General features: G+C 39.9%; 1 protein-coding gene and 1 long non-coding RNA gene across 3 annotated transcripts; both read right to left on the reverse strand.

The window, feature by feature from the left end:
* Window positions 1-17,135: 17,135 nt before the first annotated feature.
* WDFY2 (WD repeat and FYVE domain containing 2) lies at window positions 17,136-165,650 on the reverse strand. 2 transcript variants are annotated; one of them, XM_036742461.1, is made up of 12 exons: window positions 165,133-165,650; window positions 95,969-96,036; window positions 82,679-82,752; window positions 63,099-63,153; window positions 59,424-59,574; window positions 51,969-52,081; window positions 44,415-44,541; window positions 39,329-39,434; window positions 33,868-33,969; window positions 32,747-32,877; window positions 27,229-27,337; window positions 17,136-24,362 (listed from the first exon to the last, which is right to left on the reverse strand). In XM_036742461.1, exons 1-12 carry the CDS (start codon window positions 165,267-165,269, stop codon window positions 24,333-24,335), a joined length of 1,203 nt encoding a protein of 400 aa, XP_036598356.1. In that variant the 5' UTR covers window positions 165,270-165,650; the 3' UTR covers window positions 17,136-24,332. The 2 variants fall into 2 exon arrangements, with proteins under 2 accessions (XP_036598356.1, XP_036598357.1); XM_036742462.1 differs by lacking the exon at window positions 82,679-82,752 and having other exon boundaries at window positions 165,133-165,212.
* On the reverse strand, window positions 158,309-161,839 carry LOC118835269. Its single transcript, XR_005009493.1, has 2 exons — window positions 161,710-161,839; window positions 158,309-159,280 (listed from the first exon to the last, which is right to left on the reverse strand). It is a non-coding gene; the product is annotated as an uncharacterized LOC118835269 (long non-coding RNA).
* Window positions 165,651-288,358: the final 122,708 nt, after the last annotated feature.

The raw sequence follows: 288,358 nt of genomic DNA on the forward strand, positions 1-288,358 counted from the left end.
CAGAGGGTGACTGCTAATTTTACAAACAGTTACGAAAGATGTTTCAAGAGTTTATAGCTGGAAAGATCTTAGATATCCTGTCCAAAACTCTCACTGTATAGATGAGGAAAGTGAGACCTAGCAAAGGGAATGGACTTGCCCAAGATTACATAGTCATGGCAGGCTGGCCGAAAAGAGCCTAGTCATTATGAGCATGGACCGTACGCTCTGTCTGATACAAACCCACACATAGAACTTGAAGCGTGTGTAGCTGTTCTATGACTGTTTCCTGTCTATTTACTATGTTCTAAGAGGTCTCTTTGATTGGCTGTTGAAATGGGACTTTGCATGTAAAAGACACTAGCCAGCCAAGTTGAGCATTCTTTTTTTCTTGGCTGTGTTTGAAAGAGAATGATGAAATTCTATAAGCCCTTCCTCACCTGGCCACCATGTCACTTCAAAACCATATAGGGCCGTTGTCATCTGTGCCTGTCACATCTGTCCTTGCCTGCTTTGAGGTCAATAAGTACTAGATTTGGAATGACTTTGTGAGACTAGAAAGGTTAGAGGACCAGACTTCCAGGAAGGGGATTCCATGCCAGAACTTACCATTAGCCAGCCCAGGTGAGAAACAATCTGATTGGCTCAGGGTAGCAAGAGATCTACGTCAACCAAGACACTGGCCTTGCAATAAGACATCATTTTGTCCACTGGCTAGGCCAAGTTTGGAATTGAATTTGATGAAGTAAATGCTTTGTAGTGATTGCTTTATGTTTGAACCCACTGTTCTCAGAGACTGAGGTGGGATAAGGAAAGAATGTACACCCAATTTACAGTGTAGGTGGTGGGGTCGGGGTGGGAAATGTTTGTACTTCTGTTTGCACTGTAAGAACAGCTGTTCTTGCAATATCTTCTCAGCAAATATCCCTTTTGTAAAAGCTAGTAAAAAAACAGATAGTAATTGGTTGTAAAATTGGGGTACAACTCACTGTGAATGAAAGATGAGAGAGTAACTAGAAATTAAAAAATGCTTGCTTCTAGGAAGGAAAGCTATGGCAAATCTGGTCAGCATACTGAAAAGCAGAGACATCACCTTGCCAACGAAGGTCCATATAGCCAAAACTGTGGTTTTTCCAGTATTAACATATGGCTATGAGAGATGGACTATAAGGAAAGTTGAGACCTACAGAAATGATGCTTTTGAATTGTGGTGCTGGAGAAGACTTTTGAGAGTCCCTTGGAGAGCAAGGAAATCAAATCAGTCAATACCCAAGGAAATTAATTCAGGCTATTCACTGGAAGATCAAATAATGAAGTCGAAGCTGAAATACTTTGGGCACATAATGAAAAGACAGGACTCATTAGAAGAGACCCTGTTGTTGGGAAAGATTGAAGGTAAGAGGAAAAGGAGATGGCAGAGGATGAGATGGAAAGATAGTATTATGGAAACAACGAACATGAACTTGGATAGACTTTCAGAAATAGTGGAAGACAGAAGGGCCTGGCATGCTATGGTCCAGGGGGTTGCAAAGAATTGGACATAACTGAAGAACCGAACATACAACTAGACATTGAGACTAGGGAGAATATATTGTAATGAGGCCTTGAGCTGATAGAGTTAGAAACCCCCCCCCAAACCCCACAGGGGTATCCCTAGAACCCTGATAAGGAAATGTAACTAGCTAGCTCTCTAGGGACCCAACTCATCAATGCAGACAGGAGTTGAGATAAAAACCCTTGAGAGTTATGGAGGGTGTCCCAAAAGTCTTAGTGCAGTCTTAACCTTTAATGGCTAAAGACTTTTGGGGCACCCTGTTTTATGGGATACATATAGGCAATAGGTAGCAGAGGGACTAAAACTCTTTGTGGTTCCTAAGCTGTGTGCTTTTGCACAGTGAACTCACAGAGGTACCACAGGATATTTAAAATTCTCAAGCGAAACCATGATACTCAATGTCTGTTAATGCCACATGAACTACTAGCTTAAGGTAGCTCACAGCTTCAACATTAGATGTGCTACATTCCTTTTGATGATATTCTGAAATGCTTAATGTGTGTTTTTGTTGTGTCTTGGTTATTTCAACATCATATCTTTGGGAAGCTGGGTTTCCAGTGGCTTCTGTGATTAAAAAAAAACTAGTATCGTAGGAAAATCAACATGGAACAAGAAATGAGGGTGGCTTTGTCCAATCTGACTCGAAGGTTTGAGAAGTTGTGGAATGCCCGATGGGCAGACACATCTCCTTAGTAAATAATTGTAGCTATTTATGAATGAATTTTTTTCTTTCAATTTATGTGTATTATTTTTTCAAAAGGCTACTAAGTCGCCAGGATATAAATACTTAAGTTGGATCTAACTACTTAATAAGTGGAGCTGTTAGGTATTTCTTTGGGCCTAGGGGTGCTATGAAAAAATTACTGAGACCCTAAGGGTACCACAAACTGAGGAAGTTTGAGAATCTTTGTACTACGCTATTTCCTTTCTAAGAAATTTGATTACAATTTCTTGATTTTGTTCAGTTCAATTCAAATTGACAAATATTGATTAAGTGTCTACTATGTTCAGGGCACTATGTCAAGTGCCAGGGATATGAAGACAAAAAAAAAAGTTCCTGCCCTCAAGAGGAGTACATTCTACTCAGGGGATAGAATACGTACTCAGTTAATAGATACAAGATGGTTTGAAGAGGGTGTCGTCACTAATACCTAGGGAATAAAGGTTGCTCAAGATCAGGAAAGACCTAGGGCAGGAGGTAGGGCCTGAAATGAGCCTAGAAGCAAGCCAAGGATTCTAAGAGGTAATTCATTACATGAAGAGGTAATTATACACACACACACACACACACACACACACACACACACACACATATAGATACACATTATATATACATCATATGTATACACACACTCATACACACACACACCGTACACACACACACACACCGTACACACACACACCATATATACATATTCATCATATATATAGATATAGATATAGATATAGATATAGATATAGATATAGATATATACACTCATTATATAAATGGGCATGGAGTCAGGAAGACTCATTTTCCTGAGTTCAAATCTGGCAGCATCAGACATTTACCATCTGTGTGGCCCTGAGCAAGTCACTTAACCATGTTTGCCTCAGTTTCCTCATCTGTAAAGTAAGCTGGAGAAGGAAATGGCAAACCATTGCAGTAGCCAAGAAAACCCCAAATGGGGTCATGAAGAGTAGGACACAATTGAAATAACTGAAGAAAAAAGGCAAAGGAGGAGAGTATGCTCCACAAATGTGGGATAGTCAGAACAAAGAAATGGAGGTCAAAATGAGAAAAATTGTGGAAGCAGAATGTATAATTCTTCATAACAGTAGCAATGACTGACATTTATCTAGCACTGCCAAGTTTACAAAGCACTCTGTATACATTGCCTCATTTGACCCTTACAATAACCCTGTGTAGTAGATTCACCTCATTTTATTGATGGAGACACTCCGGCTCAAGGAAGTTCACCCCCGGTCACATAGGTAGTACTTATCAGATACAGGATTTGTTCCCAATTTTTCCTAACTTCAAGTCAGGCTCTCTCTCCCTTACTTCTACCTTTCCTTGGCAGTAAGATGGCTCATGATAGAAGAAATACCAATAATCGTGGATTTCAGGGCCATGCAAAAAGTATTCAAAGACTCAAGGGATCTTTTATCTGGTTCTTTTCACAAATAACATGGGGAGAAATGCCTGGAAAATATTTCTCCAGCTGGGCTGAGAAGATGTAACTCCAGTCAATGCTGTGGCGTACAACAGAAGTAACAAACTCAAATTGAAAGGGATCTCTGCAGGCAGACTATTGATTGAGAAAACCACAGATTCACATTTTCTATGTTGGATTATATTTTTATTTATTTTCTTAAACTTCTCTCAATTACATTTTAATCTGGTTTAGGCCTGACTCCAGAGGGCAGCCTTGAGCCTGAGACCTCTGGTGTACTAAATTAGTACTTTTTAGAGCAATACTCCCTAAATGTTAGATGATCTCTCCTGGCTATAAAGAAAGGTGCGGATGACTTTGCTGCAATTTAGACCTGTGTGATCTTTTCTAGCTGCTTCTCGAGGCAGTTAGAGGATAGAGCTAGACCTGGAGTCAGGAAGACCTGAGTTCGAATCCTGCTTCAGTCACTTACTAGCTTCTGTGACCACCTGGCAAGTCACTGAACTTCTGCCTTAGTTTTCTTGTCTGTAAAATGGGGATAATAATACCACTTACCTCCCAGGGTTGTTAGGAGGATAAAATGAGATGATATTTTAAAGTCTTTTGCAAACCTTAAAGCACTATATAAATGCTAGCTTTTATTATTATTAATAATAATATTAAAAACATAACAAAGTTTGGAATAAGCTGGGTAGGGAGGAGAACTGGAGCATTTGCAGTCAAAGATGTTGGAACATGATGAGTTCAATTTGCCCCACGATCCTGGAAGGTTAGACTTATGTGACGCAATGTATGTCATGAATGAGGCAAGTGTTTGAAGGAATTTAGGACTTTGAAAATCACTTTGGTAGCACTTTAAGGCTTACAAAATGCTTTCCTGGTGACAACTCTGTTTGGTTAGCAGTAAAAGGTGGCTCAGTGGATAGAGCGCTGAGCCTAGAGTCAGGAAAACTCTTCTACCTCGGTTCCTCGGCCTCAGACACTTACTATCTGTGTGACCCTGGGCAAGTCACTTAACCCTGTTTGCCTCAGTTTCCTCATATGTAAAATGGGCTGGAGAAGGAAATGGCAAACCATTCTAGTATTTTTGCCAAGAAAACTCCAAATGGGGTCATGAAGAGTCAGATAAGACTGAAAGACTGAACTATAAGAAGGTGAGGCAAGGGGGTGGGGGTTGGGGAATAGGTTATTAAAGACCATTAACACCTAATTGAGGCTTCCCCCCACCCATGTATTTAGAAGAATTGAAAGAAATGGTCAACTATCTAAAGCACTTGGAGTTGGAAACCAAAATGCATGAAATTGTCTATTTAAGGGGATCTCCAGACCCAATTCCCCTTCAACGGGAAGGTTGTCCTCTATTGCCTACTTAGCTAATAGAGCTGGTATCCTTCTGGGCTGTTAGCATTAAATAAATGGAATTTAATTAAAAACACCCAAGTTTATCTTGTATCTTGCAGAGGATGGATGAAACCCTGTCTAGAGCTCTGTGAAGAAGTGGCTCTTAGGTGATGGTATTACTGCCTTCGAATGCTTCCTTTGACCCTGTTCTTGTTTGTTAACTTTCTACTTAAATCACTGCAGAGAGCTGGCTGTCTCCTCAGGGGGCACCAGCTTCGGATACTGAATGCCAATGACCTGCCAGTCTTCAAGCACGTTGGATGGAGCTAGGGTGTGCGGCTCAAATAAGGTTAATTGTGTGCAGACACAGAGACTCTTAGAATTGAAGATGCCACCCCCCCTCTCCCCGCCGCCCCTCACACTCACACACTTTTAGAATTAAAATTGCTCTCCTTCTCTCTTTCTCTGTGTGTGTCTCTGTGTCTGTCTTTCCCCTCTGTCTCTCTCTCTCCTCTGTCTCTGTCTCTCTCTCATCTCTCCCTCTGTTTCTTCTCTCTCTCTTCTGTTTCTGTCTTTCTCTGTCTCTCTGTCTGTCCCTCTCTTTCTCTATCTCTCACACAGGGAGAGGGAGAGGGAGAGGGAAAGTGAGAGAGAGAGAGTCTTACTGACTTGGGAGGAATCCTATAGTAACAAGTGGGAATTATATTGGTAGGCTTACTGCAGACACAGCTATATGGTCACCATTCTTTCTGTTGAAGAGGTGAATGTTATTCAGATGCTCCAGGCTTGACTCTGGGTGTGTGCTTATTGTTAGGAGCGATGAATTCCATGTCAGAAAACCTGGGTCCAAGGCCTGACCACTATTTACCGCATAATCATGGACAAGTCCCTTAATCTCTCTTGGCATCCTCTGGATAACCTCTTCAGTCCTTTCCAGTTTAAATCCCATTATCCTGTGTTGGCTTCTGAGCATGTTAAAGGAATGCCTTTCTCCTTGCATGGTTTGGCAGTAGACCATGGGGCAGCAACTGTACACTCCTAGGGCAGCACATTGAACCCTTACCCTGGGATTGGGATTTATACCTCTAGTTTACAATGAGCAAAAGCAGGAAAGAGATCCAAGCAAGGATATCGACAGGGAGCCTCACAAGAGGCTGCTCCCAACACCTGGCACATCAAGCTCTTGCTGGTTCCATGGGTGGGAGAGATTCCTTGGTCTACTACCTCTCCAGGCGTCAGGATAGCTAAGGAAACCGGTGACACAGAGAAGGGTGGGCTCTCACTCACATGTACCTGACTACTTCCCCACCTCTGAGGCTACAGGCAGAGAGATTCCAAGAGAGGCAGCAATAATTGAGATTTCATCACTGCTGAGAAATTTCCAGGCATGGAAGATTTCAGATAAGAGGAAATCTAGGAAATGGGCAGATCAAGAGGGAAGGACAGAAGAGGCAGAAAAGGACTGGGTTAGGGCAGTCACAAGATGCCCTACAGAGAAAGACTAGCTTTAAAGGACATCCTTCATCACAGGAAAGGGGGCTTAGATACATTCTCCTTGGCTTCAGAGGACCAAATTAGGGGCAACATAGCAGCAGAGGCTTACTGACCATTTGTCATGGCTATTATGGAGGTAATTCCTATTCAGGTATGAGGTTGGACCAGATGATTTTTGAGACTGATTCTGCTACCATCAATCTACTTGAAGCCACCTCTGCCCAGTGGGCTCTGCAGCTGCTCTGTGAGGGTTGGTACTAGAGAAGCTCCGACTGCCTCTGCTCCAAGTGCTGCTGCACCATCATGGAACCACTGACTCGGGTTCTGTGTCTCTATTCACCACCTCTGTCCTTGCCACCAGAATGTCCTTGGGATCCAGTGAGGTCAAAGGCTCCTGTCCTTCCAGAGACCATCTATATGATCCTTGTCTGTATTTCACTATAAATCTTCCATAGAGGATAAACCCCTCACACTCAGAATTTGGCGGTAGTGGTGATAGAGGGTTAGGAAGGGTACCAATACATCACTCCTGTGGTTTCTCTATTATCTCTTATTCTTGTTGGGACCCACCTTCTTTTTCTTTTTCTTTTTTTGTTGTTTTTCCCACCTTGTTTTCAAGGCTGACACTTACTTGATGATGGTTTGTGTTCCATCACCAGGAACATGCTGTAGCCTGCTTATGCTTGTGTCTTTTCATTGCTTTTTCAGTTATTCTTAGTATTCCTTGGTTTGCATCCAGATTGCATTATTGGAAAAATTGGAGGGAGAATTACAGAGACAAGCAGTTTAGGATTATTGAAAACATTGGTAATATCCCAAATACAGTTTATCCTGTTTTCCTCCAACTAATCCATTCTGGGCTTACCTCATTATTTATCCACAAAGCTTGCCCAAGAGTTACATACCAATGGCCTCATTTTGACAGACTGCCCATCTTGGACAGTGTCTTTTCTCATGCGATTTCCCCAGTGTGCATGGTTCAATCGAGATTCAACTATATCACTGGTTGAATAACAAGGTTTTAGTTTTTATGGGCCAGCCTAGGAATTGAAGTACTCTTCATGACGTTACTTTCTTGGTAAAATAAATTTCTGTGTTCCAAAGTAACCGACATCCAAATAACTTTGTGGAATAGGCTTGTTTGTAAGTGGGGAGCTCACAGCACACCACCCTGAACCGGCCAGCTGTTGTTGTGATGTACAAGCCAGCCACTGCTTGTGACTTCACCCCATAGTCTGCTCAAGGCTCTCAGACAAATAAAACCTCTTGTTCCTCATGGCTGCATAGGGCAGAGTCTGACTGGTCAGCTCCAGTTTGTTTTCCCAGAAGACCAAAACCATGTATGTTCCTCTCTTTGTGCAGCACATCAGAACGTCCCAGAAGCATTTTGCCTGCCCTCCTCATTGCAGTCCTACCTACTTCACCCCATTGGAGAGGAGCTCCATGTGTGTTCACACGATGACCTCAGCTCACGGTTGTTCTTTAATATGAATCACTTCCAAACCTTAGACCAGGTAGCCCAGAGCAGACATTGGTTTTTAGAGAGTAACAATTCTTCCTAATTTCAGGAACTAAAAAGCCTGGGGAAGACCAGGAGAAGGGTTTTAAATGAACCAGAGACTCTCCCGGGGTGTGTATGTGGGGAGGTTGGTTAAGTGAGCCACAGGGGCCTACCCAACATGCTGGAGACCTTCTTTGTTGTTTCTGAGTAGTGAGAGGATTTATAATGTCCTCTACGTATGATATGGAGCATTACGTATAGTAAGAGGATAAATAATATCCACAATAGTGAGAAGACATAGAATATATAATTCTATCATAATAAGAACTAAAATTTATATAGTACCTACCATGTGCCAGGCACTGTGCTAAGCACTTTACAAATGTTAGCTCACTTGCTCTTCATCACAACCCTGTGGTATAGGTGCTATTAATATTCACACTTTAGAGTTGAGAAAACTGAGGCAGACAGGGTTTAAGTGACTTGCCCAGGGTCATGCAGCTTGAAAGTGTCTGATGTGGGATTTGAACTTCGATCTCCTTGATTCCACCAGCTGCCGCCTAGCTGTCTCTATGAGTGGAGCACTTTGGCTCCATTCCTCATTCTTGCCACCTGACTGACCTGGCTTCTCTTCCTGCATTTCCATGGGGATTTCTTTTACTCCTGTTCATCCGAGGTGCTCATTGAGTACATCATGCCCCAAATGCATCTCTTCATTAACCTTCATGTTATGCACATTTTTAGCTCTTCCCTGTCTTACATTTCATGTTTTGCTGCCATGTTAGCAAAGCCAATAGAATGTTAATATTAAAAAGCTGGGCCTCTGTGTTCATGGGAAGCTTGGGCTCAGAAAGTGAGCTCTGCAATTTCCTGAAGACAATCTAGCTCATTGCCCTCCAGCTGTTTAACTCAAGAGCCCAACTTGTTATCCATCTGTATTGTCTAACTCTGCAGAGCATCTATCCAAATTCGTGATAAAATCTGGGAAATAAAGATTCATCATCCACTTGAGCTTTCCTGTGTGGATAGGTAGGCCAAAACTCTGAGGGATTGTGAATTTCTTCAGTGCTATGTCATTTGCAAACAGGAGCATCTGGAGGATCTCACCACTCAAAAGGAATTCCATCTTTGATCTGATATTTGTGCTGGATCTTCTCCATCACCGTGGTTAAAAAAAAATTGTTGAGCATATGTCTTCCAATCTCATGCCTTGTTTAATATTGAGTATCAGAGGGTTTTTGAATGAGGTTATTTATGTTGCTGTCTCTTTTGAGGAATCTTGAACTATTTTGATGTGTAGATGGGAGAAGCTTTATTGTAAATGAACTTGTAAAATGACATTTTCTGGTAACATTTACAATATCATTCATTATCAAGCAATAATTTTTTTAAAAAGAAGCAATGAGCACACAATAGATTTTAAATTATTTATATTTTTAGCTAATTGTAGTAAAGATACAGTCCATTGTTGAATAACACTGCAAAAGTCTATTTATGCCATGTTAATAACCTTGCAGGGGATGCCCTCCATTCATGTACCACTGACTTTCATCAAGATTTTGTAGCAGTAGGAGAGTAGGCATATGGGTTGATAGTTATTGATCTTCTCTTGGTTGCCCTTTTTCAGTATTAGCAATCAATCTACAATCAGTATCTCCTCCTCCTCCTCCTCCTCCCCCCCTTCCTCCTTCTCCTCCTCCTCCTTTCTCTCTCTCTCCCTCTCTCCCCCTCCCCCCCCCCAGCTTCTGACCTTGTCATTCAACTGAAACTGCCCTCTGCAAGGTTCCCAATGCTCTCTTAATTGACAAATTGAGTGGTTCCTTCTCAATGCACATCCTTCTTAACCTCTCTGCAGCCTTTCACACTGTTGATCACTCTCTTCTGACTTCTTCACATTCTCTTCTCTCTAGGTTTTCATTTCACTAGCCTCTCCTGGTTCTGCCCCTTCTGGTCTGTTCACTCCTCAGTGTCCTTTGCTGGATCTTCTTCTAGGTTGCGTTCATTAATCGTAAATATTCCCCCAGGTTCTGTCCTAGGTCCTCTTCTTCTCTCGTAGTATTTCACTCAGTGATGTCATCAGTTCTCATGAATTCAATGATCATTTCTATGCATATGATTGTCATTTCAATTTATCGAGGCCTAATCACTCTCCTGACCTCTAGACTTTCATCTCCAACCACCTGTTGGACATATCAAACTGGAGTCTTGTAGACATCTTAAACTCAACATGTTCAAAACTGAATTTATCTCCCCTGCCAACCCCTCCCTTCCAAACTTCCTCATTAAAAATTAGAACATTACTATTCTCCCTAGTCAATCAGGTTTGCGATCTAGATGTCATCCTTGACTCCTCATTCTCTCACTCCCCATATCGAGTGCTGCCAAGTCCTTTGGATTCTATCTTTTCATCATCTCTCATATATGTCTGCTTCTCTCCTTTGAAACTATCACCACCCTGATGCTGGCCCTTATTACCTCTTGCCTGGATTACTATAATAGCCTTCTTGGTCTGTGCCCAAAGTCTTTTCCCACACAGTCTAGCCATTACTCAGCTGCCAAAGTGATCATCCCAAAATTCAGGTCTGACCATGTCACTCCTCACCCCCACCCCCATTCAACAAACTCCACTGGCTCCCTATATTATTTCCAGCATAAAATCTAAAATCCTGTTTGGCTTTTGAAGCCCTTCATAACCTGGCCCCTTTCTAGTCTTCTTAAAATTTAATACCCTCCAAGTACCATGTGGTCCACTGACACTGTGCACATAAAGTTCCACATACAAAAAATTCCGTCTCCTAATTCCACGCACTTTCATTGGCTGTTTATCTTCAATGCCTGGAATGCCTTCCCTTCATCTAACTCCTGGGTTCCCGGGCTTCCTTCAAGTCTCATCTAAAATTCTGCCTTCTGCAAGAAGCCTTTGCAATCCATATTAATGCTGGTGTTTTCATTCTGAGGCTACTTTGAATTTACATTGAGTATATGTACAAAGTTATTTGCATGTTGTCTCCCCCATTTCAATGTGAACTACTTAAAGTGATGGGCTGTTTTTGCCTTCTTCATATCTTAGTGCTTGGCACATAGTAAGGGCTTAATAAATGTTTGTTGAGTGACTGACTAATAAAGTCTGAGGTTTTTTCCCCATACTTTTGATGTTTTTCCCTCTTTCAAATACCTTATATATCATTCCCCCGATTCCGTCACAATTGCGTCACCTCTAGCATAGATCTACTCTGCATATACTTGGCCTAATCTGGCTGCTTTTTCTTTCTTTGTTTTTGCTTTTTGTATCATTTATAGCTCCTTTATTGGCACATTTTAGACTGGGATTTTAGGGTTTGAGTGTACTGGGTCCACTATCCTTGATAGAGAAATAATTTGTTTGTAATGATTTCTACAAATCTTTTCCATTTTTCTTATTTCAAGTCTTCCTTCCATTTTTATCCTTGAATGCACTTGGGATGACTTTGCTTACTTAGATATCTTTCCAAGATTTTTTTTCTTTAAAGTGGTTTCCCCCTTCACTGCTTTATGAGATGATATTGCTCACAATCACCAATCATCCTTCTTCATAAGATTTTACAAACGAGTTTATATTCTAAACTGGTGCTGTCTTGAGCAGCTATCTTTCTTTGTGTAGCAAGTAAATTCAGTGTTTGTTAAGTAAGGCTCTCTCTGGGCTCTTTTGGTCTCCTTTTTGCAGCAATTAATTTATACTGGTTAATAGTATGGATAAAATGACTATAGTTGGTGTCAATGTTATTTCTACTGTCTATTTCCCATTTTCGATCAATGTCTTGTTTAAGCAGTTCAGGGCGATGTGATATAATTTTCTTATTCTTTATTACTAAAATTTGGATTATTATTATTAATTTCCAGTTGGTTTATTAATTTTTATTTATTAATTTTTTAGTTAGTTTGGATCTTTTACGATCTCCCTGGATAGAGATAACTGATTTCAAGACAATTCCTCCATCACAAACAAATCTCTTCCTATTAGTTAAAAAATAATGTATTTCATTCCTTATGGTGCTATTTGGTGCTTATCATGGCTGACACTAATTCTTTTCTTGAAGAAGGTGCTTATTATATAGACATGTAAGGCTTCTGTGTTCTTTACAAGTCTTCAGGCTCTTTCATTCTTTTTTCCTGAACCATGCTTTTCTATAGATTTCTCTCCTTTTTTTAAATCTCTTTTTACTTTTTCACTGAAGTTGTCAAGTATATGAATGTGTCGAATAAATTCAGTTTCATTAAGTTCTTCAAAGAATTTCTCTATGAATTCATCTTCTGCAACAACTGATGATGGTGTTTAAACAGCAATTGTTTTCATGGTGGTCTTTTTGAAAATACATTGTATTTTATATAAAGATGCTATTAATGACAAGATACATGGGTGGGAGATCATTCACGTTAAATACATATATATATATATATATATATATATATATATATATATACACACACATATACATACATACATATATATACCCCAACACAGTAAGAAACACATATAGAAAAACATTTTAAGTACAAAAGATGTACTGTCACTTTATAATTTTACTGTGATAACTGTTTTGACTCAAATTTTAACTTATTTTTAGATCTTTAAGGTCCCAGTCTATTGTTTAAATTCCACAATAACATCACTTTACAATTTAAACCAGCTTTGTTAAATTGACCTTGTCTGATGCTTTCTCATTTTTCAAAGCACACAGGCCCTGTTCAGTCTTGCCTTGTCTTCTGAAACTTCTCCCTTTGGCTCTCCTCTGCCTTTTAACAGTAGAGGTATGTGTGGTTACCAAGTCTATACCAGTTGCTTTTAATTAACTCCTCAGGCTTTCTCTGGGTGGATGACTCAGCAATCCAACTTTTTAAGCCAGCCACCAATAATTTATGTTAATGTGCTCTCTGTGTTATGTGGGAGAATCTTTCTTTTGCTATTTGCTGAGCAGAGATTCTTAGTAGAAGATGGAGATGGCACTTGATGAATCTTCTGATGAGCTAAGTGTTTAACAAGCCAGGTGGGGAATGATGAGACAGTATAATCCATCTCTCTAAGACTGTGATACTGGGGAGTGGGCTGACAAAGAAAAAGCTCTCCCTTGGGAAAGGTAGATAGTGGCAGCTCATTAATGGCTCTGTTCACTATGCCTGACCCCTACATGAGTGCAGAGTGTGGGGAGAAGCAACAAGCATTTACTAAGCACCTACTATGTGCTAGACATTGTGCTAAGCACTTTACAAGCATTATCTCATTTGTTCCTCACAACAACCTAGTGTAAGGTGTCATTATTATCCCCATTTTACAACTGAGGAAACTGAGGCAGATGGCAGTTAAGTGATGTGATGTGCCCTGGGGCATAGTTAATACATTTCTGAGGTCACATTCAGCTCCTTCAGACTCCTTCCACAGCATTCTATCTACTGTGTCCCCCTGCTGCCTCAGAATCATTTGGAGTTTTACTACTTTCCTTTTAATTACATTTTCTTTCTGTAAAGGTATATTAAACTATAAGGTGAGTGTGTATAGAGTGGGGAAGGAGGTAAGAAATCTTAATGGGAAATGAAACATAAGATATATTTGCAGATTCTTTTGTACAAAACTCTAGTGTGATCAAATAAAATGACAAATTTGTGATAAATTTATGAAATATAAATACAAATGCTTTTTACATTTAAAAAACCCTAGGCCAAACCTAGAGGAACTTAATATGGTTGGGGTCAGGGGGAAGTGTTTGCTTAATTTAGAATAATATCCTAAAAATATCTGCAGTCATAGCTATCAACCCTCACCTAATAAAAGCGTTATAATATTCCTTGAAACACTCTGCCTACCCCACGGGCAAACAACCCAGTACTCTACCTGTACTTCATACAATGGTATCACAAAACCTTCATTTCATTAAATAAAGTGAACTCATCATTTAACATGACACAAGAACAGTAATTTTCTTAGGATGCTCTGTTGTTTATCCTGCAATTGATTTAAACAACATAGTCTTGTCAGGAGGCCAGGAAAGACACTTTTATAAAAGCATAATGCAGGAAGAGGTTAAAACCAAGACTAAAGTCAAGGGCAAAAGCAGATATGGGTTCTGATGGGACTCTTTTCCATTTCAGAGACTCAAACTCTTCTCCCAGAAGCAGCTATTAGTAGTTTGGAGGCCAAAGTGTTCCAAGCCATTTGTTTCTCTGCAATGTATCCTGCCTAGGCTAAAACCCCAAGTACACCACAGACTTTTGATCTTCACATTTCTTCTGTTTAATTTAGAAATATTTAACTAACCATCATACTGAATCTCCCCAGGTATGACTTAAAACAAGAATAACAAGGATTAAAAGGTTTTTTTTTTTTAAATTTAAAGTCATATTCTGGGACTAGAAAGTCAGACCCCTTTTTTTCTTTTAAATGTTTTTTATTGATATTTTGTTTTTTATATCACCATAGTATCCCATGTATTCCTCCCCTCCCCTTCCCACAGAGGTTTTGTTGTTGTTGTTTTTTTTTTTCCATGTGGCAAATAGTATTTTTTGGAGAGGAAAGAAAGCGCAACTGATCAGTATGTTGAAAAAGTCCAAAAACATATGCAATGTGTAAGAACTATGGACCTCCCACTTCAATGAAAGGGTGGGTTGGGGGTATCTTCTTATCTCTTTATTCATCCTGCTTGATCATTACCATTCTGTTACATTTACTTCTGATTTTTTAGTGTGTCATTTTTCTTTTCATTTACATTGTTGTAGTTACTATGTATCTTGAATTCTTGGCTCTGCTTATTTCATTCTGCATCAGTTCACACAGAACTTTCCATGCTTCTCTGTACTGATCACACACATCATTTCATAAGCACAGTAACATTCCATTACATTCAAGCACCACTATTTGTTTAGCCATTCTCCAATAGATGGGCATTGACTTTGTTTCTGATTTTTAGCTGTTGCCAAAAGTCCTGCTGTTAGTATTTTGAAGTATTTTTCTTGTCAATGGCTTCCTTGGGATATAAGCTCAGTAATGCATAGATAGACCCTTACTTTTGGTGATAACTTATTATCTCACAGACAATCTGGCCTCAGATGAAAGCAAAGAACAAAGAGCTTAGTTGTGGGCTTGTCTGCTGATGAGGTAGCAAGACCACCCCTGAAGGACTTTTTCCTCTCAATTAAGGGATACACAATGTCAATACATCACAAAGTTCTCATGGACTTTTATCTGAGATGCACAGACTATAAACTCACAGATCTTCACACAGCAATATTCAACTAATGGAGGGAACCAGCAAATACTTTTCTTCCTATTTTGCAGATAAAAAAACAAACAAACAAAAAAAACCTAGAGACTCAGGGAAGTCAAAGGAGAGAGTCACTGGGAAATAAGCCATTTGATTTTTAGAGTCTTGACAGTAAATTTTATTCTTCAGTCATCGTATTTGGTAATTGGTATTTATGTTTTTATATTGACCAATTACTAGTATAAATAACAAAAGCATGAAAGAGAGGCTGTATAATATGGCAAGGCCACAGTGGATAGAATGCCAGACTTGAATTTAGGAAGACCTGGGTGTATGACCTTGGGCAAGTCACTTAATGTTTCTGAGCCACACTTCTCTCACTTCTTTTCTGTTCTAGGTGTAGAGATTGGAGCCTCCTTTCAGGAGGGAGCATCTAGGGTTCCCAGTGTCTGGTTTGGTAGCCAGCACAGTACTGGTACCCAGGGGAGCAAGTCATGACCTTGGAGAGAGACTTTCAGGCCCCAACCCAGGGTAGCTGAGATTGAGTAGTCAAGTCACTTTAGGACGTGAACTTGGTGGGGCCAATGTTATGGAGGAACTGTCTTAAGAGTGAGCCTACTCTCTCCAATGACCAAGGTGGAATAAGGGAGAACACCCCTGAAGTATTGAAGGAAAATGTTTGCATTTTGTTCTTGGTATAGCTTCAAAATAAATCTCTTTGTAAAAGGTAACTGGTGTTGTTAAATGGAATTAGGATGCTCTTCGCTGGCACCTAATAGCAAGGGGAACCTAGCCGGGGGAATCAAGCTGATGACAGAGAAGACACCCTAACAAACCCCTGAGGATACCTGAGTGGCAAATGTAATCGTCCTGGCTCTGTTAAGAGTGAACCAAAGTATACTCACTATATCAGGTCCAACTGAGACAATGCATGTAAATCCCCGTGCAAATCTTAAAGCACAATGTAAATGTGAACTATTACAAATGAATGAAATAGCATTTATTAAGCACTTGTTATGTGCCACGCACATATTACAAGCACACTAATGGCGGTTCTTGCTCTTATGGAGTTTTCATTAATAAGGGAAGACAAGACATGTTGGTGAACAGTAGCCAGAAACAGGTGCTGTGGATTGAGAAGTCACAGAGAAAATGAGTGGAGCAACAGGGCATCTCTCTTCCAGGAGTGTTGCCTTGGTTACTGTACCTACAGCTAGAAGTTTGAAAGGGTGGAAGGTCACATGAGTGTTAAGTATCAGGGGCAACATTTGAAACCAGGTCCTTTGCCATCGACCAGGCCTGCACAACCTGGAGTATCAATGTCTCAGTGCATTAGTTACCCTCCCCATAGAATATATAAATTTTAGGAGGTTAGAGGGAGTGCAGAAGCATTCTATACCTGTATCAGTATCAGAACTTTTGTATGCTTGCTTAGCAGATTCTTAGACATAAGTTCATAGGAATGAACCCTAGAGAACTAACTCATGGCCCTTAGTTTCAGGGAAGGAAATTGATATCCAGAGCCTAAGTTTACAGTTAGTATTCAAGAGTGGTTTTTGATACCAACTCTCTTTGCTATTGTCTATCAGTCAAGAACCAGTAAAGAAAAGAGAGAGCACATTTGCCATTATCTCATTCCTCTGGACTGTTAGTGCAGAGGAAGAACACCTCATCTTGGCCTCTGGAACCTCCTCCTTACAGGACTCTGCTGACCTAGTTCACTCTCACCTCAGTTGTATACCTCAGCCATGGCAGTCCCTCTGAAAGTACCAATTTCCAAAGAGTTATCAGGAACAACACCAAAGTGTTTCACGGCATCGCCCACGCTCGTATATTATGACTTCAACCACAATATAAGTACAGGGCTAAGGCTAAAGGAAGGTTTCACAAAGGTTTATTTTAGAACCATGGAGGCAGCTTTTCAATGAATCCATTACATCACTGAATGAACAAACATACATTTCAGTTACATGGAAGAGACAGAGGAAAAGGGAGTAGGAGGAGGATAACCATGCCATTCCGCAGCATTTTATCATATTAGATATGTATTTTTCTTTAATTTTTATTACCTACTACAATATAGAATCCCTTTGTAATTGGAACAGAAATTTCCTGAAGATAATGTTAAGATGGCTGTCTCGAAGCAGGTGGCAAGATCTGGTTGCTGAGGACTTAGCAGTATTTTGTTCTCATATCCAGAGCAAAGGATAGAGGGCTTAAAAACAGACCAACATTCAAGAGATTCACTCCAACTTTTGTGTTTATTTAGCAGTATTTTGTTCTCATATCCAGAGCAAAGGATAGAGGGCTTAAAAACAGACCAACATTCAAGAGATTCACTCCAACTTTTGTGTTTATTACATTTTCACCCTGAAATTCCTCATTTTAAAAGAGGAGCCCCAATAAATGTATAAAATAGGGCTATTGCAACCAATTAAAGATCTGCCCCATAGAGGCTGATGGGGGGTAATACAGACAGAAGTGCAGGAGCCATGTTCTTGACTATGGTAAGTCAGAAGCAGGCCCTATAACTAGCTTTTACTTGGCCAAGTACTTTCCAAGTTGTTCAGTATGTAATAGATTTTGAGCTCCTGACATAACTTTTTTCTTTTGCAAAATGACAACACATTGAAAAATATATCCTTAAACAAGTAATATCAATTAACATCAAACACCACTAAAGATGTAATGGTTAAAAGAAACAAGTGTTTTGGTCCATCCATTATGTTGGTATATTCTAGTGCTGCAAAGTGCTTTTATCATTGAATAACAAAAGATACAAACGCAAATATAAACAAACCAATACTCCCTTTATATTAGCAATAGTCTTCCCTCTCCATTAATTAGAGAAAGAAAAAAAGGTCCAAAGTGGCAAGGCCTGATCTGAGTCAAATATGCCTCCTCGTTTCTAATCGGATCATCAAATTGACATGTAATTTCAGTGTCTTTTTCCTAAGTGAGTTTGATTCTTTTATGATCGCTGACCCAATTCAACAAACATTTGTCGTCTCCAACATACAAGGCACCAGGCTAAGTGCTGGGGACAAAGAAATATAATTCAATTAATGAAACGTAAGAGAGTCCCTGAACTCAAGGAGCTTATGGAATTGGGGGTGGGGGTAGGGAGAAGAGACACAATAAGACACAAAAAGGTACAACAGGTGGAAGGTGATGAGGGAGAATCACAAGAGGGAATACTTGAAACATCTCTTTAGGAAACTGTACAGTGATTAGCCACCATCCCCTTTATCTCCCCTTTCCCTAATAAAATATCCATGTAACTATAGATAAAAAATATAGACTGTGCTTTCTTGGAATTTGATAGAGGAAACTAAGGGAGAGTGGTCTTCTCTCGTTTATCTGGCTTAATCAAGCCTTGCAGATAATCACTTGCCTAGCCCTGGTAGTGGCTGGCTTATAAGCCCAATAATGGACACAGAATTCTACTAATTTTATTAACTGTAAATTACAGTGGTAGAAACAGTGATGTTAAAAATAATGGTATGGTTTGTTAAGTTTTGAGTTCTTATCTGCAAGGCTGGCTGAGATGAGGTTTAAAAATGAAGATGATTTTACATTACTCAGTCATAAAATACTTTAGACATTGGGAATAGAAAGCAAAACTAGCCTACAGCAGAAATGGAATGGGAGCTGTATTGATAATAAAGGCAAAAAATGGCATTTTGGAAGCCCCGCAGGGCCAAATATCCCAACAGCCATACCAAGCTCTTTTATCTCTATCTCTTTAGGGGGAAAAGTACCCTAATTCTCCTTGACATGTATGGTTACAGTCAGGGTTCATCTAATTCCCTCTCTGAAAAAATTCTAAGGATATGGAGTGCTTCAGCTGCCAGCTTCCGTACCAAAAGATTTAGCTGTGCTGGACATAGCATGTAGTTAGAAGTTAACTTAAGGCCAAGTGAAGTTTCACAGAATTGGATTGTACAGAGCAATGCCCTCCCATTGTCTCTCTAGCAAGCTTGCAGCCTTAACTCTCCCAAAGGTCTTGGAATACAAACAGCTGGCGGTGTCCTGAGGCTGCTTCAGGATGAAGGAGGGAGTGGTGGCCAGGCTGTAATGGACAGCTTGAACTTAATAGGTAAATGCCACAAGGACAAATACAGGTAGAAGGTAGTGTTCTATAGCCTTCCCATTGAAACAACCATTGGGTTAGGTACCCTGAGAATACCTAATGCTTATCAAATGACAAGTTGATGAAACTAGGGGCCATTTCAAACTAACAATTTTGGGCATTTACAAAGGACAGGAAACCTTGAGATGAGAAGAGAGGTTTTCAACTGGAATGACAGCAGTGATCTTTCAAAGCACAGAGTACTGGGAACAAAGTTTCTCCTTAGGTTCTGAACCCCCTAAAGATCAGTGTTCTAATAGCAAAAATGTATAGGGTTCCAGGAATATACAAAAGTCTTAGGGTGGTTTTAACCTTTAAAAGCTTAGAAATGCACTGAAGACTTTCGGGACATCCTGTATTTTTTTTGGCACTTCATACCACGGTAAGACGGTAATTAATTAAGTGGGCAAACCAGTTTTAACAATTAATTTTATTCTTGTCTCTCCCATTCAGGCTGTTGAATCCTTGCTTACTTTCATGCTTTAAAAGAACCCATGTGCGCATACACACACACACACACACACACACACACACACACACACAGTACAGCTTAAACTATCTTAAAGGAGACAAAAATGAAGAATTTCTTAGGTCTGCATGAAAAATGTAAACTGTTTGGAAGAAAGACTTTTAATTTCCAGTATTTTAAGATGTAAACCTTGGTGACAAGACCATTTATGTACAATTAAGAGGCAGCTGTGACAGAGGATAGACAGCTGGCCTCAGAGTCAGGGAGAACAGGGTTTAGGTCCTGGCCCTGATTCTTGGGAGCTGTATGACCTTGGGTGAATCATTTCACCTTTCAAATGCTCTAGTCTATAATTGTGCAGTGAAGGTGCCAACCTGTATTGGTAAAGGAACTGTCTTCATCCAGGAGTTACCAGTGTAATCACAGGTTCAGTCCTCCCTATCCCTTAAGATCCTGTAATGTGATCACAAACAGGGGAATCTCATCTGCTGAACACCGATGTCTAATTACTTTAATTTTCAATCACTCTTCTCTTAAGACAAAATTAGGGTTCAATTGACAAACTTAGCACTAGCAAAAACAAATATTTTTTAAAATGAGGTTTCAAAAGAATGGGGGTGTTAATTGAGTAGGGGAGATATCTCCCAAGAAGAGCCCACCGAAATGGTTCCTCCACAGTCTGTCCTCAGAAAAACAATACACTTGTGGGCACCTGAATTCCCACCCTCAATCCTGACTCTGTGGCGCTGAGTGGTGAGGCATCTGAAAAGGGCATATACAGACCTGCCACAACGGCCCTGTTATTACATACTCACCAACCTGCTCGCTCATGACCAAAGCTAGTGGCAGAAAGTATATCAAACATGCTTTATAGAAAAGAACTCAGGACCTGGCGGTATGATACTTCTTTTCTACCGGTGGCCTGAATAGAGTCTTCCAAATCACTCCAAAGACCAGGGCTGTATTGTTACATCAGGTGATGTTCACAGTCCCCTAAAGTAAGTTTCCAGAAATCAACAGTTCCTCCAGAGATGTCCTACTGTATTCCTGACCTCCCCCACCCTCCCAAGGATCCCCTCCCTCAGCCAAAGAATGTTGTCATCACTACTGATCTGTCCAGCTGTGACTGAGGTGTGGCTCAGCCTGAGGGTGGGGCTTCTTAGCAGATGACCTCTTGAGGTCATTTCCAGTTCTGATATTCAAAGACTCATTTATTAATTATTAAGGCAAATGAGAGCGACAATTTAAAAGTCAATCAGAAGGACTGGCTGCTCAGGCAGAGAAACAAAACAAGGCTTTAAATTTTACTTTATCTGAAACTATTTTTTTTTTGCTATTATGGGAGACTTGCTGCCTCTTGTGATGCTAATCCCTAAGAAGTGAATGAAATAAAGGGATATTTATTTATTGGGTCAAACGCAGGGGAAAAAAATCACAAGATTTTTTGTTGTAATGGTGACGCCTTCTTAGAGTATGAGTTGGACTAGATGGCCACTCTAAAAATTCTGTGAAATCATCACAATTTCCTGTTTTCAAAAAATATCCAGTTTGAGTAAACTTTAGGCTCCCAAGAAGGCCAATGTTACATATGTCAAGTACAAAGGCAAGCCAAATGGACTGTAATTGAAAAGGAAGCTTAAGAGAGACAGCCAAAGTCTCCACTGAGAAATGCAAGAGGCTGGTGCCAGCTTCCAATTCTGACTGACAGAAACTTTCACTTTCAGAAAGTCCCTGGTGGAGAGATATCCCACAAGCAGAGAATTCTTGGGGAACTTGTGGTCTTGAGGTTACAAACTTTAGATTCAGTCAAAGGGCTACACTTGAGGACCTAGAGGGCTACATGTAGCCTCAAGGCTGCAGGTTCCCCACCCCTGGTATAGAAACACAAGTTAAAAATTAATGCATTCACAGAGTTTCCAAGATAACCACTTCATGTGGCTAAACCATGTTTGCTGAATCCAAATGACCTCAAGGACACTCAGACAAGGGAAGGAAAAAGTAAATTAGTGAATGCTTAGAAACATCACAGTATTTTTTTTTAAAAGCAAAACTCATACCACTGATGAAACTTGAGAATACCTTGACTAGCTTTAAACTATGAGCAAATCTTTGGGTTTGGATAGGAATATGGTGTTGAAAAGACTTGTAAAGGCTTTTGAATATAGACATCCATGCAGAAAAATCATGTTTAAGTCAAACGCCAGTAAGTTAAAAGAATCATGTGTGATCCTATATGAGTGCAAGTATTTGTCCAATGAGATTTTGGCTCATTTGGAGAATATGTGCATAGGCCTGATGGGTACTTGTCCCATCAATTCCTTAATACTAGAGTTCCCTTTTCTTGTACTGGCCAGAATGCAAAGGGGAAGAAGGCAAAATGGAGCGGGAGGCCTTCTACTCATTTCTGTGGATCACCTCTGCCTTTCAGTACTTAGAAATTAGTAACAGGGTAATGAGATCCAGGCATATACTATACATGTATATATATATATAGACTATAGACATTTGAATATTTTAAAAATCAGAATGTCATCTGGTTCTTTTTAAAAACTCTCAAATGAAACAGACAGACATGCAGAAGACATTCAAAAGTGATTATAGCAGCTATTGATAGCAGGGAGAGGATTTGGGGAAGGCAAAAAAAAAAGTGGTAAGTGGTTATGTTCCTTACGGTATTTTGTCCTATGTACACTTTTGGGAGAGCTGGGGGTGAGTTACAGTAACATGGGGATATTTCTCTCCCCGTGTTTTGTTAGAATTTCTTGTTTACAAGCATAAATGTTCAATTTAATAAGGCAATGCACAGTTATTTTCCCCAAGGCCTCTTGGGCAGTCATAACCACCACCAAGTTATTGAAGAGGTCACAGAACCAGGAAGCAGAGCTTGCCATCACGAGGGCCTGGTTTTCTAGTCTGGCGCTAACCATGAGCCATGCCAGAAAACCAAGAAAGGGGAAAAATAAATGATAAATATAAGTCTGTAGTACCGTAAGACTTTCTGCTTTCCAGAAAGGAGGAAATTAAAAGGGACACTTTCCATACCCCTCCCACCCTCAATCTATCTTTTGAAAAAAGTTCCCAAACTTAGATATATATAAGGTACAGTGGAAATAAGGTATTTCAGTAAAGTGGAAATGAGGTTGTCCATAAAAGAGAATAAAAAAGTAAATTTTCTAGATAAGAAATGGGCAAATTTTCTAAGCTTTCTAGAGAGGAAAGCGATTGATCCTCCTTTTCACATCTAGAAGAGCTAGCAATTTTCCCTGGCTGGGTTTCATTCCATTTCTTTTAGGGTTCAAGATGAAAGAAGTTAAAAAAATGCCACAATAATAGGCAGGCCATTTTGGTTCACTTTAAAAAGCACTCTTTTACATTTCATTTAAAAAGTTAAAGTTTTGCCTAAAAGGAAAATAGCATGAAAATGAAGAATTCCACAATACCAAATATCTCAAGGGATAGAACATTTAAGTATGCAGGGCATCTTGATCAATTCCATGATCTTTTTTTTTCCCTTAATGCGTAGTTTGAATAGGGAAGAAAAAATAAGAGATTCAATTAAAATTTTATACAAATGAACACATTTAAGTTCACATAACTAAGAGACAATTGGTTTTATAACATGTGGTTTGGTGAAACCTAAGAGGGGCCAGTCACTATAATTTCATTTAAAATAGCTTGTGTGGTTATAGCTAAGTTCAGATTAACACAGATGCTAACACTAATGGGAGATGCTCTCAGCTGTAATCACCCACTTCTTAGATATCTTTTAGGTGGCTGTGGGGCAGCTTAACCACTATTTTTAGGAGAAGCAGGGGGAAGACAGGAAAAACTCCATTTTCCTTCTGTGGTCCAGGAAACTAGAGAAGTTGATATGGATGGAGTCAGGCATTGCTGCTTAGCTCCTCTGAGCAGTCGGTCGGTCTTCACAGATGTCTCCACTGAATTGGAGATGAACCCAGAAACATTAACAATAAATAGCTTCAGTACATTCTTTCTGGAGAGCAGATTTGTGATGAGCGGGAGGTCAAAGTGATGCTGAGCATGTGGTAGAATGTATCCTGAGGTGGAGAACACGAGCAACCACAAAGACCACCCCCACCCCCTCAAAAGACACCTCCCTCCCTTCCCCAATACAAACAAAGCAGCAAGAACAAGGAAGTGCTGAAATATTAAAAACTAAACAGCCATCCCACACAGATTTTTTTTCAGACAGACTCAAAACACTGCAGCACAGCCAGATTGTACAAACCATTTGCTTAAAAAAATATCTTTTTCTATTGTGTGAATAAGTTGAAATAAGTCTCCTTGCTAGTGTTTGCCCCACACTATCAGATGACTTAAAATGAACTTGGATTCTTGAGTCTCTCCCTTACTGCCCACCACACTCAGCTTTACTTTTCTCTTCCTCAATGACTCTGGTCAGAATGACTGTTGCTTCCGGAAATACTGTTTTTTGGGTTCTGGAAAACATCATCAGGATACCACTGGCGTCATATCCCACAACTGTTAAAAAAAAAAAGATATCAATAAATCTACAATTTTATTGAGTTATTTATAATATTTTATATCAATGTTAATAGAGCATATTAAGTTATGTTATGTGATATATTTATGTAACAGTAATAACAGCTAACATTTGTATAGCACTTACTATGTGCCAGCCACTGTGCTAACCATTTTACAATACTTATTTTATATTAATGTATCAATAAATTATATTCATACCTGAATAATAAAAGTTTCTAAGAATTCAATCCTGTACCTCTCCATCTCACCAAAAAAAAAAATTTAAAAGGCAGCATGGTGAATTAGAAAGAACAGGGCACTTTGCAATAAGAGTATCTGGGTTTGAATCCTGACTATAGGCTACTGGCTATACTGCCTTGAGCAAGTCATTTTTCTGAGTTCAGTTCCTGAACCTGTGAAAGGAGGGATAATCTCTATGTTCTGATGTAGTTCTAAATCTGATGTTTCCTCTGAATCTTTTTGTTTAGGAACGAAGTCAAACTACAAAAATATAATTCTTTAATCAAATAAGGATAAGGGAAAAAAAAAAAAAACGTTTTCCCCCATAACCAGTTTGGCCCAGGAAGAGACCATGACCAAAAGTGGAAGCTCAGGCTCCATTTCAAGGATCCTCCAATGCTGTTATGCACAGCCACCAGGGTCATTTTTGATTCTCAGGAAAAAAGGTGTAAGGATGACGTAAAATGAGAGCCCCCGTGCAGGGAACTCTTCTCTTTTTAGGGACTGGGAAGCCCCTAGGATACACACTATAATATTTAGAGAGGGAGATTGCTGTTACGATTACCAATAATTATAGCAACTTTACGTAGCACTTTGAATGCTAGCCTCCCACAACAGCATTTAGAGGCAGGCAGCACAAGGTACTATTATTCCAGAGATGAAGAATTTTGTTTGTTGTAGTTCGGTCATATTTCAGTTGTGTCTGACTCTTTGTGACCTCATTTGTGATTTTCTTGGCAAAGATGGTTTGCCATTTCTTCCTCCAGCTCATTTTATAGATGAGCAAACTGAGGCAAATAGGGTTAAGTGATTTGCCCGGGGTCACACAGTTAATAAGTGTTTGAGGCTGGATTTGAACTGAGGAAGATGAGTCTTCCTGACTCCAGGCCTGGGGGTTCTAGCCACTGAGCCACCTAGCTGCCCCTCAAGATGAGGAAACTGAGACACAAATGTTAATGGCTTATCCATTGCCATACAGCTAATGCCAAGTATGCGATGTGGGGTTTGAACTCAGGTCTCCCTTGACTTCAAGCTCAAGTCACTGCTGTCTTGCCACTGTCTCTCTGGGTGGAGTGGGACATAGCCACCATTTTTTAATTAGAAAAAACACTAACTTTTTGATTGAATGATTGCTTTCATTGTAAAGAGGGACCTTATTTTGTTACCTTTTCCTTCAAGAGACGGTGAATTCCCACTTTTTGCAGAGAATCAAATTTACCCATTTTCTATCAGAACTTCCTGCCAATCATCTCTAGTTTAGTAACTTCTTTTAACAATCATCTTTAGTGTTTTTCCCTCATTTGCTTCATGTCTCAATTTTAGAATTCACTAAAATATACTCTACATTGGTGATTAGAAGGGGTAGAAGGAGGGAGGGTGGGAAACAGTATCATTTTTAGCCAATTCACCCATTATAGTCAAGGATGAGAAGAGTGGAAAAACTGATCCACTGAGTGCTGTTATCCCATTTTGCTATATGAACAGAAGATATTTCTGTAGGAGCGATCTTGTCTATGATCTTAATCACAAGCACACCAACCCACAGCGATTTTACCTCCCATTAAAACATTATAGTACTTATTTTGGTCTATGTCTGTGATTTCCTCCAGGGGAAGGCCCTAGGGAGGAATTTCTCCCACCCATGCAAATTCACACCTACTCTGCCACTTGCTCTTTGACACTTCCTCATTAGAGAAAATGAGAGAACTTGCCTAATGGACCAAGTCCATACTTGATGAGGAGGGACTTAAACCCACGACTCATCACAGCACTTATTTTTTATATATCTGATGAATGTTACCAAGGAATAGAGACTGGACCTGTGATTTCTCTGGCTAAGGAACTCCTTGGCTAGGAGATTCCTGTTTATAAAAACAGGTGTCTCTGAAACTTACTCTCTGAGAGAGTACTTAGAGCGGTGGTGTCAAAGTCAAATAGACACTGGCCACACACTGACAAAGAAAACCACAGATTAACATTATCTCTGTTGTACTGTATTTTTATTTATATTGAGAAATATTTCCGATTACATTTTAAATCTGGTTCGGGCCCACTCAGGAATTTTGAGGAGTCTGAGTCTGACCCTTCCTGCCTAGAACATTGACAGGTTAAGTGATCTGCTCAGGGTCACACAAACTATGCATCAGAAGCAGGACCCGGGTCTTTCGGCTCCACGGCCAGCTCTCCACCCATTGTGGATGGAGCATCCGTCCTCTATGGAGCCTCGTACAATTATTTACCTTGTTACCAGTGTAGTCTATCTCCACAACCAAAATGTAAACTCCTGGAGGGCAAAGACTGCCTTAAAATCCCTAAAGCTCACCACTACTGCCTATGCAAAGTACGTGTGAATAATGCTGATCTCCTGCATGCTCTCTCATAAATCACAGATATTAAAGCAAAATGAAAGAGGGAAAATCTTAACGTAAAAAAATAAACTGACTGGGGGCAGCTAGGTGGTGCAGTGAGTACAGCACCAGCCCTGAAATCAGGAGGACCTGAGTTCAGATTCGACACACTTACTAGGTGTGTGACCTTGGGCAAGTCACTTAACGCCAATTGCCTTGCCTTCCCCCCTGCCAAAATAAATAAATAAATAAGCTTACCTAAGATGATCTCTTACCTTAATAACTTTGTCTGTTCCACAAGTCAATAACCATCCTCTAGTTGCATCAAAATGTACATGAACAATATTATGTTTACTGTCATGGAAGGTAGCTGTGGGTGCACGTCTGGAAGGAAAACAACATAATTAGTTGGCAAAAAACACGCGTGTATGTGTGTTTATGTTTATATTGTGTATATACATATATACACACATATACTGTAAACATAGATGGGAATAAACTTGAATCTCATTGTTAGTTATCTACAACAGTCCTACTTTCACAAGGCCACTGCTAGAGACATCACAAGATCTGACTTGACTTTACGGTACTTAAAGCACTTAATACCTGTTTTACACGATGCGTCTCCTTGCTACCTGAACAAGCTATTTTTCTGATGATATATTTTCTGGATAGTATGTTTTATCAAGTAATCATTGGTGTTATGTCTTTCACATGCCTCTCCGTGGCCTTCTGGGCCACCCACCAATCTGATTTCTTTAGAGACTGTAGTGTTTAGTGGTTTGAAGCCATATAACAGCATGGGAAGAATATTAGTGCTAAAAAGATGGATTTTTTGTGTAAGGAAGTAGGTAGGCATCCTTTCAAATGTTCTACAATTTCCCAATTAGCCCATTCTCTTCCTCCTATGTGAGGCTTATCTCAGTGCATTCCCCCTGCATGAGCTAACCAAGCTGGACTAACTCTGGTCTTTCCACCTAAATGCCCTAATTACTATCCTCTCTGATGGGGAGATGGGGGCACGAACTCCAAACCTTCACTTAAGGAGGATGCTTAGCCCAGACGTGTCTCATCTCTCCCCTGACTGCACTATGGGACTTATTTATTTCACCATGCTCCCGGGGGGCACCTCTTCATTCTGTCTGTTTCTCCCCTCCCCAACATTTTCAGCTTCCTATCAAATACTGCTTCCCCTCCCCCCACCCAAGACAGTAAGCTTCTTGAAGGTAAGGACTGTCTTTCCTCCCCCTTCCCATTTTTGTATCCCTAGAGCTTACCACAGTGCCTGGCACACAGAAGGTGCTTAATAAATGCTGACTGACTAAAGGTGATAGTCTAGATAAGAGAAATTCTTTATCCATTTGGTGTGAATTTTTAGGTCTTTGTAATCGTTGTGGATCTCACTGAAAATAACAACTACTGCTAATGTTTCTGTAGCACCCCCTATGTGCCTCATACTGGGCTAAGCACTTAACGATCTTATTAGATCCTCTGGACAACCTTGGGAAGTAGGTGCTTTTATCATCTCCATTTTATAGATGGGGAAACTGAGGCAGAGTTTAAGTGATTTGCCCAGGTTCACACAACTAGTAAGTGCCTGAGGCCAGCCTTGAACTCAATTCTTCCAAACTCCAAGCCAAGCGTTCTATCCGCTGTATTACTCAGCTACCCTAAAAGGCCTAATGATATTATGGAGCTGGGCACAATCCACGTGATGTCATGAACGAACACTGCAAGAGGGCTGTGTTTAAGGAATCCCACATCTCATCCATTTGGAAGCTATGCTACATGACAGTCACTTAACTGACAAGCATTTACAAGTTCCCACTATACATGTGGCGCTGATCGGTGCTGGAGATACCACGACACAGAATGAACCAATGCCCACACTCACGGAGGTTAAATTCTATCACAGCAGTGGAAACCTTTGGTGGGCAGACACCTCCCTTTTTTCATGCCTCATCTGATGTTGACCAGATCAGCGAACAAAGTTATTTCTGTGGTTGTACCTAACCCAAATCCTTGTATGACTTTAATATATGCGGGGCAAACGCCTTATGGGAAACAGAGCCTGTATTTACTTAACCAAGACAAGGACTTAAAAAAACATAACCAACCAACAATAAACACAGCAGGTTTTTGTAGCTGCTTTTCTGTCAATAAGTGACGTGGACTTCTATGGGGAATTATTTGTGAAAACCTTTCTCTTCCCTTCACATATTTTCTTCAGGGATACCCTTTGAAATGTGTATTTCATTCTCATTAAGATTTTTTCCCCCTTTTTAAAAAAATAGTAATGTATTTCTTCTAATCACATGTAAAGACAATTTTTAACATTCCTTTTTTTAATAAAATTTTTAGTTTCAAATTTTCTCCCTCCCTCTCTCACTGCCCCCTTCCCTAAGATGGTAAGCAATTTGATTTAGGTTATATATGTGTATTAGTCATGTTGTATTACAATTTGCAAAAGGAAAAAAAAACATCAAAAAGGTGAAAACGGTATTCCAAGATTTTTTTTTAAAAGATGAGAAAGCAGACATCCTTAGTTTTAACTTCTAACTGATAAGTCTTTGGCCGGGGGTAGGATTTTGTAATTACACTCTTCTGGGAGCTTTCTAATCATTTAGCATCTTCTTTCCCTTGAGTTACGTTAAAAAAGTTTCATGTTTTCCAAATCGGTTCACCTCGTGTATGGTTTTTTCAGTCCTTGGCTGTCATGTTTCTCTGCTTAGAAAGGAAAATAAAGTATCTGCTGGATGAAGCCATTTCTGGGCCCTTTTATATTGGGAAACTTCTGTAGGAGAGGGTGACAATCTGCATTTTTGTGGATTTATTATTAATGTTATTAATAATATTTTTAGGTTGCGTTTTACAATTTACAAAGTGCTTTCTTCAGCATAACCTTATAGAATAGATAGAGCCTGTATCATCCTCATCCTAAAAATTAGAAAACAGTTTAAAAGAACGCTGTCATCTTACTAATAGTCATGTAACTAATAAGCGTCTGAGCTGGGCCTCAGCGTTGTCAGTAGGAGAACAGTGAAAAGTTGAAGATCGTTCAAGAGGGCAATTACAACGGCGATAGGACTTGAAATCATACTACACAAGAATTGCTTGAAAGAATTGGGGACATTCAGTTTGGAAAAGGTTAAGAGGGGAGTGTGAATGATAGCTGTTATCAAGCATCTGAATAGAAGTTCTATGGAAGAGAGATTAGATTTGTTCCAAGGCACAGACAGTAGAACATTGGGTAGAAATTGTGGACAGGCCAATTTAGGCTTGCTATAAGAAAAACATTTTTAATAATTAGAACTACTCGACTTAGCAGGTAGTTGATTTACCCTAACTGGAGGTTGTCTAGCAGAGGCTGATTATTTGTTGAAGAGAAGGACACCTGCTGAGGTATAAGAAAGGACAACAGGACACCTAGGAAGCCTTCCAACTAAAGTCCTAAGTCCTTCCTGTCAGTATGATTCCCAGCCTGTGGTCACGGGGACCAAGGAAGTGGCAGAGCCTGCTGACTGGAGTACCTGTCCAGTAATCCAACCTATTCAGGCCTGGATGAGGAAAGTTTCCTAGATACCTACTATTTATTAATACTGTTAATATTCACGTCTATCTATAATTTCTAGTACCTATTCACAGTATTAATACTATTGCACATTTCATTTTTAGAACTTATTTAGCTTTGTTAAAACAAAACAGGAAAACATATATGATAGAATATTAATATTCAGGAGAAGATACCATGGAAAGGAGCAGAAAAGCTTCTGCTACAAAAATGATGGCTTTTTAAAAAATCACATAAAGTCTAACATTTGCTTCTGTAATTGAGTGACTGCAGGCTCCTCAGATACAACCTAAGATTCACTGGCAGCTGGAGAGACCTCCACTCAGCTGCCCAACAGTTGTGCTCATGTCCATCACTCATCAAAACTTTTGTTTCCTGGTTTGCCCAGTTCAGAGGTGTTCCAAGGTCCACCCTGAACATACAAGATGGAGGGCCATCCTCTCGTCTCCTCAAAAGTCATTAATTTCTCAAAGAGGCAGACTCATGTATTTGCCCCACATGTACCATTCAGTCAGTCAATAAGCTTTTATTAAATGCCTACCATGTGCCAGGCACTATGTTAAGTCCTGGGGATAAAGGCAAAAGGCCAGCCTCAACAAGCATCGCAAAATATAAATATAAATTGAATACTAATCCCTTACTTCTTACCATTATAGAAAAACAGAGGAGACTTGTAAGATGTTTAGGGCATAACAGAGACTTTGGGAAAGATGTCTTCACCATCACCTAAAATAGCAAGCCTTAAATTTCTATAATTGAGTAGAGGTTTATGTTGAAGGATTTTTAAAAAGCAGTAAACTTTTAGAAACCTAAACTAAAGAAGACAACCTTCTGTTCACATTTTAAACATTTTGAGACAAGAAAACAATCACCTCGATACTGGGTTAATCAGAAAAATCAGAAGACACTGAGACAAAGAAAAAACAGTTCCAGAATAGGAGTCATCAGGAGACCTGGCGGTCAGGCGAGGCTCCGCCAGCAGCTATCCATGTGACCCTGGGCAAAGGATTTTACTTCTTTACCTCTCTGTCTTGCTCGCAAAATGGGTCTCAGCTGTAAAAGGAAGGCTTGGACTAAGGAGACCCGCATTGGCTTCCAGCTCTAATGCTGAATCACACTAAAGCAAAACTCGGTTTATTCATTTCATCATGGGAAGATGAATGGAAGGGAAGCTAATAAATGAGCAGAACTGCTGGTTAAATTTGGCTATTTAAAAATGGAATAATTAAGAGATGTACCTGGTAAGTGAAAACCAGAACTTGGGAAGCAGACAAATCAGGGTTGATTATTTGCATTACAAAAGGATTCTTCAAGTTTGCAAAGTATTCACTACAGATTTCTTTTAGACAATGAACTGCTAGAAAACATGTGAAATATCATTCAATTTACAGTAAATCTACTACATCAAGTGACTTCTGACTCTCTAAGATGCTGGGCTAAGAGCAGGGAGAGAGGGCCTTGGGAGTGAAGTACTAATTGAGGTAGTTTCTTTTAAAAATATGCATAAGAAAAAACAAAGCACTTCATGGGATTCATGAAAAGGCAGAACGATTTCCAGGGTGATGAGTCCACTTTTTATTATTTTAATTAGGCAACCTTAAATAGAGGGTAGCTCAAATGCTAGGGCTGGTCCCCCAAAGTCACTAGAATGTAGTAACTCTTGTGTGTACAGTATGGCTAATGGGAAGAATTATAGGGGCAGGTAATCTGAATAGCTAGGCAAATAGATATTTGTCTATTGAGGTGGAGGGCAAGCAGCATTTTTTTGGAAAATTAAATTTATTTCCAATCTTATGGCTCCAATGAAGATCGCATGTTGGTCAAGAAAGAGATTCACGTCCCCTTTTCTTCCGGAAGAATTGCAACAGGGCATAAGACATGATGTGGCAGGCATCTTAGCATTCTTTCTGTCATGGCAAGCTGGCCATAAGGATTCACTCAGAGAACACGTTTAAGTTACAGAAATGCAAACACTCTGCAGTGGCCACGACTTTGACTGAGAATGGCAAAGGATGAAGTTCTTTAAGCACCGACTACAAACTGCCTGGGTGTGGAGCAGGGTGAGCAAACGTCTCCAGGATGTATCTTATCAGAGACCATGGTATATCTTCTAAGACGGCTGCTATTAAGACAGACAGACACTGCTTTGGGCCTTCAATTAACTGCAGCTGCCATGTTTGGTTCTTTTTACTTGAGTTATACAACATGCTATCGAGACTTACTCTTCATCCGTGATGGACTCGTGACAGTTGTCACAGACTCTCACTTCAAATTCAAAGCCCATCAGCGGGATGGAGGAACGCTTGGAGCTGCATTTGCCACAGACGGCCTTCCCACACTTCCTACAATGGTGCTGTAAAAAGGAACAAGACACAGAGATATTTAATACGGCCACACCTTGAGCCAGGGCCCTACCCACCACCTGCCAGAATCACGTATGGACGGCAAGGCTCAAAACTGAAATGATTCATCCCTGAAACGGCCCATGATAGCGATAGAAACGTGGAAAGGGAGTCTAGCTGGATTCCATCGGCTGTCATCTGTCTACTCAGAAATGTAAATACCAGTTCCTATGGATGAGGACCATTTGGTTGTCTCAAAGCTTCCCCATTGCAACATTCTGGGAATTACAGAAGGAGAAGGAGCCAGCTTAGTGCTGCATCTCCTAAGGGCGTTTCACTGCTAGGGATGGTCAGGATTGGCTTGATGAAGAATGTGAGATGAAGACTACTTCCATTTTATGAGTAATCTAACGTTTGTCTCCTCTGGGGGAAAAAAAAAACAAGGCAACAATGGAGAAGACTGTGCTATGAGCAAAGGTGAAGACTGAAATTAAGGGGAGAACATGGAAAGGGGAAAGGAGCATTCTTCGCATGAATTTGCCACTTAGTGTAGTAGAAAAGTCATTGCTTTCTATACTCCTCAATTTAAAGATTTCTTTCAGTAGACATTCAGTTAAGTCCTTGCAATATGCAAGGTATTAAAGAGAATATACATGACCTTTGCCCTCCAGGATCTTACTATATTAAAGGAAGACTAAGTCATGTGTACTGAACAGGTGTGATTCAAAGCAGAAAGAAACTGCCAAAGACAGGACCAGCTGAAGTGCTATATGTGAAGAGGGAGGGAGACTACGTGGGTAAGTGACTACATTCTCCTAAAACTGATCACATAAGAATGAACTATAACCGGCAGAGTGTAACTGAATGGAATTAATTTTAGTCAAATGGTGACTCCTCTTCCCCCCAAATTTTCTAAAATAACCTGATAAGATAAAGTTATTCTGTGTGTGTGTGTGTGTGTGTGTGTGTGTGTGTGTGTGTTTAGCACCCAATGAACTAACCTGTCTCAAGCCAATTTTTTTACTGTCCCACATTTGCTTGAAGTTCCAGAAGAAAGGCTGGTCACACTTCTGACAGGAATCACTGTCCAACCATTCAGGAGTCTTGTCCCCAAAAAAACACAAACAGAAAAGGCCATGACAATCAGCATTCAAATGGATGCAACTGATAAAAATTCAAGCATCAATGCTATATGAGTATAAACAAGACAAAACTCAAACAGTCCCCATCTTCAAGCTTACACTCTTTTGGGAGGAGGTGGGATTGGAGAAACAAAACGATCGCAGGAAAAGTAAACAGGACAGTGACAGGGCCTGGACCTGGGGCTTCAAGGGTGTCAGATGAGGAAAATGCCTTCTGCCAATGCAGTCTTCTTTGAAAAAGTTAAAACTGTACAGAGTTGCCCAGCATAGAGGCATTAAATTCAAGGGAGCTCAGGCCCTGAACAAGATTAAAATGCAACTGGGAAATGTTAAACAGTATAAATAAACAAAATAGGTGTTAATTTGTGGTTTTCTAAGCCAGCATGTGTCTGGGATCCGTTTCTATCTGAGTCTGATCCGCCCTGGCCTACAGCACTGGGAGATGAAGAGCCTTGCCCAATGTTATGCAGCCAGAATGGGTCAGACATGGGAGATTTCAACCCAGGTCCAACTGGCCTTGCAGATTGATTCTCTATTCACTATGCCATGCTGTCCCTGGCTAAGCAAAGAAGACATCTACATTGAGGAAACCTAAATCAGATGTGCTTATAATATTGCTGATTAAAAGTTGCGACTACTTTTTTGCTTAATTTATTAGTCTATTCCTAACAATTTTTAATAGCAACAAAAAAAATTAACCACATTGGCCTTCTTATGTTGTTCTGATCCATTCATTTAATTAGAGGCATATCATCATATTTCAAATTAAAAGATGCTGATCTCATCATCAAGGTGTAAAAGAACGCCTGAGCTGACAACCCACAAATTCTTTTCCACGCCACCTCCATGGGCATACTGCAAATCACTTTAGCTATTAGCAGGTAGGACCTGTCACTGTTTGAGGTTTTGCCTCTTTGAGGATCTGAGGGATTTAGCTGTGGAAGAGGTTTTAAGAGATAAGCTAGTCCAACCCTTCAGTCTTTCCATTTTACTGATGAAGAAACTAAACTCCCGACTGGAGAAGTGATACATGCACATTTGTTCAAAATGATCTCCCCTTTGGGATAGTCAAGCTAGCTGATTTTTTACTTAACTGTTTTTCTTTGTTACAAGGGAGAGTTCCTGGAAATAATTACGGTATAAAAAACAAAAGGCAACAACAAAACTTGAAAAATATGATCTCATCTCTAATTGCTTCAAACCTGGTTAATATGGTTGGGTTTTGTTCTCAACAATCTATGATGTTATGCTTAAATCTTTATGATGTTTCTATAAAGCCTACTTGTTTTAATTGTAGTCACTCCACTTTAATTTGCACATAGGAGTTGTTAGGGAAACGGGCTATTATTCACTTTCTGGATATGTCTAGCCCAACAGAGCTCATCATTTTGCAGAGGAATTGAGATCCATATTTAAAAGAATCATAGGGAACTTAAAATATTGGTATATTAAGGCAGAGGCCAGATTCAGATGTCTGTCTGTTTGTCCATCCATCTGTAAACAAAGAAAAGGGCCAAGATCTGATTTGGTTTCGTGTCCACGTGTCTGATTTCAGTACTAAAGACAGACTGGACCAGATTTGTTGAAATAACATTTATAAGGTTTTTAGTTTAAAATAACATTTCTGCCCCACCAAAGGGTGACTTTTCCATGCTGTGATTTTTTCAAAATTTTTTTTTTAAGAAAAATGAAGATTCAAATCCAGAAATGTCAGAAATGTCTATTTTTAAAAAATCCTCATTTGGTATATACAAAGAAATCATGTGATATTTGCTATTAGGGATTAGATCAAGTTCATTCTTGCCTTCAGGTCTTTGCTCATGAAAAGATTTGATTCTATCCCTGTGGATCCTTACTAATCTTTCCAATTCTATTTGAAGTCCCAAGTCCCCCATTAAGACTCCCCTAGGATTTCTAGCTTCTTCAACGTCAGAGGTTCTCAACCTGGGGGTCTTGTGGATAGATTTCAAAACGTCTGTGGGCAGTTAGGTAGCATAATGGTTTTTTTCTTCCAGTAATTAATTTATTAGCAGATTTTTACCCTCAATAAGATGAGAAATTTAGATGTATTCTCAAAGGATGTACACAGCAGCAAAGCTATTCTAGGTATAAGACAGTGATTTCCAAACAATGGTGGTACCTAACATCTTTTAGAAATGATTAATTTACCGAACTGTTAGAGAAGGGAATTTGGTGGCCATATGGTCCAAGCAGCAGCTGCAAATATTACCCTCTGCTACAGTATTTCCTGGATGCCTAAGGACTACCTTCCTTAGGGGATAGAAGGAGAAATCAGAGATTTTTAAAAGATTCAGTCACAGAAGTTCCTCCTAGCTCTACTATACTGATGCAGACAGAGTTCTAGGTCTTGCAGAAGAGGCCTGTGACAAGAGCTTCTTGGATTTTCATACTAGGTCTGATATTGCTTCCCTCTATTACTGCCTTGAGTTTACCCAACTAAAAGTTAGTTGCTCAGTACATGCCATAGGGCTATGCTTTCTAAAACAATGGTGCCAGGACGACCTTTGAGAAGCAAATGTTTCACAGAATTGCTCCATCTAGAACACTGGACACTTGAGGAAATTCCCTCCCTAGTGCTTACTGGATGGTGAACACTGGACCTAGAGTTGTGAAGATTTGAGTTCAAATCCTGCTTTGGACCCTTGCTAGTTGTGTGAGCCTGGGCGATTCAACCTGTCTCTCTGTTTCCTCATCTTTTAAAAAGAAGATAATAATAGCCCCTGCTTCCTAGGTGTGTTGTGAGGACCAAATGAGGTAATATTGTAAGCATTTTGTAAGCCATAAAATGCTATGTAAAGGCTAGTTGTGATTTTTCCAGTAATAACATCTTCATTTTCCCTGCCTTCTAACTGAAATCTAGCATCTCTTTCAGTTATGAATTAAAAAAAAAAACAAACACCTTATTCTAAGAAGGTCCATCAGTTTTACCAGAGTTCCCATGGGGTCCATGATATAAAAAGGGTTCCCTGCTCTGTGAACTGAATTAGTTATTGGAAACCTAATACTTTATACCAAGGTTGGGGCTACTGTGTTATCAAAGGCAACCTATAATTCTGTTATATAAATGGAGAGAGAAATATCAGTATTTTAAAACAATAAAGCAGGTGTTGAAAAGTAGCAAACAGAGGCATTTACGCAGCCAAGTTTGACCAGTTCTAAATGAAAGTAGGTCACATTGTTAAAGATGACCAAGCAGGTAATTAAAGCTGTTAATATTGCAAATCTTCTCCTGGATAGAGGAACATACTATAAATACCCTTACTGAGGACCATAGGCTCACAGGGCTAAAACAGGAAGGCACCTTAGAGGTTACTGACTCCACCCTTACCCTGCCCCCCATTTTACAGACGAGGAAACTGAAGCCCAGAGAGTTTAAATAGATTGCCAAAGTCCAAGAGGCATTAAGTGGACAAGCCAGGATTTGAACTTGGGGTCCTTTGTCTATAATGCAACACTATGCCTCACTTCTCTGTTAATGATGCCAGATCTTTTGTTTTTTCGGGGGGTGGGAGGGAGACAGATATTTAATGATATTTTTACTGTATTTTTACTCATCCCTTGCTCCAAAGAACCATTTTTAAAAAACAACCAATATTTTTTAAAGAGAGAGAAAACTTAGCATAACCTATCAAACACACCTACAAAATTCTTTGTTTCATGCAGTGTTCCACACCTTGGGATTCCCATCTTTACCAAAGAGTCGGGGGAGGAGATATTTTCAGATATTTCTTCTTTGGGGTGAAGCTTGTTCTTTAGTTTCACAACATTCAGTTTCCTCCAACATTTTTATAGTCTTTGTGTATACTGTTTTCCTTGCTCCACTTTGCATCTGTTCATGTAAGTCTTTCTATTCTTCTCTGTATTCATCACATTTGTTGTTTCTTATAGCGTAGTAATATTTCATTACATTACCATTCCATAATTTGTTTAGCCTTTCCCCATATCTTTGTTTCTACGTTTTTGCTACCATGAAAAGTGCTACTATAATTATTTTGGGGTATATGGAGCCTTCCTTTTGTCAGTGATCTCTTTGAAGGGTACATGCCTATCAGTGGAATCTCTGGATCAAACATTATGGACACTATAGTCACTTTGCACATTTCCAAAACGCTTTCTAGAATAGTTGAACCAATTCATAGCTCTGCCAACAAAGCATTAGTGTGCCTGATCATCTTTCTACAACTCCTCCAAAATGGACTATTCTCATCTTCTGTCATGCTCAGAGGTATTTTTCAAGAATGAAAATTTTACAATTTCCCCACTACATAACAGTAATGCCGACTTTAATTAGTTACTAATAGAACTCCTGTGGATTAATGGATTGAACAAATAAAGCTTTAATCTTCTTAAGCATTTAAGTAATGACACTTAAAAGGTATTACACTGCCAATAATAACAGCTACTCCCACAAAACAGGAATGGAATGGGGAGGTGTGAAGTCATGGGGCCGCCTCTGTTGCCTTTCTAAGTATAGCTCTCCTATGTCTTCTGTGCAAATCGTAAGGAAACAAATCACAAAGACAAGATTACATATATAATGGCTAATTCTTAAAACAATCCTAGAGAAATAGGAAAATGGTAATTACAAAGTTTGTATCTTAGTAAATTTGGTGGAAAAATAACTGTAAAACCAAAAGGTATTTCCCCTCAAAAAATTGTCATTTGAGAAGAATGCTGTTGCTTTTCATTTTAAAACGACCTATCCAGATCCCTGAAAAATGCCTATTTGGGAATGAGGTTAGCATACAACCACTCAAGTGAAGTATGAGAAGCAGGGAATTTGAAAACCATCTTAGCGATTTTTCCTGTCGAAAAGAGTCAAGCATTTTAACTTTCTCCAATAATATTTCTCAAATAGTTACCAACCATTTCTCTAAATAACATCATAATTCTCCTCACTAACAGAAAGTACTTGAGCATTCTATTTTGGTAGCATGCCTTAACATTGCACAAAAGAACTGATCACCTTAAAATAGACATTTAGTTTTCCCTACGAACACTTTTATTGCTAGTGGGAGAGCAAGCCCTAAGAGATGAAACCTCTTAGTCAGGAAAATCAGAGTTCTTTTGAAATCTCCGCTCTGTTGCAGCATTAATTAATTCCACACCCTGGCTCCTCTATCCCTAAAGGGTAATAAATGATGGTATTTCCCTCTACCTGCTGACTTAAGTCTGACATCCATCATAACATTATACTTTATGGGTTTAATCATGAAAAACTGCAGGGTTGTCTGGGTATAACTTTGGCTTGTGGAGCTCAGTCTCCCTACTGTTGAAGGATTCACTACTGGAGGCCTACCTCTTGCCTCTGGACATCCATGTTCCAGACCACAATGCCACCATCTCCTCCACAAGAGATGAGCTGTCGAGTGTGTGGAGCATAGGAGAGAGCCTGGACTTTGTCACTGTGAAAGAAATGGGAGTATGGAGTATTAGGATGGATGGCAAACTGAGGCTTTGAGAAAGAAACTTTCATTCATTCAATATACATTTATTAAGCACCCACTATTAAGCACCTACTACATTATACACACACACGCGCACGCGCGCGCGCGCACACACACACACACACACACACACACACACACAGTTATATAATGTGCCATGCCAGACCTTAGAGAAGGGCAAAATAAATAGTATGGCATTTGTCCTTAAAGTACTCACTCCTTAGCTTCACAGGTTTCCCTTAAGACTCATATCAAATCCCACCTTCTACAAGAGGCCGTTCCAGGCCCCCACCCCCTGCTAATTCCTTCCCTCTGAGATTACATTCAATTCACATTTTTGTTTCCCGCAAAACATGAGTTCCTTGAAATCAGGAACTGTTTTTTGCCTCTGTTTATATCCCCAGTGCTTACTAATACAATGCCTGACCAGAGTAAGCCCCTAGTAAATGTCTGTAGATTGACAATCTTGTTGGTAATACATCAATAAGTATAATAAAAATTGGAATAGGATAAACATGTAAAAGAAATATAAGAATTCTACAGGATCATATGGGGGGGGAGGGGTGAGAGAATCACTTCTAGCAGTGGAAATCAGGATGCTAGCATTGAGCTGGGCCTGGAAGGATGACTAGGATGTCACAAAACCAGAGATTTCAGGAAAATCAACCCATCTTAACCAGTAAGCACCTACTCATTTGTCCCCAACTCCAGCTCTTGTTTGCGACACCTGAAGCTACTCAAATAACTAATAGCCTCATTTTGGGGGCAGCAAATGAACTTAGCCCTTGTTGGGGTGGGCTACTGACTGAGTTTCTGGTCACTTCGCTGTCTAACTCCCAGGGGAGGATCTTCCCAACTGCCTTACCTATCTCACCTAGAAGGAATTGCTGTGACCTTCCTAACTGGCAGCAAAATGCAGCAACCATATGACAAATTTATAATTCCTTTGACTGCACGATGAGCCAGTGACTGTTAATAATCAAAGGCAGAGTTCAGGGGTCAAGCCCTCCAGCAGCTGCCTGAATACCCAAGCATTGTAATAAAGCTGCATGAGGACTTCTTCACTTAGGGGTCAAACAGCCTGCAGAGTAAAGCAGGATCAACCAAATTCCCCAGTTCTACAGATGAAAGATTATAAAGAATGAAAATATTCCTTCCTCTTCCCCTCCCCTTCCACGTGATATCTAGAAAACATCAACACGGTGGCTTTTGTTCAGTCGTTTTTCAGTCATGTCTGACTCTTCGTGATGCAATTTGGGGTTTTCTTGGCAGAGACACTGGAGTGGTTTGCCATTTCCTTCTCCAGCTCATTTTACAGATGAGGAACTGAGACAAATAGGGTTAAGTGACTTGCCCAAGGTCACACAGCTAGAAAGTGTCTGAGACTGGATTTGAATTCAGGACAATAACTCTTCCTGACTCCAGGCCAGGAGCAGGCACTCTATTCACTGTGCCTCTAAATAGCCCCAACACAATGTCTACTATTTCACAAATGGAGGCCACCCCAGGGGAGTGAAAGCTTTTACTTTGTAGGCAGTTTAGGAGCACAAAGAAGTCCATTTCATACAACCATTAGGATCAGCCAGCTCCTAGGACTAAACCAGGTAGGAACTTCTAATTTCCTTTACCATCAGGTCCACAGGCAAAGGTGAGGAGATCCTTCTGGGAGGACAAAAGAGTCTGAATCTTCCTCACAAAAATAGTCTGGGATTTGGGAGAATGATAATTTCCTCTTAAACCCCAGGCATTAAAGAAAGGCAGCCTTTGAGAATCTAGTGAATAGTGAATCTAATTCCTGCTTAGAGCAGGTTCTAAAGCCTTCGGGGCCCAGTCGGTCCATAAATGACCCAATCTTAGGGAGTTTTCTGGACTTCTAAGGCCCACTTAGATGTACAAGGGATCCAAGAGCCGACCTACTTAACTTGGGCATTCTCAAGAGTAGTTCTTAACCTTTTTTGTGTGTTCTGGACTCCTCTGGCCATCTGGTAAAGCCTGTAGATCCCTTTTTGGAGTTAGGTTTTTAAATTTATGAAATAAAATACATAGGACCGAAAGGAAACAAATTATATTGAAACAGTTGTTTTTTAAGAGTTAATGAACTACAGCTTAAGAACCTCTGCTGTAGACCAAGGCAAGACTAAACTTGAACCCCAGGGCCCCAAACAAGTGTACATCAGTAGTGAATGTTAATGACAGGCCTCTCAAACATTGGTTATATAACACTGGTAACAGAAGACAGACAGATAGACAGACAGATGATAGACAGACAGAGAGAGAGATGGATGGATGGAACATTTATTAAGTACCCACTATGCACCAGGCACTGTGCTAAGTGCTTTTACAAATACTGTCTCCTTTGACCCTCATAACGACCCTGGGAAGGAGGCGTTACAATTACCCTCATTTTATAGTTGAGAAAACAGGCAGACCGAGGTTGAGTGTCCTGACCAGGGTCACAGAGCTGGTAATTGTCTGAGACTGGATTTGAAATCAGGTCTTCCTGACTCCAGGCCCAGCTCTCTGTGAGCAGAAACACCTAACTACTTCAGACAGAAATACAGACAAGCATACAGAGAAAAAACCCTCAATTTGGCATAGGTAGAGATGATGAAAATGTCATCCAGATTCAGACTTGATTCAGTTTTATGTCACTGACAGTTCTCAGGTTTATTCTCTATGATAACTCGCATTCCCCAAATCAGAGTGGTTTAATAATTCAAAGCTTAATAATGATAGAGAAATTTACAATCCTCTGCTTTGTGGTCATTGGTATTTCTCCTTACTCTTCTGCCACTAATACCAAGACTGGATAAGATAACTCCATTTTCACATCATCTTTAAATATGGCTTCTTGGTACAACGGAGAGAATGACCAATTCTCCCAAGTTTATTAACGTCATCCTTTTTTAAGGCTTTTTCCTTAATAGTGCCAAAAGAAAAAAAAATTGCTAGTTATAGATATAGCTAATCTACAATTATTTGACTTTGTTTTAAATCAAGGTACCATTTAACATAATTAAAGAAACTAAGATGTTAGGAAGAATAGCTACAAAGTATTAGAGATTGTTAAACCTGAAACTGATTAAGAAACTACGAGGATTTTGTAAGAATGGAAGTTGATACGTACATTAGAGTTGCTGAATTTGGCACATTTTGGTAAATGTCTAGTGAAGTATTTCTGCAACACCTCGCAGACGCTCTGACAAAATGACTAATACTTTAGACAAAAATAGCCAGAAACAGAGGGACCCTTTCTTTGCTTCTCCTCCACAGTGTGATCAGTATGTTTCCCCATTTGCGGCAAAGGAATGAAAGCATGAATATACTATGATAGCAAATGGTATCGCAGAGAAGTATATTTTTACATATGGTTTTACTCAAACTTAAGTGTTTTAACACGAGTCAAATTATGTCTTCACTAGTGCCTAAATCAATGTTAGACTATGATGAGATTTCTGTATAGCAACTAAGACAGCTAAATTGATTTTTGATTTCTGAAAATTATCCTTTAATTAAAACAAAAGTCAAAACATTCGTTATTTATGCTCTTAGGAAAAGCTACTGGATAGTTTTCATTAAGCTGACAATACGTAAACTTTAATAATCTTTAAAATTAAAATGAAAAATCAAAATTAAGCAAAAAGTCTTACCACTAGTTATTATTCCTTCAAAACGAGGCTTCCAAATACTGTTTTATTCTAATTAAACTACACAATAGCCAATTTAATAGCCTGATCAGAAAGCATTAAACACAGGGCCATTCATACTATGATACTGCATCCCTCATAACTTATCAAAGAATTTTCTAGTTCAACTTTTTGACAGTCAGCAAGTTCTACCAATAGTAAGGTGAATTATGCTCTATTTAGGAGGTGGTATGTTATATTAGAAAGAGCAGTGTCTGTGGAGTCAGAGGAATCTGAATGCTGCTTAGGATGACTACAGCTTGCATGGTGTTGGGGAAGTCTGTTAACTTCTCTGGGGCTATTTCCTTATCTGTGAAATGTGGGGGTTGAACTAGATGGTCTTTGGGGTCCCTTCTACAATTCCATGACAAGACTTTTGGAAGATGTAGTCCTCAGCAAGTCAGGGCCTGTGGCACATAAGGTTCAGTGGACAGAGCACTGAACAAAGGCTCAGAAGAGCTGGGTTCTAGGTCCGACTCTTAGGAACCATGCATACTTGGTTGGACTGCTAGGCTCTCCTTTGAAAAACGGGCAATAAATATTTCCCTCCTAGGGAGATGAAGATCAAATAAAATAATGTATATTTTGGAAGCAGCTGGAAAAAAATGTTTTTGGGAAAAAAAACCTCATACCTTAGAAATGAACAGTTTCATTATGCATCAACAAAGTAGCCATTTTTCTTTCAAGACTGGTGGAAGTTCCCTCCTCCTGACATCTGTGCTTTGGCCCTGCTTCCCAGATGCTTTTTTTTTTGGCTCTTTCTAAACCTATTTTATTTCTTCCAACAGCCTCTTTAGCCAAACAAATAAGCTATGCTTCAATCCAACCTACCTTCTGCAAGAAGCCTTTCCCAATCCCCTTTCATGCTAATGACTTCCCTCTAAGTTTGGCCTGGATATCTACAAGTAGATGTCCTATTTGTACCTACTTGTTGGCATGTCGGCTTTGCCATTAGAATGGATGCTCCATGAGGGCAGGAACTATCTTGCCTTTCTTTGTATCCCTCTGACTGGAACATAGTAAGCGCTTAATAAAAGCTTGGAGACCTGACCTACATACTTGGCCTGAAGACCCATTAAAAACATTTCTTAAGCTCCAGCTAAGCTCCTTTAACATAGAGGGTTTCACACACTAAGGCCTAATCAGTGACTGGGCAAGGCCCTTTACTGTAGCTTCCAAATGAAAGGTTTGTCTCGTGTTTCTTAAAAGAATGACACAGCAGCAGCAGCGCAGCAGGCTCTCCCTGACTTACTTGTGTCCTTGGAGCTCGATGGCCGTTCCTTTCCTTCCACCAATGTCCCACATGATGACGGAGTGATCAGAACTGCCAGAGAACAGCACTCGATGGACTGGGTCCCAGCATAAAGCTGTCACCCCACCTACGAGAGGAAAGACACGGTTACGTGCACACGTAGTGAGAAAATGAGGCTTCACAGAATACAGCTGATGGGAGTCCTAAAGGAGAAACCTTCCAGGCTCTGTGTGTACCTGGTAGGACTGACTACAGAGTAATGAGAAAGACTGTGGAAACCAGACCCATTACTTTACTGCCCCACCAAGGAAGGCAGTAAGGCTGCACGTACATGGCAAATAGCAGTAACTTTTATAATACTAGACAAAGACAAGATGCTGAGGAGCCCAGGTACATACTGAGACAGCCAGGTGGTGCAATGGATAGAGCACTGGGCCTGGAGTCAGAGAGATCTGAGTCAAGTCCAGTCTCAGGTGCTTACTAGCTGCGGTGCGGGGCCCTGGGCAAGTCACTTGATCCTATTTGCCTCCATTTCCTCATCTGTAATGTAAGGATAACAGCAGCCCCTACCTCTCAGGCTTGTTGTGAAATGCAAGAGGGATGATAATTGTAAAGCGCTTCGCACGGTGCCTTCCACAAAGGAGGCACGATATTTGTTGTTTAGTCATTTCTTCAGTCGTGTCCAACTCTTCATGGCCCCATTTAGGGTTTTCTTGGCAAAAACAGCAGCTCATTTTACAGATGAGGAACTGAACCAAACAGGGGTAAGTGGCTTGCCCAGGGACTCATAGCTAGTATCTGAAGGCACATGTGAGTTCAGGAGGATGAGTCTTCCTGACTTCAGGCCTGGCACTCCAGTCCCTGAGCCACCTAGCTGCCTGGGCGCTAAGCGTTAGCTACTACACAAAAGAGCATCCCTGACAGCTGCTGTGGCACACCACCCGAAAGACTTAGCTTACTTTATGAGCTACTATGTCCTAGGGAAACTACTAGCCAGAACAAGTAGTGCTTTGTGCTTGTCTCAGGAGAACTTTTTAAAGAGATGGGAAAAAAGTTATATATATGTGTGTGTGTGTGTGTGTGTGTGTGTGTGTGTGTGTATGTATATAATGTGTGTGTATGAATGTGTATTATACACACACACACACACACACAGACACACACTGCTTCTTCCTTGTCTGTAATTGATGACTTCTACTTTCATGGTTTTTCAATGATTAGCAGATTTTTTAAAAAGCTTTTCTTCTATAATGCTTTCTCAGGAGGATTTTTGAAAGAGAGGAACAAAATCTATCTATCTATGTACATACACCTATATTCCAAGTGACCTGATTATAATGAATAGCTTTTGAACATATCATCATTCTCTGCTTTTCATTGTTTCTGCATCATTTTCTCCAATCCACCCAGTTAATTTATTAAGCCTGTTCTCTTGCCTCTATCTCTCCCTCACCTCCTTCAGCAGTATCCTATTTCCGTGACACGATTTAATACAAGTTATCACCAGTCTTTTCTCCAAGTCTCCTGCTCTCTGAAACTATCTTCTGAATATAAATTTCCCTTCAATTTCAAATTTCATTTGAAATCTTTCTAAAAGACCACATTAAGAAAAATCATTATACATCTCATCTCCCCACTCAGATCTGCCTACACACACACACACACACAATTTTGTCAATAGTATTTTTGTCATACTTTATCATTAAAAACAATAAACTACAATATCTGCTCATCCTCTCCAAACTCAAAATACTAAATTTTATTTCTACAAATGGGACTGCTCTCGACAAATAAATAATCAGCTTGCTTTATTATAAACCATGTACAATCGGAAGGTTTTTTTTCTTTTTTGGTAATATAACTTTTACCATCATGTGGTAGTAGCTTTGAAAAAGTAACCCACCATTCCTCCCAATAACTACACTACTGATTTAAATTTTTTTTTACAATTATGACATCCCTTCATTTATTTTTTTTAACAACATCTCTCTCTGACTCTTTCCCTCCCCCACATTCTCTATGGTTTATTTTTATTAATTTTTGAAAATTTTGCAATACTCCTTAACATCACGTGAGTATAGCACAACCAGGGATGGAAATAAGACTCAGAAGACTCTCACTTAAATAGCATTCAAAGTACTTTTTTCACAGCAAGAATGGCTGCCTATATTCACACCTTGCCAAGCACCCATCCTCCTCCATTCCTGCTCACATACTGCTGAATGATCCTGGAGAAAAGAGATGGCTGAATTCACTAAAAATTTGTTATTGACACTCAAATAGGCCTTACTGCTGCATAGGAATCTCTTTATTCTTTTTTATCACACCTTCCAAACTTTCTCTTTTGAAGAGGCGCTATTCATATACACATACAGCTGTTCTAAACCTGTTTTAGGTCATGGAATCCTCTGGTGAAGCCTACAAATACCTCCTCAGAATGTTTTTAAATGCATAAAATAAAATGCATAGGATTACAAAGGAAATCAATAATACTGAAATACAAAATGGGAGCGGGGGGAAGTTCACAGAGCCCAGAATATAAAATTATATGAATTATCCTGATATAGAATTACATGAAAAGAGAACATTTTTACTTCCTATGCTGGTGATTTCACTGACTCTCATGGATTCAGTTATTATCTCAATACTGATGATTCTCAAATTTACTTATCCAGCCCTAATCTCTCTGCTGACTTCCTGTCCTGAATCTTCAATTGTCTATTAAAGATCTCAAACCGGATGTCCAGTAGACATCTTAAACTCACCCTCCCTTAGCCCTCTCCCCTTCCAAAATTCCCTATTCCTGCTGAGGGTACCCCCCAACTCCCAGTGCTCAAGGCTCACAATCTCGACTCCTCATCCCTCCATATCTAAACCGTTGCCAAGGCCTGTCAGCTTCACCTCGGTATCATCTCTCTTCTTTGACATTCCCACCAGCCCTCATCACCTCCTGCCTGGACTACTGAAACAGCCTGCCGGCGGGTCTACCTGCCTCCTGCCTCTCCTTGCTCCAATCCACCCTCCGTTCAACCACCAAAATTATCCTCCTCCTCTACCTCCTCACTCAGGAAACGCCGGGGGCTCCCCATCGCCCCTCAGACTAAATCAAACCTCCTGTCTGGTGATAACACGGCCTCCTCCACCTCTCCAGGTCTTCTCGTGTCTCACTCCCCGGCACGCTCTCTGCCACTGGCCTCTTCCCTATCCCTTCATCTCTCCATTCAGGGCACTTTCCTGGGCCATGTCTCCTGCCAGAAAGCTCCCCCTCCTCATCTCCGCCTCTGGGCTTCTGCAGTACCCTGCGAGTCCTGGCTAAAATCCCCCCTTCCACAAGAAGCCTTTCCTGGTCCCTCTCCATTCTAAGGTCTCTCCTTCTGTTAATTACTCCCTACTGTTCCTGCCTAGGGCTTGCCTGCACACTGTTCACATGTTGTCTCCCCCAGTAAACTGTGAATTCGCTGAGGCCAAGGACTGCCATCGTATATTCGGCCCTTAGCACAGTACACGGCATACAGCAGGTATTTAATAAATGCTTATGAACTAATAACAACCCCTAGTATTGACGTGGCCCTTTAAGGTTCGTATACCAGCTGACCAGTGTCGTCTCATTGTGTCTTCACAATAACCCAGGAAGGCAGGTGCTATTACTACTCCCATTTTACAGATGAGGAAACTGAGGCAGTGGTGCCCAGGGCCACAAAACTAGCAAATACCTGAGGCTGGATTTGAACGTAGGTCTTCTTGACTCCAGGTCCAGTACTCTACCTACTGGGCCACCCAGCTATGTTCATGAATGGACTAGATGACTCCCAAGGTCCTTTGATTTGCCTATGTTTACAGAGCCAGCAGATATCTGAGATGGGATCTGAACCCAGGTCTTCTGTCTCCAAGACTGGCGCTCTATCCACTATGCCACACTACCTTTAGGACATCGGGACTGCACGTGTACTGAAGAGCTACTGTGTTCTATTCGGGAAAGTCAGTAAACGACAAGTATAGCAAACAAGTAGGCCTCATGACCTCGGTGTTACTTCCAGGAAAGACTCTGATCCTGCAGGATCTATTTGCCACTCAATGGTGAGAGTGTGAATGCGCTATAAAGCTCGAGGATCCTTCTGGATGCTGCTGGAGAAAATCTGGTCTTCTAACTAAAGGTGCACTTTGTATAAACTGAGTCACTAGAAACAGATGGCCTGTTTTCACAAAACTAAAAATACCCACTTAACTTCGCTTCACTGAAAAGCCTCCCTGGAATGGAAATATTTATTTGGTAGAAGATATCTTTTCTAGCCTAGTGAGTTTTTGTTTTCTAGAGGAGTACTTTAATAGATTTTATAACAAGTCATACTGAACACTTCCAGTTTACTGTTAATGTATATTTAATTAGGTTGCCTTAACAGTATTGTAGAGAGGCCTTTTTTCCTCCCAGAACTCCAACTTGTTTATTCTAAACACGGTCATCTTAGAAGTTGAAAAAGATATTAATTAGCAAGGCTAATTAGGTCTAACTTTTTCTCCTCTCAATCAATGACTTTTCCTCTCATTTTTAGGTCAAAGCTATGGCTGTGGTAGAAGATTCTTTGGTTCATGCAAACATCTCAGAGAAATGTGCGTAGCCCCGTACCTGTAAAAAAATGGTGCCAGCAGAGGGAGCATAAGAACACGAAACCAATTAGTTCCATGTTTGAGGAATTGAAATGCTGTGCTTTGGCTTTTGGGTATAGGATTCAAGGGATACTTAGGCCGCTTCCCCACTAATTCAAGTTTGGTTTATTAATAAAAGGACCTAGCCAAGGATCATGGCACCAATGAAGTACCCTAAGCTACAACCAGGACTAATGTAGTGATTCAAATAGCTACTTCATTCATTATATCATTTCAAAGCTGGTTTGGTTCAGCTCTGAACCCTTTTTGAGTTTAAACCTGAGCCAATGGGGTACTGGTCATCATGAGGGATCCTTCCATGAATGTGGCTCATTCTTTCTTTGATGGGGCTGGAAGAGGGCCTTGCAGATCCCCAACCAAATGTGATCTTCTGTTCTACTAACAGGAATATTAACTTAGAGTAGTTGGGAAACCCAGAATCGATTCAATTTTGCATCTTGCATCAGAGACATGAGGGTCAGTTTGCGATTGCCAAGGGAGTTGTGGGCCAAAGTAGGCCCTGTTGGCTTCCTATGGTCCAGATTCAAAGCCATGAGTTTCGATGGAACCAAACTAGTATTGGAAATGAAAAATAATGATAATGTGAACCTATGACCTGCTATAGGTTGGTTAGTGACCTCCCTGTGATTGGTTCTGCCTCCTTTCCTGCCTACCCCATTGAGATGTTAGAAAAAATAGATGAGAGTGCTGTCAACTCTGAGGAAAAAAAAAATACACACACACACACACACACACACACACACACACACACACACACACACAAAATCCAATTGCAGTAGTACAGGCCTACAATCTATACAATGTAGAGGCCATGCATAGTTTACAGAACAATGGTAACGACCTGCTTGTTCCTGTTGTCAGCAGCACAGAACAGAGAGTACTAGTTATAGGCTGCATATTGTCATAGACTGATTAAATAATCAAAGCAGTAGGCTGAAATCTGACCCTGACCAACCAGAAAAGTAGGCTATTGTCTTAACTACCCTTTTCTTTGTTCTTAAAAAAAACCAAACCAACTTTACACTCAACTTGGGTCTAAAGACATTCTAACAGGACTATAACAAACATCTAAAAAAAAGAAAATAAACCTCAACTACCCACCTTCAAACACTCCAAGTCAGAGAAACCCAGCTTTTCCCTCCTGTTTTTGTTTTACGTCAGTTATGAGGAAAGGTTACAGAAACTGGGATTGCTCCACCAGAGGAGAAAGCTAAAGAGAGCTTACTAATGTCCTTTATTTGCAACATGGTCGGGGGTGGGGAATGGAAGAAATATTATCAGGCAGAGGAGAGTTTCCTCAGTCATGGCTCTTAGGGGCTGGAATGGATCCTGTCATCAAAGAGGAGAAAAATGTCAGGACTAGAGGGTGCCTTCAGATCACCAGGTCTAACTCTTACTTCCTAGATGAGGAAACCAAGGCTGAGGAACCCCCGCCCCGCCTCCCAATTCAGGTCTCTTCTCACTATACTGTGGTGCTTTAAAGAGTTTTATTGTAATCTTTTGTTTTTACTATACAATGCTGTTGTAAAAGAAATCTGCAGAATAGCTTCACTCATTCTCATCTGTTTAGACTGTTCTTAATATCATCAAAACTGTTATGAAAAGAATCATGACAATACGGTTCTCCCGATAGACACAGATGGCCCTGGTGAGCTCATTAAAGTATCTATCCCTCTCGGTTGCTTTTCCTGCAGACATTGTCTATTCATGCCTAAAGTGATACTACCTAATCAACAAGATCATTCTGCTCATTTCACATGGAACAGTGGGAAGAGGACCCTCTCTGGACCGAGAGGACCTCGGGTTCAAATCCTGCTTCCCATGCTTAATGACCTGCTTCTGATAACTGTGACCTTGGGTAAATCTTTTAACCTTCTTGGACATTAGTTTTCCTCATCTGGAAAGGGAGGCGCTAGGATCAGATGACTTTTGGGATTCCTAGCAGTTCTAGATCCTATCATCTCTGTATTCCCCTCAGTCTCCTTCGAGGTCCACATCCAGATCTCCTTTCTCTACAGACCCATCCCTGCCCTGTAGCCGTTAATGAGTGGATAGACCAATCAATCTAACAGGTCAACAAAGTTAGATACACAGGTCCATTTCCAAAATGCAGTTGAAAAAGCTCTGGCCAAACGAGTCTTAAGTACCACAAAAACACCTAACGATCACATATTCTGTGGTATGCACATAACAACTATGAAATCATTATAAAAACTAGGAATAATCATTTCTCTCATAGCTCAATCATGGGCTGAGCACAGATATTTTATGAAGCCTAGACTACATAATACTGGACATAGTGGGTGGGTATAGAGGCTGGCTACACTTTCAAGCCCAAAGACTCTTAATACAAAAGCTAAACTAAATAAGAACTTAAATGTTTTTAAAAGTAGTTTAGTTGAAGATAATGAAACTGTGTTTCATTTATATCTATCACACAGGTCAACCAAATTGGATGTCCATTACATATGGAACGAGGGTAAGGAACAGTGTAAACAGCTATGTCCTCCCACCCCCTCTCCACAGGTTTGGGCCACTGCCACAGTCTCAAACAACATCTTACTAATGTCTGCCAAAATAAGCTTTCCTTAGTATGGTATGAAAAAAAAACCAACCCAAATAACTATCATTTTCCAAACAGATTGACGCCTCTCATGTTGTGACTGCTATAGAAAATCGCTGACATTTATCCTATTGAAGCTGTCTGAAGTCAGCATGTATAAGTGCCCAGCACATCCATACAATCAGAGACTATGGTCTCTCCATTTCTATACATGCACCCTCTCTGCTTTCCTCAGAGGCTTGTGCTCTACCACCTCAACGGTTTGAAGTGGTAGTTTATTCCTGTGCCCTGCTACCATATTTGAATAACTCTGCTCTCACGCCTACCTGTATGTCCTTTGATGGTTGTGACAAGGCTGCAGTGCTCTTGCTCCAGTTTGAGGATTGTAACTTGTCCTGAATGGTCGCCCACAAACACGTGTCGGGTATCAACATCAAATCTGGTATGGAGCATTAAGGGATGTTTACCCAAAATAGATAAATGGATGGAAAGGAAGGAAAGAAAACTCATTATTTTAATTCTTAAAAATCATGGGAAAGAGCACTAAAGTGGTTACACACTTCTAAAAGGTTATCAGCCAGAAGTAGAATGATACTTAAATTGGTAAAGACTACCTTATAGTTTATCTTTATTAATTGTAACAAGAACATAAATGAAAGAATAGACTCAATATGATTCCTAGTAACCTTTCTAATAGGAAGGTCGATAATAAAAATTCACTTAGAAAGATGAGTTACACAATTTCTTTGGAAGAAGGCTAAATTAACACAACCTCATATAGCTAGATTGGGATCAGCTACAATCTGGATATGCAGACATCCACATAATCCCAGTAGATGCCCTTAGGACATTTCCCCTATATTGGAATGGGCTGGGGAGGTCAGATACAGTGGGAGAGACATTCCACATCCTGTTTGGTGAGCTGATGTACTGGAAATTTGTCCAACATCTGTCTAATTACAGGCCGAGACCTTTCTGGAATCATTTGTTAGACAGCCAGATAAATACTTGGATTCTAACTTGACCATAGTAAGGCAGAGACATCAGACCCTTTGAATAGCAGAATGGTTTGAAAACTTGGAAATCTGGCTAAGTGAGTTGACAACTGTGCCTTACCATGATTTTCAAAGGTAAAGAGAAGCAGGAAAAAAGATAGTATATGGAGAGAACAAACACAATAGAGAGGCAAACTACAGAGCTCAGTGTTGGGCTTTGTATTTATTTCTTTATCTGAGACCATCTTGTTTATCCCTAACAGAACATAAACTCCTTTAAGCAGGGATTGGAGGGGTAGAGCAGAGGCAGAGACTCATCTGGGCTCTCCCAAATTCCTCCCAACTTAAAAATGCCTCAGAATGAATTCTAGAGCAGCAGAACTGAGTGAAACAATTTTCCAGCTCAAGACAAGCTAGAAGGTCAGCAGAAGAGGTCTGCCACAGAGGGGTGAGAATGGAGCAAGTCTGCAATAGGCAAGCCAGCAGCAGGCCTTGAGGACACCTGAATGCCACAGCAAGCTCTTAGCCCAGAGATCAGAAGGGGATCAGACAACTGGTCAGAGTAGATTAGATGGATCCTTTTGCTGTCACTGGGTGCAGGACTCTATTGCACTGCCCATGCTTGGATCTGAGTTAGATTGCTGGGCCAAAGTCCCAGGGCTAGGAGGAGCACTAGGCACACTAAAGCTTATGGCCTCTGGGGAGTATGGACCCCAGTCACAGGGCCAGGATGAAAAAGAGTGCTTGCGGTACCTCACAGACCAGAATACAAGCCAGGAAAGTAGTAAACAGACCTCTCCTTGGACCTCAGACCTAGCTCTGAAAACAGCTGCACAAAATATTTAAAAAAAAATAATAATTTGCATGGAATACATATTAGATTTTTAAATTCCATCACTAATAAATAACCTCATTGATGTTAATTTTCTTTGGTGTTTTTAAGCAGTATTATGGATGGAACATATTGCACGGAATTTTCAGTCGATCTGTGGGATGCGTTCCGTCTGTACGATGCAGACTAGTCAATAGGCACCTACCTTTATCCTGTTGTGTTGCGCTTTGTTGTTTTTTGTTTGCTTTCACGCTTCATGCCTTCACCTGTCGTATTGATGACGCGCGTTCCCCTGCTATTAGCGTACTGTATTTTTTATTCTGGGCACGGCCCTCGAATAATTATTCTATTTTAATGCTGCCCTAAGATAACCGAAGGTTGGACAGCCCTGACTGAGGGAATGGACGGACAAGTTGTGGTATATGATGGTGATGAAATACTACTGTGCTATAAAAAGCAATGAGCAGCTGGATTTCAGAAAAACCAATAAAAAGCCAAGGGAGAAGGAACAGGAGAACACCATATACGTTAATAGCAATATGATGGTCAACTTAACTATTTTTGACAATACAACGATCTAAGACAATCTAGAAGGACTTATGATGAAAAAATGCTATCCACCTCCAGGGAAAAGAACTGATGGAGTCTGACTGTAGTTTGAAGCATACTTTTTTTTAACTTTATTTTTCTTTGTTTTTTTTTGGGGGGGGGAGGGTTCTTTCACAATATGACTAATATGGAAATATGTATTGCATGATTGCACACATATAACCTATATCAAATGGACCACCTTCTTAAGGAGGGGAGGAGGGAGGGACAGAAAATGTGAAACTCAAAATTTAAAAAAAGCTTGAAAAACATGGCAGAGCCTCTTTCCTTTGTGTCTTTGTTTCATAGTGCCAAAGGTACCTAGGTGGCACAGTGACTAAAGCAACAGGCCTAAAGTCAGGAAGACTCATCTTCCTGAGATCAAAATCAACCTCGGGCACTTGTCAGTTGTGTGACACTCGGCAAGTCACCTAACCTTGTTTGCCTCAGTTTCCTCATCTGTAAAATGAGCTGGAGGAGGAAATGGCGAACCATTCCAGTATCTCTGCGAACCATTCCAGTATCTCTGCTAAGAAAACCCCAAATGGGGTCATGAAGAATTGGATACACCTGAAACTAATCAACAACATAGTACCACAGTAGGCACTTAATAAATGCCTATTAAACGGAACACCTACCTGTGGCATAGTATACCCTTGGGCGAGTCCTTCGTCCTGTTGTGTCAAACTGTATAACGATGAACAACAACTTACATACAACATCTTTAGCCAAAGACATCCAAGTATTACAACCAACTCTAGATTACTCAAGGTTCAATTTTACAACTCATCCATCAATCAGCATTTGTTAAGCTCCTACTCTATGTACTAGGTACTGTGTTCCTCTTACAAGAGGATGGAGAAAGAAGTGAAAAGAAAGTGAAAGAGAAATCAGGTGATTCTTTTTAAACTTTCACAAGACTGCTGGAAAAAAGAAATGGGCTAAAATGAAGTTTGGAGATAATCTATGGATTTCAACTATCTATACAAGTCGACTGCTCCATAACTAAGGAAAATAAATCTCTGAACCATGCCATTCAGAAAATTGAGTGACTTATCTTCTCTTTCTCCCAACCAAATATAATTAAACAAATAAATGAGTGAATGAATGCATGAATGGATGAATGAATAAATGAATCAAAAGACAAAACAAAATATTAAGCAAAATATAGAATTGGGAAGATGGAAATCGATTGTGTGTTTTTTCATGGGACCTGTATTGAAGTCTCTTTCCAAACACTATCTGGGCTGCCTATTTGCAATGTGTCCAAGACATCTAGTCATTATCTAGAAAAAAACATTCTGGAATAAGGAAAGTCAGCTGGTTCCTGGCGGAGATTTCTCTGGCTAAAGCACAAACTGTCAAGCCGCCAGTGTTTTAGTGTTGGCTAAATATACGTTTCCAGTTGCTGGGCTGCCACTGGGGCTCCCAATTCTGAGCCAGCAAGGGGGAGTTAGCTGAGGTCAAGCACTCTTTTCAGGACTGTGTGCGTGGTTCATGGTCATTTCCGTTAGCATCACCACCGCTACACTGGCTGGATTTAGCTCAGCCACCAATTAACTAACAAGGAAACTGAAACCCCAGGGTCCTTTGCACATGCAAAGAGGAGGGACATGACTGTACATTATGTTGAATCAACGCTGTAGCTGTGGTTGTGACAAATGGTGGAATAAGAGGGTGCTGCACTCTGGGGAAAGGTGCTGGCGATCCAAACTAAACACTAACAGTTAGATGAAGGTGAACCACCACCCTTTCTTCATTTCCTTTTGCACACGTCTATCTCCTTTCCGGGCTTGACACACACCACTTGACTTAAATGAACACATATATTAATTAAGCACTTCCTATGTACCACACACGGGGGAGACAGAAAGGCAAAAACCAAACGGCTCCCGTCCTCGAGCAGCTTCCACTTTATTTGGGAGATAGAACATGTAAACAGATAAGTGACTACAAGGTAACCCGAGCAAGGCGAGAGGGCTAACAGCTGGGCTAGATGGAGTGGGGAGAGGCCAGGAAAGGCTTCGCAAGTCTAGAAAGGTCAGTGGTGACCAGATGGTGGAGGCTTTAGATGATGAAATCTTATCTCTAAAAGGAAGGGGATTCCTTTCAAGATTTTTGAGTCGGGAAGGGACATAGTCCTATGTTTTGGGAATATTAATTGCAGGTGGGAGAGACAAAGCACGCATAGAACGCCTCATCGATGATCAGGAGGCACCCTCGTATTCTTCTGAACTGAGGTGGGGAGAACAAGGATTTACACAGTGCCTGCTATGTGCCAGGCACTGTGCTAAGTACTTTACAAATATCTCATTTTATCCTCATAACATACTACTGTTACTACCATTTTACAGATGAGGAAACTGAGGCAGGGGTTAACTGCCCAGAGTCACACAGCTAGTGTCTGAGGCTGGATTTGAAATCGGGTCTCCTTGACTCCAATTTTCACACCCTTGCCACTGCTAGACCCAGCTGTCGCAACTCCACTTATTTACATAGGTTTTCTCCCCTTGCTGCCTGTGAGCTCCACAAAGGCAGCAAGAAGTTTTATTTAAATTTCAAATTCCGCCCAGTGCCTAGCACAGCCTTCTGCCTACATGAGGCACTTAATAGGTTCTTATTAAACTGAACTGAAAAGTGAGCCCAGCTGCTGCTTCCTCAAAGGCAGGTGTCAAGGGCGGTTGCTTGAAGAAATCTTGGGCTGAAGCCCGAGCCCCTGAACCGACTGACTTCTGTCAGAGGCCATGTTTGGTGGTGCCTTTAACAGGTCTGTCTCCCCCAAAATAGGCTAGTTATCTGTCTTGCTTCTAGCCTCCCTTGTCCTTAAATGGGAGAAAATGGGAAAGCTATTAGCTATAATGCACACAAAATGCAGCGCACAGAAACTAGCTGCTCAAAGTGTCTGGTGGATTCAGGCCCTCCCACCCCATTTTTGATTAATCTTTTGTTCCTCTTCCTCCCTTTGCAGGGGGACACTTTTTCATTTAGGCTTTACAAGTTATTAACAAAGCTCTCTCTGTGAATGAGGGCCACTGGTTAGGAAGTTTGTTTCCCTCAGTTCTGTAGCCTTTAAAGTGAATTTTGTTATTGCTGGGCTGGGGGACAAAAGGTACCAGCCTGCGAAATCTTTTTTATCAGCTCAATGTCACAGTAATAATATATCAGATAGCACTGAATACTGACAGCCTGAATAAGTACAATTATCAGAGCTTAAGTGCAGAGTACATTTTAAAATTTTATGAAGATAATTATTAAGCTGCCATCCGATTTCATGCTAATCTGACACAATTTCTTTCAGCCCCCCCTGCCCTGACCCCTTCCTTTTTGGTAAATCTCTCCAAAAGCATGGCTGTGATGAGGAGTAGAAAATGAGAATGAAATCGACAGCTTCTAAAGCAAGTTGGCTCATCCAGACAAGAGGGAAGGGCTCCGGCTCCTGACACCCATCTGCAGGGCCTGCCAAGCAGATGATCTGACTGCTGGGGCGCACGGAACATATGACTTCATACATTTTTCGAGTCTCAGTCCCGTATATGGATGGGAGAATCTGAAAGCTGGAAGTCTCTACCACTGTTTTTCTTTCTGACTTTGCAAATTATCTTTTTTCCTGCTCACCTCTCTGGTACTTACACCTACATAGAATACTGCAGTATAGTTACTGCGTGTGTGCCAAGCCTCAGCTCCATGACAACAGGGACCATCTCCGGCTTGAACTTTGGGTCTCCCCCACTGCCCAGCATGGTGCTCTGTACACATTAACTGCTTGTTAAAACTGAACTGGATTTAGTAAGAGCCTTCTATGCTACGAAGCACTGTGCTAGGCAACGGGGGAGACACAAAGTCTAGGTATGATATTATCCCAGTTTTACTGGAGTGTAGTGGGGAAAGCCGACAAATATACAAATATACACGATAATGACAATACACAATTATATATACATCAGAAAGCAAACAAAGAAACAAAGTGCTGAATGAGATCTGAGGGAATAATGAGCCTGGCTGAGGCAGGACGAAGAATCAGAGAAAGACTGATGGAAGAACTGTCTCTAGAGCTGGACTTTTAAAGAATAGGGGAGAATTCAAAGGGTGGAGGAGGGGAAACAAACCACTGAGAGTTTTTATGATCAGAATAAAAGTCTCACGATAATCAACATGTAAGCACCTACTATGTGCCAGGCACTGAGCTGGGAGCTGGATAAAGATGAGTTCCTTTCAAGGCAAACAGTTTATCATCCTAAGCACAGGAAACAACGTGAGCAAAGAAAAACCTAGTGGTGGAAAAGTATGGGAGCACGGAGTATTCATGAGACAAGAAAAGGCAGGGAGATAGTAATAAGGTTGTGGAGGACCATCAAAGCTAGGCTAAGAAGGCTGAGTTTTATTTGACAGGGAATCACTAAGGTTTCTGAACAGAGTGAAATGCCCAGACCTATGCATTAGTCTGGGAGTACTATAAAGGGTGGATTGAAAGGGTGTAGAGATGGGCAACCAGGGCAAATAAACTGAAATGTAGACCTACTGAAAGATGAGGAGGGGCGGGGAAGGTCATGCTTTTAAAATTAGGACCTCAAAGTCTCTTCTAAATCCAAGATTCTGCGATCAACTTATTACCGTCTTTACCTGACCATGTGAAGGTTGTATTTGCTACAGAAAGGCAGACCAGGTCAACACTCAATCAACTAGCATTTATCAACTGCCTGCTCTGTGCCAGGTGCTGGGCTAGGTGCTGCATGTCCAGCAGCCCATAAACCTTTCTGGGGAATCAGGAGCTTGTTAGATCTAATGAAGGTCGAGGACCATTACATCACTTTTAGGCAGCTCAAGAGGGCATGGTGTGGTCTAGTCCCATAGCTGGAGATGAAACCTAGAGCATCCCCATGTGTTTCACTGGTAACCCACTCTGAGCTGTCTTACCTCCTACCAACCAAACGGGATGTTGTTCAGAAGCCTTGGTTTGTATCTGCTGATAATTACCACTGTAAGAGAAAAAAATCGAAGGCTGCGTTCTGGAGTTCTACGCATTTCCCTTTTCCATATGCCTGGAGTGGATTTCTTGAGTTTGCTTTCAGCCAGCTAGACTCTGGACTTGATAGAGTATGATTAGGATGTGGCGTAGGGACGGCTCAGCCTCCATCTCGTCTCTCATGTGCTGTGCACCTCAGGCTGCCGCACAGCACAAACTATTATTTCTCTTTAGTCCCTATCCACCCCCATGCCCGTGATGACCCAAGTGCGAGGAAAGTCTAGAATACTTCCCATTCCCACAGGGAGACTCAGCAAGAAAACCTTCTGAATTCTAGATATCTTAAACTCATTCAAAGAAAGAAAAAACCTAAGACAAAAGCTGGAGAGGCAATCAAGGATACTGCAGGCCAGAGGGTCCAGAGGTGGTGCGGTAACCTCCCAGGCGCTGCCCGCTCTCTGAACAGTGCCAGGTGAAGTGTTTGTCCTGCCCCGTGCTCAGTACCCACTCCATCTCCAGAACAAACAGGACCATCGTCACCCTGCTCTGGTGAGCTGAAAAATAAAAGACAACAGACCAAATGTCATCCTAAGAAGAAGACCAGGAAAAAGAGAGTTAAACATTTCAATAGGAATGTACCATTCCCTCTGCCCCCGCCCAGTAAAAACTGATAAATCATCAAGGCATTAGAGTCAAACACTACCCGAAGTATTCTGTACTGTCAGTAAGAGAAAAGGGTAACTTCAGGTCTTAGCTGAATGACAATCACAGCCCAACAAAATGCCTGTACCAACACTGACAGTATGGCTGGCTTGTTTAGTCTAATAATAATAATGAAGGTGATGCACCAGGCTTCTTCTTAGCTTAACACAGTGCCTGGCACATAGTAGATGCTTAATAAATGCTTACTGATTCATGATGACTAAAAAGCTTAGCCAATGTATTGATAGCAAAGCTCTGGAAGTCGAGCTTTTTGTCAGACCTCACAAACACCTTTGAAAGAAGAGAAGACCTCTTATTAGTGTCACATAAGGAAGAAACAAGTATTCTTAATGCCAAGGCACATATGTCAATGGCCTTGAGAATGGCTGTCTTAGAATAGCTTAGTTTTTTATATTGGTCCATATTTCTTAGTTCCTCTGTATGTTGAGCCTCTAGGTAAAGAGACTGCCCCATCCTCCAGACAATGCAGACTGGCAACAACTCTGCCACTAAGAGTCTTAGAGAGTGCACTAGGGCACTGAGAGGGTCAATGACTTGGCCAAAGTCATGCAGCCAGGTTATGTCAGGAGGGAGCTGAACTCAGGGCTTGATGTAGGTCTTCCCTACCCACTACAACAAGCAGCTTTTCATATGAGCTTATCTAAACTGTACATTTAACACTACCTACAAAATATTAATGCTATTGGGATATCAAAAGCAATGACACCATCATGAGCAGCCCCAACTAAGATCCAATAGGATGACTCCAGCTTTCACGCTAACTTCCACAGCTGAAACTGCCCAACCTGTATCATCTATCTGGGGAGGTCTGAAAAGAAACGAGAAAAAAATTCTGCTGGTAAAAAATCTCAAAGGGTTGTGTGTGTCTGTGTGTGTATGTACAGGCATGCATGAGCAAGTGAAAATCTGCTCAGAAAAAGATAAACTATTGAGAATTTTTCAGATAAGAGTAATCAGTCAACACATAAGTACCTACTATGTGCCAGACACTGAGCTAGTTGCCAACTGAGCTAGTTGCTGGGTATAGATGAGTTTCTTTTTTTTCCTCCCCCATTTGGCCAATATTACTTTTTTATTTTTATTTTTTTTTTCCTAATTACATGTAAAGATAGTTTTCAACATTCATTTTTATAAAATTTTGAGTTCAAAATTTGCCTCCCTCCCTCCCTCATCCCCCACCAAGAAAGCAAGCAATCTGATATAGGTTACACATGTACAACCATGTTAAACACATTTCCACATTAGCCATGTTGTGAAAAAAGAATTGGAACAAAAGTGGAAAACCATGAGAAAGAAAACACAAAAAACAAGTGAAAATAGTAGGCTTCAGTCTGCACTCAGACTCCACAGTTCTTTCTCTGGATGTGGACAGCATTTTCCATCACGAGTCTTTTGGAATTGTCTTGAATCATTGTATTGCTGAGAAGAGCCAAGTCTATCATAACTGATCATCGCACAATGTTGCTGTTGCTGTGTACAGTGTTCAAGATGAGGTTCTTTCAAGGTAAACAGTTTATCACTTGATCAAAGGAGATTGGAACATGCTACCACTTAAGAAAATGATCATTCTAGTTCTAAAGTTGTGAAAAGAGGGTTGCAACAGCAGAGCCTGGGTGGCTGCTGCACACCTAAGATACCACTGCTAATGACGTTATTCTTGTATGACGGACAGACGGACAAGACAGATGTAAGAGCAGCAGCTCTTCCCACAGTGATGTCATGATCTAGAGAGACAGATACATATGTACGTATACATGTATACACCCCTCACCCCCTGCAGATTTATATATCTATCCTGAATGTCTCTGACCAACAATAACGATTAGGATAGGATACAATCCCCTGACCAGAAACAGAAGTGAATTGGCATGAACGGAAGTTGAACCTCTAAACTCAAGCTCATCAGCACCCTGTTCTAACACAGCATTCTTGTTTCACCACTATCCTGGTTCAAATTAGAGTAAGCTCTTGCTCAGGGGCTACCCAACACTGTGGTCATTAGTGAAGGAAGGTAGGGGGTGGCAAAGTGTGATCAACTGCCAACTTTCCTCTGGCCTTACTTCTTGATCCCCCAGTCATGACAAAAAAAAGTACTACATGAAGAAAAGAAATGCCCCAGTGGATGAGATGGCCATCAGCTGCTACACGTCTCTCGGAGTAGATAATGAAAGAAGCTAGGGCCCCTTGAAGGAGGACGAGTAGCAAGATATTAGAGCAACTGGCAGTGATTGCCCCCCGCCCCCAAAAGAACATGGCTATATAAAATGGAATCATCCTAGTATAAAATTTTTCCGTGTCACTGCTGGTAGAAATTCCACTAGATAGAATACTATCAGTTGTGACCGGAACAAAATTTTATCACCTTCTCTGAACAATCACAGGCTGTTGTTTCTGGTCAGATCCCAGGCTTTCTGATTGTAACAGATATTTTACTAAGATTAGAGATGAAAAGCTGGATGGGACCTCAAAGATGATCTAATCCAACCCCTTCATAACCAGAGGTTATGTGACTTGCCTAAGATCATAGAGGAAGTAAATGGCAGATCTGAGATTCTAACTCAGGTCCCCAAGTTTAGGGCTCCGAAATGATGACTTTTTCCACTGTACTATGCTGCCTCAATAGACGACTACAAGGTAAAAGTCTTGATATTATTAGTTTTATCATCACTAAATTTTCCATGCTGAAAATATCCTGTGTGTTCTTTCACATTGTAACCTAAAACCCCACTATGATGGAAGTATTTAGCTAATTACATTATATGGTAGCCTTTCCAGAAGGACTTCAGATGAGATCCTACCAAACAAAGGACAGAGAAATGTCAAGAGCTGTAATTAGCTTTCTTGCCTTTCCTGAAGATTATGGTAAGGTGTGAAATTCTCTGCTATTTCCTTAATAATCCGTACTGTGGGCAAAGGCCAGGTCAACATCTAACCATCTTGTTGCTCTGCCAACTCAAAAACCTCATCACATGCTGGAGTTCTACCAAATTTTAGGACTCTTATGGGGGTAGCGATTTTTCCCCAAAAGTAGCAGTTTCTATGTTATTTCACTTTCTTGGCACATTCGCTGGACCTTAAGACCTCACTTGTGAAAGTTGGAGGTAGACTGAGGTCGGTGAAATAGTTCTGCTATTTAAAACGTCCAAAAAGAGAGTGAGAGGAGGGAAAAACAAAACAAAACTTTTCCATCTACTTTCTCCAAAAAAGAATCTAATTCAAAACAGAAACAGCAACCTTAGCTATAGTTAAGTATGTCAGCCCTTTAGACATTACTGACGAAGCTGCCCATTAAAAGCATCAAGCAGTGTTTTCTTTGGAAATCTAGTTGAAAGGACATAGCAGCCCTACTTCCTACCTTGGTAGTTTTTCACAGGGGTCATCTTGTTGTAATCTTCTGATAAAATAAATTCCTGCAAAACAACAACAACAAAATTAAACAAAGTTATCTTAAGGAGCAAAGAGAGCTTAAGCTAAGAAAACCATGTTTGAGTTGCACTGCAAAGAATTAACACTCCATATTGACATCTTAGTGCTTTAGAATTTTGCTCGCCGAGGTAATGGTATCCCTTTTCAACAAGGGTTAATTACAATAATTAAGCATTTAAGTTATATAAAATACAAATATATTATTAAATAATATTCATTATATGTTTAATTACATAATTGTGTTGTATTGTATATTATTGAGTTATTATAATGCATAATACTTAAAATTACACTAAATACAATGCCAAATATTATATATTAGATTAAAATATATTATTAATACCTTTCCAGACTTCCCTACTGTAGTTAAGGGCATCATCATCCTCCCAGTGCCCCAGGTGCTCAAACTAGGAGCCATCCTCAACTTCTCACTATCTCCCAACCCCCAATATATCCAATCTCTTACCATGACCTGTTGATTATATCTTCATAACATCTCTCACATTCTCTGCTCTGATGACTGCCACCACCCTGGTGCACTTTATGCCTGGACTGTTACAATAGTCTGCTGGTGGGTATGCCTGCCTCTCCCCATTCCAATCCATCCTCCATTCAGGTTCCCTATCACCTCCAGGATCAAATATAAAATCCTATTTCGCACTCAAAGCTCTTTATAACCTGTTTCCCCTATCTTTACAGTCTTCTCACACTTTACACCTCCCCAAATATTCTTTGACACAGAGACAACTAGCTCCTTTCCAAGCATTTTCAATGGCTATCCTCCCCATATCTCCAATGCCTGGAATGTTCTCTCTCTTCACCTCTGCCTTCTGGCTTCTTTCAAGTCCTGGCTAAAATTCCACCTTCTATAGAAGCTTTTCCCAATACCTCTTAACTATAGTATCTTCCCTCTGTTGATTATTTCCTATTCATCCTGTATGTAGTTGCATAACAATACATAGTCATTTGCATTCTGGTCCTTCCCATTAGGACAGGGACTGTCTTTTGCCTTTCTTTGTATCCCCAGTGGTTAGCCAAATGTCTGGCATATTGTAAGTGCTTAATAAAGGTTTATTAACTGACTTATTATAATTATTATAATATATAATAATATAATTATTATAATAATACTTACTATTACAAACAAGTTTAGGGATCTAAGATTAAGAATGTCTACCTTTGAGGTTACAAAAATATCACTATCCAAAGGAAATTTGAATATTCTTCATCTACAGTTATGAATGTGATAAGTAGAAGAAAATCTGGGTCAAGTCCAAAGCTTCCATATTGGCCAATAAGGAATGACAAAATTTCAGGAGTTTATCAGAACACTACTTTCCCTACTTTATGGTAGCTTGAATCTTGTGATTCACTGGATGGAGGGTAAATGCATGCTTTTTGATACTAAAAAATAAATCCGAATTCTTAAATATATTAACTTTCTCTCTCCCTAGTTGAAGACCTACATAGTGGATTTAAAGTCCATATGTGACTCACTGGCTAAGTTGATGAGATGTGTAAAAGATCAAAGTTAGAATTTAATTTCAGATATATTAGTTGCAAGAGAACATTGGTTTATGGATTCCTGTGTTTATGAGATATACACTATGGACTCTCACCAACTCTTCGTGACCCCATTTGGGGTTTTCTTGGCAAAGATACTGGAGTGGTTTGCCATTTCCTTCTCCAGCTCATTTTAAAGATGAGGAAACTGAGGCAAACAGAGTTAAGTGACTTGCCCAGGGTCACATAGCTACACATTAGCCTGAGGCCTAATTTGAACTCTAGTGTTCCTGACTCCATTTGGGCTCTGCCTAAATTCATATAATCATTGTTACTGAAATGTGGAGAAACTTTGAAGAAGAAGTGATATTGTAAACATTACATACTAAAGCCAAGTTGTCTTGAGTTATGCAGAATAAAGAGAACAATGGAACTTATTAGGGGGCATTTGAAGCTTTGAGAATTTTCCTTTGATGATTTAAAAAAAATCAGAGAAAAGTCAGCTGATTTGGTTAGGAGTCTGTTTATTGTGCCTGGCCCCCAAGAACCTTGTAGCTGTGAATGGCCACCAGTCATATTTCAGACTTTGGCAGGGCCCATTCAGGCAGGTTGGCCGTAGGGTTACCATACAGTAGGCAACTGCTATGTAATTCGCAAGGGCTTAAAAACAAAACCAAAACCAAACCTGTCAGGGAAGGTGGATTTTGAGATGGCATGCTCTAACTACTACTCGAAAGCAATGTTATCATAGCCCTAAAGAACGTCCCACCTTTGAAACCTTTACTTGAGACTGCTTAAGGATAGGAAATACCTTGTGTCAAGGAACACAGCAATCGGTAGCAGTGAGCGTGCTAGGTAAGCTTAAAAGTGGACTCATGCAACATTCTGCCGTGACATTTAGTGAGTAACAGAAGTGGATGACCTTCATTCTATACACGAGCAGAAACGTTTAAAAAATAATCCCTTCCAAAGAAGGCCTTCGTCCTAGTCACTAGTGTTTTCCCCTCTGAGGTCCCCTTCCATCTATTCTGTACCTCAGTCAGTCAATGAATATGTTTTTAAGCACCTACTATGTGCACCACTGTGCTCAGAGCTGGGGACACAAAGAAAGGCAAAAGAAAGGCCCTATTTTCAAGAAGCTTACAATCTAATAAGGGAGACAATACATACAAACAAGATATATCCAGGATATATAGTTAATAGGAGGAAGGCACTAACTATAAGGGATGTATGAAGAAAGATGCTATCTGCATCTAGAGAAAGAACTAACAAATAGATGTATACAATAACTTTACATATATATGTAAATACACACACATCTACATGCACACACCTATTTGTGTCTAATGGTGGCCATGAGGGAAGGGGAGAAAGGTAGGAGACAGACAGGGAAGAAAAAAAGAAAAAATGTGCATGATAACTTTGTGGTATGTTTGAAAGGAATAGCAAGTGTGCATAGTAGATTTGCACTTTCCTATATAATCATCTTTTTATTGTACTATGTTGTAGAAATGCTTGTTTTATTGCATAAATTAAACACATAAACAAAAAGGATTGGGAAAGGTTTCCTAGAGAAGGTGGGCTTTCAGCTGGACTTGAAAGAAGCCAGGGAAGCCAAGAGATGGAGAGAGAGGAGAAGGGAGAACAGCCAGACAAAATGCCCAGAGCTGAGGGAGGGAGTGCCTTGTTTGTGGAAGAGCTGGGAGATCAGTGTCACTGGACTGAAGAATATGTGGTGGGGAGTAAGGTGTCAGAAAAGTGGAAAGGTAGGAGGGAGTGGGTTATAGAGGAATTTGAACACCAAACAGAACATTTGGTATTTGATTCTGGAGGTGATAGGAAGCTGCTGGAGTTTACTGAATGGGGGTGGGGGTGGGGGTGACATGTCTGTATCTGAGCTTTAGGGAAATCATTTTAGGGGATGAATGGAGGATGCATTGGAGTAGGGAGAGACCTCAGATTGGCAGACCAAGCAGAGGCCACTGCAATACTCCATGCCTGAGGTAATAAGGGCCTGCACTAGAGAGGTGCCACACCTGGGTTTCGATTTGTACTGTTGGAAGAAATGTATAATAATGATAACTGGTACTTACACACAGCACTTTAAGTTGTGCAAAACTTTTTATAAATATCATCTTACTTTATCCTAACCCTGGGAGATAGATGCTATTATGACTCAGGGGGCAGCCGGTGAAAATGCCAATTACTGTTTGTTTCCAATCTTTTGACATCTCCTTCCTGAGACAGTTTCTAAAATAATCCCTCATGACTTTTTAAAATTACAGCTGCTTCCAGAAAGGATTTCTTCTACATTATTTAGTTTGGTCCAGCCATTCTTTCTGACTTTGTCTTTTTAAGGGGCCACCGCTGCCTGTGCTATGTATCGATAGCAATCAGCATCTGAAGAGTTTTTTAAGAGTCCAAATGTAAATAGTTCCATGGCTGGTGATGATGGAAATAGATCACAACAGAAATGCTTGACAAATCTGTTTGCTTTTTCAACTTTTGGGGGGTTCCTGCCAGGTACACAGGTATAAAGCCAGTGGGATGACCTGAACTGGTTTGATCTGCTTACTTGTCTTGCCTCCAATGCTTTTCTACTGTTTTTATGAGGGGAGAATGCTCACAATCTTCCACTGTCAACTTCCTAATATTCTGCAGCAAGCATGTTTACTTTCTAAACCTGTGTTGTCCTTGACAGTCACGTTTCACTGCCCAGCGAGGAAATCAAGCTTTTGCTAGCTAAGGACATTTTTGTACTCCTTTGGTTTCTGTACTCTGGGGATGGTTTACAACAACTAAACTTCCACAGGAAACAATGGCAAATGTGGTCAATACCATTTTCCATCCCCCCCCCCCACCTTTTATACTTCACTACCTCTTTGAACATCAGGTTTCATTTGTGATTGCTGGCACTGTCTTCTCATTGGCCTCCTTCCCCATTTGTTGTTGATTTTGACTACTGCTCTGGGTTGATGTTCTGCCTACATATAGATAAAAGTCCTAACACAATTCCCACAGAATCAATTCCTTCTGTCTGTTAAGAGAAAGTTGATTTCATTCTTGTAATATTATTTAGTATTCTGAATGTCCAGCACCTCTGATTCTTTTCAAAAAAGTAACCATAATATGTAGGTGTAAGACTTCTGAGTAGTCTATAAAGTCTTTGTTTTCTTTCATTTCTTATATTCTAACCATAGGCAGCTGAGTACATAGAGTGCTGGGCTTGAAGTCAGGAAGACTCATCTTTCTGAGTCCAAATCTGGTCTTAGACGTTTACTGGCTGGGTGACCCTGGGCAAGTCACTTCACCCTGTTTGCCTCAGTTTCCTCATCTCTAAAATGAGCTGGAGAAGGAAACGGCTGAACCACTCCATTCTCTTTGCCAAGAAAACCCCAAATGGGCTCATGAAAAGTTGGACACACCTGAAAAATAAGTGAACGACAAAAACCATATTTCCATGTACTCTATTCTCTCCCATCTCTTCCCATTTCTTTTCATATCCTGCCATTATTCTGTGCCGTCTTCATGCTGAAGTCACCACATATCAAAGTCTATGTTAGCTTGGTTCAAAGAATCTTATCAAGCTCTTCATGGGTTTTTTCTATGTCTTCATCTTCAGCATGGAAGGTTGGTGTACAAGCTGTAATTACCTTCAGAGAGGTCTTTTAAGTGCTTGTGCACACCACTTGCAAGATGACATTTCTCATTACCTCTGGAAGCAGGAATGACAAACGTCATCCCCCTGAGTCTTCTTGCTTGCCTCTCACATCTGTGAGTCATCCTTCCGTTCACCTGCAACTTCCTTATGTACTTCTGCTTTCATTTGTCATGAGCTTAACAATATTGAAATGGTTCAATTCTTTCTATGGGTCAAAGATGTGATACTCAGAGTAGAGACAGTTAATGTTACAGATAATCTAAAAATGATGTGATTCTTAGCACCCTCTGCCACGCTTTGCACCATTTCACTATGGAGTAGAAGGAGATTACTTAGGACTAGGGGACACTTTTAAAGTTCTTCTCTGACTGATGAGGTACCATGACCAAAGAATTCCTCACTGACTCGTCAGCCTACTGGTGATAATGAAGACATTGTCAGCTTAGAATCCATTCATTCCATCTACTAAATGGGAGGGCATGTAGAGTACTTCTGATATTTGTAGCCTGATGTTTTCTGGTTAGCTAAGTGAAGGGATACTTGGGGTACAAATTCTAAAAGACCTGATCCCTAATTCCAAACTGCAAAAGAAATTCCCAGTGAAATTTCAAACCAATTTGATTCATAGGCCCTAGTGCAGAGAAGCACTTACTACAGAATACCAATTAATTAGTTGAGAGTAATAACAGACAGCAATTAACCTTTCTGGATAAAGAAATAACACTTTGTACAGAGATGAAGGACATTTTTCTCAGAGAATGTTGGTCAAAATGTGGGCATGACACAAATCAGCGATTCCTGGAGCCTCATTATTTATATGGTTTAAATCTCTTCCTGGATAAGTTTGACTAGATGCATAAAACCTGATCATGGCTATCACCTCAGGAAAGAATTATGACTCCATAAATCCATGCTGGCATCCTACCTCCAACTAGCATTTTAGAGGAGCTAGCCCATAGGAAAAATATTGACACAAATCCAACCATTTGGATAGTAATTCTCTCAGATGCTATTCTGAATAATCAAACAAATGATGAGAACTCCTGTAGTGAGAACACACTAGTGGCAAGATGCTCGGGCTAATCGTTATAGAACTGTCAAATTTTATAGATCTAAACATATTATTTATTGACTCTAAAAAAAACTTTACCTGCTTTCCATCCCCCAAAGCAACACAAGCAATACCACACATAGATCGTAAAAGAAATAATATCGCCGTTAATATCAACAGCTATTATGACTTCCAGCATATGTGCAAGTGGTTGTCTGCAGGTTTATCAATATAGCCACATCTGTCCCGATGAGAAAATAAACAAAAGGGGCAAAGATGAAATAAGGTAACTGGGTTCACAGGCTGCTGCCATTGTTTGGTATTAAAATCTTCTGAAGGTAAGACATTTTCTCCTGGAAATTCTTGAAGGCAGGGCTGCTCAAACTTTTTGCAGCAGCAAAACACATTTTACTTTGTTTTTCAGTAAACTCTTTTCAAATGAGTTTTTTAAAAAAGTCTATTAGTGATATCAAAATTAACAAGGCTATTTAAAAAATCTCTGAAGTTGATTGTTGAGGTCAATTTCATTCCCAATCTAATAGTATTACCAAAAAACTTTGTGAGAAATACGGTGTTTCTTGTTATAGAGACTGAGAACCACACTGAGTATTAAGTCTTATATTTTGCACAGCTCATAATTGCTTCACAAAGAATTTTTATTTTCCTCTTTACTTACATAAGCTATTCGGGGAGGCTATTATTTCATCTGATTATATTTTCTCTTTTAAATTTGAGAATCTGCTCCAGAAATTCAGCTTCGTTCCTAGGGGCCTTTATAATTTTGCCAGAACTGTGGAAATATATATATTTTAAATTTGGCAACATAATATACTGGCTACATAAGGGCAACCAGAAGGAAACTCAATCATTTTATTTCCATTTCTTATGTATCAGGTATTTGAACTAGACTCCTGCATGTTTCTTTCAGTGTCTTGGTTTCGATGTTTTTCATTCCTTTTCTCTTTATATTTCCAGATTCTACCCACTTATCCATTTTGGATGTTGGTACCAAAAAACTATAGCAACAACAACAAATACACACACACACGCGTGCACACACTGTTCATAACCCTACCAGCACAATATAGATACTAATTATTTTGACTAATGATCAACCGATTAACACTATCATAAAATTACTGGATGCATTCAATGATGGACTTTTAGAAGAATAAGAAACCTACTTTAAGAGACTGGGCCTGACCTGTCAATCTCCAATGCCACCCCACACCAGCTGAATAAAGACACTGTGTACCACTAACAGAGACAGCATAGCAGATGGATTTCCACACTGTATTTACCCAGTCTTACAATGTTTTTTCTCATTAGAAACTCTTAGACTTCATCATGGAATCTCACGGTTTCATGGTGTACAGTTTGAGAAATGCTGCTTTAACAAATTGGGAAAATACTGCACATAGTCTAAAGCTGACATTTATGCCCCTTCAAAACATCCAATCAGGAGTGCCAAGGACCCTAGACTCTTACTCCACCTCTGTCTCGTCCTTTCTATTCTTATTGCTACTACTTTACTTTTGTCCTTGTTAACTATATTAATCGATCAATAAGCATTTATTAAATGCCTATCATGTGCCAGGCACTGAGAATACAAAGAAAAAATAGTCAGTGTTTACTTAGAATTTACATTCTATCAGAGAGAAAAGATGTGCGTAAATAAGCATTATCTATCTATCTATCTGTCTGCCTACTCAATTTCCATACAAACTGTGCCAAGCAGTTTTTTCCTCCATCCTTCCCTGTCTCTGCCCCTCCTTCTATCCCCCCCTTTGCCCTTTCCACCCCATGGTGTTGTTCCATATCCCTTTTAGTCAATGAAAGAGGCAGCATATTTTAAATTACATTTCTAAATAGTAAAAATTTGGATATATTCCAAAACAAATGATGTGAGAGATCGGCACACAATGACTAGTCCCTAGCATGTATTTTTTTAAGCAGATAAAGTGTTAAAAAAAACTTTTGAGAAAAGCAATCTGAACAATGAACCTGCCTACTGAAAAAAGAAAACTATACTCAGCTGCTGCCGCAAGATTCAAATTCGTTGTCATGGCTGCCAACCAATGGTCCTACTTGTGGAAGGATATGGTGGGAGATGCTTGAGCATCAGATTTCTTAGAATTTTACAGCTGAAAGAGGCCTTGGAGACTAACCCCTTCGTTTTAAAGATGAGGACAGCGATACCTATAGAAAAGAAATGACTGAACAAAGTCACACTTCTATTTAATGCCAGAGTCTGGATGAAAACCTAGGTTTCCTCACTCCTGATTTAAAAAATCTGCCTTGAACAGCATGAATCAAAGGACATTAGCAAATGGATGCCTGATTCCCAGGAGGGCCTCACATTTTATCTGGATAAGGAGTAAGAAAAGTTGGAGAAAAGCAGGCACATTGATGCCAGTGATATGGCAGTGGAGTTGTGAATGGAAAGCAATTTGGAGTTATGCACAAAAAGTTACTAACAGCCCTTTGACCCAGCTATATTGCTGCTAAGCCTATACACAAGAGATCAACGAAAGAGGAGAAAGTTCTATTAAGGACAAAAATATTTACAGCAATTGCCACGCAAAAAACCTGGGAGCTAAGGGGGAATGGCTGACCAAAGTGTAGGAAGTTAATGTAATGGAATATTATTGTGCTGAAAGAAAGGAGGATAAAGATGATTTCAAAGAGATGTGGAAAGACTGATGCAGAGTAAAATAAGCAAAACCAGAAGAACAATTTCTACTTTAATATCAACCAGTATTCTAAAAATGGGCATTTCTGAAAGACTTAAGAGCTCCAATGAACTAAATAATCAACTAGAATTCCAGAGGACCGATAAAGAAAAAAACTACTGATAACTAATAACAGAGAGACGATGGACTAAGAGGCAGCAGAAGAAATATATTTTTAGACATGACCAATGTAGAAATTTGTTTTGCTTGACTTTGCTTATATGATACCGGAGTTCTGTGTTTCTATTTTTCTTTCCCCTCCAATGAATGGGAAAGGGTAGGAGGGAGAAAAAAATACGAGAAAGAAATAGCAAACCACGCTGGTATCTTTGATGAGAAAACTCCAAATGAGGTCATGAAGAGTCAGACACAACTGAATCAGAAAAATGCTATAGACACAGGGTGCTTGGGTTCCAGGAAGGAATTTCACAAAATGTTTCAAAATATTCTTGTGGAAAATATAAAAGCTCTTAAGAAATGGTGAAAGGCACAGATTCAGAGAAACCTGGGAAGACTTACAGGAACTGAAACCAGGAGGACAATTTAAATACTGACGACAACTTTGTAAGCAAAAACTACCTTGAAAGACTTAAGAACCCTGAATGGGGCAATGACTAATCACAATTTCAGATGACAGAGGGTGAAGTAGCCTTTCCAACTCTTGGTAGAGAGATAATAGTGCAGAAATAGCTATATATTTCCAGATATAACCATTTAAATATAATTTTATTTTGTTTGACTGTTTTTGTTAGAAGGGAGCTATTTGGGGTTTGTGTGTGTGTACCTGTGTGTATAGAGTTGGTGGGGGGAGGGGTGTAGTAACAGTGATACCAAAAAAAAAATACATAGGAGACCAGAAACAGGTTTCACAGAGGGACAAAGATAAGTAAGGCAACAACTGTAATATCACATTAAATTTAATATACATTGTAAGGAATAAACTACATGTAACAGATTTGCAGTTTCATGCATAATCCCCATTTTCTGGTCTTGTTTGTATGTGGAAATTCTCATGTACATTGATAATTTTCTACTTCATGATAAATTTTTTCCAAAAAATATCAAGGGTACTCTTGCAGAACTTTGTCTTTCTTGTTGTCACTCATTCTCACCACATAACTAACAGCCTTTTTTTAAACAAGGCATGTGTACACACACTTAAATATGTCTTTTATATATATACCGCTTCTCAAATACAAATCATTACAAGTCATACATCCTTGCTTCCTTCACCCACCATGTGTTCCTCCATTTTCTTTTGTTCTCTCTCTCTGTCTCTCTCACACACATCCACACACATACTCACACACTCACACACGTGCCTGTGAAGAAGCTGTGATTTCACTGGTTTGGAGCTCTTTCTACTGATGGAGCTCAGCACCTATCTATAACTTAAAAGATAAGCCTCAGAAAGTTGTCTTAGTCTCAGAGAGCTTAAGCGACCTGTCCACAGTCACATAGCTAATAAGTGTCAGAGGTGGGGTTTGAACTTAGGTCTCCTGATCTATCATCTCAGTCACCTGTCAGAGAATCTTCTTTGCTATTTTAATGTATGTCCAATATACGTCCATATAAATTACAGGTGTTCTCACCGCTATTCTGGTTTATTATTTTTAAAAGTTTTTAAATCCTTTTAAAGCAATAAATAAGAAGACCAGTAAGAGTACCTGTAATGGTGCTTTATGAGCCATGAGGTGCTTTCTATATCTTATCTGACCTTCATAATGACCCTGAGAGGTATGGAATATTAATGTTTTCCCCCGTTTTACCAATGAAGAAACTGAGGCTCAGGGTGGTAAATAAACCTGGCCAAGGAGACACAGTTACTATGTAGCAGAGATGGAACTGAAAACTAACTCGACTCGTAAGACTCTACCACTGCCAAAAGAGCTAATTAAATTTGGTATTAATAGGAATACAGTGTTCATGATAAAGAAGTACTTGTTCACTGCTCTCTGCATTGGCCAGATCACACTTGGATTATTGTGTTCAGTTTTGGTTCCCATGTTTTAAGAAAGACAAACTGAAATGTATTCAGAGGAAGGTGACCAGGGAGGTGAATAAAACCAAGTCATATGAAAATCAGTAGTTAAGCCTAAGTAGTGTTAAGCCTAAGGGGGAAATGTGATCCTGGTCTTCAAATATCTGAAGGTTTTCTGTGTGAAAGAAGGATTAGATATACTTTGACCTCAAAGGATAGAACTAGGACTGATATATGGAAATTATGATGATATAGATCTTGACTCAATAGCAATCCATAGGGAGCCTCCAGGATCAAATTAATAACTTCCTAACCATTTGGGATTAAAAAATGAAATGAATGTGTTGCCTGAGTGATTTCCTCAACACTGGATGGCTATTTTTTGAGGGTTTTGTTCAAGTTTCATGTAGAGAATGGACCATGGGTGAATACCCTTTGATTCAGCAATACCACTACTAGGTCTGTATCCCAAAGAGATCCTAAAAAAGGAAAAAGGACCCTCATGTACAAAAATATTTATAGCAGCTCTTTTTGTGGTGAGAAAGAATTGGAAATTGAGGGGATGCCCATCAGTTGGGGAATGACTAAAAAAGTTGTGGTATATGAATTAATGGAAAATTATTGTTCCATAAGAAATGGTGAGCAGGCAGATTTCGGAAAAACCTGGAAAGACTTGCATGAACTGATGCTGAGTGAAGTGAGCAGAACCAAGAAAACATTATACACAGTAACAGCAACACTGTTTGATGACTAACTTTGATAGACTTAACTCTTAGCAATGCAATGATCTAAATCAATTCCAAAAGACTATTGATGAAAAATGCTATCCACATCCAGAGAAAGAACTATGGAGTCCGAATGAAGATTGAAGCAGACTATTTCCTTTTTTTTCCCCCTTTCTTGTGATTTTTCTCTTTGGTTCTGATTCTTCTTTCACAATATGACTAATGTGGAAATATGTTAAAAAAAATGAAGGAAGGGACTTGAATGTATGCTGTTAGAGGATCAGTAGAAGGAATTGAAGATTTAGGTAAGATATATTTGTTTGTTTTCAAGTATCTGAATGGCTGACATTTGGAAGAGGGACTAGACTTACTTTGCTTGTAGACAGAAGGCTAAACTAGGAACAATGGATGGAAATTTCAAAGAGATAAATTTTAGATTGCTGCAAAAAAAAAATACTGTGGGCCTTTTCGGATTTTTCCATCATGCTCATTGTTGGAATAACCTCATCATCCTACAAGATCCCAATGAAGTCATCACTACACTCTGCCTCTCTGATTGGAGAGCAGGACCATGAACTCTAAACCTCCATTTAAGGAAGAGGCTCAGCCCAGACATCTCAGTTCTCACCTGGCTTCACTACTTTGAGACTTCTATGATTTTTCCAGGGGCAGCTAGGTGGTGAAGTACACACAGTGCCAAACCCAGAGTCATGAAGACTCATCTTCCTGAGTTCAAATCTGGCCTCAGACACTTATTAGCTATGTGACCCTAGGCAAATCACTTCCTCATCTGTAAAATGAGCTAGAGTGGAAAATGGCCAACCACTCTAGCACTTTTGCTAAGAAAACCCCAAATGGGGTCACAAAGACAGACACAACTGAACAATAACAACAAACTGACTTTTCCGCCATGCCCCCTCAATGGGTATCTTCTCCCATTTTGGGTGGTTCCTTTTGTGTGCTGTTTTCTCCCATTATGTTGTAAGCTCCCTGAGGCCAGGGATTATCTTTCTTTTTTTTTGTATTTGGATCCCTGGAGCTTGCTTAGCACAGTGCCAGGCACAAAGAACGCACAATAAATGCTTGCTCATTGATTTGATTGAAATATCCTCTACCCTGCTCAGTAAAGTTCTGAATCTGTGACTCTGTCCTGATGCCCTGCTTTTTATCCCAAAGCAGACAACAATTAGGATCTAAGAAACTGTCTGTTAGAATTTGGAAACATGCAGAAGAAAGTGATTAAAATGTCCATTCTGTTTGGACTGGAGATTACATTGCCAGGCATGTACACCTCAAGGAAGACAGTGATAAAAGGCAATGTGCCCATACACAAAAGAATATTTATAGCCAACAAGGAACTAGAATAGATGCTAATGCACTGGAGAATGGCTAAACAAGTTGTGGTAATATAAATGTAATAGAATATTACTGTGCTGTAAGAAATGATGACTAAATATAATAAATATTGACAATAATGGGAAGACATGATGAAGACATGAACTGAAGTAAATAGAATCAGGAAAACAACAGATATGACCAAAATAATCATACTTGGATGCTGTCAGATTAAAATGACCAAGCTTCACCTCAAAGAAGAGATGAAAAGCTACATCTCTTCTTTGTAGAGAAGAGGGGACTATGAGTGTTGGAACCCTGAATATAATAGCAAACTTCTTTTGATGTAAGTTAGTTTTATTGAATTGGTTTTTTTTCTCCTCTTCTGTTATAAGGGATGGTTACACACTAGGAAATATAGCTGATATCAAAACAAAAGATGAAACTGCCTATGATGGGAAAACTAGCTTGTGTTTTTCATTATCAGGGTATTGGGTATTTTCTCAATTGTGTGATTTATTCTAATGAACTTAAACATCACCCCTGAAGTTTCCTCCATACCAAATAAAAATATACTAAAGAAAAGCTTATAAAGTTTAACGATAATTGCTAAAATCTACACAGAGAACTATTTCCCATATTTGTTTTAATATCAATTTACTAGGCAAAATTGGTTCACAGAATCATAAGATTTAGAACAACATATTTCCTGATCTCTCATTCAAAAGATAGGACCAATAGGCCGAGAAATTGAGCATTTGGGCCAGGTCACATAGCTAAGTTAATGGCAGATCCAGGGAACCAGGTGCTCGGAGTCCAAATCCAACACAGGTATAGCTCATTTTATTGTGCTTTGCTTTATTGTGCTTCACAGACACTGCGGTTTTTTGTTTTGGTCTGGGGAAACTCCATATTGAGCAAGTCTATCGGTGTCACTTTCCCCACAGCATGTACTCTCACCGTGTCTCTGTGTCACATTTTGGTGATTCTCACGATATTTCAAACTTTTTCATTATGATTATATCTGTTATGGTTATCTGTGACCTTTGATGTTACTATTGTAACTGTTTTGGGGCACCATGGACCACGCCCAAGTAAAACGATGAACTTAATCAATAAATGTTGTGTGTGTTCTGACTGCTCCACTGACTGACTGTTCTTGTCTCTCTCTCCTTGGGCCTCCTATTTCCCTGAGACACAACAATATTGGAAAATAATTAACAGAGAATCCAATTTAGCTATACTCTGTTTTGGGCACTTAGGATACAGGCATTAATTTTAGTCCAATTAATACCTGTATCCTTTCAAAGATGGAATTTACACATTAGCTCTCTTTATATCAATGTTTTTCATTCTTCCACTGAAGTCTTATGTCCACATTTCATCATGGAGCAAAGCTAAGCCTGGTTTATTAAAGAATAAACTTTTAGAATATAAGCTGACGTTGGAACGTAGTAGGTCCTGCCAAGCTGGAAAGGCTTCCAATACATACCTAGTGACAGACTGTATATCTGCTCCCTGAGGACCAGCCAAGCTCTGTTTGGAGAGATCCACCCACCACCAGAAGGCTGGCCACCAGGGCACTAACACTTCTGACTATAGCAGCTCCTGAACACTGCCAACAAAGGTGTAGAATGGTGGTCAATGAAGAGTGTGCCCCACATTGATGAAATCATGGACACTTGCGGAACTTAAGTCTAAGTTCTGGATTAGAGTCCATATATGAAATTACCCCCAACGCCTAGTTTCTACTCCTATGGCTCCACTGAAGCTTTGTGCTCTAAGAGATGTTGAAATATAAGAACTAAAAGGGACCTTATAAGTCATATAATCTGATGCAAAAACTGAAGGAGGGATCCCCTCCACAGCATTGCTGAGATGCTGCTCAAATCCAATGGCTCTCTCAGCTCTCATTCTTCCTGACCTCCTTGCAACTTCAGATAAAAATGCCCATCCCCAGCTCCTTCCATTTGTTTCTCTTGGTTTCCATGGCATTATACTATTCTGATCCTCTTCGTACTCTTCTATCTCCGCCACCAATTTTTTAGCAGGTTCTTTTACCTATTGCCTATTAAGGTGGCCTTTCGCCAAAGGATCAGTTCTTGGTCCTTTGGCTCTTCACTTTCTACACAGCCTCTTCCAGGGATATCATCTACTGCTATGACTTATTGCACATGTGCGCACACACACACACACACACACACCCTCTCAGCTGGAAATTTCCACTTGGCTGCCTTGCTGTGATTTCAAACTTAACACATCTAAAACAAAATCCATAATTCTCTACCCTCAAAGTGGCTGGTTTTTATTAATGGTAAATACTGTTCTCCTAATCATTCAGACTCCAAATTTATTTTTTATTATTTCTTTATTACTGCCTATCCCACTCAGTTTGGAAGATTCTTTCATGCTAGTATTTCTTGTATATGCATCTATTCTATATTTAGTTCTATCTTCCTCCTTCCGTTACAGATTCAGGCCCTTATCAAGCTACAACCAGATTACAACAGCTTCAAATTATTCTTCTTTCTTTTTGTCCCTCTCTTTCCAGTTCATTTTACTCATTAGCTGCTAATTAATCACCATAAAGGACTGGTTTAATATCACTTCTTTAAATTTTCAGTAGCTCCTCATTGCTCCCAGGATAAAAAGATAAAAGTCCAAAAGTCCAGGGAGGGAAGTAAATAAGCATTCATTAATATTAATATTTTTATACTACTACATGACAAATACTATGCTAAGCACTGAGGATTCAAATCAAGTTTAAAAAATGTCTGTTCTCAAGGAGCTTCCATTTTAATGGAGGAAGATAACACAAAAGAAGGGAGCTAAGAGATAAAGGGGGTGTGGGGATGGATGAAAGTACTTGGATGGGAGGATGATTCTGATGTCTGGAAAATCAACCAAGAACTTGGAGAGGAATGGAGGCAAGCTGGTCTGTTCCTCCTTCACAAATGGAAGCTCCAGGGGAGGACATGGGACTAATAAAGTATGAAGAATCCTCATCTATACAATGGAGATAAAGATCCACTAACTTACCTAGCTCACTGAATTATTATATGCAAGCAAGGTGCTTTGCAAATCCACAAGTCTTAGATAAATATGGGCTGTCATTATTATTGCCAGCACTCATTAGGCATTTAGTCGTGTATCTGTTAATGTTTACTACTCTCTAATTTTTCACATGTTCCTGCCTTGTCTCCCCAATTAGTCCATAAAACTTACAGATGGTGAAAACCAATTTCTCTGACAGTGATTACCGTGAAAACGGTTTAAGGGCCTATGATATAACTTGAAGTCTAACTGGGAGACAAGGCAAGAACACGTGAAAAGTTAAACAATTGTGTAGGCTAAATAAATAGTTACCCTAGAGAAGTAGCATCTTTTTTTTTATGCCCCGAGAAAACTCACATAGTGCCCTGCACAGAGTGGGGACTCGATAATATGTTAATCATTAGGTTGCCTAAAACACATACTACAAATAGAAACTACTTTGACATGAAAATGAACTACTGGAATCATTAGCTTTCATTAGTAAAAGATTCTGAAAAGATTTGCTGAATGTGAAATCAGCTAAAGAGGGGATAAACTGCCAGAAAAACTGGCTTTCCTTAGAAAAGTTACCCAATTCTGAAAAAGATTTTTGAGGAAGGACAAAGATCTGTTAGTAAATTTTGGCAGATCTAAATATATTCTTATGACAAATAACTTTCTAGTAATTACAAGCAAGAATATTAACATGAATGAATTAAATCCTTATTTAAAACGGTTCAACTCCTCTTATTAAACCCTTCACCAGAGATGATGAAAAAATAGTTTTGGCTTTCGATTCCTGTCTTTTTTCTGCTTTGAGGGTCTGGCAGAGGTCCTCATCACCAATGAAAAGGCCAAGAATGCAGGTTACAAAAACAGACAATCATGGAAGTTTATAAAAAAGCCCCAGAATAACTTAAAGCTCACCCTTACCAGGGACTGAAAATTATCTAAAAAAGCACCGCAGTTATGGGAAGATTAGAGACATTAACTACTGAGGTTCTCTTGATCTATTCAAACACACGCAGCTGTTCAAAGTGTAAAAAAAATAAATAGTGAATTGACATTGACATCATAGAAGCCCTTCCTTTGTTTAGAGGGAAGAATTGTTTTAATTTCTTTGTTTTAAATGAAATAAGGAGCATTGTTATTTACCTCTAATACCTATATGCCATATTTATGGAACAGAGTGCAAATGACCTTTAAAAAGAATCTCTCCTGTTATACATCTCCCTAACACATGCAGAGACAGCAGACATTTCATTGTGAGCATTGTAGGTGCCTAATAATTACTGAACAGTGACAAATTATGAAACTTTAGCCAATGGGCCAGTTCCCTTGTGTTTCTTTATTCATGTTATAATTACATAGTTGAGAAAAGGTGTGGTGATGTAAATTCTTCAGCAACACAAATAAGATATTTTTAGCTAAAATTTTGCTAACGGAGCCAAAGGTGTCCCAGACCTTCTTCAGGAGGGCGAGACTCCACTTCCTTGAGATGAATGAGAGCAGACTTGGCACCATACTCTTATTTCCACTGCATTACAGAAAATGCTGACAGGCTACAAGGAAGGATGCAATGTATTTCATGAGTCTTTTCACATACTAATCTTCTTCACGTACTTTTGAATCTGGCCCAGGGGTGGGGAACCTGTGGCTTCAAGGCCACATGTGGCCTTCTAAGTCCTTGGGTGCGGCCTTTTGACTGAGTCCAAGTTTTACAGAACAAATCCTTTTATTAAGGGGTTTTGTTCTGTGAAGTTTGGATTCAGTTAAAGGGCCACACTTAAGGACCTAGAGGGCCACATGTGGCCTCAAGCCTGCAGGTTCTCCACTGCTGGTCCAGCCAAACCAGCCTTTCTGGCTGTTCACAATACATAGCCTTCCATCTCCCCTCTCTCATCAGGTATTTGTTTTATACATACTTACATAGGTGCAAGTTTTCTCCAATGATAGAATGTAAGCAGGTTGAGGGTAGGAACAGTTTTGTTTTTGTTTTTGTATCTCTGAGTACTTAGCAATGGAACTGGCATACAGTAGGAGCTTAATAAATACTTGTTGATTGATTGCTTAATCAGGCTGATGGCTTCCTGTTGGTGACTGACCAAAAGACTAACAGATCAAAATTAACTGATTGAGTACTGTTATGTATAATAAGAACAATTTGCTTACAGCAACACATTAAACACCACTTTTCTAAAAAAGACTAGTATGTTTTCTCCATTTTCACCTAAAGGCTAAGAATCTCTCTCGACTAACAATTCTGCTGACTTTCCTTGCTTTCAAGGTCCATTTTATCAGCAATCCACATCCTTCGATATTGGCTTGAATGGTAGAAAGAATCCATCTATATGTTTATATACACACAGTCCTTTCTTTGACAGTAATCACTATGAAAGTGTTTTAAAGACTACACGGTCTCATGCTGAATTCACTCCTTTTTTTTTTATGTTTCCTTTTTAGTAAGCATTTCTGTTCAAGAATCCAATTACTATCTCTGTCTTTGGGGGAAAAAGTTGTCCTGTAGGGACTTGAAACAGACAAGGATTGTCATCAATAGTTGAGCTTTGAAAATTTCTTAGTTATATAAGCTTCTTGAAGACAGACTGATGATCTTTACAGCACCCAAAGAACCCATCCTGCATAACTTCAAATATCTGTTGATTGCTGAGATATATCCTAGTCAGTGCATCAACAAAATCTAGAGAATATTCTCAGTTTTCTAAAGTGCCTTGCAATCACATGTTGTTCTGATTATCGAATCAAATATTTTTATTACATATCTATATTTACTACGTATCTTTAACATAGCTAGGCGGGTTAGCCACTTGGTACACTTTCACAGATGCATAAGATAAGCAACTTTTAAAAGAGTTTCCACAAAACCTATACACAACAGGCCAAGTATTCCTCCTGGATTGAGCTGACAGCCTGAGTTTCTGTGATTTCTATGCAAACAGTTGTCTATTCACATGCCTTAGGGAGTTGAGAGGCAAAGGGGAGCAGAAAGAAGGAGGGAAAGGGGAAGAACCCAGAGTATCAAAGTCAAGATCAGACATGCAGATCTAAGGGAGAAATTTGCCTTACATGCAATTGCTGGTGGGGAGAAGCTTATGACACCATGATTAGCAATCTGATCAAAGCTGTTAGGCTCACAGCTTGCTCTAACTAATATACAGATTCATGCAGTTCACTCATTTGCCTAATAATGCCCCTAATCCTAACTAGCATGTACACGGTGAGTAAGTCAAGTTGAAACCTAGCCAGCATTTAAAGAAAGACTGATTACAACTCAGCCTACACACATAATACCCTTCTGAACTACAATTTGCTACACTGCAATTTCCACTTTCGTAAGCAGGAAATTAATCTGCTAATTTGAAGGAAAAAAACCCTAATAAATAATTCCCATCACAATAAATATATATGATACATACTTCGCAGGAAGGGAAGTAGTACAACTAGAAATCTTATTTATATGTACTTACTGAGATTGTACCATTGTCTAGACCTATCGACAGTCTTCGTGTTTCCGGGTTAAAAGACATGCATGAACATGGAGCTGAAAAAAATGAACATGTTGAGGATGTTAACAAATCTATGACTTTTATGGATTCTGGGGTGCCTAACTAGCTAACTTTACAAGGGGGCTTTATTTACAAAAAAGAAAAGAAAAAATTTGACATTTTCCTGAAGTACGATTCATTCAGTCCCCATTCACAACAAAATAAAATCAGCGGCATCGGATATTCCTGGTTCCATTCCTTTACCCTTTCAGTGAACCCTCAAAGCCAATGTTTCTCAACCTGGGGAAGTTCCAAGGGATCTGGGAAACTAGAACATGGCTCTTTCTCTCTGCTTTCTATCAACACTGTAAATAAACCCTGCCCTCTTCCTCTTCTTGTTAAATTCTGCTCAATAGGATCATAACCATCTTTTCAGTCCTCATTACACTCCCTTCTACCAGGACCCAGGCTTACACAAATATAATCTATCATGTCTGAAATGGAAAAAACAAAACAAAAAGAGAGAGACAGAGAGATGTTATTATATTGCCATGCCCTTAACAGTAAGAAAATCCAGACTTTTATATATCTTTCCCATTCCCCCTAACTTTTCTTTTTCTGGAAATAGGACTGATTTGGAGTTGATGGGCTGAAAGCGGAATTCAAGGTAGCTTGTTGAATAAAAAGTTTCAGAAGAACGATGGAACAAAGGTTCCAATAACAGCAGTCAAGGCCCAAGGCCTTGGGAAAAAAAGTGATGCTGCATGGCTTAGAGACTCTGTTTAGTACATACTATTCTGAACTGAGCATGAGGAAAACAGGGTCTACACCTGGGTCCGTGATAGATTTGCCACCTGAGGGGCAGATAGGTGGCAGAGTGAACAGAGTACCAGCCTGGGAGTCAGGAGGACATGAGTTCAAATCCAGCCTCAGACACTTGACACATGTACTAGCTGTGTGACCTTGGGCAAGTCACTTAACCCCAATTGCCCCACCTTCCCTCCTCAAAAAAAAAAGAAAAAAAAAGATTTGCCACCTGAGTAAGTCTGAATCTAGTTATTCTTGGTGATAAAATATGGGTAATTTAGCTACTGTTTGCTAATGTAACTAAACTATCCCTGATACAAACATGCATGCATGCATGCATGTATGTATGTATTCTACCTACCTGCCTGCTTCTATCTGCCTCTTAGGGTGTTGCACTTCGAATATCCCAAATATCTTCTAAGAACAATATAATTTAAAGAAAGCTCCATTATGTCCTCAGCACCCTGGGAGATAGGGTAGCAGCGGCAGCAGCGGTATCAAATAATACTTTTATTCCATTTCACCAATGATTTACATAAGCTCTCAGAGTAAAATTTTGAGGCAGTCCAGGCCGAAATCCAAATCCGATCCTTAGTCTTACTGCATTTTCAACAAATTACCTCAAGCAGGTTTTCTTTTCTTTTCTTTTTTTTTTTTTTTGGAGGCAGTTGGGGTTAAGTAACTTGCCCAGGGTCATATAGCTAGTAAGAGTCTGAGACTGGATTTGAACTCAGGGCCCTATCCCCTGTGCCCCCTCACTGCCCCCGAGGTCTTCATTTTTAATCTACAAAGTGCTTCTAGTTCTTCTGAAAGAGTGACTTCATAAACACATAGCACTATAACCTATTAATTCTTTTCAAAGGCCTAGTCAGTCAAGAAAGAAGGTCTTTTGATCATTTAATTTTTTTCCAGTTTTTTTATCATCTGGTTAGTGAATATATTAAAGCCTACAGAAATACAGAAACTAAATGCAAAGAAAAAATTATTTACACAAAATGTTAACTAGCTGATGTCACTAGCACAGTCAAGGCATTTTCTTATGAAGCAGTAAATTTTAACTGAAGGACCAGAGGCAATGTGCTGAAAAGTCGAAGCGATATTTCAATGATGGCCAGAGAACAATGATGGCCTGGCCGCTGAGTGCCTTTCTGTTCCCTGCTACAAGTCTCTACAACAACGCTGAAGAAGGGGTCTCCTGGTCCACAGTTCTGCACCCGCAAATAGCACTGGGAGATCCCTGAATCGCCTTAGAGGTGGGGGAGTCCGGACAAAAGAATCTTTGTGTCACAAATTATGTTGAAACAATTCAACGTAAACCTTCTATTTGTTGACATAATTTCAATATAAATTCACGACTGCCCATTTTGAAATTCTACCACCTGTATGCAAACTCTCCAACCCTCACTGATACTCTGGAAGACAGAGGTTGCTCCTGTAAGTTGCTCCTCACAGCTACAAGACCAGTGGAAGGAATTCTTCCCCCATGCTGAACATAGCTCTGCCAATGCTGAACTCTCCGGCCCTGCCCTACAACGTTCCAATCTCTGAACATCTCTGCTTGGCAAGAAGATGAAGGACTTCCTGGCCGAGGTGGTTTAAGCTGTTTCACCCTCCTCATGGCAGTGGCTTTGTACCGATAAACTTTTCTAAGAAATGGGAAGAGTCGATGTGAAAAAAACAGTCCTGAAGACAGAAAGGCTGTCTTCTTCCTACCTTCTCACTCTCCAACTCTGATTGGCCATGATGGCCACTGAGTGCCTCCTGTCCTTGGGTACGAGCCTCTACAACAACCGTGAGGAAGGGTCTCCTGGTCCACAGTTCTAAAATAGCTCTGGGAGATCCCTGAATCGCCTTAGAGGTGGGAGTCCAGACAAAAGAAGTCTCAGAGCTTTTTAGCACCTGCTCCATGGTGCTCAAAGGAAATCATTCCAAGGTGGACTCTTAGATTTGCAGGCTGGCTCATTCTGGGAATAGAAGCATTGTAAATTATGGTTTATACCTGTTCCATACCAACGTGAGGACTTAGGTTGCTTTAGGACCCCGGGTCTTTGACATGGGCACACTGGCTACAGAAAACCTACTCCAGTACCAGTCAGGCCCAGGAAAGTCTGACTTTCTTCATTTATCCTAAGAGAAAATTGCTAAGATGGCAACATTTATCTTTGGTACTGCCTTATGTCCTCTGCCCCTTCTACTCCTGAGTCAGCAAGGTGGCACACTGGAGTCAGCAAGACCCCAGTTCAAATCCAGCCTCAGATACTTTGAACAAGTCATCTAACCTTCATCTCCTCCACTATAAAATGGTGACATTAACAGCACCTACCTCCCAGGGTCGTTATGAGGACCAAACGAGATAATATTTGTAAAAGCACTTAACACACTGTTCAGCACATAGTAAACACTGGCATTCCCTCCTTTTTGCCAGGTGACCTTATACAGCTCTCTGGCTGACTAGAGCCCTCAAAGGTGAAACCCTAACCAAGTCCGATCTTGTCATGCAACCACCCAGGCCCCATCAAACTGAGGTAGAGTAGCACCTGAAAAACTGAAGCTTCATTTATACCCATCTCTAACCCAGGGGGTAAATCTGAGAGAGGGACCCAAAGATTAAAGAAATTATCAGAAGCATTATTTGAATCCATGCCTTGTCAACTCCAAGGCCAGTATTCTATCTCCTGAGTCCATATTACTCTGCCTTCTTAAGGACAGACATAGGAAGTGGACCTATGATTTCACTGGCATATGAACACTCAGACAAGGAAACTCCCTTTGGCAATGCAGCCTGGGACATCTCTCTGCAGCTGCCTAGAGAACTGAGAGGTCGAGTGATTTGCCCCGGATCACATAGCCAGTATTCATTGGAGGCAGGATTTGAACCCAAGTATTCTTTACTTTGAGGTCACTTCTCCTTACTCCATCAAAATTGCACTAGTTCAATGTCTCAGCAACTCAAAAATCAGCTCCCTGATTTTCCAAAGTATTAGCTGGCTAAAAATGTCATAGCTGAGAGCAAGTGACTTGAAGGGTTACTCTTCCTAGGTAATATGCTTACATTTGAACAGAAACCTTTTAAAATAGAATGTCATGATTCATAGGATTGACCCAAATGATAGGAATTTCAGATGCTTTGGGCAAGCCAGTGGGGAAGATATTCCTGGCAGACAAGTCAGAGAATCAGATTTAGAGCTGGAGGGAATCTTAAAGATCATCCTGTCTAACCCTCTTATTTTACTGAAGAAACTTATTTTAGTGAAGAATGAAGGCTCAGAGGGTGACCCACTCAAATATCACAGAAGTAATAAATGGCAGAATGAGGATCCTTTGACTCCCAATCCCTGTGCCCTCTACACTAGGTTAATTTTGGTGCCCCTCCAATATTTCCCCTCTGGTGCCCCTAACAATTGTTTTAGTACCATCAGAACCACACCAGCTAGGTTACAATCTGATACTGGCAACATGTTATAGACTTGAGAACAGGTTCATTTGTTCTCCTCCCAGTTACTCAGGCTCAGAAACTTGACTCCTCCCTCACCCTACTCCACCCCCATATCTAATCTCTGGCCAAGTCCTCTCTGGTGTGTTCCCTTATCTCCTCATGTGGGCCCTCATCATGACACATCTGGACTAGTACAATGGCCTGCTGGTGCTGGTCTCTCTACCTCTACCTCCCTCCTCAAGTCTATTTCTACTCAGTGATCTTCCTAAAAGCACAGGTTTGATTCTATCACCCCCCAATCCAATAAAGTGCAGTGCCTCCCTATTACCTCTAGGATGAAATCCTCTGTTGGACTTTTAAAGCCCTCCATGATCTGGCTCCTTCCTACCTTTCCAGTCTTCTTATACCTTACTCCCCTCTCCACCTACCCTTTCAGTGATGTTGGCTTCCTTGCTGTTCCATGAACAAGACACTACATTTTCTCTGGCTATCCCCCATGCATGGAATATACTCCCCCTTCATCTCTTGATTCTTGGCTTCCTTCAAATCCTATCTGAAATCCTTCTATAAGAACCTTTAATGCTAGTGCCTCCCCTCTGTTGATTATTTCCAATTGATCCTGTATATACTTCTTATTTGTACATAGTTGTTTGCATGCTGTCTCCCCCACTGGACTGTGAGCTCCTTGAGAGCAGGGACTGTCTTTAGCCTTTCTTTGTACCCCTGGCACTTAGCACCGTGCCTGCCTGGTTAAACTGTAGGTGCTTCACAAGCCCTAGCTGAATGACTGAGTGATTAGAAGGTAAATAGCGAGTGAATAGTGGGCTGTTTGTTTTCACTACCCAGAACACTTGCAGTCACTCAAGGAAAAAGAAATGAAGCAGATGAGGCAGAGATACCAGTATTTGTTGTTAAAATTATTTACTGTGTAGAAATTTAAAGATTTCTATGACTGACAGAGCCACTTCTGGCACCGATACCTCGGAAATGAGTAACAAAAGCTATCTCTGGAAAATAATCACGAGTGTGGGCAGCCACATGAGACCTGCGACAGGAAGCCAAAATCCAGGCACACCAAATGTCGAGGGGGCAAAAGTAATCTGGGAAGGAAGATGAGATGGAGTGGCAGGGAAGATGAGGATATGATAGCAAGGCAGATTCTTAGGTAGAAAATCTCACCAGAGGTTTAGCTAGGTAATCTCACTGGAGCTACCGGTAACTACAACAACAAAATGTGAAAGATGGCATTTCATGAGTAATTAAGAACTCTGTTGAAGAGGTGGTGGAGGTGATGGTTTATAATATGATAAATAATTATACACACTGAGAGTCTAAAATGTAGAAGAGGAAAGCGTTACTCTGCCATCACAACACTGGCTTCCAACAGAGTATGGCACAGTACCTGGCTGGAAAATATGAAATTGGAATGTGACTGCCCTCAGCTGGATTTCTCCTGGCTTCCAAAATATCAAATTCTAATTACATACTCCACCTTGGATGAAAAGAATGTGATGAGAAAATCTAGAGAACTATCCCCCCTATCTAAAATAGTTAATTGCACTGAGATAATGTGTTACACAGTTACACTGTTACACAGTACTGAGCCCATCTCAGTCCAGCGACTATGGTGTGATGCTTTGCCCCTGTGCCTTACCTTAAAACCCTGGGGTTTACACTTTTCTCTAACTTTACCTGGGCTCTTTGGCCAACATATTTTTAAAACTTCCCAGACTCTTGAGGAAATAGGAGTTACCAGAACAGGAATTTATTTTCTGTGCCGGCTGAATACAGATTTGTTATCTCACTGCCTTTCTCTCTCAGAGTGATGAGAGTAGCAAGAATTGAATTTGGCAGAGGTTCAGGGGAGTGAGATAATGAAAAGTATAAATGATGGAATAGGAATTTGAACAAGGCTGCAGGGAATGGGGAACAGTGCAGGCCTCCCGAGCAGTGGGACTCTGGGTGCCAATGGGTTGTCAAAGTTTCATTTTTGAAAATTTAACACATTGCATAAAATTAAGTGATCCCACAACTCCAATGGAGTCTTTGTGACTCAGTGCTGGTATTGAGCCCTAAAGTTTAATGAAGGTTGAAATAAGGAGAACTCACTGCAATGTAATTACTCTAATGAACATGTAATTTAGAAGGGAAAAATCTGAGGGGATGTAAGGCAGGGACAATGATGAATTGAAAGGCAGAACATATCCAACAGAAAGTCAATAATTAAACAGATCAGAGGGGGACTAGCTGCTTGTACTTGGGTTATATTTTAAAGGCACTTTTCAAAGAACTGTTTTCCCCATAGGTGCTTCAAGGGACTCTCCTCTCATCTAGGAAAACTTCCCACACTCAACTAAAATTATGCTGACAATATGTTTTCAAAATACCTTGATTTGGCCTGAGAGTTGCGGGGTAAAAAAATCCTAATTTATATTATTTACAAAGAAATGTATTTCATTTTAGGACTAATTTATTTTGTCTTTTGCTGACCCATTGAACTGCACACATAGATAAACAGAAGTTTGATATGCTGTGGAACAGTTGGTTTCAATCACATTCGGTGGCTTTACAAGACTAAAAGCCATATTTGGCAGGAAGAACTGATTTTCCTTGTGAAATGTTTTGGTTGGAATTTAAAAACTTAAATAAACACCGATATTTCACAGGCCAAAAATACCTCAGGTTTAAAAGGTTCATCCTGGTGAAGTTAAGTGGTAGGGTGCTGTGATCCCAGGTCCCTGATTGTATCCTGTAAAGGGTAATAACCTCCCTGGAGCAAGCACTTAACTCCCAGACATTTATTTCACTCACAATGGCTTGTCACAGGAGCACAGGCTGGAAGCACAGAGCCCGCTATTTACCTTATTAAACATGCCTACGTTTAGCATTTCAATTGCCAGGAAGTAATAAAAAATCTTTCATCTACATTCAATATGTCATGCAGTTTACTGAAATTCAGAATCTTTTGTTTTAATTCAGAGTCTGTCAGCAGGGAGTCATAAATTATTTTAAATGTAAATCACAATAGACAAACACCTAACTAAGGAGTTTTAAAGTATGCTTAGCCGATGAAAAAATAGAACATAAAAGTGAAAAGAGTATTAAGAAGCAAATTCATCTGATTTGGCAGCGATTTCACACTTATTTTGGGAAAGGCACTTATTCGGGAATTGTCCATGCTTTCTCTTACTTCCTTGTATGTGTCCTTCCCTTCATTTGCAGCTGACAGTTAGGATCAGTTATGATATTGCTAAATTCAAAAACTGCCCATCATGGATAATAGAAGGAAGACTAGCCAGTTCTTACATAGGATAGCACAATAAATGACACCTGTATTAAATAAAGGAGAAACTCTATGAAATGTGTTACACTGCTAATAACTAAGGACCCACTTAAAATAAGATTCAAATAAAATTTTAACAAAAGGAATAATTCCAAATGACATGCAGGTGTCCATTCTCCAGTTTCGGCAGCTACTCCCCACAGCTATATAAAGATGCTATTAAAAGCAATGCCAAAAAAAACCAAACCAATTACTTCCCTGTAAATTATTGAAAAGCCACCTTCTCTCATTGGAATGGGAGCACTCGCCCTAAGAAGGCTACAGTCTTTGGTAGGAGACACAGAGTGGTCATGACAAAGCAATACACATTTACACACACAGCTTTCAGCCTGATAGTGCAACGTTTTTTTTAGGATTTGTTGGTTATTATCAAAAATCTATGAAAAACTATGCTGCTAGGTCGCCAAATAACCTTACCTGATGGAGTGTATGTGACGAAAAAGACACAAAAACAATAGGGCAAGAAATTCAAAGTTGTCTTAAACCCACCAAGCCTCAGGGAGATGGAGAGACAGACAGATGGGAACAAACATTTAAAGACTTGGTCAATTGCCTCACACTTGCATCACTGTGGGCTGATATAAACATAAAAAAGTCTTCTGTCAGGCTTATGGATGCCACTTTGGAAGACACAGGAACAGTCTTTGACCAAGAGAGTGACAGTCACCAGAAATCAGATGCATTGGCCAAGAGGTTTGAATGACCACAAGACTGGCAACCCCCCCATGTACAAGCCAGACTTCTTGCCTTTGAAGTGGGTTGTTACTGGGAAGTTCAAAGACGTTATGTGGGGTAAAGTTGCAAGTTTGAACTGACAACAATCAACTGACATTTTCTGACCAGAGCCTAGTTAGACACTGCTTGCCAGAGATGAGTAGAAGCACTAAAGGACTGAAAATTCAGCATCCACAACCATCCGGGTAGACTAGTGCAGAAGCAGATGCTCTATTCTGCAGGCTTCATCAACACCAAAATCATAGTGAGACATAAAGAAGTAAAAGCTCTAACAACCCAAGAGCTAGATTACAAGCAAATAGCATGATAGCTGAAAGTTTGGAATTTCCACCAGACAGCTTACCATTAGTGTGCATGAATATCGCTTCACTGAACCAACCTTCATTGCCTCAGTTGTCTGCAGATGACTGGCAAAGAGAGAAGGTGGCAGAGAGAAGCAATATAGGCCAAGAATCATGATGGCGTGGGCCAAGGACCCAAATGCCAGTCCCCTGAAAATACCCTACATTGTTGAGACAAGGGCAGAACTTGCAATTGTGCCACATGATAATGTACCGGATTGTCCCTGATGCCACACAGAGTACCGAGAAACAGTGCTACCCAGAGCATGTTGCTCTATGGATGATGACTCTGATCATTTGGGTCAGGCAAGAATCTTAGAGTTAGTACAAAACAGCTTTTACCATTATTATCATTATTATTATTATTAATAGTAGCAGCTAGCATTTACATAGCACCTACTATGTTCTAGGCACTGTGCTAAGCACTTTTACAAATATTGTTCATTTATCTTTACAATAACCTTGGGAGGTAGGTGTTATTATTATCATGCTGCCATAGGAATCAATCTAATTTTCAACATCCTCAATTGTAGTAGTTGGTTATATGGTGATATGCCCATTGTGAAGGGGTGACTGCCCCAAGCCCTAAATGAAACAAATACGGCCAATTATTTTTCTGTGCCAATGTCAGCGATGATGTCATTAAGAAATTAAGTACTTCATACTATTTAAGTAATATGTTAAGGGTATGGAGCCTTAAAAGTTTGATGAAGATGAAATCCTATAATAATTTCACAAAACTGAGACCAGGTAAAACAGCCATTTTACACATTAGGAGCCAAGGTAGAGACATTAAGTTACTTGTCCATCAAGTCAGCAGCCAAAGTGAAAATTGATAATTTCAGTTTTTGAATTCCTAGGCCCAAGGGCTTGATCCTCCAAATCTTCTTGGAACTTCTAACCTTAACGGAAAGTGGATTTCTTGATTAAATGATATTATATCAGTGATGTCCCACACTTAATCCTCACCTCTACCTTCCCCTTCTTCCCTGAAAAGCAATTAGGAAAGGGGGGGAACAAACAAGTGTATGTGTGGGTGTGTTTAAAATACAGCCAGAGGCCCCCTCTGTGCCTGCTTTTGACATTTCTTTGTCTTGCCTTGTCAGGTCTACTGCTTTGTAGGCATATACATTAAGCACGTAGGATACAAGGCAAATCCTACAATCAAGTTCCACATGAAAGGCTGAGAACTAGACAGACCCTATGGTTCTCTAACCATTCCAACCCCATTCATTTACATGATGCTTTTTTAAGCTTCTTACTGACTGCCATACATAGAGTTTGACAAAGAAAAGGAAGGGTGAAATTCCAAGCTTAAGCCTGATCCTGGTAGCAGGTGTTTGAGGTTAGTGAGGGCTTTTCCTCACTGCCAGAGTATTAGGCGAGGCTTTCTGGGTCCTCCCTGCCAGATGGAATAACACATTTCTCCACAGGTGTTTGGGATGGATCACCTTGTTTGCCTAAACTGCAAACACAGTATCAGTCACCCATGTAAGCAAAGAAGGAAAGCTATTCTTTCCATGTGTTTTGGCACAAGGGCCTGATGCAAATGCAGTTGTGGAAAGATTAGGTTCGAAAGCCTGAAACTAGTGATTACATTAGCAACCCAAATGAAGGCTGGCTATGTACCTTTGGGAAGGTCTGGCCCAGTTCTCAGCTCTATAGTCTCTCCTGATTGAGAATGAATTAAAGAGGATACTAAATTATCTCTAATTTTGTTCTGTTTCGGGGATGGACAGAATCCTAGGGAAGAGATAGCTAAGGGGTCAGTGGGTTCAGGGGCATGGTACCAGGAAGACTTGAATTCAAATCCACCCTCAGACATCTGCAAGGTCTGTGACTCTGGGCAAGTCATTTAACCTCTGTCTCGGTTTCCTCAAATGTAAAATTGGGATAATAATACCACCAACCTTGCAGGGTCATTGTGAGGATCAAATGAGGGAATATTTGTAATGCACTGGCACATAGTCGGTGCTTAACAAATGCTTATGTCCTTTCAGTCAGTTAATAAACACTAAGTCAGTAAGCATTTATTAGGTACTTGCTCTATGTGCTAAGCTCTGGAGATACAAAAAGAAGCAAAAGATAATCCTTGTCCTCAAAGAGTTCACAATCACTGATATAAGGACCTCCTAGTAAGGCAACTCCTTCTACCAATGCTGATTTGTAGCTATTCTACAATGTACGGTCTTGGCTTATGAGAAGTTAAGTGACAGGCCCAGGGGTCACGCCACTAGTACACATCAGAGTCAGACTTGAATTCAGGTCTGCCTGACTCTGAGGCCAATTCTCCATTGATTTTGCCACTCCACCTTTATAGATAGTCGGGATAACACTAAACTTTCCTCAAAATCAGAGTTGGGGAAAGATATCACAGTCATGAAGACTAGAAATTTAGTATTTTTTCCTGACACCAGGATTCTTTAACACTGGCATCACTGTCAGCTTAAGATCACAAGGAAGATGGCGGAAATGTGACTAATTCCAATCCTTTTCCAAAAGCATAAGACCCAAGAGATGACAACCCAGAGGTGCAGAATGAGAACCTCAAGGAAAGTCTGCCTTCTGACCACCATTTGTCTGTTCTCTCCCTCTCTCCCATCCCCCTCTTTTCCCTTCTCTCCTTCTCCCTATCACCTTAACTCACTCTGATTTATGAATCTCTTCCTCTGCTTCTGTGTCCCCAAACCCCAGAAACTCATGCATCATTGCCTTTTGCTTCTCTGCCTCTCATTCCTTTTCCCCACTCTCTTTCAAGTTTTCAAATCCTATACAGAGACCTCCTCTCCTACCTGGGTCATAAAAAATACAAAATCAAAAAGAAATTTTTTTAAGGACAAAAAATATACAAAATAAACTAGTTTGTAAATATGGATGGAAAATATCCTTCTTTTTTGATTTCTTTTGTATTTAAGAATACCACCTCACTATAAACTTTATCTTTGTATATGTGTACGTATATGCCCATGTCTATTACCTTTTTATGCTATTCAGACTCTATGATGACAAAGAGGGGGTACCCCAAAAGGTCAATAAATATTATTCAATGATTATACTTAAAATATGTTTTATATTGAGGGGTTACAGAGTACATTACATCAGAGTCATAAAATAACCAACTTCTCCCCACTTCCGACAGTCAGAGGATGGTTTCTGGATGACTAGCTGGCAGGAAACAGTCTGTTTCCTTTCTGTGATAGTAAGATGTCTCCCACTCTCTCAAGTTAAGCCATGTTTATATCTCTGCCTAGAACGGTCCAATTTTTGACTGAAGTGAGGTATGCAGATATTTCTGACTAAAGTGAAACACACAGATACTCAATGTCAAGTACTGGACAATGAAGGGGTTAAAATGATCACTTTAGACGTGGGGGAGGGGTGTGTGTGTAAGAGAGAGAAAGACAGAGATAGAAAATATTTAAAGCTTGCCCAGATCGATGAGATCTTGATCACGTGGTTTTTAAAACTTCTTGGTTCAGGGATTTTTCCTTTACCCCATGCTATCTTCCCAAATAAGTGCCCTACGCATGCACATAAATACACACACACACACGCATGTGTTATGTAGAGAAAGCAGTTGCAATGCAGTAATACGGTGTAAAGTTGACTAGAAATCAGAAAGATCCAGCTCTAAGTTGTGACACAATGCTACCATTTCTCAACTGTATGAATTGGGGTCTTTTACCATCTCTAGGACTCAGTTCCCCCACCTGTAAAAGGAAACCCCAGCCCCCTATTTCAGAGGGAGGGATACTCTTTGCAAACACTGAAGGGCTGTGTATATAACAAAGAATGAGCACCTACAGTGTACGGAATCCTTCACTCACACTGGTTATTGAGTTGGATGCAAATCACCTTCTCCTTTCCCATGCACTTCACATCTCAACCCTGGGAAGTAGATGTTGTTACTATCCCCATTTTGCAGATGAGGAAACTGAGGCAAAGAGAGGTCAACTCACTTGCCCAGGGATCACACAGTGAATAAATGTCCTAGACCAGATTTGAACTCAGGTCTTCCTGACTCCGGGTCCGATGCCCTGTTTATCCACTGTGCCAATCTAAGTGCTCCTCTGTGAGGGATATGGAAGACAGAGCAGTTTTCCACAGCAAGAAAATATTTCCTAGGTAAATTTCTACTTTAGGGAAATGAGACAGGCTCTAAAATGGTCACTTTTCAGGCCTGACAAAATCTTTTGTAGAAACAAACGCTAAATGTTATATGTCTTGGCTTTGGTGGATTGGTGTAACAATAATCTAAGGAAGATTTTCTGTCCTAAGTGTAATGGAGGGACAAGTTTCTGAATAGTGGAGGGAAGCAATTTATACAAAGTTAAACAGGGAGATGAGGTGGGGAGGCCGGCTGTAATCAGAACCTCTACATTTCACAGCCATTCTTCCATTTACGCCATTCAGAAGCTCTGAATGGGTAGTCAAACCCAAAATGATGATTTGGGTGTTTTACATACTGAGCGTTTCAGAGCTGCCAACTATCCAATATTGCACAGTTATAGGATCGCTACTCCCATTACCCACTCCTCCCTGTCCAAGAGGAAAGCAGAGGAAAATGATTGTGACTTATTCTTAAAAATGGGGGAATTAAACATACTTACAAGGCATCGCATGGTAGATGCTTGGCCAGTATTGTCCATTGTCTCTCTTCAGCCATACCCGGACTGTTCTAGAAAAGAAGGACACTAGGTTTAAATCAGAATGAATTTTAGAACAGGTTAGAGCTTCCTGGTTCACCATCCTAGAGCCAAACCTCTCGTGCAATTTGAGGCAAATAGTACCGAGAGGTTTATGTGGATGCTGCATGTTATCACTCTTTAAGGCCTAATCCTTAAAAAAAAATTTGACATTATATCTAAATGGAAGATTCTGCCTCTGTTGCCGCTGTCCTGAGTGCAGCTTTATTTTCTGGGGCTGACATAGAGCATAACGGAATCCTATGGTAAACAATGATACTCTATCATCCTGAAACACGACAGAACATATGAAAGCCATGTGAGTATAATACAAGCAGTCAGGAGCAGGTGAGGGTGGGACATTGGGCAGAGAAATTTGTGAACTACTGGGAAGGAAGTACTAATAGCACCTGGCCAAAGGGATGGCTTTCTGCTGTACAAAGAGCCCTGGTCAGAGATCAGAGAAGGAAGCTTCTTTTCAGCTCTGTGGCCTAGAGGCATTAGTTTCTAAGACCATGAGATCATATAGGATGACAAACAAATCTGAAGCTGGGAGAGACAGATCTCAGAGGTCAACTAGTCCAACCCCAACATTTTATAGACAGGAAACAGATGCCTCCAGAAGCTATGTGACTTGCCAAGATCTCACAGGTAGGTATCGGAGGCAGCTTCTGAACCCAGTTCCTCTGAGTACTATTTACTATGACTAACATTTATGTAGTACTTTAAGTTGCAAAAAATGCTTTACATGCTATATTATTAACATTTTTGAAAAATATATTGAAAGAATTTTTCAAAATTGAGATGACTATCATTACCACTAACTACCTTCCCTTAGTTTGCAAAAGTTCAAAACCCAGGTAATCGAAAAGCTGAAATCTCTGACCTGAGAGATCACACATTCAAACAGTAAGACTGACTTATGCAAATTCTCTGACTAAAAGGCCTTATCTTTTGGTAAGGATAGGTCTCTTCCAGTTCCAATATAATTCAGTAAGATTTTTTTAATTGTAATTTTTGGTAAAATCCTAAAGCATACCTTTCCTATAATTTTACATTTAAGCCTCTAAGAATGTCTAGAGCAAATGTTTACTAAGAATGTTATCTGCCTCTCTCTTCTGCTCCAGCACATTTTCCCCTGTACATAATTGTGTATATGCTCCTTTTTTAATACTGCAAGTACATTAGACTAACATTTTAATAGCAATGAGTAAACTTTAAAATTTAACACAAAATTGTATTTAATCTGCCATCACCTTACTAGAGGGTCAAGAAGCTAATAAAGAGGTCTTATTGTAAATGAAAAGATCTTTAAAAGGAAGTTGTGGTGAAGTCTCAAGTAATTAGAAAATCCATAACCAAAATTAAGAGAAGAGACACTGAAATATACCTCTCTCCACTGGTTGGGGGGGGAGGTATGGGGGGATGAGGGAGGAAGGGGATAAGGGAAGCCTTAAACAACAATGCTGCATATATTGTCAGACCTAGTCACTATATCCATTGTTTTTTCTGAGCTGTTTTTCTTTGTCGCAAGGGAGCTAGCAGTTGTGGGGGGAGGGAGGTGGTGGGAGAAGGGCACAGAGAATGTACAGAAAGAATAGTGATGTATAAACAAAAACCATCAATAATACTTTTTAAAAAAGAAACAGGCAGGTGGTGGTGATGGTTTCAAATCTACAATTAAACATTTTAGATTGGCTAACAAGATTTTTCAAAGAAATCCAAGAGACATCCCTGGTAAATTTAAATGCCACTTAATAAGAATTAAGGGTGAGCTTTTCCCAGAAGAAATTTGTATTTGAAAAGCCTCCCCACTCCCACCTCCCCAAGCACTTCCACATTAAATTAATTCCTTCATCACTGGGCTTTTTATAAAAAAAAAAAATAGTGTCACTGTGACTGATGACCAAATTTTAGCCAGCAGAGGTCACTGCATTAAACATAAAATGAGGGAAGTCGAGAATCACAAACAATTCTAAAAACTGGAGATCTCGGAGGCTGACTCACCCCTACCCAAGTGAGCCTCTTTTCCCCATAGCCAAGCTGATCAATAGCCACTGTCCCACTGCTGCATGAAGAGCTTTAGGCTGGTCAGGTGCACTGCCTGCCCAGGCAGCCTATTCTCCTTCAGGGTCATTCTATCAGACACTCCCACTCCTTGTCCCCTGTCCCCTCCCTCTGTGGGCAGATCCCTTCCTGTCATCCTGTGCAGTGGTACATAATACATGCAAATCAATGTTTGGGCAAAGAGATGAAAATGAAAATCCTCCCCTTTCCTCCAATCCCAAACTGTGCTGCCCTGGCTTATTATTAAGTTTTACCACTACTTTTCATGATAGTAATTTCCACAAAACTACATCCTCTTAATCTCTAGTGGATTCAACTGAATATAAGTCAGTAAGAAAAAAAAAAGTGGTGCAAAACTCAAGTCTTTTAATGTCTTAAATTTAAAATATTTTGAAACAAACTAATGATAAGAGGAGGCGAGTCTTTCCTTACAGCATACACAGTGTAATTAGCTGTCCTCTTCTGCAACCACCTGTGACTGTTAGGCAAAGGAATTAAATCTATGTTCACAACTTGATGTAGTCTTTTGCAAGAAAAACAAACAAAAAAAACAACCAAAAAGCAAGACTGGAAAAGTGTCCTGGGTCTCAGTTCGTTTTAGCAGAACTGCCACTGGACTGAGAGTTAGGAAACCTAAGCACTTCTGCCATCACCTTGGGTAAATCAATCAAACTCCCCAGGTCTCAGTTTCCTCAACTGTAAAATAAACAACCTGGGCAAAATTAACTCTGAGGTCCCTTTCTAGGTCTGATGACTGAGTTAATAATAATTTGATATTTAATATTCACATGAAATGCATAAGCAAATTTATATTTTCCAACCTATAATGTCTTAGAGAGATTGAGGCTGGAGCTGAGCTGGCAGTTCCGAGTGGTGCCTATAGCATGGGGTGATGGCACAAGGAAGGACACCTCCTCCCTGCTCTGGTCTAATGCTAACTCTGTCCCTTGTGGTGACTTTAATTCCTGCCATCATGATTCCACTGAGTCCTAAAATCTGGGAGGTGGAAGGGAGCTCAACAACAATCTAACCCATCCCTCTCATTTTTTGGGAGAGTTAAACAGGTCCCCAAAGAGGTGTGGTGACTCAATGATAGTTCATGTTCTTTCTCTCTGTCTCTGTCTGTCTCTCGCTGCCCCCCAGCTTGCAATAAATACTTGACTAGGTTTGCCATACATCACACAAATAAGATTGTCCTTTATTTTATTTATTTTAAATAAATTTTTATTGACCTTTTGTTTTTATAGCACCTACCTTTACCACTGTAATCCTCGTCTTTCTTGATGTTTTTGAGCTGACATCCCTGCTTTGCTCTCTCAGCTTCGATGACAGTGCTCTCTCCTTGTTCTCCTGTCTGACCACTCCACCGAAGTATCCTTTGCTATACCATCATCCATATCCTGCCCCCTTATCCTATCCCAGACCCACTTCTGCTCCCTTTCTGCCAAGGCTTTCTTGAAGAGTTCATCCATTTTCATGGATTCAAGGACTATCTCTGTGCTTGCAATTTCCAAATCTTGATATCCAAACCAAAACTATCATCCAAACCTACCCTCTCTCCTGAACTCGTGTCCCATATGCTCCACTGCCTCTTGGATATCTCTTCCTGAGCACGCCCAATAGAACTCATTAACTTCCACCTCTAATCTAGAACCCTCAGATACTCCCCCATGAACATACTCCTCTCCATGTGTAAGCTCACTGGCACCCCCGTATTCTTCCTTCTCTGTCATACCTTATTTCCGATCAGCTTCCAAGGCGTTGTTTCTACCTCCACCATACACAGTCCTCTCTCTCTACCCACATGGTTACCACCCTAGTGCCAGAGCCCATCCCTGCTCACCTGGACTATACACTAACAACAGCCATCTAGCTGGTCTTCCGGTTTCCAGTTTCTCTCCTTCCCAATCTGCTCTCCACAAAACTACCAAAGTAGGTTTGATGATATCATTCCCTTGCCCAGAACTCCTGAATGGCTCCCCTTTGACTAAAGAATAAAATACAAACTCAACCTGGCAGTGAAGGCTCTCCACACTCTACCCACCTTTCATGAATTCTGTGTTCCAGTCAAATAGCAAATAGCTCTTCCCCAAACTAGATTCTTCAACTCCTGTTCTCCAGGCCATTCCCTTGGCCTGGAATGCCAACTCTCTCCTCATTTCCGACCCTGAGAATCCTTATTTTCTATCAAAGGTCATCTCAGATCCCACCTCCCTCATTTCATCCCCTAATTCTTAGCCTCAATCTTCCTCACCGTATACTTATTTGTGTACAACAATGATGTGTCCTCCTAGTAGAATGTAAACTCCATGAGGGCAGAGACAGTTTCATTTTTATTTTGGTATCTTGGACACCTAGCATAATGTAGCACATAATAGATGGTTGGTAAATGCTAACTTGAATAATGAGCCTGGTCAGATATGGCCAAGCACTATTGCCAGCACACAAATCCTTCTCTCCTAGCCTCTGCCAAGAAAATGAAATCCCTTATCCAAAAATCTGGCATTTTCTTAGAACGTTATCTGCCTCTCTCTTCTGCTCCAGCACATTTTCCCCTGTACATACTTGTGTATATGTTCAACCTCTATTATAAGATTTTAACCTTCTTGAAGGCAAGCAATAGTTGTTCCTCTTTGTATCCAGAGCAAAGAGCAGGTGCCCAACAAATGATTTCTGAACTTAATTTATTTTTGACTGGCTGGAAAGTTATCTGACAGAATTAGCCTAGCATGAAGCCTGGGGCTTAGAATGGGGCTGATTCCCTGGTCCACCCTATTGCCATGGTCCCAATTCAGGGTCACAAATAGCAGATGAAATACCTCTAGACACCCCACCCCAAATAAACAAAACTGAAGCAAACATCCCCTGTAGCCTGGCATAACCTCAAGTAATCATTAGGATCAAGACCTCTGTCAGTCCGTTCCACCTCTCCCAGGACACTTATATGTATATGAATTGCCTGAGAGACAAGCTGCCAGTGAAATATTCTGGACCCCTGTGCATTGTACCAAAAAGCTATCTATATAGGTCACTTTTCTGAGAGAAGGGGAGACTGGGGGTGGAGGCAAACAGGATACCACAGGTTGCTAAGTTACTGAATAAAGAAAGACAGGGGCGTCTACCCATGTTGAAATTCAGGCTTTAAAAAATCTGTCCTAGGATGATGCAACCCTCATTAGTTACCATAGCAATGAGGCTTATTTCTTTGGGGACAACTGTTATTTTTGTTACCAATGAAATTACTTTGGGGGAACTCCCACCCCAATGTTTTGGAGACCCTGAATTCCTCAAGGAGCATTTTCCCAGTAGATCACATACTACAAAAGTAACATGAGTGCAAGTCACCCTGCTGGAGGAGGATAATCCCTAGTGATCCGCCCAACTAATGCACAAACTTGAGTAATAACAGGCCAGTGAATGTTTTGTGGCGTGCGTGTGTGCGTGCGTGCGTGTGTGTGTGTGTGTGTGTGTGTAATGGTGTGTGTGTGTGTGTGTAATGGTGTGTGTGTGTGTGTGTGTGTGTGTGTGTAATAGTGTGTGTGTGTGTGTGTGTGTGTGTGTAATGGTGGATTTTTTTCTAAAAAAAGGAAATCTGTCTACTGTAAGAAATGTTAGAGAAACTCAGGGGGAAAAAGTAAAAGATTCTGTCTGATAATGAAGAACGGAAGCCAAGGTTTATGCCCATTTACACTCATGAAATGAATATACAAAGCTTTTTGTACTACAAATCTCTCTGTGCTGAATGAATTTCATAGATGAAGCAGAGACTGCTGTGTCTAAGTTTGGTGGGTGGGTAATGAAACAGGAGGATTCTGGCTTGAGGCTCTCAACCCAAGCACTTACTGTATAACCTTTAGGCCACTCTGTCAAGTATCTCAGTTCCAAACATTCATTTGGACCCACCGCCCCTAGATCCACCTATGTGAACAGCAGCATGGAGCATCTTGTCCTTACTGTTTCCATCTCTGCCCAAACAGACCACCCATCAAACCCACAGAGTTTCTGGTCTCCTGGGAGTCTATTCCAAATACCAAATCACAGCTATGGAAGCAAATATGAAGATAGTTATTTTCAGTGAGGTTTTACTTAACAGCGACTGGGATTGCTGTGGAATAAACACAGCAGTGGAGTAAATCCATCCTACATAAATATCCTTGAGATAATCAACAATCAATACAAAATTGAAGCTATAGAGCCGTGTTAGACCAACATCTGTAAAATTCTTCAAGAGTATAAAGTCCCTAAAACCATCTCTAGCTCCCTTGGACACATTGTGCCAGAGCCTTGAGTGGAAAAGTAGGATCAAAATTGGTCAACCTCTCACATGTTTGCCATTTGAAGATGATGTATTTTATTTCTAGACGCTATCCTGGGGCTCCCAGAAAAGTCATTGCATTTTACAGAGATAAACTGAGGCTGACTGATCTAGAAACAGGCGTGTGCTAGCAAATGTTAAACAACCAGCTCTCCAGAAATAATACATATATATACACGTTTTATATGTATGTGTATATGTATATACATACATACGACACATAAACTCAATCTGCATTATTAAGATTTTCCCATCCCTTTCTAAAGTCTAGACCAAAACCAAAACAAAACAATAAATCAAGCCCTAATTTGTAGTTTGACAACTTCTGAAGTAAATTCTCACACTGAAAATTTAACAATCAGCTCCTGTGCAAGTTGGTTCCAGCACACATCTGCCTGGAAATCAATTTTGACCAAACATAAGTGATTTGCAGTAAATGCTGTTTATAAGCACAGGGCTTATAGAAGACTTGGAGATTGAGGAGATGTTGGAATATTTTTCCGTCAGTCACTAATTCTGTAAAGATAACGACATGAATGGGGAACAAAGTGGAAGATGCAAAGTGGCCAGAATTAGCCTCAACTGCTTTGTGAGTGAGTGTACTCAATTCGGTACAAGAAGCATTGGTATTTTTTTAAAGAATAAGTAGTATATTAGTGGACCCTCATCATATGTACCTGCTCAGAGCAAACAACTGATGATGCATCATGCAATTCCGGATGAACGGAATGGTCAATTCTAAACTACTAACATCCAATTCAATCCAATAAGCATTTACATGCTAGCCACTGTACTGCAAGTACAAAGCTAAGATAGTCCTTGACCTCAAGAAATGTACCTTCTACTGTGGGAGAATAATACAAACATAGATCAGTATGTATATGGAAAGCTGGTCTCATTGCTGTGCTTGACCAATCATGCCTGCCCATCATCTTGTTCACAGCCGCTCTTACGTTCACCACAGGGGGCCTACCCAGTTTCCAGGGGGAAGGGTCCCTCTTACTTGCTCTTGACATCAAAGTCCACTAGTGGAGCTGGTGGGGTTTCCATTGGTTATCTCTCATTCTTGCCATGTGACTAGTATAACTCATTTTTCAAGCACATATTTTCCTTTATTCTAAACCTTCCAGGTTCCTTAGCATGTAGTAGCACCTGCCATGTGCTTCTCCATCCTTCTTGCAGTAACACCGATTTTTAATTCTTTATAGATTGCAGTATTCCATGACTTACAAATACACAGCAGCAGCAGAATACTTGTATTTTTTTTAAAAAGGGCTTTTGTTTCAGGAAGAAGGTTAGGGTCCTTTAAGAGCTTTGCTATTTTCCAAAGGCAGTGAATCCCACAGTCTTCCTCATATTTAATTCTGGCCCAGATCATTCTCTATTTGCAGTGGCTGTGCAAAAGATACATACACGCAGGTGAGATGAGTTTTATAGGCCGCCCATCTCACAGCAGGTCATAATCTGGACAATTGCCATTCCTCATTCACAGGGGTTTTCCTGCGTGTATATGGCTGGATCAAACTTTTTTTGAGAAGTTATGGATCTCATCCAAGGAGACATTCAATGTTCCAGGCAGAGCCTGACACAACCGGCACACTGTCATCCACAAATAAGAGTTAACTAGAAGACTTTCCCATTTATGAGGAAATCTATCAGCAACTTAGCTCTGCACTCAACCTTTTCTATCACAATGAATTCAACACAAATATATATGTGTGTGTGTGTGTGTGTGTGTATTTCAATGCAAAATAATTTCGGATGGAGGTGGAAGTGTAGCAAATGAGGAAATCAGGCAAGCTCTTTAAAAGAAGGTGGTAAAAGCTGGGCCTTTAAGGGAGTTAGAGAGTTAATGTAGATTAGGAGGGAGAGTATTCTCAGTCTAGAAAACAGCCCATTCAAAGGCATGGTGGTGGAAGTCGTAATGTCAAGCCAAGGAAATACCACATGGGATAGTTTGGCTGCAACAGAAGAATTCATTTGAGGCAGTGGGGGTGGGAGGAGAGAATATTGGTCAGGACACTGATGTACACCTACCTCTAGTGTTTCTGAATATGGCCATTGTATGCAGCCCTACGTAGACAGGAAAAGTAGCTAGTTTTGCTGTTTGAATTTCTCCTCTAACACGTATAACTTTTTTCCTTCATAGATTACTTTGGATTCTTTGTTGATAGAAGCCAAGGTTCCATAGGACATAGTTTGAGAAACAATATTCCAGGTCCTTGGTGACACCCAGGAAGAGCTTGTAGATTTGCAAAAAGAGAGTGATAGGGCAATTATAGGTGTGACTCTAAAAGCAGACATTCTTTTTTTTCATTAAGCCAGTCTAGCATTTTCCTTGCCTGAGGGAGTTTCCTTGCCCCCCTTGGGAGTTAAGCTGCACAAACCTCTCCCCAAGCACCTTGTACAAATTCTTCATTTCCTGGATGTGAAAAAATTAATGACCCAGTAATTTTAGACCTAGGCAATCCTTGAACAACTGTGCTGAATCATAAATCAAAGAAAATTTTTATTCACAGCTGTGGGAACAGAGCAATCAATGGACTGGGAAGAGGTGTGACACTTTTAACATTTCACTACCTTGGGTTTTTAATTATATTCAAGCTTTACAAACATTCATAAACCAACTCAGCTACTTGCCATAGTATTCTACTGTCAAACATGCTTATAACTACCCTTTTCCTACTGTATTTTAATTAGTTGGGCCATGCTTTTCCCATGGAGGTGTGGAAAGGATAATAATAAATCTTCAAATTAAAAAAAGTAAATGAATACCAAGTCACCAAATTGGGATTTGATGTTATCCCTGATTACAAATGCCAGGGGAAGTATAGTTTATATACACATAAATAAATATATATGCATATGGCTATGCACACATATGGATATACCTAGAGATAGACATTGGGTTTGTGATTTCATTGGTACATTAGACTCCTAGGTGAAGCAACTTTTCTATCAATGCAGGTCAGCAGCTTCTCTGCTACATAGAGAGTTAACTAGAGGGCACTAAGAAGTCATGACTTGCCTAGGGTTTTATTTAGAGTACATGTCAAAGGCAGGAATTTTCCTGGATTCAAAGCCAGCTCCCTACCTTACTACACACCATGCTACCCCCCACCCCCCTCAGTTGTTTACTTCATTAATCAACGGCAGGATCCTACAGAGGAATCTTCCCCTTGGGTCTTTTCTTCAAATGGGGGAATTACTCAAAAACAATCCTTTATGACCACACCTGGTTTCTTTGTACTGTGGACTTGTTAGTGTCCCATGTTCTCAGTAAGGGGACACTTAGTGATTAGTTTAAGGATCAGTCGTTTGTCTTTATTTATGCCTTTTATTAAACTTCCCTAAATGGCAGATACAGTGGAAATAACACTAGACATTAATAATAATATAATCACAAAGAAGCAGCAGCATTTATAGAGAACTTGAAGATTTGCAGAGCACTTTACAAATGTTATCTCATTTTATAATCATATCTCATTTTAACAAGTTTGGGAGGTTGATGCTACTATTATCCCACTTTTACAGATGAGGAAACTGAAACAGATGGAGGTTAAGTGATTTACCCAGGGTTACACAGCTAATAAGCACATGAGGAAGTGTTTGAAGTCAGGTCTTGCCAATTCCAAGTCCAGCACTAATTAGGGTACCACCAAACTGCTCCAATCAGAGAATCTGGGTTTGGATCCTGGCTCCTCTACTTACTATATGTATAGCCTCAGTCAATACAACCAAATTGCATGAGTATCATGGGGCCCAGGCTATGGAAAAACTAAAAAGTCAACAGAAAATACCCTTTGACCCAGAGATCCCAGTGCTAGGCATATATTCCAAGGAGGTCCATGATAAAAAGAAAGGTCCCACATACACCAAAATATTTATAGCAGCCCTTTTTATTGGAATTGGAAATATAGTAGATACCCCATGATTGGGAAATTGCTAAACCAGGGGTGGGGAAACTGAGACCTTGAGGCCACATGTGACCCTCTGGGTCCTCGAGTGCGGCCCTTTGACTGAATCCAAACTTCACAGAACAAATCCCTTAATAAAAGGATTTGTCCTGTAAAACTTGCACCCAATGACCTAGAAGGCCACATGTGGCCTTGAGGCCACAGGTTCCCCACCCCTGGGCTAAACAAATTATGGTACATGAATGTGATAACAGAATGATAAATACAGAGAAGAATGGGAAGACTTAAAACGAAGAGAATCAAAATGAAGAAGAACCAGGAAAACATACACAAGGACTGAAACAATGTAAATGAAAAAGAACAACAAAACAAATGAAACTGGATGCCATGAAGCCATAGAAACAAGCTTGGCCCCAAGGAGGAGATACTTTCATCCCTTCCTTGCAGAAGTGGGAGACTATAGGTCAGGAATACTGTAAGACCTGGTTGATGTGTTAATCAGTATTGCTGAACTGTTGGGTTTTTTTCTTAATTTTCCTCTATTTTATTCTTTGTTACAAGCAAGGTATCTCTGTGAGAGGGAGGGAAAGGGATATACTGGGAAGTGCGGCTGACATAAAAAGAGAAAATCGATTAAAATTAAATATTAAAATTAACAAAAAGGTAGGCCAAGAAGTTTAGGCTCCCTGCCAAAGAAATGTAGGTTCTTAAGCAAGAGAGAGACTGAATGAAGATTATAACTGTAGAAATTTTGAGTGAGAAGAACCCTTCTTCTAAGTAAGTCTCATTCCGTTGGTTTTTACATGAAGAAACTAACTTATTCTTAAGAGACTAACTTAACTCTCCTTAAGTCTCAGTTTAGGGGCAAAATCATTCAACAAACTCAATTATCTCTGTGTACTGTAAGTAGGTGCTGGGAGAGATACAAAGTTTAAATAAAGCAGGGTTCCTTCCCTCACAGAGTTTACAGTCTAATAAAGAAAGATGATGCTTAGAGATACAAAGTTTAAATAAAGCAGGGTTCCTTCCCTCACAGAGTTTACAGTCTAATAAAGAAAGATGATGCTTTCACAGATAGCATGTAATGGAAATTACGGTTATATACTGACCCTCAAGCGGTTCCCCTTGCCCCTGCCCCACCACCCAAGGAGAAGGCAAGCTCTTTTGTGTCCCCACTACCCACCATATTAACTGGCACACACGAAATGCAAAAATGTTTGTGGAGCTGAATTGAAAAGGGTCTCACCATGGGTACGGTGGACCAGCAAGGCTTTATAGAAGACTAAATACTACTGGAAATACAGTAGACTTTAAAGTCCGAGTAGGGAAGATTGGGTGTGAAGGGCGTCTGAGACACAGATGGAGGGAAGGAATCAGCACTTGTTTAGCACTGCGCTAAGCACTTTTTACAAATATTATTTCATTTGATCCTCACAACAACGCTGAGAAGTAAATGCTATTATTTCTCCCATTTTACAGTTGAGGAAACCAAGGCATACAGAGGGAAACAGAAGTTAAGTGACTTGCCCAAGGTCACACAAGTAAGTGTCTGAGGCTGGATTTGAACTCAGGTCTTCCTGAGTCCAGTCCCAGCTCTCTATCCACTGCACCAACAGCTGCCTCAAAAATAAAGGAATAAAAGAAATAAAGAATACATTTTTTAGCTTAGGTCAATCATAAGGCCAGGTCCTGGACCGTTAGACTTGTGTGGACCTGTCCTACCTACCACTGAGGATCCCATATATTAAGGCATAGTGAGTATTTATTAATTGCTGAAAAAGGAAGGTTCAAGAACCAACCTTACTGAGCCTAGCACTGACCCAAATTAGACTGTCCTAATCCCACTGTTATCATCAGTAAAATGGGGGAAACCATACTTTTGCTATCTGCCTCATAGTATGTGGACCAAATGTAAATGTGCTTTATATAGTGCTATAGAGAGGAAAGCTATTCCTTCTCGGATTCATCGCTTTCTGGAACACATTATATACACATGCTTGGTATAAATACATCCACATATAATTTATATCTTCTATCTTGATTATAGGGTGTCAGTGTTGTACCCGGAAATGACTACCGCTCAGAAGTCTAGGATGTATAATCTCTCACATTCTTGCCACCTGTCAATTACCCAGCATCCCTCAGGGCAGAAGAGAAAAGAAGGTGAAGTATTTATTAGGTAGATAAATTATGATAATCCTTCAAAATGCTAACAACACTCTCTTTGGGAGAAAGGAGTATGATGTCATTAGGAAAATGGTAAATATTTGGATTTGGTTCTTGGGCTATAAAATAGTGATAGTTTGGATGCTGCCTCTGGCAACAACCTGAAAATGCAGGTGAAATAGAAACTATATCACCAGGAAGCCATATGAATCAGGTAACAATGATGATCTATAACCCCAAATCAGTGCAGAGCGGAAAGGGAATGATAATTAGCATATGAGTAACATTAATAACATTGATTATAATTATTGTTATATTTTTAATTCTTTAAATTTTATGATTATTAATTAATAACATTAATAACAATATTCATAATATTGTTCCCTGTGAGGAAGCCTATTGAGTACTACTGTTCCCATTTTTTTAAGACAAGGAAATAGAGACCCATTGACTACACGACATTCTAAGTTGCACGTCTAGTAAGGTCAGGGGGAGAATTCAAACCCATGGCCTTCTAAGTTCAATTCCACAGGGTTCTTTCCACCATCCCAGTTGTCCCCAACCTTTTCCATTAGGAAGACCCCCTTTTTTTAAATAGCAAAGAATTTTGAGGCACTTTGCCTACATGAAAGTTGTCCTTCCGTATCTATCAAGAAAATACAAGACAAAAGCTTGTGTGAATTTGGTAATGCTTCTAAATGAATCCATATTTTATTCACCACAACAGCATGCACATACATTTGACATGAACACAAATACTGTGTGACCAGTTTTGATAATAGTATCACAGAATTCTGCTCAGATAATCTACACTTTTTTAAAAAAATAGTAAAAGATTATAACACTGAGTTGCAATGGAATGTTTAATGGTGACCTAAGGGAGTATAAGAGATATAGAATGTGAAAAGAAGGTGATACTTTACGTGCTGTCAAATTGAGTAAATTTACAATAGTAGCCCTTAATTACTATTGCCTATTTCCTAACAGTCATGTGATGGACTAACTAATATACAGATATGTATTTTTGGATGTGGCCAGTACAGGAATTTGTTTTGATTGACTTTGCTTATTTGTTATAAGAGGTTTGTTTTTGTTTTTTACCCTGCAGAGGGAGGTAAAAGATAAAAACAAAACAACACTTGATAATTGAAAAAAAATCGAATTAAAAAAACAGTAAATAGGCATTGCCCACTCTATGTTTCACTTGCTACAATGTGAAACATATGGATTGATTGGAAATACATTTGGATTGATTGGAATGGTTGATATTTTGCAAAACCATATAGACATACACACATATTTAATATGTACATATGCATATAATTATATAGTTATATGTGTACATATACCTGTATATTACACATATCTATTTCCCCTTTCCCCCTGTAATTAAGCCTCGTTGTTCTGGATTGTATACCGTAGCAAATGCCTCAAATCAAAGTTGTATTCAATTTCTTTCCATACTGAACTCAATCCACAAATTTTGATGAAATCAAAATCAAAAGCAATCTGTGGTCCTATGTTCCAGTACTCAAACTTTCCAAAAGATTTTACATAAAAAGTAGAAATGAGTTTTCTGTTTCGGCTGCAGAAGACTTTAGTACCAAAGGAAATCCATTGTCACTTTGATCGCTAGGGAAAACAAAACATGCTTCAGTTTTCAAGCAATCCCAAATGAAACCCTTTCATGTAGGCTCATTAAAGGTACACTGGAAACCAAAGAAACAAAATGTCCCTTTGCTAGACTTAACTCATTTGGGTTTTTTTTCCTTTTTAATAGTTTAAAGTATATTTGTTGCCAAATGTTTCTTGTGGATTATTCAAATACAGTCATGAAATATACCAATTATAACTGCAAAAAAAAAAAAGGATTATAAAAGACTAGAAACTCAGAAAAATTTCAGAGTTGAGGCTGAAACTTCAGAGCATTCAAGTTTGTTCTGAGGTGTGTGGGCCTGCGTGTGTGCATGTGCATGTGCATGTGCATGTGGTGCTTAAAAGATTCAGCCATGTAAAATTAAAAATCCAAATGCTTTATAATTAAGCCTTGCAGATGATTACCAAGAAAAACTTAGCAGTCCACATTATTCCCCCAAGCCAGTTCTTCTCCTTTCTAGCACATGAATGAAATCAGCATTTCTATGACTCACTGTATAGGTACAGATTATAGCTATTTGCAATGCTGGCTTAACATTCTCATCTTTCTTGGTTTTTTCTTAATCTATCATGGTTATAAACTCTTTTAGAAAATGTATTGTCTAGATGCACAAGCACTATTATTCTACAGTCATTAGAATCAGTCAATTTAAAATTCTGAAATATGAACTGAACACAATACACATAACTAAATCCCAAGTCATAAAATATTGAAAATTTGATACTTCCATATCAGTTATGTCTCTGGATGGCTTGAGGACTTACTTCAGTCTTGGATTTTCTGAATCAGGAGAGGATGCAATTTTAAAATATTGAGCTTTAACAATGATCCACTTCATGCTCACACCTTGAGATGACAGTTAGTACCTCCTAGTAATCCATGCTGGAAATAGGGGGTACATAGAATAAGGGCCCTAGGCTATATAATATTTTGGATGACAAAGTCTACACCAGCCACCAAGCAGCTACCAGAAGCTGGAGTACACACAAGAGCACAGATATTGAATGTTCCTTAGAATTGCTGATACAGGGGCCCTGCATCCTCCACAGCTTGGGGTTGTCCTGTTGAACTGTGTCAAGCAGCAAGCCTGCAAATAACACACAAAATAGGAGTAGTTCCAACTTTTCTTTTTTTCCCTTTTAAATGTCTATTCCTCTCTAAAAGAACACAAACAAAACAGAGGAAATAGAAATTCTTTACTGAAATCTTAGCACAAACATGGGGTGGAGTGGTTGGCTCTTTTCAAGACTCTATTAAAGTAATCCAAGAAAGAGGTCACTAACTAAGGAGACCACAAATGTGGCTTTAGCCAATAAAGGACAATTACAGCAAAACCTCAAAGAACTGGACCAGAATGTTCTCATGTTCTGGTAACCAGAATCTGGTTTTAACCCTTGTAGAGATGAAACATGTTTCTTTCCTATCTTAGGAAGAATAGGATGGTAAATAAGTGAATGAATAAATAAACAAACAAATAAATGAAGCTTTATCTGGTTATTCATTTCTTGTCCAGTCCTATATTAACCATTCTGTCAAGATGTTCATTCTCTCTAATCTTATTTTTAAAAATACTTTAAGCAAATTATCATGCCGCTGACCATAAGCATATCTTGTCTAATAACTTTAAAAGAAAAGAAGGATCTGGGGCAGCTAGGTGGCACAGTGAGTAGGGCACCGGCCCTGGATTCAGAAGGACCTGAGTTCAAATCCAGCCTCAGACACCTGACACACTTACTAGCTGTGTGACCTTGGGCAAGTCACTTAACCCCAATTGCCCTGCCTCCCCCCATACCCCCCAAAAAAGACAGAAGGATCACATAAAAACCACGGAAATCAGAGCATATTCTTAGATTTCAGATTTACAAAACTAATTTGATACTTAATGATATGCATAATCATTAAGAGGTGGTGTTGCATGGTGGAGAGAGATAGCCTTAAAGTCAGGAATATCTGGGTTCTGGGTGTGGGCCCTGACAAATTACTCTCCTTTGAAATGCTCCAAGGCAATTCTCCACGACTTGAAGCTTCAGAGAAGGTACCAGCCTGTGTTGGTCAGAAACCTGGCTCCCTTTAGAAGACATGATCTGCCTGGCCACCCCTTTCTAAGACTGGCTGTACCTTCACTCATTCCCCTCCATTCACTTATGCAGGGGAGTTGGAATACTCCCTGGTCCCCATTGTCACTTCCAAATTCTCTCTCCTTTGAGGTTCATATTCATGTCTACTACCCAATCAAAATCCTGGTAGCTGTTATCTACAGATCTCCATGGCACTTCCCTTCCTCCCTCAATGAGTTCAAAACTTGGCTTACCATTTTTCTCTCCTCCCTAATTCTTGCCCACACACGAGGGGAACATCAACACATATATTGATTCTCGCTCAAATACCTGGATCACTCAGTTCCTCAACTTACTCTCCTCCCATGAGCTACTCCACTACCCCACCTCAGCCACACACAAAGATGATCATACCCTAGATCTTGCCATCACCCATAATTGTACCACCTCCATCTTCAAGAGTTCTGAATTTCCCTTATCCAACCATAATCTCTTGGCTTTTCCCCTCTGCCTCTGCCTTCCCTTATATAACTCTATTCTTCATCCTCATCATGAGATCTAATCCTTTGACCCCTCAATTCTCTCCTGGTCACCTCCCTTGTACTAACCACTCCCTCCTCCTCTTCCCATCTTGACTCCTTGGTGAACCAATTCAACTCTATATTATTGTTCTCTCTTGAATCACTAGCCCCCTTATCATATGTCGGATTAAACCCAGTCAAGTCTCAGCCTTGGGCGAATCCCACCATTTTGTAGCCTCCTCTCTCACACACATGCTGCCAAATGAAGGTAGAGAAAAATCATGCAACCATTTGGGGAGTGGGGAGTGATGGTAAGGGGAGTATGGACTTGGAAAAGAAAGAGTGGCTCAAAGAACCCAGATCAAGCAGTGTATTTCTCAGGGCATCTGGAGGTGGTCTGGGGGAGGAGGGGTATCTAGGAAGGCTATGCAGCCATGGAGCCCTTTAGGAGGAGACTCCTAAATTCATAAACCCAAGAGGACTTCCCCAGTCCACCAGGACTCTTTACTACAGGGTGATTTATCTAGGTGTTCTAAGAACCTTAAGCTGCAAGACAGAAAATTGATGAAGGACAGGAGACAGGGCCTGAAATGTTACCAATTTAGAGACTCATTTGGGTTAATAAGCAAATGATCCTGAAAGGAGGAAAGAAGAAAGGGCTATCAGTCATGTACACCTTACTAATTGTAATTCTTACTAAGAATTAGGGAAATAATAGGAGTTTTTACTGGTACAGGAGGGGAGAGGGAAGGTAAGAAGGAAAGAGAATTGGAGCACATGGAGAATTAGGATTATAAATTTAGAAGAGAGGAAGGCTGAGTGGCCTGGGGAAGCTTTAAACAGTCAAAGGGGAAATACGAGACAACAACAGACTCCCCGGGGAAGAGAAGGATGGCCACAGAACATGAGAAAGGAAGAAAGGGAGATAGAAAGGAGCCAAAGACAAATTTCCCTTTGAAATCTGGCCTAAAACCAGCCTTGCCCCCTCTTTCCTCAGAGTCTATAAACCAACCACCTAGCTATGACTTGATTTAGCTCCTGAAAGGTCCCTCTTCTCTCTACCTGGCCTTGCTGTGGTTAGGTCTAGGCAGCTCCAGGTGAGTTCCAGGGCTGATGCACTTGAGAAAGGATTACAAAGAGCTGACTACTTCTAGCAATCAGTGTGTGTTTAGCCCAGATTCCTATAGCTTGGGGATGTGACTTGGCATACCAGGCCATAATTTAAAACAGAACCACAAACCCATGAGATTGGGAATCAGGAGAACTGGTCTGGGTTCTTTAACCACCCTAGACCTCATTTGAGGGAGAAAAAAAATAAGAGACTAGACTAAACGATCTTAAAGGTCCCCTCTTGTTCAATTTTTCAGCTCCTACATAGATAGTCTAGATCTAGAATATTGAACTGAACATACTGAATGGACCTTCGGGTACAAATTCTAGACAATGCTTTAAAAAAGAAATCTCTTCTTCCGCCTATAGGCAAAGAGTACTGTGTGTGTGTGTGTGTGTGTGTGTGTGTGTGTGTGTGTGTGTAGCAGGGGGCGGGGGGTCATATTAAAAATGAAAATTTACTTTTTAAAGCTTCCCAAGTTAGAGTGATGAGATTATAATGACTATGAGATTATAATGTCAATCAATCAACATTAATTAAGCACCTACTACGTGTCAGGCTTTGTGTGCTAAGAGCTATGGATTAAAAAAAAAAAGTGGCAAAAAACAGTCCCTACACGCAAGCAGCCTACAACCTAATGGGAAAGAGAACATGCAAAGAAATATATGCAGAGCAAGGATAAATAGGAAGTAAATTTAAAAAAAGGAAGGTACTAGAATTAAGAGGGTTTGAGGAAGGCTTGATTATAAAACCTAAGTACACAAAAAAAGGGAGGAAAAAATAATTACATTACAGAAACGTAGGCTGCATTGGAGGTAGCTGAACATAAGATAGCTATAGAATAGTCAACGCCGAATGACTTCAAAAATATATAAATAATAGTTTACATGGAATCGGTTCTTTATGATTTGCAAAGTATTCTGCCTGCATTAACTGGTCTTCATAGAGACTTGATGAGACAGTTAATGAAAGTGTTCTCATTTCCATAGCTCAGAAAAACAAACCTGAGGCACCAGTAGGGTTCAGGGGTGGGGAACCTGTGGCCCTCTAGAAGCTTGGATTCAGTCAAAGGGCTGTACTTGAGGACCCGGGGGCTACATGTAGCCTCGAGGCCACAGGTTCACCATCCCTGGCTGGTAAGTTAAGTGTTCAGCTCAAAACTGCCAGTCTGATTCCTTCTAGACCTCAGTCCTCTTTCTGCTAGATTACAGAAGCCACAAGATTAAGTGCTACTGAATTTACCACAGCTTTATCTTTCCGTTTACAAGAGCAGACCTACACTGACTTTGTATCTCAACTCACAATTGACAGCTTGCACCAAAAAAAACTTAATCACTTTGTTAACATTTTCAATCCTTTCAGAAAAAATAAACCCAAACATTTAATCACTTCATCTGTGGGTGGGTCCACCTTGATCCAGGCTTGCAGCCATCAGATTTCTGGCCCTGGGAGCAGGCCAGGGAAGGAGCTAAGCAAGAGGGCAGGAAGCAGAAAGGAGAGTTTACCAGTTTATTCTGTCAGGCCTCTAGAGTGAAGTTTTATTATTTTGTCCAAAGCGACTCCCCAGATCATCAACCAATGACAATGGAATAAAAATCCAAAACAAACAGGAATGATTCTGCGATAATTCACCATTTGGGGTTCCTGATGTTTCTGCTCTCCTCTCTCACTAGAAACAATCAATAAATCATTGCTGTGAAAGTGAAATTATTGACAATTTTCAACTCTGTACACAGTATGCTGTTTCATCTAAAACAAGAACATGCTACGTCTCACGTACTATTTATTGCATGATACCTTTGGAGGGAGAAGGTCAGTAACAGTAGTTTATGAGTTCAGATAATCTTTCTTGGGGGGTCTTCTTCATATATTGAAATTTTTTGTGTTTTTTGATGGTGATAATAAGAAAAATATTTCATGAAAAGAAAAAAAACCCATAATACCTAAGGAAGAGCTGGACAACTGAACAACAATAATACCACCCTTACTAGTTCTGTGAACCTGGGCTAGTAACTTACCCACCATCTGCCTCAGTTTCCTCCTCCATAAAATGGGGATGATAGCACCTACCTCCCAGAGTTTTTGAGAGGACTGAATGTGATATTAGTAAAGTGCTTTGCAAACCTTAAAACACTACATAAATTCTAGTTATCATTATCATCATTAAATCAGCTAATACCAATTTCTCAACATTCACATAAAATATTCATTTTCTCCCTCAGACTAGTTGAGTAATCTAGGTACTAAATTTGATCTTGGCAGCATATTTTAATTACAAATTTTAAGGTTAATGCTCACTCAATTGCATATATCAATACAGTCTCATTCCTCTCCCGGCTATGCTCCAACCTTCCTCCACTCTGTCCCACCAGCCTGGCATCCTTTTTCAGCTTCCTTTCACATGCTGTCTTCCCTCATTAGAATGTAAGCTCCTTCAGGCAGAGACTATCTTTTCCTTCTACTTGTATTTATGTTCCCAGGGGTGAGCACAGTATGGTAATAAATACCAGTTGACTGCCTGCCTGACATATGACTCACAAACGAGGTGGACAGCTCAGTTTCTAGGGGATGATCATATTTTGATACTTTGAAAGATCTGTGATTTCACTCATGTGGCAGTGAAATCACTGAGGCAGATTGCGATCCTTGAACTGCTGTGGCCAAACACTCCTCTTCTCACTGCCAATGTTCTGGAGATCAATCCCTTTCTCTCCTCAGGACAAAGAGACCATGCTTTCCAGTTTAGACAGACCTGTGCTCCACTATGTGCAGCCACACACCCACACACACACACACACACACACACACACACACACAGACACACACACAGATGAATGGGTCTGAAAACCACACCTGCCCAGACTCACCCCCTGCTTCTCCTCCTCCTCCCTTTTCCACAGCAGTTTTTGCATCATTTTCTGGAATCCAGCATCCTTCTAAGAGGGGGAGTGTTATGGTAATTAGGGTAGGACTTTTTTTTTGTTTTTTACTGTTTTCTCTTTTAGAATGCTGAGGTAATCAAGTACCTTTGATGAGTTTTGCTTTTCAAATGTAATGATAAGCAAAGTGGGCTTTTTGTTGTCTTTGTTATGGAGTGCTTCTCAGCACCAAGGAATCTTTGATTGAATTGGGAGTCTGATGACCTGCTTAGTCAAGGGAAGGCCTAGTTCACATGGGTTTGAGTGGCATGGCTGTGACACCCTTTGACCCTGAAGAAGTGTATATAAACTCAGAGGTTAGCATTTTGCCTTTGGTGGATACACTCGCCCCTTAAAGTTGCTTTCTTTAGAAAAGCAGATCAAAGAACCTGTGCTAAGCAGCCCTCCTGTGTGCTGGTGTTACTGGTCTTACACCCCCACAGCAGCTGCTAGCAACATTGTTGTTACAAGAAGGGGGGTGTCTACCAAGTTATCCCAGAAAGGTCGCTGCTCACAGGGTAACTAACACTGCACATTCACACAATGTGGGGATATGACAGCCCCAGAGAACAAGGTGTGATTCATTTCCCAGGCCAAAAGGAAAACTGTACACACACTTCTCAGTGCAAAGTTCTGTCTCTGCTTGCCTCTGGAGAAAGCAGCTGAATATGCAGTATTGACTTACATATCACACCCTCGATGTTGACTCCTTCCCCAGCACCAGCAGAATCTGTTCTAGGTAGAATTTAGTTTGTCCCTAAAATGTAGATCATGTCACTGGCCCACCCCATTCAATAAACCCCAGTGGCTCCCTATTATCTTCCAGAATCAAATATAAAATCCTCTGTTTGGCTTTAGTATCTTTCATAACTTGGCCCCTTCCTATCTTTCCCATCTTCTTAAACCTTACTTACTCCTCTCCATCAATGTCAATAATAAATATTTGTTAAAGCACCTATTATGTGCCAGGCGCTGTGCTAGGTGATGTTGATACAAATATGAAAAAAAAGAGAGAGTCCGTATCCTGAAGGATTCAGTGATACCAGCCTCCTTCTTGTTCCCCACACAAGCATTTTTCACTCGCTGTCCCACATGCCTAGAACACTTGCCTGTGATGTATAAAAAGTTCAAGGGACATAATTTCTGGGTAATTAATCATTTTATTAATCATGGCTAGAGAATAATTAATAAAAAGACTGGTCACTTGGCCATCTCTCCTGAACCACAGAGGGATCATGGCAGCTTCTTGATGCTTATATGCCCTTGGAAGAGTGGGTATTCCCCGACAATTCTGATTGGTTAACAATTAAGGAGAAGAATGAGTATTATGAGAGGCAGACCTATTCTTATGAGGGGCTGGGGGCCTTTGATTATGTCACTTTTACTTCCAGAACACCCCCAGTCCCAGGCAATCTAGACAAAGGATCTACATCAAAGCTTTCCCCCCACTCCCCAAGCCTGAGTAGAACACAATGGGCTTCTCTGCTTGGGTGAGGTCTGAACAAGATTGAGGAAAAAGTAAATCCAATTTCATTACCAGCAATGTCCTTCAGATGCTGGCTGAATAAAAATGGGCTGATTTCTGAATGAGGAAATAGAAAGGTAAAAAAATCCCAGTCCTAATTCAATAATTGATTATTAATAGAAGAGAAATAATCATTTCCCTCACTCCTTCCTCATCTCCATCACCTTCTGGCTTCTCTGGCTTCCTTCAAGCCTCAGTTGAAGTCCTACCTTCTGCAAGAAGCCTTTCCCAGTCCTCTTAACCTTAGTGTTGATTACCTCCAGCTGATCCTACATATATATATATATATATATGTATATATATATATACATATATATATACATATATATATATCGTATAATACATTTGCATGTTGTCTCCCTCCAGCTGATCCTATATTTTATATATATATATACACATATATTTCATATAATACATTTGCATGTTGTTTCCCTCCAGCTGATCCTATATTTTATATATATATATTTCATATAATACATTTGCATGTTGTCTCCCACATTGAACAAGTGAACAAGAAGCTCGTTGAGAGCAGGGGCTGTCTTGTGCCTTTATGTCACCAGTCCTTTCCACAACACCTTGTACATAGTGGGCTTGTAATGTATGCTAACTGACTAATTAAGGGGCAGCTGGCTATTTGGCCAAGCAGTGACATGTGGGGAGAGCACTGACAGGAGGCTTCAGCTGGTCCAAATTATTGGGCACAACCTGAAACAAAAGAAAGATGGCATTTCTGTCCTTAGATAATACAATTTTTTTAAAGTAAAAAAGTAAATTATATCATTTTAAATTATCAAAATATAAGTCATTATATACCATTTGTTTATTATTATAATTATTACTATTATCATAATAAAATTATTAAAACAAGAGTAATAACAACAGACTGATACTAAGGGCTCAGCATCTGCGGAACAGGTCTTTCGAATCTAATTCGGTTTACTAAACACCTACTATGCCCAAGGCTGTGATAAGAGCTTAAAGTTACAAAGATTTTAAAAAGCAGAACCCTGCCCTCAATTAGCTCACAATAAGCTACATGTATAAATAGCTCTAATAATAAATAGAATATGATTTAAGGGCAAAGGAAGGTTCAGGCTGGCACTGAAGATTTGGGGAGGAAGGAAGGGTTCTTTTCCGCTTGCAGCAGAGTCAGAGATAGCGGCAGTGGAAGCTGGAGTTTAGCTTTTAGACGAACTGCTGAGGAATTGAATGTCTCTCAGAGAAGAAAATGAAAGAAGCAGAGAAGGGTCATCTGTAAAAAAAATAAAGTACTTGGTTCCCTTCCCTTATGAGTATTTTTTTTAAAGCTGACTACTTGATAAGGAGTCAGGAGACCAGGGTAATCCTGGCTTTGTTATTAACTAGCAGCCTGACCTCAGGCAAGTCATGTGACTCTATCTATCATCAGTTCCCTCAATAATAAAAGGAGAAGGTTGGACAAGGTCCCTCCTAGCTCTAAAAGCCCATTATTGTGTGCTATGATTCTACTCTTTCGAATTAGGGCTAGCATACTGGACACATTGGCACCACCAGATTACTATTCGCAGACTTACTGCATGGCTGTACCAAATAATCAAATCAGTATCTGCCCATTTATTTAAAGGATCCAGAGAGGCATCCTGGCATCCAGATTTGGAGTCAAACAAAATCCCACCTTGGACATTTACTAACTGCGGGAGCCTGGCAAATTACTTAGCCTCTGATCCTCAGTTTTCTCATTTGTGAAATAGATAATATGAGCACCTTCCTCACACTATTGATAAGAGGATTAAACGGAATAATGTATACAAAATGCTTTGCAAACCTTAAAAAGCTATTAAAATGTTAAATTTTTATTATAATTATAAAAATCCTTCAAAAACAAGCACAAGAATATTTTCTTCCTCTCCCTCAATTTTCTCATCCTTTAACAGCTATAACTCACTATATATATATATATATAAATGTGTGCATGCATGTGTGTGTGTGTATATAAATTTCTTTAATAAAATTCACATCAAGCATCTTGATTCACATAATCACAATGTAAAACTTCTAATACTCTCCTCGAAAGGACTGCTTACAAGAAACATTTCTCTTAAGAAAAAAAAAGAATAATGATAACCTTGGCATTTCCTTCCCCCACAGCTTCAAGCACACTTAAGTGGGAAGCGCTCAAAACCTTCTGTTCAAATGTTCCATTACATAGGATCACTGTTCCATGTGCCCTGGGCAAAGTACTTTGTTCTCTTTGATTTTACGTGACCTTGGAACCATTACATTAAGTTTGCTTGACCAAAAATGGGGGGGTGGGGTGAATTTCTGATTTCTTATGGTTTAAAAATCTGGTGTTCCAGCAAACATATTCTTTTCCCTGTCATATTTATTTATTCAAGACAACACAAAGCTTACCACCACCCCCAGTCTTCTTCTTAACTATGCCAATAAAAGATGAGAGCGGTTATGAAAAAGCTTCACTATAATGATGTGGCGTGTTTCTCTAGAGAACTTTATTAGGAATTCAGGATTTATATTCAAGGAATCTGTTTACAGGGAAGGAACCATTGAAGCAAGAAGAGCTCTTTTGGTCCATGACAGCTAGACTTAAAAAATTAATAATAACCTGGCACTGACCAAGAAAAATGGAGAGAAGTGGTTAATCGAAGCTGCCCATCAAATTGTCATGATGTAGACAAATGTTTAAATGTTAATTCCATAGTTGGAAGCTGTTGGCTTTGTTTGGTTGGTTTTTGCAGGGGTGGGGGGTTGCTTGTGACATCAAATCCTTGCTTTTATAAATATTTATTTTAGTAGAAAGGGAGTAGTTCATTGTAAATAACTATCAAAAGGTCCTTTTGACCATTTTTGACTTCTGAACCGCGGATTACTAATATCTCAACAAGCCAGGCTGTTATTTTTTCTCTTTGGCACTTAGGCTCAGTTACACACATACAGTCTCATGCTGGGCCACAAAAGAGATTATACTTGAAAAGGACTGGAATGAGACAATGAAAGCAAAGGGGATGTGGAAGAGATTATGGAAGGAAAACTGGATATCTATCTTAACTGCTTTTAGACCTGGTTCTTCCATAGAGACATGGACCCCGGGTCAATCTCTGATATTTTGTTCAATTCTGGAGATGGGTTTTAAGTTACGCCAAGAAAAAGTTTCCTTATGATAGGGGGGAGAGGAGGTGGCACTGAGGCCAAGTGGGAGTATTCCAGCTTCAATGAATATTCTCATTCCTCTGGATAGTGAGCCTCACAACCTAGCTGGGTTTCTACCACAAGAAATGGGATGATGGCTTCAAATTTGTTGTGTGGAGAGGAGCACTTTGGCCCCCAAACATTTTCCTGAGAGGATTCACTTGCATCTTGCCTCACAGGTTGAAGAAGTTTCCTGCTGTTCCTCTTCTTTCCCTTTGCTAGGATAAACTAAAGATGAGTCTTGCCCAGGTAGGAGACAAAATCTTTCATTCAGAAATTTCTCCAGAGGGGTCCTGCTTCACAACTGTTGTGCTGCCCAAGTGATTACAGGCTATAGTCCCTTTTCCATTTATTCCTCTCAGTACGTAGGATGTGTAAGGCACCACATTCTGCATGATCCTATTACAAATTTCCTTATTCCCAATAAGTAGGGTCACAACCCCAAAATAGTTGAGTGAAATTATCTGCCCTAATGTTTACCACCACCAGAATATATAATTGACAACTGACTACACTGGGAGCCCATGAGTTAGGGCCACTAAAATCAGAAAATTCCATACACAATCCCACTGTCATACCCACAGAGTTCTTCTAATTCCTAAACAAGCCAAAAGCCAAGCTACCTTGAGCTGATGGTGCCAATATATGAATGTCTAATTCAACATGCTATTGCATCACTGCCCCAGCACCCCAAGAAGATGTTCTCAGTCCTCCTTAATTGAAATGCCTTTCCTGAGTCTAGCCTCAACTTATCCTGTCTGTATCTCATTTGTACATAGTCATTTGTATGTTGTCTTCCCCCATTCGCTTTCCAGCTCCTTGAGAGCAGGTACTGTTTTGGGCTTTCTTTGTATTAATGCCAGTACTTAGTACAGTGCCTGGCACAGAGCAGGCACTAGTTGACTTGACTTGAGCAATCTCCCTCTTATGCTTCACCCTAAGGTTCAATCCTGTAACAAAAATCCTAGAGCCTAGAAGAGCTATGGTATGGTTTTCCTTTGAAAAGTAGATCAATCATACTTCTGTTCCTTTCTGTACCTCAAAGACCCATCATGAGTACCTGGGAGATTTTGTTTTTTTCTGCAAAGAGTCAAATCTGAAAAAGGAAGATGGGAGGAAAGGGGAAAATCAGAAGAGGAATCTTTACCCAATGCCCATTTCCCAGGCCTCATATTTGCTTCAGGAACAGAAGGGTAGGGAAAAGTTTTGAGATTTCATTCTCTTCCATAGCAGGTACTAGATGGAGAAAAGTCCTGGTGGAAAGTATGCTACAAAAATGGAAAGAGAAGAAAGCAAGCAGGATAATCCCCAAGGACCTTTGGAAGAAAAGGAAGGGAATAAAGAGAGTTTAGAACCAAGAAGTGAACGGGGAAGGGAAGCACACAGTTATTCTGTAGCTCTGGGTATCTCAGGGAGCATTTCCCCTCCTCCTAAGCCCTATTAGAGTCCCAGGCCATTGTTAAACTTGACAGAGCTCTGAACCACCTCCTTAAACTAGGGGCAGTCTAGTGGCCATCTTTTTTTCCCAATTACATTATATAGTCTTGGGCTATGTCTTATATTTTGTATCTCTCACAGGGTCTTATACTCAATAAATATTTGGTGAATAAGTGACTAAATGAGCATTCTTGATTAAAAGTCATGAGACCTGGGTGTAGTTCCCCAGCCCTGCTACTAACTAGTACAGTAAACCTTAGTTAAGTTAACCTCCCTGGGGCTCAGTTTCCTCATCTATAAAATGAGATTGGACTGGGAGGCTTTAGCACTAGAGCTAAGAACTAGACAGTCTCAGATCTGTCAGCTCAAAAACTCAGCAATCATAGTCATGCCAATATGATCATAAGCAAAGTGATTTGCCGTGGCAGTCACTACTGAGCATTTTCTCCTTCACCTCTTTTATCTGAAGGAAAATTCTAAAGGAATGTTCTGGCAGCATCAGAGTGAGAGAACCCTTTGGGCTGAGGAAGGGTCCGAAAATAGCAGCTCATCCTGATCCACTTGGCAGTCACAGGTTGGCTGGCCTTTTCTCCCTCCAGCCCACCTGGGAAGCCTCAGAATCTCCACCAAGGAACACCCATCCAACTGAAGCAAAAGCTTCAGCTGTGTGCGTGAGAATGTAGGGGAATGATTATTTCTGTATCTCAAAAGACATTTCCACAACCACTAAATTCAATCACCAAATATTTACTGAGAGGCTAGAGACAAAGACACGCCATACTAAAATAACCCTTTCTGAAAGAAGTTCATGTGTGCAAAGGGTATGGTGAACACATGGAAAAAGTAAAAGATTTAAATAACGATGACGAAAATATCACCGATGTCATACTGTAATGTAGTGCCAAGTGAGTGTGCAGAAAATAAAGGCCATGGGAGTTTAGAGGAGGAGAAGGTCACTGTGGGAAACCCTGCCAGCTTCTTCTCCTACTACCCCTCTTCACAAAACTGCTGCAGCCTCAGGTCAGACTGTGAAGGAAGAAAGGAAGGAAAACAAACCTTTATCAAGTGCTTGCTATGTGCCAAGCACTGTGCACTTACTAAATGCTATGCACTCACAAATATGATCACATTTTGTCTTCACGACAGCCCTGGGAAATAGGTGGTATTACTACCACCATTCTACAGTTGAGGAAACCATAGACAGAGGGTGAACAACTTGCCCAGCACCACACAGCTAGCCAGTGCCTGAGGCTGCATTAGAACTGGGGTCTTCCTGTTTTTGGGCCCAACACTCTCTATCTACTAGCTTCCTCTAGGCCTTGAGTCTCATGTTAAGGATGCTGAACCTTACCCAAGGCAATGGGGAGCCCCTGGAGGTCTCTATGTAACAGTGATATGATTAGTAAGTTTTTTAAGGAAGATGATGCCGCCTTACAATATTGTTTCCAAGGGTTTCCATGTACATGATCTCATTTGCTCCTTATAACCATCTTGTGAGTTAGGCAGCGCATCTAAGAAGCTAAAAAAGAGGAAGGGCTTTCCCCAGGTTCACACTCGTAGGACCTGATAGGGCTGCTTCGGTGTTCTGCCGTAGACACCTGCTATCTCTGTTCTCCAAATCTCCCTCTTGTTCCCATTTCTCTCTATGTCTTGTCTCTCCTCTCCTGGACCCTTTAAAGAGTAGGCTCTTTGAAGGCAAAGCCAGCTTGACTTTTCGGTCTTTGGCCCCCTGGCACACGCCACACTAGAAGTTTACTTAATAAAGGGCTTGTTGGTTCTTTGATCAATGGGCAGCACTGGCAGGCAGGACAGGAGAGGATAAGAAATTAGAGGCAGAGGCCAGGTTCGATGAGGTTTTGAGGGCCTCAGGGAATGGAACTGAAAAGAGGAAGGAAGGTCTCCATGACAGACTCAATGCGGGTAAAAGGAAGTTAAAAGTGAGTACGAGGTTTCAAGTCGGTTTCAAGTCGGTGACCCACAGGATAATGATAATGTCGACAAGAAAAGGGAAGTCGGGAGGGGGAGCTGGTTTGGGGAGGAAGATGGGTCGGAGCACTCTTAAATAATCTTTCCAATTAAGTTTTCCTTCCCATTTCAAAGCCTTGTCAGTCCCTGACTCACGTATGTCCAGCTTATTAATCTCCCTCACAGATCTAAGGCCGCTAAGGATTGGCTAAGGGCCAATATGCTCCATATGTTACAGCACCAAGTCCTCCTCCTCAAACAGGCACTGTCACCATTCATAGAAGGTACAACAGGCACTATGCACCCTGACCCTAACGCCTCCTCGAATACATACAAGGCACACCCCACCGTGGGTAAGAAGTCCACCAACTCAAGTAATTTCCTGGGATTCATGCATCCCCCAAATACCCTCCCCAGACTTTCCTTCCTATACAGCTCCTGCCTTATCATCGCCCCAAACGCAGGAAATTCCCTCCCCTCTTCTTGCATCCCTTAAACAAACGCAACACCCATTCCTTGCTAAGAACCACAATCTGAGTTCAAATCCTACCCCTGTCACTTACGAGGGCAAGCCCTTTATTCTCAATAAGCCCCACTTCCTCACCTGTAGGATGGGACTTGAGGGTCTCTATCGTGCCTTGATCTTTTTCCTTTCCACTGACACTGTTTAGGATTTCACCGTCTTTTATCCCTTTTCTAGAGGCAGCTAGGTGGCACAGGGGCTGGTCAGGAAGACCTGAGTTCAAATCTGGCCACAGGCACTTATCAGCTGTGTGACCCTGGGCAAATCATCTGCCTCGGTTTCTTCAACCGAGATAATTAATTAACAGCATCTAGCTTGCAAGACTGTTGTGAGGATCATAGCATGATATTTGCAAAGCACTTGGCACAGTGCCTGGTACACAGCAGGTACTATATAAAAGCTTATTCTTTCCCCTTCCCTTTCTCTCTTCTCTCTTCCCTTTGATGAAAGCAAAAGATCCACTCCTAAAACACAGTTCCTGATTCTAGGGTTAGCAACTGAACTGAGAATATCAGAGACAAAAGGAAAGAGGGAGAGAGCCAAAGTAATAAATGCTATTTTTATACACCTTAGTTACAGGCATCCCTTCATGATCGTTCCCATTTGTAGATGAAGGAACTGAGCCTTAGAGAAGTAACAAATATTTACTGGGTATATACTGATTAAGTCACAGTACTCCTCTGAGGGATACAGAAATATGGAAAGTAGGAAAGCATTTAAGATGGGAAGCTTCAGGATGAGAGGTGTGGTAGATAAAACACTGGACTTGGAATCGGGAAGACCTGGGTTCAGATCTGACCCAAGACACTACCAGTTGTGTAATCTGGGCAAGGCATTAAATCTGGCCAACAAATGCTTCTGGAATACAAAAAGGTTTCCTCATCTGTAAAGTGAGGGCGGTGGACTGCATTGACTGTAAGGTCCCTTCCAGCTACAAACCTGTGATTTTAGGAATGTGTCTTGATCCAATTAACTCCACACCCCTCAAGATACTTCCTTAAAATGCCTACCATACCAGGTCCTTTGAATAACAGGAATCAAGGCTCTTTTAAGTATAGAAAAATAAAATAGTCCAGACATTGGTTCTAAAATATATACACTGGGTTAAGTGAAAAAAAAAAAAAAAACAATTTAGAAGTATACTTTTTTCCATTAGATGAATTCCCATTTACCTCCCAGAATATTTTACTAATAAATCTGCTGCAATAGGTAAGACCTCTGAAGTCACAGAATCATAGGATTTAGAGTTGGAAAGGAATCTTTTAAAAATCATAGTCCAATTCTTTCATTCTACAGATGAGAAAACTAAGGCCCAAGAGAGTTATGTGATTTGCCTGACATCACATAGCGGGTAAGAAGTAACGATAGGACTCCAACTATAAAGTACAACTCTGCATTAAAGAGTGCTGAGTTTAGAGTGAGAGGACCTGCAGAATTTGAAGCCCAAAGACCTGGGTTCAAATTCCTGTTTTGTCACTTAACCAGCAGAACGGAAAGAGCAATGACTAACTCTGAAGTCAGAGAAACTAAATTCAAATCCGAAGTCTGGTATTTGCTATCTTTTGTGAACTTGGGCAAAATTACCTAACCCTCTTGGCCTCAGTTTCCTTACCTGTAAAACGATGGGGTTGGACTGGATGGTCTGTGACAGGGGTCAGCAAACTACAGGGCCAAGTCCAGCTCACCACCTGCTTTTGTACAGCCACCAGCTGAGAATCATTTTTAACATTTTAAAGTGGCAGAACCTATTTGTTTGGTCTTCAAGCCCCGTCAACCCCTTTTAGCTCTAAATCTGTGGTCCTTTGGACACCTATCTGTCCTTAGACAAGTCATGTAAACTCTCTGGGCTTCTGGTTTTCCATCCATAAAATGAATGAGTAGACGGCCTCTAAAATCTTTTCCACCTATGAATCCAGGTGCTCTTACTCAAAGTCCAGGGCTATTTCCACTCCCAACATGCTGCCCCTCCCATCCAGTGCAGCCTACACCTAAAGCAGGAATTGCCTATACAACATTCCTGCCGTGGACCCATCTAGTCTCCATCTGGAGGACTCCAGAATTTGAAACCTTACTCTTTTCCAAGGCAGTCACCCCATTTTGGAGAACTTTGAGATATTCCTCCTATTGAGTGAAAATACGATCCTATGATTTCAGTCCAATGGTTCTGTCTGTGCCCTCCGTAGCCCAGCAGAGCAAGTCTAACACTCTTCCATAGAAGAATTCCACACATTTACCAGCCTATGGACCAGAGAATCAGTCATGTCTTTGGCAGCTGAAAAGAAAAGTAGCTAAGGAAGACCCCAGCCCTTGAGAGGAAATTATTTCTCCCTTCTTGGAAGGGGAAGGGATTTCTCTTCCCCACCCCCACAATAAAGAGGGTGGTTCCTCACAGTGCAGCTACCTGCCCAGTCAGAGACAGGGCAAAGAGCAAAAAGCAGGGAGCAGGCCCCGTAAGTCAAGGCACAAGACAGAAGGAGCTTGTGACCTGACAGAGCAGGCCTGCACAACATACAGCCTGTGGGCTGCTTGCAGCCCAACAAAGGATTTCGGGTGGCTGGGAAAGATGCAGGGTTGCCACTGCCCACTGTCCTGTTTGTCACATGACCCATGGCAACGGACCATTGTCAGCCTGTCTCTAGTCTAACCTATCTGTGCCTGAAGAAGTTCAGCCTATTTTAATTTTGGCCCCTCTCTACTGCCAAGTTGTGCAGGTGTGATAGTTGATGGTAACTTTGGGGAATGGAGTCACAAAGAAGAGCAGGTTTAGGGAATCCACCTGAGTGATCTGCTTAGCAGAGACGCCCTTAAGGATAGCAGTATAAGGATACTATGTAAGGAGAAAGGACACTGGGAATATGCCAGGTATGAGCTGCCTGGGCCAGCACTTCTGAAACTGTGGGTCACAACCCCATGGGGTTGTGAAAATCTGGCAACAGTAAAAGGTTTCTGAACACACAACAACCAAAAATTACTTTAAAATCAAACGCATAACAAATCCAAGGTGTTTCTGGCATCACTTGCTCACGTTACATTGGGCAACTTCACTGCTGCCTTGGTTCTGAACATGAATCACGCACACTTTGCACTGAGCACGCCGTCACACCATGCAAGGCCAACAAATGCTTCTGGAATACAAAAAGGGGTCTTGAGTGGAAAAAGTTTAAGAAGCTCTGGCCTAGACCATGTGTGTTCCTTCTACTTGTATCTACTAGTGAACTCCATATGTGTGTCTACTCCTTCCTCTGATATGGCTTATATTTGTGGGAGACATAATCACAGGTACACAGATACAAATAAATATTTGCTGTTGAGTCATTACAGTCATGTCTGACTCTTCATGACCCTATTTGGGTTTTTCTTGGCAGAGACATTGGAGTAGTTTGTCATTTTCTTCTCCAGCTCATTTTACAAATGAGGAAACTGAGGCAAACAAGGTTAAGTGATTTGCCCAGGGTCACACAGCTAGTAAGTGTCTGAAGCCAGATAATGACTGCAGGCCCAGTCTCTATCCACTGAGCCACCTAGCTGTCCTAATTTTTAAGAATGTATTGCATCTATATTTCATAATTCCTAATTGATAACTCGCTTTATACTACAGATGTGAGCATATGAAAATCTATAAAGTACATTTTGCATTATGAATTTCTCTAAATTAAACTATTACTATTCATTCACAGGCTGACAAAGGCCATGGAATGCTGGCAGATAACCTTATATTTTACTGTTCTTCTAAAAACGCTCCATTTGATATCTTCAGGGAAGGGCAGGGACTCCCCAATTTTTTTTTTTTTGGCCTCTCCTCACATTTCCTTATCCACTTCAGCTCAAATCTAAAAGGACTATCAAGGATAAGGATGATCTTTTGATTCCAACACTAAGAGATATTACTGCTACCTTCTAGTTACTCTCCTCTGACTATGACCTTTGTTAATGTTGGTAGGCTCAGGTAACCTCAGTACAAGCCACTTCTGTTCAGCACATAAATGTTCCATGCAAGAGTCACACTGCTCACCAGACATGTGGCTTTTTTCTGGAACTGAATGAGAGAGAGGACCCAGTAATATTTCTGTCTCATGAAACATCTGTGCTACTACTTCATAACTTGTCATAATTCAAAGGTGGGCAGGAGGTACAGTAGATGCTAAAAGCAGTCATGACCCCTAGTTCTGGGTCAGCACTTTGAAAGATCTATGATGTCATTGGTGTGGCTCCCCACACTTGAGCAGACAGGCTTCATAAGTTGTTGTGGCCAGAAAAGAAACCATATGGTAGAAGGTGAGCCATTCTTAGATTATTACACTGGGCTCATACTCAAAGTCTATGCAGCATGATAAGATGGAAGAGAACCCAAGATGGTGACCATAGACCAATATTTCTCAAACATTTTGGTCTTGGGAGAACTGTACGCTCTTAAAAATTGAAGCCATCACTCCCCTCCAAGAACTTGTCCATCTGGGCTACACCTATCTATATTTATAGGATTAGAGATTAAAATATCTTTTGGCCTGGCAGACCCCCTTAAAGGGTCTCAGGGACTCACACGTTGAGATCCACTGCCCTAGATCAATGGTGTCAAATACAAATACATAAGGATCCCTATGGATCACACACTGATTCAGTTTTGAAATGTAATATTACCTATGTTTTATTGCATTTTTTTTATTTTTTGAATATTCTCCAATCTTATTTTAATCTGGCTCAGACAGCACTCAAGAGCGTTGGGGGCTACATGCTTGATACCTCCATCTGAGACAATAAAGATCTACATACAGTGCGAGTGCTAGCAGAGAATCCATGGCCACCTCCACACCACTGTAAGACAGATCGTAGGTATAGTAGTGAATTAATGGTAATTAGTGAAGGACTAGGGCAGCTGGGTGGCGCAGTGAATAGGGTGCCAGGCCTGGAGTCAAAATGTGCCAGATGCTGAAGAGGGCTTTTCAAACTGGGGATCCAGGTTGGGGAAGCAAGAGGAACATGATAACGCTACCTTCCAGCTGGGTAGCACTTTCATTGGCAGTATAGGTATTGAGGTGCACACTTCCCCATTTCTGGAATCAGTATGGCTTTGGAGTTAGATGAATAATTTTCAAAGCTATTTGAGGAGATTAGTGTCTTCCTTTTCAACTCATTTTATAGGGTGATTTTAGCTGCTTTTGTACATAACTGAAGCCAACTTCATCTTCCTGAGTTCAAATCCAGCCTTAGACACTTAATATCTGTGTGACCCTGGGAAAGTCACTTCACCCTGTTTGCCTCAGTTCCTCATCTGTAAAATGACCTGGAGAGGGAAACTGCAAAGAACTCCAGTGTCTCTGCCAAGAAAACCCCAAACAAGGTCTCAAAAAGCCATGACTGAAAACAACAACAAAAACAAGTAAAGGATTTCTGAGTCATCGTATTTTAACTGCCGGTAAAGGTCATCTGCTGCTTCCTCAGGCTTTTGTTCAGCTGTGTCTGACTCCTAGTGACCCCGTGCACCAGGGCACACCAAGTCAATCTATCCTCCACTATCTCCCAAAATCTGTCCAAGCTCATGCTTGTTGCTTCCATGACACTATCTAGCCACCCCATCCTCTGTTGTCCGCTTTTCCTTTTACCTTCAATCTTCCCCAACGTCGGGGTCTTTTCTGATGAGTCCAGTCTTCTCGTTATGTGGTCAAAGTATTTAAACTTCAACTTCAGTATTAGACCTTCCAGTAAACAGCCTGAATTAATTTAAATATTGGCTGATTTGATCTCCTTGTTGTCCAAGGGACTCTCAAAAGTCTTCTCCAGTACCACAGTTCAAAGGCACAGTTTCTATGGTACTCAGCTTTCCTTATAAGCCAACTCTCACAGCCACACCTTGCTACTAGAAAAACCATAGTTTTGACTAACAGACCTGTGTCAGCAAGGGTGACATCTCTGCTTTTTAGCATACTGTCCGGATTTGCCACGGCTTTCCTTCTGAGTAACGTCTTTTAATTTCACGGCTATAGTTGCCATGTTTCAGTGATCTTTGAGTCCAAGCATCTAAACTCTGACACTGCTTCCATTTCTTCTCCCTCTATTTGCCATTTAGGAAAAAGATATTGGCTAATGCTTGGGAATAATGGAAGGAGCTGGTAACAGAAGAGCAGTCTGAGAGATAAAAAGATAACCATGTGACAGGGTAGTATCTATGAAACCAAGGGAGAAAGAGTAAGAGATTCTTTTGAGATGAGCTTTTTCCAGAATAGATCCCTCGGGATCTAAATGTAAGTCTGTCTCATTTGCATCAATGGATTACAACATTACAACACGCTGCACAACATGGGGTATCCGGGAAAAGGAAAGAGAATCAAGTACAGGGGTTGGATTGAATTCTAGGTCAAATAACTCAGGAAGGTTTTCTCCATCACAGAAACCATGCAACACAAATTGCCATTTTTCTCCCACACATTACTCTCTCTATACACACACCCCTTTTATAGGGAGATTTTAAAGCACAAATTAACATACAAGTAGAAATGTTGAACACTCGTCACAGCAAACACTGTAGATCACATCTGTCATCTTGAAGACTGACCCTGTTCTTTTCTTTGAGGGGGTTACACAAGGGGAAGAAATGTTCAAAGGCATTATACTTTTCAAAGGAAACTATTTATAGGATAACTAAACAACTCTGAGGGAGGGGGAAGGGAGCAGGGGGAGAACAGCGAGTACTGAACACCATGAAGTAAGTGTATATCCTGCCCAATATTTTAATTGGTAACAAGGGAAATGTCATAAATGCTGTTGTTCAATCACATCTAACTCTTCATGACTCCGTGGACCACAGTAGCCCAATATTGTTCGTGGGGTTTCTTGGCAAAGATACTTGGATGGTTTCCCATTTCCTTCTCTTGTGGATTAAAGCAAACAGAGGTTAAGCGATTTGCCCAGGGTCACACAGCAAGTGTCTGAGGCTGGATTGGAACTCAAGTCTTCCTGATTCTAGGCCCAGCACTCTTCACTGAGCCACCTAGCTGCAGACAATCAAAAGATGTTAACAGCAGCATTCCACAAAATGAGTGTAGTAGTAACACATTACCAATGTTAAAGGGAAATGACATTAGTTGGGACAACATTATATCAGCAACACAGGCTCTAGTCCCTGACCTCAAAGGCAGTGGCAATCAGGCTGGGAAGACATAAGTAATGAAACAATAAAATAACATTAATTATAAGCCATAAGAATAAGTTCAACAAGAGCAGCATCCCAACAAAGCAATACAGGAGAAACGGAGAAGACAAGGAATTGGCTCCTGTTATGTACAAAAGTAGCTAAACCACCCTATGTAATGAGTTGAAAAGGAAGATGCTAACCTCCTCAAATGGCTTTGAAAATTTATCATCTAACCCCAAAGCCGCACTGATTCCAGGAATGGGGAACTGTGCACCTCAGCATCCATACTGCCAGTGAAAGTGCTACCCAACTGGAAGGTCGTGTTATCACGTTCCTCTTGCTTCCCCGACCTGGATCCCCAGTTTGAAAAGCCCTCTTCAGCATCTGGCAAATTATGTGCTTAAGAAATGGAATTTGTGCGTTAGATTAACATTGACGTGGCAATGATAACCATTGCTTAAGAGGGTCCAATAAACTGCGACCCCTGCTGACAACCCAAAAAGCCACACTGATTGTTACTCTCTATATCATCTACAAGTGTTCCTGTGTGATTTCATAGCTTTATTCTCATTATGGCCTCCTATCAAACTTAAACATGAGTCCAATAAGAAGTTAAAGACAAACATCACATCTGAAAACTGAGTGCTATGTTCATATATTATTATATAATATATATGTATATATCATATATTATTCAAGCAAGCATTTGTAACACTACAGCTATTTACAAAAAATATAGAATGGAACTTAATTTTAAACAAAAATAAATTAAATAAACAACAGTGGCTTTGCATGCTTATTTTAACAATCACAAAGTAGTTTGGTTTTTTGTCTAGGATTCTGGTACTGCCATCAGGTAAGTGCTAATGCTTAACTTGTGGGGCAATGGATAGAGTGCTGGGCCTGGAGTCAGGAAGACTCGTCTTCCTGAGCTGAAATCTGGCCTCTGACACTTCCCAGCTGTGTGACTCTTAGCGAGTCACTGTTTGCCTCAGTTTCCTCATCTGTAAAGTGAGCTGGAGAAGGAAATGGCAAACCACTCCAGTATCTCTGCCAAGAAAACGCCATATGGGGTCACCAACAACAATTCAACAACACTTGACTAGATAGAATTGGCAGTCAAGGTATGGTTAAAAATGTATAAAATAAGAATTGGAAAGGACCTAAGAGATCAAGTATTCCAGCTGCTTCAGTTTTCTAGGGGTTGGGGTGTGGTGAGACTAGGTCTCCCTATCTTGCCCAGTGAAGGGGCTACTCAGAGGTCAAACCCATTAGTGATTGGCAAGGTTTGTCCCTCCTCAGGTTGCCTGGTTTCCACTCTCCCTACCCTCAGCCACAGGGTTCACCATATGGGTACAGACCCCACATTGGCTTAGCCTACTACAGCTCAGAATTCCCAAGTTCAAGTAATCCACCAGCTTTAGCATCCCCAATAGCTGAGATTACAGAGAGTGTATACATACATACTTTTACCAGTCCTTTACATTTTCTGACTAGGAGACTTCAAGCAAGTCATAGATCTCTTTGGGCTTCAGTTTCTTTATCTACTACTTACTGTAAGGCACTTTTATAAGAGTGCTCTGGACAAAAGAAATTTATCAACTGGCATTTAACATCTGGAGATGTGTCTCTCCAAACTTGGCTAAGCTGGTCATCTGACAGAGGACACACTCCATACATTCTTCCATGGGCCTGTATCCAAATCAAAGTTTAGGATCCACTATTACAGCCCTTGAGATCCCAAAGTCACCCCCAAACCAGAGTGTAACATTAGCACGGGCACCAGTCATTGCAATAAAAATGCTTAGTCAAATTTGTTTAAGGAAAAAAAAATTAAAATTTAGTTGAATCTATTGTTTCCTTCAGACTTTACTACTCCAAAAAGAAGTCCCAGACTTATCCTGTCTTAATTCCATTCCATTCAACATAATTCTACATTTATTATTATAACATACTATGAGTAAGGCACTCACTCAGAATTCTGATCTTAGCCTATGCTTGGCTTCTTTCTGCACTTAACTGCATTCAGCAAGAGCCCTTCTCATCTTGGCTGAGCTCTTGATAATATCATTCTCATTAGCATTTCTCCTCCTTTATACCAGTGCATCCACGTTACAGAGTAGTGAGGACCATATGGTGTTTGTAAAGCACTACTGGTAACCTTAAAGCAACATAAAATGCTAGCTACTATCAATATCAAATTCATAATAATAAATGATTTTGTATCTAGTAAATTTTCAAAGGGGAGGGAAAATTAGAGGGAATTTTATGAACCTACCAGAATGATCTTTAGTACTGAAGCTGAATGTTTACACAAAGTCACAGATATATCCCACCTCTACCTCTATCTAAACTGAAACCAAAGATTCAAAAAAATAAGGATTCTGGGAGGGTATGGTTTTAATCAGTTTATAATACATAAAAGCCCCCGACACTGCTGACTGGCTATGTTCTCTGCATTTAAATTACAGAGCCAAATAATGTTTACCATCTCCCCACAAGAATGACGAGACTGTAGCTCTTTTCAGTTCTAAAGGAAGTGGGGGGGGGGGGGTAGGGAAAGAGGACCCAGAATTCTCTAGCCAAAACTGTGCTCATGACCAATTTCATTGACAGCGATCACCATCTTTATCTCTGGGTGTAACAGAAAAGGCGGAGCTATGGCCAGGGATTTTCTTTTAATGAACAAATGAAAGGGCAGCCACAATGTGAAGAGTGCTTCACTGTTTCTAAATACCTTCAGACAGGTTAGTCTGAAACCTTGGCTTCAGGTTTTTGTTCTGTTTTGAGTGGAGACAACAGTTTCGGAGTGTCCCAAGGGTGAAAGAAAAGTAAAAAAATACATTCCTTTCTCCTGCATCAGCGAGCTAAAAGGTTGTTTCATATCAATTCAACATAAGGTAAATGCTTCATTTCCACAATGTCACTTTTAAGGGTCTTTTGCCACTGGGTGGGTCCGCTCCAATCTCTAGTTGCTGGATTCCATTCCTGGCTCAGCACCACTTCACCTAATACTCATGCCAGTCATGATGGAGAGCACCAGGCAGTGTAGAGGCACTCAATACCATTATTATATTGTTTTGGCAAGCTTCCCATCTTCCTGGGCTCTCAGTCCTTCCTGTGTGGGCTGAAGTTACAGCAACCTGTTGCAGTCAAGATTATGAGAATCATGTAGGTCCTGGTAATTTTTCACACAGTTTGATAGAAATCACTGAGTTTTCTTCATTCCAGGTATTTTCAAAACAAATATTTCCTCTCTTCTGAGAGTCTGAAATTTCTAAATTTATGCTAATCACTACCTCTTAATCAGTACCTGCCATTGAAAAAACTTACTTTCAGGATGAATTAATTATTTTTACATGTAATATAAACTTCTAGAGGGCAGGAGGCATAGAGTATTTATAAACTATTTGGGGTAGAACACCTTATGGGTTTTCAAAAAAAATAGTGCTCCTTGTGACAGGAACCAAAGCATCTACTTAGCACACTGCTAAGTACACTTCTCACACAGATGCTGGGAATGAGACACTGCTGACAGTGAAGGAAATGTTGCCAAAATGCAATACTCAGCCTGGTGACATTATCAGAGTAACACGTATAGTGAGCCTCAGCTTCCTCTGAATTGTGCAAAGCGGGTGTTTCCCAAATTCACTTAAGCAGCATCCCAAATTCTGATGACCACACATATTCCTACATCAGAACTCTGCTCATTAAAATAGAGACTGGAGATGGTTGGAGGCTGGGCCTGACTCAAGCTGCTCTGGTGGAATGAAACAAGATACTCATAGAGCTCCTAACAGTTGGAAGTTCACTTAGCCATAACAGAGGAAGGACCTTTAGTAATGAGGCAGCACTGATTTAGCTGGGCACAGCTTCCCTGCTCTTTGCTGGCCACACTGGTCTTCTGGACAGATTACTGAAGGAAGTGGCTGCTCCTGGCTCCTCATATGCTGGCTTTTGGAGTAAGCCCACCAGGAAATTCTATTTTCAGACTGAGCCTTAGTCCCCTCAGAAAATTAAGACATTTCAATGTCTTTTAAAGAAAAACTAGCCTAGTCCACACGGCAGATATTGCTCCAAATATAGGTCTCTACCACTTAGCAGAAACTACTGCTCCTAAATTATGACAGGTTCAACCAAGCAGAATATGGAGATAAATACATGAACAGTTTTACTTCTTTTCCACTCGAGCCTCTCCATATATGTCAATGACAACTATTTGTTTTATTGCTAGAAAAGGAAGAGAAGGAGACATAAAATGCAATCATACAAATTAGCTCTAGTAAACAGATCCAAGGACTAAAAATTTAAGCTATCCTGAAAAGAAATCAGGCTGTGGATACATTTGTCTACGTAATTAAATCCCACATCGCTATATCTAAGTCAAAGCTAAAGATGTAACCTTCTACTTTATTAGTTAATTTCTTCCCAGATTCCTGTTGCTTACTACCATCAAATGAATCACTGCTGGTAAGATATAGGAATTTATTGCTAAAAACAATAGAACCTCATTTAATTCAGACTTTGTTCAGCTGGGATAAAATTTACTCTTGTTTAATTAGCCACTTCTTAGATGTGCAATTTTGAAGAAAGATGATGGAGAAAAGTTCCAAATACTTAAAAGAAATCTTTCTAGTCACCTTCAAGTGGTGGGGTATGGGGGGGAAGTTTAATTGATAATAAACAACTGATGCAATCACTCTTTATTTTTTTTATAAAAGTATTTTCTTAAGGATCCTAAAAAGCAAATTCTATCAGTCAAGCAAAATTTCATTAATTTAAAAAAGTATGACATGCAATTTTGATAGCATGTATTTTCAAATAGTCTATATTTTAATATCAAAATATAGTTTGGACTATTCATTAATCCAGGTGGCCTGTGTCCTTCTCCCCACCATTAGTTCTCATTAAACATTATATTCTCTAAGTGGTTTACAGGCAGGTAAAATGAGAAGTACAGCTTTCTAAAATACCTAAACCCTACTAATTTCTCAAGCAGACAATAGCTCAACAGAAAATAGTCAAATGAACATGGTTCACTCAGCCTCCAAGTATAGATTATTTGTAAAAGATTTTTAACTGCGATGCCCTTCAAGGAAAAACTGCTCATGTGAAGGCCAAGGGCATTACTCCCAGCAATCCAAGCCAAAAGGAAACAGAAAGTCCCTGGCCCCATCTTCAAATGGAAGTTCATTCATTCACACAATCCAGGAGACCGTTGTAATCAACAACACCCAGCTGCCACCTGTACTAATCTCAGCATCAAGTTACAGAGAATTATCAGGCAGCACAAGGTGCTTTTTAGATGTGAAAGGGAAGCTTAGAACCAAAAGGGCATTTCCATGAGAAATAAGACAGGGAAGAAAAGGACTTCAGAAACTGTACCTCATATGTGATTTAAAAAAAAAATCATTATCATTAATCCCTTACTGTTTGGCCACCAGATCAACTTTTTTTGGCTAAGGACTACCCACACCAATAATTCATTAATGTATCAAAGTAATCAACTTCCAAGTTTAAGTCTAGTTTTGAGACACCCCAGAATTGAGAGCTAAGAGAGCAGACAAGAACTTCCCTTAAGGAAGCCCAGCATCCATGCAATTATTTTTATTTGGTACAGTGTGCCTCCCTAATTTATAGGAGGAAAATGAAATAAAAAAAGATTCTCAGTGTGATTCAGCTTTGTCCTGGTTATTTATTCACGTACTTGTACAATACAATGCTATGTCCCTGTCCTTCCAGACTAATGAGGGTAGGGAGAGGTCCCTGGGGGATTGAGAGAATCTGGGACCTGTCTATGTTCCTCTGCTGACTGCCTCAACATCAATCAATCAATAAACAGTTATGAGGCACCTACTGTGTTCCAGGCACAGTGCTAGGCATTGGAGATACAATGACAAAAAGGGAACAGTTTCTCTCTGGTTGCTGCTTGAAGTTCAGGAGAGCTAAGGAGGCAAGGACATCAGCACCCTATCCTTCAAATTCAAACTCATCACCAGATGACTGTGGTGAATTCTAGGGATGACCACCTCATTAACCCTTCCCACCAGAAGAGAGTGGAAAAAGAAAAAAAGATAAAAAAGACAGAAGGAGGTAGGAAAGAGCAGAGAAAGTAAGAATGCTTTAATAAAAAAAAAAAAAGAACATATAGGAATGACTGGTTGGGGGTGAGAATGCCCTAGAGATAGCAAAGCCCTATTTTCAGTCATAGGCCTATAATTAGTATTAATGGGAACAGTGACATTAATCAAACTATGGAAGTAATATTCAATTAGAGGATAAAGACAAATTGAGGAAACTTTCAGCACATTTTCTCTATGTTATATTAAGAATTTGAAGAATCATTTTCATTACTTTCTTAAGTCTATAGACATAGAAACAACAATTTAATTAACTAAAAGAAAACTATGGAATAGTGAAATAATTACTGACCTGGATTTGAGTCCCAATGACAACACTTACCTGGGTGACCTTGGCTAAGTCACTTCATCCTATTTCTTCATCTACAAAACGAATGCTACCTAGACAGGCAGTATCACAGAGAGAGCGTGCAACTAGAAATCAAGAAACCTGAGATCTAGGCCTGGTGTTTTCAATCCTTACTGGCTATGTGACATCGAACAAATCACCTAAGCTCTCTAAGCCTCAACTGGCTCATCTCTAAACTGGGGGTGATCCCTGCCCTAGCTCTAACTAACAGGGCCAAGGCAAAAATCCAATAAGATAATGTGTGATATTACTTTGAAACCTATAAAGCACTAAGTAAATGTAGGGTACAAAGGTATTGTTACTAGAGTGTAATGCTGTAGTGGAAAGAGGGCTGGACTTGGCGTCAGGATAGACCCAGGTCCAAAACTGGTTTACTAGCTGTGTGATACTGACCAAATAACTTGACTTCTCTAAGACTGTTTCTTCAAAGGGGATAATAATATTTGTTAGTATCTGCTTCACTGAGCTGTTGTAAAGATAAATAAAAGATGCAAAGTGCTTTGCAAATCTGACAGCAGTCAGCAGTGGTGGTGATAGTAATAAGAATACTGTAGTTAAAATTATAGTATAGCGCTACACTGAAGGGCCACTTTGTAAATGTTAGAAAATTTCCCAGATCTCAATGATTTCAACAAAATGGATAAAATTTTAAAAAATGATACCACCAACCTCCCCCAACTTCCCACCCCCCAAAAAAAATTTCCAAAGAAACAAAAACAGAAAAGCAACCTGTGGTAACCAGGATAACAGGCTTAAGTATACAACGCATGGAAGGTATGAAGAGTAGGGAATATCTCTGTTTTAATAACCTTTCAGGATTCATAAACACATACATATTGGTTTTGTTATAAATATAAAATGCTACTGACATGTTTTTCAGCCAAAATATACTTTAATACATTTTTCTAAAGGCAAGTATCTGTAAGTCACTAACACTGCTCAATTCAAGAAGAAATGTGACAATGGCTGTTTACAATCCCATATCCATTACAGTGTATTTAGACCATCTTTTATTTCTTCATCTTCACCAAAATGGAAATCATGTGAATGGAAAATGTTTTTGGTAGCCAGTCATGTGCTCCAGCTAACAGCAAAGCGTAAAGGGAACCAGATTCCTCTTTGTTAATTTTGCTCTAGTTCGAGGTGAATGCCAAAAGGCATACCAACTTTTCAGCCTGCCATGACTGCAGATAGGACATTGAAGGACACAGCTGCAGGAGCACGGATATTTATAACCAAGGATTCTCTTATGCAAATCCAACAGCACTTAGGAAATAAGATTTTGATTACAAAAAATTTTAAGACCTTTTGCACAAATAAAATTAAATCATCTTCAATAAGGGGGAAGTGGGTAAGTAGGAAAAATCTTTGTATGAAACACACCTGATAAGAATTTGACATCCAAGATACATAAACAACTAACCAAAAAATCCAGGAAAAGCCATTACCCCATACAAAGGCTTCACAGACACCAAAATATTTATATCAGCATTTTTTATGGTAGCAAAGAACTGAAAATAAAGCAGATGCATCATAACTGGGGAATAGCTTAACAAACTTTGGTACATGAATGCAAAGGAATATTACTGCGATATGAGAAGTGGTGAATGAAACAAATACAGAGAATCATGGGAAGACATGAAATAATGTTAAGTGAAGTAAGCAGGGCCAGGAAAACAATATAACATAATGCCTGGGACAATGAAAACAGAAAAAGCAACCACAGAGTAACTGAGACTGAATGCTGCAAAATTATAAAGAATCTTGGCCCCAAAAGAGAAATGAGACACTAGAAACATTTGTAGACATTAGAGTCTACCGGGCAGGATGCTAACAAAAGCAGTTTTTTTTTCAGTGTGATGAGAGATTTTGCCTTATTTTCCTCCTCTTCCTCTTTTTTTTTTCTTTTTTTTTTTGAGGGGGGAAAGGCAGGGCAATTGGGGTTAAGTGACTTGCCCAAGGTCACACAGCTAGTAAGTGTGTCAAGCATCTGAGGCCGGATTTGAACTCAGGTCCTCCTGACTCCAGGCCCCATGCTCACTCACTGCACCACCTAGCTGCCCCTTTTTCTTTCTTTTAAAAAAAAAAATTCTTTGTTATATAAACAATGGCTCTCTGGGAGGGAGATGGAAAACATATAGGGGAAAATCTAGGTGACAGAAAGACAAAGACATCATTAAAATTATAGTTTTTTAATAAGTTTTTTTTTAATGCCCATTCACATTCACAAACAAACCTAACTATCCCTAGAAAGGAGTTGCAAGAAAAGACCTCGGTGGTGACCTAATTTGACACCCTCCTTTTACAAATGCCCCACAGGATGATGACTTGCCCAAGAACACACAGATAATATCAGAGCAGTTTCAAACCCAGATCTTCTGAATCTAAATCCCTGTGGCTTTTCCATTATATCACACTAACTTCTAATTCTTATTACAAGCCCTCTCAGATATGTAATATTTCACATTTACTCAATTTTTCCCTACAAGCCACCTACACATACTTTTTTCTCCTACCCCACGCAACGACAATGGTCTTTTCCAATATGAGAAGCATTTTCCTGCTTATATCACATGGCAGCAGATGCACTTTGGCAGAGCTGGTTGTGCAATGCTGTGTGTGTTTGTGCATTCCAAGAGTTATAAAGAGTGTCACAAGAGGGGTTGGTTTAAGACAGAGACAGGTACGTGAGACACAAATGCACTTTTAAATGTTCATAGAATCACAGATTTAGAGCTGGAAGGGGTTTAGAGGTTACCTAGTTCAATCTAATTTTACAGATGAGGAAACTGATGCCCAGAGAGGTTAAGTGTTTGCCTAAAATCATACAGCTAGCAAATGGCACAGCCAAAAATTAAACCCAAATTATGTGGCTTCAAACCCAGTGGGGTTTTATTTCCTCCCACCACCACCATTTATCCCTACCACAGTCCTTCATACTGGCTTTATTCATTATAATTATTATAGCAGTATCACATTTCTATAAAGTTTTAAGGTTAACAAAGTACTTTTCTCCTAACTGCCCAATGAACAGATTACCCACAGAGCTAGTCAATATCATTAGGACTCAGATGAAGACTTCTGATTCCACCCAAGGTCAGGACTCTTCCTAAGAGTACCATATTACCTCTCAATGCTCTTCATTTAAGGCTTTACACATGTCAAGTCTATTTACAAAAACAAAACAAAACATTCTGTTTACAAATGCAAGTACACAAGAATTGTTTGGTGTTAAAAATATTCCTCCAGCCCCATTTCTTTTTCCAAAAAATGTGGACTACATTGCAGATCAGTTTCGTCACTCAATCCCTAACCTTCCCATTTAAAAACTGCTTACTCTCCAGATCCCCACAACTTTGGGAATGCTGAAATCATTTATGAGAAGAATGAGGCATCCTGTACAGTGGACACACTCTCCTGCAACATTTACACACAGCAGACATTTCTGTATCCTTTGCTTAGTCACAGAGGTGGAGCTATTTCCACTAATAAGGAGGTGCCACAACTATCTGAGGAAAGTCATTCAAATGATACAGTGTAGTACAGTCTATATAGGTACAGGCCATTGATGTTCCACCTCCCTTTCTGAAGGCCAGATTAGTTTGGGGAGAATGCAAAGAAGATGCTATTCTATTTGCACAGAGCCTCCCTCCCTCCAAAAAACAAACAAAACTAGAATGATAAAATTCTGGAGCCAGAAGGGACATTCAAAATATTATTATTTTATTTAGCTTATGTTTTTCTGGGTTTGCAATTTCATCAGTGTGGAGAACACCTGGTGAAGGAAGCTTTCTCTACCAACCTAGAGACAGTGTGGCACAGCTGGCCTTGGCATCAGGAAGCCTTGGGTTCAAGTTCCTAACTCTGATACATGCATTCTGTGTGGGAGGAAAAGAGTAGAGATATAATATGTATACAAGTAAATCAGTTTAAAAAGGTGATTTTAGGGAGGACACTGTGACAGGGGAATCAGGAAATCTTCACTCAGAAAGTGGTGGTGTTGTTCAGTCTTTTCAGTCATGTCAGACTCTTTGTGACCCCGTCTGAGGATTTCTTGGCAGAGATACTGGAGTGGTTTGCCATTTCCTTCTCCAGCTTATTTTACAGATGAGGAAACTGAGGCAAAAAGGTTAAGTGACTTGCCCAGGGTCACACAGCTAGTAAGTGTTTGGAGCCAGAGTTGAAGTCAGGAAGACTCTTCTTCCTGATTTCTGAGCTCTATCCCGTGTGACATCTAGCTGCCTTCAGAAAGTGGTACCAATCACTCAATTTATTAAGTGCCACCAGAGCTGAGCCATGAAGGAAGTGAAGGACCTAAGAGTGAGAAGTGAAGGCAGAGTGCATTCTGAGGGCAGGGGCTGGTAGGGGGTAGGGAAAGACCTGAGAAACACCATGAAGACTCTAGATGGAACGCTGCGCTCAGGAAGCAGCTAGCAGGCTAGTTCAGCTGGAACATATGGTGTTTATAGAGCAGTATTGTGAAACGAGTCTTAAAAAGTTTGTGGGAACCAGATGGTAAAGGGTTTTTTAATGCCAGGTTGAGGAATTTATATTTTGTCCTAGAGGATAAGATGGAGATTTTTAATAAGGTGAATGACAATGGTCAAATCCGTGTTTTAGGAAAATTACTTTGGCAGCTGTGTGAGGCGATGGATGAATTGGAAAGGGGCTGGATGAACTGGTAAGGGGAGGGACTGGAGCCAAGGAGGGTACTTCAATAGTCCAAGTAAGAAGGGATGAGGGACCAAACTAGGGTGGCAGGTAGCCAGATACGTGGAGAAAAGGGGTCAGATTCAAGTGAGGCTAAGGAGTAGGGAATAATTGCACAGTCATTTAGATATACTTTGTTATTACTACACATTGGGACAAAGTAGCAAAACTAACAAAAGTCTATGGGGGGAGGGAGGGGAATAGGCTGATCATGCAAAGTGAAAGTAAGAAATAAAGGGGAAAAATCAGTATTCTTCCTAGCTCTCATTACTGACTTTGTAATAATGTGACAATAATGTTTAAAAAAAAACCCAAAGTTACTTTCTGTCTTACCACAAAAGTACACATATCTATTGGGAAATCATGGCTTTCCCATTGAAGATTCACTGACACAAATAAACCATACTTTGTTACGAAAAGAAAAAAGGGTTACTTCTATCATCAGAAGCTATTTCCTAACAAAAGGGTATTCACACATTCTTAATTTTCAAGCATAACTGAATAATAGAAGATTATTAGACTTTGACGGACAACTAGTTATGGTAAATAACTAATATGAATATTATCCTTACCTACCCAATTTTGCTCCATCATCTAAAATTCATTACACTGATTCTTAGATTATGTTGTTGTTAGTACAAAGAAATCTTCTCTATTAGCTGAGTTAGACGGAAAATGTATTTTCCGATCAAATTAATGAGTTTTTCTGAGTAGGTTGAGGTATTTTTTTCCCAGAATTCAATTTCCTCCATAATTTGTAGTGAGGGAGGGGAGAAGGGGAGAGGTTTTAATGTCAACTTCAAATGCTTGCACTGATGAATGACCCCAGTAACTCGGTACTTTTCAGGCCATGGATACGATAGCCTGTTGCCACAGACAGGTTCTTCTCTGAGCTGAGCTGGACAGAAACTGAACACTTTATAATCTCTCACGCTGGACTGAAAAGACAAAAAGATAAATGAGGTGGTACAGAATGAGAAGACAAATCGCTTGTGGAATTGAGTCAGTGGGGTAGAGCAACTGAGTTATGGTTGGAATATTCTGGGAAAAGGTAATATATTAACAGGATGATTAATTACATCAAGCTGAGCAGGTGTTTTCCATTGTGGTGCCTAGAGGCAAGATGGTTTTCCATGGGAAAGAATCTCCCAGTCTTTCAGGACAGCATTACCTAGTCTACCCACAGCCCTCTGCGGCAATGCTAATAAGTGACATAGATACATGCTAAAATACCACTCCCTATTTCTGCTTTAACTGAATTACAGCAATGCATGCAAGTTATAAGGAGTTTAAATTTAAGCCTGACATGAAGAAAAATAAGCTATCCAAAAGAGGACTGGCCTGCCTCGAGAGGTAATGAGTTCCCCCTCACCAAAAGTCTTCCTTCCCTGGAGGCAGCTGGCAGGAGAGGAGAAGGGGGAAGAACAACAGTAAACAGAGTGCTGGGTCTGAAGTCAAGAAGACGAGTTCAAATTCAGCTTCAGACACTTACTAGCTGTGTCACCCTGGGCAAGTCACTTAACTTCTGCCTGCTTCAGTTTCCTCAAGGGTAAAATGGGGATAATAATAGCACCTATCTTTGCAGGGTTGTTGTGAGGATCAAATGGGACATTTATAGAGCATTAGCAAAGTTCCTGACACCTAGGAGATGCTTAATAAATGCTCGTTTCCTCCTCCCCCACTCCCACTCCACCCCATCCATGGAAATCCCTCAGTCCTCAAATCTGCACCACTTAGATCTGTTTCCTTCAGGTCCCCGGTAGTGTGCCGCCATCTGCTTAATGCATCTTGCAATCCCCTCAGTGGTTCAGTATATTCTTTCTTATGGGTGCTGTATAGTGGATAGAGTGTTGGACTTGGAATTAAGAGCCCTTGGGTTCATACCCTTCCTCTGATACTCACTAGCTATGTGACTGTGATTAAGTTTCTTAAACTCTCTAGGCTAGTTTCCTCACCTGAAAAATGGGAACAAGGGGAGAAGCTGTTTTCTTTGTCTCCTTATCTCACCAGGCTAGAGGAGCTTAATAAGCTACATAGAGAGCTTTTGTAACTAAAGTGCTAAATGAATATTTATGCTTATGTGTGTAAAAATTTTATTCTCATCCCCACCTCTAGTACAATGTAAGTTCCTTGAAGTCAGAGCCTGTTTTTTATTTTGTTTTTGTAACCCTAGCACCTAGGCCCTACCACATACTAGAGCTTAATAAATACTTATTGCATTGACACCTGCTTTTAAGAACATTGTTGACAAGCTGGAGAGCATCTAAAGGAGGGTAGGAAGAAAGGTGAAGAGCCTCAAGTTCATGCCAAGTGAGGAAAGTTTGAAGAACCTGAGGGTAGTTTAACTTGAAGAAGAGGAAAAGACTTGGGGGGCAGGGGGGAATATCTGTCTTCATGTATTTGAAATTACGGTCACTGTAGGATACCCGCCCTCACAGTCATTCTCCCTCCTCTCTCAAGGAATCCAATACCTGGTTTACCATCCTCCTCTCCTCCCCAGTTCCTGCTCTCATTCTTCCCTTATTAACATTCACATAGAGACTTCCTAATTTCCCCACTCCTCAGCCTCCTTAAATTCTATGACTTCACCTCAACCACACATAGGGATGGATGATCACACACTAGCTATCACAAGAGTTCTGTTTCCTTATTAGAAACTCTGACATTCCTCTGCCTGATCATAACCTTCTATCATTCTATCACTCCTAGGCCTCACTCCTCCTAAGAGGAGAATCTTCAATTCCTCCACCCTTCATTTCAATTTCCTCCCTTTCTAATCTTGACTCTATCATTAGCTATTTCAGCTGCATGCTGTCCTCTACTCTAGAACCTCTTCCCCCTTGTCTTACTCCTATTACCTCTTGCCAAACCTCAATCTTAGATTTCTCCCACCATATGCCTTCTTTGCTCCTACACATAGACTAGTGAACAGTAGAGGAAGTAACATAACTGTGCTAACTGGCTATATCATAAATACTATATAAATATTATAAATTCATGTTAACCAACCTCAAAGCTGGGCTCACACTACAGCAAGACAGTCCCTATAAGTCCTCCAAATCTCAATCCCTACAGAAGCTATTTCAAAATTCCTCTCCCCTTCTTCTTCCTTTCTTCCATGTAATCCCTCTGTGTTTTTCTAGGTGGTATTTGTATATTATCTCCCCTTCCTGGTACAGCCCAATGAACAGAAACAATGGGATATATAGAAGAGCTCTATTCTAACTGGTGGTTGTCTGTTGGGTTAGCATACTTCAGTAAATGAAACACAAGCCTCCTGTCAGAAATCATAAATTCCCAAACTGGAGTAGGCTATATAATGGAATGATGCAATTAAATAATTCTTCCACCTAAAAACAGCTCCATTTTAAAAAAGGGAAGAAACAGTGACAGCTGTGCTTTCACTAGACTGTAAGCTCCTTGAGGGCAGGAACTTTTGCCCCTTTTTGTATCCCCAGAGCTTACTTAGCACACTGCCTGGCACCTAGTAGGCACTTAATGTTTACTGAGTGACTGAGCAGCTGATTGCCACTACCTTAATCCTTCCCTGAACACAACCAGGATATTCACATTCAATGGAAAACTTTGGGCAGAAACTCATAAGTCTTCCCAAAACTGGCCAACAAATATTTTGGTACTCTCCCATAATCGAATCAATATAACCACCACAAAAAATTTAATCTTCCCTTATTGGTCCAGGTACTAAAAATGTCAGTGCTTCAGTCTGAGCTCATGTGACTATCCTGACTGCAATACACAAGTCTGAAGTCTAAATGACTACAGTGTCTTCTGGAAGTTTTCAATTTAAAGGAATTAGTGCAAAGCTGCCTCATGTTTAGTATAACATGCCTGTGCTTGGGTATGTCCATGTTTGCCAAATTCTTCTGGGAACAATGGTCAGGATGCATGAAACTATGTGACACACCCAGTGACTAAAGACAACTTTGATAACAAGCCTGCCTCTCTAGGTATGGCCTGTGATCCACATTTTCAAACATCCAGCAGAAGAACATCTGGGCGATGGCCTCTGGCTATTCTCAAGAGACAGTCAGAGACAAGTAAGCAGAATACCAAACCATCTGGCCTGGGCACTTTCTTATGCCTGCTGAGTTGTAGGCTAGAGGATATTCCATGGCCAAAACATGTGCTTTAATGAGAAAATACTTGTTATAAAGCCATGCCAAAAAAATAAAAATAAGGGACCATTGTAACAGTTTTTTTAAATGGAAAGAGCAAAAGGAAGCTGGGGAAAAAAGAACAAACTGGCAGCATAGTTTGAAAGTAATGTGAAGAATTTATCACAGACTTTAAAAAACAAGTGGTATGAAATGGAGATTCATGTTTCATATAGAATCCTTTATGTTCTACTGTGCTTTTTTCTATGCTTTTTAAAAAAAATGTTTAAGTTCAGAATCAAAATTGTCTCTTCAAAAAAAAATAATGGTCCTAAGGTATACTTAGTCTTGCACCCCAGATCCTAGGAGCCCAACAAATTGTCCTAATATAAGAGTTTAGCTGAACAAACTTGTTGAAACTTGGGTGTTCTTACTATGCCTATTTAATAAATACCTTTGTATAAGTAACTTAAATCTGACTAGTGTGGTTGTCAATGGAGAACAAATCAGTGGGGACTTGTGAAGAACACTACTAGAAACCTAGGACCTCTGGTGACCCTAGAACTCCAAGACAGTAGCAGCCACCTCTAGAGATTGGCCCAACAAAGTGAGCAGAGACTGGAGTGGTTGCCATTTCCTTCTCCAGCTCATTTTACAGATGAGGAACTGAGACAAATAGGGTTAAGTGACTTGCCCAGGGTCACACAGCTAGTAAGTATCTGAGGCTGGTTTTGAACCTCAGATCTTCCTACTCCAGGCCCAGCACTCTATCCGCTGCACCACCTAGCTGCCCCACTATTATAATTACACTTAGCATTCTGCTGTTAACCAGAGGGAGGTAGTACCAGCCCATTCAGTCCCACCTGAATGTGAGTGAGTCGTGGAACTAGCAGGGTCAAGACTTCTTTGGTTTTTAAAGCCTAGGATAGCCCTAGAACTTTCTAGGATCCTTGTTATTGACCTGGGTATATGTGTGACAGACTAGACAAGTTTAAAGAATATAAAAGTAGCATGCCCTCTGGGGCTACTCCCTCAACTCTTGCTCACTTTGTTGGGCCATTGCACTTTAAGATTACAAAGTGCTTGATGAAGCATCCAGTGGTAAGTTACTTTATTTTTTCCTCCCTGTTTTATAGGTAAGGACAGAGGTGAGGTAATGGCTACTAAGGAATAATGCTAAAATGGGAATCCAAGTCTTCTGATCCCCAACTTCAAGGGGAACTGTCATATTCTTGCCCCTGGGCCATTCAACCTGCCTCAAAACCTGAGCAAGTCATTTTTATCAGTAGCAGCTTTTAAAGGAGGCCTTTCCATTTCCCACATTCAAGCCTCAATTTAGATGGAGAATGACCTTAGAAAAGCCCACCAGATCCAAGACAGGCTGTGCTCACAAGCTTAACTTAACTGCAAGACAGTCAAAGAGGCGAAGAGCCTATTAAAGACACTCTAGGATTCAAAGACAGTTGCCCACCACTGAGAGGAAATATTTCCAACTCCAAGGTTTCTTTCCTGCCTCGAATTCATTAACCGATGCGTGGAAAGGTACATATTTTTATATTCAAGAGTGGCAGCAATTGTGCTGATTAAGAAGCAATTCAACGAGGTATACATGGATGTCTGAACATGACAACTACTACATAAACAGTTTGCAAAGAGAATAGAGAAAACCACAGACTGTCAGAAAAGTAACAAATTCTGTTCACTCTCCTACCCTGCAATCCCTGTTTTTGCTGTCATTTCATTACCACTACTTTCATCAACCAACATATACATATTGCTAGAGAAACACAAGAGTGTTTACAAAGTTGTTCTAACCCTGTAAATTAATATTCCCTCGCACAACCATCTGTCTGTAACTTCTGCATTGCTACAATAATCACTCCATCTTGTTTTTTTTTTAAATTTTTATATAATGTCTGACTTGTACAATTAACTTTTATGTGAGATAAAGCATGGGGGGAGGGGGGCAAGGAAAGGGAAATCCCAGGAAAGATCCTCTAAAAGAAGCATTTGAGAATAGGATAGGATGGGGTGGTAATGCTAGAGGCCCTTGATCTACGGTCACTAATGCTGCCCTCTTAACTATGGCCTTGAACAATCTGGACCAACACAATCAGGATGCTAGAAGGCCGGTTAAACCATTCTGAACATAAGCTGAGACCCCAGTTCTCAGAAGCATGTCTCATCCCAATTTATTCCTTATTCCCAGTTGTCAGTGACACAATAAACACATATAAACACACACACACATTTATCTTAATAAGCTTCCCCATAGTTGCATATTATAATTTAAGCAATAAGCCATTTTCCACCCACTTTTGATTCCAGTACGGAAAGTTAAACCAATTTCTTTCACTTTGCTTTGCATGTCATAGGAGTCTTTGAGTGTCCTAAGGTTCAATATAACCAATAAAAGTCATCTTTGAATAGGAGATCTTTTGATAACCTCTGATGATCAGATAACTTTAACATCAAGGAGGAATCTTACATGACAATGGCAAACACGGGAGTGTGATTTCCAGTTTTGCACTTCATTTTGTGTTCATATGCTGTAGATCACTGAACAAAGTTATTTTCAAAGTTGCTTTGTCAGTCTTTTATAACTTGGTTAAAGATGGTTTTAAAGGGTCTTTAGTTTGACCAAGCCTACATGTAAAGACCACTCTCATAAAGGTTTTATAAAGATGAATAAAGTCTATTCAACAGTAGCTGATATATTCTGTTGCCTTTTTTTTCCTGAGAAGCATTTGTGAGTGTTTCCATTCCTATGAAACCTTTCTCTCTTTGAAGAATCTTTAAAACTGATCTCTGAGTGTCTCCAGCAGGACTTCTTTAGGATGTATTTGATTAGGTCAAATGGCTTCTCCTAACTCCCAACTACCTTAAGTACCACTGCTACTTCTTCACATACTACCTGGGGGACTAGAAGTCAATTGTGGTGAGACACTCTCATTATCACCACTTAACACTGATCACTACACTGTTGCAAGCAGATCTTTCCTATTTATCATGTTTATTATCCCTTCTTTCATCTGCAAAAAAATGTCCTTAGATGACCTAACTTAGCTGGATCTTATGCCAAGCCCTTTTAAGCTATAGTTTCTTTTCAATAATTCATTGTCTTCTATTAACCTCCTTCAAATGAGCTTAATTTTTATATGAAGGAAACTTGAGCATCTAATGTGACCCTTGGCTTCCTTATGACTAGACTTCAAGTCAATTAAGATTTGTTAAGCACCTACTGTGCACAAAATACTCTGCTTAAGAACTAGGGAAGGGAGCAGTTTAGAAAAGACAGTCCCTGCCCTCACATCATTTATTTTGTCTTCTGGCCAAGCAGAGATTGACAAAGGGATTAAGTGTTTGCAGAATGCAAGAGTTTCAGGCTATAGGACTCTTTCAGTGTCCTCATTATGGTTACCACTTCTAATGACTACTGGAATAAATTTGGTCTGTTTACCATCTTTGCAGAATTTTAACTAGTCAGGCTAGATCTGCTGTAATCAGGAAAGCTCTCTTCTGCTCTTCAAGCTCTCCTACCTCATTAAAAATAACTAGTTGATCTGACAACTCATCCTCCACCTACAACTACTGGTTTCCTTCTCAGGCAGAGACAATTTCATTTTTTGTGTCGATGTCTGCCATGTGCACCAGCTTCCAATTCTCTTCTCAAAGACAGTGACACTGCTAAGTAGTCTACAAGCCTTTGTCCTTCTCCAGTTCCTGATCCCAGGAAACATGCTTTCCAAACTAGTCCTTGCTATCCTCCACCTACATTTTGTATACGGGCACTTAGCTTGGAAGATCTTATCAAGTTCTCTACTTTACTCTCTGCTTGGCCCAGCTAAAATTATTTTATTTTTCAATTAACAAGCATTTATTTTCTCTCCCTTGCACCACCTTCCCCCCATCAAAAAAAAAAACAAAACTCTTGTAATAAATACATCTAATCAAGCAAAACAAATTCCTGCATCGTTCATGTCCAAAAATATGTCTCATTCTGTATCTTGACGTAGCACCTCTCCAACAGGGGGCGGATAGCATAGATCATGATCAGTCCTCATGGATCATGGTTATTCGTTACAATGTTCAGAGTTTGAGACTTTCAAAGTTTTTATTGTATCCTCCTAGTTCTGTTTGCTTCTTTCTGTATCAGTTCATACAAGTCCAGGTTTCTCTAAACCCATGTCTTTTATCATTTCTCATGGCACAATATTCTATTACAGTAATACACCCTAATTTGTTCAGCTATTCCACATTGATGGGCATCCCCTTGGTTTCTGTTTCTTTGACACTACAAAAAAGCTACTATAAATATTTTTGTACATCTTGGTCCTTTTTCCTTTGTTCTTTTGGTGAATACAGGCCTAGTAGTGAGGGAGTAGGGTCAAAAGTTACACACAGGTTAGTTCCTTTAGGGGCCCAATTCCAAATTGTTTTCCAGAACAGCTGGACCAATTCACAGCTTCACCACTAGTGCATTAATGTGCCTGTTCTCCTGAAGCTCCTCCAACACTGGCTGTCATTTCCTTTTTATCAACTTTTTAAGCCGAGGAGAACAGGTAGAAACTCAAGAGTTGCTTTGTTTTTCTCTAATTCTTAGTGATAACAGCTACAATTATCTTCATGGTGGTCTGTTTGCTTTCTATTATCTCAATCACTCCCAAGGAATGAGGACCAATTTTCCTACGAAATAATGTTTCAGATTGCCTTTGGGTGAACTCAGCACCCAATGAAAGCAACTCAGCAAACTCACACAATCATAAGACCATAGAATCATAAGATTCTGAGCTAGAACAGGCCTTAATGATCATTTAACCCAGGGCTGTCCAACCTTAGGTTTTTATTGAACCAATAGACAATATATTTTGATTTGCCATTTTAGTGAGAGCTCTGCATTAGCTCAGCTTGGCTTACTAAAGCATTTATGTAAATTTCTATGCTTGTAGGCGGGCCACATAAATCACAGTGCGGCCTCATTTTGGACAGCCCTGATTTAATCCAAATGTTCCCTCTTAACTCCCTTTTAAAGAAGAGGAAACAAGGCCAGAGACATGACGTGAGTTGTCCACACTCAAACAGGTAGTAAACGATAAAACTAGGAAGGAGGTCCTTAAATGTTTTTTGTTTGTTTGTTCGTTTTGGCGGCTAGGGCAGTGGATAGATTCCCCAGCCCTAAAGTGAGGAAGGCAGTTCAAATCCAGGCTCAGACACCAGGCATGTGCTTCAGGTTCTTTATCTGTTAAATGGAGATGGTCATAGCACCTACCTCCCAGAGCTGTTGTGAGGCTCAAGTAAGATAACTGGAAAGTGCTGAGCATGATGCCTGGCACAGAGTAAGTGCTGTATAAATGTGAGCTATTACTATTATTACTTGTTTTGTGTCAGAAGAAGAACACATTGAGAAAGTACTGGATTTTAGCATCAAGAACTGAGTTCAAATCATGCCTCAGATAGTTATTAGCTGTGTGAGCCTGGGAAAGTCACTTTATGTCTCTCAGACTCAGTTTCTTCATTCATAACATATGGATAGTAATAGTACCTCCCTCAAAGGGTGGTTATGGAGATCAAGTGAATGCATTTTGCTGGTCTTAAGGTTATATATGTGTGTTAGCTACCATTAATATTATTTTATGTCACATTTACTTCAAAATCTATATTCCCCCTCTACCAGTGAGTCTTCCCTTGTAAAAAGATAAAGATTTTTGGGGCAGGTAGGTGGCGCCGTGAGTAGAGCACCAGCCCTGGAGTCAGGAGGACCTGAGTTCAAATACAGCCTCAGACACTCAACACATATACTAGCTGTGTGGCCTTGGGCAAATCACTTAACCCCAACTGCCCTGCCATCCCCCCTCAAAAAAAAAAAAACCAAAGATAAAGATTTTTTAAAAAGGAAAAAAAAAGTTCAGCTATATCAACCAACTGTACGTGTAGTATTCCATGTCCTTACCACCCTACCTCTGCAATGAAGGGAGGGAGGAGCATTTCCTCAGCTCTTTTCTGGGGACAAGTTACGATTATACAGTATTTAATGCTCTCTCTTTACACTGTTGTTGGGTCAATTGTCTTTCTGAGTCTTACTTTTTTTTTAATCAATTAGCTGAGTCTCCCCATGTTTCACTGAATTTTTCCTACTTTATTCATTTCAGAGGATGACTATCCCCATGACATTCATGTATCACCATTTGTTTAAGCCATTCATCAACTGATGGGCACCTACTATGCTTCCCATTCTTTGCTGCCAAAACTAGTTCTGCAATTAGTACTCTGATCTGTAAAGGGCATCTTTGACCTCCTTCCATATTACATAAGAGGAATTGAAGGAAAAAGGTCACAGAGTGGAGAAAAAGTATAACAAATCACAGTGGAACTGCTAAAGGCCAGGAGATGGCAGCCCCTAGAGAGGCAGTTGTGTTGGCTATATATACACAGCAGACAGGGCATTGAAACATTACCAGGAAGGCAAAACTATGAAAAGGTCCCGGTCACAGTATTGCTGACCCCAATCTGCACTTGGGTGACCGACTATGTACTTTATATCTCTGCCTGGATATTTCAGAGGCATCTCAAACTCAATATATATAAAAGAGAATTCACTGGCTTGCTCCCTAAACCCTCTCTCCCTAACCCTAACCCTAAATACCCTAACCCTAACCCTTCCTGCCCTTTTTCTGCCTGGGCACTACCATTCTTGCTGATATCCAGGCTTCTTTTTTCCTTCCTTTCTTTTTTCTTTCTTTTTTTTTTTTTTGGAGGCAACTGGGATTAAGTGACTTGCCCAGGGTCACACAGCTAGTAAGTGTCTGAGGCCAGATTTGAACTCAGGTCCTCCTGACTCCAGGGCCAGTGCTCTATCCACTGCACCACCTAGCTGCTCCTGATAGCCAGGTTTCTAACCTCAGTCATCCTTTATACTCTCCTCTTTCACTTCCATATCCAATCAGATGCCAAGTCTTGTAGCCTTGACCTCTACTGCACCTCTTCTATCCACTCTCACAGCTACTCCCTCAGGCCTCTTGCCTGAACCTCTCTACTTCCAGTCTCTCCTTCTCCAATCTAATCCACCATACAGTAACCAAATTCATAACCCCCAAGCGTAGGTTTGACCCTGTTACTCTTGGATAATATAGTAACTGCCTGGTATTTAAAACCCAGCATCCTCTGACTCCAAATCCTCTCCTTCATCTAGTTAACTTTTCTGTCAAACTGGTCTCCTTGCTGGTCTCTCCATAAGTAACAGTCCATTTCCCACCTCAGTGCTTTTGCACAGGCTTTGTCTCCTGCCTAATATGCTTTCCTTCCTCACTTCTTCCTCTTAGAACCCCTAGCTCCCTTCAAAGCTTGAGTTCCACCTGCTACACAACTGAAATGACTGAACAATATAGTAACAAGTAGATATAAGTATACTGAGAAATATATGTTTGTATGTATATGTATACACACATATCTATACATATACACATACACACATATACACATGCACACATATATATACATACATGTGTGTGTGTGTGTGTATATATATATATATATATATATGTATGTGTACACCTCTGAGATAAAATATATATCACCCAATCTTTTAGGGTTGATTTCATGTTACTTCCCTTTACACACTCTACATTTGGGCCAAACTGGCCTGCATTTGATCTCAACTGGTGTCTGGACCACAAGCTGGCCCCCATGACTAGAATGCTTCTCCCTTCTGCCTCCTGGAATCCCCAAGCTCTCTACAATGCTCCAGCTCAAATGAGTCTTCCTACAAGAGGCTTTGATTGACTTCCCCAGTGACTGAGTTGTTAGTTGTATTTAACAACTTTGTATTTATTCCCTTTATACCTATTCTGTGTATATTAATATATGTACTTGTTTCTCCCCTAGAATGTAAACTCCTTGTGAGCAGGGACTGTCTCATTTTTTGCATTTGCATCCCCAATGGCTGCTATATGCCTAGCACATAGTAGGCACTTAATCAATGCTTGTTAACTAACCCCGAAATGACTTTGTATTTGTTTTGTGTATGTTTTTGTTTATTTACTTCCATATAAGGCTCCTTGAGAGCAACCACTGTTTCACTGTCTTTATATCCCCAGCACCACAGAGCTTAGCATACGGTGTAAGCTGAATTAATGCTTACTGATTGAATGAATGAAATAAATGCTTAATATTCTTTGAATGTGGTACTTAGTAGCTTAATGTTTGTTGAATTTAATCTAAATCCAATAATATGACTTATTAATCCTTGAAAGTGGTTTAGTCTAAATTTAGATCTGTTAAAAAAAAACACTCACTAAAAATTTCACATGGAAAGTCAAAGACAAGATGACTGTTCCATCTAACTATCAAAATATAGCAACTTGCCAAAACCCTCAAAACAATTTAGTGGATTGTTGAGTGGCAATTATCCAGGATTTTCCAAAGAACTAATGAACACGAACTATTTTCAGTAATTCTGTTTTGATTGTGTCACCTTGGAGTGGGGTGGGCCCCAAATTGTACTAGCCCAGCAGCAACACATATGGGGACAGGGGGGTGATACAGGATTGAGAAACAATTTTGAATATTATATTTTAAGGAGATGTGCATTATTTATTGCCAGGAAGTTGTTTCCCATTGAATATCAGTATTTCTTTTCTGCTAAATCAAGTCCCACTGGCTTATTATGGAAGTCTCAAAGCCTCAAGGTAGGTAGGAACAATGTTCAATCCTTGCCTAGGGTATAAAACATCTGAGTCTTGGTTCTAAGTTAGGGAACCACACTGTTTTTCCTCTCAGGTCACTCACTCAGAAGAAAAATTCAACAACTTTCTAAATTAAAAAGTAGGCTAATGTAACTTTTGTGGAATTTCTTTTGTAAATAAAGAAATGAAATGTATACCCATCCACTCTTTAAATTAGTTACAGAGAATATAAAATTCTATTCAATAAATTACAAAAACATGCTTTTTAATAGAAACAAGAAAGGAAGAAAGGGAAAAAGAAGGTGCAAGAGAGAAGAATGAAGAAAAAATTAAAAATGAAAAAAAAAACCCTCAGGAGTAGAGAGGTGCAGAGACACACAAAAAGAGATGAACAGAAATAAACCCCAAGAGAAAGATGAAAAAAACAAGGGAACAAACACTTACTAAATGGCTATCCATATCCCATCTGGTGGGAAGAGACAAAGCTGCTCTTGGAGGGCATGGGGGGGAAGGGGGAAGGGGGCAGGGAACAAAAAATCAAAGAAGTTTAAGAAACAAATTGTACTTGGCAACTTCAGGCATAATTCCATCAGCTACCACTTAGTCTGTCCCTTTGCAAATTATGTGACCTTTAAACAAAGAGCTAGATCAGACCTGTAGGCAGAATTTCCCTGTCCCTGCAGTATATTAGTCATTCACACTAAATATGTAACTGCTATAAGGCAATATGGCAAATCAGATTTTCCAAGTCATTCTCTAGCCTTACAAACTGATTTACCAGCCCTGCCTCCCTGCCCTGGCGGTGGGTGGAGGGCGATGTGTTTCACTTCTAGCCCTCATCAGCTGACAGCAGGACCACTAAATTCCAGGTGTGTGAGACCAGGGAGTGGGACGAAATATGGAAAGAGAGGTTCAGGGAAAGGCAGAACCGACGGCAAAGTCTGACACGTGTGCACTGTCTGACAAAGGCTAAGTCTGACAGCTGATCACCTGAGGATGCAAAGACAGGGTCTTTTGGAACCACTGCACCAGAACAAGGCCTATTCCTTAATCTTTTTATGTGTTCTGAACCCTGCCTCTGTAAGTCTGGTTAAGTTTATAGACTACTTTTCAGAATACTACTTTTAAATGCATGAAATCAAATACAGAAGATTACAAAGGAAATTAATTATACTGATATGCAGTTTTCAAAAAAAATTTTTTTGATAAGTTACAGACCCCTGGTTCAACACCCCTGCTTGAGAAGTACCTGTGGGAGACATTTGGTAAGTGCTCTTAAAAGACCTAGCCAGAAGTGCCATTCTTTTCTATACTAAGATTAAGGACACCAGCCTCTGTTTTCTTCATGGGAATAAGGTTACTCATTTTAACTCCTTTATGTGAAAATTTGTTCTCCTGACCAGGCCTGGATTTTGTTTGTTTTGTTTCATTCTTTAAATGTCTTTGTTTTATTTTAAGATTCACCAGAGAGTCAAGAGTTTTATTTTGTTTTTTAAATAACTGCTTTAAGCAGATTCTTAGAACTTTAGCAGAGAGAAGAGGGGGAGGGAGCACAGAGGGAGAGATCACAGGTTCACTAGCTAATTGTTAAAATATATAATTAATAAATACCTACTCATTATTGGTAGATCTGTTATTGGTAGATCTGTCCCGATAAAAAGAAAAGTGCTTTAGGCCAGGCACACAACTGATGAAGATAACAACTGGCAAACACAACTCAAATAAGCAACAGAATTCAAGAAAGTTCTAAGTAACAATGAAGACAGGAGCCAAATGCATCTTACCAAGTCAAACATTTATTCAACCCCGAGCCATTCCAAAGGCTAAGTAAGGACTCACCCATCTAGGGTGGCACTTTCATTGGTCACAGCCCCACCCCAATTCCACAATAGTTTGGCTAGAGGATTCCAGCCAAACTGGATCAATTCTGGGGGCTACTTAATCCAGACTTAGGGATTCCCAGGCTGAAAAGCTTCATCAATAGCCACAGGGAGGATTCCAGACTGTTCATGGTCATTTCAGAACTGTGAGAAATCTCTCACCTTCTCCTGTAGCCAAATTGTTATGGATTGGAATCCAAAGAAATGATCCAAAAACTGACAAGTCTTAAGAATGTAGTTAGTCCAGTTCAACTAGATGTTGGGCTCCCATACTAAACAAATACCCCTGTAAAGCTTAGCCACCAGTAAATAAATACCATGGCAGCAGATCAGCATAGCTACTTGATTTCAATTTCTCTAAAGGGTGATGGTGATCCAGTATAAAGCTTCCCTTTTTTTTAAAATATGAATTCTCACAAATGTATTCTCCTGAATAGCAGGATTTGGTTTTACAGTGTGAGCCAAGCCTGTCTTCTTCAAGAAGAGAGAACCACTAAGGAATTCAGTGGGTAAACATGTCCCAAATCTAGGGTTCTTAAGATGGGGCCCATAAAGTTTTAAAGAAAGGAAAACTTTTGAGCTCTTCCACGGCCTGTGACCAATTCATATTCTTCTTGGAGGCTTTGGATGTAGGAACTTTGACTTTGTTGTCTTCTTCTGGTTTTATGTTTTGATCTTCCTTGTCACCAAAGTAAGATTCTATAGTCTGACTTTTTTTCCACCGTTTGCTTATTTTCCCTGCCAATTACTTGACTTATTAGCTCTTTGCTAAGGTAGATCTCTGCTTCTAGTGTGGAGGGTGTACTGTCCCAAGCTTCAGGGGTTTTGTGCAGCTGCTTTCAGAGATAAATTTTCAGTTCTTCTAAGGCTGTATGATGAAAGGAGAAGTGTTTATTCCTCTCCTGGTCTGTGAGTGACCACAAGCACTCTTTTCAAGCTCCATCAACCAGCACTCCTCCTCACCCCACGACTACCACCCATGACTGTGACCCAGATCCAAGCAGGGCAAAGCAAGAGAATCCTGCCTCAGTGCCACCTCTGAGCAGCCTCAGGATCCCTCCCAATGTCTGTGAGCCAAGAGCTCCAGAAGCAGCCACAGCCACTGCAGCCACCACCCTGGGGCTGGGGCCATGGCTAGACTGTGCTCTTCTCTCAGACTGGTGTAATAGACCTTTCCTGTTGACCTTCCAGGTTGTCTTGGGCTGGAAATTTGTTTCACTCTGTCATTTTGTGGGTTCTGCTACTCTAGAATTTGTTTAGAATCATTTTTACAAGTATTTGGAGAGGTTTGGGGGAAAGCTCAAGCAAGTCCCTACTTTTACTCTGCCATCTTGGATCTGCCCTCCAGAAAATTTTTTGATAAATATATTGCAACATAATTGACTTCCTTTGTGATCAGTATTGTATTTTATGCACTTGAAAACAATATTCTGAGAAAAGGTCCATAGGTTAACAAAAACAGTTAAAAGCCTCTGTCCTAAAAAAAGGATGAAGAACAACAGGAAGATAAGGTCTTCAATGACAAGTGCCAAACAGACTGAGTACAAGGTCTTGATTTTAATTTGTTAGTCTCTTTCACAATAAAGATACTTTGCAGGTTCTTTTATGTGATAACCTCTTCCCTAAACAAAAGGCAAATAAAATTGTAAAGTTAAATACATGACTCTTTTCTATTAAGGAATGTCTGCCAGTCATGGTACTCTTGGAATTTTTGCATAGTTTTTTTTTTTAAAGTTTGCCTTCTCTCTAATCTTCTCCCTTCTAATTGTGAAATTGAGAAGAAAAAGTGGCTTGGCATCCACTTTTCTCTCAAGCGTGTATGCACTATAATGTAATTTAGTTCAATTCCACATCCATCAACCAATCGTGGGCTAAAGAAAATGGGAATCTTCAATTACAATTATTAATCATTATTATTATTAATAGGAATCTCAAATCACAATTTAATTGTTGGTTTCTAAATGTTATTAGTTTGTTAAATTATTGATCAGGATCATTTAGAGCCATCTGGAAAGAAACAAAGTCTCTCCAGTATTAAAAATAAAGTGTAAGGTATGATAGTTACCCAAGAGAAGAGGTGTATACAAAAAGTTATGCTTTCTTTTTATGTGTTTGATTCCAATCATTTACCCAGAAGAGAACAGTTAGCTATTGGTCTAGGTGATTTCAAGTCCCTTTTTCACCTCTGGAAAAAAAAAAAAAACAACTGTATGCTTATACCTACATTTCCATTCTAAGGAAGTTTCTGGAAGAATACAAAAAGGATGGGGCAGGAAGAAAAGAGAAAGATGAAATCTCAGTGGTTTAGACTAGATAAATATCACCAACTCCAAAAGAGTCAGTATTGGCACAACACTTTCCAAAGTGGTGCAATATCCGGATCTTCATATCCTGATTGAGCAGATCTAAATTCTTGTGGTATTGGACAGGATCTGGTTTTGTTATGTAACTGATGTTGATGACTTAGTGACTTCTTTGGGAGTCACTTCTTTGGGCCACTTCAGGTTAAGCCAAAAGTCTTAAATTTGGTACCCTCTGATCAGTTTTCCCAGTAATTTTTTTTTTTAACAAAAAACTGCATTCTGGCTTTAAATGACATACAGACAGTCCATTTCCAGGCAGATTACTGGCATAAACCAGTTGCCATGGTTTCTGAATAAAGTATAAGGATGTGGATTTTAACATTTGTAAGGGTACATTTGTTCTTTGAAGATTTAAAACCAGCTGTGGTTACAACTTACTTATAGACCTTTTCTCTTGATAATTATTTCTGGGCATGCCATTTGTTGAACTTTGAGCATAGCTGATACTCCATCCATTTTAAGTCATTAAAAGATTCAAAATATTCAAAAATTAGTTTGAATCTATCCAATTTCTGTACTACCTCCAGGACATTTTCTCCAGCCTTTTCAGTAAGAGGCAAAGAAGTCATAAAGTATAGGGAAAATTTTGCCTACCTTCAAAGAAAACATTTGATACAATTCTTTATAGGTCAAGAAACACAATAACTAAATTCCATTCAACTGAATGAGCCAGTGCCTAAATTATTACCACAGGTAGGTCCCAATTAGGGGGAATAATGAATTCTATGAAGTGGTCACATACAATTACCCTACGTTACATAATTATAACTTTGAAGAGTTCCAGTTCAAATTTGAATACATGGGACCACTTCATTTTCCCTCCTAATTGGGACCTGGCTCTGTAACCAATGCAGAGTAAGAAAAGGGGCAATGGGACTTAGTAGAGGAATGTTGCTTGGTGGCCTTGAAGTCAAGAAAACCTGGGTTTACTCACTGCCTGGAACATACATTAGCTGCATAACCACAAGCAAGTCAATTAAGCTGTCAGGAAGCACAACTTTTAAGACTTGGGATTCTGCTTTGGTAGAGGAAATTTCCAAACCAATGAAATTATATCTGCTCCTCCTCCACCAAAAAGGAAAATCTGAAAAGAGACAGAATTTTAGAATTGAAATGGACCTTAAAAATTATCTAGTTGAACCCTCCTCTCATTCTACACATGAGTAAATGGAGCCCAGAGAGACCATATAACTTGTTCAAGGTTCACTGGAAAATAATAGGTACAGCCCAGACTGTCTTGGTACAAATAATTCCTTCTTATCTTTAATCATAGGCAGTTAGGTGTTGAAATGGTTAAAGCACACTGAAACTAAAGACAGGAGAAACTGGGTTCAAATCCAGCCTCAGGCACTTACTGTGTGACCTTGGGCAAGTCACTTTACGTCTGTATGCCTCAGATTCCCTCTGGAAAATGGGCATGATAATAGTATCATGCCTTCCCCCAGGATAAGATGATCACCTGAAATCTCATCACCTCTCTGATTAACAGTAAACACTTTCTCAATTGCTCAGATTCAGGGCTGCAGGATGGAGCAGTAAGCTCTTCCAAAAAAGCTTCCTTTATAGAGTGCCCTAACTTTCCATTCTCCAACAGTAGGTGGCCTTGGTTTTTGACTCTTAGAGCTTCCTGCCCTTCAAACTCTCCTTTTCAACTCCTTTTTGTGCAGTCTTCCACCATTTAATAGCAGATTATAAACTCCTAGAGGGCAGGTATGGTCTTTTTCTTATTAGGATCTGAAACACTTAGTACGGTGCCTGAGGGCACATAGTTGGTACTTAATAAACATTTACTAAATTGAATGGGGAATTAGTGGGGAACTAGCTTTAGTAGCTAGTTGGGGTAGTGGATTCAGTGCCTGGTTTGAAGTCAGGAAGACCTGGGTTCCAATGTGGCCACTGACCCTGGGCAAGTCACTTCACCCTGTTTGCCTCAGTTTCCTCATCTGTAAAATGAGCTGGAGAGGAAATGGCAAACCACTCTAAGATCTCTGTCAAGAAAAATGGAGTCAGGAAGAGTCAGACAAAAAACGACTAAACAGCACAAGAATCAGAAATTCTGGCCTCTGGGTAGTGAGAGTTTCCTCATTGGGGGTGGGGGGAAGGTAACTACAAAGGTCCAGTCCATCAAAAAAAAAAAAAAGTTAAGGATTCTCAAAGGATTCAGAGCTGGAAAGGGCTTTGGAAATCTTAGTTCAACTGTCACTTTACAGAAGAAACTGAAGCCTAAAGGAGACTGTCAAAATTCTAACCCAGGCTCTGACTCCAAATACAGACTTTTTCCTACACTGCATCCTAGATTTCTTATTTTCTTCAAGTCTCAGCTAAAAACTTCACCTTTGCAAGTAGACATTTCCTCTCCCCCTTAATGTTAGTGCCTTTCTTCTAAGATTATTTCCAACTTATCCTGTATCTATCTTGTTTGTAAATAGCTGCTTGCATGTTATCTTCCCCATTAGACTGTGAATTGTTTTTTCCTTACTATATATCTCAGAGCTTAATAAAGTGCCTGACACATAGTAAGCACTTAATACTTCTTGACTACACAATGATGCCTCTTGAATTAGTTGATTTCTAGTATTCCTTTCAGTTCTAAAATCCAACAATTTTATGAAACATCACCTAACCTAAAAAAAAAAAAAGAAATTTTTAAAGATTGGTAATCTAGGGAAAAGAAATAGGGTAAAAGTTTTGTCTTGTCTCTTTTTTGCTACTGAGTCTAAGAAATTTTAATTATTTATTAAATAGAAGCTGAGATCAACTACTTTTCCTCTCCAAGTACCCACAAACTGATAAAAAAAAAGTCCCATTCCCAATATATTCACTTGGAACAAGATTTTATCATAATAAAACAATTTGGAGCACCTATGGCACTTATATAATAATGGAATTTTGCCTCTACGGAAAGATTAAGCACCCAAAGTTTCTTCACAAATTTTGGAAGGTTACCACAAACATATTAAATTACAGCAATGAATTTCACTGCAGACTGCTTACCAAGGACAGAGGTGTATGTTTACATTTTCTCCCGTCAAACTGCAGAGGAAATGGATCAGGTTTCTTTTGGATCAGGTAGTAAGTAGATAAGAAAACATCATCCAATATGCTAACGGTACATTTAACGAAGAACCTAATCAATGATTTATCTCAGGACCAAGTAGCATTTACAAAGAGGACACAGCAAGCTGAGTTTGGACCTGAGGGTAATGACACTAAACACACAACGACTTAGTCCACTTCCTTCATCGAATCAAATACAGTGAAAGTGGATCTGCCAAGGCATGCTTGCTACTCATTAATAAAACCCGACTATATATTTTACTGTGAGTATATAGTATCCTAATATTTTAACTGCCCAGTAGTTTTATATTAGCTAACTCAAATACCCATTGATATATCTGATCAGCTACTATAATTAAATTATGACCTTGTCACCTATATTCAAACAGCATTCTTCCAGAAATTAACCTAGTCATCTGTTTCTGCTTATTTGATATGCTATTGTCTGCGCATCAACTCCACTTTTGCAAATCAAGCAGTACACAATTAAAAGCAAATAAGCCGACAAGAGGGAAGGAACTCTAAAAGCTATTAATAGGGTTTTTTCTGCTGTTGTTGTTCCTTGTATGTTCCAGGCACTTCCCCTTTAAAGCAAAAAGGGACTGGGGGTGGTGGCTGGAAAAAAGTGAAGAAACCACCACACCATAACGTAAAGTTAGTGGTTTGCAATTTGCAACATTTACTGAATGCAGTAAACTAAATGCAGTTTACTGAGTGCCGCTTCAAAGCGTATTAAGAATGGTGGGCAGAGGGAAAGAAGATAATGCCTTGTCAGATTCCGGCAGAAAAGGCTGCAACTGCAATGTATCAAACACCTTCATCATCTCCAATGGGCAGTTCAGCGCGTCTTTTGGGCACCTGCCGCGCCAAGCCCAAAAGGCAGCATCTGCAACGCGGGCCAACTCAGGTGCTGACACTCCCCAGAGAAGGGCCCGAGGCTGGCCAGCAGCCTCGTCCCCATCCCGGCGTCAGCCGGGGGAATAGTCCAGGGACACCGAGGGGCGGGGAGACTGACATCCCGGGGGGAGTGCCCCGGGCTCGGGCAGCCGGTCGGGTCCGCGCGTCCAAGAGACACGCAGCACAAGGAGGAGGCGCGCAGCGCTAGCTCGGCTGGGGCGAGCTGGGGCGCTTGGAGATGCACCCTCCGGGGGGTACTAGGGAGACCCCCAGGAGAAAGAGTGAAGAAAGTAGAAGCTAAAGAACAAAAGCGCCCGGGGAGGGGGGAGGGTGGACAGAAGAAAAAAAATCGCCGGCTCCGACGTCCCTGTCCCACCTAGGGCATCTCCGCGGGGTCCCGTACCTGTCCTCGGAGACGCTGATGACTCCCTCCTCCTTGGGCACTATCACTGCCATGTTCACCACGTCCTGGGACCCTTCCACTCGCTGCAGCAAGACCGGCTTGCGGGTCAGCGCCTTCGGCTGGATCTCCGCCGCCATGGGAGGAGGGGGCGGGCCGGGGGGCACTGCAGCCGCCGCCGCGGGGCCCGGGCTGGGGCAGAAGCCGACGCTAGAGCGCACGGCCAAGCGGGCGCGGGCTCAGGATTGCAACGAAGGCGCGGGCCGGCGGAACGGGAATAGCGGCAGGCACAGATCATATCCCGGCTGAGCCTCCGGGATAACTCAGTGGCGCTCGGGGGCCCAGCAGCGACAGCGACAGCGGCGGTCGGAGGCGCCACCGCCGCCAAAGGGAGGGGAGGGGACGGACGGGAGAGCTAGGGAAGGGAGGGGGAGGGAGGGAGGAGGGGAAAGAGAAGGGGCCATCCCTCGGGGGCGGGGCCCATGGATGGTGGGAGGAGCCTTGGCAGCTGGATTTCGGGTGATCAACATCACTTCCGGGAAATGGGACCAGGACCAGACTAGGCAGGACGCTGAAGTCTCGTGCGCAGGCGTCTTTTGTACGGCTTCCCTTCTGCTCAAGCATGGCAGCACCGGCGCTTTCGCGTCTCGATTTTCCCTCGTGCGCATGTGCCCTCCTTTCTCCTCCCATTTCGCCTCCCTTTCACTCTCCAGTCTCTAAGTGGAACCTCCGGGCCCCGCCCTCTTTATCCTCCAGTGGAATTAACACGCGTATTCCCGACCCCTGGCGAGAGACGGGCTAGTCTGGGGCACCGCCCACTCTTGTCTCCCTGCTATAGGAAGAACCTGAGAAGGCCGGAAGCAAATGGTGCCCCAAAAAACTGGGACTAGCTAGACGCATTGCGCCGAAAGAAGCGCGAGCACGAGAGCATTCCTAGACTGCTCGAGGTCTCAGCCGCGCCACACTAGCGGAGAAAGGGCGGGGACCGCGTTGCTTCTTGGGATTTGTAGTTTCAGCAGTGTGGGGCGGGGTGCTGCCTCTCCTCCCTACGTTCTCGCGGCTGCCCTTACCATCCCTGCGGTTGGGGTGTCCCGGATCCCGGCTTCTCTAGCGCAAAGGTCTCCGCGCAGACGCTGACCTTGGGGCCTGACTAGGGAAGTAAAGAGTGCCAGTTTACCTCCGGGGGACCGAGTAGGAAGAGGAGGAGGGGATGTTACCCCTTGCAGGGTGGCCGTTCCCAGGTTCACCTCTCCAGTTTAGTTCAGCCCATCCAGTCTGCATCCAGCCTCTCTTAGCTTGCACCGTAAAAGCTGATCCCAGGGCGCTCATGCGCCTAATTAAATGATTAATTAGAACGCAAAGGAATGGAAGGTGCGATGGTAGAGGGAGGTGCTGTAGGGAGCCGAATAACCCAGCTGCGGTTAGTGAAATGTCTTAAAGTGAATGAAACGTGCCCACCATCCGTCTCTTGAAATTTTCGCAATCATGTCCTCAAACGTTTAATGCAATCTTGGCATTTGAATCTAGACAGGGCAGAAGATGGAGCAGGCCAGCCTGTGTGGGCTGCAGAAGCGAGCTGACATGTACATAGGGCTTTAAAAATAAAGAGCTTTGCTATCTACTTCCCCAACAAAAGATTCATAATTTGTAAAGCGCCAGGTAAATGTGAGCCATTATTGTTATGTCCTCTCGTCGACCCTTTTAAATAGGTTATGGGTATTTACTTGTCCCGCTGGAGCCTAGATGTGGGCAGAGAAGAGAAAAGCTCTTGGAACCGGCAGCTGAGAGAGGCCATTATGTAAATGCAAGTAGTCTTTTACTCTAGTTCTTGCTTAAGCGGTTAATTAGAAAGCCCAAGAACCGAAGGTCCCAGAAAGGTTGGGTTGGGGAGGGAAAGCAAGTTTTAGATAAGTGCGTTGAAACTGGGTTTGGTTGGGTGTCTGAGATGAACGAAGTGTGTCCACCATTCATCTTTCTTGAAATTTTCGAAATCACGTCTTCACTTTGCTCCCTTCAGATACTGCTTCCCAGGGGTACGTTGTTTGAGAAGTTCAGGGGCTCATTCCCTTGTTCAATGTTCAACCTTGCTGTTTATTACAATTTTATACAATAATATACGCTACATACAATAGTGGGAAGAGAGGTGTGCTGAAAGTTGTAAGTCACCTGTGATGGCTTGGAATTGCTGAGTTTGGGCCATCTAACCGATGATTTAGATGATAATTAGGTTCCCAGGCAAGTCAATAAAAGACTATTTAATCTGTAAAGTATTTGAAGTACATCTCAGTAATGTTTAACAACTAGCCCTCCTTTCTATTACCATTAGCGACCCCTTAATTTGGGCCCCCATTATATGGTGCTGTCTTCCTGAGTCTAGAAGAGTGAACATCCCCTTATCTAAGCCCTCTGCCACTTTTATGTCATTTTACCACTAGAAGATTAATCTTAATGTTTAATTGCATATAAATGCGTAATGTCATTAACCTGCTCAAAAATGTGGTACCAGGTGGTACTTGGGCCTGGAAGAAGTGAGAAGGAAGGGGATGCTTCCATATCTCTTCCACTTATATCAACTCAGTTTTATACCACTTTTCCAAAGAACCAGCCCTCTCCTGAGTTTCTTCATTACAGCTTCCCCTAATCTGCCTCCTTTCCTTTCAGGTCTGGGAAAAAGTGGAAGAAAACTGGCTGGAAGAAGTTCCCTCTTCCCTCTGGACCATATTAACAGCACATTAAGGAAATTTATTTAGGTGGAAAGACGTAATGGAGTACTTTACAAGATTAAAAGGGTATAATTTTCCTAAATTGTAAAGGTTCTTATGACTTGATTACAGGAACTAAGCCTTCCTCTTTTTTAGTTCCCTCTTCCCTCTGGCCAGACCTGTTTCTACCAGGCCTAGGCCTGAGAGTGAACCTCTTACTTACTCCCAGATTCATCTGGGCTGTTTTGAGGTGATAAGTATTCAATATAAAATCTGAGTTCCCACCTACAATACAGTAAAATACATTAAACATGTATTAAGCACCTATTATATGCCAGACCCTGTGTTAAGTGCTAAGGATACAAATAAGAAAAAAAAGACAGTCCCTGTCCTCGAGGAGTTTACAATCTAGTGGCTGAAGACTATGTACAAAAGGAAGCTGTAAGCCACTCCCACCCACAGGCTACCCTGTGAGGATGATGATAGTGGCATCGAAACCTAGCAGTCAGCAGGTGGAAAATGAAGAATTGGCTGGGCTTCTGGGCCCTCTTTAAAGGTAAGGGATAGCATACTAATATCTTAGTAGACATCTTACTTACTAGACATTAGTATCTTCCTTATCAAACATTAGTATCTTACTAAGGCAGCTAGTTGGTGAAGTAGATAGAATGTTGAAATCTCCTTTGTATTCCTAGCAACATTGTACCTGGCACAAGGTTTTATCATTTAATAAATGCTTGGGGATTGACTGACTGGTGCCATTTAATTTTTAAGGCCATTCCTGGGAGCCCCTTGGTTCAGAATGGAGAATGAAAGTTCTTACCTCTGCTCTGTATTAATCATCTTAGTCCCAATGGACACTAAGTTTGAGGACACCATGCCCTACTTAGTTGTCTTCTTTTTCTACCTCAACCACAGTTCCACATCTGGCTTCTTTTATCTGTGACCCTGCCCCCCAAGTTTATGCTCCTTCCTAGGCTCTTGATGTCCCATTTCTGTTTCCTACTTTGGCTCTCACTGCTTAGCTATGGCTTTCTCTAGTCCTTCTCTCCATATAGCTACCATATACATTTCCTCTTCTGAGCTCATGCCTCCTAATGCAGTTGTTAAGTCCAGCACAAGCCCCTCAAGGAGAGTCCCATATGCTAGAGATTTTATCAAAGAATAGTCACTCTCCTACCTTCAACTGCAGATAGATGGAGCTGCCCTGTATGGTGTCCATGAGAGACACAGGCAATCTCCACCCATGTTACAATTTATATTAATTCATTTTTAATTTCCTTGTCATGGATTTAGCTGTCCAGAATACCCTCAGTTAGGAAATGGGAGTGTAGGGCCCAAGCAGACACTTTAAAACCTCCATAGTACCTAGCCCCAATCTGTACTTTCCATGGGATTTCTTTCCAAGACTGCTAGTCTTCAGAAGTCCTTCATGCCCACCTTTTGACTGCTATCAAGGAAGACATATTCCTATCTGGATCCAGAGTTTATTTGCCTGACTTCTTCCCTCAGCCTCATCTGGATATCTCTATCATCTGATCCCCTGAAAACTACTCTCTTGCCCCATTTTCTCCCTCCAGGGTAGATAAAGCTCAATGGAGGCAAAACCAGAAGGAATCTTTCTCACCAACTAGGAGAGACTGGTTGCTAGAGTGGAAATGTGAAAATCATAGAGGAAAGGTATCATTCTGCCTTGGAATTTGTGATAGAGAAGAGACAGACCTAGACATTCATTATATTTCAGAGTATTAGAAGAACTGGCAGATAAAACTGGTGAACTATTCTCAGTGACCTTTGAAAGATGGTGGAGAATGGGGGAAATGCAGTGGGACTAGAGTGAAGCAAATGTGCTGATTTTCAAAAAAAGAGAAAACAATGCCACCTAAAAACTATAGGGTCTGTAAACTTGACTTGGATTCTAGGAAATATTTTAGAATATATTATGAAAGGAAGTTTAGTGACCATCTAGAAACGGAAATGTTGATATCAAAAAGCCAACATAACTTCATTAAGAATAGGTCATGCCAGAATGACCTCATTTCCTTTTTTGACAGAATTACTAGACTGAGAGATCAGGAGAATGCTCTAGAGATAGAGTTTACCTAGATTTTAATGATGCGTTTGACAAAGCCTCTCATGCTATTCTTGTGGACCAGATGGAAAGATATGGGCTAGATCAGTCGTTCTCAAACTTTTTGGTCTCAGGATCCTTTATACTCTTAAAAATTATTGAGGACTCCCCTCCAAGAGCTTTTGTTTATGTAGGTCATATCTAATATTATTTTAATATGCTTAAATAGGATATTTTAATATATCATGTCAATATCATTCTAATATTTGTTGTAGTTTTTCAGTTGTATCTGATTCTTCATGACCCTGTGGACCTTACTGTCCGTGGGGTTTTCTTGGCAAAGATACTAGAGTGGTTTGCCATTTCCTTCTCCAGTGAATTTTTATTTAATATTTAATTTTAATTTAATATTCACCATATTTGAAATTAAAAGTCTTAGTATTTATCATGAAAGTAGTTTTGACCCCAAGAATCCCTGAAAGGGTCTTGTCATCCCATGACCATACTTTGAAAACTGTTGGACTAGATATTATATGAATAAGGTTTGGAAATGATTAGCAATTTTATCAATGTCTTCAATAAAAGCCTAGATGGTATGATTAACAGATGACAAAAATTTAGGAGGGAGAGCTAACACATACCAAGTCAGGGATCTAAGAAGATCTTGGTGTGATACAGCAGTGGGCCACATCTAATGTGATCTTATATAATAGAGAGTAATCTCTAATATATATATATACGTATACGTATATATACGTATATATATATATTAGAGTATATCTCTAATCTGTTATATAATAGAGAGTAATGCAACACTTGCATTAAAAAAATCAGCTTCACAAGTACAAAATAAAGATTAGGCAGCAGTTCATGTGAAAAACATCTGGGAATCTGGGGCCTACAAGTTTAATATGAGACATCAATCAGAGCACATCTGGAGTATTGTGTATGTTGATAAGCTGGAAGTTGTCCAGGGTAAGGGTACCAGAATTGTAAAGGGCTTCAATTTCATTCTATATGAGAATCATTTGGAAGAACTAGAGATTTTTAGCCAGGAGAAGACGAAACTTAGGGGGGCATATGATGGTTGTTTTCAAGTACTTTGAAGGGCTACCAGATGTAGGGGGGAGGGGAGATGGGAAGGAGGGAGACACTTGCTCCACCTGGCCCTAGAAGGTAACTGATTAGGCTTGTGGAAAGGAAGAAATTCTGAACAGTTGGAACAACCCCAAAAAAATAATAAGTGTTGCCTCATAAGGCAATGTGTTTCCCCTCATGGGAGTTGTTAAAGTAAATAATAACAATAATCAAGATATTAGGAGACACTCTGTTTTCCAGAACTAAGGCCCAGCAAGCAAACTCTGCCCTGAGCTTGGCATAACAACAATACTATAATAATCCTGGCCTTTATAGAGCAGTTTACATATATTAACTCATTTGATTCTCTTAAGAGCCTGGGAGGTGTTATTATCCTCATTTTACAGATGAGGAAATCAAGGCAGAGAAAGGTTAAGTGACTTGCCCAGGGTCACACGGCTAGTGTCTGAGGCAAGATTCAAACTCTGTTCTTCCTGTGGCCAAGTCCAGTCCACTATACACTGCCCCATCTAACTGCCTATCAAAAGACTGGATGACCGCTAATCAGATATATTGTAGCAGGAATTTTTGTTCAATTATGGTTCGCTTCAGCTGAAGCAAATTTAATGAGCTACTCTGGCTCTTGATAGTGAAATCTCTTCCATCTTCACCTTGTGGGCTTCCCCATGTCACTCTAGTGAATCTCGAGATGCCCACACAATAACTTCTCCTAAATAAGGTGCTGCAGTGGATAGAGCACCAGACCTGGAGTCAAGATGACTCATCTTTTGAGCAGGCAGATTTCAGGAAAACCTGAAAAGACTTACATGAACTGATGCTGAGTGAAGTGAGCAGAACCAGGAGAACATTGTATACAGTAAAAGCAACATTGTATAATGACTGACTTTGTTAGACTTAGCTCTTCTCAGCAATGCAATGATCTAAGACATTTCCAAAGGCTCATGACGGAAAATGCTATCCACACGCAGAGAAAGAACTATGGAGTCTGAATGCATATCGAAGCACACTATTTGCTCTCTCTTTTTTTTTTCTTTCTCGTGGTTTTTCCACTTTGCTCTGATTTTTCTTTCACAACATGACTGATGTAGAAATATTTCATGACTGAAAGTGACCGAACAGCAAGAAGTAATAAGAGCTGGAATTTAGAGAACACTTTGAGGTTTGCAAAGTGATTTACATCTGTTAACTCTGGTACCCACAACAACCTTGGGAGGTAGGTGCTTTTATTATCCTCATTTGACAGACAAGGAAACTGAGGCAGACAAAGATTAAGTAATTTGCCCAGGGTCACAACACAACTAGTTGAGTGTCTGAGGCAGGGTCTGAAGTCACGTCTTCATGACTCCAAGCTCTTGTGCTCTATCCACTGTATAACCTGTCTGCTAGGAACTTGGGCCACTCCCAAGGCCCTGCTCAATCTCTCATTGACTGAATTAAGCTGATAATTAGCCTTAGCATGCTAAGGCTAATTAACATCAAATACTTTTGCTTTCTTCCAGCTTTAGAATCCAACCCTATCTCTAAGTTCAAGGTTCTGAGTCCCTGGCTCAGGGTTTGGTGCTTCCTACCTGGAGGTGAATCCTGGAGATGACATCTTTAAAAAAAAATCATAATTACTAACACAATGAATAGGCACACTTTATCTTTTCATTCCCCTACCCCAATATCTGAGCAATGACATATCACTATAGACCTTCTAAAATCTGACAACAACCACCCCTTTTTATCTTTAACACGTCTCTCTTTTTCTGTTTTCTGTAGCCCTGGCAAACCAGAATCCTCCCAGTTCTCAAAATGGGCTACATGCTTTCCTGCTGATCATTACTTACAGCATGACTTGGGGAGAGAGGGAATGATCACAGAGAAGACCTGAAGAAGAAAGAAAGGCACAGGACTAGGGGCATAGGACAGAAGGACCACCTTATCCTTTACCTATATAGTAGGTGCCTACCATGAGCAGAGCCCTATACCAGGCTACAGTGACTTAACAAAGAGCTCTAACAGTATTCACTCATTGAACTTTTAGTCTAGTAAGTGATATAAAGCTGTATTTTAGTTCTCACTCAAAGCTTCCAAGGATCTTTTCCTTTTTTTTCTCTATGTAATCCCACCAATTAACACAGTACCTTGAAAATAGCAGGCACTTGATAACGCTTGGTGAATTTAATTGTATCAGCCAAGTACATGTCTAATTCCTAATCCCTTGAGAAGTAGAGCCTAGCAGTGGACATTAGGATAGGCACCTATCTATCCTATGAGATCTGGGGCCATGTGAGAAGTTAGGCATTAGGGCTGAGAGGCAGCAAATGGGATTTCCACAGCTATAAGGTTCAAGGAGAAAGAGAAGAGGAAAATCTCAAGCAGAAGCAATGGGTAGGGAATAAGAGTTCCTCTACCGAGCTAGTGGCGTTTCCCTTGTGCTAAATTGCATGAGCATAAGGAAGCTGGGACATGGGTATTTTGGGGAGCTGCCTCTACCTAAAATGCTAATTAGAAACCTTAGATTGTTGGAAGCCAATATGAGCTAGTAGTATAATAGTGCCTTGATCTGGTGCTGCTCATCTACCTGACCTGTAGGCTGAAGGTGGGGTTTTCGATTTAGAAAACTAGAGACTGCCGGCCTGGAAGCAAAAGGAGAAAGGAAATAGGGTTGGCAGGAGAAACAGACCTGCTGCCTGAGTTCTCAACCTATATGTGAAGGTCCATATTTTATTCTGCTCAGGATCTTTTCCAGAATGATATGGTCATTCCAGCTGTAGTAAACGATGTTTGATTGAATTCATAAAAGTATAGAATGAGACCTCTGAAGATGAAGAGTTACTTAGTGGGGTAGCTGGGTGGCCCAATGGATAGAATGTTGGACATGGAGTCAGGAAGATCTAAGTTTAAAGCCAGCCTCAGATACTCAGTAGATGGGTGACATTAGGTGAGTCATTTAACTTCTGTTTGCCTCAGTTCCTCATCTGTAAAATGGAGATGATAATAGCACATACTACCCAGGATTTCTAGGAGAATCAAATGACGTAATTATAAAACACAGTGCCTGGCATAAAGTAAGCGCTATATAAGTGTTAGCTATTATTATTATTATTAGATGTGAGGATCAGATGAGATATCTGTAAAATGTTTTGCAAACCTTAAAGCACTATATTAATGCTTTAAGACCTTTCTAGACTTCTTACATCTTAGATCCCTAACCGCACTCCCCGCCATGAACTCTTCAATCTATTGACAGTGGATTCCTTGTTGTTTCACAAACAAGACACTCTGCCTCTTAGTTTTAGACTTTTTCTCAATCTGTCCCCTGTACCTAGAATGCTCTCCTTCTTCAACTCTATCTCCTGGCTTCCCTGGCTTCCTTCAAGTTCCAACTAAAATGCCATCATCTACAGGAAATCTTTTCCAACCCCTCTTAATTCTAGTGCTGATTATGAGTGTTAGTTATTTCCTATTTATCCTGCACATAGCTTGTTTGTATATATTTGCTTGTTGTCCCCTCTCCTTAGATTGTGAGCTCCTTGAGGGCAGGGCATGTCTTTTGCTACTTAGCACAGTGTCTGGCGCAGAGTGGGCACTTAGTGATTGAACCCAGTCCAGACCACCTGCATGGATCTTGAGCAAGAGTGGCCCCTCAGGAAGAAGGACTGGGGGCTCCAGCTCCTTGGATCCACCAGCATTTCTCTGTGCTGGAAGAGTAATCCCATATAAATGTCTTTTATCAAAGAAGCCTCTCTTTGAGTGAAATTGGTAGGACCAGGTTAATTTCCTTTTTCCTAACAGCAAATGACATTTTTTAAAAAACTGCTTTTGTGCCAGAAGAGCTCAGTACTATTCTTTCTTCAACCACTATTCAGTGCCTTGAAGAAAGAACCAAGCACCAAACACAGAGAAAAAAGGATTGCCTTGACAAAGAAATAAAAAGCAAAGGGCAGATGGAGAATGGAATAAATTGAAGACCCAAAAAGAAATAGAAGCCAAGATGTCATTGATAATACAAATTGCATACCTTTTAATATTGATCTTTTTCCATTAAATCCTTAAAGGATTATTTGGACTTGTAAGGTATACATTCTCATTTCCAGGGCTTAAGACCCAAAAGATTTATGTCATAAGCTACAAGATTAAGTACTTTAAAAGAAACCTATATCTAATTATTTTTTTTGAGATTGGCACAGAATGAAAGGGCTAGAAAGTTCACTTTTTGCTAAGATGATGAGGAAGTATCGCATTAGGAGTAGAGAATTTTGAGTTTCTGAATATTGGAGAGAAAAACCCAATAGCAAATGCTAGATCTCTGACATCTCAAAAGTAATCTTGAAGATGACTTGCTTTCATGAACAAGAATTCTGGAAAGTTAATCTTAACAACAACCACCCTAATGATACCTGGCATTTAAATAGTACCTACAACGTGCCGAGCGCTTTAGAAATATCTCAGTTGATCCTCATAACAATCCTGGGAGGTAGATGTTATTATTATCCCCATTTTATAGCTGAGGAAACTGAGTCAGAGTTTAAATGACTTGCTCAGGGTCAGACAGCTAGTATCTGAGGCCACATTTGAACTCAGGTCTTTCCAACTCTAGGCCCTATTCCATTGTGCCACCTTCATTGCCTAGAGAAGAGAATATAAGAAATGGCAGAAAAAGAGTAGCCAACAATAATAGTAGTTAACATTTATATAAAGATAGGGACTGGACCCATGATTTCATTGGCACAGGGAGCTCCCAGGTGAGAAAAAAACCTTCTGCCCATACCGGTCAAGACTTCTTTGCACCTAATGGTTTTAGAGTTAATAAAGGGCCACTAAACTGTACATGAGGATCCCCGTGGGTGTATATTGACTTAAACACATATTTACATTATCTGTGTACTATTGTATTTTTACTTATTTTGTAAAATATTTCTCAATTACCTTTTAATCTGGTTCTGTTGCACTCAGTTTTCCAACTGCATCCCTTGGGTGTTTGATATCTCTGGTCCAGAACCCTGAGGGGTTAATTGGTTTGCCCAGGGTCACACAGCCAATATGTGTCAAAGAGATTTAAATTCATATGTATCCTGACTTCGAGGCCTGCTCTCTCTCTCTCTCTCTCTCTCTACTACATCATGCTACCCCTCAAAATTTGTCAATTACTTTACATACATGATATCATTTGATTGTTAGAAAAAACATGGAGGGAAGCAGTATAAGTACCAGAGCACCAGAGTATCAGAGGGGTCCAGAACTGGATAACCTCAAAAGCCATCTAGTCCATTTTACATAGGAAGAAACCAAGGCCCATAGAGGTCTTACACAATTAACAGTGCCTTACACATAGTAGGCCCTCAATAAATTTCTTTTGGCCAATGAATTCTTATTGAAAGTCATTACCAGTAGTTTTATTTTACTATGGAAAAACTTGTACCAGATTTATTCTTTCATTGTTATTCCTATAGGCATGGCCCTATTTTTATTGGGTACCACAATCCTTATAGTCACTGCTAACTTTCAGAACTTAGCAGTAATTCTCAACCCCTCATCTTAGTCCCAGTAGCCAGTCTCTTGCCAAAGCTTGTAGATTCTACCTCCACCATATCTCTTACACGTTTCTTTCTTGCCATCTATACAGCAACCTCCCTCTTTCAGGCCCTCATCACTTCTTGCCTGAACTACTGCAATAACCTTCCAATTGTCCCACCCGTCTCAAATCTCTATCTTCCACACATCTGCCAAAGCCATCAAAGTGATATATTCCAATAGCTCAAGTCTGACCATGTCATTTTCTTACTCAAGAAGCTCCACTGGTTCCCTCTTGCCTCTAGGATTAGTTGGTCAGTCAACAAGCATTTATTAAAATCCAACTATGTATCAGGCAATGTGTTAAATGTTGAGGATGCAAAGAAAGGCAAAAAAACAGTCCCTGCTCTCCAGGAGCTCAGTGTAATGGGGGAGATGCTGCAAAAACAACTATGTACAAACGGGATATATATACAAAGTGATTTGGAGATAATCTCAGAACTAAGACACTAAGATGAAGGAGGACTGGAAAGGGCTTCCTGAGGACGCTGGAACTTCAGCTGAAACTAGAAGGAAGCTAGGAAAACTAAGAGGTGGAGATGAGGAGTGACAGAATTCCAGGCATGGGAAATAGCCAGTGGAAATGCCCAGGGTCCAGAGATGGAGTATCTTATTTAAGGATAGCAAGGAGGCCAGGGTCACTGGCTAGTTCACAGAGACTAAAGAGTGATATGATATATAAGAAGACTAGATGGGTAGGAAGGGGCGAGGTTATGTGGGACTTTCAAAACCAAACACAGGAATTTTTATTTGATCCTGGAAGCAAAAGGGAGACAATGGAGTTTGTTGAATTGTGTTTGGGGGAGGAGAGTAAGGGAGGAAAACAGACATATCTGAACTTTAGGTAGATTTATTTGATAGCTGAGTAGAGGATCTCCTTGGCACAGTACCTGACACATAGTAGGTGCTTAATAAATGTTGATTGATTGATTGATTTATTGATTGGAGTGGGAAGAGACTTGTAGCAGGTAGAACAATCAGCAGGCTATTGCAGTAGTCCAGGTGAGAGGTGTTGAGGACTGGCACCAAGATGGTGGCAGTGCCAGAGGAGAGAAGGGGGTGTGTGAGAGAGACATCGCCAAGGTAGAAAAGACAGGTTATGACAACTGATTGGATTTGGGAGGGTGAGAGAGAGTGAAATCTCAAGCATGATACCTAGGTAATAAGCCTGGATGACTGAGAGAATGGGTAGTACCCTTGACAGCAATAAAAATAGAAAGAAGGCAGGGTTTTGGGGGAAAGATAATGAGTTCAGTTTTGGACATGTTGAGTTTAGTATCCACTTTAAGAGATTCAACAGACAGTTGGAGACGTGAGGGAGTCATGAGAGAGACTAAGGCTAGACATAGACAATCATCTGCACAAATATAATAATTTAATTCCTGGAAGCTAATGAGATTACCAAATAAAAAATATAGAGGGAAAAGGAGAGAGTCATGGGAGATATTCAGTGTTAGAGAGCATGACCTGAATGCAGATCTAGCAAAAGAGCCTGAGAAGAAGCAGTCTGACAGGTGGGAGGAGACCTAGGAGAGAGCAGTGTCAAGAAAACCTAGAGAGAAGAGAGTATCAAGGGGAAGAAAGTGACTGATTGACAAATCCAAGACCACAGAGAAGACAAGAAGAATGAGGATAGAAAACAGGCCATTTCGTACTTAAGGTATCATTGCTCCCTTTGGAGAGAGCCATCTCAGTTGAATAATGAGATTGGGAAGCCAGATTGTAGGGAGTTTAGAAGGAAGTGAGAGGAAGGGAATTTGAGACATTGATTATAGGTGACCTTCTCAAGTTTAGCCACCAAAGGGAGAAGAGACAGAGGATGATAGCTAGAAGTGATCAATGGATCAAATATGGGATTTTGGAGGATAAGAGAGATATAGCCATGTGTCTAGGCATTAGGGAAGCATCCAGCAGACGGGGAGAGATGGAAGATAAGTGAGAGACTAAGGATGATAGAGGGGGCAATATGCTGGTGAGAACACGATGGGATGGTATCATTTGTTCATAGAGGTGGATTTGCCTTAACAAGAGAAGGGCAACTTCTTCTCATGAAGCAAGAAGAAAGGAAGGAAAGTAGTGAAAGGCATCTTAGTGATATGCGGTGAGGAGAGAAGAAGAGGGAGGGCGTGGACAATGGCTTCAGTTTTTTCATTGAAATATGAGGCAAGATTCTCAACTGAAAGGGTGGGAGAGGGAGAGCCATAGGAGGTTTGATGAGGGATGAAAAAGTTTGGAAAAGCCACTGTGGTGGTTTAGGGAAGGGGGCCTCTTGCTGCATTGAGGGCCTTGTTGAGGTTATGTAACAAAATTTGTAGTGGACCCAATCAGCGCAGTTTCATGATTTTTCTCCATCTTTGTTCAACAACATATGAAGAAGAGTGAAGGCAGAGCATAATGGGGGTAATTCAAGCCTCGGCAGAGCAAGATCTACGTTAGGATAAAGAGGTAGGAAACTCAAAAGAATTCAGTGTGGAGTTGAACTGATTCTCCAATGAGTCAAGATGGGGAAGGGAGGAGAATGTAGTTGGTTAAGAGGTTGATGACCTGGGAAAGACCTGAGGGATGGAGAAATTGGAATTCTCAGTGAGCATGAAGAACAGGTTTGGGGTTGCAAGGCCAAAGGAGAGGTAGCATGAAAATATACTATGATCACATAATGGAATTTCAGAGTTCATGAACATGGAAGTGATGATAGAGGGAGAGATTGGAGGTAGCAATGGGGAAGAAGAACTATTCCAATTCTCCTGCTATGACCAATGAGACAAGGAGTGTTAGTGAAAGTAGAAAAAGTGACCATGGAACCCGTGTCATCAGGAGTAAGCCATGTCTGAGAAAGGAAAAATTTTAAGTTGAAGGCTAATTTGTTACCTATATGGAACAGCATTCCAAAGAGCACACTGGAAGGGATGGGTAGCTTTAGAGTGGGATCTTGGTGGGGTTGGGTTGATGGGGATGGGAATAAAGGAGCAGTTAGCGGGAGACCAAGAATGGGATTTGAACAATGACAGCTTGGGGCTGGAGTAGGGAGGTTATGATGAGATTATGTTAATCATTAAAGAATAAGTTCCAATCTGTTATCATTGTCCATAGGGATTTAACCTACAGGTCGAGTTTTCCCAGGGAGCCAGGCAGCAGTGTAGCTGGAAAGAGGTGGGGAGGATGGGGTAACCAGCTAGGGACAAGGCAACTACTGCAGAGTTGTGTAGGTGGCCTGAGAGAATGCCTAGATTGTGATGGAATGGGTATTCAGAGAGGTCAGGCAACCCTCTTGGACAGGCATACAAGCTCTTCCGCTTGGCCTTTAGAGCCCTTCACAATCTGGCTCCAGCCTAGGTTTCTAGACTTACAACTGATTACTTCCCTTCCTTGTATTCTATGTTCCAGCTAAGCTGGTTACTTGTTACTCTTTCCATCCTTCCTCCACCTTCCTGTCTCTGCTGCCTTTGCACAGGACGTCCTCTATGCCTGACATGTACTATTTTCTAAATGCTTCTTAGAATCCCTAGCTTCCTTCAAGGCTCTCAGCTCAAGTATCATTTTCCTGATTATCAAAGTTTCTGGTGCCTCCGCTTTCCCATACACACTTCAAAATCACCTTTCATTTTCCCTGTGTTTGTTTTGTTCTATTTGCATGCTCCTTTTCAGTCTCTTTTGCTTGTCCTTCATCTGGTCACACCTATTAACCATGGTGTCCCCCAAGATTCTATCTTGAGCCCTTTCCTCATCTCCCTCTCTATCTCATTTTTTTAATAAGTGAATTTTTAAATTAATTAATTTATTTTTAGTTTTCAACATTCATTTCCACTATACTATCTCATTTGATGATCTCCTCAGATCCCATGGATCAAATTATCATCTCCATGCAGATCATTCCCAGAGCTACATATTGAGACCTTATTTCTTTCCTGGGCTCCAGTCCTACTTTGCCAACTTCCTCTTGGGCAGCTTGAACTTTTTTTTTAAAACTGGGGTTTTTAACCCCCTCTCTATTTATGTTTTATTCATTTAAACGGGTTGTCCTATAGATATCTCAAATTCAACATGTTCAAGATAGAACTCATTATCTCTCCCTACAAACCTTCCACTCTTCTGAATTTCCCCATTTCTGTTGAGGGTACTACCACCCTCCTACTCACTCAGGCTTACAGCCTCAGAGTCCTCCTTGACTCCTCACTCCCACTCACTTCACAGAACCAATCTTTTGCCAAGTCTGATGGTTTCCACTTTCACAAAATCTCTTGTATGCATCCCCTTCTCTCCAAACAGCTACCACCCTGGTACAAGCTCTCTTCACCTCCCACCTGAACTATTGCAATATCTGGCCTCCCTGCCTCAAGCCACTGTCCCCTCCAGTCCATTCTCCACAATTGATGGGCATTGCCTTAGTTTCTAGTTCTTTGCCACTACAAAAAAGAGTTGCTGTAAATATTTTTGTACATATGGGTCCTGTTCCTATTTTTTTAATCTCTTTGGATTACAGGCCTAGGAAGTAGTATTGCTGGATCAAATGCACAGTTTAATAACTTTTGGGACATAGTTCTAATTTACTCTGTAGAATGCTTGGACCAATTCATATAGCTCCATCAATAGTGCGTTAGTGTCCCTGTTTTTCCAAAGCCCCTGAACATTTCTTGCTTTCCTTTTTTTTTTTCAAATTTATTAATCTGTTTATCCATTATTTTGACAAACTTCTTCAGACCTCTGAGTATTTGCTGTCTTTCTTGCTTTTCACGGGGGTGGATGGATCTGGGTTATCTTGCTTAGTTGTCAGTAATAGTTTACATTCTAAAGCAAGATGTAAAAACTGGCCCTCTTCTCACCATTGGGACTTGGATTCTGCTCTTGAATTGCTGATCTCTGATAAGTGAGCTTTTACCTTGCTTTGTTTAAGACCAGGCCACTACACTACTTCCTGGCCAATTCCAAACCATGCTGCCTACACGCTACACCGCGCCACCCCCCTCCCCTTTCCATTCTTGCTGTCCTTTATGTATTGTCTTCCCCTATCAGAAAGTAAACTCTCTGAGGACCAGAACTGTCTTTCGTACTTGTCTTTATATTCCCCAGGGCTTAGTATGGTGCAGTAAGTACTTAATAAAAGCTTCATTCATTGAAAGTTCTTCACCAGAGAAGAGGATATCTCACTTCTCCAATTCCTCCCCACTTATCTTCTTATATCCTATACTAAATTATTAAGAAAGTAATAATCTATAGGCTAGCTTTTGTCTTCTCCTTCTACTCTTATGCCTATGTCTATTACCAAGGTCCCTCATGATTTGAATATAACCTGAGACTAGAGACCAAACGCCATTGAAAAGAAAGACTGTGAGGCACCCACACATTTCACAAAGGTGCAATTTTGTTGTAATATATAGATTGCCAGGAATCACATTCCTAGCTTCTGTATAAATGAGGGAGGAATTAATTATTCAGTCTCTGTAGGACCCCATGTTTTGGGCTATGGCAAGGTGGCATCTCTTTTCTCATTAAAACTGGTCTCTGAATATATTTTGCAGTAGTAAGTTTGATCCCACCATCTTAGAATTTATTTTTGTTATATGAAGAAGGAAAACAACAGGAAGCTCAATTTCAGACAGGTTATTCTTGGAAGAAACAACTAGTTCTGTATCATTCCAGAAGACCTCCCTCATAGGGGTTTTACAGCCACCTCTGAAAAAATGTTTTTGCTAGCTTGGTTGGTATACCACACACATATCACTCATGTCAGTTTCTTAACCCATGCCCATTCATTTCCTTTCATTATACTTTATTTAGCACTTCACATTTTTATCATCAAGACCATTAAAAAGTTCTTTAAAAAGGGCACACAAAGGAAAAGAGCTCCCTAAGAAATCCTGCCGTTCTTTCCCCTCTCCTAGTTCAGTTATATTTCATTAAGCTAAATTCTATCTTACCCAGTTGACAACAGCTAAAAGAATTCATGACACTCCATTGGAATCTACCTTTACAATGAGGAAGACTTTTTTTTTTTAAGTACTGGGAGTCCTGCCTTAGGAATTTTTAAAAATGTGGTCACTTCCACACTTTCTATTCCTGATTCCTAAATTCCTTCCATATCTCCCATCCTTCCCTTCTCCGTCTCAGGAAATTCAGAGCTAAATACAGTAACTCAGCTTCAGAAACTAACTCATCCCAGGTGCCAGATAACATCTATTTCTCTATTCTTAACTGGTGTTTCTTCTATTTTTATTTTTAACTCTCCTGTTTTAAATTATATTTAATTCTGTAAGCCACCTCAAAGCCTAGTTGCAAACAAGCAGGATATAAATCACAGACAAGTATATACGTATAATAAATTACTCTCAATTGCTGCTAAAATGCTCTATCCCCTCTGCGTTCTAATGGTAATGATAAAAGCTAAGGGGGCATGTTGAACCTTTCCTTTGAAATCGAGTCCCTAGAGATGTCATAAAACCACTTTAATTTTGTTTTAAAAAACAAAACAAAAAACTCCAATCTTTTTAAGCTTTCCATTTAAATATATCTTCAAGGTGTTTTGTTCTGGTGGAGGTACAAACTCTCTCTTATTATTCAGTTTGGAAGAACTTTCTTCATAAAGAAATCTGTGGCCAAAGCACTTTCAAAAAAGGACTAGTTCTTAGGTTTAATCTCAACTTCTAAAGCAAGTCATTGTATGTGTATGCAAGGTAAATGTATGCCGGAGATATTAATCTATATTAAGTAAATATATTTATTTATAGCAAGTATTAAGTATATTAAGTAAATATATTTAATAGGAGTAAACTTTTCTCAAAAAGAGTAATAAGGGAGAGTGAGGAACAACTAAGAAACCTTCAAAATATTTTTAGAGAGTTGTCAGCCCCTAGTTTATTTGAACTATCCAAACTATTTGTCCCACCAAATTAAACCATTTGGAAGAACAGACTAATCTAGTTTCTAGCCTACTTGGCCATCTTGAAATGTGAACATATTCCCCCCCATCTCTCTTTATGTGAATGGCTGGTAAAACCAACCATGCATTACTGAGGTGATACAAACTAAGAGAGCGTAAGGACAAATTAGAAGCCCTTACACAAAATGTGCTTAGCCTTTAAATTTAGATGTAAAAGATGTAAAGAAACCAAAGGCCATTACATCAAAAACATAGAAATGTCTTGACCAAAAAAATGTGTATTATGTAGAGTGTCCTCAAAGTCTTAGTGTAGTTTTTAAACTTTAATAACTAAATAACTGTAAGCCTTACTAGCTTAAAACTAAGACTTTGGGGACACTCTGTAATAAAAATTCATTGTAATGAACCAAAATATTTGGGTATGGGTGAAGTGGACAGGATTGGGTGCCAACATGACATAGAGAAAAGTTTGAATTATAGAGTTTTATAAGAAGATGTGAAATTATTATATTACTATTTAAATCAGGATTTATATTATAAGGTAAAAATGTATATGAAGCAATAAATAAAATAAAGTTAGTAAAAATTCAATTCAGATAGACCTATTCTATATGATAATATGTCAGGAACATATGAACTTTTAGTGAGTCTATTTTCTGTAGACCAGGTTAACTGAAAACAAAGGCTTAAAAGCAGTTGCCTGGCCACTTGGTGATAATGTATTTATAAATATGCAAAATGGTCCTCAGTCCTGTGTCATCCCTTCTTCTTCTGCAGTGACTGTGGCAGAGAAGTGAAAGAGATACAGAAGGTGATAAGAATTACACAGGTTTTAGACTATCAATAAATTTTAATTGAGCCAGTACTTTAAACAGGAAATCATTGTCCAATGACCAAGTGAACATAATACTGGAGGAACTGAATTATATCTGCAGGCAACAGATGAAGCTAGTGAGTTGGGGGGAGGGGAGAAAATTAGCTCCTTTGTGAAAGCAAGGCTTTCATCTTTCTCCTCCTTGGAGGAATGAGTCAGATCCAGTCTACGACAAACAGTAGTGATCAATTAAAAAGTTATTCACTCATTGTTTCTTCAGAACTTCCAACTCTCACTGGCTTATGATTTATTTCTGTGATTTCTGAATTCTTAAGACAGATTTATACAGACTAGTACTATTCTCCAAATTTGACCTGGGAGTTTCAGCCCCCCAGCTCAGCTCTTGCTGACTAAACCTTTTTGACTTCCTAGAATAAAGAATGTTTTCTCCCAATAGAATACACGTATAGCTTAGCATGTCTTCAAGTCAACAGGGTTTTTGTGGTCAGTAAATTACATCTAAATTGAAAGCAAGATACAAAACAGACAAAATAGCACATTTTTCTAACCGGAAGGATGAAAAGTAGCCTTGCTTATATAGCACCTCCTCTGGGGCTACTTCCCCAACTCCCACTCTTGGTGAGCCCAATCCCCAGAAGGTGGCTAACTACAACTATTCAGGGTTTAGTGGTAACCTTAAAAGGTTGGGTTTCTAGTTCTATTGCTCATGAACCCCCCACTGGTGTGCTCTCCATTGTCAATTGGACAACCAAACTCAGCTCTTTTGGTAAAGATATTTTCTAGGCTGGTGTAGTGACAGCAATTGTTACAAAATATTCCCCCCCCCCCAAAAAAAAAATCCTGGAGTACTCTCTGCTCCAAGGTGCATGGGAAGAATGGGCTAAAACTTAAACTATGATGATAATGAAGTACATGTGACAAAGGGCAACTCACAACTCTTGATTTCTGGAGGTTCTTTCCTGAATTGTTTTGTGGAGTCTTCATGAAGTTCCCCTTGTCTCCTGGGCTCCAAGGGTGAGTACCCTCATAGAGTAAATAGCTGGCATTTCTCTCTGCCACAAGGGGTCATACTCCCTGAAACTGCTTCCTTCCTTGGATAGCTTTATTTCTACATTTCTGTTTGTCTAGTATTTGTTGTCAGTGTATCTTAATCTGTTCCCAGCTAGATGTATTGTCTCCTACTTTCAGTTTATCTTATAATACAGTTAATGGTTGGTGTAGGGGCAGGGGAGAGTTTTAAAGGGCAATTACCTTTCCACTGCAGCTTGTTAAATACTAGACTTGTCCATCAATTAACTGAGATCACCACTGGACTATAATTTTTATATACAGGTGACTGTTTCAGCCAATCACCAGATAAGCCTATTAATCAATCAAACAATAAGCATTTGTTAAGTGCCCACTATGTGTCCAAGAACTTGCTAGGATCTTGCTGAGGAAAGAAGCCAAAGTGGCCTCAATCATTGGGCCAGCTCTAAATGGTCCAGAGCTGCAGGAGCCACCACTCCTGTTCCTGCTACATGGTTAGTCCAGTTAGCTATCAGCTCTTGTGACAGGCTCTCATGGCTTATGTCTTAGCAGCTGCTCATTTCTAGCTTTCTTCTTAAGTCTCTTCTTCCTGCCCACCCAGCTCTTAAGGTCCCTCTTCCTGCTTGGAAATCAAAGCCAGTCTTTAAGTTTCCTCACCATTAAGGCAAGTTACATGTCCATCTTGACATTTTGCCTAGCATTAAAACTAGAAGAGAAAAAGCAGTTATAGCAAAAGAGAAGGATGGCTCGTGGTTATCCCTTAAATGGGAAAATATGGAAATTGAGAGAGTTGGTTTTATCACATACCCAAAGGCAATAAGAAACATCATTTCTTGGGATACTTGGTCATTTTGTATTGCAGTACATGTGATTTTTACTTATTTATTTTTTGTAAAAAGGCAACCATGAAAATAATGGCAGCCTATGCACTAATATCTATTGCAGAGGATGTAAAGGTAAAGAAATTCAATGAAGAACTCAATGAAACCTTCCAAAGTGAATCAATATACACTTTGATGTTCAGTGGGTTTCAGTTTAATGGTGGAAATAGGTGGGGATGGTGAGAAATATGTCAGAAAAAAAGGATAAGTGAAGATGATGATTTGTAGACCATACTGAAATGTCATGCCTATACATAATGAAAACTCACTTCATGAAAAGAATTGAAAGAAACTAGATAAGGTGATCCCTGGATGACATCACAAAAATGAAATTGAACTTTCAGCTAAGATGGCTACCTAAATGGAGATAAGCATCCCAGTTCCCAAACAGACCCAATAATGATCAATCAATCCAAAGAGAAACTACAGAAAGTAACTTCATCTACTCTAGAACTGCCTAGAACAAAAAAAAAAGTTAGAAGCTCTCTGAAAATAGCAAAGGGGGTCAACTATAAAGCCGGATCCAGGATATAATACAGCAAATAGTACCAAAGTCTTTCAGAGTGACCAGAGACCAGCTGGACATGTAGCTTACAAGGTTCTGTATCGAGAAGCAGAAAGAATAAGGAAATCTCCTGAGAAAGTCCCAGGGTGGAGAGAAACCCACAAATGGACCTTGGAAGTGGCAGCAAACAGTCTAGGTATAGTAGTGCTTAGACCAGGACACCTTAGTTCGAGAGCCTCCAGAATCTCTAGAGCTCTGTACTGAAACACCATAAAGAGTCCTGAAGATGCAGAACTCTGAACCTCTGGGGCCTCAAAAAAACCTACCAATACTCAGTGTAGACACATCTTTGGAGGTGGCAGTCAACACAGGAACATATTTGACCTAGGTTGAGGGCAAACAAGGCCAACTTCCCTATCCAAAAGCACAGCAGGGGGAAGAGGCTGGCCTTAGAACAAAGCTTCAATTCAAGAAGTAAGGCTGCAGATATGAGTATACAGAAGAAGATACTGAGTGCTATAAAGGATGATTAAGACCCAGATATTCCTAAAAAAAAAATAATCCTAGAAGAAAATAGTAACTCTTCAACTTAAAGAGACTTAAAGGGGAAAAATGTGTTTTACATGAGAACTATATGGATACTAGGAAGAAATTAAGTAAGATTAGAAATGAAATGAAAGCACCAGAGGAAAGACTTGGAAGGAGAATAAATAGATTAGGACAGAAAGTAATAAACTTTAACTAAGTAACAGACTTCATGAATAGATGTAATAGAAATTAGTGGCTCCATGACACAATAAGAAATATTAGAACAAAATTAGAATATTCAAAAATAGGAGAAAAAATGTGATATCTGCAAAGACCTAGAAAATATATCAAAAGAGATAATTTAAGAATCATGACTCATTAAAACCATAGTAAACCTTAAAAAAAAAGTTTTCAAGTCAAAGAAAAAATACTGGAAGAAGCCAAAAAGAAATACTTCAAGCACCAAAGAAAACCAGTTAGAATCATATAAGACCCGGTAACTTTACCAGTGAATGAGAGCAGAACTTGGAATACAAGATTCTAAAAGGCAAAAGCTCTAGGGTCAAAACTAATAATAATTTACCTTAAAAATTTAAGTATAACCCTACTGGCAGAAAAATGTACCTTAATTGGAATAGAGGATTTTTAAATATTCCTGAAGAAAAGACCATGGCTGACTAAATATCTTGATTACAAACACTAGAGAAAGAAAAACAAAAACCAGACCTAGACAGAAATTTATTCAAACAATTTAAAGGGGCTATAGAATAATGAAGTTCTTACTCTAATGGAGGAAAAGAAACTAGTGTTGCTTCAGAAGCTTAATGTCTTCAAGTACACCTGGGAGGATTAAATAAGGCAGAGTTGGATTGGCTCTCTTATAATGGTTTTAAGAGGAGAAAGAAAAGGGAAGGAAAAAATGTTTATGTAGCACTTATAATGTCAGGCACTGTGTTAAATACTTTATAAATGTTATTTCATTTGATCCTCTCAACAACCCTGCAAAGTAGGTTCTATTATCCCCATTTTACAGTTGGAAAAACTGAGGCAAATAGAGATTAAGTGATTTGCCCAGGGTCACACAACCAATAAATGTTTGAGGCTGGATTTGAACTCATCTTCTAAACTCCAGGTCTAGAACTCTATCCACTGTACCACCTAGTTTCCTCAAAAAGAAGAGTAAAAAGAGTAAAAGCATAGAAAAGGAAGGATGGGATGGAACTTACTATTTCTTCAAATTGGAGTGTGAAAGAAGAGTAAACAAAATGTGGAGGGTGGGGTGAGAGGATTGGGCATCAATCAGATGAACTTCACTCTGATTTTGAATTGGACAGAGGAGGATCGAACACACACACATACTTGTATATATACACACAAAGAGTTTGAGATGGGGAAAGGTGGGGTTTAGATGAAGGATACCAGGGAAGATATAGTTGTAAGCAAATAAAGCTTCAACTTCGGAGGGTTGATCCTGAGGAGGGGATTAAAAAGAAAAAAAGAAAAGAACTAATCACTAAAAGCTTGTTCATCAGATGGGGAGTGGCTAAACCAATTATGGTATTTGAGTATGATAGTATACTATTGCGCCATGAGAAATGATGAAAGAAATATTTTAGAGCATCCTGGAAAGACTTGTATGGATTGATGCAAATTTAAGAATAATGTAACATTCCTCCAGGTGATGAAACTCCAGGGTGATCATGACTTTAGGCATATTCTCAGTTATGTGGGATGATGGAGGAAATTGGGATGGGAAATTTGAAGGGATCATGCCCATGAATGTGAGGTCATCAAAATGGAGTAAGAAGAATTTTGAACATGAATATAGAGATAAAAATGGAGATCAGAGCAAAGTTCTCCTGCCTGTCTTCTTTAATTACTTAAGACTGTGTGTTCCTTAAGATATGAGGAAGATCTAAATGCAGTCAATGAATGTGGCAAGAGGAACAAGGAGTAGAACTGAATCAGGTGTTGTGCTGAGAGCAGAAATGGATCAGCAATGCCAAAGACAGAGTCTTTATGACAAGGCAGCAATTCTCACACTGTGTTGATATTGTGCACTCTCTAGTATGATGGTCAGTGAGTTTTTCAAACCTTGACTGTTCCCTCCATCCTTCCTATCCATGCTGGTGTTTGGAGTAGAATGAGATGACTTAGACTGCAGTTGCCATGAATGGGTAGAAGAAATTGATGGTGACCTTCATTGATACCTCTGGTTTATCATGGTTTTTATAACTTTAATTAAATGTTTGTTTAACAAAACGTGGAGGTTTGAAAAAATCAGTAAACAATTGGCATCAAGAAGAAAGGGAGAAGTTTTCCTAGACAATGTAGCCATGAGATTTGATGGAATAATCCACACATACAACCCTTAGACCAATGAAAGAAAATGCTACCACATCCATGAAGGGACAGAGTTAAAAGCAGAATGACAACCTGCCCTCTGAGAGCCAGAAAGAGTTTTCTGTTTATCCCCAAATTCTCTCCAGTATTGTTTGATATACATGACAGGGACGAGTGTTTGATTGATCATTACTATTGTAGAGAGTTAGTTATTCATCACAGAAGCCACTAATTATACTATACAAATGACTGCATTCACTTACCCAAAAAAAGATATGAGGAGAATGTGTGTCTGCCTCACTGTCACCCTTGGGTCTTCATTATTAGTCTGATTATGGGAAATGAGGCTTTACGCATAACCAATACCCAGACTATGGGCTATTTCAGGTTGATTTAGAGTACTCCAGAGTGGGTTAGGGTCTTTGGTGCTTTATACACAAGTAGATAAAAAGGTAGAGCTCCTTATAAATTCACCAGTCTAGGATAAGGGGACTCCAGATATCTTTGAATACACCAATCATGTGTAGGTTAGATAAAGATAGACAAAAGGTTGGTAAAATTCTCTTGGCCACGTTGATAGACTCATCACTCATGCTACCTATTTCTATCTGCATTTTCCCCTTTCCCTCCTCTGGGGAAAGAGGTTTGATCGAACCAACCTATATTGAAGGCATGTCAAGTAAGACCCTGAAATTCACAGAGGGGGAAGTTGTTTTTAACTTTTTTTCTTCCAACTGAAAAATTAGGTAGTCAGAGCCTGAACCAGCACAGACTTTTAATGTTAATTCACATATAATTTAGTCTTTTCTAATTTTAGTATAATTCCTCAACTCTCCCCACAAAGGAATCAAATTATTTAAACTATTTGACCAAATCAGACAGCAAAAGTGTGGACCTGGACAACTCTCAAATTCCTACTTTGTTGGAGATGAGGCTTGCTTACTGAATTTCTGGTTTTCATTACTACAGATGACATGAGGGAAATGCTTGTGAGAACAAATGTTTGGTTTCAGGCTGTAGTCTAATTTAATATACTTGAAAAAGAAAAGTTGATGATTCAGTTCAAAACCTCTGGGGAGGGAGGGGTGATGGCAAACAATATGAAAAGGGGCAAGGGAGCCTAAATATAAAAAAAAAAATCTGGAACCCTTTCAAAAGCATGCCTGTCCAGACTTGATTAAACCCTAATTTTCAGGAAACTTTGTCTAAGAAAGCAGCCTGCTAAATTCTCACATCTTTTCTCTCTATAGTATTTTTTTTTGGTGGGGGTGGGGAGGGGTGGTTGTAGCCATTTTAACTGCCAGCTATTCCCCTAACGTGAGGTATTTTAATGGAACATCACCATGTGGTAAAGTATGCTTACCTAATCCTAATTTTCCTCAAAGCAAGACATTTGTTCATGATTTTTTTTTAAGGGCCATTAACTTCATTCAATCTTCTGCAAAATTTTGCTCAAGAAGGAAAAGACATGGAAGCATTATTGAAAATAAGGCCACAGCTTGAAGCAGAGCTGGCCTCATGAGTAGGCAGAGTAAACAGCTGCCCGTATGGTGTGATTTCAAGGCCAAGGGAAGGCTCCCCTGACTGACTCTCCCACCTCCAACCACACCCCCCAAACCCCAAACCTCACTCTCTGGCTTGCTGATGCCTGAAATTAAAAAATTGGAGACTCATTCTCCACGGATTTCATCTTCTATTAAAATGCAAATACTACCACGAGGACACATTTATTAAGCCTTATCAGTCATTTATACCTTAATGTGAATGAGCTTATCATACTCTTTCCTAAGAGGAGGTTTTAATAGGGTTTATATGCATGTGCTCCTACATGACCGACACTGGCCCCCATATAGAGGTCCAGTTGGAAGGGAAGAGGAATATTATTGTGCAGAAATTTGTTAATCCAGGAAAATATAGCTATCATCAACTCTTTAATTATCCACTTGTGAATTATCCAGTTTGTGGGTTCTCCAGAGCAAATAAATACTTTAATCCCAAGCTGATTTCCCTTGCTACATAGGTTACAGCTGGTGTGTGCTTAGAGAATGCAGAATAGTTTTAATATTAATCTAACTAGAGCTTAATTAGAAAGGGAAACCTGTTGCCCAAAACACCCAACTAGTGCTTCTCAAAGCAAGCAATACCAGAATCGTTCTTTATCTGTTATTTCTAAATGATCTGTTGTGTATGCCCCCACCTCTCACCAAGGGTGGATGATTGAGAGCTGACTTCATTTAAAAACACTGAATCTGTGGTAAATTTCAGGATTTAGGTTTAGGAATACACCTTTATTTCTCCTGTGTCCTGGACATGGGGAGGAAGTGAGTCACCTAATGCTCTCTTCCTATACTTTCCCTGCCTCCAGTAGGGAGACTGCCAAGGCACTGTAACAGTATGTACACTTCAGGCTGTCCGCACAGGCTATAATAGGCTGGGGAATGTGATTGTGGGAACAAGGCTTGCATTTCCTTCCTACAGGCCATTTTCCCTATACGCAGGAGGGGATGAGGCTGTCCTGATAACGTGGAACCAGTTTGCCAGCGGCAGTGATATAGTATAAGAAATTGAACTATTCAATGACTTTGATAATAATTTGCTCATTACTTCAACAGAGATTTCTTGCTATCTTTAACATTTTCAAAAGCATCAAATAAAATAATTGTGCCTCCAAGGCACTTTTCCTCCCAAGAGGAGAACTGATGCCAAATTGTAACAACTGACTGCATTCCTAGAGAAGAACAACATGCATACTGGCCTATGATGTGGCTTCTTGGTTCTATCACCAAGAATTTATTTTAAATGACTATAATTTAATAATATTTTCCTTCATGCAACTTCCAAAACAATTCTGTCCTTAGACAAAATATTAACATGAAGTCGTGCTCATTTAAACACAGTTAAAAATTATTCAAGTCAAGTCAATTGACATTTATTAAGCACCTCTAATGTTCTAGGCACTATACTCCTCTCTGGGGATGGGGGTAGGGACACACAAAAATAGTCCCTGCCCTCGAGGAGCTCACAATCTAACTGGGGAGATGGCATGCAGACCACGTGCAGACCAGATATATACAGAACAAATTGTAGGTAATATCAGAGGGAAGGTACTAGCATTGAGCAAGACTGGGAAAGCTTCCTGTAGACTTTGTTCGCAGACTGTTTCTAAATGGCACAGTGGCTAGGATGCTGGATTTAATCAGGAAGAATTGGGTTAGAACTGTGCCTATCATATTTATCGGCTTGTGAAACATGGACAGGTTGCTTCATCTTTCTGAGCTTAAGTTTTCCCAAATATAAGATGGGCATAGTAATAATACCTGTCATCCTATCTCACAGAAGACCCTAGTACAGTTTATAGGCTGTTGAGGGTACAGTCAGGAAGAGCTAAATACCATTTCCATGACTCCTGAGCAATCCCAGCCTCATTCTACCTTAGATTACCTCCCAAGGTCTTGTCTGTTGAAAGAGTGGCCACAGGATGTTTAGTGAAAGGAAATCTTACACCAGGCATGCTGAAGAAATGACAACCCCTTCTCATCTTCAGAGGGCTTTATGAAGATCAAGTGAAATAATGTGTGTAAGGTACTTTGCAAATCTTAAAGAAATACATAAATACTGGTTATTAGTATTCTTAAATTTATAGCACGATTGTCTTTTTAAAAATTTTACTACTGTCTAATAAAAACTACCAACATTTTCACTGCATATTGCAGTTAGGTAATTAATGAACATGAGATACTTTGCTGATTTGTGACATATTAGAATATCCCCTTTTATTTGATCACATAAAGGGCTTTTAATGCATTACTTTTGTTTTACTGGACCAGCTGGAACACTCCTATCTCACGCTGAGGCCCCTAGAATAATTATCCCAGGATCAAGTTGCTCTGTGGGGCCACATGCACTCAAAATGATAACTGGTGAGATGCCACCCACATGTTTACTTTTACTTACCACAGTCTGTCAGAGGACATAATCATTTGAAAACAAAGACATTTAGTTTAATGGCATACTAAGAAAAGTTGCACTAGAACATCTCCCAATTCCCTAAACCTAAGGGACACTTGCACAAACATACATACTGTCTATCAGTAGGGAAAGTAGATTTGCCTATGCATGATCACTCATGAAAGGCTATTGTTTGTCCTTCCTTTAGAAAAGGACCAACGACATCATGGGGTTGGATTTAAGTGAGGCAGAGTTGCACAAAGTTGTCAGCCTCACTCTCTGTTCGAGAATCATTAAAGTCCAGTGGCAAGACAAAAATCAAGATGACTGGCCATGGCCTGGGATGCAGTGGATGCCCTTAGCATCTTCAATGTCTCACCAAACTCTAAGCACTCCACAGCACCTGCTTCTGTCACCTTTATGGTCCTTGGAACAAATTGTTCTCATCTATCCATTCCTCTGGAAGAAGTCTTCACGTACTTGGGGTAGACATCTCCCTAACTCGCTGACAAGTTTGAGGCCTGTCAGTTACCCTCAACCTGGTTTAGCCCATCTGCCAAGATGGTTTTACAGGGATGTGGTCACAGTGCATGCTACAGCTTCTTGGAGCCACAGGTAAGAGTTGGGTGAAGGTGGACACCGAAGGTAGATGAGCAGCCCTGGAAAGGGCCCAGTAAGCCTTCACACCAGTGGTGTGAATACCCATGCACTCCCCACATGAAAGGCACATGTACGGGGAATATTTGTGGCCACTTATACCTTTGATGCTGTAGGAGCATCAATATCTTCCGGTAATATCATTGTGTTTCTCTCACCGGGCTTGTTGGGTGGTTGCTTCCCTGATCCCTGATGGTCTATGTTGAATATCACCTCCCCCTTATGTGGCTCTTCTCTTTAGGGACACCCAAGCCATCTCAGCTCTAGTCTGTTAGGGTATAGTGTCTAGAATATTGCCCTGAGAAGAACAAGATGCAACTCTTTATTTATATCACAACACCAAACTAACAAAAGCCAGGCAGAAGGCTCACCAGACAAAGATTGTCTTTTCTTTTTAACCTATGTGTCTGGGTAGAGACCAAAGTTAGATAGTTATCTAATTTAGGGTTATATATTTCCTCCAAAATCCTCTCTGTCTCAGCATCAAAATTAATTTAAATCAGAACAAAAGGTAAAGTAAGGAGGCAAATTCATCATTCTCCATCCTCCTGGCAGTTATTCTTGTCTTTATTATGCATATATTATCAGCAAAGCCTGATTCCTTTGGTTCTATGGTTTGAAAATCCTTAGTCTTACTACATTACAAAAGAAAAATTGAAATAACAAAAGGACAAGAGGAATGATGGGAGCTAGGTGGTGAAGTGGACTGAGCACTGGACTTGGAATCAGAAGACTCATCTTCTTGAGTTTGATTCTGTCCTCAGACTCTTACTAGCTGTGTAATCCTGAGCAAGTTGCTTAATGCTGTTCCTCATCTGTAAAAATGAGCTAGAAAAGGAAATTGGCAAACCACTCCAGTATCTTTGCCAAGACCCCAAACGGGGTCATGAAGAGTGGGACAGAATAAACAATAACAGCAGCAAGAGGAATGACGCAATAAAGGAAATTTGACAACTACCTTTGAAAGTCACTTCTGGTCCAGTGTACACAAGAGGCTGGGAGATGGTGTATAGATGTCAGAAAAGAGTAAGGAATACCTAGAAATTGTAGAAAGTCTTGCCTTTCTAGGTTTTCATAATGCTACTTCTTCCAGCTTTTCCTATCTGTCTGATCACACATTCTCAGGGACCTTTGCTAGCACATCTTTTATGCCCCACTCTCTAACCATGGTTGTACCCCAGGACTGCACCTCTTCTCTTCTCACTATGCATTACGTATCTTAGTGATCTACTAAGTTACCATGGGTTCAACTAATATTTTTATGCAGATTCTCCAAAATCTACATATCTCATCTCACTTCTGAGCTCCATCCCTACCTCACCAGCTACCTCTTAGACATTTCCAACTAAGTAACCCATAGGTAGGGCTGTGCCAGTAAATGTTTAACAACCAGCTGTCCAAAAAAAAAAAAGTACAACACATTTTAAAATTTAGTCTGCATTATCAATATTTTCTCCATCATTTTCTTAAGTTTAGCCAATCAACAAAATAATAAATCAAACCCTCATTTGTAGCATTTGCCAATTTTTCAGGTATAAATATTCACACTGAGAATTTAATAATTGGCTCATAGACCTCTATGATAACAATGCTACTTGCCACTACTGTGGCTATGTAAGGCCAATAATACCAGCACAGAGTAGGGCTACTGGCACAGCTTCTTTGATCTGCTTTCCTAAGGAAAGCAACTTTAAGGGGTTTACAATCTCACTTTAAACATAAGTATATCATTCACTTAGTTCAGGGGAAAAAGTCAGTACCCTGAACTTCAGAGAAAATACAAACAGAAATTACAAGCAGAGAAAAATAACACAAATCAACAGACAGGCTTCTAGCCATCTGATCATAGCAATACATACAGTTAGCAGAGAAAGAAGCACCAACATCTGGGTTTTTAAAGTTGGGGGGTTCCTTAACAGCTGTCCAGAGTCTCCACACCAACACTCTTCCAATGAGTGAGCACCAAACAAAATGCTAACCTCAGAGTATATATATACTTCTTCAAGGTCAGAGGGCATTACAACCATGGGACTCAAACTCATGTGACCTAGGCCTTCCCATGACTTAAACAGGTCTTCAAAGTCTCCAGATTCAGTCAAAGACTCTTGATTGAAACAAAGGCAAGACTCAAAGGCACCTGATTGCCTTAGTGCTGAGAAGCACTCCAAAATAAATAACAACAAAAAAGTCCCACCTTGCTTGCCATTACAGCCTCTCAAACTCAAACATGTTCAAAATAAAATGTACTACCTTCTTCTCCCTACTCTCCCCTCCCCCTCCCCCCAAAAAACTCCTTCTCCTCTTAATGTCCCTGTTTCTATCAAAGGCAGTACCATCCTTTCAGTCACCCAGGTTCACAATCTCTGAATCATCCTTGACCTTTCACTCTTTTTCAGCCCCCATGTGCTAAGTTTTATTGGTTCTTCCTCCACATTGTCTCTCACCTCAGTCCTTTTTTCTCTCCAGTTACATGGTTACTAGCCTAGTGTAGGTCTTCATGAACTCTCATGTGGCCTAGTATAGTAGTCTCCTAACTGGTCTGTCTTCCTGCTGCCATTCTCTCCCTTCACCACAGGTTACTAGATTGATATACCAAAAGCTTGGGTTTGGCCTTGTCACTTTCTGGATTATGAATATTCAATAACTCTTTATTGCCTCTAGGACTAAATACAAATATCTTTAATATTTAAAATCCTTCACAGTTTGTCTAACCGTCTAGACAAGTTTCTCACTACTCCTCTTCGCAAACTCTAAACTGGTCTATTGGGTGTTCTCTGGACACAATGGTCCATCTCTAGCCTCCATATGTACATAGAGCATGGGCTAGGTGATTCCGAACACCTTCCGTAAATAATCCCATTAACTCTTCCCCTTAGGTCAGGGACTGTTAGTCATAGGACTGTTCTCCCAGAGTGGGCAGATACATTTAATCATGCTCTATGTACCCTTTTGGTTCATTATAAACATTTATTAAGTGCCTACTGTGTGCCAGGCACCCTGTTAAGCACTTTCTAAATATCTCATTTGTTCTGGTGCTTTTTCTTATGCTGCTCTCCATGGTGTGAATGCTCTCCCTCTTCACCTCTGCCTCTTGGAATCCCCTAGCTCAGCTTCAGTGCTACCACTTCTCCCAGGCCTTTTCTGGTGCTTCCCTTCCCCCCACCCACTACTTTGTATTTTAAAAATACTTATCTGTGTACTTGTTTTATCCCCTCCCCCAAGTAGAATGTAAACTGAGGTCTTGAAATATTTTGCTTTGTATTCCCACTACAAAGTAGTGGCACATAGTAGGTAATTAATGAACTTTTATTAATATTGTCATTATTTCTCTCTCCAACCTCCCCCCACCCCTCCCGCCCCGCCCCAAACAGATTCAAGGTAATTTTTTGGTCTTTGTATCCTCAGAATCTCCCACAGTGCCAGGCACATAGTAGGCGCTTAGTACATGCTTGTTGAATGTAAAAAAGAACCTAAAGTAATGTTTAGCAGATGAGATGATCCTCCTGGGCACTTGGCAGTCAGGTGTAGGTTGCTTTACTTGGCCCTTTTCATAAATTTAGTTGTGAGCTTAATCAGGTGGGTGCGGTTAATGGGTTGATGTTCTTTGGATTCCCCAAAGCTTATACTGGTAATCGATAAGAGCAGAACGGTCTCTCTCTTGGAACATTCTGTAAAGTCTCTGGGCTGAGGGGAGCTCACAAAGAGGAATCTGCCAGAGATCGTAGTCCCCTCAGCAGTGGCCGTATACCAGTGACCTGGGTATATTATGACGCTGTGCCCTTTGCAACCCAATAATGCCAGAGGGTACACAGATACCTTGGAAAGGAGCCTTTTGTAAGGCAGAGGAAGTCTGCAGCTGGACAACAACAAACAATAATGATGATAGTGATGATAACTAACGTTTATATAGTATTTACCATGTGCCAGGCACTGTGCCAGGTGCTTCATAATTATTATCTCACTTGACCCTCACAAAAACCCTGGGAGGCAGGTGCTATCATTATCCGCATTTTACATTTGAGAAAAATGAGACAAACCAAAGTTAAGTGACTTGCCTCGGGTCACTCAGATACCAAGTATCTGAAACTGGATTTGAACTCGGGTCCTCCTGACTCCAGACCGGATGCTCTCGCCACCTAGCTGCCCCTGGACAAGGGGAATGGAACCAGACACCCCAGTCTCCCAGAGTGTGGCTAGACTGAGATCACTGGTACTGATGGGTTACTTTCCATCTACTCTGCGTGTATCTTGTAATTGCCTATTTATGTGTATATCATCTCATCCATACAAATGTAAGCTCCTTCAGGGAAGACACTGCTCACCATTTCTCTTTCTATCCTTAGCTGATCATGGGCTCGGGCTCCGCACAAAGTAAGTGCTAAATAAAAGCTTGTTTTGAATGAGCGGAACCTTGCATCAAGGTTACCAGGGGAACAGGACTGATCAACGTCCTTGCAGAGAACAGGGCAGCTGCTTACAAAGGTGAGGAGAAGCTCCTGACAAGATAAGGCTTTTGAATTTAAGTATCTGTCTCATGTCCAAAAGCCTGGAGTAAAAAAGCCAAATCAGTTTATGACAGAGTTTATGCTTCTGGCAGAGCCCTGAAGATCTTGTCGTTCAGAGGGAATCCCTGAAGTAGCCATCGGCACAAACCAGCCCTTCAAGAGAAAGACAAGGAGGAAGATTCACTGGAAGAGGGCATGGAGAGAGCACTGAGACATATTCTGCAGGCCTTTAATTATGCATACTAGGAAAGATGGCCAACTGGCAGCCGTCGACTAAATACACCGGCACCTACACTGCGCAGCACTGGACAGAGGCAGGATGCCGGTAATGAAATACTTAAATGATGAGCCAGTTCTCTGGCTACATGTAAGGAAGCCAAGGGACATCACTCCCCTTTTACCCGTACACCCAACAAGTTGAAGGAGGGAGGAGGGACCTTAGAAGAGGAGATATTATTATCACAATCAGGAAAACAGGGCATTTGAGCTTTGAGAGCAGGAAGGCAGGAGAACATCAGCCTCTCTCCCACTATAAGGCTGCCTGTGGATGGATCATAAAAGTCAAGTTAGCTCGCGACTAGGAGTTGTTCTATAAACTGATCTATATACTAGACCTATAGAGCTGCATGTGTTCACAGGAGGGAGAGCAAGAGAGACAGATGAGACCCTATTGCAGAATCACGTTGCTATGACGAGGGTGGTTACCTGGGTGGCTTTTCCCGTGTATCTCTATTTTTGCTAGCTATGGTTTATACATCCCCGGAAAAAGGTCTGGTTTGCTGTACTGTGCCATAAGTTGCTTGAGGTGTTAGGCACAAAGTATACCAATGATTGGGACAGTGACCATGAACTCTGTGCCACAAGGAAATCCCTATTTTCCCAATAACTTCCTCTGAGCTTTCCTATTTCTATTCTCTCAATGATGCCTATGTCAGCAGCTTCAAGACCCTACCAGTCAGTGGCTATAGGAACTGACAACCCCATTAAATCATCATTCACACAATAACTTTATTATATATTTAAAAGGAAAAGCAAGTTGTACACGATAGATTTGAAGTGTCATGTTCAATCCTTTTTTTTCCTGTTCTACTTTGTTATGGAAATGCTTGTTTTATTTCTGAAGTTCAGAATAAAAATATTTAAATTTTTAAAAAATCTTAATTCAAGGCAATTCTGATCAGCCTAGGCTGAGAAAAATTTATAACTATTCTTTACTTGTAAATAGAAAGTTTGTTAAGAATTCAATAATACAAATGAGATAACAAGGAAAATATTCTAACCAAGTTGGTACTACTATATGTGCCTGAAAATAATAAACTCATATTTCTTTGAGAATTTTTTATAATTTAAATATTTAACCAGTTCCAGCTTACCTTTGCTCTAACTGGTTTGAATTATATTTTACTGTATGTATAATTCCTCCAGGTTCAGTGATTTAAAATGTGTTTTTAAAAAAAGCATTTCTTTTCATCCACATTCTATAATAGTCTAGTAATCAACACATCATTTTAATCTAATAGTTATGAACTTTTTGATTACCTTAAATATTTTCCTAGAACATTTCAGCCTAATATCTGTTTGGTCAAGGAATACCAAAAAGAGAAAGAACTCATCCATGTTAGATGAAACTCATGCAGAATCCAGATCTGTAGCTGTTCATTTTGCAGAAGAAACTGAGGTTGAGGGTAGTGAAATGACTTGTCCAAGGTCATCTACATAGCACACGGCAGAGTCTGGACTCAAACCCAAGTCTTCGGAGACTTTAATGCCATGTCTAGATCTGTTTCACTCTAGCATGTTGTTGTTCGTCCTTCATTTCAAAGAGGACCGATGACAATACATGGTGATGTCTTGACTTGCAAGTGAATTGGATTTAAGTGAGACAGAATTGCACAAAGTTGTCAGCTTTACTCTCTCTTACAGAGTCATTGAAGTCCAGTAGCAGGACAAAAGTCAGGATGACCAGCCATGACCCCAGATGCAATGCATGACCTTGGCATCTTCAATATCTGACCAAGCTCCAAGCACTTCACAATGCCTGCTTCAACTGCCTTCATGGACACTGGAACAAACTGTTCTCTTCACCTGCTTGAGGCACACATCTCCCTAATTCACCGATGGGTTTGAGACAGGGGTGGGGAACCTTCAGCCTCAAAGCCATATGTGGCCCTCTAGGTCCTCAAGTACAGCCCTTTGACTGGATGCAAACTTCACAGAACAAATCCCTTTAATAAAAGGATATATTCTGTAAAACTTGGACTCAGTCAAAAGGCGCCTAGAAGGCTACAGGTGGCTTAGAGGCTGCAGGTTCCCTACCCCTGGGCCTCTCAATTACCCTCAACCTGGTTTAGCCTGTCCTTTGGGACAGTTTTACTGGGATGTGGCTGCTGCTCATGCCCCATCCACTCTAGCTTACATCCCATCATGGCAGGAGAGAACAAGAGGATTCTTTAGCTTTTCAGGAGCTGCATGCCACTCCTTGCTCAAGAATATATAGTACTTCAAACCAAATAATTAAGCAACACTGAAAAGAATCAACTCAGGAAAAGTTAGAAATCTGACTCTCTACACTTGAGTGAAATCTTCTGTGTCCCTCACTTCCTGTACTGGATTAATGGCAACACTCCATAGAATGAGACATGAACTCCAGAAATTGAGCCACTTACTGTCTTGCTTTTTTAAAAAACTTATTTGATTTTTAATTTATGGAGTAAAACAAGTATTTCCAGAACATAGTATAATAATAAAAAAATGATGATTACACATGGAATTGCAAATCTATTCTGTACAACTTGCTATTCCTTTTAAATATATAATAAAATTATCATACAAATTTCTTTTTTTTCCTCTTTTTTTTTCCTTCCCTCCCTCCTTCCACTCTAGAGATGGCTACCATTAGACACAAATGTGTGTGTGTGTGTATGTGTATATATGTAAAACCATTCTATGTAAACTTCTACTTATCAGTTCTTTCTCTGGATGCAGAGCGCTTCTTCCTTCATATGTCCTTTGTAGTTGAGTATTTATAATAGTCAAAATAACTTTTGCTTAAAGTTGTACTTAAAGCAATATTGCTGTTACTGTATACAGTGTTCTCTTGGTTCTGCTCATTTCACTCTTCATTATTTCATGCAAGTCTATCCACATTTTTCTAAAATCATCGAGCTTATCATCTCTTATAGCACAGTAGTATTCCTTCATGATCATATATCAAAACTTTTTCAGCCATTCCCCAATTGATGGGCATCCTCAAAATTTCCAGTTCTTTGCCACCACATAGAGAGCTACTATAAATAATTTAGAACATATAGATTCTTTCCCTTTTTCCCTAGTCATCTTTGGAAATAGACCTAAGCTTTCCAAGGATCAGAGGAGATAATTATTTATGGTTATTTTTCTTATTACTGTATACATATGTATGTATTTATATGTTTATTATATATAGATCAACAAAACAATTTAGAGGATAAGCCTTTACTAGTTTTTTTGGTATCATGTAGACAGAACAACTGAATTTTCCTCTTCTAGTTAATTCAATATCGAGTAGTCACACTCTTAATGTGTTTATTTAAAAACAAATCTTTCTGGTAGATTTGCCTAAGTATGTGGAAGGAACCTGGAAACCTGACAATAGCCTTTTAGCTTTTCCTGGGCACTCACAGAGGAGTAAATATGGTGGTGATACACCAACTAACGAGTTAAGTAAATAGGGGTAGTACATGTATCTCCAGAAAATCCCAACTCTAATCCAGATTCCTGATGATTATTTAGAGATTTGACCTGGCTAATACTGAGAAGTCTTCTAGCTTTCAGTGACAATTTAATAATTAGAAAGGTGACCTTAGCATATTCATTTTCACTGGGATGAAATTCAATTAAGTAACAAGCATTTACTAAGCGCCTACTATGTTCAATGTACTTGCCATATGAAAGAAACTAGGCACTAGGAAAACAAAGATGAAATAAGACCCAGCTCCTGCCTTTAAGGGATTTCTGTCTATTAGGGTTGGATGAGGTGCTATCTTCAGCATCTCAGCTTGATCCCATGTATGAAATTCCAATCCATCTTTAAAGAATCACGAGAGTAGACACTACCCTTCCATAGTCTCCGTAAGCTAGTACTATACTTAAAAGAGCCTTGCACTTTTGTGTCAAATCTGGCACTAGTGATAAGTAAATTAGAAGGAGTGGCCCTCCTTCTGATAATCAGTTCCTTTGATAAAGTAGGGAAACTTCCTGCTGAGGAGCAATCAGCAGTTCAAGGCAGAACTCTTGCCCATTTCAGGGGAGTATCTCCATTGCAAAGTGAAATATAGTTATAGCCACACTGGGGATTCAACAGGAAAACTGCTCATCATTACATCAGTGAGTTCCACCAGATGGACTCCAGAGGCAGTACTGGTCAGAGATGTTTTGAAATGGCTTCAGTAAGCTCTTCCAAGAATAACTTAGCAAGGAATGAATGAATGAATGTGTATTTATTGAGCATTGCTTTTTTCCAAGCACTGTGCTAAGTGATGGGGATCTAAATGGGGAAAAAACTAGACAATTCCTACTCTCAAGGAGCTTACTTTCTAATGGAGAAGACAACTCATAGGTTTCAGCTGCAAGTCAATGAAAGGGCCTCATGTTCCCTAATGTGAAAAATGTGCAGCCACAAAGCAGAGAGTAATGGACCGTCTTTAATGTTATCACCACCGATAAAAACATATCTAATTCTAATGTTGAACTGTTTGAAGGTGCCAAGGACTTTGGCAGTGGGAACTTTCATTCCTAGGACTTCTGTAGCCATGGCTGATGAAGAATCTGGGGCTGCAGCACCTGAAGAAATAGTTTCCAGATGGCAGTTCCTCAAGGGTGGATTCCCTGCGTGGTGGTTTTAGAGGCTGAGCTGGAAGCAGGACTGATGGTCTGGGGTGGGGAGGGAGCTGCTATTGATGGGGCTCTTTGGCTCAGGGTCCTGGACTGTTTCCTTGGGCCTGAGAGGAGGTAATGATCAAGGCAGTTCTTGGAGATATGGTAACCTTATCTGATATCACCATGCAACTCAATGACTTCCTGGAGGACATGAAGTACAGGCAGACTCAAGGCAAAAAAAGAATATTCTGAACCATTGGGGCAGCCTATTTAGCTGGGAGTCAGTCAGAAATTGGAATTCTTCATGGGGAAGCAGGATGAGACTTATCATGGTCAGTACATTCATTGTAGTATTCCTTACCATCTAGCCCAGCAAGGCCAATGTGCCACGTTAGGAATTAGAAGAGCCCTGATACTGCACAAGGGGCTCATTAAAGATCTTATTCTTCTATGGTATGGCCATAGCAGATTCACCATGGTTGGACCTTCCAACCATCCAGGATGAGAACGACCACCACCAACAAGCATAGAATATGGTTTCTTTCATGGTTATATGCAGGGAGTATCCATCTAGTTTGCCTGGGGCCAGGGATCAGATCAGGTCACAAAGCCTGATTAGTCTTTTGGAATTACATTTCCTGAAACATGGGTAGTGAACCAGGATGTTGCCATTCTAGAGAAAGACCATCAGAGCTAAAGGAAGACCCCTGGAAAGATGGTGTGGTAGGAAACCATCCCACCTCCCTAATATGTGGGGGTTGATAGAGACCAAAAACATAGACAAAAGGGGGTTAGCTGCACACAGGTAAGGGGCAGCAGAAGCAAATAGATACCTGCAGCTATTTAAAACATTAGGACAGACCTCACGCTGTTCTTGAGAGGCAGTGGAAGAAATTTTCCCTAGGTATAATGAAGACAGGAGTGTAGACCAAGGCCTTATATGTAGGCCAAAGTGTTTGAGTTGGCATGGAGAATGGTCATATGAATGAAATTGTGAGAGAGAAGAAGAGCATGGGATACGAGTAATTAGAAAGTGTCCAGACTTTGGAAGCTTTGACTTTTCGTGCATGAGTGTGGAGTAAGAAAAGTATCTGAATGGGGGGAGATAGAATGAGGGAGCATTCCATCTCATTGAATGAGATTGAGCTCAAAGCCCTAGAATACTGGAACTAGAGAAACAATGGGTATAACTGTAGGTTAAGACAGTGGGATGCAGTGGTCTGTGTCCTAAGTGTCAGTGGCCCCACTGGTTAGAGATGGAAGTATTGTGGATACTATGATAGCCCAGGAGACTGTGAGCTCCTTGAGAGCAGGAACTGTTGGGGTTTGTTTGTTTTTGCTTTCCTTTCTTTGTATCTCCAGTGCTTAGCATAGTGCTTGGCACATAGTAGGTGCTTAATAATGCTTATTGACTTGACTGTGATGATAAAGCTTAGTCAGAGTCTTTATCCCAAGAGCAGGTTTCTGAGGTCTTGTAGTCAGTCTTCTGGAAGAAATGAAGAGTATGCCTGGGGTGAGAGGGATGGAACATCAAATGGCCTAGAGTACTAGGCAGGAATGATAGCGGTATGACTATAAGAGGTACCTAACATGGTTATGGCTGTTATGAAGACATACATACATAATATATATATATATACATATATACATACATACATACATACATACGTACGTATGTATATATATATATATATGTATGGCTATGGTTAACATGGTCTCCCCAAGGGATAAGGTTTGCTCTGCAATGGCCCCAGCAGCACCACACTTATTTAGATTGGTGCCTGAGGTGATGTGCTTTCCTGAACCTGGCATGAAATGGTCACTCTATGGCCCAAGATTCTATTCTACTGGCTGGAGCTAAAGAAGGAAGGGAGAGAACCCAAGCAAGCCTTCTCACTGTGAGCATGACAGTCCAAGAAGGAAGCTATATCTCCAGGTGATAGGACTTTTAAATGCAATCTTTTGCCTCTAGTGGACAGGCTAAAAAAAGAGTATGCAGAAAAGAAGGAAGAAAACAAGTATTTATGAAGCACCCACTATGTGCCAGGCACTGTGCTAAGTGTTCCACAAATATTATCTCATTTGGTCCTGTGAAATGGGTGCTGATGAGACCCCTATTTTATAGTTGAGGAAACTGAGGCAGAGGTTAAGTTGCTTGTTCAGGTGGGTATTACTATTATTTCCATTTTACAGTTGAGGAAACTGAGGTAGACAGATTAAATAACTTCCCCAGGATCACAGAGCGAGGAAGTGTCTGAAGCCAGATTTGAACCAACATCTCTCTTGACTCAAGGTCCAGCAGTCTACATACTGCACTACCTAGTTGCTGCTAGATGCCAGGATCCAGAAGTTTAGCAGAGTTCTGGAAGTAAAGAATAGGGATATAATTTTTTTTAAGGCAAAAAGCAAGTGTCATCCTGCATGATGGTCCAAGTTGAGGTTGATAATGTTAGCCAGTTTTAAAAGAGTACATGCTTGAGGTATAACCCTCCAGTTCTCAGCTAGCTCAGCTTTGTTGCAAGACTCATTCCAACACAGTTAGATTATCTCTCCCAGGATGGGGAATGATTAAAATTTTCTTTGTTCCTAGACTGGTGGCCAGTGTGGAGACAGAGCAGCAGGATAGTATGGTTATCTCTTTCCCACTGTGGTGCCCAACAGAGAAGAAAATGGAAGAGTAAGTTGTGTTGTGTGCATGTCCCTTCCCTAGGAATCTTAAGTCTTATGGAAGTACTTGGCAGCTCCCTAGGTGACTGGGAGCTCAGTTTTCTGGCAAGGCCATTTTTTAAACAGTCAAGGTTGCTTCTTCAATAAGATAATTTTCCAAAAGTGCACTTTGGGGGCATGATTCAGAGCCCCGGATAAAAAATGGAAAAGATGGAAAGAAAGATGATTGTGGTTAGAGAGGTGAGTTTGATAATTCGATATTTCAGAAATGGATCAATTTTAAGTCATGGTAAGGTCTAAGATATAACTATTCTATCCTGGTGGGTGTGTAAAGGAGAACAAACATGGAAGTCAAGGAAACTGAGGAAATTAAGGAACTGTGAGGCTAGGTTATAAGAAAGGTTATCTCTGTGGATATTGACTTTGGGGATGATGATGACATGGGGATGAAATGGACAGGAAGAAAGTAAGTCGGGTGCAAAAGTCATTGAGAAGATTGGGAAGGTATTTGGGAGGTCAACATAATAAGAACAACAAGGACCTACTGGCCTAATGAACCTTCTTAAATTATGCACCCTATGAGGTTCATGACAAAAGTATTTGAGGAGCTATTTTCTAGCATTTTATGGGAGTTTCCTTTGCATGGAAAAGTACAGCCTTTGGGATAATCAAAATCAGTAACAAACTGGAATCCCTATTATCCCCTTTGGAATCTATTGTCCCTTTTACTTTGATTTTCTTGCAGTAGATGGCCTTAATGTTTGTAATCCACCAAAGGCAGCTGGCTGTCTCTTGGATTGTTCTAAGTCCCTTCTTTGCCAGAGTTCATCATTCTTTCAAAGAAGGCTTGCAGGTATATTAATGGGTGATGTGAGGTACTCCCTTTCTTGTATTTCTTTTACTTTTTTTAAAGCCAAATGATAAGTGATGGGCTTTTCCCCATCGGCAAGCCAAAGTAGGGTGATACATCTTGCTACTATTTTCATTATTTTAGATAAACCTCTTTGTTTTGCTCTCTGGCTAGGGGAAAGGTTATTAAAAAATTAGATTTTTTTTGAGAAAGGGGGCGGAGCCAAGATGGCAGCTGGTAAGCAGGGACTAGAGTCAGCTCCCTACCGAGTCCCTCCAAAAACCTATAAAAAAATGGCTCTGAACCAATTCTAGAACGGAAGAACCCACAGAACAGCAGAGGGAAGCAGGGCTCCAGCCCAGGACAGCCTGGATGGTCTCTGGGTGAGGTCTATTCCACACGGAGCTGGGAGCTGGGAGCTGGGAGCTGGGAACGGAGTGGAGCAGAGCCCAGCCTGAGCGGCATGGAACAACCAAACTTGGAGTCAGGCGGATGGGGCCCCTAGTGCCCTGAATATGTGAGCTGCGGCAGTTACCAGACCCCTCGACCCACAAACACTAAAGACTGTGGAGAAGGTTAGTGGGAAAAGCTGCGGGAGTAGAAGGAGTTCATGGTTCGGCTTCCAGCCCCGGGGCAGTGGAGGTGGGGCAACTACAGTTGCTGCTGCTTCCGGCCCCAGGCCCACCTGGTGGGAGGAATTAAGTGGCAGATCAGAGCAGGAGTGCACAGCCTGTTGAAGATCTAAGCCCAGCCTGGCTGGGGGTTTTTGGGGAAGGAGTAGTGCTGGTGTGACAGAGCTGGCACCTCCCCCCCAAACGTGGAACATAGAACTCGGTAGTCTACAAGCAGTCATACCCCACTGAAAAACTCAAGGGTCAAGTTAGTTGGTTGGGAATATGGCCAGGCAGCGAAAGCACAGCCAGATTCAGTCTGAGACTTTGGATTCTTTCTTTGGTGACAAAGAAGACCAAAACATACAGCCTAAAGAAGACAACAAAGTCATAGAGCCTACAACAAAAGCCTCCAAGAAAAACATGAACTGGTAGGCCATGGAAGAGCTCAAAAAGGATTTGGAAAAGCAAGTTAGAGAAGTAGAGGAAAAATTTGGAAGAGAAATGAGAAGGATGCAAGAAAACCATGAAAAACAAGTCAATGACTTGCTAAAGGAGACCCAAAAAAATACTGAAAAACACACTGAAGAAAACAACACCTTAAAAAATAGATTAACTCAAATGGCAAAAGAGCTCCAAAAAGCCAATGAGGAGAAGAATGCCTTGAAAGGCAGAATTAGCCAAATGGACAAGGAGGTCCAAAAGACCACTGAAGAAAATACTACTTTAAAAATTAGATTGGAGCAAGTGGAAGCTAGTGACTTTATGAGAAATCAGGATATTATAAAACAGAACCAAAGGAATGAAAAAATGGATGACAATGTGAAATATCTCCTTGGAAAAACCACTGACCTGGAAAATAGATCCAGGAGAGATAATTTAAAAATTAGTGGACTACCTGAAAGCCATGATCAAAAAAAGAGCGTAGATACCATCTTTCAAGAAATTATCAAGGAGAACTGCCCTGATATTCTAGAGCCACAGGACAAAATAGAAATTGAAAGAATCCATCGATCACCTCCTCAAATAGATCCCAAAAAGAAATCTCCTAGAAATATTGTCGCCAAATTCCAGAGCTCCCAGATCAAGGAGAAAATACTGCAAGCAGCCAGAAAGAAACAATTTGAGTATTGTGGAAACCCAATCAGAATAACCCAAGATCTGGCAGCTTCTACATTAAGAGATTGAAGGACTTGGAATGCGATATTCCGGAGGTCAATGGAGCTAGGATTAAAACCTAGAATCACCTACCCAGCAAAACTGAGTATCATGTTCCAAGGCAAAATATGGATTTTCAATAAAATAGAGGACTTTCAAGCTTTCTCAGTGAAAAGACCAGAACTGAATAGAAAATTTGACTTTCAAACACAAGAATCAAGAGAAGCATGAAAAGGTAATCAAGAAATGGAAATTGCAAGGGACTTACTAAAGTTGAACTGTTTTGTTTACATTCCTACATGGAAAGATGATGAGTATGATTCATGAGACCTCAGTATGAGGGTAGCTGAAGGGAATATGCATATATATATATATATGTTTATGTATATATATAAGTGAATGTGTATGTATGTATATATCTATGTGTATATGTATGTATGTGTATGTATGTATATATATGTGTGTGTATATATATATATATATATAATATGTAAAAGAGAGAGAGCAGACACAAGGTGAGTTGAAGATGAAGGGAAGATATCTAAAAGAAATAAAATTAAATTAAGGGATGAGAGAGCAACATACTGAGAGAGGGAGATAGGGAGAGATAGAATGGGGTGGATTATCTCGCATAAAGGTGGCAAGAGGAAGCAGTTCTGTGGGAGGAGGGGAGAGGGCAAGTGAGGGGTGAATGAGTGAACCTTGCTCTCATCAGATTTGGCCTGAGGAGGGAATACCATACATACTCAGTTGGGGACCTTACCCCACAGGAAAGAAGAGGGAGGAAGATAAAAAAAAAATAAAAGGGGGGGGATGATGGAGGGGAGGGCAGATGGGGGTGGAGGTAATCAAAACAAACACTTTGGAAAGGGGACAGGGTCAAGGGAGAAAATTCAATAAAGTGGGATGGGTTGGGAAGGAGCAAAATGTAGTTAGCCTTTCACAACATGAGCATTGTGGAAGGGTTATACATAATGATACATGTGTGGCCTAGGTTGAATTGCTCAACTTCTTAGGGAGGGTGGGTGGGAAGGGAAGAGGGGAGAGAATTTGGAACTCAAAGTTTTAAAATCAGATGTTCAAAAACAAAAAAAGTTTTTGCATGCAACTAAAAAATAAGATACACAGGCAATGGGGCGTAGAAATTTATCTTGCCCTACAAGAAAGGAAGGGAAAAGGGGATGAAAGGGGAGGGGGGTGATAGAGGGGAGGACTGACTGGGGAACAGGGCAACCAGAATATAAGCCATCTTGGAGTGGGGGGGAGGGTAGAAATGGGGAGAAAATTTGTAATTCAAACTGTTGTGAAAATCAATGCTGAAAACCAAATATGTTAAATAAATAAATTTAAATTAAAAACAAAAAACAAAACAAAACAAAAAAAAACAGAAAGAGGAAGATATATAGGGTTTGTTTATTTTTTAAAGAAATAACAGGGACCATTAGGATGGAGAGAAGGAAATTTATTATATTATTTTAATATAATACAAATATATTTTATTCATATTTTATGTTACACAATTATATAGAATATAAATATATTACACGATTATGTATAATTATATAATATAAATATAGAATTATTATATATACAATTATAATAATATATTTTGTTCAAAAAAATTAGATTTTAAAAAAAAAACCCATAAGGCAAAAGTATTTGGTCTTATCCCCCCCCCACCCAGTGCTTAGAACCAGAATTAATTAATTCTAGGCAGGGCTCTTTCTGTATAAATGACTAAATTCAAGGTGCAATTTCAAGGCCAAAAGGGTTTATGTTTCTGGTATACAACATGGTACTAAATCAAACGATTCAATGTGGTGACCCAACACCTATTTAATTTATTTTTTAATTGATTTTGTTACTAGCTTTTATTTGTATATCACATAAATTTCCTTCTATTTCTCTATTTCTCCACTTCCAGAAAGCCACCTTTTATAACAAAGAATTAAAAAAAAAGAAGCAAAAATTATCATTATATTAAAAAATCTGACGTTAAGTGCAATGTTCCACGCCTGTGGACTGACCCTTCCCCAACCACACCCCTAACCCTACTTATATTTCAGCAAAGGTCTTGGGGAATACACAAGACACAGCAGTCAATGATTGTAGCAATCTACTGTTTGATAAACCCAAAGACCCCAGCTTCTGGGATAAGAACTCACTGTTTGGGAGAGGACTCTGGGAAGATGGCAGAGTAGGTCAGAAAATTCCAAGCTCTCAAGATTTCCCCCCACAAAAGAGTTAAAATAGCACCTTGGGGCAAACAAAGTATGGGTGGAAACAAAGAACAGAGGCACAACCAGGGTCTTCCTGGGACAATTTGAGAAGAACCAAAGAAAAATCCCAGGACTAGGTTTGGTCCCTACGAAGAGTAAACACGTCCAGGCTAGGTTCTATTTTAACAACAAGGGGCAAGCCCTGGGGTTATTTGGTTTGAGAGGATGCCTTAGTCCCAGCCACAAGAACTTTTCACCTGGGATAGTGAGGGGAGTTAGGAGTTTGAGCCCACAAAGATTGAGGGAACATCTGCTGATGAGGAACACCAGACCCAGCTGTGGGGCAAAGAGTGGTGAGGGTGAGAAGGAACCAGTACACGCCCTGTGAGTGCAGAAGCAGTGGGGCAGAAAGCACCTGGCTGTGGGCACTTACAAGAGGTTGGAGGTTTGGCTTTGGTTCCAGGCTAGAGAGGAGAACTGAAAATCTGGGGTAAGAGGCACCATTTCCCATACCCTAGGGCTAGAGGTGATTACAAAAATCAAGTTATGATCACAAAAAAAAATGCACAAGCAAAGAAAAAAGAATCCAACCATAGAAACCTATTATGTGAATAGAAATGACTGGGATTCATTCAGAGGAGGATATTGAAGTAAAGAAACTCCTAAAGAGTAACATCAAATGGTCACCTGCCCAAAAAGAATTTATAGGAGATCTTAAAAAAGACTTTAAAAATCAAATGATAGAGATGGAGGGAAAACTAAAAAAAAAAAAAAATTAATCCAAGAAAAACAGGAAGGTTATGAAAGGAAAGTTAACCAATTAGAAAAGAAGATCCAGGATCTTAAGGAAGAAAATGACACCTTGAAAATTGGAATTGGGCAAAGTGAAGCCAGTGAAATTATAAGAGAAATAACAAGAAATAATTAAACAAAACAAAAATAATGAAAAAATAGAAGAGAAAATGAAACATCTTATAAGAAAAACAACAGATTTGGAGAATAGATCAAGAAGAGAAAATATAAAAATAATTGGAGAAACTGAAAGTTACAATCAAAAAAAGAATCTTGATACAATAATACAAGAAATAATTACAGAAAATTGTCCTGAAGCATTAGAACAAGGCAGGGAAGTAGAAATAGAAAAAATACATCGAATACCACTTAAAAGAGATCATAGGAGGAAAACTCATAGGAATATATCATATTCAAACTCCGAAATCCCCAGCTTAAGGATAAAATATTAAAAGCATCAAGATTAAAACAATTTAAATACGATGGTACCACAATTAGAATTACACAAGACCTAGCAGCAGAGACATTAAAGGACTACAGGTCTTGGAACACAATATATCAAAGAGCAAAAGACCCGGGGCTCCAGCCAAAAATATCACACCCTGCAAATTTAAGTATTATCTTGAATGAACAAAAAATGGACATTTGATAAACTTTCAGACTTCCACGATTTTGTTAAAAATAAATCCTGGACTTTACAGAAGACTCAACATACAAGATCCAAGAGAAACATAAAGTACATACCAAAGACTGACTATAAGGGATTCATAAGGACAGACTGTTTAACTTTTATAATAATGTAAAATGTATGTCTAAGATTTTTATTAATAATTGGCAAGCTCATAAGAAAGAGGGGGATAAACCTGACTATGATATTAATTTAAAAAGTGAAACTATTTAGAAACAGCTAAAAAGAGTAACTGTTTTATACAAAAGAGGTGCAAAAGAAAGAAAGGATACAGAGGAATTAGATGGGGGAGGAGAGCTGGTAGTTCTGGTAACCTACTTTCATCAGGAATAGGTTTAAGATAGAACAACACATATATATTTAGAAGAGTATAAAAGTCTTCTAAATTTAGAAGAAATAAAGTGGTAGGGTTATAGTGAGGGGGGAGAGGACAAGGGAGGGATCTTTAGAGGGGAGAATGAGAGAATGGGTAAAGGTGAAGTATAGAAGGGTGTTTAAACTTATGGGAATGGGAAGATATGGGGAGGGATCCTTGGAGGGGGGTAGGGAAGTAATTGAAGGGCAAGGTAGTTGGTAGAAGTAAAGCAGAGGAATCAGGAGGATTAGGAAACAAGAGAGATGCGCAAATATAAAAACAAAGATCAGGAGTAGAGTATGTTTGGGAAAGTATGTCTATATATGTATATACATATGTATATGTATATATCTGTAGCTATAGAGAAACATATCCAAACTTTATCGTAACCTTCAGGACTGGAATGGGGGGAGGGAAAATAAAATAAAAAGAACAAAGTAAAAAAGTACACAGCAGAGAACAAAAGAAATTGCACAAGGAAGCAAAGTAAAGATGGACAATTCTCAACACAACAGCATTATTTATCATATAGGCTTTCTTGAAACAAAAATCTATTGTTACATATTTTGTTCCTCTCTTACATTCTGCTATGCACATGACATGCTTTTTTTCTTACTTTTTACTTACTTTTTCTTTCTTACTTTGTATTTAAGTTTCAATATTTAAGTTTATGATAGGCTTTGTTCCTTTTTCTATTCTATATTCGTGTTCTGGCCCTTGAGTCTAAAATAAAATTAAAAAAAAAAGAACTCATTGACAAAAACTGCTGGGAAAACTAGAAAACAGTATGGCAGAAACTGGGCATAGACCAACATCTGACACCATATACCAGAATAAAGCCCAAATGGGTAGGCGATCTGGGTATAAAGGCTGATACTATAAACAAATTAGGGGAGCAAAGAATAGTTTATCTGTCAGATTTATGGGGAATGGAGGAATTTATGTCCAAACAAGAGATAGAGAAATTATGAAATGCAAAATGGATAATTTTGATTACATTAAGTTGAAAAGTTTTTGCACAAAGTCAATGCAACCAAGGTTAGGAGAGAAGCAGAAAACTGGGAATTTTTACAACTAGTATCTCTGATAAAGGCCTCATTTCTAAAATATATAGAGAACTGAGTCAAATTTACAAGAATACAGGTCATTTCCCAATTGATAAATGGTCAAAGGATATGAACAGGCAGTTTTCAGAGGAAGAAATTAAAGCTATCTAGTCATATGAAAAAAAATGCTCTAAATCACTATTGATTTGTGAGATGAAAATCAAAACAACTCTGAGGTACCACATCACACCTATCAGTTTGGCTAACATGACAAACCAGGAAAATGATAAATGTTGGAGAAGATGTGGGAAAGTTGGAACATGAATTCATTGTTGGTAGAGCTGCAAGCTGGAGCAGTTGCCCAAAGGGCTATAAAAATGTGCATACCCTTTGACCCAGCAATAGCACCTCTAGGGCTGTATCCTAAAGAGATCATACAAAGGGGAAAAGGCCCACACATACAAAAATATTTACAGCAGCTCTTTTTGTGGTGGCAAAGAACTGGAAATCGAGGGGATGCCCATCAACTGGAGAATGGCTGAACAAGTTGTGGCATATGAATGTAATGGAATACTATTGTGCTATGAGAAATGATGAGCAAGTGGATGGACTTCAGGAAAACCTGGAAAGACTTTTATGAATTGATGCTGAGTGAAGTGAGCAGAACCAGGAGAACATCATACACAGTAACAGCCATAGTGGGCAAGGACTGATTTTGATAGACTTAGCCCTTCTCAGCAATGCAAGGGCCTACAACTTTTCCAAAGGACTCATGATGGAAAATGCCATCCACATCCAAAGCAAGAACTACGGAGTTGGAATGCAGAGTGAAGCAGACTCTTTTCTTTTTGTTTTATTTTGTTTTGTTTTTCATGGTTTCTCCCATTCCTTATAATTCTTCTACGCCACATGACTAATGTGAAAATGTGTTTAATAGGAACGTAGGTGTAGAGCCCATATCAGATTGCATGCCGTCCTGGAGAAAGAGTAGGGAGGGAGGGGGAGAAAATTTAAAACTTATAGAAATGAATGTTGAAAACTGAAAATAAATAAATGTTAAAAAAAAAAAAAAGGTCTTGAGGAAGCATTTTCTGATAGTTCTTCTCTGGAGCCAACCTTGTTCTTGACAATTTCAGAAAATTCATTTTAGGCAGTTTTGTGGTTGTTATTTCCATTTACATCCCTGTCATGAGAGAAATGATTATCAATAACCAATGATTTGGGGAGATCCAGTATTCTCCCTTTTTTCTATAGTCCTCATTTAAAAGGTATGGTGAAGGATATTACTGATGATAAAATTGAATTAATCCTCAATCTTGGTCAGACTCCACCCAACTTCTACTCAGTTTTTGGTGGGGATAAATTCTTTGAATAGATTGCCCAAAGCTGGGTAATTTAGAAGTAAATGACACAATCAAAGTTCATTAGAATAAGCCCAGCCCCTCATTGTAATGTACATTCTCTCATTAATTGTTAGCCAATCAGAGTTGATTACCACTCAGGAACACCCCTTTTCCAAGGGCATATAAGCAGTGAGTCTGCCACTGTAAGGGTCCTTGGAATTCGAGAGCACCACTCACCTCTTAATAAAATTATTAATAAAATGAGTAATTACCCAGAAATTCTGTCTCTCAAACTTTTCAAATGTCACAGTGGTCATTGTTTTCCTGACTCTGCTTATTTCACTTTGCACCAGTTCTTGTATGTCTTTCCATGATTCTCTGTTTTCTTTATGCTCATCAATTCTTCCAGCACAATAAGAGTCCATTTATTCATGAACCGTAATTTGTTTAGACATTCCCCCAATCAGTGGGTATCTATTTTTGTTTCCAAGTTGAGGCCTGTCTGCTCTCATTGTCCGCCTGAGGACTTTGAGGTTGAAGTCCAAGAATTTGCAATTGAGTAGATACAGCTATATAATACAGGGTGTCCCTAAAGTCTGAACGCATAGGCATAAATGCATATTTTGAAATATTTGGAATATTAACAGACCTTAGCCCCCTTGACTTCTTTTTCTGGGGTATGCTAAAGGAGAAGGTGTACTCAATGAAAATCACAGGTGCAGCACACTTGATAAAGAGTGAATGTGCTGAAATTGACTCCAATGTGGAAGTATTGCATAGAGTTCATGTGAATCTTGCAAAGTGCATCAACCTTTGTATCACAAATGATGGAAATCATATTGAAGATTTTATTTGTTAATATTCCAGTTAGATAAAACGTCGTTGAAAATTTCATTCATTTCATTTCTTAAAAATATGCATTTTTGCCTATGTGTCCAGACTTTAAGAACACTCTGTAATGATGACGAAAAAACCTTACCCCATTAACTCTCCATTCAACAAAGTATTTAAGTATGAAAACCAAAACTCCATGGAGCAAGGGCTCCAGTGAGAACTCTAGCTTCAGTGGCAGGGTTTCCCTGGTTGAGAAGGACTTCAATCTGGCTGCTACTGGAACTGGTGGAGTTCTTGCTAATACTGCCCATTCTAGAGACTGGGAAGCCTTTACTACTCAGAGAGAAGAGATATATTTTATTGAGTTCACCAGTTGAAATATAGAACACATTTTCCTATAGAATCACAATCTCAGACTTGGCCACGACCTCAGGCAACCACAATCTCAGGTCAACAGAATTTTTAAAAGGGAGCTGACTTTAACCATGAAATAACACTAAACTTGGTAAAGCACTATACAGGAGAAAATATACAGGGTTTAATCTATCAGACCAGACATATGTGCCTTACATATGCATTCCTACTGTTTAGGCTGATAAAATATAAGCTTGTTGGGGATGGTGCTATTCCGTTATTGTTTTTGTATTTAAAACATCTGTCACAGTGTGTGGCATATAGTAGACTTTTAGTAAATGCTTATTGAGCTAATTCAACCTGTATCTGAACATAATCGTCCCTACAATCTCTATAGCCTTTGTCACTATTAATCTTCTTCCTTTTCCTGTCTGGGTTTTCACTGTCCTCTCCTGGTTCTCCTCCTACCTGTCAGATTGCTCCATCTCACTCCCATTAACCACAGGCATCTCCTAGGGCTCTGAACTTGACTTCTTCTCCCTCTATAGTATTTTATTTAGTGATCTCATCAGCTCCCATGGGTTCAATTATTGTCTCCATGCAGATGACTCCAAGATCTGTCTCACTCTGTAACTCTAGTCCCAAATGCCTTTTGGATATCTCAAAATGGATAAGCCCACAGACATCTTGAACTTGACATGTTCAAAGCAGAGCACTTTATTTTTTCCCCCAACCCTCCCTTCTTTCCAATTTTTCTGTTACTATCAAAGGTACCTCTATCCTCCCAGTCACCCAGGCTCTCAACTTCTGTCACCCTTTATGCCTCATTCCCTCTCACCCCCTATATCCTCTTATTTATGAAGTCCTGTTATCTCTGCCTTTATAACATCTCTTGGACGTGCCTCCTTCTCTTCATTCACACAGTCCCCATCCTAGTATAGGCTCTAATCAGCTCTCACCTGGATTGTAGCCAGCCAGATCTTCCTGACTTAAATCTCTTCCTAGGCCATTCCATCTTCCACTTCTCTGCCATGATGAGGTCTGACAATGATGCCCTTCTACATAACAAACTCCACTGGCTCCCTATTACCTCTAGAATCAAATATGCACTCCTTTGTTTGGCATTTAAAGCCCTTCACAACCTGGGTCCTCTTTTCCTATTTTCTGATATCCTTATACTTTACTTCCCTAAATGCACTCTACAATCCAGTCATTCAATCTTTGCTTAAAAACCCTGAAGACTTAATACATCTCATTCCACTTCTGGACAGGTCTATTTGCTAGGAAATTTTCTGGTGAAATCAAGCCTAAATTTGTTTCTTTGCAACTTCTACCCTGTGATAGGAGCACCACTTTAACTACAACACACCTCCTCACACCCACCAAGTTGGATCATTTTTTTCTCAAAAGGTATTAAAGTTGTCCTTGTTGTGTCAGTGGCTCAGGTCATCTAGATAAGGACATAATAGTAAGGACATAAGGGGCTGTCGCCCTTCCCTGAGGCTTCAGACAGGAGACCAGTAAAACTTAGAAGCTATCCTCAAGGCTTTATTATGGATGGCAATCCTTTCCCTGATCTAAACTATGACTATGCTATGACTAACTAATGTAATTTTCTTTACCCTTATATGGATCATAAATGCCATGTTTCATTCTAATTTCAGGCCTAAACTATCAGGAATCCAGCCCGAGTCAGGCCTAACCTATTACCCATTTTCCCCAGTTCTTCCCTCTGGGACAGAGCAGGACAAATCTAATCCTATCTTCAAATGACAGTCCTTCAAATGCTTGAAGATACCTATCATATCTACCTGGAGTCTTCTCTTTTCCATGCTAAACATCCCTAGATTTTTCAACTTGCTGTCATATGGCACAAACCCAAAGCCCCTTACTATTCTCATAGTTTGCCTATTCTGTGGAAATATTTTTATCTCCACATTATCAGTGTCCTTTCTATAGTAACACTAGTTTCAATAGATACTTTCACAGGTTAGATAGATAGATAGATAGACAGTTTCAATAGATACTTTCACAGGTTAGATAGACAGATTTGATAAATTTGATAGATAGCTATAGATATAATCTTACTATGTCTATAAGAAATAACTAAATCTTTTTTAAAAATATGTTCTATTTTCCCTAATTACATGTTAAAACAATTTTTTATATTTTTTCAAGTTTGGAGTTCTAAATTCGATTCCTCCCTTCCTTCCTATCTCCCTTCTCTGCACCCGAGACAGTAAGCAATCAGATATAGGCTATACATGTATACTCATGTAAAACATTTCCCATATTAGTCATTTGGTACAGGAAAACTCAAAAGAAAAAAAATGAAAGAAAGAAAATGAAAAATAGCATGCTTCAGTCTGTATTCAAACAATGTCAGTTCTTTTTTCTGGAGGCAGATAGTATGTTTCATCGTTAGTCCTTTGGGATTGTCTTAGATCATTGTATTTCAAGTAACAACTAAGTCATTCACAGTTCATCGTACAATATTACTGCTTTTGTGTACAACATTCTCCTGGTTCTGTTAACTGTATTTTGCATCAGTTCGTGTAGGTCTTTCCAGGTTTTCTTGAAATCACCCTGCTTGTCATTTCTTATAGCACAATAATATTCCATCACCATCATAAATAAGCAGTTCCCCAATTGATGGGCATCCCTTTGATTTCCAGTTCTTAGCCACCACAAAAAGAGTTGCTATAAATATTTTTATACAAATAGGTCTTTTTCCCTTTTTTAAAAAATATCTTTGGGCTATAGACCTAGCAGTGGTATTGCTGGATTGAGCATATTTCCAAATTGCTCTCCAGAATTATTGGATCAGGTCACAGCTCCACCAATGGTGCATTAGTTAGTGCATTAGTTTTCCCACATCCCCTCCAACATCCATCATTTTCCTTTTCTGTTGTATTAGCCAGTCTGATAGGTGTGAGGTGGTACCTCAAAGTTGCTTTATTTTGCATTTCTCTAATCAGTGGAGATTTAGAGTATTTTTCATATATAGCTTTTTTCAAAATTTCATGGTTTTCATATGTATGCATACCTAAATATATACATATATGCACATATACATATTGCTTTGGTTTCTTTCTCCAAAAACTGCCTGTTCATATCCTTTGATCATTTGTCAATTGGGGAATCACTTACATTTTTATAAATTTTGTTCAAAGACTTCAGCCCTTCCAATACTTGAACACAGATGCCATGACTTCTTTGAGTCTTCTCTTCTCTGGGCTAAACAGGACAAATTTAATCCATCCTAACATGAAATACTTGAAGAACTTCTTGTACTTGAGAACAATTATTGTGTCCTATCTGAGTCTTCTTTCGTCCAGGCTGAACTTGCCCAGTTCCTTGAACCAATCCTCATTCATCATGAGCTCCTGTCATGTCCCTTCTCTGGACACTGTTCAGTTTATCGGCATCCTTCTTAAACTATGCTGCTCAGAACTCAACATGGTACTTACTCTATGAGGTCTGCCAAGCAGAGATGGAGAACAGTGAGATTGGTGCCTGGAAGTTAGGCCTCTATTAATATAGCTCAAGATTGCCATTAGTTTTTTTGGCTGCTACATCATACTTGTAATCCACTAAGACCCCCAAATCCTTTTCAGAACAACCACTGTCTATCCATGCCTTTTATCCCATACTGCATCTGCAGAACTGATTTTTTTTGTAGTATGTGTAAGAGAAAATTTATTTATCTCATTGAATTTTACCTTATTAGATTTAACTCAATGTTCTAGCCTGTCATATGTCCTTTAGATCCTGACTCTATCCTTCAGTGTGTTAGCTCTCCTTCCTAGTTCTCTGCCATTTTTAAGTTTGATGAACATAACATCTGTGCCTTTATCCAAGTCATTGATAAAAATGTTATGCAGCACAGGGCCAGGTACAGATACTGGGATGCTCCATTAGAGACCTCCTGCCAGGTTGACACTAAACTATCAACACCTGCTCTTTGAGTCTGGTCATGGGATCACTTCTGACTCCTGATTGCATTATCATCTAATCCATATTCTCTCTATCTTCTTCATGAGAGTAATATGAGCTACTTTATCAAAAGGACATTTATCCTGATTGCCACTGAATGTCTTAGCTGTGCCTCTCCTCCCAGACTTGAATAATCTGAAGAGTTGACGAGCATACCATTTAACACTCTACCCAAATGCTCTACCATGTTTTCCTCCTTGGTTTCTATAATGTACAATGTGTGTGTGTGTATTCAGTCATTTCAGTCATGTCTGACTCTTCATGACCATGTTTGGGGTTTTATGGAAAGTTACTGGAGTAGTTTGCCATTTCCTTCTCTAGCTCATTTTAGAGATGAGGAAACTAAGACAAACAGGGTTAAGTGACTTGTCCAGGGTCACACATCTAAATGTCTGAGGCCAGATTTGAACTAAGGAAGAGGAGTCTTCTTAACTTCAGGTGCCACCTAGCTGCCCCTAATGTATATACAATAATACCACCCCAGTCCCCATCCACCCCCTGACTTCTTTATCCTGTTCCTTTTGGATAAATTAACTATATACTTTAAGAGCCATGGTATAGTCAAGGATCTCATCTCATGAAGTCTCAGTGATAACCCAAGAGTTCAAATTTGCCCCCTCTGCATTAGGATGCCTCACTCACCTTGCTTATTATTTATACTTTGTGTATTTTTAATAGACACTTATGGTTATGGGTTTGAATGCTGGCTCCTCTCTTGGACTTTGTCTCCTGTGAATTTCCGGGTATCTCTGTTGCTGCTCCTCTTCCTGTATTGTAGGTATTCTTTATGGTTTCTAGTCAGATCAAGAGACATAAACAGTTTTCTTCCTTTCTCTTTCTTTAAAGCTGAAAATCCCTTTGAATGGATCTGTAAGATTTCAAGCAAATGTATTCTTACCAGCCCTGGTTATACTTCCTCTCTTGGCAGAAACCTGTCATCCCTATGTTTTAAGCCTTGGTCCAGAAATTCAAATGCCATTGTCAGATCAGCTCTTCACTCACCAGAGTTGTCTTTTTCTGCTGAATCCCTCACCATCAATTAGCAGCATTGATAAAGTAACACCTGTAACCCTAAGGTCTTCAATTTCTTGCCGAGACTTCATAATCTTTATTAGTACTTTCCAATAATAGTAACATCTATATAGTTACTTAAGGTTTGCAAAGAACTTTACAAAGATCATCTCGTTTGATCCTCACTGGGATCGAACTCTGGGAGGTAGGTATTGTCATGACACCCATTTTACAGATGAGAAAGCTGAGGCAAAGAAAGGCTAAGGGAACCGCCCAGGGTTATACTACTAGTAAGAGAGGCAGCTAAATGGTACAGTGGATAGAGAGCTGGGCCTGGAAACAGGAAGACTCATCTTCCTGAGTTCAAATCTGGCCTCAGACATTTACTGGCTGTGTGACCCCAGGCGAGTCACTTACCCCTATTTGCCTTGGTTTCCTCATCTGTAATATTAGCTGGAGAAGGAAATGGCAAACCACTCCAGTATTTCTGCCAAGAAAACCCCCAAATGGGATCACGAAGAGTCAGACATGACTGAAAATGACTGAACTACAGCATACTAAGTGATCTGAGGTAGAATTTGAACTCAGATCATCCTGATTCCATGTCCATTTTTATCTACTGTACCACCTAGTGGCCTCTAGATTCCTTTGGGTAGTACCATTTGGGTCTATGTGAATCACTAGAAGTGGGTAGGAGTCATCTGATTTGACAAGTTTGGGGAAGCTCTCTGTAATATCTCAGACATATGATCCAGCAAAGCGGATGACCTTTCTATTGTTGTGGTCAGGTCAACAAATAGCTGCCTAGGTGGCCCTGAGAAGGGACTCTCTAACCTACTGCTGTTGTCCCTTCTTCTTCTTCTGACCTTTACTAGGAAGGAGGAGAAGAAACATTCATTAAGCGCCCGTGGTGTTCCAGGCATTGTGCACTTTACAAATATTACCTTTTTTGATCTTCACAGCAACGCTGGGAGGTAAATACTATTATCATACTGAGGCAAACAGACAAAAAGTGAATTGGCCAGGGCCACACAGCTAGGAATTGTCTGAGGAGGGACTCGAATTCAGGTCTGCCAGACTAGTACTCTTCTAGTACTAGTACTCATGCCACCAGCTGCCTTACTTGATGAACACTTAGAACCACAGCACCATTCGTTGGAAAACAAGCAGATGATTCCTCCTGGGAGGGGGAGAGGAACCTTTTTAAACAACCTACTTTTCTTCCTCATTTGGAATCATCCCTATTCTGTTGGAAACAAAAGCAGAGAGAAGCCTCTTTGACACAGCCCTCTCACTCCCTTACCTTCTTTCTCATGAAAGCAAATAGCTTCGTTTCAATGCTGGACATGGTGCTTGTTTTTTCTCTGCAGGAGAACTCTGGGTAATTTAAATCTTCCTTGTTGATAATCTAATTTTTTTTTCTCTCATCTTGTGGCTATCTAATGGATTTGAAGTATGTTTCAAATTTCCTGTGGTGATCAAAGCTTCTCAACTATTTAAATTCCAAGAACTTGACTTGGAACATTTAATTGAAGGCTGAAAGCACCATCCTGGTCACAACAAATATTTGTGTGCTCTTTATGCAAAGTGATGCTCATCATCAAAGCTTCCATATCTCTTGTTTTTCGTACTCACCTCCCCCACCACAAAACCATCCTATTCCAACTTCACTTACCATGTTGTTTCGCAGCTCTCCGAAACACTTAGTGTATACTGTTGTGTATATAACTTTATGTTCTTGTCACATCCTATTGCTAAAAATGTAAGTTCTATGAGGGTCCAATTCTAGCTAAACTTTCTATCTCCCCGAGGAACTTGACAAAGCGCTCTGCATACAGTAGGCACTCAATGAATGCTTTTTAAATTGAATTCTAAGGAGGTAGTATCATAATGTCCATATTTTTATAGACCAAGTACCTTCATTGCATTCTGGAACATCAGATGACTCTTCCTTCATTACCAATCTTTTTTTGGGGGGGGGCAGGGCAATTGGGGTTAAGGGACTTGCCCAAGGTCACACAGCTAGTACATGTGTCTACTCACTGCGCCACCTAGCTGCCCCTTCATTACCAATCTTACCACCTTGGTTTATATCGATGCAAATCCCAGTTCTCTTACAGATTAACTTTGGAGCTGCTTTGAATTCAGTGTAATTCAGTACCCCTTTCAGATTCCAGCACATTTTCAGCTTGTAAGTAGAGAGACAGAGTCAATGCAAATATACTGTGTGCATTAGTAGTTTGTAGAGGGTGAGCCCCTTTTTAGATGGGAGTGAGAGCATTCCACACCTAGTGATGGGAATCTGAGGCTGTGAGGAGTTCATTTGCATATAAAAAAATCATCTGCAATAATTAGATAGCTAGGTGGCAGTGGATTGAATACCGAGCCTGGAGTCAGGAAGATCCGAGTTCAAATTTGGCCTCAGACATTTATTAGCAGTGTGACTCTGGGTAAGTCATTTAACTTCTCTCTGCCTCAGTTTCTGCTATTGTAAAATGAGGATAATAACAGCACCTATCTCCGAGGGTTCTTGTGAGGATCAAATAAGATAATATTTGTAAAGTGCTTAGGCACATAGTAGGTGCTACGTAAATGCTTATTCCCTTCCCAGGACATAGATTGCCTCTGTAACTTTTCTCTAGCCACCCAACCTGAGAACCTTAGGGTTAAAAAACAAAACAAAACTGGGCAACTCTGAACCTCAGAGCTGGTAGTTTTGGGGCAAATAGCTATTGCATGGTTAATGCCTTGCCTGCAGACATGAAGATTTGGGAAATGTATTGGCTGGTTACCATAATTTAGAATTAGTTCTTTCTCTGAGGGGACCAAGCCCTGAACTAGGGAGAACTGTTAAAAAAAAAAAAAAAAGGATAAACCTCTGGTCTTTCCCCTTGAGGTGGCAAGCCTCAGAGTCAAGGCCCTGAGGGAAAAGAGTTAGAGAGACAACCACAGTCTTCTGTTAAGGGTCCCTGATGTTTCTGGAAGAAACATTCCAGCCTAGAATCTCAACCTGGCTTCAGGTCAGTAGAGATGGTAGAGACTGCAACTTCCCATCAGATAACAAGCCCAGGGAGCCACTTGTCCAGTAGGGATGCCCTGGCCTGTAAGCTTGACTGAGCAACCCATCCAGCACAGGCACCCATTGGCAGTGAACACATGTGGAAAGAATGAACTCTGAAGAGGGAAGGAAGGAAAGAAGACATGAAGGCCCTGAAATCCAGAGCACAAAGGTGCCTCAACCCCACACGTGTTGTCTATCCATGTGCCTTATTCCCAGACTGTACTTTAAGCTTGTGCCCATTCTCCCTGTGGACACATTGTGTTTTGTGGGGAAATGCACTCCAAGTTGTTTTTTTTTTTTTTGGGAGATGTTTTGTAACTAGTGTTCTTTTTAGGTTACTTGAGTAGCAAAAGTGAGGAATCATTAGAATATGATTGTGAATTATGGCACATGAGACTTGAAACCTGTACACGTCTCCAAGTAAATGCCTTTGGTAAGAGCTCATTGAGTCTGCTGGTTGATTGTTAATAGGAGATGCACTGGTAGGGGCTAAAAGTACCTTCAATTTATTTAGTATCTTTCCTCCAAAAGCTTTCACCTATATTATCTCATCCAAAGACTATCAGCACCATAGGAGACCCTGCATATTTTTGGAAGAAAATTGATCATAATTAATATATTCATGACAGAACAAATTCTATCTGACTATGTTAATTAGTGCCTCTGGCCATCCCAATCTCTGTCCTGGGTCTCCTGCACTATCATTAATACGCTTGTTTCCTTGCTGAGTCGTATTGTCCTTAATCTGTTTTTCCTTTCTTTCTCTGATCTCACTCTGTCCCTTTCTCTGTATTTGCTCCTGCCTTTCTGCCTTTTTGCATCCTCTTCCCTCTCTCTGTGCTTGCTCCTCACATCCCTGAAAGGATATGTCATCCTTGTGTTAGAAATGCCTATAGACCTTGTGGGACAAAGTCTCTGGTTTACCTGGGGGGAGGAGAAGATAGGGGAGGAGGAGGTGGCCAGAGCTACCAAAACCAGCATGAAGCATACAGTTATATTCCCAGGCCTATCAAAGTGAGTGGCTCATTTGATTTTTTTAATGTTTATTTCTGTCCACAGCCTGAAGCTATACCTTATGCTCTAATAATTTCCTCACTTTTCCTAATGTTGCTGCTAAGTATAGAGTCATTCACCTAGAACATGTATTGATTTGGGTAGTGGTGTGCTATTTGCCTCCCCATTGCTTATCTAAAAAAATGATTTCATGTTTCCCTAAATCTTTTCTCCTTTTTGGGGGGGTCTGTTATTCCTCTTAGGTGGCATGATGAATGACAGTGGTGGTTGTGATAAACTCAGCATTCACGACCAGACCAAGGATGGTTACACTGGTGATAGATTCAAAAGCAACAAGCATTTATTAAGCCCCTACTGTGTACAGAGCATGATGCTAGTCACTGGCAGAGATTTTGGTAAAAATGCTTCCTGCCCTCCTGATGTTTACTTTCTAGTAGGGGAATATTTATAAGTAATCATAAGAGAGTATGATACATACATGATAAGTGCGTAAGAGGAGTGCAAAGTGTAATTAAGTCTTCCGAGGGAAAGGAGGGGATCGGGGGAGGCTTCATGGAGATTGGTGGTATTTGATTAGGTTCTTAAGCATGAGCAGGAATTCAGCAGAGGGGGTAAGGAGAGAGCATTTCAAGTAAAGGTGCACCAGAAGCAAAAACATGGAACGAGGAAAGCACAGGGCTTTTGTTGGGGATGGCAAGCAGCCCAGTTTGAGTGGAGCATTGGATACACAGAGGGCCACAGCATAATATATCTATAGAAGTACTTTGATGCCAGATTGTGGAGGGCCTTAAACAGCAGGGGTGTGAAATAGTAGGCAAATAGGAGGAGACACTGAAGGATTGTAAGCATGGTCAGTTCCACGTAACATTGGGAAAAGTGAGAAATCATTCAAATACATAGTACAGTTGCAAGTTGTGGCACATAAGACTTGAGGAAACCTGTGCATGTCACGTAGACGTTCAGTTTGTCATATAATTTCAAAGTGTTGTGCATTAAAAAAAAACAACTTAGAATCTAAAGGAAGACTTGCTTGCTTATGGCCTTATTCTATGGCCTTGGATCTCAACCATGCACGGTAGTAACTGGGAGTGATATTGGTATAGCATAGGGCAGTAGTGTGTGCTTGACTAGAAATAACGTTGGATTTGGAGTGAGAGGACCTGGCTTGGAGTCTTTATGAGCCCAGCTAAGTCATTTAATTTCTCTGGGTCTCAGTTTCCTCCTCTGTAAAATGAGAGTTGGACTTGGATGGTCTCTAATGTTCCTTCCAGTTCTAAATCTTCTAAAATTCTCTATTAAAAATACTGAATGCCATATAAATTTGATAGATGAGATTTTATTGTTTGTTCATGAGCTGACACTGTATGAGATAATCTCTTAGCAATTCTGTCCCTGTCTAATGCATTTTTGGTGGAGTTGTGAACTTGTCCAACCATTCTGGAGAGCAGTTTGGAACTGTGCCCAAAGAGTTATAAAAATGTGCATACCCTTTGATCCAGCAATACCACTACTAGGTCTGTATCCCAAAGGGATCATAAAAAAGGGAAAAAGACCCACATATACAAAAATATTTATAGCAGCATTTTATGTAATAGAAAAAATTAGAAATTGAGGTGATGTCTTTCACTTAGGGGAATGACTGCAAGTTATAGTTTATGATTGTGATGGAATACTATTATGCTATGAGAAATGATGAGCAAACAGATTTCAGAAAAAGCTGGAAAGGTTTATATGAACTGATGCAAAATGAAGTGGGCAGAACCATTGTACACAGTGACGGTGATATGATGGTCAACTATGAATGACTTAGCTATTCTCAGCAATACAGTGATTCAAGACAATCCCAAAGAACTCATGAGGAGACATGCTCTTCACCTCCAGAGAAACAACTGATGGAGTCTGAGTGCAGACTGAAGCATATTATTTTTCACTTTATTTTTTGTGGTGTTTTTTGTTTTTGTTTCTTTGCTTTTTTTGGGGGGGAGGGGGGAATGTGTTTTCTTCCACTAACATGGAAATATGCTTTACATGGTTTCACATTGTATAACCTATATCAAATTGTTTAGTGTCTCAAGGAAGAGAGAATTTGGAACTCAAAAATTTTAAAAACAAATGTTAGAAATTGCTTTTACATGTAATTGGGGGGAAAGTATTATTCAAAGAAAGAAAAAATAAAGCAATTCTGTCCCTGATTCACCCAGGAGCAGGATTCACTGAGAGGTCTCTGACTTCCTTCTAGTTTTGATCCCACTTTCTGCCCAGAGCCACCCAAACCCAGCAGGCAGCAGCATAAAACAGGACAAAGAGAAAACAGACCTTCTGCTGTAGAATCAAAGTTAATCTCATCTGGTAGTTCAGGTTTTGCTGACCCTCTACTTTCCTGGACTTTGGATTCTTTGGTCATAGACCTTTGGTTCTTCTTGCTTTTGCCTACACTGCTGATTTCCTGGACATGGCCTTTTGCTTCTCTAGACCTACAGCATTTTTTCTCGAGTTCTCCTTTCTAGGATCTCAGGCTTAGCCCCCACTGGTGGGTCCTTTCTCCTTCATGACAGACTTGAAAGATGGAGGGTCATCAGCAGGGCTGTAAGAAAATGGAGCACAGCCAAGGAATTGTCCCCCAAATAGAAGTCTCCCCTAACCAGGGTTCTTACTATCATTGATTGACCATGGTTGATTTTCTTCTAAAAAATAAATAAATATAAACCATATTTAAAATTCTGTTGACAAGGGCAGGTCTTTAAATATATAAACAAGAGGATGAGAAAAAAATCAAGAATGAGCAGATGCATGAAATATACCAAAAAACCAGTTTTATTTTCCCCATCTTCCACAGAAAAAGAAAGGTGGAAAGTGAAGAGATTTCACTTTTCGAGGCTGAGTCCTGGATGTCTCAGCATTCTTGACTTTCTCTTCCCTATGGGTACCCCATTCCCAAGCCTGGCCACTATAGCTCCATGTTCAGAATGAGTTCAAGTACACAGCTATTTCAGGCAACTGATTCATTGCGGCACTCTAGGGCCGTTCTTTAACCCACAATCAAACCACCTTTGTGGGGGAGGGAGGAGAGGGTGCTTTGGCCACAGGTGTTGGTTGTGTATAGGTCAGTCTAACCTACCGCAATAATGGAGCGGCTGATGATTACACAAGATCAGAATGAGGTCAGGGCCAATTGGAGAGGGATGTGGGGACAAGGGCCATCCCCGTCAAGGGGCAAATCACACTGTCTTCCCCAATGTTTTTGCACAGGTGAAATTAGATTAAAATGAATATTAAAGACTGACTTTAAGAGGGAAAAGAAAGCACAAAAGAACAACCTAGGAGGTGTATACTATATAAAGAAATGGGGAAGGACAGTCCCACGATAGAATAATAATAATAACAACAAATAATATAGCATTTATGTCACACTTACTGTGTACTAGGCATCATGCTAAGCACTTTAGAAATATTATCTCATTTGATATAATAATGCTGGGAGGTAAGGTGCTGTTATCCCCACTTTACAGATGAGAAAGCTGAGGCCCAAGGTAACACAGCTAGCAAGAACCAGACCAGATATGAACTTAGGTCCTCCTGATTCCAGACCCAGCTCTTTATCCACTGCACCACCTAGCTGCCTCTGATTTTCATCTCGGTAATTTCTGGGCTGATTGTTTGGCATGTATTTAGGACCAGGTAGAAAGCCACTTTGAAAGCCATTCCCCAATTTCCTGATTGATTTATTGGGAACACTGACCTGCAGTGGGCCAAGTCCTGAATTATTCTGGGTGAAGGGTCACTTTTTAAAAAATGTGTTGTTAATGCTTTGGATTTCTTTGTTTCTTCCTTCCTTCCTTCCTCTCTCCTTTCTTTTTCTTTCTTTCTTTCTTTCTTTCTTTCTTTCTTTCTTTCTTTCTTTCTTTCTTTCTCTCTCTCTCTTCCTTCCTTCTTTCCTTCCTTCCTTCCTTCCATCCTAGTAACCCTCACCCTACCCCCAACCAATACAACTTTCTCTTGTAACAAAGAAAAAGACTTAAGCCAAAGCAAACTAACACATCAGCAGTACATCCAGCAATGGAGAAATAGGTTTTGAATTCACTTAGAGAAGTGATCTCTTGAAGAAGGTTGTACTGGGAAGGAGTTATGGGAGGACCATGGGGAGTGCATGAAAGATCAGTTGGAGAGAGGGAGCTTAGGTTGTATCCAGGGGTGTGCTGGCAGATGTTTAATAACTGGCTCTCAAGGAAAAAAAGTTTATATATGACACCCCTTAAAGTTTAATCTGCATTATTAATGTTTTCTCCATCAATAAGCAGTAAATCAAGCCTCAATTTGTAGCATCTGCCAATTTCCACAGTGTACATGTTCACTCTGAAAATTTAACCATAGGCTCTGAGACCAATCTGAGCTGGCCAGAGCACACCCCTGGTTGCATCTCACACTCTGTGCAATCATCAATTGTGAGACTAGTCTCTCAGATGAGCCACTGTCTACCCCTTTCACCTATTATGCTGGACAATATCACATTCCACCCTCTCACTGTTGTCCTCCCTCCACTGCACAAGCTGTTGACTTCTCTCCTCATGTACCGGTCATTAACTCAGTCAACAAGAATTTGTTGTGTTTACTTTGTGCTAAACATTGTGCAAAAATATGTATGTAATCACAATATAGCACTTATTATGTGCCAGACACTGTGCTAAGTGTTTTATAATTATTCCTTTTCTTTTTTCCTCTTTTGGAGGGGGGAAGGCAGAGTCATTGGGGTTAAGTGACTTGCACAAGGTCACACAGCTAGTGTGTCAGGTGTCTGAGGGCAGATTTGAACTCAGGTCCTCCTGACTCCAGAGTCAGTGCTCTACTCACTGCACCACCTAGCTGCCCCAGTGTTTTGTAATTATTATCTCATTTGATAATCATAATAACCCCAGGTGCTGTGTCTCCATTTTATGGATGAAGAAACTGAGGCAGAAATTAAGTGACTTGTCCAAGGTCACAGAGCTAGTAAGTGTCTGAGGGTGGATTTGAACTTAAGTCTTCCTGATTCCAGGCCTGGAGCTCCATCCACTGTGACATCTAGCTGCCAGCAAATGTGTGTAAATATAAAACATGTAAAAATCTGTACATGAAAAATATATACTAGGAAAAGCCTCTTGTAGAAGACAGAGTTTGAGCTTGATCTTGAAGGAAGTCAGAGAAGTAGGAGCTGGGGTTAAGGAGGGAGGGCATTCCAGGCAAGGGAGAGGGCCAGTAAAAAGGCAGCTGATGGAATACTGTGTGAGACAAGCTTCAAGGCCATTGTCGGTGGATCAGAGTGTGGGGAGGGGACTAAAGTGTAGAAGACTTGAAAGGTAGGAAGGATACAGGTTATGAAGAGATTTAAATGCCAAACAGCAAAGTTTATATTTGGTCCTGGTGGTAAAGGGAGTTCTTTTGTCGTTCAGTCGATTTTAAAGTCGTGTCTGACTCTCTGTGACCCCATTTGGGGTTTTCTTGGCAAAGATACTGCAGTAGTTTGCCTTTTTCTTCTCCAGCTCATTTTACAGATGAGGAAACTGAGGCAAACAGAGTTAAGTGACTTGCCCAGGGTCACACAGCTAGGAAGTGTCTGAGGCTGGATTTGAATTCAGGAAGATGAGTCTTCCTGACTTGAGGCCATCCAGGTTCAAGAAGACCTTAGGTAATTTACTCCTCCATTGAAAAGGTGGTACAGTCACAGTAACAGCAAACATTGTTCGATAATCAGCTATGATAGATTTAGTTCTCAGCAACACAGTGATCCAAGGCCATTCCAAAAGACTCCTGATAGACAATGCTAACCACATCTAGAGAAAGAGCTATGGAGTCTGAATCCAAATCCAAACATACTATTTTCACTTTCTTTGGGATTTTTTTACATTCTTTTTTCTTTTGTTCTGCTTTTTCTTTCACAACATGACTAATGTGGAAATGTTTCCATGACTGCACGTGTATAACCTATATCAGATTGCTTGCTATCTTGGGGAGGAGGTAGGGGGAAGGAGGGAGGGAAAAAAAATTTGGAACTCAAAATCTTATTTAAAAAATGAATGTTGAAAACCATCTTTACATATAATTGGAAAAAAGAAATACTATTTATATAAAAAAGAAAAGTAGTATAGTCGTGAGAAGCACCTTCTATTGAGCAGATGGCAACAACAGAAACAAACTTGTGAAGTTACAAATAGGGCTGAAAAGGTCTTCTTCTTGGCATCTCTATTCAGTAATTTGGGTATAGGGAGAGTAATACAAAGCAAAGGAGTCTACCAAAGACTTGAGATCCCATCTTGGGCTTACCTAGATGAACACCTGGTCTCATTGCCGTATACTGCAGCCATAGCCACCAGTGATGCTGGAATGGGAGGAGGAGGAGGATAAATCTCCTTTCCCTCCTTGATGGAGGTCCAAGGGAGAACTGATGAAGTGAAATGCTCACAAGAGAGTCGATGGGTACTTTCTATAGCACTCAGCCTCAGTGGGTGGCTCCTCCTAGATTAGTCAACAATCATTTTTTATACAACCTCTTACTTACAAAGAGCAAGGACCAACTAAAGCAACTGAGAAGGCATGTTCTTTAGCAAGAGGCCAGAGCACATTTCCCATCTGAAAGGGACAGAGGGCCATTCCCCAAGTGATAAATGGTCAAAGGATATGAACAAGCATTTTGCAGAGGCAGAAATTCAAGCTATCAATAGCCGTATGAAAAATGCTCTACACCACTAATAAGTAGAGAAATGTCAATTAAAACAAGTCTGAGGTTCCTTAAACCCATCAGTTTAATAAAGTTAAACAAAAAGGAAAAGAAGAAATACTTCAATCAAGTCTCCACCAGACCTTTACAGCATCTCTTGCGTCTCTCCCCTTCTCTCCTTTCCCGTAGCCACCACTCTGGTTCAAGGCCCTTAGTCCTTCTTATCTGGACTATTGTAATAGTTTTCTAACTGATCTCCCTGCCTTCAATCTTGCCCCACTCCAATCCATTCACTGCCAAAATTATTGTCCTAAAGCATGGACCTGACCATGACATTCCTTTACTCAATAAACTCCACTAGTTTCTTATTGACTCTAGGATCAAATATAAACTCTTCTGTTTGGCATTTCAAGACCTTGGCAACCTGGCCCCAACTAGCCTTTCAGTTAGATATTACTCTCGTTCTTTCGCTCTATGGCCCAGCCAAACTGGTTTTCTTATGCCTCCTCCTCCATCCCACATCTCTGTGCCTTTGTATCGGCCATCACCCATGCTTGAAGGCTCTCTCTTCTTACTTTTGCCCCTTAAAATCCCCTATTTCCTTCAAGCCTCAGCTCAAGCAAAAGGAAATGGACCTATATATACAAAAATACTTAAAGCAGCTCTTTCTGTGATGGAAAAGAATGGAAGCTAAGAATATGCTCATCATTTGGGAAATGACAATAAATTGTGGTTTAAAAATATAATGGAATACTACTGTGTTATAGGAAATAATTAAGGGAATGGTTTAAAAAATCTCAGAAGACTTGCATGAACTAATGGGGAGCAAAATGAGCAGAAAACAATTTATTCAATGGCATCAATATATGTAAGTTCAAACATCTTTGAAAGACGTAAGAACTCTGATTGATAGAATGACCAATTCCAAAGGGCTGATGCTCAAGTATCCTGCCGACTTCCTGACAAAGAGGTAATGGATTCAGAGTTCCAACTGATATATAGCTAGCTAGATAGATATAGATATAGATGACATAGATTTAGATATAGATGGTATAGATATAGATCTGTATGATATATACAGATATATATGTATATATATATATATATGGCTAATATGAATTTGGAGATAGGAATCTGATCATATCACCTTTTAATCTGGTAGTATTTGGTATGTTTCCTCATGAGTCCTCTGGAACTGCAGTTGGTTCCATTGTGTTGATCAGGTGTTCCCCAATTGATGGGTGCCCCCTCAGTTACCAATTCTTTACAAGTTTATCTAATAAGAATTTATTCTGTATAAGAATAAGAGCCATTCCCCAAGTGATAAATGGTTAAAGGATATGAACAGGCATTTTGCAGAGGCAGAAATTCAAGCTATTAATAGCCATATGAAAAATGCTCTAAATCACTAATAAGTAGAGAAATATCTATTTAAACAAGTCTGAGGTTCCTTAAACCCATCAGATTGATAAAGTTAAACAAACAGGAGAATGACAGGTTGGAGGGGCTATGGAAAATAGGTACATTAATGCACTGTTGCTAGAACTGTGAACTGTTCCAGCCCTTCTGGAAAGCATTGTGGAAATGTGCTCCAAAACTTACTAAATTGTGCAAGACCTTTGACCTAGTCATACCAATATTGGATATATACACCAAAGAGATTTAAAAGAGAAGGAAAGGACACGTACGTACAAAAATATTGATAACAGCTTTTTTTTTGTTATAACAGAATTGGAAACTAAAGAGGTACCCATGAATTGGGGAATAGCCGAACAAATTATGGTATATTGCATATGATGTGTGGTGTAATGAAATACTATTATGCTGTAAAAAATTATGACACCTAGGAAGATATGAATTAATGCAGAGAGAAGTGAGCAAAACCCAAAGAAAAATATATATAATAATAACACTATTGTAAAGATAAAGAAGACTTAGGAACTCTTATCAACACAATGATCTGACATTAGGTTTCATGTATTAAAAGGCTCGATAAATAGGTAGTTGGGACCATGTTGTCAAGGGTTTTAAATGTTGTTTCAAATAGAAGGATTTATGTTTGATTTTAATACAAACAGAGAGCTACTAGAATTTGTTGAGTAAAAGAATGTCACGGCCAAACCAGTGCTTTGGGACAATCATTTCAGCAGCTATGTACAGAATGGATTGGAATGGCACAAGATTTAAGGGAGGAAGACCAATTAGAAGGCTTTTGCGATGGTCCACATGAGAGGTGCTAAAGGCTTGAACCAGGGTGACAGTTGTGTGAGCGGAGATTGCAAAACCCTCCACCATTGACTATCCCCCTCATTTGTCACGTTCTTCAATTTGCTGGGTGTAAAATAAAACTTCAGAGTTCTTTCAGTTTATATTTCTCTTATTACTGATTTGGAGCAATATCTTTCATGGCCATTAATTGTTTATGTTTCTCTTTTGGGAACTGTCCACATCCTTTTTAAAGTGCTCCGATTATTCATCTGAGAAAGGATTTTGGTGTGGTATGTTTGTGTTAATACTCTCTATATCTTGCTTATCAGATAATGGTGACATCTCAATGAGTGACAAAGTGAGTACATTTTGAAATTCATGCTATGGAGAGAGCATGTTGAAAATGGATGTTTGGAAATGCTTCTATTGTCATACAATTTTATTGCCAAAAACTAAATGTGTCATCTGTAAAAACTCTTGTATTTACACACTTTTAAAAAACACTCAAAACCAGAATGTTCTAACCTGTTTAAAAATCTTCCAAATGGAGTGTTAGTGGGTTTTTAACCCATTTGTTAAAAACATAAAAATGCAACACCTAGGATTAATTTGCAAGAACAATCAATTGGCATTAGGGAAGGTGGAAATTTATAGCCAAATTTCAATAAAATCCTTTTGCATAATTGGTAGATGGAATTGAAAAATTAATATGTTGATTTAGTAAGCACAGCCAACAGGGCACTTCTGTTGGGAATGACTTATCTTTGTGAATTTTCTTTTCCTGATAAGTTAGTCCCTAAAACCATGTACCGAAATCAATTTAACATTGAACTAGGTATAAAATAAATAAATATAAATAAACATATATCGATTTAAACATTTTTACTGATGGGGTGTGAGACTGTTAGGTCTGGAGAATTCTCATTTAGAGAGTCCACTTTACTACAATGTATTCTGGAGAGGGATCAAATTGAGGGCAAAGTACAGCAGTCTTCTGAAACACAGAGGATAAAAGGTTCATTCAACCTTCCCCCCCCCCCCGCCCCAAATAGTGCAGGCCTAGGGCAAAGATGAAATGCTGTTGCATCCATAGGACTTTTTAGAGATAATTAATGTAATTCTGCTCACTCAAGGCAGTGAGTACATATTCATTTACAGCTTATTCTCCAGATGAGAGAAATGTATATTTCACAGAAATACAGAGAAATGAAAAATATATAGCATCCCCTATATCTTTTTTTAATTTAATATTGTATGTGAGTTTATAACAATGATATTCATATTAGCAGAAGGCAAGATGGTGTAGTAAGGCGTCTATTCAAACCCTACCTCTTAATCTTACTAACTGTATGACTCTGGGCAGGCTTTCTGTGACTCAGTTTTCTCATCTGTAAAGTAGAGACAGTAATAACAGTAGTATTTACCAGTCAGAGGACTTGAGCTCAATGTCCAGCTCTGCCATTTACCTTGTGACCTTAGGAGAGTCATTTACCTTCCCTGGGCTTTGTTTTTCTCATCCATAAAAAGCAGTTGACCTAGATGACCTCTGAAAGGACCCATCCAACTCTATATCTGAGATCATCAATGAAAGTTTCTATTACCCATGTTGTAGGCATATATATATATATATGTATGTATATATGTGTGCATGTGTGTGCATGTGTGTGTGTGTATGTTCTTCCTTACCTATTTTGAATTAGAATTACCAAAAGTTTGAGGAGCAGAGGTTTCTTCCCAAATACCTTACAACTGCTCACCCACTTCTGTGTGATACACTACTTGCATTTTATTTCCTATAGAATTTGAAATTTAAAATTATTGTCTTCAGTAGGAAGTGAAGACGTACATTCAGTAGGCCCCAAGCTGGCACTGCCTTGCACATTCCAATGATTGCTATCTTTTTTGATTTTCAAGTCAGGACTTCATAATCCAGTCTAAAATAAGAATCCTTTCAGCTTTTCATGTTTTAAAAATATGCACTTTTTTTATAATCACTTGCTTCAAACTTAAAGTCTTAGAGCTTGAATGCAAATTTTAAAGATATATTAACTGAGAGTGGATGGAGGTCTCCTAATTTGGGTGTGGCTTCTCAGAAGTGAAGGCTTTGCCCTTCTGGCTTCATCCAGCTCTTGTTTCAAGCAGCCTCTTTCATATTTATTACTTGTGATGATTTCCATAATCAACATTCATAAAAGCAAAGATTTAGGGCTAGAAGGTACTTTAAAGATCATCTAGTCTAGTTTACAGGTGAGGTGATTGAGGCCCTGGCATATAAAGCCATTCCTCCATGTTCATACAGGTAATGAATGTCAGGGACAAGATTTCAACCCAGGTCCTTTGATCCCTCGCAGCTAAGTTGTTCGGTGGACATAGCACTGGGCTTGGAATCAGGAAAACTCATCTTCCTGAGTTCAAATTAGGTCTCAGACACTTACTAGCTGTGTGATCCTGTTCAAGTCACTTAACCCTGCTTGCCTCAGTTTCCTCATCTGTAAAATGAGCTGGAGAAGGAAATGGCAAACCATTCTAGTGTTTCTGCCAAGAAAACCCCAAATGGGGTCAGGAAGAGCTGGGCATGACTGAAATGACTCAACAACAACAAAAACCCTTTGATCCCTCCACTTTGCACCTGCTGCCATGCCTGGTTTCACCTCCACAGAACAAGATGCCTCTCCCGGGATAAGCTCCTCGCTTCTAGGCTCACCATGCTGCAAATGCAAGCCTTTATTGACACCACCTCCCTCAGCCTCTTTTTCCCTCTGACTGGAGGACTGGAAGGTAGAGTCCCAAACTCCTCCCAACGCCTTCCTTTTTAAAGGGCAGAAACTGGCCTTGGCGCACTCCACTCTGCATCTGCTGCCCTGCTTGGTTTCAGCTCCATGCAACAAGATGCCCCTGGGCCAGGTAATAGTAAGTGCTTCATAAATGTTTACTGGATTTGCTTGGTTCCCAAAGGCTCAAAGGCAGCACTCCTATCGAACCACCTTGTTTTATTTGGTCCTTACCTATGATTTCATTGATACCGGGAACTCTTAGTAAAAACAAAAAAAAGTTCCTCCACCAGCAGATTGGCCAGTGTTCTGTAATTTATGGTCTTAGAGTGTGGTCAGGGTGAGAATTGATCTGGAGAGAAGTCAGGTGACTGGCCCAGTGACAAATAGCCAGTATACACAGGAGGAAGAACCTGGTCATCCTGACTCAATCCTCTATATGCCTTGCTGCCCCTTATGCTATCTTTATAGCATAAAATGGTTCCATATTTTACGTAGTTTTTAGCATTCCCTCCCTTCTTTTTGAATTAACATTTACATATTTATTTGTTTACACATTGTAATCTCCCAATAGGATCACAGATTAAATGCTAGAAAGCATTTTAGAAACTCCAGTCTCTCCCCATTCGATCCATTGCCCCACAGGTGCCAAAGAGATACTCCTAAAGTGCAATTCTGAGCGTGTCACACCCACCCCCATCCAATAAACGCCAGTGGCTCCCTATTATCTTTAGGATCAAATATAAATTCCTCTGTTGGCATCTAAAACTTGTTTCATAACTTTTTTTTTAATTCTACCTTTCCAAACTTGTATATTCCTCTCTTTCATGAACTTTACTAGTCCAGGGGTCTGGTCAAACTTGCTTTCTAACTGGTCCTCACGCTAAGTATTCTATTTTCCACCTCCACGCCGGGAATGGCCTCTCTTCATCCCTACCTCTTAGAAATTCTAGTTTCTCTGATTGTTTTCTGTCAGCTTACTTTGGAGTGACTTTAATTTTTAAATTTTAATTGGCTGCTGAGTCAGAACTGAGTATATGTACAAAAAGCTCAAGCAGATAAACTTTTTCCATTGTCTGGTGGTGAGTGAATGAAGAGCTTCTGTAAGCCTCCAGGTAGGGGGAGAAATAGTAAGGGAAATATCCCTGTTACCTGCTACTGGCTCTCCTATCTTCCCACCCAGGTACCGTATCTATGAATGCATGGCGGGCCTGTATTTCTTTTTTTCTGTGTATCTGTTTTCATATCCTAGGTGAATGAATACTAGAGATAGAACAGACCAGTTAATGACCTTGTGCGCTTTGAAAGGTTGGAAGAATTAGCAAAGGTCTCTTCAGCAACAGAAGCTGGTAGTAGCCATGGCCAAGTCTGGTGAGAAACCTGCTTGAACCAGCAATCTGCTTGAAACATCCCAGCAGTTCTACAAGCACCCTGAATTGAACTATGCCACACCTAGAAGTGAACTTTTTGGTGGTGGAGGAGAGCATGTTTTATGATCACCACTTTAAGTTTTAATCCTCTCTCCTTAAAACCAAGTCGGTCAGTCAACAAGCATTTATTAAGCCACTGGACCCAGATGTCTCTGGAGGAGAAAGTGAGGCTGGTGACCTTGCACAGCCCTCCCTCACTCAAGTCAAAGTCAACTGCAAGTCATGTCTTCATTTCCCTAATGTCATGGTCCTCTTCGAGAATGAAGGACAAATACAACCTGTGAGTAGTGCCCCCCCACCCCCCCGCCTTCCTCTCTCTCCCATCCCCCTCCCCCTCTCTCTCCCTCTCTTTCCCCCTTTTCTGCCCAAAGCTACTGGCTAAGTTTCTTTCTCAAAAAACAAGACTTAAACCCAGTTCCTTCTGGAGCTCATAGATTAGACAATAGGTCCCTTCCCTCCTAGCACAGAGTGAATGTAAATACCAAGTAGTAACTGTTTCTGAGGGTCTTCCCCTCCCAGTTTGAATTTTTTTTTTGAGTTTTGATTAACTTCTTTATTTATTTATTTTTATTTTTTGCAGGGGGAAAGGCAGGGCAATTGGGGTTAAGAGATTTGCCCAAGGTCACACAGCTAGTGTGTCAAGTGTCTGAAGCTGGATTTGAACTCAGGGCCGGTGCTCTACTCACTGTGCCACCTAGCTGCCCCCCTTGATTAACTTCTTAAAGAGGACTATTTGCTGAATGGGCATTACCTCACTCAAAGTGAGAACCTGAAAAGACCTTAGCCTGAAAGGGCCAGTGTCTCCCATTGCCTCCTAGGTCATTTCCAGTCATCCTGATGAATATCAGGACCCTGGACCCAGATGGATCTGGAGGAGAAAGTGAGGCTGGTGACCTTGCACAGCCTTCCCTCACTCAAATCAAAGTCAACTGCAAGTCATGTCATCATCTCCCTGATGTCATGGTCCTCTTTGAAAACAAAGGACAAACACAAAACTGTGTGCTGGGCACTATGCCAAGCACAGGATACAAAGAAGGGCAGGATAACCCTTGCCCTTGAAGAGCTCAAAACCTAATGAGGGAGATGATAATAAAACAACTGTATGCTATGGAGAGGACAAGATTGACATAGCCTCAGTGGGAAGGTACTGACATTAAGGGGGATCAGGAAAGACTTCTTGTAAAAGGTGGGATTTAAGCTGGAACTTGAAGAAAGCCAGTGAAGCCAGGAAGCAGAGATGATAGAGAGAATTCCAGGCACAGGGGACAGCCTGAAATTTATTTTCGTAAATGCCCATAGTGAGGAGATGGAATGTCTTGTTCTAGGAAGAGGCCAATGACCCTGGTTCACAGAGGAGTAAGGTATAAGACTGAGAAGGCAGGAGGGGGACAGCCTATAAAGGGCTTTGAATGCCAAGCAGAAGATTTATATTTGATCTTCGGGGTAATAGGGAGTCATGGGAGCCAGTTGATGGGGATGGGGGGCAATTTGGTCAGATCTTTGCTTTAGGAAGATCGATATTATAGCTGAATAGAGGGTGGACCGGCAAGGGAAGACCCTTAAGACTGGGAGACCAGGCTATTACGATAAGTCAGGCATGAAGTGCCTGCCCCAGGATGGTGGTAGTTTTGAAAGTCAGAAGGGGGAATGTACAAGAGATGCTATGAAGGTAGAAAAGGCAGGACTTGACCACTGATTGGATATGGAAGATAGATGGGTGGGGAGGAGGTGAGAGAGAGAATGAAGAATAAGGAATGGTACCTAGACCGCAAGCCTGGGTGACTAGAGGGATGATGGCACCCTCAACAGTAATAAGAAAGTTAGGAAGAAGGGAAGGCTTGGGGGAAGAAGATAATGAGTTCAGTTTTGGACGGGTTGCGTTTGAAATGTTTATGGTACGTCTTGTTTGAGATGTCTAAAGAGGCATTTGAGATGTAGAGATGGGAGCTCATCAGAGACATTAGGGCTGGATAAATAGACCTATGAGTTGTCTACATCAGGGCTGTCCAAAATAGAGCCCGCAGTACAATTTTATGTGGCCTGCCTGTGGGTTTTAATTTTCACCAAGGAAAAAATAAAATAATAATTTGCATGGAATGCATATTAAATTTTTTAATTCTGTCACTAATAAATAATCTCATTGATGTTAATTTTCTTTGGTGTTTTTAAGCAGTATTATGGACAGAACATATTGCACAGAATTTTCATTCGATCTGTGGGATGCATTCTGTCTGTACGCTGCAGACTAGTCAGTATGCACCTATGTATATACTGTTGTGTTGTCGCTGTGTTGTTTTATGTTTTCTTTCGTGCTTTTCACCTTTGCCTGCCGTATTGATGACGGGCGTTCCCCCACTTTCTATTAGTGTACTGTATTTTTTATACTGGGTATGGCCCTCGGATAATTACTTTATTTTAATGCGGCCCTAAGATAACCTAAGGTTGGACAGCCCTGGTCTACATAGAGATGATAATCAAACACTTAGGAGGTAAGGAGATCCCCCAAAAAGCAAACTTCAGGAGCAGATGGGCAGGACACATGTTAATTGAGTGAATGATATGAGTCAAAGTAATAGAGAAAACCCTCCAGAATCGCAGCTTCTTTTCCATAGAATCCTGAGCAGAGAAGTAGCCAGCAACCCTCTGGAGACCTAGGCTTTCAGGACAAGGGGAGATGGGGAGAGTGAGTCCAGAGCCTCTGCTACACGTTTCATGTGTGCAAGTTATCTCCCTCAATAGAGTCAGCCCCATGAAGGCAGGGACTTTTTCCTTTTTGTATCCCTAGCACCTAGCACAGTGTTTAGCACACAGGAGATATGTTTAAAAAATGTTTGCTGTTAGTTAGAGGTGGGCTAGTCTAACTCATTGCATAGATAAGGCCGAGAGAAATGAAATGATCACACAGGAGTACTATTTGGACCCCCAATCTCTGACTCCAGAGTCTTATTCTTTTCATTGTAGCACACAAGGACTTTTTTTATATACTCAGAGCCTAGCACAGTGCCTTGCTTATAATAGATGCTTAATAAATGCTTATTGGATTGGTAAGGAATGGAATATTGGAGACACAATATTCCATGATAACTAAGCCTGTTGTTAATTGCTGCTAGAGTATGAGCTCCTAGTGAATATCTATGTCCAGGCCCTACCACAGCATATAGTAAGCACTAAAGAAATACTTGATTGATTGAATTAGGATGCTGTGAGTAGTACTTAGCATCCACACCCTCCTTCAGGATCCCTTCTGACTCTACCAGAGGGGCCACCTCCAGTCGTCCGGATTCATATCTCACCACTAGACCCAGATGGCTCCAGAGGAGAAAGTGAAGCCGGTGACTTTGCACAGCCCTGCCTCACTTAAGTCTAATTCATTCACAGGTCATGCCATCACCTTCCTGATGCCACCGTCCTCTTTGAGAAAAAGGATGAACATCAACAACCAGAGAAGAAAGAATTCTGGAGAGTGGAGATTTGGTAGAAGTGACTGGATATCCAGAGAATATACCCAGAGTATAATTGACTAGCAAAATGCTTAGAGGAGGAGGAGTGGAAGTGAGAAACCTCAGGTGGGTCATACTCTTTTTTTACTGAAGCAGCAAGAATCCTCTGAAACGGAGAGGAAATGCTGAGAGAAGGGTGTGGTGAGTGGCTGGCAAGAGGAAATGAAAACAAAGAAAGAAACAGGAACAGAGAAAAACAAAATCCAACAAAACTAGGCCTTCTATTTCCTTGATTTAACTGGAACTGAGGATTTTACAAGTGTCAAAAATTGCCTTCCTGGCATATTTTAAGTAAAAATATAAATAAAACCAATTTCTTTCTCTCCAGGAAATTTTCCTTCTTAGCACAATGCTAGTTACCCAGTTAAACAGAGGATAGGAAATTTGGTAGATAATAGGAATGCTGAGTAAGGAAATATTTTACCCAGCCATCTCTTTAAGACTCTATCTCTAAAGCAGCAGTTCTCAAAGTGAATTCCAGGGACTCCTGGAAGTCTTTGAAGTCAAAACTACTTTCATAATAATATTAGGATATTTTAGTTTCTAATAAAATAAACATTGACACACATAACCTATTTAAACAGAAGCTCTTTGGTGTGGGGAGAGAGGGGAAGAGTCTTCAATAATTGTTAAGAAGAGTGTAAAGGAGTCCTGACACCAAGAAGTTTGAGAAGTGCTGCTCTGGAGGCATATATTGTCTTTGTTTTAGGCTCACAAAGCAATCTGACTTAGGAATGGCAGTCTTAACAAACCTGAAAAATAGAATTTTAAAATTTCGAAGTTAGAATGTACTCCAGAGGCCAGCAAGACCTGGAGTTAATATTAATTTGGGGCTGGGAACTTGTTTTTTAAAAATAAAATTTAAAAATTTTTTTAAAATTCTGATAACTGTATTACTGGTTTCCTTTGTAATCTTATGTATTTTATATATTTCAAATCATTATTTTAATAAGGGGTCCATGAATTTCACCAAGCTGTTAAAGGGGTCCATGATCAAAAAGTGATTAAAAACCCCTGTTCTAGACCAACCTCTAGCAGAACAAAGCTGAGTCATCCAAACCAAACAGGTCACCCAAACTTTGTCTGTGAAGGTAGAACCCACCCTGAATCAACCTGTTCTACTTTTCTTTTTGGGGGGGAGGGGGGGCACAATCAGGGTTAAGTGACTTGCCCAGGGTCAGACTGCTAGTAAATGCCTGAGGCTGGATTTGAACTCAGGTCATCTTGACTCCAGGCCCTAGCTGCCCCATCCACTTTTTAACAGTTCCAATTATCAGGAAGTTTCTTTTTTTTAAATAAAAATTCAAGTTTAAAGATGCCTCTTTGTTCTGCTTTCTGCATTCTGGAGCCAAAGAGAAGTCAAATTCCTTTTCCTGGCAAAAACAACCTTCTAAATACTTGAAAATAAGTATTGTGTGCTCCCTAAGTGTTCCCTTCTCCAGCTTCCTTAAACATCCCCAGTTCCTTCAACGAATGTGATTGAATTCACCAAATTATACTTTGGTAGAGGAAAAAGAGCTGGAGACTTTGTAAAAGACTTAATATTAAAAGCCTAAATTACATCTCGTCGTCACCAATACACTCCTAAGGAAGCCAGGGCAGCAGCCTCATGAGGGCAGGAAGCCTGGAGCTGCCTCCAGTATCTCTAGGGCCTGCAACAGCTGGATGGCCACATCAGGGCTGCTCATAGTCAGTACAGAAGGGCGAAGGGAAGCAGAACTTCTTGGCTTATATTTTGTAGGCAAAGCCATCATCTTGTGGTTTCAGAACATTTTGTCTTTGGAGGAAGGAAAGCAAGGGAGCGAACTGATCCTTCATTGTGGAGGAGCAGTGAACCTGCAAGAGTCTGTTTGTTTAGGTTGGGGTTGGAAGGTTTCCCAGTGTGTGTGTACCTGGGGAAGTCTCTCAAGGACTTGGTCTCTTTCCTGCACAATGAACGTTTCAGACTAAATGTGCTGTAGGTATCTTAAACTCAACACCACCTTCCCAGTCCCTCGGGCTCACAACCCTCACTGTCTCTCACCCCTATATCCAACCTGTTGTCGAGGCTTGTTGATTTCACCTTGGCAGCTTCTTCCATTAAAATACCCCCTTCTGTCCTTTGGTACTGCCACTCCTGGATTGTAGACCATCATCATCACCTCAAGCATGCAGTACTGGTGGATCTGCCTGCCTCAATTCTCTCCAGTCCATCCTCCATTCTGCCACTAAAATGATTTTCCTAAAGCTCTAGTCCAGTCACCCTTCCCACCCCCCTCTCTCAGTAAACGACAGTATCTCCTCCAGGATCAAATACAAAACGCTCTGTTTAGCATCCAAAGCCCTTCACGACCTCGCCCGTCCCACCTTTCCAGTCTTCTTATACCTTGCTCCCTAACCTGTACTCTTTGATCTGGTGATATTTAGCCTTCTGGCTGTTCCAAGAACAAACTATTCTATCTCTCAGCTCCAGGCATTTTCTCTGGCCGTCCCTCAAACCTCTTCCTCCTCAGCTCCAACTTCTGACCTTCCTGGCTTCTTTTAAGTTCCAACTAAAATTCTGCCTTTTATAGAAAGCCTTCGACCCCTCTGTCTCTGCCTCTCTGCCTCTCTGTCTCTGTCTCTGTCTCTCTGTCTCTCTCTCTCTCTCTGTCTCTCTCTCTCTCTCTCTCTCTCTCTCTGTCTCTCTCTCTCTCTCTCTCTCTGTCTCTGTCTCTGTCTCTCTCTCTCTCTGTCTCTCTCTCTCTCTCTGTCTCTGTCTGTCTCTCTGTCTGTCTCTCTCCTTCTCTTTTGGTTTCGTTTCTCCTCTCTTATGATTCATTCCATTGGTTATAATTCTTCCTTACAACTGGACTATTATGTAAATAAGTTCAATGCGAAGGAAAAATGTAGTACCTACACTGGATTACATGCCGTCTTGTGGGGGAGGAGAGGGAGGGAGAAAAAATTTGGAACCCAAAAACCTGTGGAACTGAATGTTGTAAACTAAAAATAAAAAAAAAATTAAAAAGATTTTTAAAAAATCAACCACTCTTAATTACAATGTCTTCTCCATGTTAATCACTTCCTATTTATCCTATAAATAGCTTGCTTTGTAATTATTTATTTGCAAATTGTCTCCCCCAAGACCAAGGCAGGGACTATCTTTTACCTTTTTTTCCTATCTCACAGTGCTTAGTAGTACTTGGCACATAGTATTCGCTTAATAAATGGGGTTTTTTGATTTATTAATTGGTTTATCCAAAACAGAACTAATTAACTCTCTCCTCGAACCCTTCTAAACCATTCTAAACATTCAAAACTCTTCTAAACATTCCTAATGCTGTTGAAGGCATCCGTATTCTTCCAGTCATCAATTTCACAAACTGTTCATTCTCCGTCACTCTCCATATACAATCAATTGCTGAATATAGGTGTGGTAGGGGTCTATTCCCACCCCCTCCCATGCAAATTAGGTTAGTTATTTTTTGAAAGGTATTAAAGTTATCCTTAAGACTTGATTGGCTAAGGGGACTAAAGGGTCAGGCTGTTAACCTAACTTAGTGGTTGTCTGATACCCCAAAGGTCATCTATAAATTACCTAACTAGTTAGAACTGAATTCATTCCAGTTGTTGGAGAGGCTATGGCTTTCTAGTACACACCCCTGGAGAACACTGAGGTGGGGGAGGAGGAGGGGAGGAGGACGGACTCAGCTTCAGCCTTGGCTTTCTACCCACTTTGGCCAAAAGAGGATCTTTTATGCTTCAAAGGATCTGAACTTTCCATTTTTCCTCTGATGTCCTAACAGTATTCCCATGATCAGCTAATGGCAGTGTCTGTATTGGGAACCAAGGACAAACTAGATACAGATTCACCATAGTTAAAGGAACCTTCTCGACACCCCTAAAAATGGAAGAAAAGGACTTCTAACAAAGAGGAATTGCAAGTTACTCCTTTGTTCCATGTGTTCTCTAAGTCTTAGTCCACTTTCGCCTGGACTCAATATTGTATTTGTGGGAAAGTAGGTCAAGACCTCAGGAATGAATGTTTTTGCATCAGCTGTTATTAACTAAACCACCTTAGTAAATACTTCCTTTCTAAAGGCTATTTAAGGTTGGCTGATTATTATAGTGTTGGCTGGAAATACACCAGTGAGAGCTTGAACCAATGGCATTAGAGGATCATGTCCTTCCTTTTCTCCCCTTTCCCCATTCTTGACTTCTCAGGAAGACCCTGAGAACCCTAATGGGGAGATGTAACCCTACTCTAGGACATGAAACTCATCTGTGAGAGTAGAAGTTGGGATACAGATCCTCAGAGTTTCTACCAGCTATATATACATAATACACAAAAGAAATAAGAATACAGAACAGCACGTGATAAATGTCAAATCAGTAGTACCAACAGTAAGTACTACCAGATTTTGTCTTATCATGAATATTGAAAGTAGAAAAGACCTTAGAGGTCATCTACCTCAACCTTGTAACCAATGAAGGAATCCTCTCTAAAATGTCCTTAGTAAGTGATTATCCAGTCTCAATTTGAATACTTCTAGTTTTGTAGAACTCCTGACTCACAGGGCAGCTTATTCCATCTTTGAAAAGCTTTAATTGTTAGGGATTTCTTTCTTATATTGAGCCAAAATTTGCCTACCTGTAACTTCCTAGCTCTTCCCCTACTAAAACAAAGTTACTGGAATTGAACATAGTGCTCCAAATGTGGCCTAACCAGTTCAGAGTACAGTAGGACGATCATTTCTCTTGTTCTGGACAATATACTTTTATTCATGTAGCCTAAAATCACATTAGCTTTTTCTGACAGCCAAATCACCCTGTTGACTCATATTAAGCTTGTAATCAACTAAAATTGTGTGCCATACCCTATACTTATTGTTAGGGGGAATTGTTTGCAATTATTTATTGTGTGACAAGTATTTTTTCCTTAAATTGTGAAACCTACAATTTGAAAAGCCAACTCTCATTGGAGGAACATAATCCATGACTCAGCAACCTTTATACAGGGAAGAAGACAGAGGGAGAAGAAGGCTCGAGAAGAATCCTGCTGGTATTGGCCCAAAGGTATAGAGACTGCTTTCTAGCTGTGTGATTACAAATAAATCACCTGACCCTGATCAGTCTCAATTCCACATCTATAAAATTGGGTTAAGGAAACCTCTTTGTAAGTCTTAAAGCATTATTAAATGTGAATTATTATTACTTTTGCCAACTAGACCAATGAGCTAGGAAGTAGAAGTCCTGGAAATAGGAATTAAAAGGAATGGGAAAGGTTTGGAGTATAGAGAATGAGGCATCAGGACTTTATATTTGAACTGAAAGAGAAGGTAAATCGAGAAGAGATCTTGCATGGAAGCAGAAGAGGAGGCTGCAATACCAATTTACAGTTGTGAGAAAGAAAAGTCATCTTCACCAAGATGGCTTTGCTGGTGGTTTAGAAATGACATCAAGACTTGTATGGATTGTTGCAGAGTAGAGAGAGTAGAACCAGGAGAATAACTCACACAACAATAACCATACTGTAAAGACAAACAACTTTTAGAATATTAGGAATGCTGATCAATGCAATAACTGATCATGCTTGATGGAACACACTACCCACCTCCTGACAGAGAGGTGATAAACTTAGAGTGCAGACTGAGACGTAGATTTTTGGATCTGGGCGATGGGGGGATTCATTTTGCTTGATTCTATATGCTTTATAGGGGCTTTGTTTTTCTTTCTAAGTGGGGAGGGTGGGAAGGAGAAAAGGGGAAAAGGTAGATTTTCTTGATTTAAAAAAAATAAAATTTAATTTAAAAAAAGAAACTGACTTCAAGCAATCCAACTAATGATAGGGGAAACCAGGGAAACCTAGTAAAGCTAGGCATAGGTGGTGCAAAAAGCAGGAAGAGAACACGTGGGATGCTTTGTGGTTATTTCAATTGCACAAACGCCATTTCCAGTGAATGGAAGCAGTGTTCGCTTCCGGTATTTAAAAAGGGAAGCATTTTAGTAGACTGCACACAGGATTCTTTTGTGTGGGGGGTAATTCTGTGTTAGTCATGATAGAGCGATAAACCCATGTAAGATGCTGCGTAAGATCCTCATGCGTGAGGAAAGGGGCAATGATTATCTAGCTTCCATGTGGGGAGGGGGGCGGGGTTCCTTCTGTTTGTGTCGTTTGTATGTTAGTTGGGGTGCTCTTGATCTTCTAGAAAAGTAGCCTGAGGAATGAGTGATAGTATGCCCCTTTCTCTCTCTTTTAGGGACCTTGCCTTCTTCTCCTGTGTCTGGGATCCCACACACCCAGGTCAGGATTGCTAAGCCCTCTTGAGCCACCCTGTGAAGATGAGGTTTTTATTCAGATCATGAGGGCAAATACACTCCGAGGGGCTTCCTCATTTCCTAACGAGATGCTTAAGACATTTTCTGCGTAACAAGAACTTGGGCAAGAGAGACTTATCAAGGACAAGAGACAGTGAGATTCTGGGAGGTGGAGCATCAAGATTTGGAGGGTCGAGGAGGCAATGGCAGCTTCTTACTGAAGCCTAATGAGAGACCTTTCTAGAGACCTCTGCCTAGAGGTAGCCAGGTGAGGCCACGGTGGATAGAGTTCGAGGCCTGGAAGCAGGAAGCCTCGAGTTCAAATCCAGCCTCAGATACTTATCAGCTGGATGATCCAAGTCATTTAACCTCTGATTCCATTTCCTCAACTACGAAACAGAGATAATAATAGTGCTTCCCTCTCAGGGTTGCTGTGAGGATGAAACGAGACAATAATTTTAAAATGCTTAGCACAGTTCCTGGAACATAGAGGTCCTTAATGAGTTATGTCATTTCTTCTTTCTCTCTTCTGCGGTTGGATAGTTCTTTCTCATACAGGGAGCTAAGGGGCAAGGGCAGGACTCTTCCAAGGCCACAGTCCACATTTTACTCTCTACTCCAGCTCTCTTCAGGTGTGCTATTTTGCAAGGTATGTGGCCTTAAGACAGTAATAATAATAATAATAAATAATAACAATACTACTACTCATGCCCCACCCCATCCCTCCACAGACACACCAAAGTCTTCTAGACAGTAGGAGTTGACCTATCAGTTCCTTGGATCCTAGAAGCCAAGAAAGAGAATTCTTGGTAAGGGAGAGCATTTTAGAAAGAAGATGCTCCCCTATTCACAACTAAGGGTTGAGGAAGCAGATCCTTAAGGAGCCCAGCAACTAACACCTAACAACCTGGTCAAACCAACATGTTATCTGCTAGAATTTAGAAATCTAACACTTGATCTAGCATGTTCCATTCCTTCTGAGTTATGTTCTCTGTGCCTTGAAGTGGCATATCTTGACTTTAGCAGACCTTCGGGCATTTTTCCAACGTGCATTTCCCTAGAACAAGGTCACCAAAGCGTGCTTTGTCTCCTCTGAGTCTATGCAAGCAACACGGAGATTTAGGTAATTAGACACTGGGAGATAATGACCAATGATGAGTCCGATACTTGCAAACGTGGCTAACTCCTGCTTGTCCGAAGCTTTTGCAAAGGCTGTCCCCTTTCCTTTGAGGGCATGCCTACTTTAGAGGTCTCATACTTGGACACATTTAGGATTACACGTAGGATTGGAATTGACTAATATTGCCTCTGTGGATTTGCAAGGTGCCTGATAACTCTGAACATTTGCATGTAGTACTGAGGAGAAAACTTCTCAAGGAATAGCTAAAAGAAGGATTGGGGTACTATTTTCAGTGAGGAAGGCAAAGGAGAAAAAGAAGTCCATTATTTGTAGGTTCAGCTGAGTAATGGGGACACCAGGACTAATGGGGAAAAGTGGTAGCACTTAGAATCCAGAAGGGGGAACCAGAGTCAAGTTGTAAAATTGCTGGTGAGATGGGGGTGGGGAGGGGGGAGAAGGAGGGGAGGGAAAGGGAATAAGGGGCATGTCCTTGGGACTGTGGGCCCATTTTGTTGCAAAACCCCATCAATATTTATTTACATGGTCTACTATTAAGCCACCTTGCCCAATCCTGCATTACAGAATTACAAACCCAGACAAGACCCTAGAGGTCATCTAATCCAACCCATACTTGAGCAATAGTTTTCCTAGATTTTTTTAAAGCTAAATTCATGATCTTATATTCATTCTCATTTCATTTTGTTAGCTTCATTTCAATGTCCAATTATTTGAAGATATATGTAGATCCTAATCCTGTAATTCAATTTATTAGCCATCCCACCCAATTCCCTGTCATCTCTAAATGTGATGAGAGTAATATCTATTCATTCAAGTCACTAGTTTAAAATGTTCAACAAGACAGGGTTAAAGATAACATCCTGTAGCAAATCCCTGGACATCTCCCTCTAATTTTACATTGATCCATAAAATAATACATTTGGGTCATTCACAATCATTCAATTTTCATGTGAATTTGCCAAACTATTATATCATCTAGCCCAGATGTCTCCACCTTGACCACAAACATGTCATAAAAGACTCTCAAATGTCTTACTGAAATTCAGATACATTTTGTCTATAGCATTCCTCTGACATACCAATCTAAACCCTGTTTTAAAAAGAAAAAAAGGAAGAAAGAAATGGGGTTAGTTTGTTTTATTTGTTTTTAGTCAACCCATGCTGGCTCCTAGTGATCACTCTTTTCCTTCCCAGTAGATTCAATAATCTGTCCTAGAATTTTGTCATGGAACAATCTCAAGCTCCCTGGTTTATAGTTGATGAAATTTATTATTCCTCTCCCCCCACTTTGAAAATAGGAACAATATTGTCCCTCATCTATCTTCTGGCACCTTTCCCATTTTCCCTAATTCCTCAAATAGCAGTTTGACAATTTCATCTACAAGTCCTTCTGTGATAATAAGTGCTGTCCTCTTGGTGTCCTTCTCTCAGACCACATGCAGGCCCATGTCTACTGCTGCTGTGGAGTTTGGCTGTAAGTCGCCACTATTGCTCACATGTGGAGTGTGAAGAGATCCCCTCCCTTCTTCATCCCTTGCTGCCTTCTGGTCTGTAGTCCAAGAGGAAGAGAGTATATAAAAGGGATGAGTCATTTCACTGCTCACTTTTATAAATCATGAAGAAAAATTGTCCTCTCCTGACAAATTTGTCTTCTGTAACTATAAATTGCCAGTCACTTAAAGGGGTATCCCCTGAGATGTTCTGGGTCATAACATATTAGAATAAGCAGTCTAGATTGACACAAGTATGGCTGATTCCCAAACTGATTCCATACCATGTGCGGTGGGAATCTCATAATATGAAAATTTGATATAGGATTTTATTAAAAGTCCAAAAGTACCCAAGTTGGTTCTTAGCTCACTTTTACAGAGCACAGAGTTAGATGGCTTCTCTGAACATGAGTGCTATCGTCCTTAGCCCCAAGTCACTCAATAATCTTAAGAGGCAGCCCTATTCACTATGAACTAATCAGTAGCTCTGTGTCCTCTCAGCAAGGAAATACTGGCATGTCCACACTCCCCAGGGAGACTTGGTGCCTCATCTGTCTCTAAATGAAGGCTCATGGTCTATAATCCAGGGGTTCTTAACCTGAGGTCCAATAACTTGATTTTTAAAGTATCTTGATAACTGTATGTCAATATAATAGTAAGGACTATGGTGAAAAATACCAATGGTGTATTTCATAAAATAATTACAAAATTCACTTAGGAGAATACAAGGTCACACATACCAATATTTTCAAGGGAATTATGAAAAACAAGAATTGGGAAGTTTAATTTCCAGGTTTCAAATTATACTATAAAGCAATAACTATCTAGTAGTACATAAAAAAATGGAAAAATATTTCCATGGAATAAATTGCATTAAAACAAGGTACACATAGTAGTCTACTGTTCAATAAATATAGAATCATAAAACATCAAGAAAATTATTCATTATCCAAACACAGTTGTTGGGAAAACTGGATAACAGTTTGTTAATAAAATTGGAACAGACTACCATTTTTCCATAAGCCCTGATACATTCCAAGTGAACTAAAGATTTAAATTTTTAAAAAACCTGAAACTGGAAGACAAGAAAAGTTGTATCTTTCACAACTGTGGAGAGGTGATAAATTCTTAACAAGCTGTGGCTTAGAGGAAATTTTACAAGATTAAGTAGATGAATTGTATTATATAAAAATAAAAGTTTTTGCATAGCAGAAGCTGAGTATCAAGGATAAGAGACAAGGACTCTGGGAATAAACATTTTTATCAAGTATTTCTTGTAAATCTTGACAACCAAAATTTATAAGAAACTGTTGCATATATATGTAAGAGCAGTTCTCCAGGAGATCAGTGTTTAGAGTATAGAAAAGGCTGTTCCTGAATAAGAAACACACACACATTATAAACAACTTGGAAAGAATGTTCAAAATCTCTCATCAGATATGTAAATTAAAATAACTCTGGGATTCCACTGACTCATCAAATTGGCAAAGATAATGAAAGACAACAAAATTCAGTGCTGGTGAGTCTATGATTTAAACAGGTATACTATTGCACTTTTTGGAAAGTAATTTGTAATTATGCAATAAATTACCAAGAAGAAAGTATATATCTTTTGACTCATTTGTGTTACTAGGATGCAGTCTAAAGAAGGTCAGCCATAGGAGGAAAATGTTCTGTGCAAAAATAGTCCAATACTATTTATAATTGGGGAAGGGAGAGGAGAGGGAAACCTGGAAATAAATTAGATATCTATAGACTGGCAATGGGTTGAAAAAATATGGAGCTTCTTGCCAATGCTCCTACACCTTCCTCTTTCTGCCTTCTGGCTGGAAATTGACTGCCCACTTCCCCAAGTTTGAATTGCTTCAGTTACCTCCCCACATACTACACTCCTAACCATCACCCCAGCATAAGGCAGAGAGGGCTGCTTACACCTTTTGGATAATCAAGGAGTCACCAACTAAACTCTTTGTGGTAAGATGAAGAACTACAAGTCCATTCAGTCAAATGTGATGGAATATTATTATGCCATAAGAAATGACAAACTTGAAGAATTCAAAAAATAGTAGGTTTAGACAAAGTAATGTGAAATGAAGAAAGTAGAAGTGAAATAAAATTGCACACAGTATAGAACTTTGACATTAAAGATAACAGGGAATCAAAAAAAATTCCATGTTATATACATAGAAAAGAAGATGGGGCTTTTCTTTGATGTTGTCCTGTGAGGTAAGGAGGTTGTTTTTATGATTTTTTTTGTGAGTGGGGGGCAGGGGGAGCATAGAGAATGGTGGTAGTGAATGGTGTATTGGTTTGTATTCTGATCTTTAACATGATAGTAATGTTATCTCTTCCACAAAGTCTTACTTCAGTGCCTCAATGTGGCATGGAGATGACTCTATCTTCTCAGTGTCTCTGGCAGTTTCTATCATATTAAAAAAGCTTCATGTACAATTTTTGCAAGACTGTGTTGATAAGCAAAATGGGCTCTTAGCACTTAGTTCAACAAGTGCCCTTGAAAAGTTTGGCTTTTGTTTGCTTTGAGTAATTCAGTATATTTCATTGAATCTTACTAAGTGCTAAGCCCCAGGCTCTAACCCCTATTAGGTGTTAACCTAACCTATGTGAATGTGAACCTCCCAGGGTCCTAAGGGGAGGGGCTAACTCAAGAGCCAATCATAGCAGCCTAAATTCTGATCATTCAGATGACATTTGATGACGTCTGAAACCCTGTAAGAGAAGACAGAGCCATTTGCGCAGGGCTCTCACTCATGGTGGTGCTGAGGTGGAGACTCCGGGCAGCTGTAGCTAAGGGCCCTCCAGCTTGTAACCCGGATGCTGACTTTGTTAAACTCTGGTAACTATGTATTGGGATTTGAATCAGACAAGGTCTGTCTGTTGGTGTTTGTGATTTGTTTGTATTTTGTTCTGAAGTTCAGGGGGCTGCATTTTCCCCCTGAACTAAGTGAATGATATTTGTATGCTGAATTAAAAGTAAGCTTGTCAACCCCTTTCACGTAGCTTTCCTTAGTTAAGCAGATCAAAAGAGTCTGTGCTTTTGCAATGTGCTGGTAACGTTCTTGTTGTTGGGCTTTCACCCCCACAACAGCTGCTAGCCAGATTGTTGAAACAAAGACTGAGTCTCCTTTCAGAGGTCCAGCTAAGTTAAGCACAAAAGGCTCATCATCAATTGCCTGGCCACTTGGTGAGGAAGTCTAAAGCCATGGCAACCCATGAAACAAACAAACAAACAAAGAAATACAAAATGGCTCTCTATCCTGCGAAGTCCTCTTCTATTTCTATAGTGATAATGCCAAAGTGGCAGAAAAGGAGACATAAAGTAGTAAGAATCACACAATTCTTAGATAGTTTATAAACATTCATTTAGCTGTTAGTCCTCTAAAAGCCAGATCTTAGTCAAATAACCAGTGAATAGGCATATTATCAGAGAAAGTAAATCATTTCAGTCTTGACATTCTTGTTATAAATAGAAGCAAGAGACAGAATTTGCTCAATAGTAGCATGGCTCACAGCCTCTTCAGAGAGTCAAATAAAGGATTTGGCAGAGCAGATTTTATAATGTGCCTACAGGAAATAAACATTTCATGAGATATGGTCAGTTACTATTAACAGTGCTCATAATAAATATCTGCAAAAAGACTACCATGAGAATAATTTCATATATACTCCATTCAGCCACCTTCTCCCTCTGCCCCACAAATACCTTCCCTCTTTGATGAATTACACCCAGAAACTTTTCACTTTGAGGAAGGACTCAGACAGCCATGCTTTACTCTCTTGACATTGTCACCATACTTTAGCTGACTTCTCCCTGTGCCCCTGAGGCTCCCTTCTCTCATTGGTAAGTTCCTCCTGGAACCTCCATTTTGAGGAAGGACCCGGATCCACCATATCTCATTCTCTAGTCTTCACTATTATGAAATACCTTCCCCTCCTCTTTTTCAGCTCCCTTTTCTGCATTGTCTTCTTCCATTTGAACGTCAGCTCTTTGTAGGTAGGGGCTACAGTTATTTTTGCTCGTACTTGTATCCCCAGCCAGGGTTCAGCACAGTCCCTGTTATATAGTAGACTTAATTAATGATTATTGATGACTTGACTGCAGAGAATGAAATGGTATAGAAATTCTACAAAGCAATCCATAAGAAATTAAATAAATATATGCTCTTGATCCCTAATTAATTCCATTTTTAAAAGGTAAGAATAGATAAGCATGGAAAAGATAAAAATTTTGGAAAATATGATTTAAGAGTAAGGAATTAGAGGGCAGCTAGGTGGCACAGTGAGTAGAGCATCCAGCCCTGGAGTCAGGAGGACCTGAGTTCAAATCCAGCCTCAGACAGTTGACACACTTACTAGCTGTGTGACCTTGGGCAAGTCATTTAACCCCAATTGCCCTGCCTTCCCCTCTCCAAAAAAAAAAAGTAAGGAATTAGAGAGGCCAAAGACTTCTAGACTAAGCAGGAGTTTCACATCTTTCTTCCGGAAAAGAATCGGAAGACCTTGTACATGACAAATGTTATATAACATCACTAAAACAAAGATTATATTTTAAAGACAAAAAGTAACTCGTTACTGATGTAGAACTTATTCCTAAATCAACTATCTAAATCAACTATTATTGACTTAAAAACTGATGTAAAGCTATAAGACAATATGAAAAAATTAGGAAGTCATGTAATTAAAACTTCAATATGAAATATTTAAACAAATTATTAATTTTTGAAAAATGAGATATGGTTAGAAGAAAGCATGTCAACACTGATTACAACTTCATACAGAAGCTTGATGTATATAAATCAATTGCCATCAAAAGAAGATCACAAAAGCCTAAAAACCACTTTAGTTAGCAACATCTAATTAACTTGCCAAGTCTAGCGAAATGGTAGCCAAGGGCAACACCAGTCTAGAATATGCATTAATCCATAAGGTCTTGAGAAAGACAGAGGAAGATTAAGAATAATATTACTTTAAAATAGAGAATCAATGAAAGGAAGATATTGAAGAAAAGCTGATCAAGAGACTCAACTAAGCAAAGTTGCAAAAGGTCATTTAAGGAGGACAATCAAAATCTTTGTAATCACCAGTTCTAATGGAATGAGCACAGTCTTTCATGTGCTAATAGAAGGAAAGAAAAATGCCGCTGGAAAGAAAAAAAGATGGGGGAAAACAACCCAACTCACCAAGTATATGAGGAGGACTTGGCTCATACTGAAGGTAACACAGTTTTGAGGGATTGAATGTATCTGATTAAATTGACTAAATGAGGGATCAAAGTATCTGAAGGAGGCAAACATAGCACAGGTGTAGGATCAGTCCCCAAAGTGACTGATATTAATAAATTCTAACCTACATGCCTACTTTTCCAGCTATATAAAATATTGTGAGAATAGTTCAAACACAGGAGCAAGCAGGCCTTTGCAAACATTTTCAATAGAAGAACATTATTATCCTGATACAATTTACTGAAAGATACAGAGAAAACCCTTCTAAGCAGGAACAAAGGTTTCCCATGGAGAGGGGCTGACAAGATTCCAGAGATTGTCTATTCCTACCTCCCCATGGATCGTATTTAGACAGCACATAGATAGACACATGACCAAAGAAAAGCAGCATGTAGGAGAAGGAGAAGGAAGAGGGGGAGGAGAACAAGAACCAGAAGAACAAAAATAAGAACAAGAAGAAGGAGAAGAACAAGAATAAGCAGAACAAGAACCAGAAGAACAAAAATAAAAACAAGAAGAAGGAAAAGAACAAGAACAAGAAGAACAAAAATAAGAACGAGAAGAAGGAGAAGAACAAGAATAAGCAGAATAAGAACCAGAAGAACAAAAATAAGAACAAGAAGAGGGATAAGAACAAGAATAAGCAGAACAAGAACCAGAAGAACAAAAATAAGAACAAGAAGAGGGATAAGAACAAGAATAAGCAGAACAAGAACCAGAAGAACAAAAATAAGAACAAGAAGAGGGATAAGAACAAGAATAAGCAGAACAAGAACCAGAAGAACAAAAATAAGAACAAGAAGAGGGAGAAGAACAAGAATAAGCAGAACAAGAACCAGAAGAACAAAAATAGGAACAAGAAGAAGGAGAAGAAAAAGAATAAGCGGAACAAGAAGAACCAAAATAAGAACAAGAATAAGCAGAACAAGAACAAGAAGAACCAAAATGAGAACAAGAATAAGCAGAACAAGAACAAGAAGAATTATAACAAGAACAAAGAACAAGAAAAAGAAGAACAAGAATGAAAAGAAGAACAAGAACAAGAATGAGAACAAGAAGAACAAGAATGAGAACAAGAACAAGAATGAGAACAAGAACAAGAATAAGAATGAGAACAAGAATGAGAACGAGAATGAGAAGAACAAGAATGAGAACAAGAAAAGGAACAAGAATAATTAGAAGAAGAATGAGAACAAGAAGAAGAAGAATGAAAAGAACAAAAATGAGAACAAGAAGAACAAGAACAAGAATGAGAATGAGAAGAAGGAGAAGAATAAAAATGAGAACAAGATGAAGAAGAAGAAGAATGAGAACAAGAAGAATGAGAACAACAAGAAGAAGAGGAACAAGAACTAGAATGAGAAGAAGAAGAATGAGAATAAGAAGAAGAATGAGAAGAACAAAAACAAAAAGGACAAAGATAAGAATGAAAACAAGAAGAATAAGAACAAGAAGAAGATTATTCATGTGGAAGAGCAAGTGATGGACACTGTGTGTTCTATATGATAACCTCAAAATGTCAAGAGGAAGAAAGAAAGGATCATGGTGTACTATGTAATCCACTGTGGCAAACTTATGAAAAAATATAGACATAAGGCTCATAGGATGGGCAGGGAGAGATGAGCTATAATCCGCATTATTGGAAGAAATACCCACAATAATGAGATCGCAGATCCATTTGAATGTTTGGAGTGTATCTTCTTGAATGGAGATATTTTCCCAATAGACAATATTACATTCTGTTTTGTTTTTTAACCATGTTTTGAGAATTTATCTTTTTATACGGAGTTTGTATTTTAATTTTTACATATTAGATTTCACCTTTTTTTTGCTTTGTTACTTGTGTTATTAGTACAATCTTTCCTTGATATGCCTGTATAATATCTCTTTCTAAGGCAGAATTTGACTAAATTAAATTTCTATATTTTATACTGATAAAAAACTGTATGTTCTCCAAAGACTTGCTCACCACCAGCCTTGCTCTTTTGTTAAAGACAGGATTTTTAACTTGGAGATGACCAGCCCTTTTCCCTTTTTCCCCACCCATTTAAAATTGCTTTTTCCCCATCTTTGTTAATCTGAAATTCCTTATGGATTATGTCCTAATACATTTTGTAACAACTCTTTCCTCTATTTTCAGGCTTTCTCCCCTTTCTCAATTCAGTTCCATTTATATAATATTCATTAAATGTCCTCCAAGTGTGAGGCACTAAGCTTAGCATTGCTTGAGAGGGAATGAAGTGGTACAGAAAGACTTGCAAAAAGAAAAAATGAAAATCTCTACCCTGAAGAAGCTTGCTCTTTACTGAGGAATACAACATGTACCCATGAGTAAACCCCAGATGATCTGAGGAAGGAAAGGGCATTAACAAGTGAAGCACTCAGAAGAGAAAAGGCTGAGGTGAGGAAAGGGAGCTTGGGGGGTGGAGCAACCTGCAAAGGCATAGAGAGATGGGAGATGGACACTGAACTCACAAAATAGTTAGTAGGCTAGACTGGTAGGAAAATAGAATGCAGGAAGAAATCATGTAAAATAAGTCCATGGTTGGTTGTTGTCCTTCACTCTCAAAGAGGACCAAAATGACACCACAATAGTAGAGTCAAGTTACAGTATGTCATACTGTGGCTGATCAGGCCAGTATGAGCTCCGAATGCTCTATCACAGGTTAGCCACAAATAGTCCATGCAAGGGTGGGGAATCTGCTACCCTGAGGCCACATGTGGCCCTTTAGGTCCTTAAGTGTGGCCCTTTGACAGAATCCATACTTCATAGAACAAATCCCCTTAATAAAAGAATTTGTTCTGTAAAACTTGGACTAGACAAAAGGCCACACCCAAGGACCTAGAAGGCCACATGTGACCTGGAGTCCAAAGGTTTCCCTTCCCTGGGACTCCATGTAAACATTTGGGGTGGATTCTCTAAATTTGTCCATCTTGCCTTTCTTTTGAGCTACTTCAATTCTTCTTTGCTCATAGAGGACAACGCCTTCTTTGATGCATGTATGCCAGCCTGGGCAGCCATGTAACACAGTTAGTTCTAAAGTTTTTCGGGGAGACCTTGAGAGTGTCCCTGTACTGCTTCTTCTGACCACCATGTGAGTGCTTGCCTTTTAAATGGTTTTGAGAGTTTGTATTTTATCCTAGAGACAATACAGAGCCACCAAGAATTTTTTGAACAAGGGAATTACATAATCTGACCTGTTCTTAAGGAAAAATATTTTTATAGCTATGTAGAAAATAGAATAAAGAGAGAAGAGACTGGAGTCATGAAGCCCAATTAGGAGGTAGTAACACCAATGTTGCTAGCAGCTGCTGTGGAGGTGTAAGGCCAACAACACCAGCACACAGGAGGGCTACTTGCACAGGTTCTTTGATCAGCTTTTCTAAGGAAAGCAACTTTAGGGGGTTTACAATTTCACTTTAATTAAACATACATATGTCATTCACTTAGTTCGGGGGAAAAGGTCAACACCCTGAACTTCAGAGAAAACACAAACAGAAATTACAAGCAGAAATTATATAAACAGAGCAAATAACACAAATCAGCAGATAGGGCTTCTAAATGTCAGTCCATAGCAATACATATATAGTTACCAGAGAGAGAAACATCAACATCTGGGTTTTCAAAGCCGAGGGGCTCCTTAACAGCTACCCAGAGTCTTGTCTGGCCAAATCACATGACCACTCTTCCAATGAGTGAGCCCCCAAAGCAAAATGCTAACCTCAGAGTATATATACACTTCTTCATGGTCAGCCCACGGAGGGCGTCACAACAATGTGACTCAAACTCATGTGACAGACTTTCTTGTGACTTAAACAGGTCATCAAAGACTCTTGATTCAATCAAAGACTCTTGATTGAAACAAAGGCAAGACTCAATCAAAGGCCTCAGTGCTGAGAAGCACTCCAAAAGGAAAAACAGTGAAAAATCCCACTTTGTCATTACAATTATTGCAATAGTCCAGGTAAGAGAAGATAAAGGCCTAAATTAGGTGGTAGCAGTGTGAATGGTGAAAAGGGCCATTGAGGCCCCTTCCAACAGGGGCTAGATAAGATGAGAGAGATGTTATGGAGGTAGAATTAACAAGACTTCATTAATTTATTAAGCTCTACAGAAGTGCTGGCAATGCAAAGACAAAACACCTTGCCCTTGGAAGAAATGACATCTATACATACATATTAAAGTAAATACAAAATGTATACTACATACTTTTCTTGAAAGGATACAAGTCTAGATATGCTCTTATAACAGAGCAGGAGTTCCAGAGGGCACATGGAAGGGTAGAGAAGAGTGGGATAGAGATGCTGAAAGGATGGGGAAGGAATAGGTATGTAATCCAAGGTTCCTATTTTATTTTTTATAATCGCCTCTACCCCTTGTTAAAATATATATCTCCCATTCATAGCTGTGAGAAATATATGATCTGTTTCTCTTCTAATTTTTTAATAGTGTAATCTTCAATATTAAAGTTGCACATCTATTCTGAATGTAGTGGGGAATTTGGCATAAGGTCGAAGCCTAGTTTCTGCTAGATTGCTTTCCAGTTTCCCTGGCAGTTTTTAATCACATAAAGATGATGGTATCTCTAATAGAAATGAAAAAGTTCAGAGGAGGAGCAAGTTTAGGGGGAGGAGGAAGAGAATAAACTTTACCTTGGATATGTTGAGTTTAGATCCTGGCAAGACATTCAGGTGGCTATAGCCAGCAAGCAATGGGTGATGTCAAACAGAGTAAACTATCCCCCGTGCGGGTGTGGGTGTGTGGGTGTGACTGTAGGTGTGTGTATGATTTGGGCCTAACTCAGGCAGATCCCCTGGCAGTTTAGATCTGACAATGGAACAAAATGAGACAGTCATAGGTCCTTCTCCCCCAGAAGAATCTGTTGGGCACCAGCAGGAAGACCCATCACCAACAGGGGTGCCCTCCCCTCCTTGCAACTTGACTACTCACATGGCTTGGATTAGGTGGGAGACAAGAACTCTTTTACTTCAGGTAACATAGAGGACTACCATCTGTCCTGCCTTTGTACCCTATGGTGCCCTGGCAGTGTCATCTGACTTACTTATGTAACCAAAGGACCCCTGGGCCTTGCAATCAGCTGCACTCTTGGGATTTCGGGGTCTTCCTATTTGCCCTGCATCCAGGAGTGTGCTGGAGCTGGCTCATACTGACAATTTTCAGTGTGGGCATTTATGCCTTGGAAATTATCGGTTTGAGTTATCTAATTATTTAAACTTAAATGATGGAGAAAATGCTAACGATGTAGATTAAACCTGTAAGTGTGTTGTGAGTACATTTATAAATGCATATATGTATATACCTACATACATGTGCATTTACACAAACATACACACGCCTAGGAAAGCTGGTTGTTAAACATTTAATAGAACACTGCTTCTTGCAGCTGAACTTTCTTTTATGTGTTATCTCCCCTAATTAAATTAGAATGTGAACTCCTTTAGAGCAGAGACTGTGTCATTTTTTTTTCTGTTTGTAACCTCAGTGCTTAGCACAATGCTTGACACATAGTAAATGCTTTTTCCTTTATTTATTCAATAGTTAACAAAAGGAGATTTATTTAGCCATAGCAACAGAAGGCTTAGCACTGGTCCTCTTACTCCAAGTTGCTCGTGGCAGTCTGCCAGGCAGGAGAACCTTGTTACCTTGCCTCTTTCTCCACGTTTGTATACTCCTCACAAACCCCAATTATGATATGGAACAAGTTCCACTTCCTTCTTTCTCATTTCTTTCCTAATGTATTCTTTTTCCTAACTTTTATTTCCCCTCTTAAAGCAATCAAAACAGAACCAAATTGCCCCCACTCCCTCTGTTTTTTATTTGATTCCCTCTGTAACCCTTGAAGCCATTCCGATTCTAAAGGGACACTTTCCTCCCCCTTTTAATAATGACTTCATTATCATTTAGCCTCTTCAAACTTCTCAAAGTGGCACAGTGGATAGAATACCAGGCCTAAAGTCAGGAAGACTCATCTTCCCAGGTTCAAATCTGACTTCAGGCACTTACCAGCTGTGTTTCCCTGGGCAAGTCACTTTGCCTCAGTTCCCTCATCTGTAAAAATGAGCTGGAGAGGGAAATAGCAAACCCTGCCAGTATCTTCACCAAGAAAACCCCAAATGGGGTCACAAAGAGCTGGACATGACTCAACAACTTCTCAAAGGTATTTAATTTCATAAGCTCATCTTAAATCCTGTTTGCAAACTTGGCATTTCAAAGTTTCTCTTAGCTATCATCTTTTATTTTTAATAGTATTTTATTTTTTCCAATTACATGTAAAGATAGTTTCCAATATTCATTTTTAAATAGTATTTTATTTATTTCCAATTACCTATAAAGAAAGTTTTCAACATTCACTTTTCTAGGGTTTTGAGTTCCAAATTTTTCTCACTTCCCTCTTTTTCCCCTCCCCTCTCCTCAAGACAGCAAGCAATCTGATATAGGTTATACATGTACAATCATGTTAATCATATTTCCACATGAGTCATGTTGGGAAAGAAGAATCAGAAGAAAAGGGAAAAACTATTAGAAAGAAAAAACAAAAAAAGTTAAAATAGTATGGTTCGCACTGCATTCAGACACCTTAGTGTTTCTCTGGATGTGGATAGCATTTTCCATCATGAATCTTTTGGAATTGTCTTAGATCACTGCATTGCTGAGAAGAGCTAAATCTATCATAGTTGATCATCACACAATGTTTCTGTTGCTGTTACTGTGTACAATGTTCTCCTGGTTCTGCTCACTTTACTCAGCATCAGTTCATACAAATCTTTCCAAGTTTTTCCAAAATCTGCCTGCTCATCATTTCTTGTAGTACAATAGTATTACATTCATATACAACAACTTGTTTGACCATTCTCCAATGGCTATTCCCTCAATTTCCAATTCTTTGCCATCACAAAAAGATCAGCTATCATCTTTTAATAAGGAATGTTTGAAAATCCTCTTTCCCCTTAAAGATTTTTTTTTCCTCCTTGGAGGATTATATTCAGTCTATTTGAGTAAGATATTTTTGTCATAATCTTTTATCTTTTGCCTTTTGGAATATCATATTCCAAGTTTTTCTCTACCACATAATTAATTTCTGCCAAATCTTGTGTGAACCTGGCTGTGATTCCTTGGTATTTGAATTCTTTCTTTCATGACCATTTACAATATTTTTTCTTTCACCTGAAAGCTCTAAATTTTGGCTATGATACTGCTGAGAGTTTTTATTTTAGGGTTTCTCTCTAGAGGCAATCAGTAGATTTTTCTGATTTTTACTCTACCTTCTAGGTTTTATTTATGATTTCTTGAAATATGGTATCCTGGTTTTCTTGGGTTTTGGGTCATGGTTTTTAACTAGTCCAGTGACTCTTAAATTAGGTCTCCTTGACCTGATTTTTCAGTCAGTTCATTTTTGAAAGTAGATATATTACATTTGGTTTTGTCCAGTCTTTGACTTTGTTCTATTATTTCTTATTGTTTCATGGCATCATTTAGTTCTCTTGGCTCCATTCTCTTTTTCAGGGAGTATACTACCCACATCACGTGTTTTATCTTCTGTTCTGAGCTATTTATTTTCCTTCTAATTTTTTCCTTGTGAGCCCTTATTTTGCTTATAATTCTATTCCCATCCCCACCCCCACCTCACCCCCCACTCCCTGCTTCATTCCTTCTGGGTACTCTTATAAGAGTACTCAGAGTTTCTAAGAGCTTATTTTTTTATCTTTTTTCTGAGGCTTTATTTATAATTATTGTGTAGCTACTCTCTTGGATCACCTCTTGGATATCAATTGACCTAATATTTCTTCAATGTTTTCCTCTGTTTACTTGTATCTCCCATCTCAGTTCCTGATTTGTTTGGGGGAGGGGGTATATCCAGTCTGGCACATCCTCTACCCACATTCTTGAATGCAGTAGTCAGGTCCTATGTTGTCTGATACGAATTTCCTGGGCTCCTATCACTGGCTTTCATCTTCTCTAATATGTCTGCTCCCTGGTTGCTGCCAGGCTTCAGCAGGCTTACTGATTTTTCTCTTTGGATTTTTTGATAATCATTCGATCTGGCACATGTCTTAAAAAATAACTGCAAGACTATGTGGGAAATCTGAGTTCTTCTATACCTTTCATACTGCCATCTTCATACCCAAAGTCTAATTTTAAAATATCTCAATTACTTAGCTCTTTTGGGGGGGCGGGGAGTGGGTATCACTCTATCTCCGAATCAAAAGACCTTTTTGGGTATGGACTTTTGTTAATGTACTATTTGAAGGCTGATTTTTTTTTCTTCTAAAAAAATCTTCAGCAGAGTACTTAGGTTTTCTGGGAAACTGAATCTGTAATCTAAGAACATGTATATACATACATACATATGTATGTATGTATATATATGTATGCATATATATACACACATATATACATATATTTTTTTAAATTGTAGTTTTCTGTTCCAACTTCATCAATTCTTCCTAGTCTTGACTAAGAAATCCAGGGAGAGCCTGATTGGTGTCTGACACAGGTATAGCCTATATAATGAGTATTCCATATGATGCGTGAGACCCTGCATTAGTGTAAGCAGCCTACACCAGCTTGTATGCTAACTTCCTTAAGCATACAGAAAGACAGTATATCATTAAATTAATGATCAAAATAAGGAATTCAACAGCAGATTCCTCTACAAGCTGTGCTCAAGCCACCAATGGGGTCTTTCTGTCTGTTACTCTGGTACCTGAATGAAATACCCTTCCTGAAAAGCTGAAGTATCCCTATTGGCCACCAGAGGGTATTTAACCTTCAAAAGCTCAGATTGTTCCCCCTTCCAGCAAGCAGGGGCATATTAGGGCAGTGTAGTGAGGGAATTCAATTGGGTGGCATCATGGGGAAAGTGCTGTAGTCAGACTGAGGAAGATCTTAGTTCAAATCCTGGCTCAGACAGTTACTACCTGTGAGATCCTGATTGAGTCTAACGTAAAGAGCTTTGCTTAATTCAGTGTTAGCTATTATTATTGTAACTGAACTATCCAGCTCCTTGGGGTTCTGAATAGAAGCTAAGGCAGTTTAGTACAGGGGAAAGGATATGGCATTTTAAATGAGAAGACCTAGATTAATTTGCAGCTCTGGAGCTTACTACCTATATGATCTTGAACAAGTCATTGAACCCCTCTGGCATTCAGTTTCCTCATCTATGAAATCAGATGGTGAACTCCATGACTTCCAAGATCCCATTCAGCTCTAAACGCATGATCTTATAAAAATAAAATTTTGTTGAAGAATGCATTTATGACTTGTCCCAACTCCATCTCTAAAATTTCTTTTGGTTCAAACAACTCCCTAAGTCCACAGAATATAATTACTTAATTTACTCTGCACAAATAGAATTATTGGTCATAGGATAAGATGCAAAAGGAATGGACTTTATCAATTGATGCAGAATAGAGTGAGAAGAGCCTCAGAAACAATCTACACAGTAACAACAGCAACGTAAAGAAAAATAACTTTTTAAGACTTACCAGTAAATGAACATCCTATTTATGTTCAGATAGAGAGGGAATGAAATCAAGGTGCAGAATGGGATTTATGGTTTCTGACATGGATAATGGGGGAATTTGTTTTTCTTGACTGGTTCTTAGCATAGTGTCTGGCACATAATAGATTCTTAATAAATGTTTATTGACTGATTATGTATATTTGTTACAAGGCTATGTTTTCCCTTTTTTTTTCCAGTGAGGAAAGAATTAGGAAAGAAAAGGGGGCTAGTAATAAGGTAAACAAAAGAAAAAGAAAGAAAGAAAGTTAATGGAAGCATTTTTAAATGCACAAAAGAGAACAGAAGGAAAGCAAGAAGGAAACACAGACAAGCAGGACAGTTTTAAAAGCTATAGGTTGAATTTTGTCTATTTACATAAATTTAAATGTGTGTGTGTACATAAAAGGAAAAGCAAGCTATATATAATAGATGCATAGTTTTATATGTAATCCTCTTTTTCTGTTCTAATTTGTTTTTGGAAATGTTCATTTTAGGGTGTTAGTTAATTTCAAGGTTAAAAAAAATTAAATAGAAAGAAATAAACCAAGTGATCCTCCATTGGAGCATCCATCCAGTTGCCTTCTGAAACTCTTCACATGCCTTCCCATGACAGAAAGTGGATAAATAGAAGCAAGGGGAGGGAATAGTACCCGAGGCCCAAGTCCCATCCTATATTAGAAGAAGTGTGAGGAATTGTAGGAGGAGAATGCTGTTCTCTTCATCTAACCCCCCAGTGTGTGTGTGTGTGTGTGTGTGTGTGTGTGTACATGCATGTAGTCCTTTCAGTTCTAATTCCCAGCTACTGGTCTGGTCTTGTCTCTAAATGTTGATCCCCTGTGATCTTGCACATTATTTTCAGTACTGTTCCCTATCATGGTCAATAGAGGCACTGAGCTACTGTTACTGGAAACTCAGAAGTCATTCATAAAGCCCCTTGCCAATTGCACCCACAGCAGGCAACTAGCCCCAGATTAATTGCCCCACCTCTCCTCTTTGCCCACCCAAAATAGTAGATATGGTGTGTCTCTCAAGGGAAAAGGACAAAGAAATGGAGAACTTGGAAACCACAATATCCCCACACAGGTTTTTGCCACTTCCCTACATTTCACCAATCTGTTTTCTCTGCGAGGACTTCAAAAAGCCCCTCAGTTCTCCACAGGGGAAGAACATTACTTTAGAATCACCTACTGTAGGAGCTCTTTGATGTAACTTTTTTCTTTTCTTCCAACTTCAAGATTCTTTTCTTTATTTTTGTAGTTTTGAAATAGGGCGATAATGTTCTCTGAGTTAAATTTTAGGTTTATATTATATAGTGTTACTTATTCTTAATAATTCTGGGATTTTTAACATCGTTTAAATATGAGGTCTGGATCCTCTTCTTTTTTAATGTTTTCTAGTATGCTAATCATTCTGAGATTTGAGTTTCTAGGTCTAGACTCAAAATCGATGTCATTTTCCAGCATCACCTCCAACTGTAGCGGTATAGAAATAGCACATGTTTAGGAGTCAAGACCGATGAGTTCAAATCCTGCCATTTACTAGTTGTGCACATAGACACATCATTTAGCCTTTTGGAGACTCAGTTGCCTCATCTGTAAAATAGAGAATAATAATACCTATGGTCTTTATCTCTCAGGGTTGTTGAGGGGGTAGTATGGGGGATGATCAAGCTTGACTTGTTATTCTATTTTGATTTCATTACCTAATTCTCTTGGCACTGCTGTGTATATACCAATATCTGAGGATTACAATGCCATTTTAATTCTTTTGTGTTTGTTTTATAAGGTGTTTTTTTTTCCCATTATCTCCTCTCAGATTTTTTTTAGCTTAATTAAAATCTTTCTTTAGCTTCTTTTTAATATCTATTTTCAAATAATGTTTGTGTTGTCACAATTTTTTGTGGTGTTTTCCAAGCTTCATTGACATGGATTTTTCCTTTTTTCCTTCTTTTTGTATTGCAAAATTCAAATTTTATTATTTGTTTTCTCTTGATTTATTCATTGTCTTCCAGATGTTTTTGTTTTGTTTTTCTTCTTATTTCAAGAATCCTTTTTTCCTTTCAGTTCATGTGTAAAAACCTCAGAGATTTTAGTAAACTACAAGCCAGTCACTTGTATAAAAACAGTGATTGAATGAATATTGGAAAAAAGTCCTTGGAGGTTTTGATGGACTCCAAACCCCAAAGAGGCAGATTTTGGCTTAATACAAGGAATAACTTCTGAACAACTAGAGCCAGGGGTGCTAGAACTGGCTCAAGCTGGCTTGGGAGAGCTGATTGTTAAATTTTCATTGTAAGCATTTACACCTTAGGTACTGGCTAATGCTACAAATCAGGGATCGATTTATTATTTGGTTGATTGACTGTAGTCTATCAGAGTTCAGACTCTAGATTTAAGAAAATAATGGAGAAAGTGTTAACATTTCAGGTTAACCTTACAAGTGTGTTGTGTGTATGGCATATACACACTCCCTACCATGAGCTGGTTGGGTGTTAAACACTTACCAGTACCCCCCTGATTAGAGCTGTCCAAAAAAATGTAATGGACTACTTCAGGAGGTTGTGAGTTCCCTAGCACTGGAGACCTTCAAGTAAAGTCTGATTAGTCACTTTTGGGGGATGTTGCAGATGAGACTCAGGCTTTAGGGGATGCTATATCACTTTTGAGGTCAGTTAAAATCTTTTATTCTATGATTCAATGATATGGTAGGTGAAGTTAAGTGTAATCTTAGGATTGATTGACACATAAATAAAATTACATTGTTCAAAGGCAACAGTACAAAGGAAAGAGCACTGGAACTGGAGAAAGAGGACCTGGGTTTGAATCCCAGCTTGGCTGCTTACTCCCTTTGTGACCTTGAACAAATCATTTAAACTCTCTGGTTCTCAACTTTCTCACCTGGAAAATGAGGAGATTAGACAAGATGAGCTCAGAAGTTCTTTCCAGTTCTATAGAGGAGTTTGGCAAGCATAGTGAGAGGTACCCAAACTATGGAACTAGGGATATTTGGCCTGAAGAAGAAAAGGCGCCATGATCACTGCCTAATATATCTGAAGGGTTATTATTTGAAAGACAGTTTAGATGTAATCTATGCAGCCATAGATGTCAGAACTAAGACCACTGACTCAAAGGTACAGGAATTCAGATTTCAATAGAACCTAACAGGTAGACTAGATGGCCTTTGAGGTCCATTCCAACTCTGTAATTCTATAAGGAGAAATTTAACATTTAGAATTATGCCAAAGTTTAATAATCTACCAGAAGATGTAGTGAGTTCCCCGTCACTGGAGGTCTTCAAGCAGAGGATAGATAACCACTTATCAGACATTTGGAAGAGGGATTCATGATTTATGTGTGTGTGAAGATTAAGCTAATTAGCCTCCCTGATCCTCCTTCACTCTAATTTGGTCTCTAAGACCAAATTCCTGTTTGGAAGTATCAAGGAATATATTCCAGTTATCCCTTCCACATTGCTGGGATTTGGGGCAAGGCATCCCTGCGATCTGGAAAATCTGTGTAAAATTTTTGACCCTCCCTTTGAATAACAGAAGTCTGAATTTTTTCTTTTTCTTTTATGAGGTGTTCACAGTACCTTACTGTAAAATTTAGGTTAAGTATTTAGTCATAGGCTCCATGTCATCTGCTGGCTTTCACGCATCTTCTGTGGCTTCCACAAAACTCTCAAAAAATTCCCATTAATTTTTTTTTGCCGACCTGTGATATATTGAAACCAAGTTGGGGAAAGTCATGATGTGGAAAGGATAACTGTACTTTCTCTATTGATTATGTAAGTTTACTCATCTCCCTATGATTTAACATATGCCAGACTGACTCAGGGGATATGCTGTGTCCCTGAGTGCTTAGAAGAGCATAGATTCTAGAAGGAAGGTGATGGGAGGCCCCATCTATCTATGGAGAGCTACTAGGAGTCAAGACTACATTGGCCTAAGGGGTGATCAGATCATGAAGGTCATTGGATATTGATAAAAACTGATTCCAGACTAAGCTAGCTAATTGGATTGTGATTCTTGGCTACCCCATAAAGAACAACATCCAAATGAAGAGAATAGAGATCAGTGTGGACTGAGCCACTGACCATTTATTTAGACATAAATACACTGAAGGTATTTCTTTTGGGAGAGGATAAAGGAACCAGGTATTAAGGACCTCTGTTTCCAATATCCCCAACTTAACTGGATAATCAGCTATTTCTATTATCTCGGCAGTTATTCTTTCTCATTGGCATACAAAATAAAGAGCTGACTTTATTCTTTTACCTATTTTTGGCAAGAATTACTTTGCCAAGGACCTTATTGTCTCCTAATTATATATCTTTTCTTCCTTCCTAATTTTAATGACCTACTTAAAGAATGAGCTCTCTCTCATCCATGTCAAGGAATCATCATTCATTTTGTGGCTCTCCTCATTTACTGGAAGCCTGTTTTCTTTTGAGCAACTTTCTTTCCCTGAAAAGTTACCCAAAAAACCCAAAACACATTTATTTTCTGTTAGCTTGTCATTCTATTTTTTTCTTTCTTATTCAGAATTGTTTTCTCTGAAAATTTTTGATTGTCGTAATTTATGTGTATTTTCCAGTATCTGAACTGGTCTGTTAGTATATCGGTGTGGGTATTCCCTGGATTTGGTATACATATCACAACTTATCCACATGTATTCATCATTCTCTTTATCTATATCTGCATAAGTTCACCACAGGGTATCTGTCTATATGTTATTTGTATACAATGTATGGTACATATGTTCATATATACACATATATACATGCATGAGAGGCAGTGTAACATAGTGTATAAGGGCTAGCCTTGGAATCCAGAAGAGACCTGGGTTCAAACATCATCATCATCATTGCCAGCATTTATATAGCATTTTAAGTTTTGCAAGCTACCTTATAAATAGACCATTGCCTGTGAGACAGGTTCTCTTACCATTCCCATTTTACAGATGAGGAAACTGAGGCACAGGGTGATTGAGTGACTTGCCCAGGGTCACACAGTTAGTAAATATCTGAGGTTGGATTCAAACTCACCTTCCTGTCTGCAAATCCAGTTAGGCATATAGGACTAATGGAGAGTTTTCTTCCTTTCTGTCACAATGAATAGTGAGACAAGATAGTCAATGTTTTATGTAAGAAGGTGTGTTGTATGTGGCATGTTTTATTTTGCCATACGGGTCTGTCTAGATGTGGCTCTCAGAAATGCCTGCGTAGATATCTCTAGAGTCTCCTTCACCCATCTTTCTCCAAGGGAGATTTTGATTCCTGCCAGAAAGGGAGGCAGGAGAGTGGTGCCAGAGAGCACTGAGCTAGAATTATGTCAATTTGCTCCCCCTTCCACTTCAATATTGTTGGTCTAGGGGAAATAATTTTTAGGTTCAAAGCTGAGTTCCTTATTGCTATCCCCTTAATGGGGAAAAAGTTCCCCAAGCTATAAATCCAAGGCTTAACTCTCTTCCAAACAAATGCCAATTCCACAATGAACATACATAGCAAAAAGCAAATAAATCCATTAATCCAAGTTGATAGCAAACAGAAATCAGAAAAGTTATAAAGATGGGAATATACCAGACAATACCCAGGATGAATGAGCTTTCCCATAGAGAGCAAGAAAAGTTAGCTCCACTGAGAAAAAAAAAAAACCCGTATCTCACCCAAAGGGATATTCTTTGAAGTCTCTAATGTAGCAAGGTAAAAATAGGGAAATGATTGAGATGCCACTTCCTTTATATATTGGTTTCTTCCAGAGTCTTTTCCTCCCTTCAGGGATCTGAAGAAAGTCTACACTCACATATCTTCTTTCCTGAAGCTGGAAACCAGAAAATCTCTCTTTTCCCAAGCTCTCACCAACTCTGCCCCTCACAAAAACATAGAACAGTGATAGTCAATCTCTACCGATTAGCAAATGTTCTTTGAGGTACTGGTTACATTTACAGGAGGGGCAGATCACCATTTCTATAATTCATCATATATGCAGTTTGTTTATGGGGTAAGTCAATTATATTAGCTCCTGAGCTAACTAAACTACATATTCACCAGTCTATTGCCCTGTCAGCTAGCATATCTCTTCAACATATCTCCTCACTTTCTAGTTCTCCAATATGAAACAAGGAAAGATTTATGAAGGCGGTAGCATTTGACTTAGGCCTTAAAGGATGGGCAAGATTTTACCAGCTAGAAATAAGAGAGTTTTCCAAGTAGAGAGAAAAGGCATGAACAAGTACATTGAGATGGGTGAGTTTAGGGCACAAGGAAGTATTGGTTAGTTAAGGAGTGGCCAGTTTATGGAGACCCCAAATGGGGTCACAAAAGGTTGAACACAACTGAAAAATGACTGAATCACAACACAATGATTAAGAACCAGAAATGAAGGCAGAGAAAACAGTTGCCAAAGAATTACGGAACCAGGATGTCATAATATTACTGGAGTCAAGAGAAGAGAGAACTACAGGAAGAAGAAATGGCTAATGATATTAAAAGTAAAAGACAGGACCAAAGGTGAGAACAGCTAGGCTATATAGTGCATAGAGTGTTGGACTTGGAGTCAGGAAGACAAGAGTTCAAATCCTTCCTCACACATTTAGTAGGTGTATGACTCCAAGTGAGTCACTTGATGTCTTTCTTCTACAAAATAAGGGAGTTGTCCTTCATGACCTGATGTGTCTAAATCTAGGATCCTGTGATTCCCCTATGATGGTATTGTGACAGTGACTATGCTGGCCCCCATTTTCTGTAGGACAGGTGTGTTGCATTTCATACCTCCCCTAGGGTTCTTCCGTACCTTTAAGGAGATTGGGGGCAGGGTGACTAGGCTTTCTGCCATTGACTCCAGACCCTCTGAATGGTGTTCCCTCAATTGCAGGGAGTCTTGTGTACCCCATTTCCATTTAACCACCAACAGCCGGATTCGTTTTTTACCAGGCAACATTTACTTCAAAGGCATAATAATATATATGCAAACATACTCCCTATTATGGGGCTTTATGCTATTCTACAAAATACCATATTCTGGGGAGGGAAAGAGGATTAGGCTCACAGTTTAGCTTAGATCCTATACAGCACAGCCCCAAACTCCAAGTGCAAAGCTCCATTTGAGTTCAAAAATCCCTCAACCCTGGCTTCTCAGAACTTCCCTCCCGGACTGGTTGGCTCTGACCTCTGGCCTGGAATCCTGCCTCCAAAGTGCCATGGCTCAACGATTCTAGTGGGGTTTCTACCTTCTGCACCTGAAACTGAGGACAAACAAAATGGAACAAACAGAAACCTCAGGCCCAGTCTGGCAGTTTTAAAGACACAGCCTTCTCTAGCTATGCAGTCAAGGAGGCTACTCCCACCCATGTGGTAGGGGAACAGGGGATGTCTCCTCCCATGAGAAGGGAGCCTCCCTGTTAGGAGATCAGGATATGCCTAAAACAAAGTCCCCATTACTCTTTGATTTTGTAGTAAAGAAGTCATTGGTAATTTAATTCTTTTAAGTTGGCTGATGCTTTTTGCTTTTATATCACATTTATTTCTGCATATAATCAGTCCCTCTATTACTCAGCAAGCCTTCTTTTATAATGAAAATTCAAAAAACAAAAAAGTTCAATACATCTAATAGCATATGCAACATTTCATAGCTGTAGTCACCTTCCCCCACCCTCACCCCCCATGAAGACAGTAAGGTGAATTTTCTGAACTTTCTTTTATCTAGGGCTAAACTTGGTCAATATTATTGCAGAGCATTCAGTCTTGTTTTATTCTATTGTGTATATTGTTTTCTTGGTTTTGCTTCTTTTATTATTCTTTGAAACAGTTGATGTAAAGTTTTCCTGTTTCTTTGAATTTGTCCTTGCTGTAATTTCTCATGGCTCAAAAATCCATTACATTCATGTACATACATGACTCACTTGGATTTTTTTTAGTTATTCTGCAATCAATGGGCAACTATTTTGTTTCCAGTTTTTTGCTATTAATACTTTGGTACATATGGAACCTTTCTTTCTCACTTTGAAATTAAGATCTATGTCTGCCAGTGGGTACCCTGGGTCAAAGTATGGGTCAAAAGTATGGATGTTTTAATCACAAATCCAAATTGTTTTCCAGAATGATTGGACTAAGTTATAGTTTCATTATTTCTAATTTTCTCAAGTGCAATTTAAGTATGTTGATTGGGGTGGAAGTCAAATTGCAAGGGATTAATGATTGAGTGGGTTCTGAGAAAGTAGAAACAGCAAAGATGGTGATGAAAGAAAGAGGAAAAGGTAGGCCAGTGGCTCAATGTCATGGCAGGATTGAGGGAAGTTTTTGTGTTTATTTTTAGTATATGGGTTACACAAGCATATTTGTAAGCAAAAGGGAATGAACCAGTTGAGAGGAAAGGATTGAGAACATAAGAGAAAGGGTATAAGGAATGGAAAAAGTAGTTTCTGGAAAATGTCATTGAAAATGGGACCAAAAATACAAATAGAGATATTAGATTTTGAAAGGTTGAAGGATACTTTTCTCCCCCCAGTGATAGAAGGGAAAAGAATGTGAGTGAAGATATAAAGAAATTTTATAGTAGAAAGGAAAGAAGTTGAAGAAGCTTATCTTGAATTGCCTTGATCCTCTCAATGAAACAAGAAGTGTGGTCATCTGCTCAAAGTTTGGTAAGGGAAAGGAAGATGTGACTGGGGACTTAAGGGAAGTGGGAAATGTTGGAACAGCCCTGGGAAAATTGGAAGGTATTTGGTTAGTGGTGAGTGAAGAGATTATTCAGTAGTAGCAAAAGGCCAAAAAGGTCAGATGAGGTTAAATAGTTGGAATTTGTACATGGCTCCATCAGTATGGTTTCATATTTTCCCCAGCAATGGTGTAATGAGGCAGCAGAGGAAAATATCTAGTCCCTGGTTCTGCCTGATGGCAAAAGCAGGGGTTAGTGTAGTCCTGATCCAACTATAATTATTCAAGTCACCTTTTCCCACTACTATGAGTAATTAAAAATTACATATTTGAAAGTTGACTATATTATTTCTTACCTGAAAGTATGGTACTATGGAAAAAAGTATTTAAGTCTGGACTTGGGTTCAAAACCCATCTCTGCACACTACTCGTGTGACTTTGGAAAGCCTTTTATAGCAAGAGCCATTCCCCAATAGATAAATGGTCAAAGGATAAGAAAAGGCAGTTTTCATAGGGAGAAATCTAAGCTATCAACAAACACACGGGAAAAATGCTCCAAACACTAATAATCAAAGAAATTCAAATTAAAGCAATTCTGAGTGGCAAAGATGACAAGAAAAAGGGAAATGACAATTGTTGAAGAGGCTATAGGGAAATATATACACTAATGTGTTGGTAGGGCTGTGAACTGGTCTAGCCATTCTGGAAATAATTTGGACATATGTATGTATGTATATAACCTTTGACCCACAATAACCACCACTACTATTAGGCTTATACCCCAAAGAAATTATAATAATCACATCTAGCATTTATATAAATCTTTAATATTTTCAAAGTACTTTACAGTTATTATTTTGGTTTAGTCTCATAACAACCCTAGAAAGCAAGTGCTAACATTATCCCATTTCACAGTTGAGGAAACCAAGGCAGATATAGGTTAAATGAGTTGCCCAGGGGAACACAGATAGTAAGTGTCTGAGACTGGATTTGAACTCAGGTCAGGATTCCAGGTCTATCACTCTATGTACCATCTAGAAGCCATATGTACGCAACCATTTTCAGCAGTTCTTTTTGTGATAGTAAAGAACTGCTGACCAAGAGTACACCTGTCTATTGGGAACTGGCTGAACAAATTATGGAAAATATAAATTTGATGGAATATCATCAAACTATAAGAAATGATGGAATACAGGGTGATAGAGAAAATTGGGAGGATCTACATGAACTGATGCAGAGTGAGGTGAGCAGAACCAGGAAAACAATTTATAGAATAACAACATTTAAAAAAAAACTCAATTCTGGAAGCCTTGAGAAATCCAATCAATCAATCAATAACCATCCATAGTTCCAAAGAACTGATAATGAAGCTTGTTACCCACCTCTTGACAGAGCCGAATCGTATTCAAGATGCAAAATGAGACATATATTTTCAAAAACATTTAAGGTAGGAGTTTGTTTTGCTTAATTACCTGTGTATATCTGTTACAAGAGCTTTGTTTGCCTTTTTTTCTGAATGGCGGTGGAGGTAGGTTAAGCGTGAGTAGGAATAGGATAGCAAAAAGAAGAGAGAAAAGAGGGTTATTGGAGCATTTTTTTTTTTAAAATGGAGGGAAAAGAACAGAAGGAAGGCTGGAAGGAGGCCAGACAAGCAGGATGTTTAAATGTTTAAAACTATAGGTTGATGTTATTAGAAATAAAGAAAGCTGTACATAATAGAGACCTGTAGTTTCGTGTACAAACTGAATTTCATATCACTATATAGATGCAAATATGCATTCTATTGGGTATTTAAATTCAGAATAAAAATATATTAAAAAGGAAAGCTACAAATTTCCCCAGCCCTCAGTATTCTCACCTGTAAAATGAGGGGAATGAGCTAAAAGAGCTCTGAAGTCCCTTCCAGAAACAGTAATGATCCCCCCTATAAAAGAGGACCTCATCAGCATTTACAAACTAGATATATACATCCAAATTATCACCAGGATTTGGAAATGTATTTCTTAATTAAGGTACTTATGCCACCTCAACAACTCCTCAGGCAGTAGAACAGAATATGAAATCAGATTCTATTAAAATTGAATTAAATGCACCTGTTTGAAAAAGCAAAGATTTATTGTTTATAGAAGTGATGGGTCATGCTTTATGATTAAAGTAAAATTACTACAAGTGAATATTGGCTCTTTACATATGGGAAAATGGCAATGAATTTTTAAACTAAAGTAAACATTGTTTATTATGAACATTGTTTCATAATTTTAAAATCCATAACCAGAAAAAAATAAAAATAATGTAGAACAAAAGGACTCTACAGGTAAGGAAATTGGAAAAAATAGGATTTCCTTTCCTTCGAAGTCACTGTGCTATGTTGATTTTGATCTGAAGTCACATCCTCTAGTGGCAGTACGAAAGTCAGGAAATCAATATGAATCCAGCAATATTTAATACTGATCATTTACTCAGAGAATTTGTAGTTGAATCAATATTTCTCAATTAATTAATGAATTCTTTTAGTCTATTATAGCTACCCTACGTGACAATCTTAAAAATCAGCTGCTTACTAATTCTTTCAAAATTCACTAAAAGGTCTTTGATTCTATGCTCACTTCATCATAAAGCTAATAGATTAGAATCCTGTCAAAATATAGCTTCTTATTGAAGAGACCCAAAGAAAACATAAATCAAAGTATGTCCTTTTGAAGGTGGTTTTGCAGAGTAATGGGTCTAGGTACATACTGGCTATAGATAGCTGTTTGACCTTCAGAAAGGTTCTCAAACTCTCTAAGCATTAGTTAAAAAGGAGATTGTAGGTGAAGACCCAAACCTTAGCCACAGCCACTAGACACATAGGATATGAGCTTGGGACAAGAGCTTATCTATTACTTGCTGTCGTTCAGTCTTTTTAACCGTATCCATTTTTTGGTAACTCTATTTGGGGATTTTTTGGCAATGACACTGGAGTGGTTGGCCATTTTCTCCTCCAACTCATTTTACAGATGAGGAAACTGAGGCAAACAGGGTGAAGCAATGTGCTCAGGGTCACACGTCTAGTAAGTGCCTGAGACCAGATTTAAACTCAGGTCTTCCTGACTCCAAGCCCAGGGCTCTATCCACTGAGCCACCTAGCTGCCCTAAATCTATCTGTCATTGTCATATCTCTCACTTAGAAGTTCTAAATTGATCTTTTTTACATATTGGGACGTAATTTGCCAGCAATTTAATTGGCAGACACAGGCTTACCATGGAGACATATGCTTGAAATTCCCTCTTGCTTACCCTCTCCAAACAGAAGGCATAGCTGAAGAATACAGAAAACACACCAAAGGGAAGAAATCTGGGGGATCAGACCACCCTGAGCATGCTGCTTCACTCTTCCAAACAGCCTGCCCTATTCTTTCTCTCTTGTATTCACAAACAAGTTTAACAGGGCGCTTGGAGAATACCCAGATTAGTTGGAGTACAAGTTAGGAACTAAGCAAGCATAAATCCAAAGACCAGGCTGGTATATACCAAGGTTTCCTTAGAGCAGAGATGTCAAACAAGCAATCTGCAGGGAGTGTGGTCCACAACACTCCCAAATACTGCCTGTGCCAGATTAAAATGGAATTCCTATCTGATTTTAGTGTATTGATGTATTAATTAAAAAAAATTCTTATAAACATGTGTGGTTTTCTGAGTCAACACATGGCCCACAGAAATCCTTACGTACAGTTTAAGTGGTCCTGTTTCTATCTGAGTATGACACCTCTGCTTCAGAAAATTAAAACCTCAAGAATTGAGATTAATGAGAAAAAACTAGTTGCTAGAAGCAGAGCCTCAGGTCAAAAGGTCAGTATCAGAGTAAGCAGCAAGACAAAGGGTGTCAAGAAATCATTGACTCAATTTGTCTTTCCAGCCCTTCCTATCCCCCCACAATCCATGCTGTGCCCTGAGTCAGGTCCAACGTGGTCCCTAACTCGTTAAACCTGTGGACACCACTAGCCATTTTTCTTTCAGAGACTAGTATTACTCATAAAAATATAATTTCATCCTTTATGTAAAATGCCAGAACAATTAGGCAGTGCAGTTGGATAGAGCCCTGGGCTTGGAATCATGATGACCTGAATTTAAATATGGCCTTAGACACTTATCAACCATAGAATCCTGGGCGGAAGCCCTATCTGCCTCAGATTCCCCACCTGTTAAATGGGAATAATAAAAGCACCTTCTTCCCAGGATTGGCTGTGAGGACCAAGTAAGGTGATGTTTGTAAGATGCTTCGTAAACCTTAAAGATAGATATTATTGTCGTTGTTGTGGTATATTGTATATTTATTGGTGAGTAAGCCTGGCCTCTATCCTGGGTCTCCTGCATCTCAGCTTCCCACACCTCTCACCCTCTTTTGAAGATCCTGCTCATCAGAGGCAGCACAAGAAATTATTGAGAGGTAGGGGTGGGAGAGGAAACCCTTGCATTGCCCCAACCCTCTGTTTGGACCGAAGCCTTTGAGTCTCCCTGGAATGTGCCACAGAGGATGAGAAAAGTCAAATGTCTTGCCCAGGGTTCCTAAGTCTAGTGTTCTCTCTACTGGACCACTTAGTCAAGACATCTTGATCACTGTCTTTGAAACCTTGGAAATAGCAAATACGGATTTGGAAGCACACGTTTTTGTTCTCTGTTGCTTCAGAGGTGGGGGACTATTACCTGCAAGGAGACAGATTTCAGTTCGATGTAAGTTGCTGCTGAGAGCTGGCTTGGCTTAGAGAAGGCTGGCCTCCCGCACACCAGCTGTGTGACTGACCATGGGCAAGTCACTTACCAGTGTCCTCCAACTATTTTGACAGTGCAGTAAAATTTGTGGTTATCTATCAGTTATAGCCATGTACTACTGTAATAATAGGTTGCCTTATGAAACATACACAAGAAATAGACATTTAAAAGGAGATAAAGATGAAATAAAAAATTTTAAAATATTCTATTTATTAGTTGTACAAAATGCTTTTTGTTCCCACTAAAATGGTGTGATTAGATATGTGTTAGTATTTTTTTAACCCTTTGAATATCCTGACAGCGAAGATTTACAAATAATAATTATTTTAGTAATTAATTATTCAGTTAATTCAATTTACGTAATTAGGCAAATGTGAATTTTCTCAGCTATTTTATTGAAAGCTACACAAGACAATAATCAATAATAGGTCATAAGTCAATGAACATTTTTTTATTAATCAGAGTCATCACTTTTAGGATAGGACCTGAACCTGGGTGAGTTTTTTAGGATAGGGTGCTCTAAGGTGAGGAAATACCTTTCTATGAATGCAGGCCTGTATCTTCACTGTCATTTAAAACTTGAGAGAGTTACCTAGAGCAGAAGTGTCAAACTCAAATAGAAATGGGGGCCAGTAATCTGCAGTGTGGCTTGGCCTGCTGGGCCCATGTCTGACACCTCTGACCTAGAGCAGGGAGAAGTCAAGTGACAGGGCCCAGAATGACCCAATCTGTATGCGTCTGAGGCAGAGCTTAAAACCCAAGACTTACTGGCTCCGAGGCCGACTCTCTATTTATTACACCACAGTGACTTACATAATTTTCACTGCTTTTTATATGGTTTCTTTAGCAGGGTTATTTTATTCCATTCTCCATTTGAAATGATGTGTTGCTACTATTACATAGTGTTTGCATAACTAGTTTTAGGCAATTTTATTCCAGCCAGAAAGGATTGGGAGCTATTCACCAAAGTCCGTCTGCTATGGCCTGACTCGGTATTTGCACAGTCCTACCCTCCTCCCTTCCCCCTCCTGCAATGCCCCTCCCCCCTTCATCTCTTCTTTGTCCTCATAGTTCAGCTGAGGTGCCACCATTTCCTTGATCCTTCCAGTTGTGCAACCTACATTTTTCTTATGTTCTTTATATGTTGACCTTGCACTCATCATAACCTACCCTGCATTACAGTTCCTTGGCTATGAGGGCAGGGAGTGCATCTTTATCTTTGTAGTGTTAGGATATCAGCTATCAAATGATGTTGAAAACACTTTCTGAAAATATTATGGTATGTGTCTTTGAGAGACAGAGGGCAATGTGGGGATGAGATGTCAAGATGTAAACTGTTTTCCTGGAATATCTGAAGAATAGTACTGTGGATGGCTAGAAGATGAACTTGGACAGTTAGGTGGCACAGTGGATAGAGTGCTGGGACTGGAGTCAGGAAGACTCATCTTCCTGAGTTCAAATCTGGCTTCAGACACTCACTAGCTGTATGACCTTGGGCAAGTCACGTAACCCTGTTTGCCTCAGTTTCCTCATTTGTAAAATGAGCTGGAGAAGGAAATGGCAAACCACTCCAGGATCTTTGTCAAGAAAACCCCAGATGGGGTCGTGAAGAGTTGGACACAACTGAACAACAAAAGGAAGAAAGACCAGGGGATTCACTCTTTAACTGTCTTTCATAACACCTAGAATTGTGACATAAGTGACTACAACAGTAATCCAAATTTAGAGAGTCATTTTATCTCTATAAAGTTCAGTGTTTTAAATCACAATACTTCTTATGAAAGGGTGAATGTTATAAATTAAATATTCTAAATCACTGATAAGTATATTTCTCATGGACACAATAATTTCATAATATATGTTTTAATATCAAATTATTTACATAGACAGTACTCCATTTCCTCCCACCCCCAAAAACTTGCCTAGTGCCTGCAGGGAAGAAGGCAATAAGCATTTATATAACACCTATTACATACATCATGCTAAGCACTTTACAAACATTATCTGTTTGATCCTCACAGCAACACTGTAAGAAAGGTGCTATTATTACCACCAATTTATAGTGGTGGAAAGTAAGGCAAACAGAGGTTAGATGACTTGCCCAGGGTCACATAACTAGTAAGTGTTTGAGGCCAGATTTGAATTCTTCCTGGCTCCAGGCCCAGTGCTCCAACCACTGTGTTACCCTGTTGCCTAAACTAGGGGTTGCCCTGATGTTTATCTGTCAATATTTCCTCTCTATTCCCCACCCCAATTCATATCCTTTCTTTTTCTCTTGTTCATGTACTTTTGTGGCACAGATTTTTTTGGATAATTACGTTCATTTATTGTCTCTGATTTCTAACATTTTTTTGGTAAATAATTGTGGAGAAGAGAAACATTTTAAGTTAAAATATTGCTTTTTCTTCTGAGGTAGCAATTTTAAAATGTTTAGATTCTTGATGGTTAATACTGATCATCATTTTTAAAAATGAACTATCTCAGTCTGCACACTAACTTTAGAAGCAGGTGCTTACCGGCACTTGGATCAACTGTTTATGAATGTAACCCAACTCCTAACCAAGAGCTCTCTCTCTCTCTCTCTCTCTCTCTCTCTCTCTCTCTCAATGTGTGTGTGTGTGTGTGTGTGTGTGTGTGTGTGTGTGTGTGTAAATGGGGCAGCCTTGTACTGCATGCTGCTTGCTGATTGCTTCCTGTGCAATGATTGGAGGATTGAAGAAGAGATTCTGGATTGGAGAAAAGACTGCTAACTAGAATTTGTATACCTGTGTTAGAGACATAGTTGATGTGAGAACTTTGGAGAAGAGAGATAGTCTTCTAGGCAAGATTCCTGAGATAGCTACCAAATTCTTTGCATGAGCCATATGTGAGTGTTAGTCAATAAACATTTGTTAAGGGCCTACTATGTGATAGATACTACTAAGTGAGAAGGATACAAAAGAGGCAAAAGACAATCCCTGCCCCCAAGGAGCTCACAACCTCATGGGTGAGACAAAAGCAAACAACATGTACAGACCAGCTGTAAAATAAATAGGAAATAATTAAGTAAGGGAAGGCACTAAAATTAAAAGGGGATGGGAAAGGCTTCCTGTAGAAGATGGAATTTTTACTGGGACTTAAAGGAAGCCAGGCCAGTAGGCAATGAGGAGGGAGAGCATTTCAGGAATGGAGGACAGACAGAGAAAATGCCCAAAGCTGAGAGATGGAGTCTTTTTTGCAAAACAATAAAGAGGTCACTGTCACTGAATCAAAGAGTATGTGGCAGGGAGTAAGGTTTAAGAGGACTAGAAAGGCAGATCTGTGAATAAGGGAAGAATTTAGGACCAAACAAGATATAGACAGCATTACAAAATGTAAAACAGATAATTTTGATTACATAAAATTAAAAAGTTTTTGCACAAACAAAACTAATGCAACCAAAATTAAAAGGAAAACAGAAAACTGGGGGGTAGAATTTTCTCAACAAGTATTTCTGATAAAGGACTCATTTCTCAAATATATGGAGAACTGGAGTCAAATTTATAACACTATAAGTCATTTCTCAATTGATAAATGGTCAAAGGATATGAATAGGCACTTTTCAGATAAAGAAATCAAAGTTATCTATAGTCATATAAAAATGCTCTAAATCACTATTGATTAGAGAAACACAAATTAAAACAATTCTGAGGCACGATCTCATACCTATCATATTGTCTTATATGACAGAAAAGGAAAATGACAAATATTGGAGGGAATGTGGGAAAATCGGGACACTAATGCACTGTTGGTAGAGTTGTGAACTGATTCAACTATTCTGGAGAGTAATTTGGAACTTTCTTTCCTTCTTCCTTCCTTCCTTCCTTCCTTCCTTCCTTCCTTCCTTCCTTCCTTCCTTCCTTCCTTCCTTCCTTCCTTTCCTTTCTCTTTTTTTTTCTGTTTGAGTCTTCTGGTATAAAATGACTAATATGGAAATGTTTTACATGATTGCACATGACTGTATCACAGTGTTTACCATCTCAGGGAAAGGAGAAGAGAGGGGAGGGAGGAAGGGATAGAATTTGGAACTCAAAACTTAAAAAAAAGTTAACAATTGTTTTAATATGTAATCGGGGGAAAAATAAAATATTATTTAAAAATAGACTAAAAAGGTAGGAGGGGTAGGGTATGAAGGGCTTGAATGCCAAACAGATGATTTTAATATTCAGTCCTGGAGGTGATAGGGAACCACTGGAAATACTCTGTGTGTGTGTGTGTGTGTGTGTGTGTGTGTGTGTGTGCATGATGGTCCAGTTTTAGGAAAAAAAAGACTTGAAGCAAGCAGACAGACCAGGTATGAGGTGATGAGGGCCTGTACCAAAGTGATGGTAGTGTCAGAGAAGAGAAGGGGATTTTTTTGGAGATATGTCACAAGGTGAAATAAACAGGCCTGCACATCCTTTTTTAAAAATTCTTTTAGGCCAGTTACTTTGCCCTCTATGGAATTAAAATGTTCTTTTAACAATGTTACCTTTTGTTCGTCTTCTGAAAAGTTTCTTCTACTTCCACATTTTTGTGTCACTAAAAAAAGGCTTGAGGTTCCTTTGAAATTTTCTGAAAGCAATCCAGTTTACTCTTCTCCTACTTTTCAATTCTGGGCCCAGCTCATTGTCTCTCTGCACTTTGTCCCAGATACACTTATTCACATGTTACTATACAAACTCCAATGTGTACATCTAGATGAATGTCGAAATCTAGGAAAGAAACATTCCTCATCCACTTGGTCTTTCCTGTGTGGATGGGAAGACTAAATACCCCTGAGAGATCATAGGTCTTCTCTAGAGGGCTTTGCAGTTTCTTGGGGCTATGCAGTTAAAATAATATCATCTGTAAACAGGAGATTCTGGAGGACTTTATCATCCAAAAGTACCACCTCTTCAACTTGGACTCTGCTTTGGACTTTCTCCATCACGATGGCTAAAACTTTTTGTGAACATGCAGACCTCAGTTTTATGCCTAGTCCAGTTTTTAGTATCAGAGAATCATTGAACAAGGTTATTTTCCTAGTTATATTTTCAAAAAAATCTTGAATGATCCTGATATATGAATAGGAGACACCTTGTTGTAAAAGAGCCTACAAGGAAACATTTTATGCTACTGAGTCAAATCCTTTTTCATAACCGACAAACAATAAGCACGATAGATTCTCTACTTCTTTACCATCTGTAAACAAATGTGAGAAAAGATAAAGATGAGGACCATTGTTGAACAGACTTTGCAAAAGTTTGCTTGTTCCTTTCCCTCTACTACCTTCAAATATACCTTCGATTTCTGTATTAACCACCTTCATAAATATTTTGTATACATGGGAGAGCAGGAACATAGGTCGGCAGTTCATTTTTTTTCTTGGTCTTTTTTTTTTTGGAAGGTCTGTGATTTCTTTCCATGTCTTTGACATCTTCCCCTTCTTGAACTACCCTGCAAATTCATCTCTTAGTACTCTCATGAGTGTATCTCCTCTAGCACAGATCCAATCCAGCCACTATTTCCATTTTTGTTCTTTTTAGCGCCATTGTTGCTGGGGGCTATTTCCAGTCATCCTGATCTACATCTGGCCACTGGACCCAGATGGCTCTGGAGGAGAAAGTGAGGCTGGTGACTTTGCACAGCACTGCCTCACTTAAATCCAAATCACTTGCAAGTCATGGCATCACCTCTCTGATGTCATGGTCCTCTTTGAGAATGAAGGACAAACAACAACACTGTTACCTCCTCTATAAGAACCTCAGGGATTATGATGTTAGGGTTCAAATGTGATGGTTACACTAGCCCAAATGGAGAAAAACCATTTGCGGTAATATTTTTGCAAATATTTTCCATTTTTATTGTGTTTATAGTCATACTTGTGTATGAGCTGTGTGACCCCCGGGCAAGTCACTTAATCTTTGTTTGCTTCAGTTTCCTCATCTGTAAAATGGGGATAATAACAGCGTAGGCCTTGTGAGGATCAATAGTTGTAAAGCACTTAGCACATTGCCTGGCACATAGTAAGCCCTATATAGATATTAGCTAATACCATCATCATCATCATCATCATCATCATCATCATCATCATCATCATCATCATCCTTGAATGCCCTTGGAATGATTTTGCTTAGTTGTATAGCTTGTCAAACTTTCTTTAGGCTGAGCTTGCCATTCACTCCATCTTTCTGCTTTATGAGATGATACACAATTGTCCATAATCCTTTTTCAAGATTTTATAGATGAATTTCTAATGAGTTTCTAATCTGATCACGGCTTTGACAGCCATTTTTCTGTGGCAAGTAAGTTGGTCCAGTATTTGCTGAGTAAGATACTTTATGTATCTTTTAGTCTCCTTTTGTAGCAATTAATTTATATTGACTTAATTTGTGGATAGTCAGTGTTAATGTCATTTCTCTTACCTGTTTCCCATTATTTGATTTCAATAGCTTGTTTCTACAATTCACAGCTAAATCTTTTTAATTGCATGCCATATATTTTTCTCATTATTAGTCTTTCTTACGTATTATATATTCTGACTTTATTTCTAAGAAGTCAATGGTCTGACTGCATAGACACCTGACTTGGGAATAACTCCAAGATTCATAATGAAAAAGAGCAGGAAATTTTTAATACATAATGGTACGTGTCTTCAAATAAGGAGATGCTCTGAGAAAGAGAATAATACATATGGAATATAAAAATATCATAGTAGAAGAAAATTATCAGAAGAAAAAACAACACAATAATGTTAAAAGAACACTTTAATTCAATGGAAACCAAAGTGACTAATCTAAGAGGTAAAGACAGGATAACAGAAATAACTTAAGATCATAGGATTAAGTGTCACAGGTCTCCCAGAAGACTATGGCAAATAAAAAAAATGAATACCCTATGATAAGAAATAATATAAGAAAACTGCATAGAACTTTTAAATATAAAAAACAAATGCATGCATTAAAACAATCCACATGCTGCTTTAGGGGTGGTGAGTGGGGGTGGGATTCTTCAAAATTTAAGGTGTGTAGTTACTGGATCTTGTTATTTCAATAACATGTTTTGTGAATGGACCAGAGAAAGAACTTAAAATATGAAGGGATGACAATTAGACTAATAACGTATAATGGTGGGGTCAATTGAATCAATCATGTCACTCTACTTAAAGGGACTAACAAGATGCTGATAACTTTATTAGGCAAGAACCCTTCTATTGAATCAATCAATTAAAGGTATTAAACGAGGTATAAAAAGTTCTTAATCACTTTTGGAGAAGTGGAAACCATTGGATGAAAGGAAATGACATCATAGGAAATATATTGGGATGGACTGATGAGACAAAGGTCATCTCCTGTGAGGCTTGTATAAAATAGCAAGCCACTTCAAAACCTGAGCATGTGAGTCATGGGCTTGTCTAGAAGAGAGAACTCTTGTGAGGAAATCACTTTTGGGAAGAGAGCAGCCTGTCTCTCGACCACCACCACCGCCATCACCACCGCCAGCACTATCCCTCATTCCCATACCGTTGACTAGAGGATGACATGTGGTCTTCAAAGGATTTGGATGTCTCATCAGTATCTTAACAGTTTCCCTAGAAGAGCAGTGGTCGATGGGTTGTATCTGCACTGAGAGTCAAAGACCAACTAGATACCCTGAGGAAAGATGATGTTAGGAATCTACAAGGAGCCTCCCAGAAGGCTATGGAGAGACTTAATTGAGGACCTCACAAAAAGAAAGGAAGAACTTCCAGGAGCTACGAATTACATCACATTTTTGCTAAGCACAGGTTCACTCTCCTCTCGATTCTGTATGTACCTTTGGAAGTGCGTGTTCCATGATTTGGAGGACATTTATATGAACTATTTTTACTACATCACCTTTGTAAAATACTTATCTCTAAGAGTTAGGTCTCGATGGTGAGCTGTTATCAACTAATAATAAGTGGATAAAGCATACCTGTGCTGGTTTTTGAGCTATAACACTAGAAAAACACTTCCAGACCCTCAGTAAGAACTTAGAGAGGAGAAACAGCTGTTGGACTCTGGGGTCCCAGTCTGTCACTGCTTGTAGGAGTCAAGATAATATCCTCAGATAGCACAAGATTGTTCTGCATCTGCAAGATATAACTAGAGAGAATGAAATAATATATTCCACAAATAACACTTCATGATTCCCAAACTCATACCAGGTGCAGGATGATGTCATGTAGGCTTCAAGAAAAGGTGCCAACTGGCAACTTTGTCATTCACTACCCAGTTTGGGGTCACAGATCCAGAGTGGATTGAGGAGGGGACTAGAAGAGATTTTTTGAGGAAGGTAGTGCTTGAGCTGAATCTTGAAAACAGCAACAATAAAGACTTTAAGAGGAAAAAGTGAAGAGGGAGTCCCTTCCAGGGAAGGGGGCACAGCCAGGACAAAGGCAGGTAGGTAGGAAATGGAGGGTCGATGTGAGGAATAACAAGTAGGCCAGTATGGCTAGACTGTAGAGTGTATGAAGAAAAAGGATCTATAAGATTAGAAACGTAGGAGAGGTTCAAGTTATGAAGAGTTTTACATGCCAAATGAAAGAGTTTACATTTGATCCTATACGTAATGGTGGATACCTGGAGTCTGAATAAAGGAATAATATCATTAGACCTGTACTTTACGGAAATTATTTTGCTGCCTTTTAAGAGGGTGGATTGGAGTGGGGAGATATTTGAGGCAAGAAGATCAATTAGGAGACTACTGAAATATCCCAGGCAATGCACTGTTAGTGGAGCTGTGAACTGATCCAACCATTCTGAAGAGCAATTTGGAACTATGCCGAAAGAGGCAATAGCACTACTAGTTCTGCATCCCAAAGAGATTTTTAAAAAAGGGAAAAGGACCTATTTGTACAAAAATACTTATAGCAGATCTTTTTGTGGTGGAAAAGATTTAGAAATTGAGGGGATGCCCATCAATTGGGAAATGGCTGAACAGGTGTGGTGTACGAGTGTGATGGAATATAAGAAATGATGAGCAGCATGCTTTCACAAAAAAACCTAGAAGGACTTGCACGAACTGATGGAAAGTGAAGTGAGCAGAACCAGAATACTGTACACAGTAACAGTAGTAATGTATGATGATCAGCTGTGCATGACTTAGCTATTCTCAGCAACACCAAGATCCAAGACAATTCCAAAGGGCTTATGATTAAAAA

The sequence above is a fragment of the Trichosurus vulpecula genome, chromosome 2 (assembly GCF_011100635.1).
Source record: "Trichosurus vulpecula isolate mTriVul1 chromosome 2, mTriVul1.pri, whole genome shotgun sequence".
NCBI lineage: Eukaryota > Metazoa > Chordata > Mammalia > Diprotodontia > Phalangeridae > Trichosurus > Trichosurus vulpecula.

Coding starts and splice junctions, on each gene's coding strand:
- WDFY2 (XM_036742461.1), bottom strand. CDS start 165,269: ATGGCGGCGGAGATCCAGCCGAAGGCGCTGACCCGCAAGCCGGTCTTG. Junction 96,037..165,132: donor ATCAGCGTCTCCGAGGACAG/GTACGGGACCCC, acceptor CTTCTTTTCTAG/AACAGTCCGGGTATGGCTGA. Junction 63,154..82,678: donor TAGACAATGGTACAATCTCA/GTAAGTACATAT, acceptor GTTGTTTTGCAG/GAATTTATTTTATCAGAAGA.